The sequence below is a fragment of the Oryctolagus cuniculus genome, chromosome 9 (genome assembly GCF_051225735.1).
Source record: "Oryctolagus cuniculus isolate XC-2025 breed Fujian yellow rabbit chromosome 9, ASM5122573v1, whole genome shotgun sequence".
NCBI classification, from domain to species: Eukaryota; Metazoa; Chordata; class Mammalia; order Lagomorpha; family Leporidae; genus Oryctolagus; species Oryctolagus cuniculus.
This window is the reverse complement of record NC_142875.1, coordinates 29,753,456-30,041,813: the sequence shown is the minus strand read 5'-3', so window position 1 is coordinate 30,041,813 and position 288,358 is coordinate 29,753,456. Positions and strand designations below refer to the sequence as shown.

General features: G+C 37.1%; 2 pseudogenes; one reads left to right on the top strand and one right to left on the bottom strand.

Moving 5' to 3' along the window:
- Window positions 1-61,559: 61,559 nt before the first annotated feature.
- Window positions 61,560-68,858, top strand: LOC100346883 (vesicle transport through interaction with t-SNAREs homolog 1B-like; annotated as a pseudogene).
- A 4,398-nt stretch (window positions 68,859-73,256) lies between these two features.
- LOC149124534 (long-chain fatty acid transport protein 3 pseudogene) lies at window positions 73,257-239,199 on the bottom strand (annotated as a pseudogene).
- Between the last annotated feature and the right edge of the window lie 49,159 nt (window positions 239,200-288,358).

Below are 288,358 nucleotides of genomic sequence, written 5' to 3'. Positions count from 1 at the left end.
AAGACAAACATTCTCAAATAAGCAAACATTCTTTCTAAGAAGTTCCCACTTAATCTTAGAACTTTGTGTAGAGGTTATCAGTTCCTAATTTGAACATTGATTTTCTATGGTAGAATGCTTGACACTTAATTGCTCTATTTTTTTCCTCACATACAAGTTTTCTTTTTTGTTGTTTTAAGATTTTATTTACTTATTTGAGAGACAGAATTACAGACAGAGAGAAGGAGAGAGAGAGAGGTCTTCCATCTGTTGGTTCATTCCCCAAATGGCCACAACAGCCAGAGCTGAGCCAGTCTGAAGCAAGGAGCCAAGAGCTTCTTTCATGCCTCCAATTTTAGTTGACTGAAATTTAATTATGACAATTAGATATGAATTTTGTTTTATTTGAGTTGGAATTAACATCAAATCTGAGAGAAGATAAAGATCTTTGATAGATAGCTATAATATGCAACAAAACATGTAGACATGAAGTGACATTGTTTCTATTAATTGAAATGATTGTAATTTCACTTATCATTTATTTCTGTAGTATTGCCCCTACATTATTAAGATTGACCGGCCAGATCACATATTGTTGATGATATATATTGTGTATATTTCGGTTAAAAACACAGAAGTCTAAGTAAATATTGATTATAGTGATGTTATGTTAATATGAGACTCAAATCTAACTTATGGTTCAGAAGAACAGGTTAAAGGTAAACTGAAGAATAATATTTATTTGCTAAATTTGTACTTCATGGAATAATGTTAGTATAATTTTTCCAAATACATTAATGGATATTTGATCAGATATGGAGACTACTTCATATTGTACAAACACATTATTTCACTCAACACGATGCCCTCTATTACATCCATTTACTGTAAATGGTAGAATTGTGTTCTGTTTTTATAGCTGAAAAATATGCCATTATGTACATATGCCATATTTTTTTGACTTTTATTTAATGAATATAAATTTCCAAGTACGATTTATGGATTACAATGGCTTCCCCCACATACCGTCCCTCCCACCCACTACCCTCCCCTTTCCCACTCCCTCTCCCCTTCCATTCACATCAAGATTCATTTTCGATTATCTTAATATACAGAAGATCAGCTTAGTATACATTAAGTAAGGATTTCAACAGTTTGCTCCCACACAGAAACATAAAGTGAAAAATAATAGATGATTTTTTTAAATGATGATGAAATCAGATCAGACCTATTGTCATGTTTAATCCCAGTGAGAGTCAAGTTGGGGGTTGATAATTTTTTTTTTTTTTTTTTACAGAGGATCAGTTTAGTATACATTAAGTAAAGATTTCAACAGTTTGCACCCCCATAGAAACACAAAGTGAAATATATTATTTGAGTACTCATTATAGCATTAAATCTCAATACACAGCACATTAAGGACAGAGATCCTACATGAGGAGTAAGTGCACAGTGACTCCTGTTGTTGACTTTACCAATTGACACTCCTGTCTATGGCATCAGTAGTCTCCCTATGCTCCAGTCATGAGTTTCCAAGGCTATGGAAGCCCTCTGAGTTCTCCGATTCTTATCTTGTTTCGACAAGGTCATAGTCAAAGTGGAGGTTCTCTCCTCCCTTCAGAGAAAGGTACCTCCTTCTTTGAAGACCTGTTCTTTCCACTGGGATCTCACTCGCAGAGATCTTTTGCCAGAGTGTCTTGGCTTTCCATGCCTGAAATACTCTCATGGGCTTTTCAGCCAGATCCGAATGCCTATAGGGCTGATTCTGAGGCCAGAGTGCTATTTAGGACATCTGCCATTCTATGAGTCTGCTGAGTATCTCACTTCCCATGTTGGATCACGCTCCCCTTTATTTATTCCATCAGTTAGTGTTAGCAGGTACTAGACTTGTTTATGTGCTCCCTTTGACTCTTAGTCCTTTCATTATGATCAATTGTGAACTGAAATTGATCACTTGGAATAGTGAGATGGCATTGGTACATGCCACTTTGAAGGGATTGAATTGGAATCCCCTGCTATGTTTCTAACTTTACCATTTGGGGCAAGTCAGCTTGAGCATGTCCCAAATTATACATCTCTTCCCTCTCTTATTTCCACTCTTATGTGTAACAGGGATCACATTTCAGTTAATTTTTAACACTTAAGAATAACTGTGTGATAATTACAGAATTAAACCAGTCATATTAAGTAGAACAGACAAAAAAAACTACTAAGAGGGATAATGTATTAAGTTGTTCATTAACAGTCAGGGCTATGCTGATCAATCACCGTTTCCCCTAGTGCCCGTTTCACTTCAGGAGGTTTCCTTTTTGGTGTTCAGTCAGTTGTCACCGATCAGGGAGAACATATGGTATTTGTCCCTTTGGGACTGGCTTATTTCACTCAGCATGATGTGTTCCAGATTCCTCCATTTTGTTGCAAATGACTGGATTTCGTTGTTTCTTACTGCGGTATAGTATTCTAAAGAGTACATGTCCCATAATTTCTTTACCCAGTCTACCGTTGATGGGCATTTAGGTCGGTTCCAGGTCTTAGCTATTGTGGGTTGAGCTGCAATAAACATTAGGGTGCAGACCGCTTTTTTGTTTGCCAATTTAAATTCCTTTGTGTAAATTCCAAGGAGTGGGATGGCTGGGTCGAACGGTAGGGTTATCTTCAGGTTTCTGAGGAATCTCCAGACTGACTTCCATAGTGGCTTGACCAGTTTGCATTCCCACCAACAGTGGGTTAGTGTCCCTTTTTCCCCACATCCTCGCCAGCATCTGTTGTTGGTAGATTTCTGAATGTGAGCCATTCTAACCTGGGTGAGGTGAAACCTCATTGTGGTTTTGACTTGAATTTCCCTGATTGCTAGTGATCCCGAACAATTTTTCATGTATCTGTTGGCCATTTGGATTTCTTCTTTTGAAAAATGTCTATTGAGGTCCTTGTCCAATGTCTTAACTGGTTTGTTTGTTTTGTTGTTTGGAGTTTCTTGATCTCTTTATAGATTCTGGTTATTAAACCTTTATTGGTTGCATAGTTTGCAAATATTTTTTTCCCATTCTGTCGGTTGTCTCTTCACTCTCCTGACTGTTTCTTTTGCAGTACAGAAACTTCTCAATTTGATGCAATCCCAATAGTTGATTTTGGCTTTGACTGCCTGTGCCTCCCGGGTCTTTTCCAGAAATTCTTTGCCTGTGCCAATATCTTGAAGGGTTTCTCCAATGTTCTCTAGTAACTTGATGGTGTCAGGTCGTAGATTTAGGTCTTTAATCCATGTTGAGTGGATTTTTGTGTAAGGCGTAAGGTAGGGGTCTTGCTGCATGCTTCTGCACGTGGAAATCCAGTTTTCCCAGCACCATTTATTGAATAGACTGTCCTTGCTCCAGGAATTCGTTTTAGATCCTTGATCAAATATAAGTTGGCTGTAGATGTTTGGGTTGATTTCTGGTGTTTCAATTCTGTTCCATTGGTCTATCCATCTGTTTCTGTACCAGTACCACGCTGTTTTGATTACAACTGCCCTGTAGTATGTCCTGAAATCTGGTATTGTGATGCCTCCGGCTTTGTTTTTGTTGTACAAGATTGCTTTAGCTATTCGAGGTCTCTTGTGCTCTTATATAAATTTCAGCACCAATTTTTCCAGATCTGAGAAGAAGGTCTTCGGTATCTTGATTGGTATTGCATTGAATCTATAAATTGCTTTTGGGAGAAAGGACATTTTGATGATATTGGTTCTTCCAATCCATGAGCATGGAAGATTTTTCCATTTCTTGGTATCCTCTTCTATTTCTTTCTTTAAGGTTTTGTAATTTTCATTGTAGAGATCTTTAACGTCCTTGGTTAAGTTTATTCCAAGGTATTTGATTGATATGTAGCTATTGTGAATGGGATTGACCTTAGAAGTTCTTCCTCAGCCATGGCATTGGCTGTGTATACAAAGGCTGTTGATTTTTGTGCATTGATTTTATACCCTGCTACTTTGCCAAACTCTTCTCTGAGTTCCAATAGTCTCTTAGTAGAGTTCTTTGGGTCCCCTAAATACAGAATCATGTCATCTGCATAGAGGGATAGTTTGAGTTCTTCCTTCCCAATTTGTATCCCTTTAATTTCTTTTTCTTGCCTGATAGCTCTGGCTAGAACCTCCAGAACTATATTGAATAGCAGTGGTGAGAATGGACATCCCTGTCTGGTACCAGATCTCAGTGGAAATGCTTCCAACTTTTCCCCATTCAATAAGATGTTGGCTGTGGGTTTTTCATAGATTGCTTTGATTGTATTGAGGAATGCTCCTTCCAAACCCAGTTTGCTTAGAGTTTTCATCATGAACGGGTGTTGTATTTTATCAAATGCTTTCTCGGCATCTATTGAGATAATCATATGGTTTTTCTTCTGCAGTCTGTTAATGTGGTGTATCACATTGATTGTCTTGCACACATTAAACCATCCCTGCATACCAGGGATAAATCCCACTTGGTCTGGGTGGATGATCTTTCTGATGTGTTGTTGCATTCTATTGGCGAGAATTTTATTGAGGATTTTTGCATCTATGTTCATCAGGGATATTGGTCTGTAATTCTCTTTCAGTGCTGCATCTTTTTCCGGCTTAAGAATGAAGGTGATGCTGGCTTCATAGAAAGAATTTGGGAGGATTCCCTCTTCTTCAATTGTTCTGAATAGTTTGAGAAGAATTGGAGTTAGTTCTTCTTTAAATGTCTGGTAGAATTCAGAAGTGAATCCATCTGGTCCTGGGCTTTTCTTTGTTGGGAGGGCCTTTATTACTGTTTCAATTTCTGTCTCAGTTATGGGTCTGTTTAGGTTTTCGATGTCTTCCTGGTTCAATTTAGGTAGGTTGCATGTGTCCAGGAATCTATCCATTTCTGATAGGTTTCCCTGTTTGCTGGCATACAAGTCCTTGTAGTAATTTCTGATGATTCTTTTTATTTCTGTGGTGTCTGTTGTTACGTTTCCTTTTTCATCTCTGATTTTATTGATTTGGGTCTTTTCTTTTTTTAGTTAGTTGGGCCAATGGGGTGTCAATTTTGTTTATTTTTTCAAAAAACCAGCTCCTCGTTGGGCTGATTTTTTGGAATGTTTTTATTGATTCAATCCTGTTGACTTCTTCTCTGATTTTAATTATTTCTCTTCTCCTACTAGATTTGGGTCTGGTTTGCTGTAGGTTTTCTAGATCCTTGAGGTGAATTGAAAGCTCATCTATTAGGTGCCTTTCCAATTTCTTGATGTGGGCACCTATTGACATAAACTTTCCTCTTAACACTGCTTTTGCTGCGTCCCATTCGTTTTGGTATGTTGTGCTGTTATCCTCATTTACTTCCAGAAAGTTTTTGATTTCTCTTTTGATTTTTTCTATGACCCATTGTTCATTCAGGAGCATGTTGTTCAATCTCCATGTGTTTGCATATGCTCTAGGGATTCCTGAGTTGCTCATTTCCAACTTCATTCCTTTATGGTCTGAGGAGCTGCATGGTATGATTCTAATTCTTTTGAATTTGCTGAGACTTGCTTTATGGCCTAGTATGTGGTCAATCCTAGAGAAGGTTCCATGTACTGATGAGAAGAATGTAAAATTTGTAGCTGTAGGATCGAAAGTTCTGTATATATCTGTTAGATCCATTTGGGCTATAGTGTTGTTTAAATCTACTGTATCCTTGCTGATCTTCTGTCCTATTGATCTGTCTATTTCTGAGAGTGGAGTATTGAAGTCCCCCAGTACTATTGTATTGGGGTCTAAGTCTCCCTTTAAGTCCGTTAACAAATCTTTTAGATAAACCGGTGCCATGTAGTTAGGTGCATATACATTGATAATTGTTATATCTTCCTGTTGAATTGATCCCTTAATCATTATGTAGTGTCCCTCTTTGTCTCTCTTAACGGTTTTTGTGGTAAAGTTTATGGTGTCTGATATTAAGATGGCTACGCCCGCTCTTTTTTCATTTCTGTTGGCATGGTATATCTTTTTCCAGCCTTTCACTTTCAGTCTGTATGGATCTTTGTTGGAAAGATGTGTTTCTTGTAAGCAGCAAATAGATGGGTTTTGTTCCTTAACCCAATCAGCCAATTGGTGTCTTTTAACTGGACAGTTCAGGCCATTCACGTTCAATGTGACTAATGATAAGTGGTAACTTTGCCCTGCCATTTGCCAAAGATAAGTACTAATATATGCTTTGAATTCCCTGTGATCTTTTGCTGTGAGGTTTCCTTCCTTGGTTTCCTTCCTTTACCTTCTTTCATATTGATGACCGTGTTTCTTTGTTTCTGTGTGTAACACATCTTTAAGCATCTTTTGCAGGGCTGGACGAGTGGCAACTAATTCTTTCAATTTCTGTTTCCTATGAAAGGTCTTTATTTCACCTTCATTCACAAATGATAGCTTTGCAGGATATAATATTCAGGGCTGGCAGTTGTTCTCTCTTAGTACCTGGGCTATATCTCGCCATTCCCTGCTAGCTTGTAGAGTTTCTGATGAGAAGTCAGCTGTGAGTCTGATTGGAGATCCTCTGAGAGTAATCTGACGTTTCTCTCTTGCACATTTTAGGATCTTTTCTTTATGTTTCACTGTGGAGAGTTTAATTACAACGTGTCGTGGTGAGGATCTCTTTTGGTCGTGTTTATTAAGGGTTCTGTGAGCTTCCTGTACTAGGATTTCTCTGTCCTTCTCCAAACCTGGGAAATTTTCTGCTAATATCTCACTAAAAAGGCCTTCTAATCCTTTCTCCCTCTCCATGCCTTCAGGAACTCCTAGAACCCGAATGTTGGGTTTTTTAATAGTATCCTGAAGATTCCCGGCATTATGTTTTAGATTTCTAATTTCCTCTTCTTTTCTTTGGTCTGACTGTATCCTTTCCTGTTCTCTGTCTTCTTTTTTTTTTTTTTTTTTTTTTTTTTTTTTTTTGACAGGCAGAGTGGACAGTGAGAGAGAGAGACAGAGAGAGAAAGGTCTTCCTTTGCCGTTGGTTCACCCTCCAATGGCCGCCGCTGCAGCCGGCGCACCGCGCTGATCCGATGGCAGGAGCCAGGATCCAGGTGCTTTTCCTGGTCTCCCATGGGGTGCAGGGCCCAAGCACCTGGGCCATCCTCCACTGCACTCCCTGGCCACAGCAGAGGGCTGGCCTGGAAGAGGGGCAACCGGGACAGAATCCGGCGCCCCGACCGGGACTAGAACCCGGTGTGCCGGCGCCGCAAGGTGGAGGATTAGCCTATTGAGCCACGGCACCTCGGTTTTTTAATAGTATCCTGAAGATTCCCGGCATTATGTTTTAGATTTCTAATTTCCTCTTCTTTTCTTTGGTCTGACTGTATCCTTTCCTGTTCTCTGTCTTCTAAGTCTGATATTCTCTCTTCTGCTTCACCCATTCTGTTTGTAAGGCTCTCTATTGTGTTTTTCATTTGATCTATTGAATTCTTCACTTCAGTCACTATCCCAGTTTCCTGTTGTACTAGTTGTTTTGTTTCATTTTGATTCCTCCTTAATATTTCATTTTCACGAGAGAGATTTTCTATCTTGTCCATTAAGGATTTCTGTAGTTCAAGAATTTGTTTTTGAGAACTTCTTAATGTTCTTATCAATTTTTTGAGATCTGCTTCTTGCATTTCTTCTATGTCATCATCCTCATAATCTTGAATTGGGGTGTCTTTTTCATTTGAGGGCTTCATGGTGACTTCCTTGTTTTTATTACCTTGGTTTTAGCGTTTGTTATTTGGCATATTGGAGATATTTGGTTTCTTCACTGTGGTGCTTTTTCTTGTTATACTATGACTCTAGATTAAGTGGACTATCTGTTTTTGATGGAGCCTTAGGGCTTGAGATGGGTGTGGCCTGAGAGCTCTGTTTGGTGTGCCAAAGGTGACACTCCCAGGTTAGGCGTGGTAAACCTCTCTCTCTCTCTCTCTCTCTTTTTTTTTTTTTTTTTTTTTGATTCAAAAGGGAAGTTATTCTGCACAGCTGAACGAAGTTGGAGGTAGTTAGCAGGCAAATGATATACCCACAGGATCCAGAGATCAGAAGCTCTTTCCCAAGGACCACACAGGGAATCTGTTCGGCCCTCAGAGTGGGCTCAAATTCTCCTTCAGTCTCCCACTTGGTTGCCAAAGTTAAGGAATTGTAGCGTCTCTGGAGAGTGCTCACGTGAATTCTGTGAGTTCTCTCCCCCACCGTCTCTTTTTTCACAGTCTCAGTTCAGTAGCACCACAAATTTACTAGGTCCTAATCTCCTGTTAATTTGCCCTGCCCAGAGTCAGGTTTTTCTGCTAGGCTCAGGGCTAGTGCAGACCTGAGGTCGCTCTGCCTATGATGTATGTCCAAGATGGCGCCTGCTCTTTGTCTTGCTCGCCCTTGAGAGGTGAGCGGAGAGAGAGAAACCTGTGTCCGTACCAGTCACCTTTTTTTTTTTTTTCCTCTCTCTCTCTTCCAGTTATCCTGAAGTTCCCCCCCCCGGGGGTCATTCCCTCTAGTCTCCTCTCTCCACTTGCCTGCCGGTGTCTCGGCCTATTGAGGTTCGGCTCACCTCGCGTTCCAGCGCTGGTGTGTTGAGTCTGCTGCTGGTGTCCCGAAATGTGGGCTCCCACACTCTCCACACAGGTCCGTTCCCCTTCCAGCGCTGATGTGTGGACTCGGAGCCCTGGACGTCCCAAGTCTCCCCGCTGTTGTCTGTGTGGCACGCACTCCCCTTCGAGCACTGGCGCGCAGAGCCTGCGGCTTGCGCAGCTCGGTCCCGCGGCTCAGCTTCCGCGGCTTGGTCCCACGGTGCGGCTTCCGCGCGGTGGGTGATCTTGTTCTCCCAGTAGGTCCTCCGATTCATGGCCACTCAATCCAGAAGAGTTTCCTCTGCAATATTTTCCTGGTTCTTTTTTCTGAGGCTACCGTAACTCCCCTTTTATTAAACTAAATTTTCCCGGACTATCGGTGCGTGCCCTCACTATTCCGCCATCTTGGCTCCGCCCCCATATGCCATATTTTTTAAAGATTTATTTATTTATTTATTTGAAAGGCAGAGTTAGAGAGGCAGAGGCAGAGAGAGAGACAGACAGACAGACACAGTCTTCCATGTGCTGGTTCACTCCCCAGTTGACCACAACTGCCAGAGCTGCACTGATCCAAAGTCATGAGCTTCTTCCAGGCCAACCATGCAGGTGCAAGAGCTGAAGAACTTGGGCCATCTTCTACTAATTTCCCAATATTTGCCATCTTTTTTATCTATTAAATCTGCTGATGGACACCTTGCTTGATTCCAAATTTTGGTTACCATGAACAGTGCTGCTATAAACATGATGGTGCAGATATTTGTTTGATTCATTTTGTTCAAGTCTTTTGGGTATATACCCAGTAGTGGGATTGCTGGATCATGACAATGCTATTTCTATTTTTTAAGAAATCTCCACAGTTTTCTACAGTGTCTATACTAATTTACATTCCCACCAACAGTGAGTTAGTGTTTCCATTTCTCCACATCCTCACCAGTGTTTGTTACTCTCTGTGTTTTGGATTTTAAACATTCCAACCAGGGTGAGGTGATACCTCATTGTGTTTTTTTTTAATATTTATTTATTTGAAAGGCAAAGTTACAGATAGGCAGAGAAAGAGAGAGAAAAAGAGAGAGAGAGAGAGATATCTTCTATCTCCTGGTTCACTCCCCAGATGGCTGCAAAGGCTGGAGCTGCACCAATTAGAACCCAGGAGCCAGGAGATCCCCCCCTGTGTCTCACACGTGGGAACAGGGGTCCAAAGACTTGGGCCATGTTCCATTGCTTTCCCAGGTGCATTAGCAGGGTCCGTAGATCAGAAGTGGAGTAGCTGGGGCTCAAACCTGTGCACATAAAGTATACTGGCATTGTAGGTACCGGCTTAACACACTACACCACAATGCCAGCCACGTGATATTTTAGTTCTTTTAAATCTCAAATTTTCTGCTTCCCTCCAGTCTGTTGGTTTCCCAATAAACCCTTTCCCTTAAAAGTAAAAAAAAAAAAATTGAACATGAAATAAAATATATTCCAGATAAGCAAAAACTGAGAAGATTCACCACAATGAGATCAGTCTTACAATCAATTCTGAAGGGCACCTTGTATTCAAAGTAAATACGAAACACATGTTATCACCAAATTCCCCAACAGAGTAGTTAGAAAAAATTATCTAATCGACAAAATGATAGGTCTTAGTTCCTATCTATCAATATTAACCATGAATATAAATGCAATAAATTCATCAACCAAAAGACTTAGCATGGCTGAATGGATGAAAAACAAAAACAAAAACAAAAACAAAACACTATCTGCTGCATACAAACAAATTCACTTCACAAAGATACACACAGACTGAAAGTGAAGGTTGGAAAAATATATACCAGGCAAATGGAAACTAAAAGTGAGCAGCCATAACTCTCCTGATAACATATAAAACAGAGAGAAACCTGACAGAACAGAGGGAAGGGGCAAAGAAGAAAAAAAGAGGGTGAAGGAGAGTGTAAGCGAGAGAGAGATCAAGACAGAGAGAGAGACAGAGATCAGAAGACAGAGAAAGAGAGCCACATGTTCAGGAACAGCTCTTTTTAAAACTTAGCCAGGGGGCTGGCAGAGAAGTAGGAACAGTGAATCCCATTAAGATGGGGGTGGGGCTGACACTGGTGGTTGGGCCATGTGGCTACCTGGCTTCCAGCAATGGCAGAAGGTGGGGGATGGGGGGGTAGAGCCTAGGATGGTGTAAGGATGTAGATCGCACCATAGATAAGACTGTGTCATTTTACTAACATTCCCCCCTTTTTGTTCTTTATAAAGCAGGAGTTGTATGGGATTACATTAGCCCCAAAAACCCAGGAGATGTAGAGGGACCATTATCTGTCTTTAGAGCCACTTCCTGCTGACATGGGGTGACGAGGTACTCTTCTCTGCCATGGAGCAATATCTCAAGCCACTATCTCCTCGATGGGGAGCTGAGTATATCCTTGTACCAGCAATTGGATGACAGGCTGGCTGGTGAAGGTCTTGGTTTGTTCCATTATCAACTCCTGTAAACATTTAAACAGATACTGTAGTATAAAAGACAGGGTGAGAATAGCAACCAATGGTCCTAGGAGTGGTATTAACCAAGTAATGGGAGGATTTCATAGAGGAGAGGAAATGAGGGGGTTCTCTGGACCCTTGTGAAGACTGATAAACATAGCTTAGAGCTGATCCAAACCAAGACTGTGAGAAAAGCCACTCATCTTTTTGGAGTAGACGGGTTTGACTGTGGAGAAATTCTGAACAATCGTACAACATTAAGTGGGGGAGAGGACCATCAAAACACACAGGTCAATCATAGAGCCATTGATGTAAGAGTAGAGGCTATGATTATAAAGGAATGAGGCCCAAGTGGGCTATACAGAGTCTAGAACAAAGGACAGAGTCATTATTGGAGAACGTAAGAGAGCTGCTGTCTAAACTACAATAAGTTCTCCTATTGAGAGGCAAGTAGAAACTGACAGAGAGGCCTGATAATAAGCAGGTGGTTTTTAAGACCTTGTCAGTTAAGAGGCCCAGACATAGCTGTCTCTTCACATGGGTACACCCTAAGAAAGGTGTGAACTTCCTTGAGGAAGTCAACCTGTTGACTTCCATTACTTAGATGGCCTGGGAGGAGAGCTGGCCAGGTAAAGGCAGGTGGCATCTCTAACAGGAAATTTACAATTCTGCCTGCAATGTTATTGACCCTATGTGGCCGCCCCTCAGCAGCGGTGGTCACTTTGGACACTGGGTCAAGTGAAGGGATTTCAGCTTAGAGCCAACAAGATCTGTGGCTCTGACCAGGTGTCCTTCGACTCCAGGGCAGTTCCATTTCCAGTGATCCAACTCTTGCTGGTAGAGCTGCCAGGGCTCTTCACAAGCTGACTTCTGCTGAAACCCTGGCTTTCCACATTGAAAGCCACCACAGTGGACTGGCCTGTTGTGTCTCTTTGAGGGTAGATCACTGTACAGAGCTGCCTGTAATAGGCATGCCACCTATCTTTACACTGCTTCTGATGACTAGCTTTCTTTTCCTCCTGATTTTTGTTAAAGCAGACCAGAGGATGCAAGTCAAGGGGGGGGGTGCTCAAGTCCCATCTCTAATCTTTGTGGCCTAAACTAGAAGTCTGTAGTCATAGGCATGTTCTGATAGAGGTTTTTTCTGAGGAAGACAATGCCCATGAGGAAAGCTATGTCCTCACTTTTAAACTTTCTCTCCCATTTTTTGGGCACCTTCAATTTTAAAGTATAACTTCACTGGATGTAAGATTTGTTTTGTTGTGTTTTCCTTTTAAGACCTAGGATATATCACCCTTCTGGCCTGTAGAATTTCTACTGAGAAGTCTGATGTCAATCTAAGTGATTTTCCTTTATATATTACTAGACACTTTTCAACTACAATCTTTAAGATTCTTTCATTGTCTTTAACTTTTGACAATTTAACAACAATATACCTTGGAAAATATGTTTTTTTGGTTGAATTTGCTTGGGGTTTTTTGAGCTTTTTATAGCTGGATATTCAAGACATGGGAAATTTTCAACTATTATTTCATTTAGCACGTTCTCAACAGCTTTTTCCTTTTCTTCTCCTTCAGGAATACCTATTATATGAATATTTGTTCATTCAATGGTATTCCATATTTCATGTAGACTTTCTTGATTATTTTCAAGTTGATCTTATTATTTTTATCTAAGATATTTAAATTCTGGTTCTTGGGGTCAGAAATTCTTTTCTTCACTTGATCTTTTCTGTTAAAACTCTTAATCATATATTTTACTTCACTAATTGAAGATTTCATCTCTAATATTCCTACTTGTTTCTTTTTAATGGTTCTACCTCCTTAGCAATATTTTCACTAAGTTCACTCATTGATTTACTGAATTCTTTTATCTTTTTTTTCTTTTTTTTAAACTTTTATTTAGTAAATATAATTTTCCAATGTATAGTTTATGGATTACAATGGTTCCCCCCCATAACTTCCTTCCCATCTGCACCCTTCCCATCTCCCACTCCCCCTCCCATTCCAATCACATCAAGGTTCATTTTCAATTATCTTTATATACAGAAGTTTGATTTATTATATATTAAGTAAAGATTTCATCAATTTGCACCCACACAAACATAAAGTGAAAAATACTATTTGAGTACTAGTTATAGCATTAATTCACATTGGACAACACATTAAGGACAGAGATCCTACATGAGGAGTAAGTAAGTACACAGTGACTCCTGTTGTTGACTTAACAATTTGACACTCTTGCTTATGGCATCAGAAATCTCCCTAGGCTCTAGTCATGAGTTTCCAAGGCTACGGAAGCCTCTTGAGTTCGCTGACTTCAATCTTATTTAGACAAGGTCATAGTCAAAGTGGAAGTTCTCTCCTCCCTTCAGAGAAAGGTACCTCCTTCTTTGATGGTCCTTTCTTTCCACTGGGATCTCACTCGCTGAGATCTTTGATTTAGGTTTGTTCATTTGCTTTTACCAGAGTGTCTTGCCTTTCCTTGCCTAAAATACACTCATGGGCTCTTCAGCCAGATCCAAATAAATGAAGGGCTGATTCTGAGGCCAGAGTGCTGTTTAGGACATCTGCCATTCTATGAGTCTGCTGTGTATCCCACTTCCCATGTTGGATCATTCTCTCCCATTTTTATTTTATCAGTTAGTATTCACAGACGCTAGTCTTGTTTATGTGATCCCTTTGACCCTTAGACCTATCAGTGTGATCAATTGTGAACTGAAATTGATCACTTGGACTAGTGAAATGGCATTGGTACATGCCACCTTGATGGGATTGTATTGGAATCCCCTGGCACATTTCTAACTCCACCATTTGGGGCAAGTCCGATTGAGCATAACCAAATTGTGCATCTCCTCCCTCTCTTATTCCCACTCTCATATTCTAGTATTAATTAGAACTTATGTTCTAATCTAGTAGGAGAAGAGAAATAATTAAAATCAGAGAAGAAATCAAGAGGATTGAATCAATAAAAACATTCCAAAAAATCAGCCCAACGAGGAGCTGGTTTTTTGAAAAAATAAACAAAATTGACACCCCATTGGCCCAACTAACTAAAAAAAGAAGAGAAAAGACCCAAATCAATAAAATCAGAGATGAAAAAGGAAACGTAACAACAGACACCACAGAAATAAAAAGAATCATCAGAAATTACTACAAGGACTTGTATGCCAGCAAACAGGGAAACCTATCAGAAATGGATAGATTCCTGGACACATGCAACCTACCTAAATTGAACCAGGAAGACATCGAAAACCTAAACAGACCCATAACTGAGACAGAAATTGAAACAGTAATAAAGGCCCTCCCAACAAAGAAAAGCCCAGGACCAGATGGATTCACTTCTGAATTCTACCAGACATTTAAAGAAGAACTAACTCCAATTCTTCTCAAACTATTCAGAACAATTGAAGAAGAGGGAATCCTCCCAAATTCTTTCTATGAAGCCAGCATCACCTTCATTCTTAAGCCGGAAAAAGATGCAGCACTGAAAGAGAATTACAGACCAATATCCCTGATGAACATAGATGCAAAAATCCTCAATAAAATTCTCGCCAATAGAATGCAACAACACATCAGAAAGATCATCCACCCAGACCAAGTGGGATTTATCCCTGGTATGCAGGGATGGTTTAATGTGCGCAAGACAATCAATGTGATACACCACATTAACAGACTGCAGAAGAAAAACCATATGATTATCTCAATAGATGCCGAGAAAGCATTTGATAAAATACAACACCCGTTCATGATGAAAACTCTAAGCAAACTGGGTTTGGAAGGAGCATTCCTCAATACAATCAAAGCAATCTATGAAAAACCCATAGCCAACATCTTATTGAATGGGGAAAAGTTGGAAGCATTTCCACTGAGATCTGGTACCAGACAGGGATGTCCATTCTCACCACTGCTATTCAATATAGTTCTGGAGGTTCTAGCCAGAGCTATCAGGCAAGAAAAAGAAATTAAAGGGATACAAATTGGGAAGGAAGAACTCAAACTATCCCTCTATGCAGATGACATGATTCTGTATTTAGGGGACCCAAAGAACTCTACTAAGAGACTATTGGAACTCAGAGAAGAGTTTGGCAAAGTAGCAGGGTATAAAATCAATGCACAAAAATCAACAGCCTTTGTATACACAGCCAATGCCATGGCTGAGGAAGAACTTCTAAGATCAATCCCATTCACAATAGCTACATATCAATCAAATACCTTGGAATAAACTTAACCAAGGACGTTAAAGATCTCTACAATGAAAATTACAAAACGTTAAAGAAAGAAATAGAAGAGGATACCAAGAAATGGAAAAATCTTCCATGCTCATGGATTGGAAGAACCAATATCATCAAAATGTCCTTTCTCCCAAAAGCAATTTATAGATTCAATGCAATACCAATCAAGATACCGAAGACCTTCTTCTCAGATCTGGAAAAATTGGTGCTGAAATTTATATAAGAGCACAAGAGACCTTGAATAGCTAAAGCAATCTTGTACAACAAAAACAAAGCCGGAGGCATCACAATACCAGATTTCAGGACATACTACAGGGCAGTTGTAATCAAAACAGCATGGTACTGGTACAGAAACAGATGGATAGACCAATGGAACAGAATTGAAACACCAGAAATCAACCCAAACATCTACAGCCAACTTATATTTGATCAAGGATCTAAAACCAATCCCTGGAGTAAGGACAGTCTATTCAATAAATGGTGCTGGGAAAACTGGATTTCCACGTGCAGAAGCATGCAGCAAGACCCCTACCTTACGCCTTACACAAAAATCCACTCAACATGGATTAAAGACCTAAATCTACGACCTGACACCATCAAGTTACTAGAGAACATTGGAGAAACCCTTCAAGATATTGGCACAGGCAAAGAATTTCTGGAAAAGACCCGGGAGGCACAGGCAGTCAAAGCCAAAATCAACTATTGGGATTGCATCAAATTAAGAAGTTTCTGTACTGCAAAAGAAACAGTCAGGAGAGTGAAGAGACAACCGACAGAATGGGAAAAAATATTTGCAAACTATGCAACAGATAAAGGGTTAATAACCAGAATCTACAATGAGATCAAGAAACTCCACAACAATAAAACAAACAACCCACTCAAGAGATGGGCCAAGGACCTCAATAGACATTTTTCAAAAGAGGAAATCCAAATGGCCAACAGGCACATGAAAAAATGTTCAAGGTCTTTAGTAATCAGGGAAATGCAAATCAAAACCACAATGAGGTTTCACCTCACCCCAATTAGAATGGCTCACATTCAGAAATCTACCAACAACAGATGCTGGCGAGGATGTGGGTAAAAAGGGACACTAACCCACTGTTGGTGGGAATGCAAACTGGTCAAGCCACTATGGAAGTCAGTCTGGAGATTCCTCAGAAACCTGAAGATAACCCTACCATACAGCCCAGCCATCCCACTCCTTGGAATTTACACAAAGGAATTTAAATTGGCAAACAAAAAGCGGTCTGCAGCCTAATGTTTATTGCAGCTCAATTCACAATACCTAAGACCTGGAACCGACCTAAATGCCCATCAACGGTAGACTGGGTAAAGAAATTATGGGACATGTACTCTTTAGAATACTATACCGCAGTAAGAAACAACGAAATCCAGTCATTTGCAACAAAATGGAGGAATCTGGAACACATCATGCTGAGTGAAATAAGCCAGTCCCAAAGGGACAAATACCATATGTTCTCCCTGATCGGTGACAACTGACTGAACACCAAAAAGGAAACCTCCTGAAGTGAAACGGACACTAGGGGAAACGGTGACTTGATCAGCATAGCCCTGACTGTTAATGAACAACTTAATACATTATCCCTCTTAGTAGTTTTTTTGTCTGTTCTACTTAATATGACTGGTTTAATTCTGTAATTAATACACAGTTATTCTTAAGTGTTAAAAATTAACTGAAATGTGATCCCTGTTACACATAAGAGTGGGAATAAGAGAGGGAAGAGATGTACAATTTGGGACATGCTCAAGCTGACTTGCCCCAAATGGTAGAATTAAAAACATAGCAGGGGATTCCAATTCAATCCCATCAAGGTGGCATGTACCAATGCCATCTCACTATTCCAAGTGATCAATTTCAGTTCACAATTGATCATAATGAAAGGACTAAGAGTCAAAGGGAGCACATAAACAAGTCTAGTACCTGCTAACACTAACCGATGGAATAAATAAAGGGGAGAGTGATCCAACATGGGAAGTGAGATACTCAGCAGACTCATAGAATGGCAGATGTCCTAAATAGCACTCTGGCCTCAGAATCAGCCCTTAAGGCATTCGGATCTGGCTGAAAAGCCCATGAGAGTATTTCAGGCATGGAAAGCCAAGACACTCTGGCAAAAGATCTCTGCGAGTGAGATCCCAGTGGAAAGAACAGGTCTTCAAAGAAGGAGGTACCTTTCTCTGAAGGGAGGAGAGAACCTCCACTTTGACTATGACCTTGTCTAAACAAGATAAGAATCGGAGAACTCAGAGGGCTTCCATAGCCTTGGAAACTCATGACTGGAGCATAGGGAGACTACTGATGCCATAGACAGGAGTGTCAATTGGTAAAGTCAACAACAGGAGTCACTGTGCACTTACTCCTCATGTAGGATCTCTGTCCTTAATGTGCTGTGCATTGAGATTTAATGCTATAACGAGTACTCAAACAATATATTTCACTTTGTGTTTTTATGGGGGTGCAAACTGTTGAAATCTTTACTTAATGTATACTAAACTGATCCTCTGTAAAAAAAAAAAAAAAAAAAATTATCAACTCCCAACTTGACTCTCACTGGGATTAAACATGACAATAGGTCTGATCTGATTTCATCATCATTTAAAAAAATCATCTATTATTTTTCACTTTATGTTTCTGTGTGAGAGCAAACTGTTGAAATCCTTACTTAATGTATACTAAGCTGATCTTCTGTATATTAAGATAATCGAAAATGAATCTTGATGTGAATGGAAGGGGAGAGGGAGTGGGAAAGGGGAGGGTAGTGGGTGGGAGGGACGGTATGTGGGGGAAGCCATTGTAATCCATAAATCGTACTTTGGAAATTTATATTCATTAAATAAAAGTTAAAAAAAAAAGAACTTATGTTCTAATATTAACTAGAACAAAATTACTAAAAGGGATAAAGTATTAAATTGTACATCAACAGTCAGGAGAAGGGCTGATCAAGTCACTGTTTCTCATAGTGTCCCTTTCACTTGAAACGGTTTCCTTTTTTGTGGTTGGTCAGTTTTCACTGATCTGGGAGAGCATATAATATACGTCCCTTTGGGACGGGCTTAATTCACTCAACATGATGTTTTCCAGATTCCTCCATTTTGTTGCAAATGACAGGATTTCATTGTTTTTTTTCCTGCTGTATAGTATTCCATAGAGTACATGTCCAGTAATTTCTTTATCCAGTCCAATGTTGATTGGCATTTGGGTTGGTTCCAGGTCTTAGCTATTGTGATTTGAGCTACAATAAACATTAAGGTGCAGCAGCTTTTCTGTTTGCCAATTTCATTTCCTTTGTGTAAATTCCAACGAGTGGGATGGCTCCGTTGTATGGTAGGATTATATTCAGGTTTCTAAGGAATCTCCAGACTGACTTCCATTGTGGCTTAACCAGTTTGCATTCCCACCAACAGTGGGTTAGTGTTCCTTTTTCCCCACATCCTCGCCAGCATCTGTTGTTGGTAGATTTCTGTATGTGAGCCATTCTAATTGGGGTGAGGTGAAACCTCATTGTGGTTTTGATTTGCATTTCCCTGATTGCTAGTGATCTTGAACATTTTTTCATGTGCCTGTTGGCCATTTGGATTTCTTCTTTTGAAAAATGTCTACTGAGGTCCTTGGCCCATCTCTTGAGTGGGTTGTTTGTTTTATTGTTGTGGAGTTTCTTGATCTCATTGTAGATTCTGGTTATTAATCCTTTATCAGTTGCATAGTTTGCAAATATTTTTCCCATTCTGTCGGTTGTCTCTTCACTCTCCTGACTGTTTCTTTTGCAGTACAGAAACTTCTCAATTTGATGCAATCCCAATAGTTAATTTTGGCTTTGACTGCCTGGGCCTCTGAGGTCTTTTCCAAGAAGTCTTTGCTCGTGCCAATATCTTGAAGGGTTTCTCCAATGTTCTCTAATAATTTGATATTGTCGGGTCCTAGATTGAGGTCTTTAATCCATATTGAGTGGATTTTTGTGTAAGGTGTAAGGTAGGGGTCTTGCTTCATGATTCTGCATGTGGAAATCCAGTTTTCCCAGCACCATTTATTGAATAGACTGTCCTTACTCCAGGGATTGGTTTTAGATCCTTGATCAAATATAAGTTGGCTGTAGATGTTTGGGTAGATTTCTGGTGTTTCAATTCTGTTCCATTGGTCTATCCATCTGTTTCTGTACCAGTACCATGCTGTTTTGATTACAACTGCCCTGTAGTATGTCCTGAAATCTGGTATTGTGATGCCTCCAGCTTTGTTTTTGTTGTACTAAATTTCTTTAGCTATTCATGGTCTCCTGTGTCTCCATATGAATTTCTTTAATCTCTACCTGCATTCTCTTGCATCTCATTGAGTTGTCGTAGAATAATTATTTTGAATTCCATATCTATCATTTCATAAATTTCCTTCAGTACAGGATCTAATTCTGAAGGATTATCTTGTTCTTTTGGAGGTGTCATGCTCCTTTACTGTTCATGTCTCCTGTGTCCCTACATTGATGTTTCCCCATCTGTTGTACTCATCCCTTTCATGAAGTGATAAGATGGTGGCTCACAGCTGGCTGCTGGCTGGGCTACATGGGTGGCTGAAGCAGTGTCTCTGTTTTCTCTTCTTCTTCCCACAGAGTCATTTTCACATTGTCTAGCATTTCTTTCAGTCGGACCCCAAACAAATTAGAACAGTTGCAGCTCCTTGCATCCTGCTTGCCCTACCCAAAGTCTTAACCCTAAAACCCAATCACCTCCATTCTTTGCAGTTGTCAGCCTGCAACTACAATTGAAAGCATCAATGTATTATTATCTTGACTGTGTCTCTCTACCAATAGAAGACTTCATAAAGAAAATAAGCATAGAAGAGAATCTAATGCCACAGTCTATGGAGTTCAATTATTAATAATGTAAGTAATAAGTAAATATTTTAGTTAAGACACCAAAGACAATGTATTACCTCATGTATTCTAAATTGATAACAACAACCTTATATGCATTTTCTAAATGTTTCTTTAAAATCTCATTACATGCTCATTTCAATTTTGCATCTCCCAAGCATATTCTGATTACAATAATTTGATGTTTGCACTGAATTACAAAGAAAACGAAAGAGTTTATGAGTATGTATCATTATAACAATAATTACAATTCTATGTTTTGATTGCATTTACTGACTTCTGGGAGAGATTAACATGAATCAATAAAACAATTTAAAAGATTGAATGAAAACTATTGGAATCTAAAAAATGTCAAGTTGAATGAACTTCTTAATGTACATAGAATCTATTTCATCATATAAGAATGCATTGTTTTATTTAATTTTTCACTTAGTATTTAAAAGTAGCACAAGAAAAATACAGTTGAAATTATAGAATATGGCAGCTTGCCCAAATGTAGGCCAATAAATTCACTTGTGATTATCTCTTTTTTGATTGTAATTAGTTGTCTTAGTGGATGTGAAATGGGAACTGATTTTGGCATTGATGTGCATTTCCCTGACAGCAAATTATGTTAAGCATCTCTTCATGTGACAATTTGTCATTTTGTATATCTTCTTTACAGAAATGGCTTTGTCAATAATATGATTTTTTGAATTATGATATTTCTTTCCAATTGCATGAACCTTTATATATTGTAGTTTCTAGTGCCAAATCAGGAGCATGCTTTATAATAAAATTCATATTTAGTTCTTGGTTTAATCTTCTTATTGTTGTCCTTTGAAGTAAAATCTAAAAAAAAAAAAGGTTATGAAATCTATTTGATGTAGTCTTTGTTCTTTTGTTGTCATCTCTCAGAAACCATTGCATTCTTCAAAGCCTCAAATCTGTTTTATTTGAGAAACTTCATGCTTTGAGTCATACATTTTAGTTTCTGCTTACTTTTTAAATAATGAGATAGATATCTTAGGTCATCAATTAGATGGCATTTTATGTGGATAGTGTTGTATATGCAGATCAATTTTGAAGAATTGTCACTTTAATGTGGCTTTATCTTCTGATCCATGAATATGAGATGAATTATCAATGACTTAGATAAAAAATTATTTTAATAATTTCAGTTTTCTGAGTAAAAAAATTATGTTCTCTTTGGTAAATTTGTTCCTAAATATTATACTATTTTGTATTATGGTGTTTTTAATGTTTGGAAAGAAGGGTATACTGTAATGTACAGGATGTAATTCAATGAAGCAATATTTATAGCTAGACAGTAAATAATATAACATCCAAACTCTCATATATGAGAGTGCAGTATCTCTTTCATGTGCTTATTTATATATTAATTATACACAAAATATATCAATTTAACATATATGTATATAGTTTATTTTCTAAAAATTACAGAAATATGAAAAAAAAAACATACTATAAGTGTTCTCTTTAAGTTGAAGCACCCAAATAATTACAAATTCACAACAAATCCAGGTTTAACATAAAAATTAGGATATCATGGAATACAATATAGAATACAATATAGAAGTTTATTTCTTGTAGTAAAGAAAATTTTTCTGTATATGGTTTGCAAGAGTGTAGATCTTGAGTTGCTGTGTAAAGTTATTCACATTTATGATCTTTACTAGCAAATATTGAGGGCTATCCCAGTAGGTTATGGAAAAATATTGCATGCTAATTTTTCACATTCATCACAGGAAAAATATAATGTTCAATTGATTTATTTTTTAAAAATTCACCCAAATTTTTTGTTTATTAAGTTACCATCCTTCAAAATTAAGAGGAAATAAATGCATAAAATTTGGTACAATAACATATGCAGGCAAACACACATGATTGACAAAATTTTGAGATAAAGAAATGAAATAAATATTGTAGTAAATGGACTTATTTAAAAACTTTTCAAAAGTAAAGGTAATTTATGATTGGAAATTGTAATGAAAGCACATGTACTAAAATATATTTAGGTCAATTGCATTTTTAAACAAATTTTCAAAAAGGAATACTCACATAGTTACAGAGGTACTCCATACAACTATTCACATTTCTAATCAAAGTGCTTTCACCTAATTGATATACATGCAGCATTATTTTAATTTCTTTAATTTCTTTTTTTTTTAAATTACCACAAGTTACTTTATTATTATTATTTTTTTTTTGACAGGCAGAGTGGACAGTGAGAGAGAGAGACAGAGAGAAAGGTCTTCCTTTGCCGTTGGTTCACCCTCCAGTGGCCACCGCGGCTGGTGCACCACGCTGATCTGAAGGCAGAAGCCAATAATGATCAAATACTAAGTTAAAAGCCCTGCTGTGTAGTTGAATGGACCAATACTTCTTATAAGAAACAATCCACAGTTCTAAATAAGAGGAACTAATCCACGTAGTGTCATATGTTAAAACATAATGCTGACTGTTGCCACAACTGAGCTACTTTCCAATCCTGACAAATGTCTGTAGTCCATTATCTCCACGGCATTTATTATCCCATGCTAGTGACAAGTTCACTAACATTTTTGAGCTAATGCCTTAGATGTCTCTTCAACAGGTTATCTGAAATGGGGGATTCAGTATTTTCCACGTAATTGGTTGTTATAAAAATTGGCTGAGAAGATCTAAATCTAAGTTATTTATAAGTGAATAACTCATAAATACTTGCTGTTATTACTTTGTATTATTTACATTCTTCTCCATTTATATTTTCTTAATTATCTCTATGGCAAAAATACATCATCTGAATTGTGGATCTATTACGCTGCTGCTTGTGAAGCGGACATCCCGTATTGCAGGAAAGGTTTGAGTCCCAGCTACTCCACATCCAATCCAGCTTCAGGCCAGTGCACATGGGGAGGCAGATGAAGATGGCTCAAGTGCTTGGGCCCATGCCACCCATGCAGGAGATGGAGTATTAGGTTCTTGACATTGGTCTAGCCCAGACTTGATTGTTGCAGTCATTTGTGAGCTGAACCAACACATGAAAAATCTTATTTCTCTCTCTCCTTATCCTCCACATCTCTCTCTCTGTTACTCTCTTTAAAATATTTAATAAATACATACAAGTAAATATTTTAAAATTTACACTAACACATGAGAAATAAGTAGCATAATGCTTTAAACCTATGAGAAAATATACAAACCTACTTTCTTAAATATGTTAGAGTAATTTAATCCTTCAAATATTTAAATAAAGCAAAGATTTTAAAACCTGAAAAATATTATGACAAATTTGAGTTCTATGCTTCTGTTACTTATTTTTGCTCTGGAGTGAATATTTCCTGAATACTGACATGCTAAACATTTTGCTGAGTCTCTTCTTTCTTTCTTTCTTTCTTTCTTTCTTTCTTTCTTTCTTTCTTTCTTTCTTTCTTTCTTTCTTTTCTCTCTCTCTCTCTCTCTCTCTCTCTCTCTCTCTCTCTCTTTCTTTCTTTTTGACAGGCAGAGTGGACAGTGAGAGAGAGAAACAGAGAGAAAGGTCTTCCTTTTCCGTTGGTTCACCCCCTCAATGGCTGCTGTGGCCGGCACACTGCGCTGATCCAAAGCCAGGAACCTGGTGCTTCTCCTGGTCTCCCATGCGGGTGCAGGGCCCAAGTACCTGGGCCATCCTCCACTGCATTCCCAGGCCACAGCAGAGAGCTGGACTGGAAGAGGAGCAACCAGGACAGAATCAGATGCCCTGACCTAGACTAGAACCCAAGGTACCAGCACCGCAGGCAGAGGATTAGCCTATTGAGCTGTGGCGCCGGTCTAAGTCTACTGTTTCTACTTGCCACTTGATCATGAGGTAGAACTTCATAGCCTCATATGTATATGTCATCAAAATGTATTCTTCATTCTATTCTTTATTAGCTTCTTGTTTTAATGTCTTACTTATGTGTGAAATACAAAGCTAAATTATTTTATATATATACAGTATATTTTCAACATCTTATAACTAATGTGGAAATATTACAGCCCCCCAAAATTAGTTATTCGTTCAATATTCATACCAAATTGTGAAGCTATAATAATTCAGGCATACTTTTTTATGACTTCAATGTTTTACCTGAGAATGAAGCAAATAACGTTTCAGGTTAACAACTCAATGTACAAATTGCATATTTGATGTTTTAAATTGAATGCCACCTGCATTAATACAGCTGTGAGGAATTTATCTTCTTCCATGTAAGTGACCATTTGCTCTTTATTTATCTCAGTATACATGACTACTAGAGAAAGAAAGTGTACAGAATCATTGCAAAACTGTGTGTCAAGAGCAGGGTCTGGCATAACAGTTAAGATGTCATGTGTGACTCAGAGTGCTTGGGTGAGAGGCACTGTGTTCCTGCTCGTGGCTTTGACTTCCTATAGACCTAACCTTTTGGGAAATTTTTGCAGTGAAATAGCTGATGGACAATTTCTTTATTTCTGTTTTGTCTCTGTCTCTCTGCCTTTCAAATAAATTGAATAAATACTTTTAAACCAATCGAAAACTGTTTCAAACTATTTAAAACAATAACCCTTAAGTGCCAAATATTGATAAAAAAATAAGATTTATGGCTTGCATAAGGCAAATCTTTTAGTATCTTTATTTGTAAAAACATTTGAAATTTCAATTATTAGTATCTCTTCTACAAACAAAAATCAATTAAATATGTAGAATTAGAACTCCAGTTAATTATTAAAATAAAATTTAGAGACATATACACAAATAAATTCAAACATGAAGACAGACTTGCAAGTAGGACAAAGGAAACATATATAATACTTTCAAGGTAGTTTATATATGAAGCATGAAAACCAAATTCATGCCACCTGGTACTAATAAAACTAGTACACAAAACCAAGTTTCTGTAACATCAAGGCAACACATGTGTAACAGGATATTTAGCCAGTGGAAAAAAAAGTTTCAGAATTAATTCTAAATGTGTCATACTTTTTTGATTCTCAGAAATTCATTCCTATAGATCTTCATTGTTTTAAATTTTCATCTATCTATCAAAGTGGGAAAAAGTAATATAGGGCATGTTCTAAGTAGTTCAAAACTACTAAGTAAACTAGAAACTGCAAAAAAACTGTGGTGATTAAAAATCTACTCTCACTAACATACCCAAAATTTATTGGGGAAACATATAGAGCAGTAAACATCACAGTCCCTTCAGTTTCTGCTTACTTTGTCACATTAAAAGACCAATGTTCATATCAGAACTCTGTGTCCATTCATCTATTGATGGACAACTGGGTGATTCCATATCTTGACCATTGTGAATAATACATAATGACACGAAAGCGCAGATATGTTTAATATGGTGAATACTCTTGCTGGATATGTACTCAGAAGGGAGATAGGTGGGTCAGTGGTAAAATATGTTTCTACTTTTTTTATTGAACTGCAGGACTGTTCCCTGTAATGGCTGCATAAATTTACCTTCTCATTAATAGTGTAAAAATGTTCTCTTTTCTCCACATTTTCACAAGCATTTTATTGTGTGTTTGTTTCATAATAGTCATTCTAACAAGAATGAGATGATATTTCATTATGATTTTGATTTGTATTTCCCTAAAGTGTGTAAGTATTGATCATTTTATATGTATTTATTGTCCATTTACATTTCTTTTTCTCAGAAACATATCTCTGATCTATTTCTAATTGAACTTGTTGCTATTGTTGATTTTTCTGTTTCTTTCATATTCTGGATGGTATACATATACACAATAGAATGTTATCTTGTAGTGAAATTAATGGAGCTGGAGCTCATTGCCTTAAGTAAAATAAGACCAACAGAGAATGAGAAATCCCACAATTTCTTTTTCGTATGTGGAAGTTACAAAATTATACATTATTATATATAAATATATATATACATATTTAAAACAGTGACTACAAGAAATTGGAAAGCATGTACAGGAGCATGTAGGGAGTGGCTGCTATAACACAATGAGAGGAGTGTAACATGCTCTTGTATGTTGCAGTATGATTGAGTGACTATGAGAAATATATTTTAATATTCCATATAAAGAACAGGAAGAGAGATTCTGGTGACCTCCACGTACAAAGGAACGGTCAGGTAACAGAGATGCTGGTTGCCTAAATATGTTTTGAAGATTTGCTCTACACAACATAATATGTGCAATATTACGTGTTAAATTAAATTCAAAAATAAAAAGTCACTCTTCTCCCAGGCCCCATCCTCCCCTACCCTGCCACATGAAAGAATCTTTAGAATTATGTATATAAGAAAACACTGAAATGTAATACTGGTACTAAAAATACATAGAGAAAGGTCTCTATTTGTATACAGAAAGGATACCTTATTGACAAGAAAACACTTTGGTTTGGTTCATTTTGGAGTCATTTACGAGTTTAAATTAATTAATGATTAAGTGCTGTTCAAAATGTTGTTAGTTTAATGAAAATTCATAGCTAACACTAGTAGAAATCCTCAAACAATACAGTGTTTTATACATTTGCTACCACAAAGCCCCAGAGGATTTAGCGAATTGAAATCAAAGGAGGAAGGGACAAGAATGAGAAGCTTGCCACATTCCCACTTGGGAGATAGGATCAATGTTTGCACAAATTGCTAAGCTGTGCACAAGAAGGAAACCAATACTTAACAAGCCCTGTCTTGCTAGGACATGGAAATAGTTCTATTTTGTTCTCTGAGGATTCTCTTTCCATCAAAACGAAATGGAATAACAAATGTATCTTAATTGATCTTTTCATCCAAAGTGTTAAAATTGGCCTCAATATTCATGAAGCATTAGAGATTTTGTAAGCTGACTGTAGAAGAAGAAAGTAGATTCATCTTTCCAAAACAAGAAATACCAGTCTCTCTTAACAACCGAAAATATTAATTTGAATTATACGTTATTCCTAACAGCAGCAACAAGAGTAAAAATCACTGCTTTCTGATTTTAAATGAAGAATTTTCTTCTCAAAATACCTGATAATCCAAGAGACATTTTGTAAAGTCACAACTTTCATCATTTAATATATTCTACCTACCAAGGCTGAACAATTGAAGAGAGTATGGAAATACTAACAAACGGAAGACATTTTGTCAAACTTCCTTTTATCTCAGTCTTTTGCTTTTTAAATCCAAAGGTCTTGTATGCTTAGAGAAAGGACAAAAATAAAAACAGATAGATTTTCTTTTGAGCTGGAAATTGGAAATTTTTGAAGCCCAGGAGATTACTCTGACAATATTTTTAACTGCTTTCAAGAAAATGACAAAACATTAAAAAAAAATCGGCTGTGCTGTTTTCCAAGTGTTTTTTCTAAGTTTTGTTGTTGTTGTTGTTGTTGTTGTTCAATGAGGTAAACTATAATAATATTCCTTTGTCGTGGTTAAATGGTGCTTGCTTTATTTACATGTAAAGAATGATTTAAGTATTTGTGTGGTCAAAATGTATTATTTGAAAGGTGAATAGGTGTGTATTGAATGTATGCTAATAGTGCTTATTTTTAAAATGTAATCAAAGTTTACAGTATTACTTAATAAAAGAACAAATCCAGAGCACACAAATAGTGAAAAAACTATTAACAATAAGAATTTGTTTTATACTAGATTATAAAATGAAAAAAGCTCAGCTTTCCGCATTCATTTCCATTATTAATAGGTGGCTTCCACCACTGGTTCACCCTCCAATGGCCGCGCCGCGGCCTGCACGCTGCGGCCAGCGCATTGCACTGATCCGAAGCCAGGAGCCTGGTGCCTCTCCTGGTCTCCCATGCGGGTGCAGGGCCCAAGGACTTGGGCCATCCTCCACTGCCTTCCCGGCCCATAGCAGAGAGCTGGCCTGGAAGAGGGGCAACCGGGACAGAATCCGGTGCCCCGACTGGGACTACAACCCAGGGTACCAGCACTGCAGGTGGAGGATTAGCCTACTGAGCCGTGGCGCCGGCCTGAAATGGAGATTTTATTTTTAAGTTTATTATCAATATTTCTCATAGTAGAAATTGAAAGTGAGAAATTCTAAATACATTTATTTAAGAATTTATTCAACTATAAATTGCACACCACAGTATAACATATTAAATTTAGATTTATTAAAATAATTAACTTTAAAACATCAGTAATGAACTGGAAAAGTGGCATTGTTTTATAGTTTTTCAAATTTCTAATCTAAATCTGCTTTTGATTTGTTATTCTACTTTTAGTACATGAAGAGAATTACCCTTTCTCACAAATGTGGATGAAAATAGTATTTAAACATTCTTTTCTGGTAATCATGAATATTGGTAGCAAAGAAAAACTTAAGTGGAAGTTTCCTAACAGACATTTGTAATGTTCCATGTATCAGTGAACTTTTCCATGACTGTTGCCTTAAAAGTCATTAGTCAGCTTTGTACTTTACTTGTTGTTGTTGTTGTTTTTGAAAGGCAGAGAGGCTACAGAAAAAATAGGAGAGACCTTTTCATTGGCTCACACTCCAGTGCCTGTCCTGGACTGACCTGGGTTGAGCACAAAGTGGGGAGCTAGATCCTCAATACAGCTCTCCCACATAAGTTGCAGGAAACCACGACCAGTACCTTCCAAGATTTGCATTGATAGGAGGCTGAAATCAGGGGTCAGGGCTGGACACTCTGACAAGATCATTTCGGAAATAGTGGCTCATTGAATAATACTTTTCATTCATATTGAGTTATATCTTAAGGGAACTTAAACATTCGTGTTAGTTAACATCATCAATAATCTCATCAGGAAAATTAAGAATTGGGAAGCTCTGAACTCAGACTGGTAGATATTAGTTTAAAAATTAATTTTTTCATTTGAAAACATGCATGTTATTATTGGCAAAAATAGGTGCTTTCATTGAAATGTGAGATTTATTGTATTCATTTTAAAGAAAAATATGTAAATATACAAATATAGATGGGCATCACTTAAGAAGTTATGGTTCCTTCAAGGAGAAAGTTCTAAGAAATTGGCATTATTTTACAGTATTAGATTTCAAGACATACAACAGGGAGATTATAATCAAAACAGTCTAGTACTGGCAAAAATATAGACATGCAGACAAATGGAACAGAATAGAACCCTAGAAAATAATGCACACATGTATAAAAAAATAACCTTTGAAAAAGTAGCTAAAGTCAATCTCTGGAGAAAGGGATCCCTCCAAAAAATGTTGCTGGGAAATTTGGATTTCCACATGAAGAACTCAGAAACAAGACTCCTATCTTACCCTAATCAAACATTAATCCACAGGTGATCAGGGACTCAATCAATGAATTGATACCATCAAATTAGCAGAGGAAAACATAGAGGAAATAAGGAAATGCAACAAGACATTGGCATAGGCAAAGACTTCTTGGACAAGATCCCAGAAGCACAGGCAGCAAAATAAAAAATAGACAAAGGGGGATTACATGAAGCTAAGAACCTTCAGCACTTCAAGGCAAACACTCAACAAAGTGTAGAGGCAGCCAACAGAATGGGATAAAATATTACAAACTATGCATCTGATAAAAAATTAATATTCGGAATGTAATCCAGCAATAGCATAATCACAACACATTCTTTTAAATATAAGGCATTAGTGCCTCATGAATGTAGTAAAGACTATATTGAATTAAATTAATAATTTTAAGACTAAATAGAGTGTTGTTCAGTATTATAATAGAATGCACAGTTCCTAAAATATTTTGGGGCCAACACTATGGTGTAGCTGGTAAAGTCACCACCCACAATGTTGACATCCCATGTGGGCACCAGTTCATGTCTAGGTAGTTCCACTTTTGATCTGGCTCACTGCTAATGAATTACCTGGGAAAATCAATGGACCATAACCCAAGTGTTTAGGCCCCTACTACCCACATGGTAGATCAGGATGAAACTCCTGGCTCCTGCCTCCTGGCTTCTGGTTTCATCCTGGTCCAGCACTGGCCATTGCAGCCATCTGGGGAGTGAACCAGTGGATGAAAGATCTCTCTCTGCATCTGTACCTCTCTCACTGTAACTCTGACTTTAAAAATAAATGAATAAATCTTTAAAATAATAGTTTGCTATTTATATTAGTATCTGAGTTTTACAATCTGGTTTAATTAATTTTGAATTTAAAAAGGGATTTGAATGAATTTTGTTATAATAATGATTTGTATAGGGGCCACCACTGTGGTAAAATGGTAAAGCTACTGTCTAAAATGCTGGCATAACATATGGGCATTAAATTGAATCCCAGCTGCTCCACTTCTAATACAGCTCCCTGCATATTCTCCTGGGAAAGCAGCAGATAATGGCCCAAGTCCTTGGGCCCTTGCACCCATTTGGGATACCCTGATGAAGCTCCTTTGGCCTGCTCTAGCACTGGCCACTGTAGCTATCCAAGGGATGAATTAACAGATGGAAGATCTCTCTCTGTCTCTCCCTCTTTCTCTTTAACTCTGAATTCCAAAATAAATAATCTTTAAAGTAATATTTTGCTATTAATATTAATATTTTTTTTAATTTGGATTTTACTAATTTGATTCTAAAAAGGCAGTTTGAATATATTTTATCATAATATAAAATAGGGGTGTGTGCTGTGGTACAGCAGGATAAGCTGCCAGCAGCAATGCCAGCATCACAAATGGCTGCCAGGGTCACCGCTGTGCCTCACTGGTTAATCCTCCACCTGCAGTGCTGGCATCCCACGTGGGCACTGGGTTCTAGTCCCAGTTGCTCCTCTTCCAGTCCAGCTTTCTGCTGTGGCCCGGGAGGGCAGGGGAGGATGGCCCAAGTACTTGGGCCCCTGCACCCTCATGGGAGACCAGGAAGAAGCACCTGGCTCCTGGATTCGGAGTGGCACAGCGCCGGCCATAGTGGCCATTTGGGGAGTGAACCAATGGAAGGAAGGCTTTTCTCTCTCTCTCACTGTCTATAACTCTACCTGTCAGATAAAGTAAAAAAAAAAAAAAAAATTGAAACAAATTGATGCCAGGCCATGTCCAAACTGCTCTATTTTCAATCCAACTCCCTGCTAATCTGCCTGGGAAAGCAGAGAAAGAAGAAAGATGCTCTGAGTACTTGGACACCTGCACCCATGTGGGAGACCCGGATGAAGTTCCTATCTCCTGGCTTCAATCTGCCTTAGTTCTGGCCAATGCAAATATATTGGAAGAAAACTAGAAGATGGAAGACATCTCTCTCTCTCTCTCTCTGTAACTCTGCCTTCCAAATAATTAAAAACATCTTTATAAAAAGTTTATTATAGAGAATTACAGAAAACACCTATCACTACACATTTCTTGAAAGTATGCTTTTAAAATGTATTTGCAGATGTATTGAATTGTACTATTATTGTTTTTTTCAGGAATACAGACTGACACACTTGTGTTAAAACAGTGAGAATAGGGGCCGGTGCTGTGGCGTAGCAGGTAAAGCTGCCGCCTGCTGTGCTGGCATCCCATATGGGCACCGGCTAAAGACCTGGTTGCTCTTCTTCCGATCCAGCTCTCTGCTATGGCAAGGGGAAGCAGTAGAAGATGGCTCAAGTTCTTGGGCCCCTGTACTCACATGGGAGATCCAGAAGAAGCTCCTGGCTTCAGATCAGCACAGCTTTGGCCATTGTGGCCATCTGGGGAGTGAAGCAGTGGATTGAAAACCTCTCCCTCTGTAGCTACCTCCTCCTCCCCTTCCTCTCCTCTCTCTATGTAACTGTGATTTTCAAGTAAAATAAAAAAATAAATCTTTTAAAAAACAAATAAACAAAAAACAGTGAGAATAATTAAATACTTCTTGAAGAAAATAAATAGCCTTAAAAAACTTCACTTTCAAATCCAACATTAAAAAGCCTAATTTGATATACATATTTATCAATTATACACATGAAAATAAAATTTCATAGCAGAATCAGAAAGTGAAGTTTTATGCATAATTTTTGCTATAGTTCAGTTATAAATTATAATTCAGTAAGGGCATTGCAATAAACTAATTTGTAATTACATACATTTGTATTTTATTGCTGCAAACTTTTTTTTAAAGATTTATTTTCTTTTTTTGAAAGAGTTACAGAGAGAGGTAGAGACACAGAGAGAGGTCTTCCATCTGCTGGTTCACTCACCAGATGGCCGCAAGGGCCAGAGCTGCACTGATCTGAAGCCAGGAGTTTCTTACAGTTCTCCCACGTGGGTACAGTGACCCAAGGATTTGGGCTATCCTCTACTGCTACCCCAGACAACAGCAGAGATCTGGTTCAGAAGAGGAGCAGTTGGGAATAGAACCGGTGACCATATGGGATGCCGGAGCTTCAGGACATGACTTTAACTCACTATGCCATAGCCCTGGAGCCAAATGCAAACTTTCTTATAAGATAAAATATTTCTAGACCTGAGACACTTTACACATAATGTAAATATATATACATATATATATACACATATATATACATATGTTCTTATATCTAAACAAAAATATGTGCATAAATGTACCCATGTCCTTTCTTTTCTAATATATACAAATATAATTAAAATGTGAATAAAAAGAAAAATATAAAATTATTTTAAATCATCCACAACTCTACCACAGCTTGAAGTTTTATATAGTTTTGACTACACAATAGCATGGGCAATGCAATGACAATATTTGGTTAATCATGATTTCCCATATTTATATATTCTCTGTTATAGGACTTGAGTAGTTCCCTATAAGGCAGCTATGAAGTTCCATGATATTCCTGCATCATCAGTATATCACCATAATTTGGAAGACATTTACATACGAATGTGACTCAATAGTTAATATCTGAATGCCAAAATTATAACATTAAAAATTCAAATGCTTGACATCTAGGTGTTTTAATTTTAATATCATGTGAACTTCCTTATTCATGGGAATATGGAAATTAAATGCAATTCCAGTAAGTAAAGCAAAACTGTTAAAAATAATCTGTCATTTATTCTTCATTCAATGACTGCTAAAGTCAACTTTATAATGTCAATTAATTTTCTGTTGTTGAATGAAAAAGAGAAATATCATATTTTCCACCAAAAGTATTCTGTCACCTAAGATTATCAATAATCTCATCCCTTATTTTAATGTCTTTATTAGCTTACAAAAGTAGGTTCTGTACCTTTGTTTCTCTAATTATTTTGAAATACATAATTATTAATTGTCAGCCATGGTTCACTCACTGTGCTGCAGAATGTCCATGCTGCATCCTTTGCTCGTACTCCTACCAGACTCTTGTGGCCACTATTATACTTTGCACTTCTATGAGATGGTTTTTTTTTCAGCTTCCACCTTTAAAGACAACATACATATGTGTCTTTCTATGGCTGATATGTCACTTAGCATATTGTACTCTAGCTTCATTTGTGTTGCTCAAATGAAAAGACTTTCTTTTATATGTTAGAATAATATTCAATTGTGTATTTATACCACATTATATATATATATATATATACACACACATGAATGTATATAATTTTTATTCATTGGTTAATAAGCACTTAGGTTAAGGCCATATCTTCTCTATTGTGAATAGTGCTGCAATAAACATAGACTGCAGATTTTTTTTGAATAATTGCTTCATATCTTTTGGATGTAAACCAGCAGTAGGATAGCAGGAAAGTATGGCAGTTTATTTCTAGTATTTTTCATAAGCTCCATACTGTTTTCCATAATGGTTACATTTATTTATATCCACATCAATAGTGACTGGGTGTTTCTCTTTCTTTGCACACTCCCTACTGTTTTTTATTTTTTCTACTTTTTTAAAGATTTATTTAATTATTTGAAAGAGTTACAGAGAGAGAGGATAGGCAGAGAGAGAGAGAGGTCTCCCATCTACTGGTTCACTCTGCAGTTAGCTGCAAGGGCCGGAGTTGCGTTGATCCGAAGCCAGGAGCCAGGAGCTTCCTCCAGGTCTCTCATGTGGGTGCAGGGGCCCAAGGGCTTGGAAAATCTTCCACTGCTTTCCCAGGCCACAGCAGAGAGCTGGATCGGACGTGGGGCATCTGGGATGCAAACTGGCATCCATATAGGATGCCTGCACTGCAGGAGGATAGCTTTACCCTCTAAGCCACAGTGCGGCCCCTATTTTTTTTAACTTTTTAACCATTATGGGAGTGGTGTGACAACTGGGGTAAGATGACATCTCATTGTGATTTTGATATTCGTTTCAATGATTACTCATCATTTTAAGTATTTTAATACACTTATTGGTAATTTGCATATATTTTTTGAGAACTGTACAAATTATTATCCATTTTTAAATGACATAACTCATGGTTTTTCTATTGAGTTATTTGAGCTCCTATGGATTCTTCATCACCTATTTTTAGATGTTTATTTGGAAAAGGAAGGAACTTTTATACACAATACATCAGAGACAAAACTGTCAAACTTGATTATCTAATATAAATTAAATGTGGAATTTAAAGGAAAAAGCAGGGATGGAAATGAATCTAATTCTGTTTAGGACCTTCCATAGTATTCTGGGATGCTGTTTGCAGTGCTAGGCAGCAAAAGCAGCATTTTTAGAGTCAGCACTCACTATCCTCTTAGATGTCTGCATGTTTTATTTACCATTTTAGTTTCAAGTTCCTGGGAATGTTAAGGAATAAATATTTATCAAAGATATATCAATATTTTATATCTACTTTCCTTCCTAGAAATTTTCAGATCATTTTTTTGTTCTCATTATGATGCACATAAAATCATTGTTGTTTGTCCAAATGAGACTGAGGAAACATATAATTAAATATTTTCTCCAAAAGCATACAACTATCATTTATAGCATTCCTAGTGAACAATGAGCCCTTCAGAAAATTATTCAAAAACTGTTTCTCATTTGGTAATAATAAGAGAAAAATGGGAGTTTTTAAATGAGACATATGTGTGAAATGCATTGTTCCAACTACATGAGAAGGAAGAGAAATATTATAAATAGGAGGTAGTTGCTTTTCCTTTATAAGGGAGTGCCTTCTTAGTAGGAATCTGGCTTCAATTCTGAATCCTTCAACAGTTGTATGAATTTGGGAAAACTAATTAATCACTATGTTCTTCACTTTTCTCATTTGCAGAATAAGGAAAATACTACTTCTTAGTTTGTAATCTTACAGAGATTGGAAGAATAGTATCTTTCTATGGTGGGACATTGTTAGCTTAGGCTTATATAAATAAATAGTGTTACAGTTATGTGATTGAAGTTTTGTTAAATGCAGATTATGTTTGAAACAAAACTATAAATTCAGTTTTTGTTTATATTCTCTAAGATCTTTTCATGAAAATTTAACATTATTAGAATAGAGCAAATTTACTGATAAAGTTAACGTTTTAATGATTTCAGTTGTGTTGTTAATTCCATCATCTTTTAGAGAACCTATAAAAAAAGAGTAAATTATCTGTATGTACATAATTAGGTTTTCTAACTATTTATCTTTATCTTATACCTGTTTCAAATTTGACTTATTGTCTCATTATGTATTCATTATTGAGTAATGATCATAAAGATATTTTAAAATGTTAATCAAATTAAGCTGTGATATGTCATCTTAAGGCACAGTGTCTGGAAAATTGATAACAATTTACTTATAAATTTGCCTCAGTCACAAAAAGCCTTGGTTTTATAAATATCAAGTCTTTATGAGAAATTATATTTGAAATAATTTTATCTAGAATACATAAATCTGTAAATTAATCTTGAATAGACACGTGTAAGTTGTTTGGTTCTGCCATAAAGATTGGATTTACAGTGTATAAAAGAAATGTGGAATGTTTTAATGAAGTAAAAAAATGACACAAAGTAGGTGAGCCAATGCGTGTTACTCAATAAGTGTCAGCTGTATTTGTGGAAATATCGTGATGTACAGCAAGCATCCATATGTAATAAAGCAACACTATAACAGAACTCTTGACAATAAAACATAATAGATGATAGGTAATTTATAAATTGAAATATATATATGTAAAAGGGGTTACTTTAAAGACAATCTCTAATATTTATTTTATCCTTTACTTAAAGAAGAAATAATTATTTCTTAAGGCACAGAATTGCTAGACATCATCCATATGAATTAATTTACAGGCGTTCCTATTCTTTATGTTAATTGTTGAATCTTGGACTTAAAATATGCTGCAGATTTTCATTTTCTTCTTTTTTTAAAAAAATATTTATTTGAAAGGCAAAACAACAGAGTGCTGGGGAGAGAAAGAGAGAAAGAGAGGGAGAGAGAAAGAGAGAGAGAGAGATTTAATCTGCTGGTTGCTAGTTAACTTCCCAAATGGCCACAATAATCAGGTCTGGGCTAGGCCAAAACTGGTAGCCAGGAACTCCATCCTGGTCTCCCCATGGGTGGCAGGGGCCCAGGTACATTGGCCATCTTTGCATGCTTTCTCAAGTACATTACCAGGAAGCTAGATTGGAAGTGGAACTCTGGGTACTTGAAGCAGCAACTCCTATTTGAGATACTGTCATCACAAGCAACAACTTAATTTGCTGCTCCACAATGCATGCTTCAGATTTTCTTTAAAAACAAAACAAAACAAAACCTGCAGCAGCACCTGAGCTTAGAAATGTATAAGCAAACAAAAATGTACCATAGATAATTCTTTACCTACAATAAGTAAACAAATGCACATGAAAAAGTATAGTTTATCTACGTGTCTTCTCAGTTTAATATCCTTCTGTTTACTTTAGACTATTTTAGTTCACGTTTACCAGCATTTTTGCATGTAATTTCTAATCATACGTAATACTAATCATGTAGTTCTGTATATCCATATTGCACATGAATCGCTAAACATTTTCTTGTTGTATGTGTGTATTTCAATTTTTATAATTAAATCTCTGATCAGTTTGATTTTTTTTATTAGACAGGCAGAGTTAGACAGTGAGAGAGAGAGACAGAGAGAAAGGTCTTCCTTCCATTGGTTCACTCCCCCAAATGGCCACTACGGCCTGCGCGTGCCGATCTGAAGCCAGGAGCCAAGTGCTTCTCCTGGTCTCCCATGTGGTTGCAGGGGCCCAAGCCCTTGGGTCATCCTCCACTCCATTCCTGAACCACAGCAGAGAGCTGGACTGGAAGAGGAGCAACCGGGACTAGAACCCGTTGCCCGTATGGGATGCCGGCTCCGCAGGTGGAGGATTAACTAAGTGAGCCACGGTGCCAGCCTCAGTTTGATGTTTTATTCCTATATATTTTGTGAAAAACAGCTTTCATTTTATTTTTCTAAATGGCTATCCAGTTAGCTAAAAGTCATTTATTTAAAACAACAATTTTGCCACAGCAATTACAGATAGAATAATATTACTTATAGTTTTTCTGTGTCAGTATAGATCTAATTCTGAATTGTATAATATTTCTTTAATTTCTTTACCATTTATGTGCTAAAATGTATTTCTCATGATTAGAGGCTTTATTATTAGATTTAATATCTGTTAAGGGTAATCATGCCTACTTTCCCACATGTCGCTCCCCTCTTCGCGTAGGAACGACACAGGACCCTGCGTTGTTCTTTTGTCTGCTCGGCCCTCCCCGGGTTTGCTGCTGGTTCTTCCCGGGTTGGCTACTGACCCTTCCACCCCCGCAGAAGTGGGGAAAGTGGCAGGGGGAACCGCCCTTCCACGGAGGTGGAAGGGTCGGTAGCCAACCCGGGAAGAACCAGCAGCAAACCCGGGGAGGGCCGAGCAGACAAAAGAACAGCGCAGGGTCCTGTGTCGTTCCTCCACGAAGAGGGGGAGCGACATAATGGTGCCGTGACTCGGATAGAAAACTTAGGAGGGAAGAAGCGGGAAGAAGTGGGAAAATATCAGAGAGAGACTAGGGAAGAAGCGGGAAAATACCGGAGAGAGAGACTAGTAAAGAGCCTAGGGGAAAGCCTGACGGAAAAGGTGCCGGAAGAAGCTATTGAAAGCCTAGGCATAGACTCGGATATGGACTGTGGGAAAGAAGTTAGGATTGAAAGCTAGGATTGAAAGTGAAAGCAAGAAGAAACTTAAACTCGGATGTGGACTATGGCGGGGAAGCTAGGAGATTAAAAGCGAAAGTGAAAGCTAGAACAAACAGACTTGGATACGGACTGTGGGGAGAAGCCAGGGGAAATGAGAGGGGAATATTGTTGGAAGAAAAGTTAGGAAACATACCAGGTAGAGAAATATGTTAGGGAGGATGAAGCCGTGGGGGCAGGCTGAGGCGGAGACGAAAGCTATGTTGGGATTCGTCAAGTTAGCCCGGGGAGCAAAAGACGAAAGGCTAAAACCAGAGGCGGAGACGTAAGCCAGGTTGGAATCCGTCAGATTAGCCCGGGGAGCAAAAGACGGGAAGCCAAACCGGGAGCGGAGACTTAAGCTATAGGTTGCATTTCGTCAGGTTAGCCCGGGGAACTTAGACTGAAAACCGAGAAGCGGAAATGTAAGCTAGGCTGTGTGATTTGTGGAAGCCACGCGCGCAGAGAGAGCGCACGGGGCACAAACGGGGAGAGCGCATGGAGCGCGAGTAGGAAGCGCGGGGCTGGCACGAAGGCCCTGGTGCGGGCGCAAAGGGCGCGGAGACAGTGGAGCACGCGAGGCCAGGAAGCTGCGCAGAGCCGGGAAGCCGCTGCGGGGCAAGGTGCCGAGAAGCCGCGGGGATAAGAGAAACAGAAGTTTAGAAGTAAAATGAGAGAAATAGGAATGCTGGCAGGTAGAAGTAAAATAGGAGAGATAGGAATGCCCGGAGATAGAGAAATAGAGAAAAATAAGGCCTCCCCACAACATGGCAATGAGAGAGCTTGGATTCGGTCTGCCTGATTAGTAAGACGATGAGCACCTGTGGGCGGCTGCAGGTCACCGAAGACAGGCACGTTATCAACACCAATAAGTCTCCCCACAAGATGGCAATGAGAGGGCTTGGATTCGGTTTGCCTTATTGGTAGGGCTTGTAAGCACCTGCAGGCAGTTCTAGCAGAGCAGAGCATGCACTGCAGGGCACCAAACACAGGCACGCATCAGCGCCTAAAAACCTCCTCACAACATGGCGAAGAGAGGACCCGGATTCGGTTTGCCTGATTGGTAGGGTTTGTAAGCACCTGTGGGCAACTCCAGCAAGCAGAGCAGAGTGTGCGCTGCGGGGCACCGAACACAGGCGCGTATCAACGCCAAAAATAAAAAGAAAGGGGAATCTGTGGGGAGCAACTCGGACTATACTGTTACTGGAATTAAGACTTATTCTATGCATCTGCTCTCCCACGATATGGTGCTGGGAGAGGAGGAAACAGCTTCTACGCAGCTGCCTCCAGTTCACCCAGTAAGCAGCAGGACCTGCTCCTGATTGGAGGAGAGCAGCGTACTCGGCGTGTGGGTAGCAGAGTTGGGATTGGTGGAAGAGGACTATAAAGGAGGAGAGAGACAACATGCACCAGGAACATCTATCTGCAGGAACACCTGAGGAACATCTGAGCAGCCCCCGAGAGAGCCGGCCGGCGGTGTGCCGCTCCCCCGCGGAAGTGGGGAAAGTGGCAGGGGGAACCGCCCTTCCACGGAGGTGGAAGGGACGGTAGCCAACCCGGGAAGAACCAGCAGCAAACCCGGGGAGGGCCGAGCAGACGAAAGAACAATGCAGGGTCCTGTGTCGTTCCTCCACGAAGAGGGGGAGCGACATAATGGTGCCATGACTAGGATAGGAAACCTAGGCAGGGTTTAGTGTCGTTCCTCCACGAAGAGGGGGAGTGACACCCACATACATCTCTTTATTTTGTTTTTCCCTATCTTTTTGGTATGTTTTTATTATTTATTTTATGTATGAGGAGAGAGAGAAGAAAGAAGAGAGATCCTATCCACAAGTTCATTCCATAAATGCCTGCAACACTGAGGCTGTACCAAGGCCAAAGCCTTCAGTCAAGACCTCGTTCCATATCTCCTAAGCCTGTGGCAGTAGCTGAACTACTTGAGCAATCACTGCAGCTTTTCAGTCTGCATTAGGTATCTGGAGGCAGGAGCTTGAGGCAGCAACCAAACCTAAGCACTCTGATGTAGAACAGAGTTATCATAACTGCTAGAGGGGCTGGTGCTGTGGCAAAGCGGGTAAACACCTTCACCTGAAGTGCTAGCATCCCATATAGGCGCCGGTTCAAGACCCGGCAGCTCCACTTCTGAACCGGCTCTCTGCTATGGCTGGGGAAAGCAGCAGAAGATGGCCCAAGTCCTTGGGCCTCTGCACAAGTGTGGGAGACCTGGAGGAGGCTCCTAGCTCCTGGCTTTGGATAGGCACAGCTCCAGTCATTGTGGCCAATTGGAGAGTGAACCAGTGGATGGAGGACCACTCTCTTTCTCTCTGCCTCTCCTCTCTCTGTGTAACTCTTTCAAATAAATAAATAAATAAAATCTTTAAAAAAATATAATAACTGCTAGAGCAAAGGCCTGCCCCCATGTTCATTTTTACCAGTCACTGTAGCATCCCTTCAATTCCATATCTGCAGATGGCACAGCTGATCTCTATATAACTGATTCTCCTTCATAGGCAATGCAAAGCAATGCTTCAGAAAGGCTAATAGTTCTAGTCTTCTTCATTTTTAAGATGTTGCATCTAACTAGTGCTGCAGATTAGCTAATTTAATATTTTGACATTTATTTTGGACTTCCAACTTGCTTCATCTGCAAGTTGCCTTATGTGATAATTCTCTAAGTCTACTTTTTTTCCTATTCTCAGAAAACACTGGATTCTTGTCCTATGAGCTGAAATGAGTGTAATTTTGGAATGCATTTTCTTTATTCAAATGTAACTCGAATGTTGTAATATTTTCTCCCTTCTGTTAATGCAGAATTCTTGGGTCACATGTGATTTCTTTTTACTTTCCATTTTATGTTTGTTATTCAGGAGTTTCATTCCCAAGAAAATAAGTAGGGCTCAGACAGGCCGAAGAACAATGTAGAAGCCTTGTGCAAATTCATGCCTCTTTGTTCTTTTTTAAAATATTTTTAAAATTTGTTTATTTATTTTCCCCCCAAAGAAACCTCTCATTAAAGAATAAAAACTTCATGCATTTCATAATTACAACTTTAGGAACATAGTTTTTCTTCCCACCATACTCACCCTCCCACTCACTCTACCACCTGCCTCCCACCCCCAGTTCCATTCTCCACTAAGATTCATTTTTGATTAACTTTATACACAGAAGACCAACTCTATACTAAGTAAAGAGTTCAGTAATTTGCACAGAAAAGACAATAACAGCAACAACAAAAAAATAAGCTGTTCCTCAACAGTATAGACAAAGGGCTATTCAAAGTCATTGCAGGGAGTTGTGATCTACTGAACTTCTTAGAAAAAAGAGGGATGCCTCCTCCTAAACATATTAATTTACCGTTTTGCATTTGACCAGAAATTGGGAGAATTTTCAAAGAAAAACAAATGAAGATGATTTAAATAGCTGTGCCATGCCAAACTGTCTACTGCTTATTTTTCCCCCAAATCTCAGTTTATGACTCAGCTGCTCAAAATAATCTGCTTAATTAAATCTATGTGCACATACTGTGTATATCTAAAGTACATATGGAAAGAAGAAATAGAAGCAATATGTTTCAAATGAAACATTTTAAATAAAGCCTCACACTAAAATCAACATTTTTTTATTTTTTAAATATGATTTCGTTCATTTGCCTTAAGTTTTTGAAGCATCAGCTTAACCCTTAGATTAAATGTGTTCCTAGAGAAACAGGTCAGTATCATTTTTTAGAATTATTTTGAGATCCACTTGTTCTACTTCAAGTATGTACTATTACAAAAAGTACAGATCTTTGTCCTGTGATATAACTCAAAGTCAAATGATCTGAATCCATTGTTAAAAAAGGATTAAAGAAGTTGAATATGACTCTATAATGCTTTCTTACACAAAATTTAATAAGCTGTATAGTTTTAAGTCATGCTGGATGGTTATTTCTTTATTTAAATAGGCATATGATGTTACTACATTATTAAAATAATAAAGCACATAACTGATTTGGATGTAAGACCACATCAAGATGAGAGACCACAAAAATCAAAACTAAAAAAAATGGACAAAAAAGGAATTAAAATATTAGGGATGCAAAACTTCTGCAGGGATTTCAAAATTATTTACTTAAATATTGTATAAAATTAAATCATATTCTTCTGTTTATTGCTCTGAAAATTTCTAAACATTCTTTCATTGAAAACTGTCAAAGGTATATTCAAAGATTTTGAAAATTTAACTTGCAAGAATCTTTATTTCATAAGATATTTTTTATGTAATTACTAAATAAAATTTATCTGTCGACAGTGTGACTTTCATATTATTTGTTAATATTGTTAGTGTACAAAGTGGTCTAACACATTTGATTATTTAACAAAAGCAAATGGTAGCAGAAAAGAGATAGATAGGGTAAAATTATGAACACATCATTTAAGACGTAAAAATAGTTACTTAAATAGTAAGTGCCAGACAATGAAATGTTGTAGCTTAATAAAAGATATGCAATTTATAATACTTCTTACCTCATAAGTTTTATATTCCACCTGAATTTAGTTGCATTTAAAAATGAAGAATAAGATGTTTCAAATAAAATATATGTAAAATAGAAATTAAATTTTGTAATATTCACCTGAAAGATATGATTATTGGAAACCTTGATTTGATTTACCAGTGAAGATTTATTTAAGCATTAACAAGGAAAATATTTTTGGAATATAATACAGTATGAATAAAATAGTAACAATATTAATAATTTCATTTTGTCTTTCTGAAATATAAGAATATATGTTTTAGCATAGAGTTCATCCACTTATTTATAAAAAATTCATGCTAGCATTTATTATCATCACTATTATTAATGTGCTATATCTTACTGGTACACCTTCTGTTGACTCTTAAATATAGCTTAAGGAAACAAAAACAAGTAAGCACAGTTCTATAGTCATGTCTCCTTCACTTTATACATACAGTTTGTGTTTTCTGAACTATGATTTTTTCTAACTTCCTAGAACATTTCTGACTATTTGAATGGATTAGTCCTTACAAAAATTTGGTAGTAGCATGAAAAGATTGTTTTTAAAAAAGGGTGATTAAATATATAAATTCTGAAATCTGACAAACACTTATATGGTAAAATATTTAAACATAATATCTACACATTCACCACCCATTAACTGAGATGAGTACCTTAACTCCCTAATCCATCTGTTCATAAAATGTTCTAGTAAAATAGGGAGACTTTTTGTTCAGCTGCTTAAGTTGTTGTATGGAATGCCTGCCTCCCATATTGTAATGTTTATTCAAGTACTCTACTTATGATCCAACTTCCTGTTAATGCCATTTTTAGAGGCAGCATATGATGGCTCAAACTTGGTTTCCTGCCATTCACATGAGAAACTTGGATAGGGCTTTAATCTCCTGGCTAAAACCTGCCCTGGCCCTTGTAGGAATTTGGGGAGTGAACCAGCATAAGAAAATCTGTCTGTCATACTTTCTCTGTTTCTATGTTTTTGTCTTTCAGATAAAGTGAAAATATATACGCAAATATATTTCAAATGGTTTAGCAAAACATTAAAGATTTACTTTTATGGACCTCAGATTCAATTGTCCAACTGTATTCTAAATATATTGATGTGGTCAATCCATGTTACCAGAGTTAAACAAATCCACTAATGAACGCATTATCTTTCTTTGTGTCCTATATAAAATAATTCACTACAGTAATATCTGCACTTGCATGTGTGTGAAAACTTCAAAACAGTAGCACAGTATATAGGTATAAATTTGTGAAAATTAATTTTGTTATAGTACCTTGACTAAAATTTAATTACATTGAATGACATACTAATATACAAAGAGTAGATAGGAATCTATGGATAATATTTTCAAACAGAAGGATGTTCAATAAGAATCAGAATTTTCCAGGTTTACAGAAAATGTAATAATTTAGGGAATGCTAAGATACTGTGGAGGCAAGGAGGCAGCTAAATACTGGTAAGATAGAGATTATATTATACAATTAATTTAACTTTTATTGAGTAATTAACTGATCAATGATTAGAATTTTATGAGTTTAATCTCATTAATGCATTTAGATCGTGTTAGGTTGGGACATAATTTTAAACCATATCTCCCATTATATGATTATGTCCTCTTTTAATAATGACATTTTATTCATTTAGAGATTTAAAAAAAAAAAAAAAAAAAACTCCAGGGCATGTGTTCATCAATTCCAGACATAGAACTCAAATGATGACTGTCAAAACACAAAGAACAAGTTCTGAACCATCAAAATATAATATAAACAGAATTAATTAGATATACTTAAATTACATATTGCATTTTATTTTTACTTATTTTAAATTAGATTATACCCTATCCATTCAAATTTGTAGCATCTCTATACCATTATTTCATTATATCAATGCTTGCATTTCAATACTTAAATGAATCTATAGAAAACCAAGAAGGGCAGTAAAATGAATCAAACTCAACAAGACAAGTTATAGCTTAGTATTTAACAATCTCTTAATTGTTGACATAATTAAGTGATAAGAACCATTAAAGTCACTATTTAGTGAGATGTGATATAAGAGATAAAAGTAAAATACTCTGTTTCTAATTAAATGACTATGAAGTACCAATTCATTCTTTATTGGGGCAATTTAATACAAAGAAGCAGGCAGCATTCTTTTTATACAAGTGTGTTCTATTCTTAACATTTTGCTTTACAACCCTCTGATTTGGGTAATTATAAGAACTGAAGGACTAAAACTGCTATGGTAAATTAATTTAAAAACTGACTTAGAATGCGAGACATTCATCAGGAATCTCAGACCGAAGTGTGTGTATATATATATATATATATATATATATATATATATATATTCTTTTTGTAGTGTATTTTACACCCTGATAGAAATTAAAACATGAAAAATTCCTGGGGAAGAGAAGTGTGACAGATGTTAAACATTCTGGCATATGACCTGGGTTGAAGACTATCATAACTTATTAGACCCCAATAATATCTTATTTCCATAAGTATTTATTTACGTCATAGCTTTTCAGCATGGATTGAGACTGAATAACAATTCTGTTTTCTCTTCAGGATTAGTATTTGGGTAGCAAAAAATATAGCAACAGACAATTTTTTAAATTCTAAAAATAAAGTGTTATATATACTTAGAACAGGCATCCCAGAAATAATTGCTAAGCTGAGTAAAATCAGGTCTAAAATAGATTTTTTATTCAAAAGGTGAAAATTTGTCCTCATTTCACTTGCTTATTACTCATACTCTTAATATCAGTGAAAATTATTTTGATACTTGGATGAGGATCTCAAGGATAAGGAAAAATTGCTTTTAGTTAACATTTTCACTGAAAATTGTGACTATTAAAGAAGACCTATTATCTCCAGTGGGCTTAATTACGTTCCTAGATATCAAAACACTTTTCTTTTTCATTTCTTCTCTGAGTTAATTAGCCAAGAATAAATCATACCAAAGATTCATATAAATTAATATTAAAAATTAATATAAAATATAATATAAAAATTAATATAAAATTGGAAGTGGAGAAACTGGGAATTAAGCTGGCACCCACATGGGATGCCAGCATTGCAGGGCATAGTGCAGGCCCTTAAGGGAGAATTTGCATTGTTCTCTTCAAATACCCCCATATTATTTAGAATTTTATGTTCATACAATATTTTCTAATAAAATTATAGAGAATAAAATGCTTCTTTCTGTGTAAAACAAAGATCTTTGTTAGATGACAGTATGCAGCCATAGTCTTCATTTAATGATCTATTTCCAACCTCACTGTGAAAAACAAATAAATTACTATATTTATACGATAGGCCACCATTCCTCAGTGTCTAGCATTTATCAGTAATGATAATTTAGTAATATCAAACATGGTAAGCTATAAACAAAAAAGTTCTCAACATCATTTATTGAGGTCGGCACCGTGGCTCACTAGGCTAATCCTCCACCTTGCGGCGCCGGCACACCGGGTTCTAGTCCCGGTTGGGGCGCCGGATTCTGTACCGGTTGCCCCTCTTCCAGGCCAGCTCTCTGCTGTGGCCCGGGAGTGCAGTGGAGGATGGCCCAAGTCCTTGGGCCCTGCACCCCATGGGAGACCAGGATAAGTACCTGGCTCCTGGCTTCAGATCAGCGCGGTGCGCCAGCTGCAGCGCGCCAGCTGCGGCGGCCATTGGAGGGTGCACCAACAGCAAAGGAAGACCTTTCTCTCTGTCTCTCTTACTGTCCACTCTGCCTGTCAAAAAATAAAAAAATAAATAAATAACAATCATTTATTGGTAAGGTGGTCAATAGTTACAATCGTCTGACTAATTGAAGAAAGATGAAGTAAAAGAAAACCACATGCTACTTATGATTGAGTTCATGTAACTAACCAAGCAATCCCAGTGTACTATAAAACAAATGAGTTCCAGATTTCCATTTGAATTGCAAGAGGTTTTCAGCCTCAGAGCTCTCTGTTTATCAACTTCTAAAGCCATTAATGGGCCAGCCTCACTCTTTTAAATAATTTATTAGGAGAACATAATAACTTCTTCATTGAGATGTTTTGATGTTTCCAGCTTATCTGTCTAAGAGGATCACAGAATTAAAACTTACTCCTGCATTCGCAAATAAAGTACACATGTCTGGAAAAAAAAAATCAACAATTATGTAAGAAAAATGGAGAGACAGTATATTTGAATGGATGAATTAGAATCTTAAAATCCAATATAAATTAATATAATAGCTTTTAAACAATTGAAAATACGTCTTTATAACTTAATATATGTATAAATAAATTAACACTATAATTTCATGACCTAAAAACCCTAATTTTGGATATTCAATCATAAGGTACAAATGAATAAGAGCCCTACATTATTTACACAATACAAATGTCCTCAGTAGCATTTATTTGAAATATTTAGAGCTGAAATAACTCAAATAGATGTTTTGGAATAGCACATAGATAACAAAATATATTATCCAGCAATGAACTGTGATAACTCTTGCCAGTGATGGACATGTAGTAAAGACTTAATGCTTGGAGTTTTTTATTTATTGGATACTAATCAAATAGTTATCCTCTAACAAGTATACATCAAAATTTTAGTGTATTTAACAAAAACCTACCGTTTAGCATAAATCATTCTATGTGTACACAAAGCTTAGGAACAGGGAAAGGTTGTGAGAAAATATTCTGAATAAAATATTATACAGAGCAAAAAATGAAATGATGTTACAACTCACCAATTAAACTACAAATAACCTAGAGTTATATCAGCAGAATGTCAGAATGGTTATCCCCAGATCTCTTTCCACCATAGAGATGCTGACTTAATAATCATTTACGGTCTAGAAAACTTTTATAAGAACTTCATAAACCAATGTCTTTAAGTCACAGAACACCAGGCAAGCTCAAAACAGAGTACACACCTTGATCTGGTAGGAAATAAAATTTCCTATCAAGTATGGCAAGCTTCCTTCAAGTGTCACAGCTAAGTGCAACATAAAAAAGCCTAACTTGCAGCTTCTCCCTCCAGGGAAGGAAAAGGGGGAAACGTGTATCCAAGTCTAACTTTTAATATGGCTTCCTGGGGAAGTGGGTTCTATGTTGCCTATCAAACAGCACTAAAAGAGTAGGCTGAGTGTGTGTGTGTGTGTCTGCAAAACTGCAGGGAATAAAAGAAAACATGGAATACTGTTGGAATATCTGAAAATCTGAAGATCCTAAGTACTAAAAATAGACATCAAATAGAGCGAGAGATTACAAGATCCTGAAAGAGAAACCAAAAAAATCTAGTATCCCCGCCAAAGGTTTCAGAGCTCCCCCCGACACCAATATCTAGCTGGGCTAATTGGGGGAGGCCTTTCACTGTATGATATCAGAAGTTGTGGGGAGCAACTGAGACTAGACTAAATTACTGGAACTGCTAAGACTAACACTATGCATCTGATCTCCCACAATATGGCGCTGAGAGAGAGCAAACAACTTCCACGCAGCTGCCTCACCAATTCGACTGATAAACTGCAGGAGCTGATCCTGCTCCTGATTGGAGGAGAGCAGCGTGCTCGGCGTGTGGGCAGCAGAGCATGGATTGGTGGAAGAGGACTATAAAGGAAGAGAGAGACAACATGCACCAGAAACACCTGAGGAACATCTGAGCAGCCCCTGAGAGAGCCGGCCGGCGGTGTGCCGCTCCTCCGCGGAAGCGGGGAAAGCGGCGGGGGTGCCCCCCCTCTGCGGAGGCGGGGGGCTGGCAGCTAACCGGGGATGGTGTCGTTCCTCCGTGAGTGAGGGAACGGCAGCTAACCCAGGAAGGGCCGGGCCAAAAGAACAGCGCAGGGTCCAGTGTCGCTCCTCCGCGAATGGGGGAGCGACAAGAAGTGTTTCTTTCTTCAAGTGCATGCATAGCAACAAAATAAATAAATTATAATTCACACAAAGAAATGTGGAAACATGCCCCAATCAAGGTCCTAATCTCTGAAAACCCATGCTAATGAACAGAAACTTATGAAATACCTGGCCAAGAATTTTTAAAATAAGTAACAAAATAAAACATTGCAAAGAAGTTCAATGTACTCTAAGAGAATACTGATAGGAACAAAAACATAAATCAGAAATAAAACATGAACTGAATGGAATTTCAACAGGGACAGAAACAATAAAAGAGAACAAATTAGAAACTCTAGAGTAATAAAATTGAGATAATTTAAAAAGAATAATAGGTACTCAAGAGGATAGTTGATGAAATAGAAGAAACAACTTGCTAAAAGACAAGTTATTGATAAGTAGAGGGCTGAAAAGAAAACAAATGAAGTTATATGAAGAAAGGGTACATACCTTATTGAGCAACAATAAGGAGATCACTGTATACAGTTTAGAAATACAAGAAAAAGAACACATAAAAGGAAAGATAATTTATTTTAAGAAACAATGTTACGAAACTTACCAAATCTGATGACAGAAATGAGCATCAAAATTCAAGAAGCTTAAAAATGTCCAACTAATATGAATGCAAATAGATCTCCATGAAGTACATAATAACCAAACTTTAAAAAGTCAAAGAATGGGGCCAATGCTCTTCAGTACTGGGTAAAGCTGTTGCTGGAAGTGCAGGCATCCCATTTGGGCACCAGTTCTAATCCTGGATGCTCATCTTCCGATCCAGCTCTCTGCTATGGCCTAGGAAAGCAGCGCAAGATGGCCCAAGTGCTTGGGCACCTGCATCCATGTGGGAGACCCAGAAGAAAGCTCCTTCTCCTGGCTTTGGATCGGCTCAGCTCCGGCCTTTGTGGCCAATTGAGAGTAAACCAATGGATGAAAGACCTCTCTCTCCCTTCCTCTGCCTGAACTTCTCTCTCTGTTTAACTCTGACTTTCAAATAAATCTTTAAGAATCGAAAATGAATCTTGATGTGAATGGAAGGGGAGAGGGAGGGGGAAAAGGGAGGGTTGCGGGTGGGAGGGACATTATGGGGGGGAAGCCATTGTAATCCATAAGCCGCACTTTGGAAATTTATATTCATTAAATAAAAGTTAAAAAAAATAAATCTTTAAACAATTAATTAATTAATTAAAAGTCAAAGAAAAAGAGACAATCTTGAAAACAGCAACAGAAAAGTAAATCATTATACACAAATGGAATCCCATGGAATTAACAATATGTTTCTCAGCAGAAACAGTTGGAGGGAATGGGATAATATGGTCAAAGTACTGAAAGGAAAACTGATCAAGAATACTATCTTCTGTAAAATTGTCTTTCAAAAATAAATGAGAAATAAAGAGATACTCAAAGCATTACAAAATAAGGAGGTTTATCAAAATTAAATTTACTGTGTGAGAATTTCTACTGGGAGCACTTCAAGATGAAATGAAAAAAAAAACTTTAGGGAACAGCATAAAGAACACACAAAAAATAAAACTCTGGTAAAGTAAATATTGGTTGAACTCTGTAATTAACACAAAATTATTCTTAGGTGTGTAAACTTAACTTAAAAGTGATCTCTGTTAAATATAACAGTGGGAATAAGAGAGGGAGGAGATGTACAGATTGGGACACACTCAATCTGACTTGCCCCAAATGGTAGAGTTACAAACGTGCTAGGGGATTCCAATTCAATCCCATCAAGGTAGCATGTGTCAATGCTACCTCATTAGTCCAAGTGATCAATTTCAGTTCACAATTGACCATAATGATAGGTCTAAGAGTCAAAGGGATCACATAAACAAGACTAGTGTCTGCTAATACTAACTGATAGAATTAAAAGGGGAGAGAACAATCCAACATGGGAAGCAGGATACACAGCAGACTCAGAATGGCAGATGTCCTAAACAGCACTCTGGCCACAGAATCAGCACTTAAGGCATTCAGATCTGTTTGAAGAGCCCATGAGAGTATTTTAGGCAAGGAAAGCCAAGACACTCCGGAAAAAAAAGAAAAAAAGAAAAAAAAAAAAACACCTAAATTATAGATCTCAGTGAGTGAGATCCCAGTGGAAAGAACGGGCCATCAAAGCAGGAGGTACCTTCCTCTGAAAGGAGGAGAGAACTTTCACTTTGACTATGACCTTGTCTAAATAAGATCAGAGGTGGTGAACTCATAAGGCTTCCGTAGCCTTGGCAACTCATGACAGGAGCCTAGGGTGATTACTGACACCATAAACAAGAGTGTCAATTTGTTAAGTCAACAACAGGAATCACTGTGCACTTACTCCTCATGTAGGATCTCTGACCTTAATGTGTTGTACAATATGAATTAATGCTATAACTAGTACTGAAACAGTATTTTACACTTTATGTTTCTGTGTGGGTGCAAACTGTTGAAATCTTTACCTAATATATACTACATTGATCTTCTGTATATAAAGATAATTGAAAATGAACCCTGATGCGTATGAAATTGGAGAGGGAGCGGGAGATGGGAGGGTTGCGGGTGGGAGAGAAGTTATGGGGGTTAAAAAGCCATTGTAATCCATAAGCTGTACTTTGGAAACTTATATTTATTAAATAAAAGTTTAAATTTTTTTTTAAAAAAGTAAGTACATAGATAGCTATAGACTCATGCTATATGCAGTGTGAGTATATAAATCATATTTCTAAAATTTTGTAATTATAAACATAAATATAATAATGAAATAATGTTATTGAATATGGAATTATTTATTTCAAAAAACTTATTTATTTACTTACTTATTAGAGAGAGAGAGAAGTTTCATTGGCTAGTTCAACCCTCAAATGCTCCCAATAGCCAGGGGTGTTCTACGTCAAGCAAACAATTAGAAACTCAATATGGATGGCAGGGGACCCTAGTACTTCAGCCATCATCTTGCTGCCTCCAAGGGTGTGAAATACCAGGAACTTGCATTGAAAGCTAAACAGCCAGGACTTAAATCAGACTTTCTGATACAGGATTTGGGTAGCCTGAGCTGTGGTTTAATCGCTGAGTCAAAGATCTGCTACTTTTTTAGGTTTCTATAATGATCAAGTTAGGCTTTTCTTTCTTCCCTCTCTGATTTATTTAATTATAATATATGCAAAAGAAATTGTAAGCATGATAAGCTAGATCATAAACATTTATATATCTTTAACATATCCCACAATAAAGCTAATTATCTTTCCATTATCTTACCTAGTTTCCAATTTTTGCCCATGTTTGCTGATAACACTTAATGTGTATCCTTTGCACAAATTTCCAGTTTACAATTTTTGAAGATTTACTTATTTATTTGAATAACAATAAAGAGTGAAAGAAGAAAGGAGGAGACAGAATGAGAGAGATATTCCATTTTCTGGTCCACACCTCAAATGGCTGTACCAGCCAGGTCTAGGTTAGGCTTAAGCCAAGAGCTAGGAGCTAGGAACTCCATCTAGGTCTCATTTGTGAGTGGCAGGAATTCAAGGACATGGACTATCTTCCATTGCCTTCTCAGGCACCTTAGGAAGCTGGATTGGAAATGGAGCAGTCAGGATTAGAATCAACCCTCTTAAATGGGATGCCAGAACCTCAAAAGGGGCCTTTCTCAACACACTGGATCACAATATCAGTCATTAGGATGCTATTTTTTAGCCTAATTGTCATTACTCAAGAATATTTGTTCTTTATATTTTACTTGCTTTTAAGTTTTTATAATTGTTATTTTCAGTTCCATTATTCTTTAACTGGATGTACATTCTTTATGTGGGGAGCAAACCGGACTAGACTGAGTTACTGGAATTAAGACTTATTCTATGCATCTGCTCTCCCACAATATGGCGCTGGGAGAGAAGTAAACAGCTTCCACACAGCTGCCTCCAGTTCAGCTAATAAACTGTAGGACTTGCTATTGATTGGAGGAGAGCAGCGTACTCGGCGTGTGGGCAGCCGAGTTAGGATTGGCGGAGGAGGACTATAAAGGAGGAGAGAGACGGCATGCACCAGGAACATCTAAGGGGAACATCTAAGGGGAACATCTAGCTGAAGGAACACCCGTGCAGCCCCTGAGAGAGCCGGCCGGCGGTGTGCCGCTCCCCTGCGGAAGTGGGGAATGCAGCCAGGGGGAACTGCCCTTCCACGGAGGTGGAAGGGATAGTAGCCAACCCGGGAAGAACCAGCAGCAAACCCGGGGAGGGCCGAGCAGACGAAAGAACAGCGCAGGGTCCTGTGTCGTTCCTCCATGAAGAGGGGGAGCGACACTTTATGTCTTGCTTGGGGCTGAATTTAGTGATGTTGAATCAAAAAATTAAAGTCTGTTAGGACTTACCACTCTGCTGAGTCTATGTATATTTCTTTACACTTTATTTTCTTTTTTTAATATTTTCATTCCAGACTGGAGAGTTTATTTCAGCTATCTTGAGATTCCCTAATTTTTTCTTCAGTTCTGTTTAATCTGTAACTAAATGGAAACCATCGAGTGCTTAAAGATCATTAAGATACGAAGATTGTTTATAAACCTTGCCTCTTCTGTTGAAAAACAGTGGTTTTTTTCTTCATATATTTTGTTGAGCTCTTTTACTTGGTGTAGGCTTAACTTTATGGTCATTAAGTAAACTGAAAGCAGATCTTTGTAAAAATTGAATAGGAGGCCAGCGCTGTGGCGCAGAAGGTTAATCCTCTGCCTGCAGCGCCGGAATCCCATGTGGGCGCTGGTTCTATTCTCGGCTACTCCTCTTCCCATCCAGCTCTCTGCTATAGCCTGGGAAAGCAGTGGAGGATGACCCAAGTCCTTGGGTCCCTGCACCCACATGGGAAACCGCTCCTGGCTCCCAGCTTCAGATCGGCACAGCTCCAGGCACTGCGGCCATTTGGGGAGTGAACCAGTGGATAGAAGATTTTTCTCTCTGTTTCTCCTTCTCACTGTCTGACTCGGCCTCTAAAACAAATTAAAAAAAAATCTTTAAAAAAATTGAGTCAGAATGGCAGAGGGAGGAGGAAAAATGGTTGCAGCACAGACAGGAGGAAGGTAAGATGGAAAGTATCACTATGTTCCTAAATCTGTATAAATGAAAAACATGAAACTTGCATAACTTAAAAAAGGAGGATGGCCCAGGTGCTTGGGCCCTGCACCCCATGGGAGACCAGGAGAAGCACCTGGCTCCTGGCTCCTGCCATTGGATCAGCGCGGTGCGCCGGCCGCAGTGCGCCAGCCGCGGCGGCCATTGGAGGGTGAACCAACGGCAAAGGAAGACCTTTCTCTCTGTCTCTCTCTCTCACTGTCCACTCTGCCTGTCAAAAAAAATTAAAAAAAAAAAAAAAAGACCACTAATTATGAAAACAACAAAACCCGGTCATTTGCAACAAGATGGAGGAATTTGGAAAACATCATGCTGAGTGAATTAAGCCAGTCCAAAAGGGACAAATATCATATGTTCTCGCTGATCAGCAACAACTAACAGCACCAAAGGGGAAACTTGTTGAAGTGAAATGGACACTATGAGAAACAGTGACTTGATCAGCTCTTGTCCTGACAGTTGATGTACAATGTAATACTTTATCCATTTTAGCATTTTTTTTTCTAGTACCATTGGTTGAACTCTGTAATTAACACACAATTATTCTTAGGTGTTTAAATTTTAACTAAAGTGATCCCTGTTAGGAATATGGAAAACATTATGCTGAGTGAAATAAGCCAATCCCAAAGGGACAAACACCATATGTTCTCCCTGATCGGTGACAACTAACTGACACCAAAAAGGAAACCTGTTAAAGTGAAATGAACACTATGAGAAACGTTGACTTGATCAGCCCTTGCACTGACTGCTGATGAGCAACTAAATATGTTATCCCTCTTAGTATTTTTTGTTTGTTTGTTATACTTAATACTTTTGGTTGAATACTGTACTCAATAGACAATTATTCTTAATTGTTGAAACTTAACTGAAAAGTGATTTCTGTTAAATATAAGAGTGGGAATAAGAGAGGGAAAGAGATATGCAATTTGGGACATGCTCAAGCTGACTTGCCTCAAACGGTAGAGTTAGAAACATACCAGGGGATTCCAATTCAATCCCATCAAGGTGGCATGTACCAATGCCATCTCACTAGTCCCAGTGATCAATTTCTGTTCACAATTGATCATAATGGTAGTACTAAGAGCCAAAGGGATCACATAAACAAAAATAGTGTCTGCTAATGCTAACTGATAGAATAAAAAATGGAGAGAATGATCCAACATGGGAAGTGAGATACACAGCAGACCCATAGAATGGCAGATGTCCTAAACAGCACTCTGGCCTCAGAATCAGCCCTTAAAGCATGCGGTTCTGGCTGAAAAGCCCATGAGAGTATTTCAGGCATGGAAAGCCAAGACACTCTGGGGGAAAAAAAAAAAAAAAAACCTAAATGAAAGATCTCCACAAGTGAGATCCCAGTGGAAAGATTGGGTCATCAAAGAAGGAGGTAGCTTTCTCTGAAGGGAGGAGAGAACTTCCACTTTGACCATGGCCTTGTCTAAATATGATCAGAGTCGGTGAACTCAGGGGGCTTCCATAGCCTTGGCAGCTCATGACAAGAGCCTAGGGTGATTACTGAAATCATAAACAAGAGTGTCAATTTGTTAAGTCAACAACAGGAGTCACTGTGCACTTACTCCTCATGTAGGATCTCTGTCCTTAGTGTGCTGTACATTGTGATTTAATGCTATAACTAGTACTCAAACACTATTTTACACTTTATGTTTCTTTGTGGGAGCAAACTGTTGAAATCTTTACTTAATGTATGCTAAACTGATCTTCTGTATATAAAGAGAATCGAAAATGTATCTTGATGTAAATGGAAGGGGAGAGAGAGTGGGAAAGGGGAGGGTTGCGGGTGGGAGTGACGTTATGGGGGGAAAGCCATTGTAATCCATAAGCTGTACTTTGGAAATTTATATTCATTAAATAAAAGTAAAAAAAAGACCATTAATTAAAATAAAATTTAAAAATTTAACCAAATTTTCTGCAAAGCATTTGTTTAGTCTTTTGCTTTTTCTAAGATTCTATTTAATTGAAAGTTGGAGTTACAGAGAAAGGGAGAGACAGAGAGAAAGGTTTTCATTCACTGGTTCACTCCCAAAATGGCTGCAAAGGCTGGAGTGGAGCTGATGTGAAGCAAGGAGCCATGAGCTTCTTCATTGGAGCAGGGGCCCCAGCACTTGGGCCATCCTCCACTGCTTTCCCAAGCCATCAGCAGAGAACTGGATCGGAAGAGGAGCAGCCAGGACCTGAACCAGCATCCACATGGGATGCCAGTGCCACAGATAGGCTTAGCCACAGTAGGCTTAGCCCACTATAACACAGTGTCAGTCCAATCTTTTGTCTCTCAAAACAACTACACATGTTAAATGTGTTTCTTTCTGTCTGTCTGATGGTATATGTATCTGAAATACGTTTTGAATTGTTTTTCTTTTGATTTTCCTAGTGTCTGGTAATACTTTATCATCAGTTGCACACGTAAACCTGTCAATCATGAAGAATGTGGATCTTCTCTGATGAACCTATTTCCTGGGCTCTTGAACACTAAACTTTGTTTAAAGTTTTAATCTCTTCCTCTTTTTAAATAAAAAGATTGTTTAATTTATTTGAAAGGCAGAGTGAAGAGGTGTGACAAATATACACATGCACACAGAGAGACGGAGAGTGAGAGCGAGAGCGAGAGCGAGAGCGAGAGAGAGAGAGAAAGAGAGAGACAGATACATCTTCCAGCAGCTGATTCACTCCCCAAATGGCTGCAATAGCTACATGGTGGCCAGTCCAAATCCAGGAGCATGAAAGTGTCCAGGTCTACCACATATGTGGCAGGGGGCCAAGTAATTCAACCATCTTACACTGGCTTCCTAGGAGCATTACCAGGAAGCTGGCTCAGAAGAAGAGCAACTGGGACTGGAATTGGCATTCCCATAGAGGATGGCAACATTGTCTGGAGCAGCCTAACCCAAAAGTCCAAAGTATTGGACTCTCTTTCCTCTCTTTCATTCTCAAACTTATGTTAAATTCTACTTAAATGCATTCATCAAATGATCGTCCCCACCTAAAAAAGTACTAAACATGGAACTACGTTTGTGATTTCTAGATTTCAAACTAGTATTTCTAACAACAACAAAAAAATGAGGTCATTGAATTGCTTTCTTCAAAGCCAAACAAAGCCCCTAGAATCAGATGGGAGGTTAACACCTTAACCTAATGATTAGTTCAGTAACCGTGAGCAAATTATTTTCCCTTCTAATTCTTCAGTTTCTTTTCTGTAAAATGAAGCTGCTAGGGAAAATGCATATAATATTGCTGTGAAAATAAAATAAAATCATGTTTGTACAATTCTAAGCATAACAGTATGAGCACCAAATAAACATAACCCGTTATCTGTATATCAAAATCTCAACAAATACTTCATGCATGAATATTGAATTAAATAGAATTCAATCGGCAGAGCATTCAGTCAGTGCTTGTTTTTCTTTTTTTAATTTGACAGGTGGAGTTACAGACAGTGAGAGAGAGAGACAGAGAGAAAGGTCTTCCTTCAGTTGGTTCACCCCCCCTCAAGTGGCCGCCACAGCCAGCGCTGCAGTGATGCGAAGCCAGGAGCCAGGTGCTTCTTCCTGGTCTCCCATGTGGGTGCAGGGGCCCAAGTACTTGGGCCATCCTCCACTGCTCTCCTGAGCCACAGCAGAGAGCTAGACTGGAAGAGGAGCAGTGGGGACTGGAACCAGCACCCATATGGGATGCCTTTGCCGCAGGCGGAAGATTAACCTAATGAGCCACGGTGTGGCCCAGTGCTTGTTTTCTTTTTGATTTTCTTAGTATCATTCCCAAAAACCATTGTAATCTTCATTAGAAAAAAAAAAACATACAATTTCTCCTAAAAGTTATTAAAAAGTTATTATTTTAAAATATTCATGTATTTATTCCAATAAGTGATTTTAAATTTTATTCAAAAAATGTATTACCATATATAATGACTTTATAAATGTAAAAAAATAAGTAGTTATCATTGTGACTGTGGTAATAATTATACATATACATCCAACTCTATTTTTTTTTTTTTTTTTTGGACAGGCAGAGTGGACAGTGAGAGAGAGAGACAGAGAGAAAGGTCTTCCTTTTCTGTTGGTTCACCCCACAATGGCCACTGTGGCTGGTGCGCTGTGGCTGGCGCACCGCGCTGATCCGAAGCCAGGAGCCAGGTACTTATCCTGGTCTCCCATGGGGTGCAGGGCCCAAGGACCTGGGCCATCCTCCACTGCACTCCCGGGCCACAGCAGAGGGCTGGCCTGGAAGAGGAGCAACCAGGACAGAATCCGGCACCCTGACAGGGACTAGAACCGGGGGTGCCAGCGCCGCAGGTAGAGGATTAGCCTAGTGAGCCGCAGTGCCGACCATCCAACTCTAATTTTAAGATAGACTGAATTAGATTTTTGTGGATGTTTCAAGGATGTCACTTTTAATCAAAGAGTAATTACAAAACCCTAAAGTTTAGACTTTTATATTTATAAGGCAAAACATATCTTAAGACATATTTAACTTCTTTAGGATTTTTTTTTACTTAATATTTTATTATGTTTGAGTTAACTTTTTTTTTTTTTCAATTTGAAAGGTAGAGTTATACAGAGAGAGAGAGAAAGAGAGAGAGAGAGACTGAGAAATCTTCCATCTACTGGTTCACTCCCTAAATGGCTGCAATGGAGCTGAGCCAGGCAGAAGCCAAGAGCCATGAGCTTCATCTGGGATTCCCACACAGAATTTGGCTATCATCTTCTGTTTTCCTAGGCATGTTAGTGGGGAGCTGGATCGGAAGTAGAGCAGCAGCAGAGACTTGAACTGGTGCTCATAGGGGATGACCTCATTGTTTAAGCATTATGCCACAATGTTGGGCCTGAGATAACATATTTTTGACTTACATTATATTCATAGGCTTAATGCTCTAATAAATAAAGTGTTCAATAAATAAAATGTAAAAAGACCATAGTTCAGAAAGAATGTAGGCAAGAATTAAAAACAATAATTAAATAAAAAATGTTCAATTGAACTCATATGCAGTAAACTTTAAAATTGTCACTGAAAATTAAAACTATGATGGTGAACAGACCTTTCAAAAATTTTATGGAGAATTGAATTTAAAGATGTTTGCTTTAATGTAAAAATTTTTGAAATTCTAAGAGTCAAAGGGAGCACATAAACAAGTCTAGTACCTGCTAATACTAACCGATAGAATAAATAAAGGGGAGAGTGACCCAACATGGGAAGCGAGATACTCAGCAGACTCATAGAATGGCGGATGTCCTAAACAGCACTCTGGCCTCAGAATCAGCCCTAAAGGCATTCCGATCTGGCTGAAAAATCCATGAGAGTATTTCAGGCATGGAAAGCCAAGACACTCTGGCAAATAAATAAATAAATAAATAAATAAACCCTAAATGAAAGATCTTTGTGAGTGAGATCCCAGTGGAAAGAAGAGGTCTTCAAAGAAGGAGGTACCTTTCTCTGAAGGGAGGAGAGAACCTCCACTTTGAATATGACCTTGTCTAAACAAGATAAGAGTCAGTGAACTCAAAAGGCTTCCATAGCCTTGGAAACTCATGACTGGTGCATAGGGAGATTACTGATGCCATAAACAGGAGTGTCAATTTGTAAAGTCAACAACAGGAGTCACTGTGCACTTACTCCTCATGTAGGATCTCTGTCCTTAATGTGCTGTACATTGAGACTTAATGCTATAATGAGTACTCAAACAGTATATTTCGCTTTGTGTTTCTATGGGGGTGCAAACATGAAATCTTTACTTAATGTACACTAAACTGATCTTCTGTAAAAAAAAAAAAAAAAAAAAAAAAAAGAAATTATTAATTCCCAACTTGACTCTCACTGGGATTAAACATGACAATAGGTCTGATCTGATTTCATCATCATTTAAAAAATCATCTATTATTTTTCACTTTATGTTTCTGTGTGGGAGCTAACTGTTGAAATCTTTACTTAATGTATGCTAAACTGATCTTCTGTATATAAAGAGAATCGAAAATGAATCCTCATGTGAATGGAAGGGGAGAGGGAGTGGGAAAGGGGAGAGATGCGGGTGGGAGAGATGTTATGGGGGGGGAAGCCATTGTAATCCATAAGCCGTACTTTGGAAATTTATATTCATTAAATAAAAGTTAAAAAAAAAAACAAAGTGAATGTCAGACCATTGGGTTGTAATAAAACAGACTATAAAGTTGTTGAAAGGGATTCAGATTCTACAATTCAATGAAAGTTATAGAAACCACCACTTGTGGGGCAGCATTTGGCGTAGCAGGTGAAGCCACTCTCCGCAATGCCTGCATCCCATGAGTACCAGTCTGAGTCCCAACAGCTCCACTTCTGATCCAGCCCCCTGCTAATGGCCTGGGAAAAGTAGATGACTGGGTCCCCTCTACCCACGTGGGAGACCCAGAAGAAGCTCCTGCTTCAGCCTGCCCAGGCTGCTATGGCCATCTGGGGAGTGAACCAGCAGACAGAATATTTGTCTCTCCATTTCTGTAGCTCTGCTTTTCAAATAAATGAATAAATCTTAAACTAAAAAAAAATTTTTTTGAAATTCATGCACTGTTTTCTTCATAATAAACATTTTCCACATACTTTTAAAATACTTTCATATTAATTTGGGACCAACACTAGACATGTGAGGGCAAAGATTCTACTTGCTGTAACTCTTATAGTAATATAGTTTGATATCATAACTGTAAGTATAATATAGAGCGCAAAGAAAAATGCAGTGTGTATGATTGACATTGACATCTTGAGATTTGATTATTGTTTAGAGTCCATATCTATACTTCTGAGGTGCAGAAAAATCAAATTGCTCTTCTTGAATTCTTTATTTGGTGGACATTAAGCTTATGACTGTAAAGTAAATTGAGAGTATATCATCAAAAAATTAAAAGAAAAATAAGAAAGGAAGGAGAAGGGAGGGTGTGATTGAGGGAGAGGATGGGAAGTATAACTATGTTTTTAAAATGTATATATTAGATAAATGAGATCTGTTACCTTTGTGAAATAGGCTTTTTTAAAAAAATTAAAAATTGATGTGCATGTTGACCTAAAATAACTATTTTAAAAATATATTGCAAAAAAAGTGTTTTCTTGATTCCAAGATGGTGAGACAGGGAATGATGTACTGTGTTAGGGAAAAGTAGTTTAAAAAAGTGTAGGAAGTACCTTCTCAGGCCAGAGTTGGAAAACCACCATGGAATGCTCTTGAAGGAATACGAACACCAGGGATCTGTATGCAAGGTGTGGGGTCCCAGGATGAACAGGAACAAAACACATTACCCCAGCATCCAACAACCAAAGAAAGTGCCAGCTTTAGAGACAGAGATTAGATCAAACTGCATCAACCCACACCACTGGTGATATAGCCAGAGGAAGAGAATGGTGTGAGTCCAGCCTGGAGTCCTAAGAGACAGAGGGCACATGTGGACCCAGTAAAAAAAAGAATAGGTTTTCTCTCATCCCATCCATCCTACAATGGCCTCCAGCAAACAGCTAAAAGAGAGGTGATACCATTTTGGGCATAAGCAGCAGCCATAGTAGCCCTTGTGTGCTTACATTGCAACTGTCTGAGACAAGCCACCATTTTCTCAGCAGTACAGGCGTCAGTAGCTCCAAGTGCAATGGAGCTGGGGAAGGCAACATTTAGCCAGAGTTACTTGTGTACATGTGTGATCCAGATATTCTAGCATCAGTCAAAACCTGTGTTCCCCATTGACTTTGAGTCTGGCTGGGGCGATTAACAGGGAGCTGGGCAACCATGTAGGACTTGGTGGTAACCCTGGGCTCCAAACATACCACAGGCTCAGAGCCTCAAACTGCCTAGGAGGAGCAACCACAGGCAGCTGACTTTGGGAACATCCACCTCTCTGTGGACCTGACAGTCTAGCAAGGCAGAGCATATCCTCTGCACCACATGATGGTGGGGGCCTTGTGTACGGAGACTCTTGACTGAATGAGAAGGTGAAGGGTGTAGCTGGGTATCTGGGAAATCACTGTGTGGGGCTCCACAGGATGGCTTAGGGTGGATCATTGAAGCAGGATGATGCTGACACTGAGGACTTCACAGATCCTTTGTGCAGTTCATATGGCAGTGATGGCTGACACCTGGGCTTGGAACACCTTGAAAGGGTGGAGGTAAAGGTATGACCACACTGATAGAGGTGACCATACTCCTCCCCCAACTTCTCTCAACAAGAGATCTACCATGCCCAACTTTGGTGTCACCTGGATACTCCCCCCCAGCATGGAGTCTAACCAGAGCTCTCTGGATATTCACTGAAACTGAAGACATTCCACTAAACCACAGAGTCATAGTTCAAAGATAAAAGCCATCAGAGGAAAAAACCAACAAGAATGTCCACAAATGCCTAAAAATTAATGCAGAAATTTGAGAAACAATAACAAGGGAGAAAAATTATACCCTGAAAGAAACACAACACTTCAATATTAGATGTGAAGATGAAAAAATTGATGAAATGCCCTAAACAGAGTCCAAAGCAGTAATTATAGGATTACTCAGAAGCATTCAGAAGCAAATCCACTAATTCAAGAAATCTGCACATGACATGATTGAAAATTTTCCCTGAAATTGATACTTTAAAGAGAATTCAAAATGAAATATTAGAAATGAAGAATTCAACAGATCAAATTAATAATTACTAAATGTGTTGGAAAGCCATACAGACAGATGTGGTGAAGGAGAAGAAATAATATTTGAACTAGAAGACAAATCTTTGGAATTTTTTCAGTCAGATAAAAAAAAAGGAAGAAATTTTACAAATTATGAACAGTATTGGAAATTTATGGGATACTATGAAACAACCAAACATACAATTCTTAGGAAGTCCTGAATAAGTGGAAATAGAGAATGGATTAGAAGGCCTATTTAGTGAAATAATTACAGGGAACTTCCCTAACCTAGGAAAGAAAGGAATGTCTAAGTACAGGAAGCACTTAGAACTTCCATATAAAATTATTTCTTTCATCTTTGAATGTCCTAAATTTATTGAAATACTCCACAATTATGATTTTTACAGAAGTCAAAAGTGATTTAGGAATAATTAGTGAAGTAGGCTTTCTAATCTTAATTTTCCTTTAGAATTGACAAAACTTGGCCAGCGTTGGGTGTAGTGGGTTAATACGTTGCCTGCAAAGCCAGCATCTGATATTGAAGTACTTGTTTGAATCCCAGCTGCTTCACTTCCAATCCAGCTCCCTGCTAATGGGCCTAGGAAGTTAGCAGAAACATGTGGAAAACCCAATTGAAGTTCCAAGTCCTTGGCACTGGCCTGGTTCAGCCTTGGCTACTTTGACCATTTGAGGAGTAAACCAGGTAGATGGAAGATCTCTTTCTGTTTCTCTCCACAGTTTTGGTAACACTGCTTTCAAATGAATAAATAAAAATTTTAAAAAAAGAAGATATAAAATTCATACTCATTTTTACTGTTTACTATGTATTTTAGGAAAAAATATTTATACGTTAGTGGACTGTTGCTCTTGTTTTATCTACATGTGTATGTTGAGTAAAACCAATATATTTGTGAATTACTTCAACATCTCTATCAAGTGATTTGAAGATATTTGCTATATTCAAAAAAGATAATGTATCACAGTTAACAAATTTGCTTATTTCCAAGTCATAACACTGCTTTGTCAAGTTCAGAGGGAACTTTTTTCAAGAAGAAATGTAAATAGAATAATTTTGAGTTAGACATGTTTGTGTTACATAAATTCAGTCTTTCCTTCAATTCCATTAAATGAAATTATGTGTATTTTCAGTGTTTTTTTTTCTGTTATGTAATTCTTTGGTAGGTTTTAAAGTCTTTGGCTTATTCTGCTGGACATCTACTTCATCTAGAAACACACAGTGATGATTAATTTCAATTTCTTCTAGTCTCTAATCAGCTAACATTTCTTCAATAAGTGCTACAGTTACCATTGTATTGAAAATCACACTCTTTTCCCAAATAAAAACTGTGTTTCTTGTCCCTTCCTATTTTATTGTTTTTAGAAATTACAAATTTTCACTCTTATTAAAATATGCCTTATTGTTTGTCTCTTATTATTTATTATGCCCATGTGTTTTGCTTTCCAATCAAATGAAAACACCAAGAGGGCAAGGTTTCCTGCTGCGTTGTTTCATGTGTTTAAATATCAGAAAATGTATCTTGTATATCATAAGTGCTTAATCAACAGAAAAAGGCAGACTGCTGGAGCATTACAGATTTTCAAAATATTAAACAAATTAAATGATACTTTCGCAAATATTTACATCCTGTAAATCAAGGCATAAAGTAATAATGTATACCACATAAATATCAATATTTATGTGGTTTGGGACATATTAAATATTCATATAATTACAATGATGTAATTAATATAGTAATATTATTCTGTTAAGTATTTATTATTATAAAATAGATGTGTTTTTAACACTCTTCAGGTAGGCAGATTTTATGCTGATACCATTTGATTAGCAAAGAGATTCAAAACTAAAACACCCACCTCAAATCTTGACTAGCGCTGTGGCTAACTTGGCTAATTCTCTGCCTGCAGCACTGGCACCCTGGGTTCTAGTCCCAGTTGGGGCGCCAGATTCTGTTCCGGTTGCTCCTCTCCAGTCCAGCTCTCTGCTGTGGCCTGGGAAGGCAGTGGAGGATGGCCCAAGTGCTTGGGCCCTGCACCCTCATGGGAGACCAGGCGGAAGCACCTGGCTCCTGGCTTCGGGTCGGTGCAGCGCGCCGGCTGTAGCTGCCATTTGGGGGGTGAACCAACAGAAGGAAGACCTTTTTCTCTGTCTCTCTCTCTCTCACTGTCTAACTCTGCCTGTCTTGAATAAATAAAAAATAAATAAATAAATAAATCTTAATCACATGTCTGTGTTTCTACTGATTTAATATAACATACCACAATTCACCTTTTATTATTATTTTGAATTTTTTAAAAAATATACAATTCTAAAGTTTTTTTCATCGCTTAAATCACTCCATTCTTTAATACATATCCATCCTTTATTTTCTACTTCAAGAAAAAATTATAGGGTTGGATTTATTATCTTAAATTTAGAGAATTTAACTAATTCTCTATAAGAACTATAGCTATTAAATGGAGACAGCATGGGTAAAATGTAATTTTCTTAGTACAATGACAGTGTTTTCACATTATAGTATCATGATTCATTTTTAGATTTCAAGCATTTTAAATACTTAACCACAAAATGTTTAATTTATCTGATACAATTTGTTCTCTCATATGTTCAAAGGTGTCCCTACCAGTCTCATCTGTTATAATTACCCTTTTCCTAGGTATATTATACATAATGAAATTGCATTTATGGACAGGGTACTTATGTACATTTGCTTCTAAAATTCTTACTTATCTAAAACTTACAAATAATGTCAAGCTTAACATTTCTAGTAACAATAAAACATTCATTTTTAATTAATTATTCTACTGTGTTATACTTCTGCTTAAATGCCATATAACAGAAACTTTCTATATATATTGAGGGATGTGGCTTCCTCAGACATACACAGAATGTTCTTCACAGGCTGGCTTGTTTCCAGACCTGCCAACATCTCCCACACTATAGCTTCTTTTTTTAAATAATTATTTTATTTGAAAGACAGATTTACAGAAGTAGAGGCAGAGAGACAGAAAGAGCAATCTTCTATCTGCTGGTTCACTCCCCAAATGGCCACAATGGCACCAGAGCTGAGCAAATCCAAAGCTGGGATAAAAGAGCTTTTTCTGGGTCACCCACATGGGTAAAGGGGCCCCAGCACTTAGGCCATCTTCCTCTGCTTTCTCAGGCACATTATCAGGCAGCTGGATCAGAAGTGGAGCAGCTGCCACTCCAACAGGTCATCACATGGGATGCTGGCACTGCTTCTTGGACGTTAACCCACGACACCACAGCACTGGCCCCACATTATAGCTTCTTGTGCTGCATGCGTGACTTTGAGGTTTTATATCAGTCTGTAAGTTAATTGCAATCATTCAGCTAGAACTAGCAGAGGAGGAGGCTGAGCCCCTAAGGAGAATCAGGCTGTCTCCAAGAGACCCCCACTATCTCCATGAGCCCCAAGCCAATCAATATACAGTAGGTGAAACCCCTCATCCAATGAGCACCCCCATAGAATGACTCAGTGAAGAGATAGAAAAGCCTTAAAAACACTGGCCACTTTCTGAAAACCAGTGCCCCATTCGGGCACTCTGCCTGGTCTCCTCTCAAACCAGACATTTTTCTGTCATTTGCCAATCAAATAAAACTTTCTGCTTCTTTGCAAATTGTTTCTTGGCTTTTAATTTCTATACTGAGCTTAGGAAAAGAACCCATGGGACTCAATTGGGCAACCATCCTCCCCTCTATGAATAGAGAGCTAGAATAAATTCTTTCTTATATTTCCATTATAATGTGTATTATATAATCTATATATAAATATGATCTATATAATGTATAATCTATAATATAATATATAATCTATATAAAGTTTAGTGAAAATATGATAAAATTATATATATATATATGTATATATCTGAATGGAATAATGTGCCTATTTGGGGAATGGATGCATGATGAAGTGGTTAGGATTCTGCACTTAAGCACACATCCATTTGGAATATCCAGGTTTAAGTTCCAGTCAGGATCCAATTCCAGCTTCCTGATGGAAGACAGTCTTGGAGGCAGAGGTTGATGCTTAGGTCCCTGCCACCCACATGGGAAACCCAGATTAAGTTTTGAACTCCTGGCTTCCGCCTGGCCTATTGCTGACTGTTGTTGACATCTGAGGAGTGAATCAATAGAAAACCTGTGTCTGTCTCTGTTTTTCTGCATTTCAAATCAATAAAACAAAATTAGAATGGTTCTATATGATAGTTGTCAGGCAGTTTTCATGAGTGGGACATGACAGCTTTCTTTTGAAATTACTTGTGAGAAAATCCTAAACCTTGTTATGGTAATAATTCTTCCCATTTTTCTTGAAGAAATGACCTTCACTGCTATTTTTTTCTGATGCCATTGTTAATCATAGTGTTGGGTAAGATATTTTAATTTAAATCATATTAATATATTTCCTAGGAATTAAATCGCTATATAAATATTCTACAAACCAAATCAGCACCAAGACTTTGTGAACACCCTGTGTGTGTCTTTGTGTGTTGTATTTTCTGCTGCTACAGTACAAAAATACCCAATCATGAGTTTCTCTCTGATTTCACAAAAGTTGCCCTGATTTGTTCATTTCACTGATTTTCCTTTTTTCTATAAAGTACGTGTCCAAAACATTCACTATTTTTAGTGCCCTAAGATGATTTGTGTTGTAGCCAATGAACTCTACTAAATACATATGTAAATATGTGTATGTATGTATTTATGTATGTATACTCATTCTTTTGTTTTACAAAATAACCTTTGTATGCAAGTAATCTTTGTATACTTCAAAGTCATAGAAAGAGTTTTATTCCATAAAGAAGCTTCAAATATAAATACATAATTTTCACTTTTTAATTCTGATACAATATGAAACACCCTCAGAATTCCAATCTGGCTTCAGCATATTTTAATGTCACTAAATATATTCTTTCTTGTTTTCCTGTATTTGTTAAATGAAAGATAAACAGAATCATTGGTATTTTAAATTTTGAACCTATATTCAATACTCCAAAGTAAAATCTGTTCTAGGTTATGAATGTGCAGTAATACAATGTCTTCTAGAAAGGTCAGGAATGTCAAGAAGCTGAAAAAGTTCTCTGTTAACTTCCAGTGAAAGGCATCGTTGGTTCACAGATATCTCTTATATATCAATGTGGCTTTAACCAATATTTAAGAGAATTAAGAAAAAAAAAGAACGATAAAAAACTCAAAAAAATAGAAAGAGAAAATGTGAATATGCATGCTTGATTAAAGTTCCATGTCATTCTTTCACAAGATCCTCTTACAGTAATGAACACAGCAATGCAAAGATTTCACTTGACTTTCCTAGTTACAAATGAAGGAAATCTCCTAAGGCAACAAGCTGAGCTTACTTTGATAGAATTGATTTTTGAAAAGAATAGCTACAAGGAAAAGAGCAGTCATTAGTTCACAGTAAATCACAGTGCATCTGCAAGGAAGTGTGTATTGCTAACCCATCACATCATCAGCTACTGGCACTACTGGCACACAAATGAAAGCTTCCTCTCCCTCAAGTCATGTCTAACTAAGAAGTGTTCACAAAGGTTATTCTGGCAGAGTTCCTTAAGAAAATACACAGTCTTTTAGTAATTTTTTCAGGGGGGATGGGTTATGGGTTACTTTCTCCATTTGTTTTCCTAAAGTGTTTTTGTATTTTGTCAAACAGAAATGATTAAATTTATTAAGAAATGCTCTTTTATACAGCTTGAGCCTTCAAGGCTGCCTTCCAGATGCACATCAGCAGAAAACTTTAAATGCAAGAGGAGGAGGTCAGTGATGGTGGGTGCATGATGGTCGCTGTGATGGCCATGGGGCCCGGTGGCTGACCACCAGGCTAGGAGCAAACTCAGAGAGCAGAATCTCGGTGGCCACCTCAACCACCTCCTCAGAATATTTCGAGAACTTGCATAAGATCTTCTGAGGTCTCCATGAAGAGCTGGTAGGGGTGTCCGAGCAGCTGCTGCGGATGCAGGGACCCCTGAGGCAGGGGCAGGACAGACCATAGGCAGTGCAAAACCCTGCACATGAGTATGGTACTCCCATAGTACTAAAGACCTGGTGCTTGCTTCTCTGGCCCTCATCAACATGACCCCTGGGGCTGACTGGCTCCCAAGGCTCCCGATGGATAAGAGAAGAAAAAGTCGATCAGAGATTTTGATGAAAAGAAACAAGAAGCAGATGAAACCCTGGCAGAGATGAAAGAGGAATTATGTTATGCATCCTTGTCTTTCTGTAACCCCTTGATGTCTAAACTTCGAAATTAGTGGAAGGACCTTGCCCAACTCAGGAAGGGAGGATCTCACCTTTGTAAGCAACACATGGGGACCAAGGAAACTTGAAATATGGTACATATACCTTAGAGAACGGACGTATGAATCGGCTTCAGTCTCACAGGGCATTGCTTCTTAAAGGCCCTGAAAGTCTGAACCCGGCCACTGAAAATATTGAACGTTCTTATCGGATTGCCACGAAGACTGACCAGATTGGCTCAGAAATCACAGAATTGCTAGGAGAGCAACAAGACCAGTTGGAATGTTCCAAGGGCAGACTGGAAAAAAGTCAAATGATTCTCCATTCAATATCTAGAAAAGTGACAACCAACAGGCTGCTACTTTCCAACCCATCCTGCTGGAGCTGTCCATCTTGGGAGTCCTGATTTGTTGAAACTCTTCCACAAGCATTGTACTTTTTAAGTGGAGAGGATAGTGAACCAGAGCTTTGACCCTGAGAATGAATCATGTTGCTGCTGTGGACCAGCAGTTCAAGGCTGCACTTTGTAGCCAGAGTGTGGAAGCAGAAGGGAAGACAGAGAGCCACAGTAATGTGACAGCAAAAAGACCAGCGAGGTTTGAAAAGCAGAAAACAGCATTAAGTTTATTGTAAGTGCTGCTTTGTGTTCCCTAATATTTTTCTTATGACCCTGCATTTCTTCATTTATATGACATAGCTATTCTGTCATATACCCACCTGTCATGTGAAAAACTATATCCACTCAGTCTACTTGTGTCATAGTTATTTCTGAAGCAATATTTTGCTTCCTCAATTATTATTTATTAATATTATTCCTTGTATCATGTAGAATGAAGTAAACTTTATTGCTTCAAGTTCTTTTTCAGAGGTGCTTTCAATTATCTTTATCCTATAAACATTTAAGTATATTTTTTATTGTTTTGATCAGTAATGCTTTTGGGATTTTGAAAGCAATTTATTTGGCAAGTTGATAAATTTGATTTATTGAGATCATTAGAATGTCTTATTTATTTGAATATGGCCTTATAAAAATATCTTCCACATTTTCTTAGTAATATGCTGATACAATATAATTGATGTGCTTTTATTTGAGTTCTGTTTATTTCCTAATTTACTTGATTTCTCCAAAAAAAACAAATCTACAACAATCAAATAAACACCTAAAATATAACTTCAGAAATTTTGTAAAATTCTCCCTATGTCTTTTATTAGTGATAATGCTAATTTAAACATTTTCAAGCAAAACTTGGGAAAATAATTAGTTTTTTTAAAAGATTTTATTTTATTTCAGAGGTAGAGTTACAGACAGTGAGAGGGTGAGACAGAAAGAAAGATCTTCCTTCTGTTGGTTCACTCCCCAAATGGCCAAAATGGCTGGAGCTGCGTCAATCTGAAGCCAAGAGCTTCCTCCGGGTCTCCCACATGGGTGCAGGGGCCCAAGGACTTGGTTCATCATCTAATGCTTTCCCAGGCCATAGCAAAGAGCCAGATTGGAAGCGGGGCAGCCAGGACTAGAACTGGCACCCTTATGGAATGCCGGCACTACAGATGGAGGATTAACCTACTGTGCCATGACGCCAGCCCCTGTGCTTAACTGGTTTTCAAAAATGTCCTGGTAATTTCTTAATATTTAGTATATAGTCAAATATATATTCAAATAATCACAATGTTGACTTTTATATGTTTACAACTATGTCTCTTATTTATAATTCTTCATGATCAGTTTTTATTAAAATTTCACTTTAAGCTAATTAAAATAACAAGTTAAAGATTCACTAGGATATTATTGTCATTAAAGTAATTAATGTACTTTTCCTTTTAATAAAATAATATGGACTTCTGCAGACTTGTGACTTTGCAAAAAGCTTATCCATTGTCTTTTTTTTTTTTTTTCCAGGCAGAGTGGACAGTGAGAAAGAGAGACAGAGAGAAAGGTCTTCCTTTGCCGTTGGTTCACCCTCCAATGGCCGCATGGCTGGCACGCTGCGGCCGGCGCACCGCGCTGATCTGATGGCAGGAGCCAGGTACTTATCCTGTTCTCCCATGGGGTGCAGGGCCCAAGGACTTGGGCCATCCTCCACTGCACTCCCTGGCCACAGCAGAGAGCTGGCCTGGAAGAGGGGCAACCGGGACAGAATCTGGCACCCGACCAGGACTAGAACCTGGTGTGCTGGCGCCGCAGGGCGGAGGATTAGCCTAGTGAGCCACGGTGCCTATGCGTTGTCTTTGATAGAAATGGACTACATTTGATAGTGTATTACTCAGAAAAATAAAATTTTGAAAATTATTAGAAAGAAAGCAAATTGGATTGTCATATTTAAATGAGGCCAAATATGATACATTATCCTGAACTTGGAATATTGATGCTAATCTAATTGGAATTTGCAAGAATAGAAGATGACAATATTGGATGTTTGATCCATATCCAACATTATCTGCAATGAAGATTCTAGGTTACTTTGTCCTGCCAAATTATATCTGAAATTTTAAGTCAGATTATTTTTTATGTTAGTCATTATTTCCAGATGGAATTTGCATTTTTGGTCTCTATAATAATACAGGATTATTTTATACTATGTCAAGAGATACTCTGTGAAGCAGCTTCCTTTCTGACAAAACCACCGGTATTGGAAAGAAAATTCTATGTTAAATCCATGTGCAAAAGATGTTTTACCATGTCTTTGCAATAGAAGTGTGATTGTAATTCTGTACTGCATAACAGAGTATACAATAGTCACTTGTCATTACGGAGTGCTTGAATTATGGGTATTGATTGTAGGGTCGTAATCCACCCGAATGAGGATGGATTGGGTCCGAGGAAAGGTAAGTGTGCCACTTGCCCGTTGCCCAGCCTCCCCTGATCCCGGAGACAATCAGATGCACCTGCGAGTCAAGTCAAGCAGGAACTTGTTTATTGCACGTGTAGCAAAGCCTTTTAAAGCACAAAACCACAGGATTATTGGAGCAGGGCATAAGGACCGACCAATTACTTAAAAGGTCATTTTACGGGGCGTTTTTTTACAGGACCAGCCATATGTCTGTACATTTGTCATCAGTCATCGTCACCTCTCCTGATGCTGTGCAGCCAATCGGCTTTGGTGGTAAACAAACTTGGGTACTGCCCACCTTACTTCCTTTGGGTGCCATTTTTGAATTGCCACGTGTGCCTAATATCCCTGCAGGTTCCCCCCTTTTTTGTTTTAGCCGATTGCCCACATCATTTGAGGTTTGAGCATGCCCACCTCGTTTTGAGGTTCAAGCCTATGGACACCTCCATTAGGAAGTATGTTCCGGCTACACAGAGGGGGTTTTGGGATTAATTTTGTCATAACGTAATCAGAGGGTCATGAGTTGGATTTATTCCGTTTTAGCTCAGATAAGTTGAACCAGCTTATTTAGGATGCAAGGTCCAAAAGTAAAAATCAGTGTGATTATTATTAAAGGCCCTAAAACAGGAGATAAGTGTAGTCAGCCATGGGGACCAGTTGAACCATTGTTCATACCATCCACTATTTAACTGTTTTCTCTGCTCCTCTATTCCCCTACACACTTCATCAAGGTTTTGGTTATCGACTCCTAAATGATCAGCATAAAAACAACACTCTTCTCCTAGGGCTTGATACCCCTCCCCCCCCCCGCCGCAGGAGAAAAAGAAGATCCAGCCCCCTACGGTTTTGCAGAGCAACCTGGGGTAGAGAACTGAGGGAGGCCATCATATGCCTAAGAGAACGCTCCAACTTACCCAGATTTGAATCTATTTGAGTCTGCACCTCCCAGAACCCCTCCTTTTGCATTATTAAAGATGAAGCTCCTAAACCAACCCCTTGGTACCCAAACCTATGAGTGTGGTTACCGCCACGGCGGTCGTCGCTGACGCCAGTGTAGTCGCACCATCACTTCTTCGTTTGGTGATACAGTACGTGGGGGATGAGGGTCACTAGCACGCAGGAATCGTTGTTGTGCACCAATACCCCTATGCTGTTGATGATTCCTCCACTGCCAGGAATGATTACTGACCACGTCACTTTCTGGGATTGATGTGGATTCCTCAGAGGCTCGGCCAGGGCCAGATGAATCAAGAAGATCAGCAGCCAAAGTATTGCCATCTGTAATAGTTAACGAACACAGAAGTTTCTCAAGGGCTGGCGGCCCCTGGGATGGGTTAGTTAGTGGTTTTGTATGTTTGCTCCTTTATTTGAAAACAAGCTGAGACCATCACAGCCTCTTTCTCTCTCAATTGGTCATCTGGTTCTTGGGTATTCTCCTGTACAAGGGAAGTGGGTAGGAACTTAAGGTTTCTGGCAGGAAGCCATGTTGGGTTTGTATTCCCTATGGGGAAGACACATCCAAACCCTCTACCCGGGGTAATCAGGGGATACGGTCCCCTCCACTGATGAGTTAGAGGGTCCCTCCGTTTTACCTGGATGGTGGGCCTAGGGCTTATTTGACCCCAGTGTTTTTAGAGTAAATAATGCCATTTGCAGCTGGATATGGGGGCTGGCCCCTCTATTTGTTTTAAAAGTTGTTCCTTTAGGCACTGGTGGTTTCATTCTACAATTGCCTGACCCTGAGGGTTGTAGGGTATTCGGGTAATGTGTTTAATATGCCAGGTATATCGGATTTACTAATAAAACAAGGTCCATTATCAGTTTTGACCTGTGCAGGTAGAGGTCGGAATACCCAGTAGAGGTTTAAGGGGACTGACTTGGGTTACAGTCAGATGGGACCCAAGCACTTTAAAAGGGGGCACCCTCTGAATCTTACTAGGAGCCACCATAAATCCTCCCTCTGTGAGTGTTGTAAGGAACTGGATTAAAAGCCCCCCAGGAGGGCAGGATCCTTGTGTCCAAGGATGATATCATCCATATAAGCATAAGTGAGGGAAACATTTAAACTCAACACGGGTTCCAAGAGTGTGGCCCCAATGCCCAAGCAGCCCACGACGCACAGCAGCGAGCCCGACATGTGGTAGAGCAGCAGGGCGAGGTAGATGATGTCCTCTGGGGGAGCGCTGCGCAGCTGGTAGAAGCCCTGGCACTTCAGGATCTTCAGGTGGCTGATCCAAGCAGCCTTGGGGAGGCCTGTGGTGCCAGAGGTGAAGATGTACAGGCTGGTGTCTGCCATGCTCTGAGCGGCAGAGAGGTATCCCTGCACTGGCCCCTCTGCTTCTGCAGCTGCCCCAGCCAGGATATCACTGATTCTGGCAGGATGGCTCACAGGGCCTACAGCCCACATCTGGAGGCCCATGGCCCAAAGCTCTGGCAGGTCAGGCTCCAAGGACTCCAGGAACTCTGGTGCCAGCATGAGGGAGTGCACGCCACAGCTGCAGAGGCAGCACAGTAGGGGGCCCCGGTGTAGGGCGCTGGGCACAAAGGCTGTGCGCAGGCTGGCCTTGGCCAGCCCGAACCAGAGCCACAGTAACTCTGGGTCGGCAGGGGGGAGCAGCGCCAGGGTCGCCCCTGGCGCCGGACCGGCCGCACTGCACTCCGCAGGCGCCTCGCCACTTCTGGCCCCCGCATCTCTCTGCACCATGGCTGCTGGGTCCCCCATCTCATCCTGGAGCCCGCAGGAGAATGCACACAGTTACTCTGGTGCTTTGCCTCCACGTAGCTGAAGCTCCAGGTGCCATGAATGAGAAAGGTGTGCCCGCCACATTGCCTCGCCAATTACACCAAGCGGCCAAAGGCCAAGCCAGGCTGCGGCCCCGTCCAGAACTTCCCAGTCGTCAGCAGACGCTGCCAGGGCACAAGCTGAAAGAGCCCTTTTGCAGCAGAGAGCACGCACCGTGAAGGCCAAGTCTGCCATGAGCCAGTGAAGCTGTGGCCAGGAGTGCAGCTTTAGCAGCAGTTGCAGGGGCAACAGCTGCAGCAGGGTTTGGGCCCAGGGGGAGTTCAGCTGGTCTTCCGCCACTGCCTTACGAAGCTTCTTTGTGTCCTTCACTTCTGGACTGGCATACCAATCCAGAGGTCTGCTGCCGCCTGGAGCTAAATTAACAGGGTAGGCCTGAGGCGACAGGTTCCCAGGCCCAGAGTTCACTTCCCTATGCTGCTTGATGTCCACCGGATAAGCTTCCACATAGGTCACCTCATTTCTCCTCCCTCCTACCAGGCAATCATAAGGGCCCAGATCACATAGCTCCCTCTGCGGCTCTACATAGGAAGAGGCCACCTCGGCCCCAGGGCAGTATGGGGGGGGGGGGTCCCGGCCCTTCTGGGGCAGATGGGCTAGGCAGGACGATTTTCACTTTCTTTTTTACTTCAGCAGTCCATGCCTCCACGGGGTCTCTGCATTCCTGATCAAACTTAGCCCATTCTATCTCCCCGCCATCTTCCTCTGAGTTTTTAAGGCTCTCCCAAGTCCTGTGCTGCCTCTTTCTCCCTCTCGTCCTCGGAAGGTGGGGGTATAGTGTACGGGTGGAAGGAAGCTTTAAGGGTAGTAATAGTGGAGTAAAACCCGAGAGGAGGTGATATATCAAAGTGTCTCTCCCTCTCAAGGGTAACTCTTTCCACTCGTGACCTAGTGTTCCAAGAAAAGAGATTAGCATCTGAACCCAAGCAGCTAAAGTTATGATGGGTTCCCAGACACTTTTGGCATTGCTATCTGACAATTTCTAGATTTTAACATATAGCATAAGGCCTTTAAGGCCGGGTCCCCTTGGGATGAAACTATATTACCCATACTGAGGGTTTCATTACCCTGAGAGAGCACATAGGCTAGGCTGATGCACCTCTGGTCGAGCCCCACATTGGGCACCAAATGTAGGGTCTTAATCCACCCGAACGAGGATAGATTGGGTCCGAGGAAAGATAAGGGCACTGCTTACCCGTTCCCTAGGCTCCCCCGATCCTGGAGACAATCAGACGCCGCTGCAAGTCAAGCAGGAACTCGTTTATTGCACATGTAGCAAAGCCTTTTAAAGCACAAAACCGCAGGACTATTGGGGCAGGGCATAAAGACCAACCAATTACATAAAAGGTCATTTTATGGGGTGATTTTTTGCAGGACCACCCATATGTCTGTACGTTTGTCACCAGTCATCATCACCTCTCCTGATGCTGGGCGGCCAATCAGCTTTGGTGGTAAAGAACCTTGGGTACCGCCCACCTTTTTTTTTTTTTAACTTTTATTTAATGAATATAAATTTCCAAAGTACAGCTTATGGAGTACAATGGCTCACCCCCCATAACTTCCCACCCACCCGCAACCCTCACCTTTCCCGCTCCCTCTCCCCTTCCATTGACATCAAGATTCATTTTCAATTCTCTATGTATACCGATCAGTTTAGCATGTATTAAGTAAAGATTTCAACAGTTTGCACCCACATAGAAACACAAAGTGAAATATATTGTTTGAGTACTAGTTATAGAATTAAATCACAATGTACAGCACGTTAAGGACAGAGATCCTACATGAGGAGTAAATGCACAGTGACTAATGTTGTTGACTTAACAAATTGACACTCTTGTTTATGGCATCAGTAATCACCCGAAGCTCTTGTCATGAGTTGCAAAGGCTAAGAAAGCCTTTTGAGTTCACCGACTCTGATCATATTTAGGCAAGGTTGTAGTCAGAATGGAAGTTCTCTCCTCCCTTCAGAGAAAGGTACCTCCTTCTTTGATGACCTGTTGTTTCCACTGGATCTCACTCATGGAGATCTTTCATTTAGGTTTTTTTTTTTTTTTCCCCAGAGTGTTATGGCTTTCCATGCCTGAAATACTCTCATGGGCTTTTCAGCTGGATCCGCATGCCTTAAGGGCTGATTCTGAGGCCAGAGTGCTGTTTAGGACATCTGCCATTCTATGAGTCTGCTGTGCATCTCGGTTCCCATGTTGGATCATTCTCTCCATTTTTGATTCTATCAGTTAGTATTTGCAGACACTAGTCTTGTTTATGTGATCCCTTTGGTTCTTAGTCCTATGATTATGATCAATTGTGAACAGCAATTGATCACTTAGACTAGTGAGATGGCATGGGTACATGCCACCTTGATGTGATTGAATTGGAATCCCCTGGAATGTTTCTAACTCTACCGTTTGGGGCAAGTCAGCTTGAGCAAGTCCCGAATTGCACATCTCTTCCCTCTCTTATTCCCACTCTTATATTTAACAGCAATCACTTTTCAGTTAAGTTTCAACACTTAAGAATAACTGTATGGATTACAGTATTCAACCAAAAGTATTAAGTAGAATAAACAAACAAAGTACTAAGAGGGATAACGTATTAAGTTGTTCATCAACAGTCGGGGCAAGGGCTGATCAAGTCACCGTTTCTCATAGTGTTCATTTCACTTTAACAGGTTTCCTTTTTGGTGCTCGGTTAGTTGTCACCAATCAGGGAGAACATATGATATTTGTCCCTTTGGACTGGCTTATTTCACTCAGCATAATGTTTTCCAAATTACTAACAGGGATCACTTTTCAATTGAAATTTAAATACCTAAGAATAATTGTGTGTTAATTACAGAGTTCAACCAATAGTATTAGAACAAAACAAAAAAATACTAACATGGATAAAGTATTACATTGTACATCAACAGTCAGGACAAGAGCTTATCAAGTCACTGTTTCTCATAGTGTCCATTTCATTTCAACAAGTTTCCCCTTTGGTGCTCAGTTAGTTGTCACCGATCAGGGAGAAGATATGTTATTTGTCCTTTTGGGACTCGCTTAGTTCACTCAGCATGATGTTTTCCAGATTCCTCCATTTTGTTGCAAATGACCGGGTTTCATTGTTTTTGACTGCTTCATAGTATTCTATAGAGTACATGTCCCATAATTTCTTTATCCAGTCTACTGTTGATGGGCATTTGGGTTAGTTCCAGGTCTTAGCTATTGTGAATTGAGCTGCAATAAACATTAAGGTGCAAGCAGCTTTTTTGTTTGCCAATTTCATTTCCTTTGGGTAAATTCCAAGGAGTGGGATGGGTTCATCAGTAGGGTTATATTCAGGTTTCTGAGGAATCTCCAGACTGACTTCCACAGTGGCTTGACCAGTTTGCATTCCCACCAACAGTGGGATAGTGTCCCTTTTTCCCCACATCCTCGCCAGCATCTATTGTTGGTAGATTTCTGAATGTGAGCCATTCTAACTGGGGTGAGGTGAAACCTCATTGTGGTTTTGATTTGCATTTCCCTGATAGCTAGTGATCTTGAACATTTTTTCATGTGCCTGTTGGCCATTTGGATTTCCTCTTTTGAAAAATGTCTATTGAGGTCCTTGGCCCACCTCTTAAGTTTGTTGTTTGTTTTGATGTTGTGGAGTTTGTTGATCTCATTGTAGATTCTGGTTATCAACCCTTTATCAGTTGCATAGTTTGCAAATATTTTTCCCATTATGTTGGTTGCCTCTTCACTCTCCTGAATGTTTCTTTTGCAGTACAGAAACTTCTCAATTTGATGCAATCCCAAAAGTTAATTTTGGCTTTGACTGCCTGTGCTTCTGAGGTCTTTTTCAATAAGTCTTTGCTGGTGCTGATATCTTTCAGTGTTTCTCCAATGCTCTCTAGTAACTTGATGGGGTCAGGTCGTAGATTTAGGTCTTTAATCCATGTTGAGTGCATTTTTGTGTAAGGTGAAAGGTAGGGGTCTTGCTTCATGATTCTGCACGTGGAAATCCAATTTTCCCAGCACCATTTATTGAATAGAGTGTCCTTACACCAGGGATTGCTTTTGGATCTTTGATCAAATATAAGGTGGCTGTAGATGTTTGGATTGATTTCTGTTGTTTCTATTCTGGTCCATTGTTCTATCCATTTGTTTCCGTACCAGTACCATGCTTTTTTAATATCAACTGCCCTGTAGTATGTCCTGAAATCTGGTATTGTGATGCCTCCGGCTTTGTTTTTCTTGTACAAGATTGCTTTAGCTATTCGAGGTCTCCTGTGTCTCCATATGAATTTCAGCATTATTTTTTCAAGATCTGAGAAGAAGATCTTCGGTATTTTTTTTTTGACAGGCAGAGTGGACAGTGAGAGAGAGAGACAGAGAGAAAGGTTTTCCTTTTTTGCTGTTGGTTCACCCTCCAATGGCTGCTGCGGCCAGCACATTGTGGCAGGCGCACCGCACTGATCTGATGGCAGGAGCCAGGTACTTATCCTGCTCTCCCATGGGGTGCAGGGCCCAAGGACTTGGGCCATCCTCCACTGCACTTCCCTGGCCACAGCAGAGAGCTGGCCTGGAAGAGGGGTAACCGGCACAGAATCCGGCACCCCAACTGGGACTAGAACCCGGTGCTGGTGCCACCATCCCTGTCTGGTACCAGATCTCAGTGGAAATGCTTCCAACTTTTCCCCATTCAATAGGATGCTGGCTGTGGGTTTTTCAAAAATTGCTTTGATTGTACTGAGGAATGTTCCTTCTATACCCAATTTGCTTAGACTTTTCATCATGAAAGGGTGTTGTATTTTATCGAATGCTTTCCCTGCATCTATTGAGATAATCATATGGTTTTTCTTCTGCAGTCTGTTAATGCGGTGTATCACATTGATTGTTTTGCACACATTGAACCATCCCTGCATACCAGGGATAAATCCCACTTGATCTGGGTGGATGATCTTTCTGATGTGTTGTGCATTCTATTGGCGAGAATTTTATTGAGGATTTTTGCATCTATGTTCATCAGGGATATTGGTCTGCAGTTTTCTTTCAATGCTGCATCTTTTTCTGGCTTAGGAATTAAGGTGATGCTGGATTCATAGAAAGAATTTGGGAGGCTTCCCTCTTTTTCAATTGTTCTGAAGAGTTTGAGAAGGATTAGAGTCAGTTCTTCTTTAAATGTCTGGTAGAATTCAGCAGTGAATCCATCTTGACCTGGGCTTTTCTTTGTTGGGAGGGCCTTTATTACTGTTTCAATTTCTGTCCCAGTTATGGGTCTGTTTAGGTTTTCTGTGTCTTCCTGGTTCATTTTAGGTAGGCTGCATGAGTCCAGGAATCTATCCATTTCTGATAGGTTTCCCTGTTTGCTGGCATACAAGTCATTGTAGTAATTTCTGATGATTCTTTTTATTTCTATGGTGTCTGTTACATTTCCTTTTTCATCTCTGATTTTATTGATTTGGGTATTTTTTTTCTTTTTTTCTTTTTGGTTATTTGGGCCAATGGGGTGTCAGTTTTGTTTATTTTTTCAAAAAAAAAAAAAAGCTACTCATTTGGCTGATTTTTTGTTTTTGTTTTTTTTTTTTTTTGGATTCAATCCTGTTAATTTCTTCTCTGATTTTTATTATTTCTCTTCTCCTACTAGATTTGGGTCTGGTTTGCTGCAGTTGTTCTAGACCCATGAGTTGTTTTGAAAGCTCATCTATTTGGTGCCTTTCTAATTTCTTGATGTAGGCACATATTGATATAAACATTCCTCTTGACACTGCTTTTGCTGTATCACATAAGTTTTGGTATGTTGTGCTGTTATCCTCATTTACTTCTAGAAAATTTTTTATTTCTCTTTTAATTTCCTCTATGACCCATTGTTCATGCAGGAGCATGTTGTTCAATCTCCATGTGTTTGCATATGCTCTAGGAATTCCTGAGTTGCCAATTTCCAACTTCATTCCTTTATGGTCTGATAAGCTGCATGGTATGATTCCAATTCTTTTGAATTTGCTGAGACTTGCTTTATGGCCTAGTATGTGGTCAATCCTAGAGAAGGTTCCATGTATTGCTGAGAAGAATGTAAATGCTTTCTGTGTAGGATGAAAAGTTCTGTATATATCTGTTAGATCCATTTGGGCTATAGTGTCGTTTAAATCTACTGTATCCTTGTTGATCTTCTGTCCTGTTGATCTGTCTATTTCTGAGAGTGGAGTATTGAAGTCCCCCAGTACTATTGTATTGGGGTCTAAGTCTCCCTTTAAGTCCCTTAACAAATCGTTTAAATAAACCGGTGCCCTGTAATTAGGTGCATTTACATTGATAATTGTTATATCTTCCTGTTGAATTGATCCCTTGATCATTATATAGTGCCCCTCTTTGTCTCTCCTAACAGTTTTTGTGGTAAAACTTATGTTGTCCAATATTAAGATGGCTACGCCTGCTCTTTTTTCATTTCTGTTGACATGGTATATCTTTTTCCAGCCTTTCACTTTCAGTCTGTATGCATCTTTGCTGGAAAGATGTGTTTCTTGTAAGCTGCAAATAGATGGGTTTTGTTCCTTAACCCAGTCAGCCAATTGGTGTCTTTTAACTGGACAGTTCAGGCCATTAATGTTCAATGTGACTATTGATAAGTACTAACTTTGCCCTGCCATTTCCCAAAGATATTTTCTAAAATATGCTTTGAACTTCCTGTGATCTTTTGCTGTGAGGTTTCCTTCCTTTACCTTCTTTCATATTGATGACCGTGTTTCTGTGTTTCTGTGTGCAACACATCTTTAAGCATCTTTTGCAGGGCTGGATGAGTGGCCACAAAGTCTTTCAATTTCTGTTTGCTATGAAAGGTCTTTATTTCACCTTCATTCACAAATGATAGCTTTGCAGGATATAATATTCTGGGCTGGCAGTTTTTCTCTCTTAGCACCTGTGCTATGTCTCACCATTCCCTCCTAGCTTGTAGAGTTTCTGATGAGAAGTCAGCTGTGAGTCTGATTGGAGATCCTCTGAGAGTAATCTGACATTTCTCTCTTGCACATTTTAGGATCTTTTCTTTATGTTTCACTGTGGTGAGTTTAATTACAACGTGTCGTGGTGAGGATCTCTTTTGGTCGTGTTTATTAAGGGTTCTATGAGCTTCCTGTGCTAGGATGTCTCTGTCCTTCTCCAAACCTGGGAAATTTTCTGCTAGTATCTCATTAAAAAAGCTTTCTAATCCTTTCTCCCTCTCCATGCCTTCAGGAACTCCAAGATCCCGAATGTTGGTTTTTTAATAGTATCCTGAAGATTCCCGACAATATTTTTTAGATTTCTAATTTCCTCTTCTTTTCTTTGGTTTGACTGTGTATTTTCCTGTTGTCTGTCTTCTAAGTCCGATATTCTCTCTTCTGCTTCACTCATTCTGTTTGTAAGGCTCTCTATTGTGTTTGTCATTTGATCAACTGAGTTCTTCATTTCATTATGATTTCTCGTCACTATCACAGTTTCATGTCCTACAAGTTGTTTCATTTCATTTTGATTCCTCCTTAATATTTCATTTTCATGAGAGAGATTTTCTATCTTGTCCATTAAGGGTTTCTGTAGTTCAAGAATTTGTTTTTGAGAACTTCTTAATGTTCTTATCAATTTTTTGAGATCCACTTATTGCATTTCTTCTATCTCATCATCTTCATAATCTTGAATTGGGGTGTCTATTTCATTTGGGGGCATGATAGTGTCTTCCTTTTCCTTGTTACCTCAGTTTCTGTGTTTGTTGTTTGGCATATTGGAGATATTCTTTGGTTTCTTCTCATTATACTGTGACTCTTGATTAAGTGGACTGTCTGCTTTTGATGGATCCTTAGAGGCTGTGATGGGTGTGGCCACAGAGCTCTGTTTGGTTCTTCAGGGTTAAGGGTGTGGCAAAGGTGACTCACCCAGATTGTTCTCTCACTTGCTCGCTCACTCTCTCGCTCTTTCTCTCTCTCTCTTTTTTTTAATGACTCAGTTGGGAAGTAATTCCACACAGCTGAGTGGAATTGAGGGTAGTTGATGTATGAAATCTGGCCCCTGTGGGTATTTGTCTGGTTACCCCTGGGACCACACAGAGTTCATGCAGCCCTCATGTGGTCTCAAATTTCTCAACAGTCTCTCACCAGTTTACCCAAGTTACTGAGTTTGTGTACTCGGTGAGTTTTCTCCCTCTCCCCTCAGATTTTCACAGTCTCAGTTCATTAGCTCCTCACTCTTACTAACTAGGTCTTAACCTCCTGTTATTTCTCCCCACCAGAGTCAGGTTTTTCTGCTTTGCAATGGCCAGCACTTCTTTACATAAGTACAATGGCACCTGCTCTTTGTCTTGCTCGGCTTTGTAAGGTGAGTGGAGAGAGAGGCTAATGCCCATTTCGGTTCCCCTTATTTGTTCATTTTTTCTCTCCTCCAGTCCGCTTGGTGAACTTTCCCCAGTAGGGCTTTCATTCCCTCTAGGCTTTTTCTGCCTTTCCCGCCAACGTCTTGGGTAACTGAGGTTTTTATCTCACCTCCCCTTCCAGCACTGGCGGGCAGACTCTGCAGCGGGGCTTCAGCGGTGGCACAGCTCCCGCAGCTCGGCTTCCACACGGTGGGTGACCTTGCTCTCCCCATAGGTCCTCCGTGTCACACCTACTAGATCCAGAAGAGTTTCCTCTGCAATTTTTTTCTGAGCCTTTTCCTGTGGCTACAGTAACTCCACTTTTATTAAGCTATCTTTTCCTAGACTATCGGTGCGCGCCCTCACTATTCCGCCATCTTGGCTCCCGGGTACTGTCCACCTTACTTCCTTTGGGCACCATGGGCCTCATGTGCCTAATATCCCTGCACTTGCTGAGGGAGTTAATTTTAATTTAAAACTTCTAGCTCTAAAAACAACTAGATTATTTGGTTATGTTTCTAGTCTCTAAAAACGACTAGATAATTTGGTTATTTTCTCTCCCCAGTTATGGAATTTCCAGACCTACCTAAATCAGAATAGGCCAATTATACTGGAAAGTTTTAGCAATTAAAAAAAAAAATTACATCAATCTCCAAGATATGAACCTACCTTGTTAACTAAAATACACATTAAATTGAGGAGATAAAGACTATTTTTATTCCAACATAAAATGTTAGATGCACACTTTTTTTCAGTTAATAAAGTTATATCTTAGTGGGCATTTGTTCAATCACTTGAGACACCTGCTTCCCACAAAGAAGTGTCTTGTTCAACTCTTCACTCTGCTTCCAAGTCTAGTTTCCTGCTAATGATGCTACTGGGAGAAAGCAGGTAATGGTTCAAATACTTGAGACATTGCCTCCCATGATGAAGTTCTGGGATCCTAGCTTCACTAAGGCCAAGCCCCTAGTAGTTGCCAGTATTTGGTGAGTGAACCAGCATATTCAAGATCTGTCTGTCTCTCAGCCTTTGAAATAAAATGAAGTAATAATAATAATAATAATAATAATGAATATTGTATCTATGTAAGTTAGCAAATTAAAGAATTGTATCATGGGGAAAGATATAATGCAATGGTTATTGATGAAAATTTCCATTTTGTTCCTTTATTAACATGTTTGTAACAGGACACTTTATCTTCCCCTTTATACCTTGACACTTACTGGAAATAAGCAATATATTATGATACTACTATTAGGCAATACTTATACATTAAACATCTCAATTTATTGCTTATTGGGGAAATAATCTGTTAAAATAATCACAAAGTCATATTCAAGTAATAATGTATTTTTATAATTGCATTATTCATATAGGGAAGAGGTCAAGAAAATTAAAATCAGTTATATAAATAAACAAGTTTTCTTTTAAGTCATATGTCTATGAAAGTTCATATTATTTAATTAAACATAAATGTATTTTTGAGATATTAATGACCACTTTTATTTATTCTTTCAATTAACACAGTTATTTAATTATACAATGTACATGAAAAGGAAAAACTGAGGTAGCATTCAATGGTTGATTTCAAAATAAACACACTTATAAGCGACACTTGAATTGAGGAATAGAACAGTGTGAACATCTCAAACATCTGTCATTTTTCTTTACTTGTCTGCAAATATATACTTGTTAATTTATATGAATTGTTTTACTTTAGGATTGTGTTACAGACTACTATTAATTTTTATAATTTCAAAATCAAATGCACATTGGCAAAATTATTTCCATTTCCAAAGCCATATTTATTATCATTATCACTATTAATTAAATTATCAATCATTAAATTAAATTATTAATATTTATTACTATTGAACATTAGGAATATGCAACTTCTATGAAATATAAATATACATGCAAGACTAATTGGATAGGAGCCAGAATTGTGACAAAACAGATTAAACCTCAGCCTGCAGTGCTGGCATCCTACACCTGTTCAAAGCCCGGCTGCTCCACTTCCAAACTAGCTCCTTGAGAATTCAACAGGGAAAGCTGGAAGTCAGCCCAAGTACTTGCACCCCTGTAACCCATGTATGAAACCTAGATGAAGCTCTTGGTTTTGGCCTGCCCCAACCCCAGCATCTGGGCAATGGAAAAGCATATGGAAGATTCTCTCTCTCTTTGTAACTCTTCCTTTCAAATGAGAATAAATATACTTTTTTTTCCATCCTACCTCTCTTTTTCCCTCCCTCAATCCCATCTGGAAATGAAATTAATATTTCTTTAAAATAAAGACTGAATGAAATCTATAAAATCTCCTGATTTTTAAAACTTAAGATACTCATGGACTATTTCCCAAAGTGATAATTCCAATTGCTACTCCTCATTGAAAAGCATTAAAATCCCAGTATTTTGAATTACTGTTAATAGGTCCATCAATCATTTTAATTTTAGCCATTCTGATGAATATTTAATTCTATTACACTTTGGTTTTAATTTGTATAATCTTCATTGTAAAATTTAGTCCTCTGGTTTCAGCCATTTTGATATATTTATATTATGAAGAATCTCCTCACATTTCTTACTCATTTTCTTTTTTCCAGTTTTCATATTCTCATTATTGATTTGTAGATGTTATTTATATTATGGTAATAAATTTTGTCAGTTTTATGTTTGGCAAATATAATCTCCCACATTATGACTTGGATTTCCATCTCTTAATGGCATCTTAAATTTAACATAATATAATTTATTAATCTTTTATTTTATATTTTATGTTTCATATCCTGGATAATAAGCATTTTTATATCAAGGTCATTAAAGTATTTTCTTATTATCTTCTGGGAATTTTATTGATTTACTATTCTTATTTAGCTCCATAATCCTAGTGAGATGATTGATTTTTGAGTATTCTATGATATATAGACCATGTTCATTTTTTCCCAGTTACCAATACTAAATTGTATTGTCTACCTCTTTGAAAAGTATAAAGTCCTTCCCCAAATTCACTGTGGAGAATTATTTATAATGTGCCTTATGCCTATGTGGGTGGATTTCTGTTTCTTGAATTCCGTATTTCTATTCTCTATTTAAGCTTATACACATAATTAAATGTAGTTTTATGATTAGATTTCATATTTGACATAGCAATACCTTCAATTTTCTTCTATTTATCTGAGGTTGATTTCAGCTATGTTTAGCTAAACTTTGCATGCCTGTATAAATTCTAAAATCAATGTATCAAGTTAGGAGGGGGAAATAACATTATTGACAAAATGAAATGGTTAATCATTTTCAAGTCAAATAGCTATCTCAAGAAATGATACCTGGGTTATGGAGAATTAACACCATCAAAACTCAAATTCTGTTAAACCACCAGCATCATATATCTGTGCATTGATTGAGGTCTTTGAAAATTATAAATATTACTGTTTAATGATTTTCTGTGTAGAAATAATACAATGTGTTTGCTATTTTTATACCTGGGTTTAGAATATTTTTTATTAATATTGTTTTCTTAATGCTTGAGGTTATTGTGCAAACATGGAATTGATTCTGTATTTTGTAATAGTGTTTAGAAACCATGCTACTTATACTTACTTATACTTATATTTAATAAACAGTGTTTTCTGTGGGTATACAAACTTATTTTTGAAAAAAAAGTTTTATGTTTCTTTTTCTTTTTTAATAATTACAACCTCTCTTTTATTAAGTTAGCTTAATTAAGGGCCTATGACTTCTAGTACAATTTGGAGTAGAACAGTGGACAGTAGAAATATTGTGCCTTGGGGCTGGCACTGTGGTGTAGCAGGTTAAGCTGCTGCCTATAGTGCTGGTATCTCACATGGGCACTGGTTTGACACCTGACTGCTCTACTTCTGATCCAGTTCTCTGCTATGGCCTGGGAAAGCAGTAGAAGATGTCCTAAGACCTTTAGCTCCTGCACCCACGTGGGAGACCTGGAAGAAGCTCCTGGCTCCTGGTTTTGGAATAGCACAGCTCCGGCCGTCGTGGCCAACTGGGGAGTGAACCAGCAGATGGAAGACCTCTCTCTCTCTCTGCCTCTCCTCTTTCTGTGTATTTCTGACTTTCAAATAAATAAATAAATCTTTAAAAAAAAACGAATATTTTGCCTATTCCAGTCTTAAAATTATATTATTTGTAAAATTATTTATTATGTGAATATACTTTAAAAATTGTGCAAAATTTACTTAGCTAACAATATTCATAGGCAAATGTTGCTTTGAATATATATGAAAATGATATAATTATATCATTATAATAATGTATTATTATGTATAATATTAATATAGAAATCCAAATGTCTATATTTATTGAAATGATTTATTATTTTCTTCTTTATTATATTGCAGCAGACTTATCATATTGATCTTCATATATTAAAGCAATCCCATTTTTCTGAAATAACCCTATAATAGTGAACACTTACAAATGTTTTTATTTTATATATTCTATTCTTTTTTTTTTTTTAATTTGAGAAGTAGAGTTACAGACAGAGAGAGAGGAAGAAAGAGAGGTCTCCCATCTGTTGGTTCACTCCCCAAGTGGCTGCAATTGCTGGGGTTGAGTCAGTCCAAAGCCAGGAGCCAGGAGCTTCTTCCAGGTCTTTCACTTGGGTACAGGGGCAAAGCACTTGGGCCATCTTCTGTTGCTTTTCTAGGCCAGAAGTTGAGAGCAAGATCAGAAGAAGAACTGCCTGAACATGAATTGGCACTCATGATTTGTCTGTGCCACAGGCAGAGGCTTAGTTCACTGCCCCACAACACTAGCTCTTATTTAAAAAATTTAAAGGCTTATTTATTTATTTGAAAGATAAAGTTATCAGGAGGAACAGAGGGGCAGCAAGGATCTTCCAACCACTGGTTCACTCCCCAAATGGCTGCAACAGCCAGAGCCAAAATCAGGAGCCAGGAGTTTTTCCAAGTCTCCCACAGGAGTGCAGTGGCCCAAGTACATGAGCCATCTTCCACTTCTTTCCCAGGCACATTTGCAAGGACCTGTTTTGGAGGTGGAGCAATTATGTCTAGAAATGGTGCCTATATGGGATGCCAGTGCTGCAGGTGGTGACTTTACCCACTATACCACAGTGCTGGCCCCTATATATTATCTTTAGTATTCTATGTGAATGAATACCCAATTATCTTTTAGGAATTTTGTGCCAGTGTAAATTGCTGGAGTCCAGTTCCAGCAGGTCCAGGGGTTCCCAAAGGTGGGGGAGGCGTTGGCACATGAAGAAATGAGAGAAACAATCAGAGCAAGGCTGATGGCGTGGCTCTGGCTCTGGAGCACCAGGCTTTATTTTTATATCATAAGTCACATAATGATTCTTTCATCTTAGAATAACAAGTCTGCTATCCATTTTCTCAGAACCATTGATCTTGTATTTTATGTTGCCTCTACATTCTGTGTCTATATCTAGTTACAATTTCTTTGATTTTTATGGGCATGTTCAGAGCATGGGTTACAATCACAGACAGGTGTGAGACAATGGGCTGCCCACCCAAGCCAAGGCCTGGAGTGCTGTTGAACTACGCAGAAATTGGCTACACAGCTAGACTAGTACCTTCCTAATCTAATCTTTGCTAGAAGCCTGAATGTTCAAAGCAGGCCCTTTTTGAAATGTACATCCTCTTTTGCAGTTCTTTCTGTAACTCTTTAATTTCTTTATTGTACTTATCTAAAGGTTCATTTAGATTTATTCCACAGTTTTGACATGCTAACCATTGTATTTGTTGCACATATTGAATCAAAGCTTTAATAACATTTGTCTTTGTTTTAGTGGGAAGTATATATCAGGGAGCCTGTTGCCTTTTAATTCTTTCCCACAAACAGCTCAACCTTGCATAAAACTTCACCCCTTCTCCTACAATCCATTTTATTTGATTAAAAATTCTACAAAGCAAAGGACATTTTGGGGATTTTGAAACTAAGCATTCTTCCCTAAAATTAGAAATACAGCTATCATTAGTGGGACCACCAGGAAGTTTCAGCTTTCTTATGCAGAGTGTAATTTCCAACAAACCTAAAACCAGCAAGAGGACCACAGCTGTAGTTCTTATGCCTTGCTGAGACAGACCTACTATGACCTTGTGGGTCAGCCAAAGTTGCCTTGTCCTCATCAATTAATTACCAAAATCTAATCTATTATGAACATCTTTTTTTTTTTTGTTTTTTCCATATTTTATTAGCTATGTTGAACATGTTTGTGACATAAGTATAGAAAAATAATCCTGCCCCCCCTTTTTTTACTCAGACTATAGGTTACACCAACTATGTATGAATGAATGGAGAAGTGTAACTCTCACTGTTGAGAAAAATTCTGTATAACAACAATTGTCATTCATTTTGTCATGTAAAAAGATACCTAGTTTTGTTTCTTTTTTTTTTTTAACTTTTATTTAATGCATATAATTTTCCAAAGTACGACTTATGGATTACAATGGCTTCCCCCCCATACCGTCCCTCCCACCCACAACCCTCCCCTCTCCCACTCCCTCTCCCCTTCCATTCACATCATGATTCATTTTCGATTATCTTAATATACAGAAGATCAGCTTAGTATACATTAAGTATGGATTTCAACAGTTTGCTCCCACACAGAAACATAAAGTGAAAAATAATAGATGATTTTTTTAAATGATGATGAAATCAGAGCAGACCTATTGTCATGTTTAATCCCAGTGAGAGTCAAGTTGGGAATTGATAATTTCTTTTTTTTTTTCTTTCTTTTTTTTTTTTTTTTTACAGAGGATCAGTTTAGTATGCATTAAGTAAGGATTTCAACAGTTTGCACCCCCATAGAAACACAAAGTGAAATATATTGTTTGAGTACTCGTTATAGCATTAAATCTCAATGTACAGCACATTAAGGATAGAGATCCCACATGAGGAGTAAGTGCACAGTGACTCCTGTTGTTGACTTTACCAATTGACACTCCTGTCTATGGCATCAGCAATCTCCCCATGCTCCAGTCATGAGTTTCCAAGGCTATGGAAGCCCTCTGAGTTCTCCGACTCTTATCTTGTTTAGACAAGGTCATAGTCAAAGTGGAGGTTCTCTCCTCCCTTCAGAGAAAGGTACCTCCCTCTTTGAAGACCTGTTCTTTCCACTGGGATCTCACTCGCAGAGATCGGGACTGGGAGTCAAAGGGAACACATAGACAAGTCTAGTACCTGCTAACGCTAACCGATGGAGTAAATAAAGGGGAGAGTGATCCAACATGGGAAGTGAGATACTCAGCAGACTCATGGAATGGCGGATGTCCTGGATAGCACTCTGGCCTCAGAATCAGCCCTAAAGGCATTCGGAGCTGGCTGAAAAGCTCATGAGAGTATTTCAGGCATGGAAAGCCAAGACACTCTGGCAAAAAAAATGAACATCTTTTACCAAATTATTTTATTCTAGATATCAAGTATGTTGGTTACTTTAGTATTCAGAGTGCCATCACATGTCTTTCTTATTCCTCAGGTATTTGGTGCAATTTTATGATTACGCTAATTCTGTATGAAGATTGCCTCATAGATACTTTCTAAAGACTGTAAAAATTTTGATAATGATAATGTGTGCAGTGGTTTGTTTTCTTCTACAGTCATGTTTGCATATTGATATTTCTAACACTTTTCCAGATTCACAAAGTATAATTTATATTCTCAATATAAAATAATTTAAATTCTGTTACCTGAACATTCCAATGTAGTTCTTGTGTAAAAGTACACTTTTCAATCAAGGTTTAAATAACTTTTACAGTTTCAGTTGTTTTCCTGAACATCTTATCCTATTGTTAATCAATACTTTTCGAAACTATACTTATTAAAATATTTTAGTTTCTATTTCATTAATTATTACTTATAATTTTATCATTTTCCTAACACCAAAAGACTAAATATTGTCAAGGATACCATGAGAATGAGTCCTAGAGTTCAACATCAGCAATGGAAGTTCAAGGTAGGGACTGTGCACATTCCAGCTCTCAGTGCAAGAAATTATCTATATTTAGTCTCTCTCGACACCCAAGTAATTGGTGATGCCCATCCAAGTGAAATCCAGATATTCACATCTATTACTCAGACCCACAGGTTAATCTCCTTTAGAAACAGCTCCATAGACACACTCCCCAAAACACTTATCTAGGTTTCATAATTAAAATATTTTTTCTTTTTAAAGATTTTATTTATTTATTTGAAAGTCAGAGTTACACACAGATAGAAGGAGAGACAGAGAGAGAGAGAGAGAGAGAGAAAGAAGTCTTCCATCTGCTGGTTCACTCCCCAGTAGGCCTCCTCCGGGTCTGCCGAGTGGGTTCAGGAGCCCAAGGACTTGAGCCATCTTCTACTGCTTTCCCAGGCCACAGCAGAGAGCTGCATCGAAGTGGAGCAGCCGGGACTCAAACCGGCACCCATACAGGATATCTGCACTACAGGCAGTGGCTTTACCATCTACACCACAGGGCTGGCCTCTAAAAATATTTTTCAATGAAAAAAGAATAATAGCTACTTTTTTTTTTTACAAATTTCTCAGTATTATTATCAAGAATATATGTTCCAGCAGTATAATTATCTTTATGAGTAATGATTTCTAAATATAAAATACTAATCCTATTTGCCTAAAACTACGTATTTAAATTCATTTTACTTAACTTTTTTTGAAAGACATAATCATAAACCAATCTATAGTCCAATCTATAATCACCAATAGCCATAATATCCAACAAGTAAAAAGTGGGAATACCACAGTTCCACAGTAGTATAAATGAGGGCTAAAAATAAAAATCATATCAAAAGTTGCCATTGTATTCCTATGCATTTTTTGTATTCTATATTAACTGCCAGAAATCAGATAAAAGGTATGATACTTGTCTTTGTGAGAATAGCTTATTTCACTAAACATAGTGGTTTCAAGGTGTATCCATTTTGTTGCAAAGGCATGATTTCCTTTTTTATGGTTGAGTATAATTCTATAGCATTTATATGCGTGTATGTTTCTTTATGCAATCATTAGTTGGTGGACATCTAAATTGATTCCTTATCTTGCTGTGAATTCAACTGAAATAAACATGATTGTACAGACAGCACTTTGATATGTTGTTTTCATTTTATTTTGGTAAATTCCCAGGAGTGGGATGACTGGGTCATATGGTAGGTCTATATTCATAGGATAGAATTATTTTCATATTTCAAAGGAATTGCCATACTTTAATAATGGTTGTATGATTGTACCTTTCCACCAGCCAGCATTTATTTATTTATTTATTTTTATTTTTTGTATGATAACCACTAACAGTTACAGAGAAAGGGAGAGGAGAGAGAGAGAGAGAGAGAGAGAGAGAGAGAGAGAGATCCTCCATCCACTGGTTCACTCCCCAAATGGCTGAATGGCTGGGGATGAGTCGATCTGAAGCCAGGAGCCAGTAGCTTTTTCCAGGTCCCCAATGCAAGTGCAGGGACCCAAGGAATTGTCCCATTCTCTACTGCTTTCCCAGGATACAGTGGAAAGCTGGGTGGGAAGTGGAGATGCTGGGATGCAAACCAGCACACACATGGCACCAGAGTTTCAACAGGCCATTGTTTTGCACCTGCAGTTGAATGAGCAGTTGTTCAATAATGCAGCAAAGCCTCATGGGACCTAGCATTCCTGCCTACGGCATTCATTCAACAAGGGTAACTTGTTCCAGTCTTTTGGTCCATCCTACCAGAGAGGCTGAGTTGGCTTTATTTTGGAGGCCTTGATTCAATGGACCATTATAATTAATCATCTGGTATGGTGCTTGCAGATTTCAGTCAATGTCTACATGCTTAGCCAACTGTGTATTTTGGAGTCTTTAAAATGGGTCCTGACTTGGCCCAGACCAGCCTGGTCCATCATTGCTGTTTGGAGAATGAACCATCGGATGGAAGATATCTCTCCATCTCTCTGTCTCTTCCTCTCTGCCTGAAACTCTGCTTCTCAAATAAATAAGTAAAAGTTTGAAAAATTAGATGCCTGATTTTAGCTCAGGTTCATTACAAAAAATCCTGTGACAATACTGCTCAAATCCCTGGTGTCCATTTGCATGTTTTACTTAAATTGAATTTTAGTAAAAACAATGAAGTAGATTGTTTTGTAGTAGATCATGTAAGATAAAACAAATAACTCAGACTTAAGGGCTAGATATATAAATATTGGAAGAACAACTGCATGAAGAAGGTTTTCCTTTGAATTTTGAGAATGGATATAACTTAGCTATATTGAATATCATATGAGTATACGTGTGGTTATGTGGCCAAATATTTGTGGGTATATTTCATAAAAATGAATTTTGTTAGGGCAAGATTTAGAAAGCATTATAAATGGAAAGTTTGCCCGGCCACAATGTGCCGGCCGCAGCAGCCATTGGAGGGTAAACCAACAGCAAAGGAAGACCTTTCTCTTTGTCTCTCTCTCACTGTCCACTCTGCCTGCCAAAAAAAAAAAAAAAAAAAGGAAAGAAAGAATGCTTTCACTTAAGAAACAGTAGCCTCTTTTTGTATACATGGTGTGATTAGGCTATTTTAGAAAAATATATAGCTACCAGATCATATTTAAAGAAATGCAGTACAAAAAAGAAAAGCATTTTTCAATATAAATGCCTTACTAAGTAATTTGACCATAAGACACGGTCATGTCTCTAATCACTGAAGACCTAGGTAGATTACAAGTGTTCAACAGTTTCATTTTTCCTACTGCTTGAGTCATTTCTTTTTCACAGAGTGACCTCTGTTTTCAGTCTTGTTTGGCATTACAATTTCATTAGAAAAGAGTTGTTCCCAATTTGTTCTTTGCTGCCCAGATATGACCTTTGGTGATATAGTCTGGAAACCTAATTCCTGTACAGCAAAGGATGAGTCAAGGGTCAGGCACAGGAAGCATGGCAATATTCCCAGTGCTGCAGTTACAATTCATGTCCAGAAGAGAGGGAAAAGGTCAGGGCAGAAGGTTGACTTTGGAATTCTAATAGAAAACATATGTTTAGCCTCCTAAACTGTACGTGTTGCATGCATGACATCAAAGCAGAGTTGACATACCTGATATCTGGCATCACTAGATGCCAAAATCAATATATTCATTGATGTGTTCCTGTTTTAAAAAAAGCCAGAAAGGAGATATTCTCATATTGATAAATAGATTTTCTTAATTTGAAACTAATTTGTGCACAGTCAAAACTGAAAAAGGCATGTATATTGGGATGCATCAAATGTACATATATATTTGGGGCAATCTTAAATGTATTTAACACCATATTCAGGTAGTAGATGGTATAATGTTTTAAAATAATTAAGTGGGGGCTGGTGCAGTGGTGCAGCAGGTTAACACCCTGGCCTGAAGCGCCAACATCCCATATGGGTGCTCCATTTCTGATCCAGCTCTCTGCTAATCACCTGGGAAGGCAGAGGAGGATGTCTCCAGTGCTTGGGCCCCTGTACCCATATGGGAGACTGGAAGAAGTTCCTGATTTCTGGCTTGGGACTGGCCCAGCTCTGGCCTTTGTGGCCATATTGGAAGTGAATAAGCAGATGGAAGACTCTCTTCATGTCTCCCTCTTCTGCAACTCTGCCTTTCAGATAAATAAATGTTTAAAAAATACTTTTCACTTATTGTACAAACACTTTGGGTGGGAGCATTAAATGCTTTCTGAGAAAGTAAAAACTTTAGCTGCACTACACATTCATGTCCTATCATTCATCAGGGAATAAAAAGCATAGGAAAAACAGTTGCAGAGTTGAGAGGGACAGGCATTTCTCTAGGGGACACGCTGCAGCTGTGAAATGTCATAACCGTTTCTTTGAGACTACTTGCTTTCTTACTGAAGAACCTTATCCTCTAAACACTTACAGTATTGAAACTTTGTCATTTGAAATTGCATCAGTGAGAATAAACTACCCCCATGTCTGAAAGATCAGTTACTTTGGCATGATAAGCAGATCTGATTTATAGTCAGGTAAACTGCTGCTTTCTGGTCACAGGATTCCAAATTAATTTGAAATTTGAAGTCTTCAAAGTGAGAGGACCTGGGCCCAGTTTCCGGTCCAGATCTAATTCTAATGTTCTTCTCACAGTCCCACTTTGCTTGAGTCTATCACAATACTGTTTCAATTAAATGTCAGCTAAGCGCCACTGTACCTCAGTTATCTATAAGATTTTCCTTTTTGGGGTAGCACTGTGGTTCTCTTCCATAATTCACCCCCCTCATTAGATGATTACCAGCTGTTTTCTCATGCTTTGGGACAATTTTGGGACTCTAAGGCAAATAAAGTGATCCTGATAATCGTAATATGAAAATCTCTAGGTAGTAAAAAATATATACTGTGACATAATTTTGAAATAAACAGGAAAGTAAAACAGAAAATCAATATATATCAGTTTACCTGCAAAGATATCAAATTAAATATCATTAATTAAACATTTACAACTATAAACATTTCATAATTTTAGTTTTTAAAAATTCAGAAATAAACACATTGGACAAAATTAGGAATCTGTGAAATAAAACAAATTAGTGTAATTCCTATCTAAAGTTCAACAGGATGTTTCACAAAAATAATTTTAAAAATTCTTAAGTTTGTACATAGCTACAAAAGACACTTAACAGAACAAAAAACATGACCTTTGAGAAGAAATTTGTATACACAAATTTCCTGATGTCAAATTCCATAAGAGGGGCCAGCACTGTGGCACAGAGGGTTAACGCCCTGGCCTGAAGCACCAGTATCCCATAGAGGAGTCGGTTCAAGACCTGGATGCTCCACTTCAAATCCAGATCTCTGCTGTGGCCTGGGAAAGCAGGAGAAGATGGCCCAAGTCCTTGGGCCCCTGCACCCGTGTGGGAGACCCGGAAGAATCTCCTGGCTCCTGCTTCGGATTGGCGTAGCTCCGGCCTTTGCAGCCATTTGGGAGTATACCATCTCTCTCTGCCTCTCCTCTCTCTGTGTAACTCTCTCAAGTTAATAAATAAATCTTTAAAAAATTCCATAAGAGCAATCAAACATAATACAAGCCAGAACATAACACAAAGACATACGGTTGATTAATTTTCTACCATGGAACTCACTGAGAAAAGATAATAGGGAAAATAGAGTGTCTTCAATAAGTGGTGTTGGGTAAACTGGATATTCACATGCAGAAGAATTAAATTTAAATATGATTATACCACACAATAGTCATTCCAAAATGGATTAAAGACAAACAAAAGACATAAAGCTGCAAAAAAACTAGAAAAACATAGGGGTATGTCGCTCCCCCTCTTCGTGGAGGAACGACACTGGACCCTGCACTGCTCTTTTGTCTGCTCGGCCCTCCCCAGGTTTGCTGCTGGTCCTTCCCGGGTTGGCTGCGGATCCTTCCACCTCCGTGGAAGGGCGGTTCCCCCTGCCACTTTCCCCACTTCCGCAGGGGAGCAGCACACCACCGGCCAGCTCTCTCGGGGGCTGCTCAGATGTTATCCGGATGTTCCCCTTAGATGTTCCTGGTGCATGTTGTCTCTCTCCTCCTTTATAGTCCTCTTCCACCAATCCCAACTCTGCTACCCACACGCCAAGTACGCTGCTCTCCTCCAATCAGGAGCAGGATCAGCTCCTGCAGGTCATCACTCAAGTTGGCGAGAGGCAGCTGCGTAGAAGTTGTTTACTCCCTTCTCAGCGCCATATTGTGGGAGAGCAGATGCATAGAATAAGTCTTAATTCCAGTAACTTAGTCTAGTCCGAGTTGCTCCCCACAGGGGTAAAGCTTCTTGATTTTGACTTCGACAATATTTTTTGAATGTCATATCAAAACATAGGTAACAAAAGAAAAGCAAGTGTATCCACATCATTTTAAAACATTCTGCAAAGCAAACAATCAACAAAATTAAAAGTCAATCTACAGAACTATAGTCAATATCTGGTAACCATATATCTGATAAGTGGTAAATATCCAATGTGCAAGAAAAAACTCATAAAGCTTAATAGTAGAAAAGAAATAACTAGCTCAGAAATGGGCAAAGTATCTGAACAGAGGTTATCAGGTGACATACCAATGACCAACAGGTAAGTGGAAAAATGCTCAACCTTACTAATCATCAAAAAATACAAATGAAAACCATAATGAAATGTTACATTGTACCTATTAGAATGACTGTAATAAAAAAAATTAGGATAAATAGAGTCAAAAAAGATGTGAAGAAAAGGGAACCCTTGAACACTATTGGGGAGAATGTTAATTGGTCAGTTTTTATAGAAAACACTAGAGAAATTGATTTTCAAATAATTAAAAATAGGGGTAGACTTCATAAGATGTTTGGAATACCTGCCTACCATATTGTATTACCTGAGCTCAAGTCCTAGGTCTGCTTTTGATTCCAGCTTCTTGCCAATGTGCCAGTGTGCACCCTGGAAAGCAGCAGGTGATGGCCCATGTACCTCCTCCAGGAGAATGAAACCCAGATTCAGTCCAAGGCTGTTGGCTTTGGTTTGGTCTTCCCAGCTGTTGTGTGTTTAGGGTATTGGATAGTGAATTAGTTGATGGAAGTGTAAGGTGGTTTAAATAATTGAATTCATACCACCTATGGGGCAACTTAGACTGTCGCTGGATTCCAGCATTGGCTCCTGTCCACCCCCAGCCATTGAAGGCATTTGGAGTATGAACCAATGAACTAGAGATCACATCTCTCTCTCTCTCTCTCTCTCTCTCTGGTGGTCTCTACCTCTTCTTCCCAATAAATAGGTAATTGAAAGTGCAGGTTAGAATAAATAAAATGTGTTCTATACCTTAAGTACATACAATAAAACAATTTTTTTTAAAGTAAAGCAAAAGAGAAGGAACTGTGTTTAGAGAACCCAGGCACAGAAAAAACAATTACTACATGGAATAAAAGTTGCTCATGTAGAAATTGATAGTAGAATAACAGTTACCAGAGGATAAGGAGAGGAGGGGAGATGGAAGAATGGGGAGAGACTGCTCAATGGAAACCAAGTATAGTGAGAGCAGAGGAAAAAGGTGTCAAATTTTTTTTTCACGAATGGATGAATATAGATAAGGATAATGTACAGTGTACTTATAGAAGAGTTATAAAATTATTTTTGAATATTTTCAGCACAAAAGTAGTAACCATTTAAGGATATAGATATATTTACCATGATTTGAACAATATACAATGTATACCATAGCAAAACACCTTGGGGTGACATATGCCATATAAATATATACACTTTTTATAAAGCAAATGGAATGCTTGAAAGAACAAAATAAAATTGAAAGAAAACACCTTATTATAATTGTTGAGATTAAATCAAAATTTACAATGCACATATATATAATTTAAAATGTAATATGGGAAGAGCAGAAACGATTTTTTAAATTATTTTGGAGGAAACAAATTAATGAAAGTATGATGAGTACACTTCAAAATTTTGTGGAAAAATAGAGTTTAAAATAAATGCATTGGGGTTAGTGCTGTTGCACAGCAGGTTACAGCCATGGCTTACAGTGCTGGCATCACATATGGGAGCTGGGTCCAGTTCCAGCTGCTCCAATTTCAATCTATATCTCAGCTAATGCACCTGGGAAAGCAGCAAAGAATGATTCATTTGCCTGTTACCCTACGCGTATGTGGGAGACCTGGAGGAAGCTTCTGGCTCCTGGCTTCGGATCACCCCAGCCCTGTTTGTTGCAGCATCTTGGGAGTGAATCAGTGCATAGAAGATATATCTTCTGTGTCTTTCTGTAACACTGCCTTTCAAATAAATTACCTTTAAACAGCTTGTTTTAATACCATTATTTTTTTCTTTTTTATTTATATAAGGTGAACAAATTTGAAGCATTTTATATACAGATTTAGAAGCATAGTGTACTTCCCATTAAATCCTTCTCCTCCTTCTTTTCTTATTCTTTTAATTTATACAATGACATATTTCAAGTTTATTTTATAATTATAAGAGTAACCATCCACTAAGTAAAGAATTCAACAAATAGTAAGAAGAAAAAAAAAAACTGCTTCTAAACAGTAGACAAGGGTTGTAAAAACAGATCAATTATCAAAATGTCAAATTTGTTTACAAATATTACTTTTTTGTATTAATTAATTACAACAGATCAGGGAAAACATGATATTTGGCTTCTTGTGAGTGGCTTGTTTCATTCAGTGTAATTTGATATCTGTGGGGTGGTTTGTTCATAACACACATTTTCATGAACTTTTGGAGGACCTCAACTATTCATGACCTCAAAATATTTCATGGCCAAATAAACTTTAATTCTACGTTACAATAACTTTTTGAGGTACTCTCATTTTTTGAGTACATACACAAAAATCACTATTTAGATCTTTGGTATTTTAATTTTTTTATCTAAGTTAAACATATTTCATATAATTCACATATACAGATTTAGGAACATAGTGATCCTTCCCATCCTACCCTCCCTCTTGCCCATGCTTCCTCCTCCTTCCTCTCTTATTACTTCTTAGATCTTTGTGAATCATTATATGAAATTTTGTCTTATAAGATTCCTTAAATAAATAACCAATAAGATAAGATATATGCATTCATATCTATATCCACATCAATCATCTCTCTACTGATATATCATCAACTACATACCACTTATCTACCTGTCATATTTACATGAACATATACATACATAAATATAATTTTCAGTTTTTGTACCATATGATATATGGTGGAGGCTAGTGAGTCCAAAATGGGAGGTCAATCTTGTAGAAGGAAATTTGGTTCAAGGTAGTATTTTAGTTTTATGTCTGAATTCACAAGGATTAGGACCATTAGTATAGCAAGATAGCAGTAGAAAGTCTTCGTAGGTCATAATTGTGATGAGAATGCTGTCTTTGATGCCCTCAGTCTTTGAAGATCAAGCCTTCCACTGATAGGATAAATTCCAGTACAGAGAATCATATTTACTCTGTCTACTGGTCTAAATATTAATCTCATTTAAATAAATTCAAAGAAATATCTAGATTGAATGTGACCTACCACCTGGACACCATGACCTAGCCAAGTTGACATGTAAAGTTAACAACCATTACAACAGTGAATGTGGTTACTTACATTTGTTGCATAGGTTCAATACTCTTTGGTCACCTTCAATTAAGACATTTCCTATGAAATGTCTGAAATATCTTTGTCCCTATTTTATAGCCCAAAGATTAAAAATAAAAACCCCAATAATAGCTACTTAATGAGACATAATAAGGCACAGAGCATAATTTCACATAAAAGAATAATAAAATATGCTTTTTAATGTAATATTTCATGCAAAAGCAAAAAATTCTCATAAAGAATTATGTCTTGTCCTAGATAAAAAGTTACAATACTTTGTCTTAGAGGACTATGTTTAATAAACAAATGTCATTCTGTCTATGGGAAATTGTTAGTTTTATTTTCAGTGGTTGTTATATTATACAATTAAATACATCATGGCATTATTACACTGGCCAATAAAATCTCAGTTATTTGGCTTATTTGATTCTGTTTTTGATAATAAATTTTCTCTTTATTTATTTGAACGTGTACTCCAAATTTGGTTAGATATTTATGACTGATTTGATTTGGCACATGCTTATCTCCTTGTGAAAATGTATAATTCTAAATGAGATTGCGCTACTAGTGTTTTAATACTGCTTTTTCCATCTATTTTATCAGTGTGTTTCCTGCGTGGTTTCAAACAGCATATTGTTTCTTATTTTAATGTAACATGTATGGATCATTTAATGTAGATATTAAAATTTATAATTTGTCAAGACAAACTAGCTGTTTTATTAATCAATAAATTTTCCAACATCATTCAATAAATACTGAATTTTTAGCACATATTATTCCAGGGATTAAATATGTGATCAATAATATCATAAATATGTATACTGACTATACACAGAATGATTTTTGAAAGTGTGAAAATAGTTAATTGTTGACTAAATAAGAAATATAGCATATAAACTACATATGATGTTTATTCATTCTTCTCAAGTAAGTATGTTTTACTATGAATAGAAAATTTGGGAAGTCAAAGAATGCATTTTATGCTAGTTCTACAATAGTACATATTTGTATAGATATCTATATATTTATATAGGACAAACCAATTTGTGATATTCTCATGCATAAACATAACACCAGATGATACAATCAAAATATGCATTAGATTTCTAAAAGAGCTATTCCCATATAATCGTATATTATGATTCTATAGGGACATAGTATAAGAATTATCTATAGAATTTCTAGTACTTGTCCAGTTTTCCAACAGATTTATTTCATATATCATCCAAACATTCAGATATACAACACAGTAGTTGGGCAAACAGGTTTAATTTATATAGGAAATGTGTACTAGACAAAAATAATAATTTGATTATTTAGGTAAGGCTATGGTGGGTTTTCCTTTGTAATAGAGCATTATAGTATATCAATGGTTACATACTTATTTTTTAGCAAAATTTAAATTCCATTGTCCACCAACTTTGTGAAGCCCCCTCATGCACACTATTAAATAAATATATTTGTTTTAGCAATTAATTATATTTCATTCTAAAAATTATAAGAGAAATCTAACTTTAACATTTTTTAAAACTTACAGCCACTAAATATTTATTGACTTTTAAAGCAAAATAAAATTTGGCAGTTTTCAAATTTACTGTGCTATCCAAATATATCAGTCAATTGATGAATGTTTCAGTTTTTGTCTTCTTGAAAGATAGGAATCAACTTAAAGAATTTTAAAGGCATATTCCCTGTTTCTTGACATAAAATTCATTTTCCTTTTATTTCCTTTCTTCACTTTGGCATTTCAAACATTTTTACTCCTTAAATCTTTAAATTATAAATTTCATATATGTATTTGGTTTAGTTACTAAGTGTAGTTTTTGAATATGTGAATATATTTGTGTGCTTCTTTTACTAATTTTGAAATAACACCTAATAAATCAATATTAAAGACATAAGGCTTTCAGATTTACATTTCGTGGCCTATTTCTTGTTCTATCTAATCACAATTCAATTTTTGATAAAGAAATCTTAATAGCTCAAAAAGTGCATTTCATTACATCAGAATATCCAAATAGTTTTCCATTTCTTCAGAATCATAGAGTACAGATTGTTAGAGACACCTGTTTTTAAAGTTTCACTACATATTTGCTGTGATAACTGAATTTCCTCCTTCCTTCCAGTTAGCATACTAAAGATGAGGGTTTAAAATCAGTCTGTGGAAAAGGTAAATCATAATAATAACTGTGCCAACTACAACTCTCCGGCAGATAAATAATTGTAAATCGTGGACATCAAATTGATGGTCCCTATGTAATGCATATTCTGAAAAAAATCTATTCTTATTCCAGAGGCTGCAAATATTTTCAGAAGATTACACTCTCTTTGATGTCAACATTTGTTGTATTCATAATTTCTAGATAAAAAAATGATAGTGACATACATTGAGTCTGTGTTCAAAGCAAATCTATTTAATTAGATGAAGCCATTTTTTTCAAGAGAAAACCTCAATATATCAGAGGTGGGATGCCTGTGTCTCTAGAGATTTTGTCAGGCTGGCTCTGTGGCATAGTGGGCTAAGCCTCTGCCTGAGGTACTGGCATCCCATACTGGTGACGCTTTGTGTCCTGGCTGCTCCTTTTCTGATCCAGCTTTCTGCTATGGCCTGGGACAGAGTGGAAGATGGCTCAAGTTCTTAGGCCCCTGCAGTACCATAGGAGACCCAGAAAAGTTCCTGGCTCCTGGCTTCTGATTGGCTCAGCTCCTGACTTTGCAGGTATTTAGGAAGTAAACCAGCATATAGAATACCTTTCTGTTATTCTACCTCTCAAAGAAATAGATAAAATATTAAAAATAAATGAAAAAGATGTTATGTAGCTTTTTAACACAAATTTGAATATTTGTCATGATGAGATAATGTGGTAACTAACCATGGAATTATTACTAAAAATGTAATAAATAAGTGAATTATATAAAAAAGAAAATAATTTGACCTATCTTTTCAAAAAGTAAAAAATTCATTTATTTTTATTACCTTGCTTTGTTTTCCTAAAATTAAGATATTGTCTTCTTGACAGCTGATTTTATTTATGTATCATCTTAAATGTTTTTGCTATGTGTCATATATTTGATATATGCTTCACTTGCTACCTTATATTTTGTTTTGCCTTTTATATCAGCAAAATATTTGTTATTTTTATTTATTTAATCCCTATTTCTTTTTTTTTTTTTTTTTTACTTATGTGAAAAACCAAGAGATGATATGAGTGGCTTTCTCCATGGACAGGCATTAGCACGGAGCTACATCTGAAAGAAGAGCAAGTGTTCCAAACCAGCAAGTGTTCCAATCTGCTGCCATCCCAAGAATTGTTGTAACTGTTGTGCCAAACTCCCATACCTCTTGTGATTTTTAAACTTGATTTTTTTTAAAGGAAACACATTATATATAAGCACACTGTATGAGGATAGTTTTGACAAGTTCACATAGAAAGGAATGCGAATGAAAGTTTAGATTTTGTATGGTCATTTTTAATTTCATCTTTTTCATGAATTTTTGAAATAACCTCATGTATATGTGAAGTTCAGATACAACACCATTAAATCTAGTTATTGTCACCTGTAATTTATATGAAGAGTGTGTAAACACATTCGTATTTTCATATAAAGCTCTTCAGTGAATTTGTAAAAGAGATATTTTCTTAGACCTTGTTTCTTAGATATCTGATAATTTTATCTGTTACCTAATTCACTTTTCTTCTTTGTAATTTAATAATTCAATGACTTTCACATTTTTTTTCAGGATATTTTGTTTCCAGCAACAAATTATGTTAACACCTATAGTTGTTAAAGTTTTATGAGTGCACTTCTCAAGGATAGGGACGTGTTTTTCTAGCATTTCTTCAACTAGATAACATAATTATTGTTGCTCTAGTTATTGTTGTCTTATTATATAAAGGAAGAATTTGGACAGTAACTATACAAAGACTTGGAACCTATTACACAAAGTCAACTTCCATACAAATGACTAGAAGAATTCTATTTGTATTCACTGTTTTTAATGTTGCTGTTTTAGTTGTGAAACTGATAAACAACTTTATTTAAGAAGAATGAAATTCTTTGTAGGACAATAGGAGAAGTGGATTTAGATTTATATATATATATATATATTGTGTTACAAAACAAAATTTGGATAAACTCATAATAGGATAAGAATAGAATGGATGTTGTGAAGGGAAAAATAAATAATTCACTCTATTTTATCATATGGAAAACACTATTTATTATCTATAATAAGTGTGATCCATTTTACTATGTAATTAATATATTTTTCTGCTTCTATTTTAAAATCAATGAATAATTTACAGAAAGTATTGATAAACAAAATGTTTTTAATATAAAATCTTATATTGAAAAAAAATTAAAATATATAGCCAGTGGCTGTTTTCTTCATTGTCTTCATCATATTAATCATCATCATCATCATCATCATCATCATCACAAAAGAGTAAAAGCAAGTTATATAAAATAGTTAGCTTTGCTTTTTAGGGTCCCTGATAAAATTGGATGGAATTGGCTGCAGCTAACATTGTAACTAAAGCCTGTGTAGATCTCAGACTGAGTAGTGTTGCCTTACAGTCATCACAGTGTTCAGTAAAGTACCTCCAGTTATGTTTCAGCAGCCATTTTTTTATCATGCAACACATGTAAAGGTGTGCTTTGTTAATATGCATGCTCAAAGGATTTCTACACCCCTTTCCACTGTACCTGTCATATTCTGTCACTTAGTTTCACCCAGCTAAGCCTCATTTATCCTAACATTATATATTTTCAAACCCCTTTCTGAATCAAGAGGTACATTTGGGTTTTGTTGGTTTCTATTTCATCTGTTTCCATACAGATCTATATTAATAAATTTTATGTTCGTTGCAAGATGTGTCAAGTGTTTCTTAATCTATCTCTTATGTTTCAGTGTATAGATTGATTGCTTCTTAACATAAACTTTCTTACATACTCAACTTCCATACTAACTGTAACCCAATTTTTTATTTATAACAAACATTCCCTGAAATGTTTATAAACAAAATAGAATAAACTAAAAGAATGACACACTTTTTAGTCCTCAATTTTTAGTGACCACTAAGGATTCTGCGTGTAAGTGACTCATATTATTACAAATATTCATCATCAGTGATTTTTTTCTAATGTAATTATACTGTGATGTGAGCATAAAGATTGGAACTCTCGTGAGTTTAATTTTTAGTGAATTGAATTACTTTTCTATTTTAATTTAAAAATGTATTATGGATCTTTTATTTAATTTATGACCCTCTATTACATTTGCGTATTTCTCATTATATATAGATTTATGATTTAAGAGTAATACTTAAGACAACAGAAATTAATCCATAATGAAAAATTCAGGCTATCACTAATGTTAAAGGAATCATTCTAATAATCAAAATAAGAAAATAAATATTTGTATTATTTCCATTTGCAAGAAAATTAAATTAACTTTTGACCATGTTTTTGATACTATATTAGTTACAGGATGTGCAAATTATATTTCAAGCAAGATAAATTTTCATCTAACAAATAGTCAAATAGCATTTTATTTTATTTTATTCAAGTTATTAACATTAAATTTTTGTGCAAATGTCTATGATGACATATCTCTTAGGCCAGTAAACAATGAGATATCATACAAATAAAATATCTTGGAAATTATTCACTCTAATTGCAAGCTGGTAAAATTTGATTCCAATTAAATAACTTCTTTTTATCATGTTTTATTTTTGTTTTAATGTACTTTTGCCTATCTACAAGGCAAAATTTGGGACATAACTTGTATCAACTATGACAGCAGCTTGTCTTTTCATCTGTATGTGTAAGGACATTTTAGGTACTTAAAATAATAATTGATATTTGAATGTTGAGGCTTCAAATTTTAAAACTGACTATCATACATTGATAATATGAAATAGAATAATTGCTTATACTCTTTAATTGGATACACATAATTTTATCCTGTATAATTTTGTGTATGCCCAGTTTTCATACTATGGTGATTAGAATGTGGTTAAAAATATCAGTCAAATAATTGAGCTTACTATTTACATTTATTAAGATAGCTTACATTCAATAGAACTAAAATACATTTTTATATTTCATAATTAATTTTAATTTATTTTATTTTAGGCATTCTAATAGATATACAGATGTTCTATTTTGTGTGTTTTATTGAGATATAATTTTAAATCATAAATTTATTTCATTTTAATGTCAAAAGTCATTCCATTTTAATATAGTTACAAGATTTTGCAACTGTCACCACTTAGTATATATAGGAAATTGTCATCATTCCAAGATACCCCATATCTGTTAGCCATCACTCTCAGCTACCTTTAATCTCCAAACTGGTAAATTGTTTATCTCCTTTGTACCTCCATGAATTTTGCTTATTATAGCTTTTTCATATAAAACAACTATAGAAAATGTGGTCTTTTTTGTAAAAAAAAAAAAAAAACTGACATCTTAACACTTAGCTCAACATCTCGAAGGTTTATCTGTGTTATAACAGGTACCATACCATTTTATGGAAAAATTATATCTCATTGTGCTGCACGCTACACTGCATTTAGTTTACTTACTCATGAATATGCATTTTGCTTTCATTTTCCAATTTTTCTTTTATGATAATGTCTTTATGAACATTTGCTTGTAATCTTTTGCATAAACATCTGCTTCAGCTATTTCGGTTTTATGTATAGCTATGTAATTACTGGGGCATAATGCAACCCTAGGTGCAACTACAGGAGTAACTGACAAACTGTTTTGCAACATTCAAAAATTTCTACTAGAGGTGGATCAGTGTACTGATTAATACATATTCCTCTTAAAGCTTGCAATTGTCTATCCTCTTCATTGTAACTATCCAAGTTGTGAAAAATAAATCTCATTGTGACTTTGTTTCACCGGGAGTTTCAGAGCACTGTGGAGGGCACTGCTGCCAACATTAGCTCATGTCAAAGTCATCTAAAACTATTTCAAAAGTGTTAACTGGGTGAGTTTTAATTCAGAAACTCCCTAATAACTCTACTTTGGGAAATGACAGGTGAATAAATACTATGCGTGACTTTCTCAAGTTTCAACACCATGCCAGGCATGGTTCAAGATACATTCCATATATTAACTCATTGAACACAAAAAAAGTCAGGGAGAGTGTATGGTGTTTATTTGGAATAACAGACAGTCTAACTAGAAACTTAAAGGATGAAACTCGATGAGACTTTATCTTTTTGTTTTCATTTAAATCAGAGTGTGGGGCTTATCTGAATGTCTGTTGTTTCCTAGATCATACAGTACAATGCTCATAATTTTGTTTTCAGTAAACATATCAGATTAAGTGCCCAGAGTTTGTTCTCAATTTTACATTTCTAAGTTAGTAGAATTCTCCTCTGGAAATGTAATAGTAATATTTCCAATGGAATGGTATATTGAAAATTACAGTCAAAAAAGGGAACACATGCCTGCATAATTATAGGCAGAAGAATTACAATAAACTCTTTTAAAATAAGTGCCAAAGCATAGTTTTAATTTGCTCGTGATCTCCCAAGTTGAAAAGGTATTTGATAGGGCTTTATTATACTCCAGCAGCTGAAAACCTCTGGGCTACCCAGGTAAATGAGAATGGCCAGTGAAATGTGTGCAAAAGAGATATGAGTCACTTGCAGACCAGGGAAATTACAGCCTCTGTCTACTCTATGTTCTGTCCTTCTAGTGTCTGAACTGCAAGCAAGGGATACGTATGACAGAGCCAAAAACAGAAGGAGCTCACGTCCCTGAGGAACTGCCCGGGAGAGGAAAGTGGCCTAGTTTTGACTGTGATATGAATGAGAAATAAACTTATAGGAAGCCAAAAATGTGGCTAATTTAAAAGTAGATATAATAACAATGAAAATGAAGACTATAAGGAAAGTACCAACCTGCATTTGTATCCTAATATTGAGGCAACATCTATTTACTTCTGCACTTTTAGATGGAAAATGTTTTGTTGTTTTCTTTCTTAATGCAGTGATCCAAGTTCCTCTTTAATGTTTTCAATACTCCATATCAGAAGATTTTCTCTGTGCCTCTTCTTAGGGTCCCCATAATATATTTTTCTACATTATCCAAATAAACAATTATATTTCAGTGATAATAGACTAGGCATGTATTCTTGGAGTGGTGTCTTGTAAATTCTGGTTTTGATATAAAAAAAAAACAATTTTAACTTACTAGATGGAAGAATGAATAGGTATATCCAACTGTCAACATAATGTCACATAGAATTATTGAGAGGGATATAATTTTTCATAGTTGGAATTTCTGTATGAGTATTCTACACTTAGTTGCCTAAGTATGGAGTTATTTGCTCGTGGGCATTACTCAGCTTCCAATGCACCTCAGTTGGCAAAAATCAATCAGGTTTCTTATTATTGTTTAAATTATCTAAGTTCAAAAATTTAATGAGCATAACAATCATCTCTGTGTAAAATTGTTTTTGTTAATCAGAGAAAGCTCTATGAATATCATAAAAGAATAAAGCAAGCTTTTAACCTAGTGCTTAAGTTGTCTATGTCCCACATGGCAGTGCCTGCATGCAATTCCTAGCTTTTGCTCCAGACTCCAACTTCCCACTAATGTGGACCCTGGGAGTCAGCAGTGATGACTGAAGTTATTTTGATCCTGTTTCCCAACTGAGAAACCCAGATTGAGTTTTGATTTCCTAGGTCTGGCTACAGCCCAGCCTTGGTTATTGTAGGTATTTGGGGAATGAATCAGTGGATGGACGCTTTCCCTCTTTCTTTCTCATTCTCAAATGATATAAACTAAAAACAATAAGAAGCAATAGAATTAATAGTTACTTTCTCAAAGCAAAGCAAGTGATATATAGGTTAAAATATGTTAGTACGTCAAGAGATTTGAGCAAAGAGACATAGGTAAATCATAAATGTCATACACATTCACTACATAATTGAGAGACTGAAATTCTACTTCAAGGAGGGATGTTTGGCTAGAAGTTAAGACACCATCTGGGATGCCTGCATTCCATATTAGAGAGCATGGGTTTCAGACTCAGCTCACTACCAATTTCAGCTTTATGATAACGCACCCTTAAGAAGGGAGCAGGTGGTGTTTTGAGTAATTAAGTCCTGGCCACCCATGTGGACATCTGATTTGAGGTCTAGGCTCCCAGACTCTACCTGGCTTAACTGTTGGCTATTGTGTCTTTCTTCAGTAGTTTGTGTATGTGTGTGTGAGAGAGAAACAGAGCATAAGACAGAGAGGAGAGACTGAAAACAGTTGGTCATTCAATACACTAAATAATGCAATGTGAACAAAATTCTACCTCTAATCAAATAATTTCTGAAATGTGGTATATACTTTAGATTGATTCTGATTTGGGCATTTTCAAAGTATTATTGACTAGAAGCCACAGTCTTCAGGTCAAGTAAATAGAATATTAATCCTTATCAGTGAAAGCAAAACATTGAAATTGTTTGAGAGAATATTTAGGATTCCACATACTCAGTAAAATCATTATATAATTAGCACATAGTTTGGAGTGTATTTACTTTCCCAAAGGTCTAAAACTGGTTTAACCTGCATACAGGGTTTTGTGTGAAGTGTTAAAAACAAGTTGGAATTATGGCATAGCAAGTTAAGCTGATGCAGGCCTACATTCCATGTTGGGGTGCTGATTCCAGTACTGGCCAATTTGCCTGCAACCAAGCTCCCTACTAATGTGCCTGGGAAGCTGTAGAAGATGGCTAAAAATACTTGTGTCCTTGTCATCCACATGGAGACCCACATGGAGCTCAGATTCTTTGCTCCTGGCTTCAGATTGGACCAGCCATAGGATGTACAACCATATTGGGAGTAAACCAGCAAATGGAAGATCTCTATTTTTCTCTCTCCTCTCTCTGTCACTTTGTCTTTCAAATAAATGAATAAATAAATCTATAAATAAATCTATGAATAAATAACTTTCTATGCAATTTGTGATGCTTAAATTTTGCTATGTTATCAAATGTAAGTTATCTAAATCCACAAGACAAAAAGCACCACAGTAAAATACACTAAATTCAATTTTCTTTTCTGTTAATTAACCCAATTACCTTGATAATTCTTGCAACTTAAGAAGCACATGTTTTACATTTGTAAAGTATTTAATTTGGAATGCAATATCTGAATTGTACAATATACTAGATCATTTGTAGTTATATTAATATACTTTTATTTTGAATGTTGATATCATGCACACACATTAAAGTCATTCTGTATCTTGCTCCAAAATAATTTCAAAGCTCAAAGTAACTTTAAAAGAAACACTCAGCAAAGTGAAAAGGCAACAAACAGAATGGGGAAAAATATTTGCAAGCTGTGAAACTGATAAAGGATTAATATTCAGAATCTATAAAGAGCTCAAGAGCCTCAACAACAACAAAAATAACAACAAAACAAAAATCCAGTTAAGAAATGGGCAAAGGACATGAACAGGCATTTTTCAGAAGAGGAAATTTAAATGGCCAACAATCTCATAAAACATGCTCAGGATTACTAGTCAACAGCGAAATGCAAATCAACACCACAATGGGGTTTCATCTCACCCCAGTTAGAATGACTCATACAGAAATCAATAAATACTAGAGAAGATGTGGGTAAAATGTACTCTAATCCACTGTTGGTGGCAATGTAAGCTAGTACAGCCTTTGTGGAACACTGTATGGAGATACCTCTGAAAGCTGAAAATAGATCTACCATATGATCCAGCCATCTCACTCTAGAATTTCCCAAGGGAAATGATATCAGTATGTTAAAGAGTTGTCTGTATCTCAATGTCTATTGCAGCTGAATTCACAATAGCTAAGATATGGAATTAACTCAGATGTCCATTAACTGATAACTGGATAAAGAAATTATAAAATATATACACTATGGAAAACTACTCAGCTGTAAAAAAAAGAATGAAATCCTATCTCTTTTTCAACAAAGAAATTTAAAAAAAAAAAAAATTAAGGGAGAAGGGGCCGGTGATGTGGTGCAGCGAGTTAAAGCCCTGGCCTGAAGTGCCGGCATCCCATATATTCGCCGGTTCTAGTCCTGGATGCTCCTCTTCCGATCCAGCTCTCTGCTATGTACTGGGAAAGTAGTAGAAGATGGCCCAAGTCCTTGGGCCCTTGCACCAACATGGGAGACCTGTAAATAGCTCCTGGCTGCTGGCTTAGGATCTAAGCAGCTTCGGCCATTGTGGTCATCTGGGAGTGAACCAGCAGATGGAAGACCTCTCTCTCTATCTCTTCCTCTCTCTGTAACTCTGTCCTTCAAATAAATAAAATAAATGTTTAAAAAAAATTAAGGGAGTGTTGTGAGGGTAAGAGGATAGGATTTGAAAGCAAAGAATACATAGTGCACCCTCAAAGTATTGTTTCTCAGATTTTTTTAAACCATAAGACTTTGATTTGGTAGATTATATATCATGAGCTATATGGAAAATAATTAGTGACTATTTTAAAATTTCCTTTATGTGAGCGAAAAATTACTGAAAAATAGAAATGTATGCAACAGTTAAAAAGCAAAGTGAAATTAATTTCACATCTTTATTTGTGCTTCTTATACTCAATTTCAGACACATTTTCCTTCCATCTTAATGGCTAAAGCTGTACTCATTCCCTGAGTATGTCTTGAGATTTCCCTTCCAGCCTTTTATATTTTTATTTAGTTCTTCTCCTCTTCAATCTGTATCCCTTTCACCAAAAGCTCAGAGATAGAAATTATACCTTGATATTCTGAAGACAAGGTAGGGGTAACAGCCAGAAAAACAGAAATTCCGTTAACAAGTAAACTGTATATTTTCTTTTTTGTAAATTTTTTTTTTATTTATTTGAAAGACAGAGTTACAGAGAGAGGTAGAGACAGAGAGAGAGGACTTCCATCCGCTGGTTCACTCACCAGATGGCCGCAACGGCCAGAGCTGCACCAATCCGAAGCCAGGAGCCAGGAGCTTCTTCCGGGTCTCCCACATGGGTGCAGGGGCCCAAGGCCTTGGGCCATCTTCCACTGCTTTCCCAGGCCATAGCAGAGAGCTGGACCGGAAGAAGAGCAGCTGGGACTAGAACTGGCACCCATATGGGATGCCGGTGCATCAGGCCAGGGCGTTAACCCACTGCACCACAGCGTTGGCCTCAGTAAACTGTGCATTTTCAAACAACGTTGGACTGAAGACAGATTTTGGCCATGTCTTTGAGTTTTTCTCAAGAGAAATTATATTTCACCCAGGGGAGTTGCACTAATTATATGTTTTAAAGAAGATATTGAAATTAATAGAACAAGATAGGATGTAGAGAATCCAAATGGAAAATTACATGACTAGTTCAGGAGGGAGTACTCATGAGAGTGGAAAGGGAGACAAGTAAATAATGAAAATTGAGAGCAGAGTGTGCAACACTAAACACCAGTTTTGATGCAGAGAAGAGTGAAGGTAATTCCCATGGAAGGTTATTCTTTCCTGAACAGCGTCTAACTAGACAGTGGTGCAGTCATTGAGGGACATAGAATCATGAATTATATTGCTTGGATGGATATTGTTGGGCCTGCAGGCCATATAAGGCCCTCAAAATCATTTGATCTATTCCTATACAATGACAGGTAGGATGTAAATTCCATAAAGGTAGGATGTAAATTAGCAGGCAAATTTTAAGTTGATATATTTGTAAGGCCAGGGAATGATGTTATAAACAATCACATGGCAGGAAAAAAAAAAAAGATTTGCTAATCCTGGGAGGAAGAAGTTTAAGAATGAACAAAGGCTGGAATGAATGTGAAAAAGGGTTGTCTTAATGATGAAAGACACCATATTCAGTTAGTATTCCCATGGAAAAGACAATACAGTTAAGGGATGAGGTATATTTACAGTTATTATCATAGAGGATCATGTTTTATACATGAGGAAGGAGTTAAATATAAAAATGATCAAAGTTTGACATTTCCTCTGTTTTTTTGTTCCATTTCTGTTTCTTATACTCTTGCTCTCCTGCTGTCTCTCTAAGCTGCTTCTATTTAATCTATGATATTAATCCAGCAGTAATGAAGACAAGAACAAAGCCATACCTGAGACTCAGGGCAGCAAGTCATGAATACAATTTCATATTTGCACAAACATAATACATAGACGATAATGAGATGCTTGGAGAACAAAATGAAAAAAATAGAAATAAAGTTATTATAGTTCAAATATTAAAATCCCGGGCAATTATTCTATTTTACTGTAGCAATTGAAAATGTTTTATTATTCTCCTTTACTAATATTTCTCTTCCTGAGTCTGACCTTTGGACTTAAAACACAGTACCAAGTTGGGTTTCTTACTATTGGGAGGAAATTGAATAGAGAACAAGCAATTCTGTTAATAATTCTCTAAGGTTTTTTTTCCTGCTGTCAAAACACTTTTACTTTTTATAATTAAAAAAAACCTTATTTTCTTGAAAGAGAGAAGGAGGGGGGAGTGTGAGGGGGAGAGAGAAAGAAAGAGAGAGTGAGAGAGACAGAGAGAGAGAGAGAGAGAGAGAGAGAGAGAGAGAGATACTGTATGAGCCAGGGTCAGTCCAGACCAAAGGCAGGAGTCTCAAACTCCAATAAGATCCACCACATGTTTTGAAGTGACTCAAATACTGAGCTATCACCTGCTGCTTCCCACTCTGTGGGTGGGTGGAAAGACACAATTGGAGTAGAGTCAGATTTCCAACCCAGGTACTCTGATACAGGGTATGATTGTCCGAAGTGACATCCTAACTGCTAAAACAAATGGCCACCCTAGAATGACATGTCTATTAATCATATTGAGAAAATGATCATTCACTGGGGATATACTAGACAAAAGTGTATCTATTTTTAAATTAACTTTAAAAAGTATTAACATCTTTTAAATCTAAATTCAGTACTATCTGAACAAGTTTAATCTGTAGGCTTAAAAAGCTATTGTCAGATAATACACAGGGAGCTGCAATCATCTAAACTTCAAATAAATATTAATTTTTTGTGTTCCAAATATTGAATAAACATGCACACACACACTCACACACACACACACATACATAACACATATAAATTAGATATATGAATATCTGAAGTTAAATTTAACTGAGCATCATGTATTCGCTCCATTTGTAAAACCTCACATGAAATCTTATGAAAATAGATTGGGTATTCTGCATTAAATGACATGAGAAGCAAGAAATAATAACATCTAGAATATCTTTTCTTGGTGTGTATCATTGATTTTTTTTTTTTTTTGGACAGGCAGAATTAGACAGTGAGAGAGAGAGAAAGGTCTTCCTTTTCCATTGGTTCACCCCACAAATGGCAGTTACAGCCAGCGTGCTGTGCCAATCAGAAGCCAGGATCCAGGTGCTTCCTCCTGGTCTCCCATGCGGGTGCAGGGCCCAAGCACTTGGGCCATCCTCCACTGCCTTCCTGGGCCATAGCAGAGAGCTGGAGTGGAAGAGGAGCAAGCGGGACAGAATCCGGCACTCAGACTGGGACTATAACCCAGGGTGCCAGCGCCACAGGCAGAGGATTAGCCTAGTGAGCCGTGGTACTGGCCAATCATTGATTTTTATAAATATAAATTACCAAGGTGCATCATTGGTACAGCAGTTAAGATGCCTCTTGGGATGCCCATATCCTATATCAAGTATCTAGCTAGTTCTGGCTCCACTTCTATTTCCAGCTTTCTGTTGATGGACATCCTGGGAGACACCAGGTACTTGGGTCTCTGCCACTCAATTTGGTTTCTGGTTCCTGGTTTCTGGCTTTGCATGTCCAATCCTGGCTTTTGTGGGCATTTTGGAAGTGAACAAGTAGATGAAAGATTCTCCTTCTCTCTCTCTCTTTCTCTCTCCCACTTTCAGGTAAAATTATATGTATATTTTATGTTTATAATTACAGATATAAACATGCATATAATTAAATATAACAATTTAATTACATATTTAATAAAGGATTAAATCATAAGATTCTACATGTGCCATCATTTTATTTTATGCTGAAGCTTCCTCAGATCTTTTTTTTTTAATTTTTTATTTAGTAAATACAAATTTTCAAAGTACAGTTAGTGGATTACAATGGCTTCTCCCCCCCATAATTTCCCTCCCACCCACACCCCGCCCATCTCCCGCTCCCTCTCCCATTCCATTCACATCAAGATTCATTTTCAATTATCTTTATATACAGAAGATAAGTTTAGTATATATTAAATAAAGATTTCATCAGTTTGCACCCACACAGAAACACAAATTGTAAAATACTGTTTCAGTACTAGTTATAGCATTACTTCACATTGGACAACACACTAAGGACAGATCCCACATGAGAAGTAAGTACACAGTGACTCCTGTTGTTGACTTAACAATTTGACACTCTTGTTTAGTCATGAGTTGTCAAGGCTATGGAAGCCTTTTGAGTTTGCCGACTTCGATCTTTTTCTGACAGGGTCATAGTCAAAGTGAGAGTTCTCTCCTCCCTTCAGAGAAAGGTACCTCCTTCTTTGATGGCCCCATTCTTTCCACTGGGATCTCACTCGCAGAGACCTTCCATTTAGGTCTTTTTTTTTTCCCCCAGGATATCTTGGCTTTCCATGCCTAAAATACTCTCATGGGCTCTTCAGCCATATCCGAATGCCTTAAGGGCTGATTCTGAGGCCAGAATGCTATTTAGGACATCTGCCATTTACTGTGTATCTGCTTCCCATGATGGATTGTTCTCTCCCTTTTTGATTCTATCAGCTAGTATTAGCAGACACTAGTCTTGTTTGTGTGATCCCTTTGACTCTTAGACCTATCAGTGTGATCAATTGTGAACTGAAATTGATCACTTGTACTAGTGAGATGGCATTGTACATGCCACCTTGATGGGATTGTATTGGGATCCCCTGGCATGATTCTAACTCCACCATTTGGGGCAGGTCCGATTGAGCATGACCCAAATTGTACATCTCCTCCCTCTCTTATTCCCACTCTTATATTACTTTCAGGGATCATTTCTATAGTTCACTTCCTTGGATCTTAAAAACAATAACAATTCACCTGAATTGATCATTACAAGTTGTTACTTGTGCATTAAAATTACACATTGTGGTGAGTAATTAGCATAGTGGTTTAGATACCTGCATCCCTCATCTGATTGATTAGGTTTGAAACTTGCCTCTGGTTCCTGAGTCTGCAATCCTACTAATGTGAAACGTGAGATAGCAGGTGATTATGCTCTGTCACCCATGTAGGACACCTGGGCTGAGTTATTGGCTCTTGCTTTCTACCCAACATAATTTGGGTGCTGAGGGCATTGGAAGAATGAACCAGTGGATAAGAGTTTTCTCTTACTAAGTCCGTGTATCTTTGTCTTTCATATAAATAAACCCCCAACATAAAACCAAATAATACTATACATTTGACCAATTTTAAATGTACTCTTTTCTTGAGAGTAGAATATTAGCAGTGAGTTTATTTTATGACTATGAGTTTTAACTTACACAAGGATGTCTTCTGAATAATAGAGTGTTGCTCTGGTCTCATTCTTCTACATGGTGGAGTTCCAAATTTTTCAAACTACTAAAATCAACTTGAGAGGAACTCAATATCAACAAATCAGTTTCATTCCATTATCAGAGAAAATCTTTTGCTTTCCACAGGATTAATTGAGAGTGAAGGACAATTATAATTATTGTTAGGAGAGAAGCCACACCATTATAATTATTAATTATTCCCTTACCATTTAATAAAATCTAAAAGTATTGCCTTAAACCTGATAAGAATTGTGTTACCCTTGTGTTTTAATGTATTTAATCAGGCATGGATCAATGTATTCAAATTCAGGAGACTTAAACAGAAATCATTTCAACACAAAAGTTATTTTGTGAAGGGGTGTTTAATTATTTTGAGTGGGCATAATTGCCAAATTATAATGCGGCTTTTTAAAATCCGGGTAATAAGTAATGATATTGACAGCTTAGTTTTTGTTAAGTTTAGTTGAGAGCAATAAAAATTAAACATTATCAAGGGATTAACTTAATCAAAATTGTCAAGCTGAGGTAAGCTATTTTACAAGGAATCTGATTTAATTTTCTTTTTAAAAGTGACAAAGGTAAAATCTTTACAAATGGGAAAACTATATTCATAACATAATGAAAACAAATTATATTTATTATGTTCCTTTTAGTAAATCTTTTACATATTGTGAAATATCTTGATATAAGTTGAGAGAAAAGAAATATTTCAAAAGACAAATTTTTAAGAAAACAGCTCATATCAGTGTTTCTGATTCTAAAATATAGATTGGGGGCAAAGTTTAAGTTGCAGAGTTTAAACTACTGCTTAGGACATTAAAATCAGAGCTGATTTGAGTCCTAGTTTTGCTTTAGATTCAATCTTCCTGCTAAAGTGCACCCTAGCAGACATCAGACGATGACCCAAGTGGTTGGGTTCCTGCTCACCGAAGCGTGAGACTCAGACTGAGTTCAAGACTTTGTGTTCGGTATGACCCAGCCTTGACTGTTGGCATTTTGGGAGTGAACCAGCAGAGGGAAAACATCTCTCTGACTCTTGCTCAGAATTTCTGTTTTCAATTAAAATTAACAAAACAAATGAAATTTGATTGGCTAGTAAAATCATGAAGTTAAAGAACTAAAACCATATACTCATATATGGATGTGTATACACACACATGTACACATAAATATGCTTTCTACTTTCATATATTAAATTCAAACATTTTATTTTATATCTTAACTTCCTATTTATTTAATATTTTGGAACTTCTTAAAAAGGAAGGAAAATGCCTCTTTCTCTAACTACGTTTTTGCATGTGAGCTTTCTTTGTTCTAGGCAGTTTGACACTATGATATTTGTTATTTTCTTTCTTGTATCAGCACTGTTCTGATTCATTATTGGCTGGAATTTTGTATTTTCTCTGCATGAAAACAAAATGTGTCACATGAAATATATGGATTTATGTCTGCGTTTGTATAGTATATATATATATATAAATATATTTGGACAGTAACACAAAATAGTTTTTCTGTCTCAATAATTTTGGAAAAATGAAAACTCTTCACAGTTATCTTTTAGAATAAAATATTCTTTATATTTTATTTCACTTTTGAGTAGATTAATCACACAAAATCTAATTCCTTTATAAATAGAAACTAAATGCTTATAATTACTAGGCAAACACCTAGCATAAATACATGTATTTATCAAATGATGTATGTGCTTATCTGGAACCATTTACATTTTATTATAAATTTGTTTGATAGTTGCTATGGTTATTTTTTGTTGTTTACAGAAAAATCATTTTTCTCTTTTTTTAATTTTAATTTTAATTAAATGTTAACCTATTCAATATGATTTGTAAATATGTCTAAGAACATAATAGTATTCCTCTCCTCCCTTACACCTGCCCTGTTTTCTTCTGCCCTTCTTTTTGTCTTTTCTTAGTTTTGAGATAATATATTTTAAATTTACATTACAGTAAAAAGGCATACTTCACTAGATAACAAATCTAACCAGTGAAAAGCAAAATACCTTAGTTGAGTGGGATTATAGACAACAGCTACAAACAATAATTGAATGTATAAATGACCATTTCACACATATATAGTTTTTATGCTTAATTAGCGGTTCATAATTTTAATGAAATATAATCAACTGTGTACTATCAAAATATTTTCTGTGTGGTTATATGATAATAGTTGATTTAATTTAAACTTCAAGTCACTTCCTCCCAACAGTTTATGCACAAGAATAGCTTTGTGCAGATTGCAATGAAAATAATAACACATTATAATTTTTGTACACTATTTGTTACCACAAATCAGGGAAAACATACTTTAATCATTTTGGAACTGGATTTTTTAAATTAGATGTTTTTCAAAGAGTTACAGAGAGAAAGGGAGTGACAGAGAAAGAGAGATATTCCGTCAACTGATTCACTCCCCAAATGGCTGCAATGGCCAGAGCTGGGAGCCAGGACCTTTTTCTGGGTCTCCCACTTTGGTTCAAGGGCCCAATCACTTGGGTCATCCTCTGCTGCTTTCCCAAGTGCATTAGCAGAAAGGTGTATTGGAAGTGGAGCAACCAGGATTCAAACCTGTATCCATATGGGTTGCTGGCATCACAGGGATCAGCTTTACCCACTATGCCACAATGCAACCACCATACTGGCTTATTTCACTAACTATAATGAGTCCCAGTTGCATCCATTTTGTTGCAAAAGATGGGATTTCATTCTTTCTTTTAGCTGAGTAGTATTCCATAATGTATATATACCAAATTTTCTTAATCCAGTCATCAGTTGGTGGGTACCTGGGTTTATTCCATTTCATAGCTATTGTGAATTGATCTGCAATAAACAAAGGGCATGGTAACTCTTTCACATACTGATTTCATTTCATTTGGTAAATTCCCATGAGTGAAATCACTGAGTCATATTGTACTTCTATTTTCTCTGAGGTATCCCCATACTATCTTCCACAATGGCTGTATTACTGTATTAGCTTATATTTCCAATAGTGGATTAGGGAACCTTTTTCCCTACATTCTTACCAGCATTTATTGTTTTTTTTTTTTTTTTTAATTTCTGCATGAGAGCCATTCTAGCAGGTGAGCTGAAACCTCGTTGTGATTTTTACTTGCATTTCCCTATTAGCTAGTGATCCTGAGCTTTTTATCATGTATCTGCTGGCCATTTGGATTTCCTCTTTTGAAAAATGCCTGTTCAAGTTCCTTGCCTACTTTTTAACTGGATTGTTTGTTTTATCTTGTTGAGTTTCTTGAGGTCTTTAAAAATTCTGGATACTAATCCTTTATCAGTTACATAGTTTGCAAATAGTTTCTACCACTATGCTGGTTGCCTCTGTACTTTGTTAAGTGTTTCCTTTGCATTTCAGAAGCTTGATATAATCCCATTTTTGCTGTGATTGCCTGTGCTTTTGGGCTGTTTTACAAGAATACTCTGCCTATTCTAATATCTTGCTGAGTTCCCCACGCTCTTCCTTAGGTATTCGATGGTATCGGGATGTAGATTTAGACCCTTGATCATTTTGAGTTGATTTTGTATAAACTGTATGGTAGGTGTCTTATTTCATGCTTCTGAATGTGTACATCCAATTTTTCCATCACTATTTGTTGAAGAGATCATCTTTTCTCCAGGGATTAATTTTGTCTCCTTTGTCAAAGAATAATTGATTATAGATGCATGGATTGATTTCTGGGGATTCTATTCTGTTGCATAGGTCTACATACCTATTTCTGTGCCATTACCAGGATATTTTGATTATTTTAACTAACAATATTAATGAGTATTGCAACATAAAAATAAGCATTTCACAACATGAATAAAGTAATATAACATTAAAAATAATTAACAAGTGTATTTTCGGTAAAATGTTTTAAGATTTAGATGTAATACAAAAATATTCCTGGGGCTGGTGTTGTGTTCATGGATTTATGTTCCTACCTGATGTCAGCACACCATATCAGAATGCCAACTGGAGTCCCTAGAGCACTGGTTCTGACACAGCTACCTAAAAATTTCTCTTGGAAAGCATTGGGAGATGGTTCATGGTCTTGGGCCCCAACAACCCACATGGGAGACCTCGATGGATATCCAGACTCCTGGTTTCATCCTGGTCCAACCCCATCTGTTGTGGCCATTTGAGGAGTACACCAGTGAATGGAAGATTTCTTTTTTTTCTCTCTGTCTCCACCTTTCTCTGTCATTTTTCATTTCAAATAAATAAAATAAATCTTTCTGCTATGGCCTGGGAAAGCAGTAGAAGATGGCCCAACTCTTTGGGGCCTTGCACTTGCATGGGAGACCTGGAAGAAGCTCCTCTGCTCAGCTCAGCTATGGTTGTTGTGGTCACCTCGGGAGAGAACCAGCGAATTGCAAGACCTCTCTCTCTTTCTGGTTCTACTTCTCTCTGTAACTCCTCTTATAAAATCAGTAAAATAATTATTTAAAAAAAAGAAATTTCAAGGTCCTACATTTAAAAATTGTTTTATCAATAAATTATCATAGTCTCAAATTCTTTGAGCATAATTGTCTAACAAAAAGGAAAAAGTTTATTTAACCCCACATTTTCTGTTGAGAATTGTTTTTCTATTAAAGCTAATCATCACTTTGAAAAAAGGTTAGAATGCTTGTAGACTAGTGTGGCATTAAAAAATATAAGGTAAGTTAACTGAGGAACTTGACCTGCTTACCATGTTAAAAAATGGAAAATCTGCAAGAAAAATTAATCCCCAAATGCTCCGTAGAAAATACATGTTTCTTTGGAGTTCACTAAAAAAAAGTGAAAAGTATTTATAATCATTTTCATAGTAAAATAACAACCTCTCTTTAATTTTATACAGAATGACTCCATCACAGGTGTAATAAAAATAACTTGTTGATTATGTTTTGCTTAATATCTGTGACTTTCAGAAAGATGTAACGATTAGCATAAAATTACACTGTAAAATAACATTTTATTAAATAATTTTGAATAATATTTTAAATCCAGAAAATAAAAAATCAGAATATTATGAATTGTATTTCCAAACATCTGCTATATCCACAAAGGATGACAATTCTCGCTCCAGTTTAATCCCAGTCCTAAATGTTCATTTTCATATTGATTTTATTTTTATTTTTAATTTTTTTTTTAATTTTTTTTAATTTTTTTTTTTTTTTGACAGGCAGAGTGGACAGTGAGAGAGAGAGAGAGAGAAAGGTCTTCCTTTGCCGTTAGTTCACCCTCCAATGGCCGCCGCGGCCGGCGCGCTGCGGCCGGCGCACCGCGCTGATCCGATGGCAGGAGCCAGGAGCCAGGAGCCAGGTGCTTTTCCTGGTCTCCCATGGGGTGCAGGGCCCAAGCACCTGGGTCATCCTCCACCGCACTCCCGGGCCACAGCAGAGGGCTGGCCTGGAAGAGGGGCAACCGGAACAGAATCCGGCGCCCCGACCAGGACTAGAACCCGGTGTGCTGGCGCCGCTAGGCGGAGGATTAGCCTAGTGAGCCGCGGCGCCGGCCTTTTTTCATATTGATTTTAAAGTAAAATAACAAAACTTGAGGTAAAGACAGAAATATTTTAGCAACCTAAATATTTAGAAATTAAATTACTTAATTTTTAATTTACATTACAAAACCTTAAAATAGTCCCTGTTTACATATAACATTGATTTGGAACATTGCATATGAAATATATGTCAACTGGTAGTCAACTTTCATTTAGATTTGGAAAACATGATTAATACATTTGATTTTAAAATAGAATATTCACAAAAGTACAATATGCACATTAATTAGAGGACTACGAAATAGTTCACAATTTGATTTTTTGAACCATAAAACAGTTAATGTAGCATATTTCTGGGAGTTTAAATGGAAACATTAAATAACATCGTCAGTCCTGATTCTCAGATCAACACTGGTGAGAAAATTGTTTTTTTTTTCTTTTTTTCTGTCTATCCAGAGTGGAAATAAATGACAAACCCAGAGTTACAAGGCAATTAATAATGACATTTAAACTCCTAGACAAGTATTTCATAAGTAACGTTATGACAATAAGTTCTCCTAGCAATATTTCATAAAAGCATAACAATATATTTGAAATTTTAATGCAATGAAAAAATAACTGAAGACAATGATGAAAATATAAAATAAAAAGAGTCAAGTATCTTTTAAATAAATTACCTTTTAATTGAAATTATCATTTTATCAAAGGGAACCTCATTCTCTGGTGAATTTATCAATGAACAATCACACACATTTAAGTGAGATATGATGCTCTAATCACAGAAAATTTGCAAGGAAACAAACAATAAAAAACAGAAAAATGTTTAACAATGCTAATATTGTATTAGCAGTAACAATGTGATTATATAAAATGATTGTAGATCAATTTGAATTATAAAAAGAAATTCAAAATTTAAACACAAAATATGAAGTAGGGTCTCTCACTGTGACACAGAAGTCAGGAACCAGTTGGGACACCTGCATTCCACAAAAGAGTGCCTAAGTTCTAATCTAATCTATAACTGTATTTTTACTTTCCTAATAATGTACACTCAGGGAGACCCTACTGATATGCAGTCTGGAAGGCTTAGTGGGTAATGGTTCAAGTACTTTTCTCTGGTAAACATGTGGGAGATCCAGACGCAATAATGGGCTCCTGGCTTTGGCTTGGCCCAGTTCAAATTCTTAAAGGCATTTGGGGAATTAACAAATCAAAAGGAGATTCTCAGGCCGGCTCAATAGGCTAATCCTCCACCTTGCGGCGCCGGCACACCAGGTTCTAGTCCCGGTCAGGGCGCCGGATTCTGTCCCGGTTGCCCCTCTTCCAGGCCAGCTCTCTGCTATGGCCAGGGAGTGCAGTGGAGGATGGCCCAGGTGCTTGGGCCCTGCACCCCATGGGAGACCAGGAAAAGCACCTGGCTCCTGGCTCCTGCCATCGGATCAGCGCGGTGCGCCGGCTGCAGCGCACTGGCTGTGGCAGCCATTGGAGGGTGAACCAACGGCAAAGGAAGACCTTTCTCTCTGTCTCTCTCTCTCACTGTCCACTCTGCCTGTCAAAAATAAAAAAAAAAAAGGAGATTCTCTCTATACATTTCTTTCTCTCACTCTCTCTTTCTCTCTCTCTCTCAAATAAAAAATTATGAAGCAAAACAATATGATATATGAAAAGGGAGTAAATAAATTATGACATACTAGACTAATTTTCACTAATGGTACAAAAGTTTCGTAAAATAATCATGATTTGCCTTTATTAGTAGTATTTGAATATATGTATAAACATTTACATATGAAGCATTCATGTATATACTATATATATTATGCTAGAGTACAGCATTATGGAATATATTAAGTTTTAACACAATATTTAGTTCAACAACATTTACCACCTTAAGAGTGTATCTAGCCAGTTCACAAAGTTATATTCTACTCCTTTTGTTCCATTTGAGTAGTCTCATTTTGTTCTCTGATACAATAGTTGTGCTAAACCAAAGACATAAAAGTATTAAATGAATATGAAGAAAAAAGACTAAGGAGAAATTAATATTTTCTCAAAGTTTATCTATGCTTAGTGATTATATGAATTCATTTGAAATGGCTTACTTATTAAATAAAAGTACTTATTAAGAAAATTTTTACAGTAAGTTCAGTAGCTTGGAGATCAATTTCCTGACTGATTCATATTGCTATAGATAAGTTAACTGGCGCATGACTTTTGGAGATGAAGTAACATCACGTAAGACATACTTTTCAAGTTCTTTCTACTCACATTCACACAGTGATATCAGTTTGATTTTCTTGGTGAACATATGTAATAAACATTCTTAGAGTTGGTAGAGGCATGTAATTAAAAGGCCAATACTTTGGAAAACAGATGATGCTTTATGCCTATAATAAACGGTATTGGGTTGGACATTTGTTTTAGTGGTTAATATGCCAGTAGGGATGCCCAAGTCCCATATCAGAGGGGCTGGGTTCAAGTCTTGGCTCTGCTCCCAATTCCAACTTTCTGCCAATGTGCACCCTGAGTGTCAGCATGATGACTCAAATCTCTGAATGACTCCCACCCACTTTGGGAACTGGGGCTGAATTTCCAGGTCCAGGCTTCAGCCTCCCCAAAACCCAGTCATCATACACATTTGGAGAGTGAACCAATTGATGGGATTCTCTGTCACTCCTTGCATACCTCTGTTCTTCCACTTCTGGAATAAAAGTAATTAATTAATTAATTAATTATTGAAAATCGTGTACCTATTCTGTGATTTTCTGAAAATGAACCACATTGAATACAATGTTGGGTAAAAACATTCTGGTATAACTTCCTGAATACAAATTTACAAAATTCAGTCATCACTGAAGGAGTCTTCAGTTTAAATTTGTTACAGCAGGGCCGGCGCCACGGCTCACTAGGCTAATCCTCTGCTTGCGGCACCGGACACCAGGTTCTAGTCCCGGTCGGGGCGCCGGATTCTCTCCCAGTTGCCCCACTTCCAGTCCAGCTCTCTGCTGTGGCCCGGGAGTGCGGTGGAGGATGGCCCAAGTCCTTGGGCCCTGCACCTGCATGGGAGACCAGGAGAAGCACCTGGCTCCTGGCTTCGGATCAGCACAGTGCGCCAGCCGAAGCGCAGTGGCCATTGGAGGGTGAACCAACAATAAAGGAAGATCTTTCTCTCTGTCTCTCTCTCTCACTGTCTACTCTGCCTGTCAAAAAAAAAAAAAAAAAAAAAGTTACAGCAGGAATTTTGTTCTACAGCTCACAACAATCCGCTCCACTTGCTTCCTAAAAAATGCCTAAGCAGTTTCTTAGGAAATTCACACTTTGAAAATTTGTGTCATCTCCAGCAGACATACAAAAGCACTATAATACAATAGTACAAAATATTATAATTTATTTCTTCTGCTTATTGTCATACACAATTTAATTAATGAACACCATTTGTTAAATTACTATATTTAAAATATATTTCAGTTGCCTCTAACCTCTATGCTTGTTTGAGTTCAATAGTTTAACACTACTAGTAGTAAGCATCCATTAGGTTACACTGTTAAAAACCACAAATTTGAATATAGGTACATTATATATTTGTTAGAGTAATCTTAAAGCCCTGTCTAAACAGAAATATGTCTCATGTATTTATTTAAATAAATATATCAATATATTTTTATGTTTATTCCAAGAATGTATGTCAAATTATTTATCCATTTGTGTAAGCAACAATTAAACAAATAAGTAAACAAAAACTGTCATTTTGAAAGCTATAGAATTTTTAAAAATCAGCAAACATGGATTGTCCAGTTGATATTATAGTTAATTCATTTCAGATGTTTTCCTTTCTTGTAACAGCCTTTTGTGGTCATATTCAATACAGCAAGTAGTAATAACATATCTAATTTATTCAATTTATATTTGACTAGAAAATAATTTGGGGCCAGGTCTGTGGCACAGCAGGTTAAAGCCCTGGCCTGAAGCGCCGGCATTCCATATGGGCGCCGGTTCTAGTCCTGGCTGCTCCTCTTCCAGTCCAGCTGTCTGCTATGGCTAGGGATAGCAGTAGAAGTTGGCCCAAGTCCTTGTGGCGCTGAACCCACGTGGGAGACCCGAAGAAACTCCTGGCTCCTGGCTTCGGATCAGCGCAGCTCCAGCCATTGCAACCATCTGGGGAGTGAAACAGCAGATGGAAGACCTCTCTCTCTGTAACTGTGTCATTCAAATAAATAAAATAAATCTTTAAAAAACTGGGAAAATAATTTTATAAACCCTCTCAATTCATTTCATTATCATTTTTAACAGGCAAGTGGTAAACCTCAAAATCTTAGAAACTAGAATTCCTGATTTATTTACTTAACTGTATCACTATTGTATAGAAGAATAGTAGAAATTAAGCCTTACATAATGATAGATTAATAAGAAGGGATTATTTAGTTGGTGTACAATAATACTTATTTCTGGGAAAAAGTAAATTTGACAATGTGCTTTGGGAAATTTTATACTATCCTTGCTTTCTTTTTGCTTTTTTCCAGCCATGGCATTGAATCAGTAGATGATAGCAGATGAGAGCTGCTTTCTATCCCCATCTCTCTCTCTTTCTTTCTCTGCATCTTTTCCTTTCAATCAAATTAAGAATAATTGGAACCACATCAGAGTAAAAGCATGGGAATAAATCCTAAGTGTCACACAGCAAGGTGGAGTGACTACTGCTCACATTAAATACATTACGTGTTTTATGAATAAATAAAAGAAAGAACACAATCAAAAAGTAATGTAAAGAAGATAAGATGTTGTTTACCACAATTTAATTGGATAATATTGTATTCATGTATTGAAATGTCACACCATAGTCCATAAATATGTATAATTAGTGTTAACTAAAAAGAAGATATCTCCTTTGATATATAGGATAAACAATTAGAAAATGTTTAAGGTGTTATCACAAATACTAATATGATCTTTGGAAGTAGTTTAATTAAGATAATATGGAAACAGCAGCAGTGGTCTTTTTTTTTTAGTCATGTTAAGTGGATTCATCTTTTTCTCTATTATTGTCTTCCACTGAATTCTATTTATCTTTTTTATGCCTGTACTTAGACTTTTTTTATATTTACAACTAGTCTGGATTTTTGTCTGTATTTTCATAAATCTCCCATTCCTTCTTTAAAATAAAAGAATGTAATTTTTTTCCAAATAGAAATTACTAATGACCGAATCATTACTTTTCTGCTCCTGAGAAAGGGGTTGTGCCTGCTTGCTTTTTAAACTGATTTTTCTGACCTAGATACTACTGAAAAGTTATCCATGGAAACAAAAATACGTTGGCCTCTGTGTCTCCTGATTTTTTATTTCAAGGTGCAGACAGCATTACAATTATTCAGTTTGACAGTACAATTTTGTCAGGTTAAATCAAACTAAGCTTCTTTCCAAAATATTCAAATATGCCCCAGGTGTGAAAGCATAAGAAAATAGTATTAGATAAGGCTTATAGAAAATAGATATGTATATATAATTTTAAAATTTCTGAACTTATCATTTTAAAATAATTATAACTACTTTGATACTCTACTGAATAATTTTCTAACATTTTACATGTTCTTTTAGGATCTATATTCTTAAGTAGCTTTGGGTTATACTAGCACTATAAAATAAGTTACAAAACTTTACATTTCAACCCTTGAAATGTAACATTTTACGTAAAATGAGTGATTCGCTATTGCCTATTGGTTTGTTTTATTTTACCCACTAAAGGCTTGTGGCTTAATTACATTTTGAGTATAGATTCCTTCCCGAATAACCTATAATTTTTCTTATAATATATGATAAATCTTTGTTAATCTCTATTATGCTAGACCAGAGGTTGACAATTATTTTCAGTAAAAAGAAGAGCAGAAAATATTTTAGGCTCTCTGATATGTGCTATCTTGTAATGATTCATCTCTGCATTATACGTATAAAGTACCCACAGAATGATCGTGACTGTGTTTCAAAATAACTGATAAAAAATACCGAAGCAGGCACTGTGTTGAAATGGGTTAAGCTGCCAAAGCCCAAATAAGAGTGCTAGTTTGAGTCCTGGTTATTCTGCATCTGACCCAGCTTCTTACTAATGCATCCTAGGAAGAAGGCGGCACATCGTGTTCCAGAAGGTGTGTCCCTGCCCTCTCTGCGGGAGAACCATATGGAATTCTGGGTTCCTCGGAGTTCCATTTGGAAAGTGAACCAGAAGATGAAGGATATTCTCTCCCTTTCAGGTAGACGGAAATAAAAAAAAAAGTAAAATACAATGTTTTATTAATCAGCTGAGACACAACTACATATATTAGCCTAGACCTACGCAGGAAGAGGAGCATCAATAGCTTGGTCTTCCAAACTCTACTCTTGTCCCACTGAAGTTCTTCAAAGGGAAGTGAAATGCATTTTCTTTGCAGAAAGTTATACTTGCTTTCTTTAAATCACATCTTTGCTTGTAAGTCGATTTTATATCAAGAATGTTCCTCTTTATTACCGAAACTATTGGGTATTGAAGTCCATGATTTCAAACTTTTCCAGAAACTTCTTGATCCCAGCAGAATCTTACACTAAAGTTTTTCACTGTGAATCCTTTAGGAAACTTTTCTTTTTCTTCTTTTAGATTTTCCATTGATCTTGGCTGTCCTTTACTATGTATTCACTGGTAATGTCTGCTCTGTGATAATCTTACAGGAGCACCTTCCTGTTTATGATGCATTATTGAATGAAATATTATACAGCACACAACTATTTTCTCATTACTGAAAGTAGTTTGCCCGTTACATACGTTGGACATTTGCTTTCCTCTTATTCCTTGGATTTTCTCTTTACTTTTTCTTTTTTCTTTCTTTTTTTTTTTTTTTCAGAAGCATTTAGTGGATGCAATCTGGTTCTTGTATTTATGCTTTTGGGGTCATATCCAGAACATTCCTTTCTATGGTCAAGGACAAAAAATGCAACTTCACTGCAGTTATGCTCAAGGTTTTAATCCATTTTGATTGAAATTTTGTATATAAATTGAGATACAGAAAAATTCTTATGAATGTGGCTTTCCCATTATGTATCAAAAATCATCATATTTGTTGTAAATTCTTGACATCATTGTTGAAAATCAATTCACTATAAATATTCAGGGTTATTTCTGGGTTCTCTGTTATTTTCCATTGGTCAATACCACTATATTTTGGCCACGGTCATACTGTTTTCATTACTATATGAATTTTGTAAATCGTTTTGAGATCAAGTGGTATGGTAAATACAACTTAGTTTTTTTACTCAATTATTTTGTCTATTCTATACTTTCTGTATTTACTATGAATTTTAGATTATTTTTCTTTCTGTAAAACATACCATTTGAATTTTGATGGGAATTACATATAATCTGTGCATCATTTTGGATAATATGGACATGATGACAATGTTCATTTTTTTGAAAGCATGGACCTATGTTATTTTTCCATTTGTGTCTTCAATATCTTTAACCTTTTTCATAGTTTTTCAGGTTTCTAAAATCCTTGGAAAATTTGATACTATGATTTCATTTTAATATTTTGATGTGCTTTTTAAATGTGACTGCTTTCTTGATTTCTTCCCAGATAATTATTCCTAGTGTATGGATATGCTATTAATTTTTCCATATAGATTCTTCTATCCTACAGCCTTACTGAGCTCATTTATTATTTCTAACAACTTTTGATGTGAGTTTTAAGGTCTTACAGCACATTTAAAGGATCATTTAGCATGATCAAGTGGGATTCATTTCTACAATGAAAGATGATTCCAGATATGCAAATTATTAACTGTAATATACCACAATAATGGAATGAATGACAAAAAGACGAATGTTTTAATAGATAAATAAAGAGCATTTGCCAAAATGAAGCATCATTTCATGATGAAAATCCTTAAAAAATAATAAATTAAACAACAAAATAAAGGCCATGCACCACAAGCGCATAACTCACATCATTCTCACTGGAGAGAAATTGAAGAACTTTTATCAAAGATAAAGAACAAGGCAAAAATATTCATTCTCACCACTTCTGTTTAATACTGAAGGTCCTAGCCAGAGGAATCAGACAAATAAGTAAATAAATGGCATCCAAGTATGAAAGGGGTTAAATTGTCACTATAGAGGATGAGATCTTATGTAAACACTGCCACAGTCAAAAGTTAAAAAAAAATTTTTTTTTTTTTGACAGGCAGAGTGGACAGTGAGAGAGAGAGACAGAGAGAAAGGTCTTCCTTTGCAGTTGGTTCACCCTCCAATGGCCACCGCGGCTGGTGCACTGCGTTGATCCGATGGCAGTAGCCAGGTACTTATCCTGGTCTCCCATGGGGTGCAGGGCCCAAGCACTTGGGTCATCCTCCACTGCACTCCTGGGCCACAGCAGAGAGCTGGCCTGGAAGAGGGGCAACCGGGACAGAATCCGGCGCCCCGACCGGGACTAGAACCTGGTGTGCCGGCGCCGCAAGGCGGAGGATTATCCTAGTGACCCGTGGCGCTGGCCTAAAAGTTAAAATTTTTCACCTCCTCAGAGAAAATACATTTTTTTTTTTTTGGTTATAAGGCCTTCAACTGTTTGGAGGAAGATTATCTACATTACCAAGGATAATATCCTTTACATGAGTCAATGAATGGTAAATGCTAAGCACATCTGCAAAATATCTTCCAGTGTTGCTGAAACTAAAGTTTTATTAAATATCTGAACATTATACATCAGCTAATTTTACATATAGGATTAACCATCACTTTCCACCCTTGTCCACTTTGCATCCATATGTGTGTGTTTCTTAAACCATATTTTACCCTAGTTGTCTCTTCCTAGATTTTTGGTCATTGATTTTTCTCATTTCTTGTCTTTCAGTTGTATCCAGTCCCTATGTCTGGTAGTACATGTTGTTTTACTTCTGGGTCAAAATCTCTCCCTGCTCTTCTTATACAAATGCCAGTCACATTAGAGTAAGGGCCTATCTAAATCGATTGTGATTTCATGTTAAAGTAAGGACAAGGAATCATATCTGCAATAAATTTATTTCTAAACAAAGATATAATCCTAAGTAATTGTGGCTGGGATTTCAAAGCATCCTTTGTTTAGACAGATTTCAACCTTTTGAAATAAACAAAAGAGTGCTCCCTGCAATTTCATTTAATGATCCAACATTGTTCAGTTTTGGCTAAAAAAATTCCTTTAATAACTTTTATATTTTTGATTGTGTCCTAGAAAATGAAGCTTTTAAAAAAATCTATATCCTGATAATTAGGACTCATAATCTGTAAAGCAGATGCATATCACAGCAATTATTTTACTAAAATATATTTTTATTTTTAACTTTGATTTGTACAGAAATACATAGTTTGAGGGAGCACAGATTAAAATTACACTTGTGAGGCTGGACCTGGGGCATTGCAGGTAAAGCTGCCACCTCCAGTGCCGACATCCCATATGGGTGCCAATTCGAATCCTGGCTGCTCTACTTCTGATCCAGCTCTCTGCGATGGCCTGGGAAAGCAGTAGAGGATGTCCCAAGTCTCGTGTCGGAGACCCGGAGGAAGCTCCTGGCTCCTGGCTTGGGATCAGCACAACCCCGGCTTTGCGGCCAATTGGGGAGTGAACCAGCGGATGGAAGACCTCTCTGTCTCTCCTACTCTCTCTGTGTAACTCTGACTTTCAAATAAATCAATAAATCTTTAAAAAAAATCACATTGGTGTTCAAGAAGTTAGAAAACTTGCTGAGTAAATGGAAAGATGATAAAGATTATAGCTTGCCCATAGCTACGCAAGTTGTAATAAAATATGGAAGAAAAGTGCAATGGAATGTGAACAGTACAAACAACTATGAGAGAATAAAAGCTATGATATCTGCACAGGAAATTATATGTAGGAAAATGTATATGCTTATGAGTCTTTGGGTATATGTATACTGTATATGTGTGTGTGTGTGTGTGTGTGTATGTACCATAAGTGCACAGGTATATCCACATGCAGTGTGTGCAATAAAACAATAAAGGGATGCTGGATTATATACTTTATAGATATGGTAAGAATGCTAACTGTTAGTTGTTCTTTGATGGTAGTTTTTACTGGCTTTACTTTATGTTTATAATTCAACAGAAAAGGTTGATAAATCTTTGTCTGTTAATTTCATTTTTCCAGTACAAAAATGTAAATTTTGTATATTAGTATTATTGTATGTGCTCCATTGTTGAATTGATTGAAACAATTTAATCAAGAAAGGAATATAGTACACTTTAAAGTTTTATTGAATATTTTCAAAAAGGTTTGTAAAAATGCCCATAGTAACTTCATTTTTAGTAACCCAGAACTGGAAACACAAAAGCCAAATGACCATGAACAAATGAATGGATAAACACATTCTGACATTTGCAAATATGGAACACTACACGGCAATAAAAAGGCAATAAAAAGGAATGAAATGTTGATACATGCAAAATATGGTCTCATCTCAAAAGAGTTATGCTCAGCAAAAGAATCAAGACATAACTGATGCATGCTGAATGACTCTATTTATATAAACTCAGAAAATGTCAAATCTATCTTTACTGTTGAAAGGGAGATCTGTGGTTGTCCATTACAGGGTATAACAGGAACTGGGAAGGAGGAATGATGAAGGGGCATGAGTGGAACTGATGTGAAAAATGGATAATGTCAATGTTTTCATTGTAGTAATGCTGTTATTATGACATACATCTAATTATATACATATATACATATATTACAGATATAACATACATATATGTTTATGTATGAACATGCACACATATATGTATGTCTTAAAAACTGAAACATGCTTGGGAAGCTTTGAATATATAAATTGTATTAGTGTTCAATGTTATCAAGGGATGTCAAGATAAGTAATATGGACTTCTGGAAACTTAAACCAATGATAAACTCAGTTGCACTTGAATGTTGGGTATAATATCCTTAGTATGCAAACAGTAGGGAATTAACCAGAATGTATCATTTTTAATCCTCTTTCCTATTTTATAAATAGCAATATTCAGTTTCAGTCTTGATTTAGTGCAGTGTAAATATCATACTCGTTGTCATACTATACCTGTATGGCAATGCTTCATTTGAATGTTATACAAACATCATAATTTCCAACTATTTTGATAAATATAATAAGTAAATAAATAAATACTATTTTGAGCATACATTGGAAGGTAGTTAGGATGTATTTATAATTGTTATAAAGGTGTCAGACAATCTACAATGATTCAGGGGGCTGCCGTCATCGTAAAGTTTTATAAACCCAGTCATCTGAAATATGTTTACTTATTGCAGCCAAGTTAAATTTTTAAAGTATTTGATTACAATTGAATTTCAATATATGCTACAAATAAGAAAGAAGTAGAGTACTTTGAAGGTCAGTTATATTCTACAAGTAGCCCAGCTACATCAACAACTGTGCTCATAACAGCTGTGTCTGGTGTCTATGGTGGGTAAATGCACCATGTATTGTCTCAGCAAACAAGTTTATTTTTTTTTTGAAAATGTATTAATTTATTTAAAAGGCAGAATTACAGAGAGGCTAAGGGGGAGAGAGACAGAGAGAGAGAATCTTGCATCCACTGGTTCACTTCCCAAGTGGCCGATTTGAAGCCAGGAATCAGGAGCTTAAATGGCACTACAGGCAGAGGCTTTATCTCCTATGCCAAATCACCGACCCCAGCAAACAATTCTGTCACACGTATGACTCTACAGTTCTAGAACAAGAAGGATATTCTGTTGCACTTGACACTTATACACCTTGTGAACACCTATAACTTAATCAAGGTAAGCTTGTTTCTGGTAGTGAGTAAATATATAACTTTAGGACATGAAGTATTTACCCAGAACTGTCCACCACAAACATGATACCATCACATCCACCAAATCCTAGTCTTTGTTCATCATACAGACAATCATGTAAATAAAATGCCTAAGGTTCATCTAGTATTAGGCCACATAAAGTACAGACATCACACAACATGCCAAATTAACAAATGTCTCTCACCAAAGACCTTTAGATCATCTATCATTTCTAACACAACGGTTCCTCACCAGCTCACAAATAATATCTCATGAAGGTTTGCTGAAGTAGCTGCAAAGGGGTAAATAAACATGGATGTATCTACTTACTGTAGAGAGACACTAATAGAATTTTTCAAAAATAGCTGCATTATGATCCCACTAATAAAAGCCTTTAAAATATATTGTTTTACTTTGAGGATTATATATTCTCATCCTCTTTCTTTATAGGAATTCAAAGTAAAGATTCACTTATAATTGTGGACAAAGCAAAATGGTTGACTTGTTATTGGCCAGCAAAGAAGAATGAAAGAAATTGGGAGATCAGAGATGTTATTTGGGTAGACTGAGAGGAAAGGTAATACAGGGTGTGCCTTTTAAACCACATATCAATGCCCACACAAAATAAATAAATTTCTCAGAAGAACACTAGTGAACTAAGTGACTACAATGGCCTGTGTGGATCCTCAGCCTGGCAATTCAGACGCTGTGCAATGGGTCTATGAAAAGACTAGCAAGGGAAACAGAGGAAGAGGCTGTATTTGAGCTTGGCATAGAGGTTCTCATTCTCCAAGGGTGAACTAACCCTTGTCACTCATCTCAAATTCCCAGAGTGGGTTGAAACTAAATCAATAATATTAAATAATCTATTGAACACTATAATTAGCTACTTTGTGAAAGATTAATTATATAAGACTCATTCATATCTGAAAAAAAAAAAAAAATGTTGGACTGCATGTGGTAAGTGCTGGCTTTTTATCCTAAAGTTCCCTGGCCAGTGTTAACTTTTAAGGCCTCAGAAAATGTCAGAATTACTGATTTAGATTTCTTCAGAAAATTGTATTTGATCAAAAGTTATACTTGATCACAAAGAATGTATTGACAATGGGCCTATAACCATGAATTCATTTGTTATAATGTATAGTGGCAACATAAACATTCCACCTAATCCTTAACTTCTGATTCTTTTCTAAATTAGGTGTAGGCATTTTTTTCTTGTGAGAGAAATCATTCAGATAAAGTCATTTAATGTCACATTTACTTTTCTCCCCTCCAATGAAAAAAATTACTTTTTGGATTTTTTCATGCATTTTTTCATAGCAAAAACTCTGCTGACACACTCCTAGTAAAATTTTCTACTACAGCATCTTTTAAAAACCTGAGACATTTAAATAAATCATAAACATGAAAATTAAGACAAATAAACAGATATATACATTATATTTCTATATTTTAAATCATATATAAAATGTTATAATCAATCACAATTCACATCTTCAGAAAAATGTGGTCATAAATGAGGAAAAGAAAAATACACATTAATAGAAAAATATATATATTATAAAAATTAAAGTATAATTGGTTACAAAAACCCCCTAAATGTTTGGAAGGCACATTTAATGCTATATCATAAGTGGAATTTATCCTTTCTAAAGAGAAAGAAGAAAATAAATGTTGAAAGGAAAGGGAAATCCCAAAGTTTCATGAATTGTCCATCATGGAAAAAGAATTGCAGGCAGACGGAAGAGAGAAACCACATGAGAAGAAATAAATAAAGCAGTTAATGAAAGGTACACACAGTAGAGTCCCTATAAGTTACAGACATAAATACACACGCATAAATCTACTAAATGCACGTCAGTAAACTCCATTTGCCTATAAGGAAAGATTTAATTTTGAAAGGATGATGAATTGTATAAAACAACCAAGGAAATTGTCAAAAGGAGGCAACATTACACAAAATAATGAATTCAAGAACTAAAAGGGCTGACACTGCGGCCTAGCAGGTAAAGCTGCCCCCTGCAGGAACATTATCTCATATGGGCAGCAGTTAGTTTTCTGCCTGCTCCACTTCCAGTCCAGCTCTGTGATAATGTTCCTGGGAAAGCAGCAGAAGATGACCCAAGTGCTTGGGCCCTGTACCCACGTGTGGGAGACCTGGAAGAAGTTCCTGGCTCCTGGCTTCAAGTTGTCCCAGCTCCAGCAGTTGTGGCCATTTGGAGAGTGACATATGTATAGAAGATCTCTCTCTCTCCCTCTCTCTCTCTCTCTCTCTCTCTCTCTTGCTCTGTGCCTCTGCCTCTCCGTCTCTGGAGCTCTGCCTTTCAATAAATAAATAAATATTTTTAATAAAAGAACCATAAGTAAATTGAGGGCAACAAATGACATTATATAATATAAAATATGTAAACTTTTAGATTACACTGATTTAAATATATATATCACTGAATTTCTAATGAAATGACAAATATGAGGAACATATGTATTACTTTAAGTTTAAACAATTTTAAGTCAGATTTAAGCAGTTTTACATATTGCATGCATGCAAAGATGCAGCTACAGCCATTCATTACCTAGCAATCATCATTTTGATGAAAGCAAACCTGGAAAATTAGTCCTTATGAGCATTCTCCATTAAACGACTTGTCTTTTCCATTGTTTATGGGTCATATTGAGTTTAAACTATTATGTCTTCTTCCAATAATCACACTTATATTTGAAATGATTGTGACTATTAGTTTAATTACTTCCTCGTGATCCACTAAAACTAGAAAGAAAAAAGGTGGATAAGAGTATTCATTGTATTTTAATTCTAGATGACCAGCAAATGGTAATAATGCAATTATGTATTACTAATTGCAGGGACACTTCTGTAAATGTCAGAAAACTTATTTTTATGCATTATTTGCTATGAAAATTTCTGATATATTGTTCTTAAATACTGTCAGATACTTTTGCCTTTGGTCATGCATTTATACTAACAAGGTATTATTATCAGAGCTGAATGGTTACTGGTGTTCATTTTTTCTCTGTGGAATCCTACGCAAAAGCATTATTGTTAATCAAAATATGAGGCACACATGTCTAATTCATTGGCAAACTCATCACAAACAAAATGCAAAATCCTAATGTAGTCCAAACTTCCTTTGTACAAAGGTTGTTTTACTGATGCTTAATGGAATGGCATATGATCTTGAAAATGGTTATTAATAATATAGTTGACTATTTTCTCATTCAAAATTATTTTAGTGAAAATATTAATGTACTATCCCTAAGTGATTTTTCACATGCATAAAGAGAAAACTTAATGATTGGCAGGATGAGGAGCTAAATATATGTGGAAAAGAAATATACTTTGGAAGATGGCACGATTTATCAAGTAGGAGTAACAATAAATATAGAATTGTTGTAGGAGTAAAACTGGGAACAGTTAAAGAAAAATAAGTGAGGGTTTCAAAATAACAAAGAATAACATGTATGTGGATTATTTAAATAACCAAATAAGGACAAACACATTTGAATTTACTTTTTTGAATGAGGAAAATTTTGTTAACATCTGTTCTCATCTTACTGTTATTTTGACAGCAGGTTTTTTTCCTCTGTTTTTAATTTAAATTTCTAATGTGCCAATAATCCTATTTGGTATTGCTAGCCAAGGATACTAAAGACATGCTTGAAATTGCCTTCTCCTCTTCCTTTTCCTGCTTCTTCTTTCCTCCATCTGTCTTTAACTTTATCTTTCCAGTTTTATTGTTGGTGATGTTTTTCTGTGGCATAAAATGCAACACAGTTCTATATTAAAAGATAGTTTGGTGTCAGGAGTTTGGCCTAGCAGTTCAGATGTTTGGGAGTCAATTCTAACAGCTCAGGTGATCCAGTTCTAACCAATCACAATAGGATCCCTTGTCTGAAGCCCATTTAGATCCCTGCTCCCCTGCTTACCATCCAGTTTCCTGTCAGTGTGTCTGAGAAGGCAATGAATGAGGGCTCAAGCAGTTGGCCCCTGACCTCTAGTGGGAGACCCTGATGGAGTTCCAGGGACTTATATTTAGCCTCATCCAGAATTGCCTGTTGCAGGTATTTGGGTAATGATTCAGCAAATTGAAGATCTGTGTATTTATCTCTGCCTCTCCTTCTCTCGATAACTCTGTCTTTCAAATAAAAAAAAAATACATTTTCAAACATAGGATATTTTTTAAAAGATTTATTTATCTGTTTGAAAGTCAGCGCTACACAGAGACAGAGAGGCAGAAAGAGAGAGGTCTTCCATCTGCTGGTTCATTCACCAATTGGCTGCAAAGGCTGGAGCTATTTTGATCAAAAGCCTGGAGCCAGGAGTTTCTTCCGGGTCTCCCACGTGGGTGCAGGGTCCCAAGGACTTGGGCCATCTTCTACTGCTTTCCCAGGCCATAGCAGAGAGCTGGATCAGAACTAGAGCAGCTGGGACTAGAAAAAGTGCCAATACGGGATGTCAGGCTGCAGCTTTACCCACTATGCCACAGTGCCGGCCCCTATAATGTATATTTTAGGATAGGCATCTGGAGAGTGAAATGTAGATATTGGACTGTTTTATCTATCTGGCACTTTACTTTTTAAATAAAGTGAAAATTCCTAAATAAAAATTTTAAATTTAAATTACAATGTGGAATTGTTGCTACCTACATTTACATTACATTGATTTTCTTTTTATGTTGGCAAAACACAATTTAATATCAATAATGATTAAAATAACCACCTCTTATTGCATATATGCTTTAATTTCATTGTCTTCATATTTTTCATGTCATTAGCTTATTTTTCATAACTGTTAAAACTATGTTAATGATATACCAATACTTCCTTAAGGTTGTTGGATAATCACTATTTTATAGAATATTCTACTTAGAAACCAATGTATTGATAAAATTACACACAATGGATAATTTATTTTAATTAGTTAATACTGAAATAATATGGTGAAAATGTTAAGAAAACATTTTATTTAAGTTATAGTAAACATTGCACTGTTTATACATGCAAGTTTTTTTTAAATTTAAGAAAATTCTAATTATTGCAATTTCATAGAGTTAATGAAAACTGAAACACGTAAATAATTTTTACAGCAGACAGAAAATAAAACTATTTGGCATCAGAGTACCACAAAGGCAGCCCTTGAAACTCATAGTAAATCTGAAAGACTAAATTAAGAAAAAAAAAATTATTAGCCACAAAAGAACCACATACACATAATTCTTTAATTTTTGAACAGAAATAAGGAAACTCATAAACAATGAAGTACCATTAGTAACATGCTGAAAGATAAGTGTCAACTTATAGTTAACTACTTTTATCATCAGATAAAACATATAAAGTACTTATTCAATAATATGTGAATATATGAAAGTTTATAGGAAGGTTACATTATAAAATATATGGAAGTATTTCAGAGGTAAGGTGCTTCCAGTGAAGCAAGAAATGATTGTGAGATCAATTATAAAAAGCAACGAAAATGGAAAATATTCGGCAAGTGTCTGGTGCACTGGATTAAATTACCTTTACAATGCTGACACCCAATATTGGGGTGCTCATTAAAATCTCAACTGCTCTGTTTTCAATACAACTTCCTGCTAACCTGCCTGGTAAAGTAGTGGATGAGGTCCCAAGTAATTGGTCCTCTGGCAGCCATGTCGCAGGCCAGGATGGATCTCCTGGTTTCTGGAGTCTGAGACCTGGCTGTTGTGGCATTTGAGAAGTGAACCACCAAAAGAAGATTCTCTCTTTTTCTTTATCTCTGACTTTCAAGTAAATAAGTCATGAATAAGTGTTTAAAAAAATAGAGGTACCAGAAATGTGGCACCATGGCTTAAACTGTGATTTGCAATGTTGACACCCCTTATTAGAGTGCAAGTTTGAGTCCTGGCTGCTCTGCTTCCTATCTAGCTTCCTGCTAATGCTCTTGAGAACACAGCAGAAGATGGTCCATGTTTGGACCACTGCCAACCATGTAGGAGAACGAGATAGCATTCCATGTTATCAAGGTTGGCCTGGCCCAGCCCCAGCCATTGCACCATTTGGGGACTGAACCAGAGACCGCGATATTTCTCTCTATCTTTCTCTCTGTGTTGTTCTACCTTTCACATAAATGAAAGATGTCTTTAAGCAATTAAAATTTTAAAAAATGAAAATATGTTGATAAATGTAAATCAGTATTGATCTATAAAAATATCAAAGCAGATTATTACTGGAATTAAAATGATCATCAAGGGCCAGCGCTGTGGTGTAGTGGGTTAAAGCCGTGGCCTGCAGCACCAGAATCCCATGTGGGCACCAGTTCATGTCCGGCTGCTCCACTTCCAAACAAGCTCTCTGCTATGGCCTGGGAGGGCAGTAGAGAATGGCCTAAGTCCTTGGGCCCCTGCACCTGAGAAGGAAACCTGGAGGAAGCTCCTAGCTCCTGGCTTCAGATCGGCTCACCTAGGGCCGTTGCAGTCATTTGGGCAGTGAACCAGTAGATGGAAGACCTCTCTCTCTCTTTCAGGCTCTACCTCTCTCTTTAACTCTGACTTTGAAAAAAATAAAATAAACTTCTAAAAAATAAAATAAAACAAAATGATCATCAATAAAAATGCAAGGTGACAGTTTTACAAGAATATAAAAAATGGTAGCAGAAGTCAAAATCATTTTAAAATTTTAAAAACAATAGTTCAATATGTCTAAGTCTGATAGAACTAAAAAAGAGAAACTAATTCACTATGATATTCCAAAATTTTTAACAATCATTTCTCATAAATGACAATACATAATTTTTTAAATGGCAAATCAATAGGAAATGAGAACAATGTATTCCTGAAGGCTACATGCTTTTTAAGGGGATATGAATACACCTAAATATCCCATATATTTACAAAGATTGACTATATAGTAGTCAACAGAGCAGGGCCAACAAATTCGAAAACACTGACATCACAGACATGTGTTCTGTAACCCAAGGAGTCTGAGATAGTACTAAATCACAACAAAGATATTAAAAAAAAATCTATTTACTAATTAATCAGTACACAGGTAATGGTCCCCTAAGTAAAAATTAAGTCAGCTATATTTGAAAATTGGTTTACCTGAATCCTATTTAAATTATACCACGTAAAATGTGTACAAAATATTTAAAATTATATAGCAAGAGGAATTTAGAGATTGAAATGCATGTAAGAGAAAACAATAAAGTCTGAAAATCAGTTATCTGCAAATCCAGTTTATGCAACTTAAAAAAAATCTTAAATCCAAAGACAAAGATTAAATAACTAATAAATATAACATTTGGAATAAATATGGTATAATGCAGACATAGAACAGAATAGAATAGCAAAAGACATAGAATGTAATAGCAAAAAAGCAAAAACTTGGATTTCTGAAAGGTAAATGTTATTAATACTGGTGGATTATAATTATGATTAAACTATTAGTGGAACCAATTTAAAACAAAAAAACATAGAAGGCACAGGATTGATATCAGAAATAAAAATTTTATACTACTCCCTATTAATAGTGCTTAATTTTAAAAATAGTGAAATACATACACAAATTACTTTAGAAAAACTGGTGGAATTGATGTAAGAAATGTAAAATATAGACCATTTCAGAATTATTAAAGATCTTAAATCTACTACTAGAAGTGAAAACCCTATAGCCAAAAGCATTCCAAGTTAATCATTCCATGAAATTAGTGAAAAACATCTATCAGTACTACAGATAACATGTACAGTTTGCTTCATGGGGTCACATGTCCCAGAGGCCAGCCCCATACAGGCAATTTATAAGAAAGGGAAGTTGAGAGATGATTTCTATCTGAATGTCAATGCTGAAATTGATGATGCATAGAGAAATATGGACACCTGCATCTAGTGACATAAAAATGTAAACATATTAATGAACTAATAGACATTAATTTCAGTACTAAAATTTTGGTCCATTGTTTGTAACAATTCATGATACGTATGAAATGGATATACATTGGAGAACTTGTTTGTTAGATACAAGAGGGAGCAAACATCATGTTGAAGAGTAAAATACTGAGTGTTTGATATTCACAAACAGAAGTCAATGTCAGGGCTGGCATATGGGGCACTGGGTTAAGACTCCATCTGCAATGTGATCATCCTCTATGAGCAGAGCTTCAAGTGCTGGCTATTCCTCTTCCAATCCAGCTCTCTGTTAATCTGCCTGGGAAAGCAGTAGAAGATGGCTCAAGTCTTTGGGTCCCTGACACCCATGTAGGAGACCCAGAGGAAGCTTCTGGCTTCTCACCTTTGGCCTGACTCAGCCCTTATGGTTGCGGCCATTTGGGTAGTGAACTAGCAGATGAATCGTCTCTCCTTTCCTCTCTTTGTAACTCAGCCTTTCAAATAAATAAATTTTGAAAACTAAGTCAATGTCTATTCTTACAATTTATGCTCAATTTTATACTAGACCTAGATCACTGAAAAATGTAGGGAAATGAAAGAAAAATTACCAGAATTTAAATGATAAAGTAAAATTGCCTTCAGTCATAGCTAACATAAGTAGCTGCATTAACTCAAATGAATTCACATAAACCTAGATTTAAGAAAATGATGTCAATATTCAAAAGTCATTGATATTATCTTATTCTAGCCTAAAATAAATAGCATTAAAATAGCATTTTTATAAGCAGACATTGGCACAGAATTTAAGACACCACATGGGAAAACTGTATCCTTTTCAAGGGCCGGAGTGCATGTTCTGGATCCTCTACCAATTCCAACTTTCAGCTAATGCACACCTGGAGAAGCAGTAAGTGATAACTCAAGAAGCTGAGTCCCTTCCACACTCGTAGGAGACCTGGATTGATTCATGGATCCTGGCTAAGGTGTGTCCATGTTCAGATGTTGTGGACATTTGGAGAGTGAACTAATAGCTGAAAAATTCCTCTCTGTTTATCTCTGTCTTTGTATTCAAATAAAATGAAAATAAATCTACATTGTAAATACCATTTTAGTAGAAAAATTGTCAAATTTGTAGGAATACTTTTAATAGTAGATGTATAAAAATAAGTATGAAGCTACAAAGTATAAGTAAGGGAAATGAAAGAAAATCTCATTTAATGGAAGACTGTATCATACCCATGATTCAGAAGATGTAATACTAGTATTAAAAAACGTGATTGCTCATTAGGTTTATTGATTCAAAACAATCCTAATTTAACAAACCTACAAGTTTTAAAGGAAGATTAAAAATGTATTTCTAGAAATAACTTAGAAATGAAAGCCATAAATAACTATAACACACTAGCAAAAGGATAAAAGCCAGGGTAGGTGGTGTCTTAGCTGAAATAACAAGAATTAGCATTAGGACACATTAATTAAAGATTATGTTGAGCAAGAAAGCAGATGGAAAAAATCTTTATACTCTGTGTTGTCCACCTATTAAGTTAAAGGTTTGCAAAATTAATAGAATTTATTATAAATCATTATAGCAGTTGCATTTGGTAATGAGAGAGGTCACTGGCTTGTCATGAAAATGAGGTAGCCCTGAGAAGCAGCTAAATATGAATATGAACATTCACTGAGGCAAATACTTATGATCTAGGCATTTTCCATAATTATGCTGCACTTCAATAAATATTCATTTTAAAATGTATGTTAGGGGTGGGCATTTTACATAACGGGTAAAGACACCACCTACAGAAAAAGAAAAGAGCACCACTGTTGCCCTTTGTCCATTGCCTTATTAATTTGGATTGAGGGCATCGTGCTTAACGATCGTTGTGGTAGAACCTGTGTTGTGGCATAGCTGCCTGCAAAGCTGGCATCCTATAAGGGTGCCAATTCATGTCCTGGCTGCTCCACTTCAGATCAAGCTCACTGCTCATGAATGGCCTGGGAAAGGTACTGGAAGATGGTCCAGATGCTTAGGCCCCTGCCACTTATGTGGGCATAAGAAATGGATTCATGGCTAAATAACATCATTTTTACAGTTCATCACTGTTGAGATCAATATTAATTTAGTTTGAGTCAATCCAAAATCCACATTCTTAAATAATCATTATATTTTGTGATGCAAACTGAAAGTAAGCACTTATTTAGAAAATTTCACAAGGTAACAACAGAAATGGTTGTTACCTTGGAAAATGCTGAAATTTTTTACATAAAATGGCATCACTTTCCGAAGTTTTACAACCCAATCTTTTTTTTTCTTGAAAATAGTTTACAATTGCTGAATATAGATGTCAGTTTTATACTTTTAATGATCAACAATGTGTTTTATTAATACCTATTTACAGAGGAATGGCTGGAAATTATAGCTAAAATTTAGAAAGGGAAAGAAAACGTGAACCACTGGAATTTTTATCACAATGAAATGTCATACATTTTAAAGAAAACGTGAACCACTGGAATTTTTATCACAATGAAATGTCATACCAACGTTTTCTTCATGTAAAAATGTAGTAGCTTTTTTTTCATGCTATGTAAGCATATAAAGAAACCCATCTTAAGAGTGTACACATTTGGGCCAGACTTGTGGTGTAGTGAGTAAGATCACCACCTTTGATGCTGGCATACCATATGGCAATCAGTTCCTGTCCTGGTTGCTCCACTTCTGATCTAGCTTCCAGCTAAGGACATGGAAAAACAGTGCCACCCACATGGGAGACTGAATGAAGCTCCAGGCTCTTGGTTTCAACTTACTCTAGCCTGTTCTTTGTGGACATTTGGAGAGTGAACATGCAGAAGGAAACTTGCTCTCTCTGTGTCTGTCTCTGTCTCTCTCTCTCTCTGTGTATGTGCATCTCCTCTCTCTCGCTACTTCTGACTTTCAAGATTGTGTGTATATATATATACATATACACACACATATATATGTACTATATACATATATCAATTTAAATTTTAAAAGTTTAAATAAACAGAAAGCCATGTTGAAAAACAGATTTAATGACTCACAATTCGATGTTTCACTACTAGTAGAGTAGCTTTTTTAGACGATTGGTATTAAGATCAGGAGGGGTTTTTTCCTTACAAATTGCTACTTTGAATTCCTCCTACACTCAATGTGACTAAGTCTTCTTGCCCTCTATATGCTGCTTCTAAAATAGTGTAATAAATTAGTATACTTATTTAATGAGATGGTGTCCTCATCTTCCCTCCACTTAAGGATTCTGTCATTAATTTAGGAACCTGGAAATAAATACAATCAAACGATGAATATAAATATATGTACTTAAATTTCAGAGACATGAGTGAAAAAAATTTAGGAACATATAAATCAAAATATTTGTCCCCCTGTACAGGAGAAGGAACACTGGAATGAATATCGGAGGGCTCCATGTCCAGCTGGAGCTCCTAATTGTTTGACCTTTGGCAAACTATATTAATACAGCAATCCTATAAACAGAATGACTTGATTTGTTTAAGATGGAAGTTTTTTTTTTTTTTAATTTAATGTAGCACTGTTGGAAATCTAGCTTTGTAATAGTACATCCTCCAGACACAGATTATTTAAGAAGCAGTAAAAGATAGTTTTCTCCATTCCTATTTCATTTCCTCACCTCTCTTGTTATGATATCAGAGAAACAGAGGAATGGCTGGAAATTATAGCTAAAATTTAGAAAGGGAAAGAAAATGTGAACCACTGGAATTTTTATTTTAAAAATCCAGAACAATGTTGACAATTTTGCAAGCTACCTCTAAAAGAGGTGGTGTGATGACAATGGATGATTACAAAGTGAAACTTATGAATGGATGTGAATCTGAAGAGACCAGGGACTTCTGGATAGTACTTGCACTAATACTTTAGAGACACACAGGAAAAATTACAGACTGCGTGTTGATCTATCAGAAACTTAAACCCATATGCCAAGCAGCTCAGAAGTACAAGATTTGTATATGATTCTACCCTACTAATATATATTTTTTTATTTTTATTTAATGAGCATAAATTTCCAAAGTACAGCTTAAGGACCACAATAGCCTCCTCCCCCCCGTATCTTCCCTCCCACCCACAACGCTCCCCTCTCCCACTCCCTCTCTCCTTCCCCTTCACATCACAATTAATTTTCAATTATCTTTATATACAGAAGATCAATTTAGCATATGTTAAGTAAAGATTTCCACATTTTGCTCCCACACAGAAACACAAAGTGTAAAATACTATTTGAGTACTAGTTATAGCATTAATTAAACACCTAAGAGTAATTGTGTATTAATTACAGAGTTCAACCAATAGTTTTAAGTAGAATATAAAATGCATCTTTTGTATTGTTGTGGCTTCCCCCCCTACCTCCCTCCCTTCCATGGCCCTCCCCTCACCCACTCCCTCTCCCATCCCGCCCTTCATCACGTTTCATTTTCAATTACCTTCATATATTGAAGATCAACTTAGTATATACTAAGCAGGGATTTCAACAGGTTGCACTCACACAACTGAACCAGGTATAGGGTATTGTTCGACTAGTAGTGTTGTTTTTGAGTTTCATAGTTAAACATATTAAGGACAGAGATCCTGTGTGGGGAACATGAACCCAGTGACTCCCTTTGTTGATTTAACAATTGGCACTCTTATTTATGATGTCAGCAATCACCCGAGACTCTTGCTATGAGCTGTCTAGGCTATGGAAGCCCCTTGAGTTCAGCAACTCTGAATTTGTTTAGTCAAGGCCATATCACAGTGGAGGTTCCTTCCTCCCTTCAGAGAAAGGCACCTCTCTCCTTGATGGCCTGATCCTTCTGCTGGGGTCTTGTTCACCAAGATCCTTCATTTAGATTGTTTTTTGCCACCGTGTCATGGCTTTCCATGCCTGCGAGACTCTCATGGACCTTTTAGTCAGATCCGAATGTCCCAAGGGTTGATTCTGAGGCAGGAGTGCTGTTTTGGGCATTTGCCATTCTATGAGTCTGCTGTGTGTTCTGCTTCCCCCACAGGATCATTCTCTCCCTTTTGATTCTATCTTTCATTATTTGCTTACACTGGTCTTATTTGTGTAATCTCTTTGCCACTTACCCTATCTTTTTGATCAGTTGTGTATTTATATTTGTCACTTTACCAAGTGTGCTGGCATTGGTACCTGCCTCCTTGGTAAGGTTGAATTGAAATCCCCTGGCACATTTCCAGTTCCACCATTGGAGGTAGGTCTGAGTGAGTATGTGCCGTCCTATATATCTCCTCCCTCTCTTATTCCCACTCCCATCTTCCACATAGATCAATTTTCTGTTAATTTTTAAACGCTTAAGAATGGTTGTGCATTGATTGCAGAGTTCAACCAGTGGTCTTTTGTAGAGCAAATCGAGCAACAACAACAACAAAAATACTAAAGGAACAAAATAGTAAGTTGTTCCTCAATAGTCTAGCCAAGGGCTGCTCATGTCATTGTCTCTCATCTACTAATATATTTTTACAATCATTAAGGAAACTGAAAGTTGATCTTTGCAAAAATTAAGGGAATGTAGAGGGAGGAGTAATAAGGGTTACAGCATGGGCAGGAGGGATGGTAGGGTGGGAAGTATCACTATATTCCTAAATCTGTATATATGGAATATATGACACTTGTATAACTTGAATAAATTTTAAAGAAATACCTAAAAATTGTCCATTTATCCATGCATTTTTGAAACAATTGATCATAAAGATAGGACTAAGAACCAAAGGGATCACATAAACAAGAATAGTGTCTGCAAATACTAGCTGATAGAATCAAAAAGGGAGAGAATGATCCAACATGGGAAGTGAGATACACAGCAGACCCATAGAATGGCAGATGTCCTAAACAGCACCCTGGCCTCAGAATCAGCCCTTAAGGCATGCAGATCCAGCTGAAAAGCCCGTGAGAGTATTTCAGGCATGGAAAGCCAAGACACTCTGGGAAAAAAAAAAAAAAAAAAAAAAAACCTAAATGAAAGATCTCCACGAGTGAGATCCCAGTGGAAAGAATGGGTCATCAAAGAAGGAGGTACCTTTCTCTGAAGGAAGGAAAGAACTTCCACTTTGACCATGGCCTTGTCTAAAAATTATCACAGTCAGTGAACTCAGGGGGCTTCCGTAGCCTTGGCAGCTCATGACAAGAGCCTAGGGTGATTACTGATGCCATAAACAAGAGTGTCAATTTGTTAAATCAACAACAGGAGTCACTGTGCACTTACTCCTCATGTAGGATCTTTGTCCTTAGTGTGCTGTACATTGAGATTTAATGCTATAACTAGTACTCAAACAGTATTTTTCACTTTATGTTTCTGTGTGGGAGCAAACTGTTGAAATCTTTACTTAATGTATGCTAAACTGATCTTCTGTATATAAAGAGAATTGAAAATGAATCTTGATGTGAATGCAAGGGGAGAGTGAGTGGGAAAGGGGAAGGTTGCGGGTGGGAGGGACGTTATCGGGGGGAAGCCATTGTAATCCATATTCTGTACTTTGGAAATTTATATTCATTAAATAAAAGTTTAAAAAAAGCCGGCGCCACGGCTCACTAGGCTAATCCTCCACCTTGCGGCGCCGGCACACCAGGTTCTAGTCCCGGTCGGGGCGCCGGATTCTGTCCCAATTGCCCCTCTTCCAGGCCAGCTCTCTGCTGTGGCCCGGGAGTGCAGTGGAGGATGGCCCAAGTGCTTGGGCCCTGCACGCCATGGGAGACCAGGAGAAGCACCTGGCTCCTGCCATCGGATCAGCGCAGTGCGCCGGCCGTGGCGGCCATTGGAGGGTGAACCAACGGCAAAGGAAGACCTTTCTCTCTGTCTCTCTCTCTCACTGTCCACTCTGCCTGTCAAAAAAAAAAAAAAAAAGTTAAAAAAAAAGAAACTTAACTATGTTTTAGATAATTAAATCATATGGTAAATAATTGTTTAGAATTTTAAAAATTTTAAGAATTTATTTATCAGAAAGGAGAGAGAGGGAGAGAGAGACAGACTGACAGAGAAAGAGAGAGAGAGAAAAAAACTAAACTCATGCCAGCTCACTCCCAAATGCTCAAAGCAGTTGAGGGCTAGATCAGGCTGACATCAGAAGCTCAGAACTCAAAATAGGTCTCCCACGTGTGGCAAGACTTCATCTAATTCAGCTATCACCTGATACTTCTGAGGCTACATTAGAAGGAAGCTGGAATTGGGAGCAACGCTGGGACTTTGACATAGGTGTTGTGGTATGGAATGCAATATCCAAAGCAGAATCCCAACTGGCATCTTAATTATCAAGTTAATCATCCTCCCAAACATTTTTTAAATCTTTTATTTATAATTAATATGCAAAACATTTTAGGAAAAAAATGAGAAATGGTAGAAGTGAAACAAATTGAAATATATAGTAGCAGATGAGAATACAACATGGATTGACTTGAAAAAATACTCAGTGTTAATATGAAACATTTTTTCACTATTATAGAACTGATAGTTTTAATGAAAAGAAACATGTATGTATTAGTGACCTTTTTTATCCTTTACCTCATTGTTTATCTTTCTGATTTTTACAGTCACTGTGGTAGTTTCCTTGCAAACATAGTTATCAACAACTGTTCATTTTTTGAGTGTTCTTTCCTGGTAAATATCATCAATTATTCCAAAACATATTAGCATATCAATACTTATTCTCTTGATCAAATAAAACTTAGTATTAAAAGGGCAATAAGATGATTTTTCCATTTAAACTAATTGTTATCCATTAGACTAAAATTATTTTAAAATTTTGTCGATACTGTATTATAATCATAATAATTGAACATTAGCAATAGGAGAGTTCAAATTTTATAATACTGACATAACCATTTCTAAAAGAACTTAGAATTACCTTCACAACATGGAAAAATAATAATGTTGCTATGATCACTATTTAACATTTTCACATTCCTTTCTACATAATATACTTGGCAAAATTTTTTTAACTTTTATTTAATGAATATAAATTTCCAAAGTACAGCTTAAGGATTACAATGGCTTCCCCCCCCCATAACGTCCCTCCCACCCGCATCCCTCCCCTTTCCCACTCCCTCTCCCCTTCCATTCACATGAGGATTCATTTTCGATTCTCTTTATATACAGAAGATCAGTTTAGCATACATTAAGTAAAGATTTCAACAGTTTGCCCCCACACAGAAACATAAAGTGAAAAATAATAGATGATTTTTTAAATGATGATGAAATCAGATCAGACCTATTGTCATGTTTAATCCCAGTGAGAGTCAAGTAGGGAATTGATAATTTCTTCTTCTTTTTTTTTTTTTTTTACAGAAGATCAGTTTAGTATACATTAAGTAAAGATTTCAACAGTTTGCACCCCCATAGAAACACAAAGTGAAATATATTGTTTGAGTACTCGTTATAGCATTAAGTCTCAATGTACAGCACATTAAGGACAGAGATCCTACATGAGGAGTAAGTGCACAGTGACACCTGTTGTTGACTTTACAAATTGACACTCCTGTTTATGGCATCAGTAATCTCCCTATGCACCAGTCATGAGTTTCCAAGGCTATGGAAGCCCCTTGAGTTCTCCGACTCTTATCTTGTTTAGACAAGGTCATAGTCAAAGTGGAGGTTCTCACCTCGCTTCAGAGAAAGGTACCTCCTTCTTTGAAGACCTGTTCTTTCCACTGGGATCTCACTCACAGAGATCTTTCATTTAGGTGGTTTTTTGTTTGTTTTTTTTTGTTCCCCCCCCCCCCCCCAGAGTGTCTTGGCTTTCCATGCCTGAAATACTCTCATGGGCTTTTCAGCCAGATCGGAATGCCTTTAGGGCTGATTCTGAGGCCAGAGTGCTGTTTAGGACATCCACCATTCTGTGAGTCTGCTGAGTATCTCGCTTCCCATGTTGGATCACTCTCCCCTTTATTTATTCTATCGGTTAGTATTAGCAGGTACTAGACTTGTTTATGTGCTTCCTTTGACTCTTAGTCCTTTCATTATGATTAACTGTGAAATTTTGATTGAAATATTACTATTGAGTTAATCTTTAACTTGGAACATCAATGGAATTTAAGAATTTTGGGTTTTAAAATAGGGAACAGTTTTTAAAATAATGTGAAGTATGTTTCATTCTGTATGGTTAATGTTCATATTTCTTTGTTCACAAATGTGTCTGTATAATGGTTGATCCAGTTGCTGTTTCAATTGAATAGACAGTTTCTTTTTCTTGCTATAGTCATTATTTTTCTAATTATTTCCAAATCCCTTTTCCTTACTATTGAATCTGCAGTAGCCTCTTATCCCAACATCCAAGTTCTGTCAGATATGATTCTGTTATTCTACTCCACTGTAGTCCCCTTCATACTGTTTCTCATCCCAGCTGCATAATGCCATTAATGTAATCTTATTTTTTCCTTAACTGCTGCTCCACCAGAACTTCTGATCCTAGCAGGTGAAGCCGAAGTATCTCTGTTGGTGCTGCTTGTATATTTGCATTCATGACCTCTGCAGTGATTTCATTATCTTGTGATTAAAATTTAATTCTTGTCTCTTGTCAGAGGAACAATATCACTTAAGTTCATTATCATGGATTTCAGGTGAGGCTTCTGTTTAAATTTCAACTAAATCATTTACCAGCTCTGTGACTTGGGGCATTTTATTGGGTCTCCAAAGTTCTCCCACTTGCTTATTGTTTAAAAATGAAGAATAGAGAAATTCTGATTTAAATGATTAACTAATAAAGGGTATTTTTACAAAAATCCTTCTATATTCCAAGTAGTAGATGCATTATTTTTATAAATTTAAACAAGGATAACATTTTTGCAATCACATCCCTTTCATTTATCTGTAAAGAATATTGTAATATTTTTTAAATTAATATTTAAATTCTGGGGTCTTTTACTAAACCATGCCAAAGGAGACAAAATCAGGCCATGGTGATTTATACATGTCAAATAATAAGTTTAATTTTGTCATTTATTGGCAGAACTGCTAAAATTAAAACTCTTCAACAATCCAAAGTCAGGAACCAGAAATCTTGCATTTCTGATAAACTATTCAGCCCATGTGTTGGCCATTTAATTGTACTTTGAAATGTTATGGAAAGCAACACTCTTTATAGAGTATCTGCGTACAGTTATAACAAAAGGAAATTTTTAAAATGAATACTTTTTTAAAATTTATTTTTTTTGAAAGACAAGAGTTACAGAGAGGTAGAGACAGAGAGAAAGGTCTTCCATCCACTGGTTCACTCCCCAGATGGCCCCAACGGCTGGAGCTGCGCTCATCCAAAGCCAGGAGCCAGGAGCTTCTTTTGGGTCTCCCACATGGGTGCAGGGGCCCAAGGACTTGGACCATCTTCTACTGCTTCCCCAGGCCGCAGTACAGAGCTAGATTGGAAGAGGAGCAGCCGGGACTAGAACCAGGGCCCATATGGGATGCCGGCACCATAGGCGGAGGATTAACCTACTGCACCATGGCACTGGACCATGCTTCAGTTAGTTTTACACTGGACTTTTTAAAAGATTAGTGTCCTAGATTTCTCCATTTACACTTAATAAAATTCCAGCATGGAAAATGGATCATGATTGCCTACATATACTGCTGGTGAGTCAATTCTCCATCCTGTTTTACAGATTAGTGTATTTATACACAAATCTGTTTCTTGTGTGAAATACTATGTTCCTTCATTTAACTTGGTGCTAGTCACCCAGTTGATAATAAACTCATTAAGGTTATTTTTCTTGAGTGTTGATATATAAATATATAAATATATATATAAATATATAAATATAAATATATATATAAAGTATCATATATATGGTACTCAAAGAAGGTAAATCAGTCTCTAAGAGATATTCCATGCAAAAAGATAAAAAATATGTTTTCAAATCATATAGATTTGAAATCATATATTTACTAAGCAGTTTTACTTCTGTTAGCACATGGAAATGGGAAGTGTCATAAAAATGCTGGTATCTTTAAAGCGTAAAATAGAATTATTGAAAACTGTATCTTAAATGGTAATGTAATAATGAAATTCCCATAATTAAATAAGAAGTTTATTTATATGTATTGGAACTATTTCTTCAAGATCAACTATGTATATTTTTATGTCACAGTTGAAACGTTTTTCATTATTGAAATAAAGAGGCAGGAATAAGAGCTTGTTGAAGGATCATAGCTATATAAAGAACAGTATGACTAACTAGGTTAATATTAACATACCAAGTGAAGGGCAAGCAGTGTGGCACAGCAGGTTAAAAGCATAAAAGCCTGCATTTAAGACAAAAGCATTCTATACAGGGTGCCTGTATTAAAGGCAGCGGCATGCTGTATTGGGTGCTGGTTTGAGTTTCAGCTACCCATTCCAAAACAGATTCCTATTAACCCTGGGAGAGGGTAGATGATGGCTCAAGTGTTTAGTCCCCTGCCACTCATTTAGGAGACAAAGATTGACATCTAGGATCCTGACTTTGGCCTGGCCCATTCCCGGCAGTTGTAGACATTAAGAGAGTGAACCAACATATGGAGGATTTATTTTTTGCTCTCTCCCTCTCTGCCCTTCAAATAGCTGATAACAAATAAACATTTAAAAATGCCACATGACAGTAAATTATTAAAATTTTGTATAAACAATGCATCAACTGGGCCATTTACGTGTGTAAGATGCTTTCAAGAAGTTCATGGAAATATGCCTTTAAAAATACTTTTCACCAAAATAGGTGTCTTTTTTAATTCAATTTTTCCAAACTATAAGTGAAAAAATAAAAATCATACAGAATAGTAGCACAATATGCTCTTAGGTCATAAGTATATGCCTTGAAGTTCATTTATCTATTTTGTTTTCAAGATGTATGTATAGCTTTATATCATCTGTCTATGTTCTAAAACAAATTCTTATTGTCATATAACCATATTGGTCTGCAGAATTATTACTTTCTTGGAACTCAAAACAACATTTTTTCTAGGGATAACTATCTTGTAACTTCTAATACACCACTCAGTTCTTCTAGCAAAATAGATATGAGAATGGGAAGTGTACACAAAAGCCAACTTCCTTGGCTTCCCTGATCCTCATAATTGTTAACTAGATGAACTTCAGGTGGGAGTGGCGGGGTACGTTAGCCTAAGTTGGAGAAGTCACAATAATGTAAGGTACCAAAATGGTCAATGAAATTCCTAATGCCATCAACCCTGGGCTCGTAGTTTGGTTTGGTTTTCTTTTTTTTTTTTTTTTTTTTTTTTTTTTGCCCAGAATAATCTACCTATTAAGAGCAACTAGAGAAGCTGAACAAATTGTTTTCAAAAATTTTATTTTTATTTATTTGAAAGACAGGAATAAAGAGAGAGACAAAGGGTGGGGAGGCCAGGGAGGGAGGGTGGGATTGAAGGAAGGTGGGAGGGAGGAAGGAAGGAAGGAAGGAAGTAGAGAAACCAAGCTCACTTCTGCTGGTTCACATCCCAAATGTCTATTACAGCTAGTGCTAGTTCAGCCCAAAACCAGGGGCTTTAAGTCAATCCAGATCTCCCACATGGGTGGGATGTACCCAACTATACAAATCACTACTGCCTCCAAACATGTGCAATAGCCAAAAGCTGGCATCAGGAGGAGAGCCAAGACTTGAATCCAGACACTCCAATAAGATGTGCAGGTGTCCCAAGTAATGTTTTAAGCACTAGGCTAAATGCTTGCCTCAAGCTAAATGCTTGGCTCATAAATAGATAAAAACCCAAGTTATCTACTAGTGATTACGTTATGCCTCTCACTCGCCTAGTACTTTAGCCTTATAGGACCTTACATGTTATCTGTTATAGAAGGTAGTAATTGCCTTATGTTACACATATATAGAATATAAAAAGTATAAGCATTAAGAACATGTAACTATCCATAAGAACAAAGTGATGTTGTTTTACATATTAGTTTTTTCCCCCAAAGCCATTGCTGTCCTTTGTTAATGGGCTCATGAGCAAAGTGGCCAAAACCAAAACAATAGAGGCGATGCACGGAGATTCAGTAATATTGCCTTAAACTGAACGAGGCAATAGGGGTCAGAACTGATACTGTGTATCCAATCAGTTCTTGGCAGATGTTAGGTTGTATACTGATTTTTCATATTAAATATAGAAGAGGAAATTTTTTCTTCTCATTTTGATAGATAAATTCTCTTATTAAGTATTTCCAGTTCCTCATTATATTTTTCTGAATAATAACAGAGTTCCTTACTCATCATTATTATATTCCATACACCATTATGTCTCACAAGTGGAATCATTTTGTAAACAGAGAATTACAGCGATGCATTAATATACAAGGGAATGTATCAATTTGCTATGTACTCTATCATAACAAAATATCTCACCAGAGGGAATGATAAATGATCTGTTTACAACCTTACTAAACTCCAAATTCAGGAACCCTCTGCAAAGGTTAGAGGGTAGAGAGTGTCACTATATAAATAAATTTAACTATTAAATAAAGTTGAAATTAGAGTAATATATCTAAATCTTCACTTCTTTGTGGTAAGAACATTATAAATTCTCTCTTCTAACCATTTTGAAATGTTCAACACATTATCTGCCATCTCCTTTTTCAGTTAGTGTAATATAGAACATTGCACAGAAATAGAAGTTGTCAAGATCATCATTAAAGATAATATCAATAAAAGATATTGTCAGCCATTTTATTTGAATTATGGCACCATTCAGTAATGTTCAGATGCATGCCAACAGAGTTCTGCTTTGTCTAATTAATGTTCAACTTCATCACTGATTTTTTATAGTTTTATAGTTTTATACAAATTAGCTAGTACAGCATATCCTAACACAGCAAAAACTTGATGCTATTGAAAAGCATTTATTTAGACCACAATTCTGTAACAACTGAGCATGGGCTAAGCTTTGTGATTCTTCTGGTTACCTTTATGTGTATAGCTTACTTCTTGAAGAACGATTAGCATCTGCTGGTGCATTTTGTATCTCTTGCATGAGGATCATTTTCCATATTTCTCTTAAAATCTTCTAGTAGACAACAGAGCTTGTATGGTAGAATGCATATGCATCGAAGATACACTATTAGGCAGAAGTTTCTATGTGGACCAATGACAAACCAAAATTTGTCTGAAACAAGTAACAATGAAATAGCAGATTCAAAATGTATGGGAAAGAAATGTGCCAGGTTACTCCAATTCAATCACTTCAAGGTGGCATGTACCAATGCCATCTCACTAGTCAAAGTGATCAATTTCTGTTCACAATTCATCATACTGATAGTTCTAAGAGTTAAAAGGATCACATAAACAAGACTAGTGTCTGCTAATACTAACTGATAGAAAAAAAAAAGGGAGAGAACAATCCAACATGGGAAGTGAGATACTCAGCAGACTCATAGAATGGCAGAAGTCCTAAATAGCACTCTGGCCTCAGAATCAGCCCTAAAGGCATTCAGATCTGGCTGAAGAGCCCATGAGAGTACTTTAGGCATGGAAAGCCAAGATACTCTGGCAAAAATAATAAAAAATAAAAAACAGGACCTAAATGAAAGATCTCTGCGAGTGAGATCCCAGTGGAAAGAACGGGCCATCAACGAAGAAGGTACCTTTCTCTGAAGGGAGGAGTGAACTTCCACTTTGACTGTGACCTTGTCTAAATAAGATAGATATCCGCAAACTCAAAAGGCTTCCATAGCCTTGGAAACTCATGACTAGAGCCTAGGGAGATTACTGACGCCATAAACAAGATGTGTCAATTGTTAAGTCAACAACAGGAGTTACTATGTACTTACTCTTCATGTAGGATCTCTGTCCTTAATGTGTTGTTCAATGTGAATTAATGCTATAAATAGTACTGAAACGTTCCTCATTTTGGCCACTAAATAAAGGTATGCGCCCATGTTTTGCTTCTTGTCTTCACTTTAGAACTTCAAACATTTCAAGTAACAGTTCTAAGTTAATCAAATCCATTACTAAGTACTTCAATTTTTTCTGCTATATTTATCAAATGTATTCACCTGTTCTCACTTTCACTAAAGTTAAGTCCTGTTTCATTGTTTCTCTGGACTAATAGAATTTTTTATCTCTGTGCATCCTTTGTCTTTATTCTGTCCCTACAAATTATGATAAATAATGTCCACAAGCAATCATAAAGAAATGTATTATACTGACTACTGATTAGAAACAAAATGAATTTCCATACCGTAGAATAGTTATTTTCCCCTAAAATCTCAGGATTGCCAAGTATGTATAAGCCATTTGGCCAACTTCATTGATTGCCAGTAGCTATTTAGAGTTGTGAGCCAGTATGACTTTTTAAGGTCTCGGATCTGTAAGAAAAGTTTCAAATGTTTTATTTATTTAATTTGAAAGGCAAAGACACACACACATAGAGAAACAGAGAAGGCAGAGTTAGATCTTCCATCCATTAATTTACTCCCCAAACGCCCATACCAGCCTGAGCTGAGTGAGGAGGAAGCCAGGAGCTTGGAAAGCTATTGTGATTCTCCCATATGATTGGCCTGGATACAAGTACTTCAGCCATTACTTACTGTCTCGGGGGGGGGGGGCGCATTTTTAGGATGTTGGATTCAGAAGTTGAACAGGAAATGGGAGACAGGGAATGTGATATGTGGTATGTGGATATCACAAGCATTATCTTAACCAATGTGCTAAACAACTGACATATAATGGAATGTTTTAATTGAATTTTTGTTAGTAATCATCACAGAAATAAGAGTGGAATGCATTGATTATCTCTGTCTGCATTTTTTCATGTTTTAGAATCAGCTAGATTTCCAGGTTTTTTCAAGTTGAATAAATATTTGTATAAAGTTTTGTTTAGTGTATGGTGGAAAATTCACTATATAATTTCAATTCCAAATATCTTGCATTTCATGTTAATGTATTGCTCAAGGTTTCCACTGGTTTGAAATAAATTCTTGTCTACATTTTGTCTCTCCATATATTCATCTCTTGCCTTCCTATAAAACTATTCATGTCATTGTCCCAATTCTTTCAGTTCCCAAAGAAGCACATATTCAAATTCTATTGAATGTTTGTGTCATAGGGCTGTTATATTTAACCTATGCAAAGAAAAGAAAACAAAACTTAAAATGGATTTTTCATCCTGTTTTTATTAAAATAGTCACTGGACCTCAAGGTTATTGGAAGATTTAACATTTTGTTCTATTTATAATCTAGTTTCTGCCACTTTACTAAGCTTCCCAATTTTGTATGCCTCACCTCTTAAGACTGCACATCAAATCTCAAAATTCATTCTTTTTTAACATGCAGAAACATATGAAGATTCATGATTTTTATTTTGTTCTTATTTACAAAAACATTTTAACCTAACTTTCTACAGGAAAATTACTCCTCATTACATTGCTCTGCTGAACATGCAGTGCTCTATAAAGTATTAACAAACTTTTATGCCCCTAAAAAATCAAATATTTTCCAAATGTATAAAATCTTTAGAAAAATAAAAAATATTACAAAGTTAGATTTGTAAATAAACATATAATAATAATCACTTTAATAATAAAATGATTATGTAAGTAAATTTTCAAGAAATGTCATAGTAAGTTTATGCAGAATAAAATTCTGAGAAATACTCTGTTCTTGAGTATGAATGAGTTTTTTGATTTTATAAATGCTCATGAACAAAAACTACATCCCGAAGGTCTGTGCATCTATAAGGAGGATGGACTGAGAATTATGAAAATGATTATATTTTCAAGTCTCAACTATGTATTTTATTTAACTTCAATCTTTTTTTTTTTTTTTTTTTTTTGACTGGCAGAGTTAGACAGTGAGAAAGAGAGAGAGGCAGAGAAAGGTCTTCCTTCAGTTGGTTCACCCCCCTAATGGCCGCTACGGCCAGCGCGCTGTGCGGATCTGAAGCCTGGAGCCAGGTGCTTCCTCCTGGTCTCCCATGCGGGTGCAGCGCCCAAGCACTTGGGCCATCCTCCACTGCCTTTCCGGGCCACAGCAGAGAGCTGGACTGGAAGAGGAGCAACCGGGACAGAACCCGGCACCCCAACCGGGACTAGAACCCGAGGTGCTGGCGCCACAGGTGGATGATTAGCTTAGTGAGCCACAGCCCCAACCTTCACTTTAATCTTTAAAAATAACTTTTCCAAGTAAATTAGCACTCACAGTTTCCAGAAGTTTGACATGGGTATCTTTAAAGAGAGATCTACATTTGCTATCTTATCACTATATACACATGGTGCTACAAAGGCCTTTGAGGGCAAATAATTAATCAAGTTTGTATTAAACTATACCCAGAACTCCATTCTAAAAAAAATGCAAAATAATTACTTCCACTTTCCTCTCTTTCCTTCCTCATCTTCCTTATTTTTTTCTTTCTTCTCTTTTTCTCCTTTTGCTTATCTAGTCCTTTTTTAATCTCCTTCTCACTTCACTCTCTTTAATCAAACTATCAAAGTGTCATCAATAATGTAGCAATTTGAAACTTTACATTCTATAGAAATCCAGAAGTAGAAGGGCACAATATTGTCTCTGGTTGTGTAACTGATATTAATCATGAACAAGTTTACTTCTGACAAATCTTACTCGAAAATCATACTACTAAATTATCCGTCAGGCCAATTCAAACATCTCAAGATTGAAATTGAAGTTCAGAAAACTGCTTTGGACTAGAATGTACTACAGAAATGTAATAGCAAATTGCAGCACATAATTTTGATGGTATCATTTTCTTATTAAGAATACCTTTTGGATGGCTAGTTACTTGTGAAGGGTAGCTACAGATTAAAGGTAATAATATGCTATGTTAATGTTGTGAATGGTATTGCCCATATTGTAACTTCATGGATATTACTGTCTGTATTGTGTTTTTGTAGGAGAGTAATAGGATATTTCCAGTATGACAGAGACTTTGATGTTCAATAAGATGGGTGTGAAAATATAAATGTACTACTTCAAATAACTAATGTATTCTGGAATATGTTAGGAAATTTTCTCTTTCATTAAAAATATACGAGTATATATTTATAAAAGCCATAAGTGATCAGAAGAAGGTTCTCTGTAGTAAATGCCAATTAACAAAAATGTTTATAATAGGGTCTTTTCAAACAAAATTTTAAGATGAATTAATTTGAAAAAAAATCTGATTTATTCCATACTCATAAATATTCAGCATTGAATATTATGTAATAGTGTATTTTAAGAAAAATGTTAATTCCCTAATTCTATCTGGGCTCTGAAAGCACACATCCAGTGGGAGTAATTCTTGATCTCTAAATCCATCCTCGCCATCCTACTATGTCGTGCTGCTGAGTCACAAATGAGTCGCTGGCTTCTTCATTATTGTTCTCCCCTGCATCTTCCTCTGTGTTTATCAACTGAAACCTTTCTTCTTCTGCTTGCTATTTTCATTTATGTCAATCTACTAGTAATCTAACTGAGCTACATCTACATTACTAGTTAAGAGAGAATAATCTGTATTACATTCAATCATTTCAAATCCCAGTCTTCTTTTTCTCTTAAATTTATTCTAAGCCACAAAAAGGAATAAATTTATTACAATTAGTTTATTTTATTATTATTTTAGTTATACTGATTAGAACCTTTCAAAGGAATATATTTGCGTGAAAATGCACGTAATAGGGGGCTGGCACTGTGGCACAGTGGGTTAAAGCCCTGGCCTGAAGTGCCAATATCCCATATGGGCACCGTTTCTTGTCCAGGCTGCTCCTCTTTCGATCCAGCTCTCTGCTATCGCCTGGGAAAGCAGTGGAGGATGGCCCAAGTCCTTGGGCCCCTGCACCCCATGGGAGACCCAGAAGAAGCTCCTGGCTCCTGGCTTTGGATGGGCTCAGCTCCGGCCGTTGCAGCCGTCTGGAAAGTGAACCAGTAGATGGAATACCTCTCCCTCTGTCTCTACCTCTCTCAGTAACTCTGTTTTTGAAATAAATAAAATAAATCTTAAAAAAGAAAATGCACATAATAGATATACTGTAGTTAAGAAATGCTGTTAAATGGATATATTTTAAATATCTAAATGCATTTGTAAGTATGACAAGAGACAGATGATTGATTTTATAGATGATATGAAAATTACTTCTAATTCCTATCTCTTTTTACATTTTTTAATTTAAAGTCTGTTTTACCTGACTTGAGTATAGCTACCCCTGCTTAGTTTTAGCTTCAATTTGGCTAATACATTTTTCTGCCCTTCACATTCAGTCTAGGTGTATCTTTATTGAGAGGTGAGTCTCTTGTAGGCAGCATATAGCTGGGTCTTTATTTTTCTTTAAAAAGATTTATACATTTATTATGAAAAGTTGAGTTATAAAAGGAGACAGAGTGGGGAGAAGGGAGACAGAGAGAGATAGAGATACAGATAGAAAGAGAGAGAGAGAGAGAGAGAGAGAGAGAAAGCAGCAACTGGGATCCAGGAGCTTCATTGGGTCTCCCACGTGGTGCAAAGGCCCAAGCATTTGAGCCATATTAAACTGCATTTCCCAGGACATTCCCAGGGAGCTGGATCAGACGTGGAGCAGCCAGGAGACAAAGTGGCACCCATATGGGATGCTAGTGTTGCAAGCGTTGGCTTTACCTGCTATGACATAACACACCCCACTGGTCTTGTTTCCTGTTGTTGTTGTTTGTTCTTTTAAATCTATTCAGACAATCTATGCATTTTGAACAGCTTTTTAATCCATTTCTGTTAAAAGCTAGTACTGATAAATAAGAACTAACATCTGTGATTTTATTGATTGGTTATTGATTACACATTGCCCCATTAGTGAATTTGGTAGTGTCTTGTTTTTTTTCATAATTAGTTCTAATGTATGACTCCCTACACAATTTCTTGTAAGGCGGCTGGTCTAGTGGTGATGAATTTTCTGTTTTTCATTACATGGGGGATACTTTCTTTCTCCTTCACATCTAAAGGATACCTTCACTGGATATAATATTCTTATTTGGAAGGTTTTTTTTTTTTTTCCTTTTAAGACCTTTAATATATCAACACACTCCTCCTACAAGTAGGGTTTCTGTTGAGAAGTCTGTTCTGCTGTTAGTCTAATTGGTTTTCCTTTAAATGTAACGTGATGTTTTTCTCTTAAATTCTTTGGAATTCATTCTTTGAACATAATTGTGGGCAAGTTGACTGCAATATGGCTGAGAAAAGATCATTTTCAGTTGAGTCTCTTTGGGGTATTTTTTACTTCCTGTATCTGAAAGTCTATATCTCGTTCAAGACTTGGAGTTTTTCAACTCATTTTTCATTTATTGGGTTCTCCATGCCTGTTTTCTTCTCTTGTCCTTCAGGAATCCCCATAATACAAATAATTAGCTGCTTAATAATTTACAGTATTTTAGATAGTCTTCTTTTTTTAATTCTCTTTCTCTTTATTATTGTCTGGTTGAGTCACTTCAAATGTTTTGTTCTCCAGATAAGAAAATATTTCCTATCCTTGATCTGCTCTGCTTTTGAAGCTCTTAGCCATACTTTTTATTTCATTGATTAGGATTTCAACTTCAAAATTTCTGTTGTATTAAATGATTTCTATCTCATTAATGGATTTCTCATTCATGTCTCTTATTGATTTTCTCATTTCTTTATGCTATATGAATCCTCTTGTATCGTATTGAGTTTCTTGAAAATCATTTTTATGAATTTAACATCTGGCATTTCACAAACTTTCTTCAGATCAGGATGTATTTCTGGAAAACTATGTTGCTTATTTTTCTTTCCTGTGTCCCAGATTGACATCTGTGTATCTGATGTAATAGTCCATTCCTCCTCATGCAGCTTGTCTTATTAGGAAAGGAGTTGACCATTTAGATGGAATTAAAGGTATTCCTTGACTTTTAGCTTGGGTTTTGGCTCTAAGTGCCCAGAAATGTAATCTCAGATCGATTTATTTTGCTTTAGCCAGTGTCAGTAGCATCTATAAGTGACACAAGTGGTCTTGTGGTCTTGTCTGAAGCTGTTTGCAGAGGTAAAAGTATGACTTTAAAGTGAGTTTGGGCTCCTTAAGGTCATATCTTCAGTCCTCTGAGAGTTTGGTATCTATTATGCTGGAGACTGTGAAAACCAGAGCCTCATTCTTGGTGCTGAGGGACACCAATGGGGCTATCCTCTTGCCCCATTGGTGAGCCTCAATAGTTCTGTGGCTTGTGGCACAAATAGCTGTGGATCGAGGACTGCATGATATGAAGTGGACAGTCTCCAAGTCCTGCTCAGAGAGTGTTTGTGGTTATGGTGCTTGTAGCACCAAATGTCCCAGTCCCAGATCTTAGGGATGTGAACAGAATCCCGCTAGAGTTCTACATGTTGGCTAAAAGATATACATGATGATTAAAAGCATATATACTCTAAGTAAGTTAAAAAATCTCATGCAATGTAAGCTTAAAATATCCTACATAATTAGAACATTGGGTTTAGGAATGATGATGGATATAATTGGTGTCTCTGAAGTCATTTTCTGCTACTCCAAATACCAAGCAAAATAAAAACAGATAAGATATTGTTTTTCAAAATGTTGAAGAGTAAATTTCCTAATAAATATCAGAGTATCAGGGCAAGCGCTGTGGCATAGTGGGTAAAGATGCCTCCTGTGGTGCTGGCATCGCTTATGGACTGCCCCCCTTCTGATCCAGATCTTTGCTGTGGCCTGGGATAGCATTGGAAGATGGGCCAAGTCCTTGAGCCCCTGTCCCTGCATGACCAAGCAGAAGCTCCTGGCTCCTGGCTGCGAATCAGGACAACTCTGGCCCTTGAGGCCATCTGGGAAATGGAGCAATGGATAGAAGACTCTCTCGCGCACTCTCTCTCTCTCTTTCTGCCTCTGCCTCTGTCTCTCTGTAACCCTGTCTTTAAGATAAATGCATAAATCTTTAAAAAATTCAGAGTATCCTAATGGAGTAAGTTCAAAAGTTAATTGATTCATTCATGTTTGAGGAAAATACATTGACTTCATTTTTTCTAAGTTCTCAAAGCCCAAAAATATAATTCTTAAATGATCAGCTAAAATTTGGTAACTCAGAAATCATGAGACCATATGCAGTCATTAATAACAAATAAAACGTACACCTAAGCGCTTGTGGTAATAGCTAAGCTCAATGGTCTTATTTAAATTTCATAGACACTATGAAGTTAAATTGAAGGTTTTTTTTTTTTTTTTAAGTTGAAGTTGAAAGAACTATATGCATGCTTAAGGAGCTTTAGCAGTTCCATGAAATCCATGCTCTTTGGAAGATAAGTTTACAAGTCTTAGAGGCTTTTCAATTTATTTAATTTTTCCTTTTAAGTTGACTATACTTGCTTTATTTAAAAAAAATCTTTGTATATTTTATTGGTTACCTCCTGAAACATTTCTACTAGGCAATTATACTCTATGCTAACTGGAAAAAAACTTGAATAGCATATAGGAAAAGTCTCAAGCATAGAAAAGAATTAGAATGATCTGAAAAATGTAGATTCATAGAATACTTTTCCAATATACCTTTTGTGAGAGCACAAAAAATTGTTAAATGTTGACTCTTAGAATACATAGATGATTTTTCTTAAAATGAATAGTTGCAAATAAACTGCATATTACTTTTGCCACTGGTGAACATGCGTCTGCTTCTGTTTCATTACTTAGAACAAGCTAGTGCAAATTAATATAATCAGATCAATAAATCTTCTACAAGACCAACTTGCAATGACTTTATTTGTGATAACAATATTGATCACTTAGTATATCACTTACAATATACCCATTCATATCCTCTCCCTTCAATGAAAAAGATAATTGATCTGATAATTAATTTTAGCAGTAAATTAATTAACTCTTCATACTAGTAAAATCACTATGACTTGTGGCTAATAGTAGCTCTTAAGTTTTCATACAATTATTAAAATACTAATCATTATTTTATAAAATGCTCTGCAATAAAATATAATAGTGAAATGAGCTGTCTATAATGTGAAATTATTTATATATTAAATATATATTTATATATATTTATATATTTAATATATATTAAATATCTTATATTATATTAAATATCTTATCAATAGTAAACAGTGTCTCAGTCATTGGTAATTTTGTTCTTTGATTTAACAAACCAATCAAGATTTTGGGATTTTTAACAGAGAAACCACAAATAAGCAGGTTATCAGATAAACTAAGAAAAGAAAATTTACTCTCAAATACATATGCTATTCAAATACATATGCTCAAATACATAGAGCTATTCAAGGACTCTGCCATCTAGCTTGCATCATATAAAAAAAAGCACAAGTTAAATAGGGACTGGTGATTCCTCATAGTGTTTAATAGCCACCATCTAAAATACTGGCATTTCCTGTGGGTGTTTGCTTGTTTCCAGGCTGCTACACTTCTGATTCAACTCCTTGCTAATGGCTTGGGAAAAGAAGTAGTGCTTAGAACCCTTTGACATAGTGGGAGATCCAGATGAAATTCCTGGTTCCTGACTTTGGTCTGGCCCAGTCTGGCTTTTGCACCTATTTGGGGAGTGAATCAGCAGATGAAAGATCTCTCTTTCTCTCTTCCTCTGTCCCTCTCTTCCTGTAACTCTCAAATAAGTGAATTAAAAAAAGATTTTTAAAAACATAGTTTAAATGGCAGTGATCTAAAAGAGAAATATACAATAAACAATAATTCATCATTTCTCTTTATAAAGTGTGAATTATTTTTATTTTCTCCTATGTGTCATTCCAGTTGGATGTGATATAGTAGTCATTCAGTTAAAGTCTTGTAATGAGATCAATAAATTAGTTCATATATATAGTTATCTTCAGACAAGCTTGTTTATTTTGGGGATGTGTCTATATATTAGGACCTGAGTAAAGTATTCGAGAATCTAAAAATAACATAAATTGTTTTTATCACAGGTTAAAAAAACTATGAAGAAAAATTGGGTTAGTTGTTGCATCTTGAAATAGACCAAAGTCATGCTATTACAGTTGTCTTTACAGAGTTTGCAAATCAGTTTAAAAGATTATAAGACAATATATATGTATGCTTAAAACTAAGTAATGCTATATTAGAAAATACTCTAAAATTACTCAATGTATGCATTATGCTGAAAAGACACCCAGTGAATTTCCTGAAGAGAAAGAAAATGTGAAATTGTTACTCCATTAGATAATACAATAATAACCTCACCTTAAAGCCTCTTCCCACAGGACTCATTTTCAACAATTAAAGAGATTATGACAGGAGGGAGATCGCTTAACAGCAATCTGTCTTCAACAACATAGTAATATTTTTTACAATGAGAAAAAGATCATCAAGGGAGATGAATATTGTGCTCTGAGCAGTTTGGGAAATTCAAATGAGAGATTGGTGATTTTGAGAAAGTAAAAAAAGTTCCCCCCCAAACAAATTGTCCCCCAGTGATAAATTGAGTTGCTTGTTACATTTGGTTTTGACTGGGAGAAGCTGGCCTTGACATCTGCTATCTGACTGAACTGATTACTACTCCAGATGGCAACTTCAAACTGCTCTCTGGTGTTTCACTCCTGAAGAATAACAATTTTGTAATTTCTGAACACAAGACCCTTTTCTTCATGCCATGTTTTCCATTTTATCGTGTTTCTTAAATATTTCATCATTCAGATATAATGATATAAATGTGACTAGGATATAGCTATGGCTTGTGTTAAATTATACAAATGATCCCAGAGAATAGCTTTTAAATGCTAACTAAATGCTTCTCTAAAAATATAATAAGACATCGTATCTCTTTTAACTAAGTAAGTGAATAAAAATTCTATCAAATACAATAAAGTGAAAGATAATTTAGGAGGTATGTAGAGTGCAAATCATAAATATGAAAAACATTTTATAAATTCAACAAATTACAAATAAGTATCAGAATTCTGCTCTACAACATGACAGTAGAATCAAGCATAAATTTTAGATTAAATAAGTTAACGTTTTTCAATTTTTTTTTATTGATTAATAACTTCCTTTCTCTTTTAACACAGTTGTGGCAAATAGTTCCTGCATAGGGACTTTAGGATATAATATAACAATAAGGAAATTGAATGAAGGATATGGCAGACAAGGCACATATGCATGGACTAGCCTATGGAAATTCAAGGCTACAAAGCAAAGATTTAAAATATCAGTTGATTGATAGGAGGTAAATGTAAATGAAGTTAAAAAAAGCCATTTTTGGGGGCTGTTGTGGCTCAGTGGGTTAAGCCATTGTCAATGATGCTGGCATCCCATGTGAGCACTGGTTTCCGTACTGGGTGCTTCACTTCTAATCCAATTCCCTATTAATGCACCTGTGAAAGCAGTATAGAGTGGCTCAAATACTTGGGCCCCAGGCTACCCACATGAGATACTAAAGTTTCAGGCTCCTTCCTTTGGCCTGGCCTGCTCCTGGTCTTTGTGATCATTTGAAGAGTGAATCAGCAAATTCTCCCCCTCTCTCTCTCTCTGTCTCTCTCTCTCTCTATTCCTCTCCTCCTATCTCTTCTCCTCTTGATTTCTGATTCAGTCTTTCAAATAAATGCAAGATTTTAAAAAGTAAAAATAAAAAATAAAAGAGCTGTTTCTTTTATACACTCAAATGAACTAAAAAAAAAAAAAAGTTTGTTAAACTAGGGAGGATATGTGACACTACTTTCTCATCAAACTCCTGATATTTACTGGCTCTAAATAAACTGTCAATGACAAATAGATGATATTTTAAAGCAAATGAACAAATGCAACCAAAAAATGAATAAAAGAAATACAAGTGATATTTGAAGAATTCAAACTTTGGAGGCAGAAAACTGGAGCAGGCTATGGGCAGAGATTAAAAATGAGAGCCACAGAAATTTGCATAAATATCCCTTGAGTCCATTGCTGAACAAAAACATGTGCACCTGCAAGGAGAAATGCCACAACACTTGTAAAATTGCTACTGGGGGAATATAAGCTGAACATTGCAAAGATCACAGAGTATCTAATGAATTTTAGGCTCAATTAGCCAAAATAAAGAAACCTCACTGAATATTTGCAATATTTCATAGAGACAAAAAAAAATCAACTTACTAATAATAAGCCTAATCCCTCCCTAGAATTAATGCAACTCTAAATTGAACCCTTAAAAGGAATGCCAAAAAAGATAATGCTGATAATGAAGTAACTTAATAGCATGCAAACAAATGTCAATAATCTTTTCTTTTTTTAAATGACAGCAACATCTACACAATCAATAGAATATTCACCTGTTTTAACATTCAATTAAAAACTACTAGATAAAATTTCTGAAAAAAATCAAATCAGTAACTGATGTTTTATCATACACTCTCAAAATTAAAAACAGAAACTTTGACCAAATATATGAAAGAATCTCTATTTGTGATATCAAAAAGCATGCAACTCAGGCCTCTGATATTTTAGAGAATGTAAAAAAAAAAATGTGAGCTCTACAAATGTTCTAGTTTTGATTGAAGGTAATGTTTATATTGAAGCTTAGTATTTTTAAATCCAGGAACAGGTTAATGGTCTTGCTGTTTAGAGGAGAGAGAGAGAGAGAGAGAGAGAGAATAATAAAAGAGCCAAGATAACTGAAATCTATGAAGCTACCAGAAGTAAGGAAAACAATGAAAGGGCTCCAGAAATGTGCAAATGAATGAAATTCACTGCATCACTTTGCTGAACTGAGTGAAATTCGAAGAGGCCACAGAATGGAAAAGTACTTGCAAGTTGTTAATTATTATTAGAACTATTATAAAGCTGAAAAACATTTAGTTTTCTATTAGTAAGAGTTGTGAAATATTATGTTGTACCTGTGACATTCAGTAGAGATCCCATAAATATCATGACATAGAGACAGACCAATTCTACATAAAGAATGAAGGCTACTCTGCGTAACTGAAGTTCCATAAGTGATACTTACATGGTTTGAGATCTGTTGAAGTAACATAATGTCTGCCAAACTTCCAAGCTTTCAAAAGAAAAGTAATAAATGCCATTATCATCAATAAAAAATATGTATGCATCGAAAGCATACACACACACACACACACAAAATCCAAGTAAGTGGGAAAGGTACCAAAGGAATACAATTAGAATGCCAGAAATTGGGGCAATTAACTAGAATTTTTAAATTATAGATTATAAATATATTTAAATGATAAAAAATCTAAGCAATGAAATATGGCAAAAGTATAAAGACTTATAATGGAACCTATATTTAAAAATACATCTCTGTACCTCCTGTTTTCAGTCCAGCAAGATATGGTACTAGAAATTCCTTCTACACCTTAGCAGTAAGTGAAAAAAAAAATCAATCAATAAAAACTGAAAACAAAAAAAACAGAAGTACATAACTCGATGACTGTCCAGAAGTGGTCACAGAAAATACAACTACCACTAAAACTGCAGAGGATTACAAATTCTTTGTCTTGTAGAAGCTTTTGAGTTTAATGTAACCCTATTTGTCTAGTGTGCTTTAAGGATCTTATCCAGAACAACCATGGCCTGTGCCAAACCCTGTGTTTACTTCAAGTAATTTCACAGTTTCATGTCTTATATTTAATTTTTGATTCATCTTTGGGTGATTTTGTATATGATGAGAGGCAGGAGTATAATTTCATTCTTCTGCATATTATATCCAGTTTAGCCAGTACAAGTCATTGCATATAGAAATATAGAAAGTGCCTTTCTTTTGCTAATGTTTGTGCTTGGAAACTTGTCAAATTCAGTAGCCTGTATGTGTGTGGGTTAATTTCTAGGCCTTGAATCTGTTTCATGTATCTATATATTGTGTTTTAAATCATGACCGTGTCATTATATTTTTTAAAGATTTATTTATTTATTTGAAAGTCAGAGTTACACACACAGAGAGAGAGAGAGAGAGAGAGAGAGAGATCTTCCATCCGATGGTTCACTCCCCAATTGGCCACAATGGCTGGAGCTGTACCGATCCAAAGCCAGGAGCCAGGAGCTTCTTCTGGGTCTCATACGTGAGCGTAGGGGCCCAAGGACTTGGGCTGTCTTCTACTGCTTTCCCAGGCCACAGCAGAGAGCTAGAATAGAAGTGGAGCAGCCGGGTATCAAACCAGTGCCCATGTGCGATGCTGGTGCTTCAGGCCAGGGCGTTAACACACTGTGACACAGTACCGGCCCCATCATTATATCTTGTAGTATGCTTCAAAAACATGTATTCTGATGTCTCCCATTTTATTTTTTTCATTTATATTTTGTTCAGGATCACTTTGCCTATTTGGGGTTTTTATATTTCAAGAATACCATATCCAGGAAGATATTCCTTATAAGTGAAAGGAAAATAAAGTCTTTACAAAATGGAAACAGAGAATTCATCACCAATAGAATGCTTAAGAGAGTCCCATATTAGTAGCACAAGGATAATAACTCATCATGGAAACACAAAACTTTACAGATTTCAATAACAGAGAAGGAACACTGAAGAGAAAGAGAAGCTAATCTAAACTTATGACAGAAAGCTCCCAAAGCAAAAATAGAGAAAAATAAACAAAAGAAGAAAATACATAAACAGTAAGTAATCAATAAAATGAAAAGACTCAGTTTTTTTTTTTTTTTTTTTTTTTTTTTTTTTTTTGCCAGACAGAGTTAGACAGTGAGAGAGAGACAGAAGGAGAGAGTTATAGACAGTGGGAGAGAGACAGAGAGAAAGATCTTCCTTCCGTTGGTTCACTCCACTAATGGCCGCTACGGCCGGTGCTGCACCGATCTGAAGCCAGGAGCCCGGTACTTCCTCCTGGTCTCCCATGTGGGTGCAGGGACCCAAGCACTTGGGCCATCCTCCTCTGCCCTCCCAGGCCACCACAGAGAGCTGGACTGGAAGAGGAGCAACTGGAACCAGTACCTGGTGCCTCATCCATGACTAGAACCCGGGTTGCCGGCACCTCAGGTGGAGGATTAGCCATGTGAGCCACAGCGCTGGCCTAGACTCAGTTCTTGCATATATACATTAGCCTTGAATGCAAATGGATTAAGTTCAACAGGTAAAACACAAATTTTGGAGAGATATACTTAAAAAATAAATAATTAGTGAATATATGCTGCCTACAAGATCCACTTCAATATAAAGATAAATATTGACTGAAAATAAAGAGTTAAAAAGACATAATAGGCAGCCATAAACCAAAAATGAGCAAGAGTAGCTATAATCGTATCAGGTAAAATAGAATTTAAATTAATAACCAAATAGGGAGAAAGATGGGGATTACATATTGATAAGAGTATCAGTTAAGCAATAATATATAACCATTCATAGTATACATGCACCTAACAGAAGAACAACCCAAATATATAAGACACACATTATTAGAAATAAAGGGAGAGACAGACTACAAAACAATAATCATTGGGCCCTTTAATGCCCACACAGATAGAAAATATAGAGTTGAATCATATTATAGAGTGAATTGACCTCAGAGGCATTTACTGATCATTTCATTCAATAGCTATAGAATATACATTTTTCTCATCAGTACAACAAATAATTTGACATACGGTAAATATGATATGCTATATAATAAATACTATGTTAACCTATATGTCAATCAATAAATTAAGTATCAATAAGTTTATTTATATTAAAACATGTCAACTGTCTTCTCAAACTACAAAGAGAACAAAACATATGTCAGAAAAGGAAAATTATAATACACAAACACACAGAAGTTGAAAACCATGGTACTGAACAATTGATCTTTGAGGAAATTAGAAAAGAAATAACTTTTGAAACCAATGAAAATGAAAAACAATATATAACACTTTGTAGCAAAACCAGTGTCAAAAGGGTAATTTACAGTAGTGTGCAGTTACTTGAAAAATATGAATGATTTCAAATGAACAGTCTAATCTTACACATCTAGGACTTAGAGAAACAAGAACAAACTGAAGTCAAAATTAGCAGACAGCAATAGATAATAAGAATCAGAACAGAAACAAATGAAACTGAAACTAAAACAAAACAAAAAAATCAACAAAATTAAAAGGTATTTTTTACAATAGATAAAATGCAAATACAAAAGCCTTCAACAAATAAAGGAAAGGAACCACTTAAAATAAAACTAGGTAAGAGGGCCTGCGCCGCGGCTCACTAGGCTAATCCTCCGCCTAGCGGCGCCAGCACACCGGGTTCTAGTCCCGGTCGGGGCGCCGGATTCTGTCCCGGTTGTCCCTCTTCCAAGCCAGCCCTCTGCTGTGGCCAGGGAGTGCAGTGGAGGATGGCCCAGGTGCTTGGGCCCTGCACCCCATGGGAGACCAGGAAAAGCACCTGGCTCCTGGCTCCTGCCATCGGATCAGCGCGGTGCGCCGGCCGCAGCGCGCTGGCCGCGGCGGCCATTGGAGGGTGAACCAACGGCAAAGGAAGACCTTTCTCTCTGTCTCTCTCTCTCACTGTCCACTCTGCCTGTCAAAAAAAAAAAAAAAAAAAAAAACTAGATAAGAAAAAGGAAACACTGAACTGATACCACAGAAATATAAAGGATAATAAGAAGATATTCTACATTAAGTATACATACTATAAATATTCAATAGGTAATTCTATAAATTTTCAAATTAATAAACAGTCAGAACACCTAAAAAGAATTAATCTTAAAGATATAGAAAATATAATCAGATCAATAACAAGTAAAGGTATTAAAGCAGGAATTAAAAGTCTATCTTCAGATAAAGTCCACAATCTGATGGCTACAAACTGATGACTTTACAATTGAATTCTGCAAAATATTTAAAGAGGAACAAACTTCAGTGCTTTTCAAAGTGTTATAAAAATATTGAAAATGATGGAAATCTGCCAAAGTTTTCATTATGACAGCATTACTTTGATTCCAAAACCAAAGACACAGACAAAAGGATAACTACATCTAATACTCTTGATAAATATTTATTCTCAATAAAATATTGGCCAAGTGAGCCCAATACTATCTCAAAAATCGTATTTTATGTACAAATAATATTTATCTCAGAGATGCTAGCATGCCTCCTGATCAAGAGATTTATTTCAGAGATGCAAGCATGTTTCAAAATTTGCAAATCAATAAATCTGATAAAACACATCAGGAAAATGAAAAAAAAATTAATCACAATGTTGCATTCACATGATGGGGAGGAGACTCCTTGTCCTTGTCTACCTAGCTAATAGGCTTTATTTCATTTACAGTCAATGAAGAAAAAACACTTGATGAGATTCAAAATTCCTTCATGATAAAAGCTCTCAAAAAATAGGTGTAGAAGAAAAAAACAAGCAGTAAAGATCTTATTCAACACACCTCAGTCAGTATCATAATTGAATGAGGAAAAGCTTAAAACATTTTTCCTCTGATCTGGAACAAGACAAGAGCATCCACTTTGACCATTCTTCTCCAATTTACTATTGGAAGTAATACAAGAGCAAATAGGAAAGGGAAATGAAGGACATCAAAATTTCAAAAGAGAAAGTTAATATAATCGTGTTTGCAAATGACATGATTTTGTACTTATAGAAACTGTAACACCAGCAAAAAGTTTTTAGAACTGACAAACAAATTCAGCAAGGTTGCAATATAAAAAAATTGACATACAAAAGAGTAGCAATTTTTAAAAGGTTAATTTGTGTATTTATTTATTTGAAAGTCAGAGTTGAAAGAGAGAGAGAGAGGGAGAGAGAGAGAGAATGGTCTTCCATCTGCTGGTTTACTCCCAAACTAGCTTCAGCAGCCAGGAAAGAGCTAAGCCTAGCCAAGAGGCAGGAGGTTCATCTGGATCTCCCAACATGAGTACTGGTACTTGGGCCATGTTCTGCTGATTTCCCAAGCTAAGTAGCAGGCAGCTGGATCGGAAATGGAACAACCAGGACTCAAACTGACACCCATAAGTGCCCTCCAAAAAGCAGCATTTTTATATACTACTTTTTTTTTTGCTAAAGGCAAATAAAAAAGAAATATTAACAACAGGAATAATACTTTCAGGAATAATATCATCCAAATCCAGAAAAAGCAAAATTAAGAAAAAATCTGAAAAAGAAAAGACCCAAATCAATAAAATCAGAGATGAAAAAGGGAATGTAACAACAGATACCACAGAAATAAAGAGTCATCAGAAATTACTACAAAGAGTTGTATGCCAGCAAACAGGGAAATCTATCAGAAATGGATAGATTCTTGGACACATACCTACCTACCTAAATTGAACCATGAAGACATAGAAAAACTAAACAGACCCATAACTGAGTCAGAAAGTGAAATGGTAATAAAGGCCCTCCCAACAAAGAAAAGCCCAGGACTGGATGGATTCACTGCTTAATTCTAACAGACATTTAATAAGAACAAACTCCAATTCTTCTCAAACTATTCAGAACAATTGAAAAAGGGGGAATTCTCCCAAATTCTTTCTATGAGCCAGAATAACCTTAATTCCTAAACATGAAAAAGATGCAACAGAGACAGAGAATTACAGACCAATTTCCCTGATAAACATAAACGCAAAAATCCTCAATAAAATTCTGGCTTTTAGAATGCAACAACACATCAGAAAGATCATCCACCCAGATCAAGTGGGATTTATCCCTGTTATGCAGGGATGGTTCAATGTTCACAAATCAATCAATGTGATACACCACATTAACAAACTGCAAAAGAAAAACCATATATTTATCTCAATAAATGCAGATAAAGCATTCAATAAAACACAACACCCTTTCATAATGAAAACTCTAAGCAAATTGGGCATAGAAGAAACATTCCTCAATACAATCAAAGCAATTTATGAAAAACCCATGGAAAGCATTCTATGGAATGGGGAAAAGTTGGAAGCATTTCCACTGAGATCTGGTACCAGACAGGGATACCCACTCTCACCACTGCTATTCAATATAGTCCTGGATGTTTTAGCCAGAGCCATTAGGCAAGCAAAAGAAAATAAAGGGATACAAATTGGGAAGGAAGAACTCAAATTATCCCTCTTAGCAGATGATATTATACTTCATTTAGGGATCCAAAGAACACTATTAAGAGACTATTGGAACTCATAGAAGAGTTTGGCAAAGTAGCAGGATATAAAATCAATGCCCAAAAATCAACAGCCTTTGTGTACACAGGCAATGCCATGGCTGAGAAAAAGCTTCGAAGATCAATCCCATTCACAATAGCTACAAAAACAATCAAATACCTTGGAATAAACTTAACCAAGGACGTTAAAGATCTCTACCATGAAAATTACAAAATCTTAAAGAAAGAAATAGAAGAGGATACCAAAAAATGGAAAAATCTTCCATGCTCATGGATTAGAAGAATCAATATCTCAAAATGTCCATTCTCCCAAAAGCAATTTACAGATTCAATGCGATACCAACCAAAATACCAGACATTCTTCTCAGATCTTGAAAAAATGATGCTGAAATTCATATGGAGACATAGGAGACCTCAAATAGCTAAAGCAATCTTGTACAACAAAAACAAAGCCGGAGGCATCACATTACCAGATTTCAGTACATACCACAGGGCAGCTGATATCAAAAAAAGCATGGTACTGGTACAGAAACAGAAGGATAGACCAATGGAACAGAATAGAAACACCAAAACTCAATCAAAACATCTACAGCCAACTTACATTTGATCAAGGGTCTAAAACCAATTCCTGAAACAAGGACAGTCTATTCAACAAGTGGTGCTGGGAAAACTGATTTCCACGTGTAGAAGCATGAAGCAAGACCCCTACCTTACACTTACACAAAAATCCACTCAACATGGATAAAGATCTAAATCTACAACCCAACACCATCAAATTATTAGAGAACATTGGAGAAACCCTGCAACATATAGGCAGGCACAGGCAAAGACTTCTTGGAAATAACCCCAGAAGTACTGACAGTCAAAACCAGAATTAGCAACTGGGATTACATCAAATTGAGAAGTTTCTGTACTTCAAAAGAAACAGTCAGGAAAGTGAAGAGGCAGCCGATAGAATGGGGAAAATATTTGCAAACTATGCAACTGACAAAGGGTAAATAATCAGAATCTACAAAGACATCATGGAACTCCGCAACAAACAACCAACCCACTTAAGAGATGGGCCAAGGACCTCAACAGACATTTTTCAAAAGAGGAAATCCAAATGGCCAATAGACACATGAAAAAATGTTCAAGATCACTAGCCATCAGTGAAATGCAAATCAAAACCACAGTGAGGTTTTACCTCACTCCGGTTAGAATGGCTCACATACAGAAATCTACCAACAACAGATGCTGGTGAGGAAATGGGGGAAAAGGCACAATAATCCACTGCTGGTGGGAATGCAAACTGGTAAAGCCACTATGGAAGTCAGTTCGGAGATTCTTCAGAAATCTGAATATAACCCTACCATATAACCCAGCCATCTCACTCCTTGGAATTTACCCAAATGAAATTAAATTGACAAACACAACAGCTGTCTGCACCTCAATGTTTATTGCATCTCAGTTCATAATAGCTGAGACATGGAATCACCTAATGCCCATCAACAGAAGATCAATTAAAGAAATTATGGGACATGTACTCTATAGAATACTACACAGCAGTAAAAAGCAAAAGCAAAAACAAACAAACAAAAAAACGATGAAATCCGGTCATTTGCAACAAAATGTAGGAATCTGGAAAACATCATGCTGAGTGAAATAAGCCAGTCCCAAAGGAACAAATATCATATGTTCTTCCTGATCAGTGACAACTAACCAAGCACCTAAAAGGAAACCTGGTGAAATGAAATGGATACTATGATAAACAATGATTTGATCAGTCCTTATCCTGACTGTGGAGAAACAACTTAATATTTTATTCCTTTTAGTGTTATTTTGTTCTACTTAATACCATTGTTTGAACAGCTTAATTAACACACAATTATTCTTAGGTGTTTAAATTTAAGTGAAAAGTGATCCCTGTTAAATACAAGACTGGGAATAAGAGAGGGAGGAGATGTACAGTTCGGCACATGCTCACTAGGACTTAATCCTTATGGTAGAGCTAGAAACGTGCCAGGGGATTCCAATTCAATCCCATCAAGGTGGCATGTACCAATGCCATCTTACTTGTTAAAGTGATCAGTTTAAGTTCATAATTGATCAAAAAGATGGGATTAAGTGTCAAAGGGATTACATAAATAAGACCAGTGTCTGCAATAATTGATAGAATTAAAAAGGAGAGAATGATCCTACATGGGAAACAGGATACACAGCAGACTCATAGAATGGCAAAAGCCCTAAACAGCACTCTGGCCTCAGAATCAGCCCTAAGCATTCAGAATTGGCTAAAAAGCCCTTGAGAGTTTCGCATGCATGGAAAGCCAAGGCTCTGTGGTAAAAAAAAAAAAAAAAAAAAAACACACCACACACAAACAAACAAACAAAAAAACTGGCCTAATTGAAACATCTCTGTCAGTGAAATCCCAGCGGAAAGAATGGGCCATCAAAGAAGGCAATAGCTTTCTCTGAAGGGAGGAGAGAACTTCCACTTTGCCTATGGTCTTGTCTAAGTAAGATCAGAGTTGGTGAACTCAAGAAGTTTCCATAGCCTTGGCAGCTCATGACAAGAGCCTTGTATGATTACTGACAACATAAACAAGAGTGTCAATTGTTAAATCAACAACTGGAGTCACAGTGCACCTTCTCCCCATGTAGGACCTCTTCCCTTAATGTGTTGTACTATGAGAATTAAAGGTAGAACTACTACTCAAACAGTACACTATACTTTGTGTGTCTGTTTGGGTGCAAACTGTTGAAATCTTTACTTAGTATATAGTAAGTTTATCTTCTGTATATAAATATAATTGAAAAAGAATCATGATAAAGAATGGATGGAAAAGAGGAAGTGGGAGATGGGATGGTTGCAGGTTGGAGGGAGGTTATAGGGGGAAAAGCTGCTAAGATTCAAAAGTTGTGTTTTGGAAATTTATATTTATTAAAGGAAAGTTGAAAAGAAAAAAAGAAAAAATCCTCAGTCAGAGGAAAACTAAATGCATTGCCTATAGATTAACAGAGAATAATTTTTTTAAAGATTTTTTTATTTAATTTTTTGACAGATAGAGTCACAGCCAGTGAGAGAGAGAGACAGAGAGAAAGGTCTTCCAGCCATTGGTTCACTCCCGAAATGTCCGGAATGGCCAGGAACCAGGTGCCTCTTTCTGGTTTCCCATGCGGGTGCAGTGGCCCAATCACTTGGGCTGTCCTCCACTGTCTTCCCCAGCCACAGCAGAGAGCTGGACTGGAAAAGGAGCAACCAGGACCAGAACCCAGTGTCCATATGGGATGCTGGCTCTGCAGGCAGAACATTAACCTAGTGTGCCACGGCACCGGCCCCAGAGATAAGAATTAAATATATTTCTTCTTAAATCACGTAAGCAAGAAGTCAACGCAGTGAGATTGCTATGGAGTTCAGAAGGGAAAAATTCACCAACCTAGAAGTGTTCTTGAAAAAATTATCCTTCACAATTACAAAGAAATAAAAATTCCTCAGATTAAAACAATAAGACCTAAACCTTAAAAAATATTTTAAATTTTTCTTACTATGCTTTTCAATTTTCTTTTTCAGACTAGATTTAAATACACATAACAAAAATTATGAAGCAATACAAAGAATTCCCCTACACTCCAAATCCAGTTTTTCCTATTATTAACATCTTTATTAGTATGGCATATTTGTCATAATCAATAAACCACATCAATCTTTCCCTGTCGTTAACATTTCATACTAGTAAATTTGTCACAATTAGTAAGCCATGCCCAGATTTTCCTATTCTTCTTCTTTTTTTTTTTTTTTTATTTGACAGATAGAGTTACAGACAGTGAGAGAGAGAGGCAGAGAGAAAGATCCTCCTTCCGTTGGTTCACTCCCTAAATGGCCGCCACGGCTGGCACTGCACTGATCTGAAGACAGGAGCTGGGTACTTCCTCCTGGTCTCCCATGAGGGTGCAGGAGCCCAAGCACCTGGGCCATCCTCCACTGCCTTCCCGGGCCACCACAGAGAGCTGGACTGCAAGAGGAACAACTGGGACTAAAACTCAGCACCCATATAGGATGCTTGCGCCGCAGGTGGAGGATTAACCTAGTGAGCCACGACGTCGACCCCCCTGTTATTCTTAATTTAACAATTTGTCTCAAATGAATTCACACACACACACACGCACACACAAAAATCATACCTAGAAGCATGATAGTGACATTCCTGAAAAACTAGTATAAAGAGAGAAACTTATAGTAGTCCACAGAATAAAAGACAGTTATTACCTCGAATAATTTATTTGGAAATCAAGTAACAATGGAATACTTGACAGTTCCCAGGGGTAGAGGGACTGTCATTCAAGACTTATACATTCAGGCCAACACTGCGGCTCACTAGGCTAACCCTCCGCCTTGCGGTGCCGGCACACCAGGTTCTAGTCCCAGTCGGGGCGCCGGATTCTGTCCCGGTTGCCCCTCTTCCAGGCCAGCTCTCTGCTGTGGCCAGAGAGTGCAGTAGAGGATGACCCAAGTGCTTGGGCCCTGCACCCCATGGGAGACCAGGAGAAGTACCTGGCTCCTGCCTTCGGATATCTCGGTGTGCTGGCCACAGCGCACCGGCCGCGGCAGCCATTGGAGGGTAAGCCAACGGCAAAGGAAGACCTTTCTCTCTGTCTCTCTCTCTCACTGTCCATTCTGCCTATCAAAAAAAAAAAAAAAAAAAAGACTTATACATTCAATCAACATTATCCAACGCAAAACAGACGCAGAATAAATATCTTAGATCAATTAAATATATGCAAATTAATTATTATTTTTTTTTTTGACAGGCAGAGTGGACAGTGAGAGAGAGAGACAGAGAGAAAGGTCTTCCTTTTGCCGTTGGTTCACCCTCCAATGGCCACCGCTGCAGCCGGTGTACTGCGCCGATCCGATGGCAGGAGCCAGGTGCTTCTCCTGGTCTCCCATGGGGTACAGGGCCCAAGCACTTGGGCCATCCTCCACTGCACTTCCTGGCCACAGCAGAGAGCTGGCCTGGAAGAGGGGCAACCAGGACAGAATCCGGTGCCCCGACCGGGACTAGAACCCGGTGTGCCGGCAACGCAAGGCGGAGGATTAGCCTAGTGAGCCGCGGCGCCGGCTATGCAAATTAATTATTAACAAATCTACTTTATATAATTACTCCAGGTGAAGAGAAATTACATTGAAAAAATTTGCCATAAATGGAGAAATGATGAGATCAGCAATGGTTACTCTGGGGAATATCTAATGCTAATTTCCTCCTTTTGTTTAAAAGACTACCACTTATGAAAGATTGGCCATAGATTTTATTGTTAGATATTTAGAAGAGGAAAAGCATGTGGTAGGAATTAACAGAGTTTTATTGATTTTGATGTTTTCTGAGAAAAACTTTTTTGATGTACTTATACATCTTGCTATATGCATATTTTATCAGGTATATGTGTGCTGAGGAAGATCATAACTTATCCACGGTATGTATTCTTGATCAGAATATTAAATTAAAATTTCTCTCTCCAGACATGTGCATTTCAATTTCTTACACTTCTACTAGCATTTCTTTAATATTTTAGGTGCCTAAACAGGTATGACTTTTCATGTATGATTATATCACTTTAATCAAAAGGTTAGCATTACATTGAGACTACTTTTACTTATAATTTGCATTACCTCAAATTATTTTGTGTCTTATGTACTGTTTTATTGAAAAATTTCATTTTGTACATGTCTGAGAAACTAAAATTTGTCATTGATATTGATGCTGGGCTTGGTCTTGAAAAGGAAGATAATCATCATTAGTATAAAAAACAATAAAGCACATATTAATACTTCTATTTAATTACAATTTACTTTCAGATATCATTCATTACTTTAACATTCACATTGTTATCTTATTCTTAAATGAAATTATATCAATACACAAAAAATTTTAAATATTTCACACAAATAATATTTGTCTATTATGAGGTTGATTCATCATTTTTTAAAATTTATTTATTTATTTGTTTGTTTGAAAGGCAGAGTTACAGAGAGGCAGAGGTACAGAGAGAATTAGAGAAAGAGAGAGAGGTCTTCCATCCACTGGTTTACTGTTCAGATGGCCACAATGGCCAGAGCTGTTCTGATCCGAAGCCAGGAACCACAAATTTCTTTCGGGTCTCCCACACAGGTGCAGGGTCCCACACCCTTGGGCCATCTTCCACTGCTTTCCTATGTTATAGCAGAGAGGTGGATCGGAAGTGGATCAGCCAAGTCTCAAACAGACACCTATATAGTTTGCGGCACCACAGTGGCAGCTTTATCTGCTATGCCACAGTGTCAGCCCCTGATTCATCATTTTTAATATCTAAGTTACTATTAAGTCCTTTTTATTTTCTTTTATCAGAGGTATAGTGTTACTCTAAGAAACAGAAATAAAACATGTAGATCATATTAATGCTTGTTTATGTTAACAGTGTATTGTTAACAAATATTAGAATTTTTTTTGTTATGAAGAGTATTTATGACACGTGGTCCCTTTTAGAATATAGTGCTTATTAAAAATAACTGATATTTCTATAAGACTATATATAAATTTCAAGTTTCCACTAATCAATGTTAACACCATTATTTTATTGCTTATCCCATTGTTTGTCATCACCTGATCTTGGCATCTCTTTTAAGGTATACATCTTCAGAGTGTGGTAGTTAATACTAGCATTGAATTTTTTTAAAATGAAATTATTCACATATTTCTATGCACATTATTCATTATTATTACTTTGAAAATGTCAAGTTACCTGTTTGCTTGTGAGACTGCTAAGACCAGTTGTGATACACAGACCATATTTTGTCAAGCCCTGCTACGAGTGTTCACAAGAAGAATTGGCAAGATGCTAACAGGTTCCTGAAATTGAGCACAGTTTTCAAGTATAGATCATGCCAATTTTAAATTAAATTAAAACCCTTTCATCCTCTTTCCCCTGAGTATGGCAATGCTTCACTTAGTTCATTTTCTTCATAAAGAGCAATAATATTTTTTCAAAAATTCAGACTTAAATATTTTGCTTTGAAAAAAGGGGTTTAAATACCACCATATCTGAAGATGATTGATTTTTTTATTTTAGTATCTATATTTGTGTGATACACTGAATTCTCATCAAATGTCTTGTCTTGAATAAAGTGATAGAAATAAAATAATATTTGCAATTTAAAAAGGCTCCCAGTAGTTTATTTTATGATATATTATTAAAATACTACTTTTTCTATAATTTCATGGCTTCATGATCCACATGAGACAACCCTATTAACGTAGCAATATCATGAGACTTGTGGCTGTACAAAACAAAACATCAACAGGGCTGTTTCAGAGAAATCAATTTGTATTAAAGTAGTATTTTCTATCAGATTTACTAAAAAACTATTTATTTGCTGGAATTCTTGTGATGAAAATCAATGTGGATGTTACTCAATATAATTTAAATCCTTAACATATAAGAGTAGGAGAGAATATAAAATTGGGTGATATGACATTTTTTCATTTATTTTGAGTGAATCCCAGGAAGACTTAGTTCAGCAGAACCATTTATAAATACTAAATGACATGAAGATTCGGTTTAGAGGCTGTTGACCATAGAACTATTAATCTTTCTAATGCACTGCTTTTGGATTTACACACAAGGAGATTTTACTGACTTTCTGTGAGCTATTGTTTTCACACATCTTAAAACAGGTAACAAGTAAATTAGATTGGTTTTAAGTACATTACATTATCTGAATTAAGCCTAGATCTATTCATATTCCTTTGTTCTAAAAAATATATCAATCTTGTATATTTTTCTATCTGAAATCTTTTTAATCTTTATTTTTATTCTAATCAACAGATTTTTTATGGAGAGAGAATAATATGCAAGATCTTAGATGCTAGAGCTTCAAAGGTGAAAAATGCTAATAAGACCTCAATCTGTTAGGGAATACAGCATGCATGTAACTGAATTAGCACATGACAGAATAAAAAGAGATAAGGAAAACAGGTAGTGACTAAAAAACATGTACTAATTGTTTTTTTCTTTTATGATTTTAGAAAATAACATAATGAATTGACATTAACGGGAGGAATATTTCATGTTGTACAAGCATGTTTTTTGGGTCTTATATATATGTGTGTGTGTGCATACATAAATATATACATATATGTATACATACATACACATACATTTACACATGTTAGTTGAAGATATATTCAATTAACATTGTTGCAATGGCTTAACAGCTTCCTTAAAAGATATGTAGAATGGGCACACATAATGATGTATGTCATGTCCCTGAATCCCCACAGTGATAAACTATGAATCCGTTTTTAATCACCACATAATTATATCTTTCAATGCTAATGTGAAAATGTAAACATTACAAGAGAGAGGGAATATTTCAAAATTCCAAAAAACAATTTATCAGTGATGGAATCATAGAAGCATATCTCATGCAGCCACTTGATTTAAATAGCGGCTCAATAGGGTAATCCTCCATCTGCATTGCCGGCACCCCGGATTCTAGTCTCGTTCGGGGCACCAGATTCTGTCCCGGCCGCTCCTCTTCCTGTCCAGCTCTGTGTTGTGGCCCGGGAGTGCAGTGGAGGATGGCCCAAGTCCTTGGACCCTGCACCCGCGTGGGAGACCAGGAGAAGCACCTGGCTCCTGGCTTCAGATCAGTGCGGTGCGCCGGCTGCAGAGCGCCGGCCACAGAGGCCATTGCGGGGGGTGAACCAATGGAAAAGGAAGACCTTTCTCTCTGTCTCTCTCTCTCATTGTCCATTCTGCCTGTCAAAAATAAAAAAAAAAAAAAAAAGAGAGAGAGAGAGAGAGAGAGAGAGAGAGAGAGAGAAAATAAATGGTAGGCACCAGCATTCGGTGTTGCAGTTATAGCCACCACCTGCACCCTTGGCATCCTTGGTTTGAATCCAGGCAGCTCCATTTCCTATCCAGGTACCTGCTAATATGCTTAGTAAAGTAGTAGAGGATGTCCTGATTTCTTGGCCCTTACACGTGTGTGGAAGTTCCTGGCTCCTGGCTTTGAATTGACCCACCTCAGGCCGTTGTGACTATTTGGAAAGTGAGCCAGTAGATAGAAGGTTTTCTCTGTGTCTCCCTCTCTCTCTGTAACTGTGCCTTTCAAATAAATAAATAAATCATTTTAAAAAGAATAAACTGTGGTCTATATATGCTAATACTACCGTTGGAAGGAAATATTTAAGATAAGAAATTCGGGAGTAGTAAAAACTTTATTGGTTCCTGGACCTTTTAAACAGAGTTAAGTAAGGGGTCACTGTATTTCAACATTAAAATATCTGTTAATTAGTAGGGTTCCCTTAAATTGATCACGTGCTAAATAGATGTGCAATGAGAATTAATGATAAAACTGTATTCAAACTGTATTTATACTTTGTGTGTCTTTGTGGGTGCAAATAGTTGAAATCTCTACTTAGTATGGAGTTGGTCTTCTGTATATAAAGTCAATTAAAAATGAATCTTAATGGAAAATGAAATGGGAGAGGGAGTGGAAGGTAGATGTGAGTAGGAGTGGGAGGGTGGGAACTGGGGGAAGAAACACTATATCCCTAAAAGCTGTACATATGAAAAGTTCTATTCATTAAATAAAAACCTTCAAAAAAGATGCAATTAGTGGAAATCTTTCAGAATAACCTCTTGATTTTTGTATTTTTTTATAATTTATTCATTCCATAGCAATTTATATAATGCCTACCAATGAACCTTCTTACACACTATAAAACTAATTCCATTATTAACACAATGATGAAGAAAAGACAAGAAATATTTGTGAATTTTGAGAAAACAATTTAGGAAAGTATTAGTTAAGGGCTGGAGGATAGTTACCAGATTCGGCAGATTTACTTATAATTCAAGGAAGTGAAATGCTACATTGCATGTATAGGAAAGGGATCTTAGACAGGTAAAATAGTTGAATTCTTTATCTGTAGTTTTGAATACCACAGTATATGTAGGGGAAAAATAGTATGGTGTATATAGGATTGTGTACTGTCTACAGTTTCATGCATGTTTCAGGGGCCTTGAAATCTATCCTCTGTGGATAAGTGGGAGGGGGGGATACAGACTAAACCAAGCATTGTATACCATAGTGTTAGTCATGTTTAAAATGCTCATTATCTTCAATTTCAAGGTCAAGACATAGTTAAGGTTTTTTATCACCTCAAACTTCTTTTTCCACCCATGAAATGATAAGAAGATATGAACTTGTTAACTTACCTTGGATTCTAATGTGAAAATTTTGAAGACACAAAAATCTATTTAAAATTTAGTAATATAAAGAGAGCAGATTTTATGTGTTTCATAGATCTAATTCTACAAAGAGATCTTAATATAAACTTTCTGCTAAGTAATTAAAATTTCTATTTCCTTAAATATTTAATTAAATATCTTCATTGATTTTATATCCAACATCTGCAAATACCAACACTTGCTTTAACTTTTTTCATCCTTTTCCCAAAATTGAATAGTTTTCCAAAATAATTTAATTATTTATTGGTAAATACTATAAATTACCTGATTTATGTAAAGTAAATTCCTCTCAGGTTTAATATTTTTACAAACTATATGATTTAGAACTACAGGAAAAACAAACTTTCTGATAAACCATGCTATTAAGCAAATCATATAATACGTATCACAGCTGGTAGAAATCTGAACTGAGTAAACAGCCTAATAAGTTAGAATCAAGGTTAAAATTATCATTAATTTATATAAAATGAGGAGGAAAATAGAAACTGTTATCTCTTTAGTCCACTGTTCTGGAAAAAAAAAAAAGACTGAAAATGAAATGGAGTGTTTTTTATAAATAATCACAACCTAATTTGGTATGCATTGGATCTGTAGGATTACTATATATGATTAATGTTTACAAAATAGGAACATATTTGACAGAAAATTTTGAGACTTTTTCTTTTATATTTGTCTATTAGTATGTAACCATGTATGATTTAGGTTGAGCACATAAAGTACTTTAGGAGAAAATGCAGTGGCTCACGTGAAAGTAGATCTACGCATGTTTCTGTGTGATTGTGAAGGGAATAACTTCTAGTGAAGAAGACATGATCAACTCTCTTCTAGAAAAGTAAATAGAAAAAATTTTACTCATACTTTGTTGGCACTACTCTGCTGTGTATTCCTCAGACATTAACAACAGCAACAGCTGTACTACATGATTTTACACATTCAATGCATGGCTTATTTTCCCCTTTCCATAATATTTATTTCATTCTCAAATATACAGACCTGGCCACAATATTATCATTTTGCTTTCTATATTATCACTCTTTCTTTCCTTGCTGATGCTGCTGCTTCTAGGTCTATCACAAGTTGATTGAAGTTTGCTAAACTAGGTCTTGTCTGCTTACTATGTTTTAAACCTGCTCCATCCTTCTATGCTTAAAGACTGACCCATAGGAGCTACTTATGTAGGACTTCAGTAAGTCAGAGAGAATAGCAAACAGAAGTTATCCCTTTCATGGTTCTCCCTCTGTTCCTGGTCTTACACTGGCTGCTAATGTTTCATCTCAGGAAAGTCCTCTCCATGCAAATCATTCCTTTCAGGTTCTGGTAACTGTTTTCACATCTAGAAACCCTTCAGGACTAAATTTTTAGGGAATTGCAACTTTAAAGGAATCCTTTATAAAACATAATTTGAATTATTCTAATGATAGCTTGCACTAGGAATAAGTCTGATATACTCACTATAGGAACCAGACTAACATTCTGGGATCTACATGAGAGTTTGTGAGAAAGAGAGTTTTATCTTTACCTTGGTTATATCACAGGGGAAACATTAAAATGATCCTAAAGCTGTTAATGTATCATTTGGGTATTTGGTTATGAATGCATAGGTGTTTTTAACTCTCTGGAAGACCCAGAGAAATGAAACTCTGATTGCAGAGAAATAGAAAAGGAAAGCTGAGGAACCACAGGTTGTTAGTTTACTTTATGCCCAGATGTCACTTCACTCACATGTATTTGGTGGTGAAGCCACATGCCTTAGTTTGAAATCGCGTTGTGATTTTCCTAAGAGGTTTTCCACATATGATTGAGCACTAATAGACTCTAGCCATGTGTGCCATTGTGATCATTAAATATTTGGCTTCTTTCTTTTCCCACGAATGGGAATCAGGTCAGAATATAATTTTTCCCCCTCTGGAGAACTATCAGCTCAAAGAGAAAAGAAACTTCCCAAGTAAATTTCAATACAGAATGCCATAATTAAAAAGTGATTCTAAATATAAACATATATTCATCAATGAGACAAAATAGGAGACATGCTTCATTGTTATATGATGCTCCAAAATTTTACTGAGCTCATAGCCAAAGAATATTCCCTAGAGAAGCTGATACTCTGTCCCTTACTTCACTCTCCTCATCACCATCCATCAGCCCATGGATCTCCTTGATCTTAGGTTGTAGCTTCCATTTCCATTATACATGAATGAATCATATGGAGGCTACATGGAATGGAACACCTGCTGACACTTAGTTTAGAAATGCAAGGGAGAACTTTCTTTTATAGGAAAATTCTTTTGTGATTTTGGTTTTAATGCCTCATTTAAAAATAAAATGAATATAAACATGACTAATTCAAGAACAATTTACATAATTGCATGACATTTTCTTACTATTGTCCTACCAGTAAAAGACATTTCAGGAAAGAAATACAGCAGATGGAAAGTGTAATAGAAAATCTTTATAAAAGTATGAGTCAAAATTAGATAATAAGCATACTCACATTTATAATATTTGATTATTTTAAGATAAAGCATATAAATAATACAGTTCTAGATATGTGACTCCAATAGTAATAAAGTAATTGGGTAGACTGGGGGCCGATGCTGTGGTGCAGGGGATAAAATTGCCACCTGCAGTGCTGGCATCCCCTGTGGCCACCTATTCAAGACCCAGCTGCTCCAGTTACAATCTAGCTCTAGGCTGTGGCTTGGGAAAGCAGTAGCAGATGTCACAAATCCCTGGGCCCCTGCACCCACATAGGAGATCTGGAAGAAGCTCCTGGCTTTGGACTGGCTCAGCTCTGGCCATTATGGCCATCTGGAGAGTGAACCAGAGGATGGAAGACACTTTCTCTCTCTTTCTCTCTCTCTCTCCCTCTCTCTGTCTCTCTCTTTTTCTGTCTCTCTGTAGCTCTGCCTTTCAAACAAATAAATATTTTTAAAAAAAGTAATTTGGTACATTTTTATAACTTGATATTTTATAAAATTATTATAGGCCATTGGATATTTGAGTAATTCTATTTTTATGATAATTTCAGTATATACAAGCCTAATCACTTCTAACTGGAATAATTTATGAAAGAATAAGAGAGATTTAAAATTATCAGTGAGCCAATAAAAATGTTAAATACTGGTAGTGTTAGCAAAATAGCAAAGATAATATATACTTTTGTACTATCAACAATTTTAATTAAAATTCTATGTCTCATCACTGACTTTTTTTGGGAATGATTTATTTATTTATTTGAAAGTCAGAGAGGGAGAGAGAGAGAGAGAGAGAGATCTCCCAACTGCTGCTTCACTTTTCAGAGTGAGAAATCAGAATAGTACAACATATAAAAAAGTAAGAGAAAACTCATTATTAGAGTTTATATTCTGATTCTAAGCCAGTGAACAAGAGCGGTCCTATTTAAATCAAGGGTATTGATTCTATTCTCTGTCCGCGAGCCAGATATTATTCAGATTGTATATAGATTTTAAACAGCCCATATCAATTTTCTTTACTTCCCAGATCTGTTATACTAAAGATCCGAGAGAGAGAGAAGAGAGAGAGAGACCTCCAAAGCACTGGTTCACTTTCCAGAGTGAGAAGTCAGGAGGCCAGAGCTTCATCCTGGTTTCATATGGGGATGGCAGGAGCACAGATGTTTGGGCCATCTTTTGCTTTTCCCAGGACATCAGCAGGGAGGCAAATTGGAAGTGGAGCTGGTACACAAAACCAGCTCCTAAATGGGATGCTGGCATCACAGGAGGCAGCTTTACCCCTATGTCACAAATCTGGCCCCTAATCACTGACTTTCAAACATAATTTTCTTGCTTCATTATCTGGACAAACTCATCCATAAAGTAAGAATAATGTGCTTTAAATAAGTCGAAGAATATATGTGTATTTTAATATTTTGTTACATTTAATAAACATCAAATATCATGATTGCTAAAAGATGACAATTTTGTTTAAGAAAGGCAGCTATACAGAAAACAAGTTGGACATAGTAATATGATGTTTAATTTTTATAGAACTTTAAAATCAAGCACACCATTTCTCAAACTGCATATTTGTTGCAAACATGCTGAAATGACATTGTAGCCTTACATGTGCTCGTTTCTTTTTCATTTAACATTCACCTAAACATTTCAAACAGATTCTGTTACAAAGTTGTCCTCAAATTTATTGTGACAACTACTGTTATAAGGAATTTTTGTAAGATCTTTGACCACATCTATTTAAATTCGGTTTTTCTCATGGCTAATGATACATGAGAATTTTTTTTGTGTGTGATCACCAATCAGAGCTGACTTTGTTTGCATGCTTCCTGGGTCTTCTCATAGGACCCCTCATTTAAAACTTCCTTATAGCTGGGGCTGCGGCTCAATAGGCTAATCCTCCGCCTGCGGCGCCAGCACCCCGGGTTCTAGTCCCGGTCCGGGCACCGGATTCTGTCCCAGTTGCTCCTCTTCCAGTCCAGCTCTATGCTGTGGCCTGGGAGTGCAGTGGAGGATGGCCCAAGGACTTGGGCCCTGCACCCGCATGGGAGACCAGGAGAAGCACCTGGCTCCTGGCTTCAGATCAGCCGGGTGCATCAGCCACAGAGGCCATTGAGGGGTGAACCAACTGAAAAAGGAAGACCTTTTTCTCTGTCTCTCTCTCTCACTGTCCACTCTGCCTGTCAAAAAAAAAAAAAAAGTTTCTTATTCTTGGTTTAATGTTCTGTGTCAGTTGTGAAATTTCTAATCTTTAAACAAGGAACCCCAAATCTCTATTTGTACTGGAATCCACAGATGTAAACAATCTTGCCACTATTTCTTCTTTCATCTACAAATAATTATATAGATATATATGAAGAGATATTGAGAAAGATCAAGAAAGAGTAACATAATCTATATAATTACATTTTCATAATATTTTATTCAGTGATTTTATTTTTTGTTTTCTGTCCACAATGGCAAAATGTGATGACCACACTTCAATTAAACATTTCTAATTGTATTTAGTAAACTTTCATTTATTTATTATGTATTTATTTAAGAGAGAGAGAGAGAGAGAAACTACCATTCACTGGTTTACTGATTGTATGATCTGGAGGACTGAAGCTAGGTAAAGGATGGAATAACATTAAGCTTATGAGCCAGGAACTTAGTCCAGGTCTCCCAGATGTGTGGCAGAACTTTAATTACTTTCACTATCACCACCGCTTCCCAGGATCTGCTTGAGCGGGAAGTTAATGTTAGCATCCAGGTGCAGGTTTTGAACTAGAGGCACTTCAATATGGGATACAGGCATTCTTAACTGTTAGGCCAAACACTCACCTAGTATATTTAATTTTAAAATTAGTTTAATCCCATCAAAAATTACACATTGGCAAAAGATTTCTTACTGTGTACCTCATCAATAGAATTCAAGATGCAACCCCTGTGCTTTTATGTCTTATAAAGACCACACCATCCAAAACGGTCATGGTTTTGATAAAATCTATTTGGGGACAAAAAGTAGAAAGTACATTGTACATCAACCGTCAGGACAAGAGCTGATCAAGTCACTGTTTCTCATAGTGTCCATTTCACTTCAACAAGTTTCCCCTTTGGAGCTCAGTTAGTTGTCGCCAATCAGGGAGAACATATGATAATTGTCCCTTTGGGACTGGCTTAATTCACTCAGCATGATGTTTTCCAAATTCCTCCATCTTGTTGCAAATGACCGGGTTTCATTGTTTTTGACTGCTGTATAGTATTCTGTAGAGTACATGTCCCATAATTTCTTTATCCAGTCTACTGTTGATGGGCATTTGGGTTGGTTTCAGGTCTTAGCTATTGTGAATTGAGCTGCAATAAACATTAAGGTGCAGACTACTTTTTTGTTTGCCAATTTCATTTCCTTTGGGTAAATTCCAAGGAGTGGGATGGCTGGGTTGAATGGTAGGGTTATCTTCAGGTTTCTGAGGAATCTCCAGACTGACTTCCATAGTGGCTTAACCAATTTGCATTCCCACCAACAGTGGGTTAGTGTCCCTTTTTCCCCACATCCTCTCCAGCATCTATTGGTGGTGGATTTCTGAATGTGAGACATTATAACTGGGGTGAGGTGAAACCTCATTGTGGTTTTGATTTACATTTCCCTGATGGTTAGTGATCTTGAACATTTTTTCATGTGTCTGTTGGCCATTTGGATTTCCTCTTTTGAAAAATGTCTATTGAGGTCCTTGGCCCATCTCTTAAGTGGGTTGTTTGTTTTGATGTTGTGGAGCTTCTTGATTTCTTTGTAGATTCTGGTTATCAACCCTTTATCAGTTGCATAGTTTGCAAATATATTTTCCCATTCTGTCGGTTGCCTCTTCACTTTCCTGACTGTTTCTTTTGAAGTACAGAAACAAAAAAAAAAAAAAAAAAAAAGAAACTTCTCAATTTGATGCAATCCCAAATGTTAATTTTGGCTTTGACTGCCTGTGCTTCTGGGGTGTTTTCCAAGAAGTCATTGCCGGTACCTATATCTTGCAGGGTTTTTCCAATGCTCTCTAATAATGTGATGGTGTCAGGTCATAGATTTAAGTCTTTAATCTATGTTGAGTGGACTGCTGATGAGCAGCTTAATATGTTATCCCTCTTAGTATTTTTTTTGTTTGTTCTACATAATACTTTTGGTTGAATACTGTAATCAATACACAATTCTTCTTAAGTGCTGAAACTTAACTGAAAAGTGATCCCTGTTAAATCTAAGAGTGGGAATAAGAGAGGGAAGAGATGTGCAATTCGGGACATGCTCAAGCTGACTTACCTCAAACAGTAGAGTTAGAAACATACCAGGGGATTCGAATTCAATCCCATCAAGGTGGCATGTACCAATGCCATCTCACTAGTCCCAGTGATCAATTTCTGTTCACAATTGATCATAATGATAGGACTAAGAAACAAAGGGATCACATAAACAAGAATAGTGTCTGCAAAAACTAGCTAATAGAATCAAAAAGAGAGAGAATGATCCAACATGGGAAGTGAGATACACAGCAGACCCATAGAATGGCAAATGTCCTAACAGCACTCTGGCCTCATAATCAGCCCTTAAGGCATGCAGATCCGGCTGAAATGCCCACAAAAGTGTTTCAGGCATGGAAAGCCAAGACACTCTGGGGAAAAAAAAAAAAAAAAACACCTAAATGAAAGATCTCCACGAGTGAGATCCCAGTGGAAAGAACGGGTCATCAAAGAAGGAGGTACCTTTCTCTGAAGGGAGGAGAGAACTTCCACTTTGACCATGACCTTGTCTAAATATGATCAGAGTCAGTGAACTCAGGGGGCTTCCATAGCCTTGGCAGCTCATGACAAGAGCCTAGGGTGATTACTGATGCCATAAACAAGAGTGTCAATTTGTTAAGTCAGCAATAGGAGTCACTGTGCACTTACTCCTCATGTAGGATCTTTGTCCTTAGTGTGCTGTACATTGAGATTTAATGTTATAACGAGTACTTAAACAGTATTTTTCACTTTATGTTTCTGTGTGGGAGGAAACTGTTGAAATCTTTACTTAATGTATGCTAAACTGATCTTCTGTATACAAAGAGAATTGAAAATGAACCTTGATGTGAATGGAAGGGGAGAGGGAGTGGGAAAGGGGAAGGTTGTGGGTTGGAGGGACGTTATGGGGGGGATGCCATTCTAATCCATATTCTGTACTTTGGAAATTTATATTCATTAAATAAAAGTTTAAAAAAAGTAGAAAGTAGTTATATTGGAATTTAATTAACAAATATATTTCTTTAAGTTGTTTATTTAAAAATGCTCCATCTCACAAGTAAAATCCATGAAGTATAAAAGACCAAAACATCAAATTCTGAATAGTACATCAGACAAATATGACAGCCTTCAAAGTTATTGGCCAACTCACATTACCGTTTTAAAGAAAAGCAGGGTACCCATGGTGTTAATTGCCATAGTGAAGCAATGTTCTTTTGAAAACAGTTATCAATACAGGCTATTTCCTGGAGAATGTCAGAATGAATTTACTTGATATTTGTGTCCTTGGAATTTTTGTCACAGGGACTGAGACATATATATCCTTCTTGCCGATTAATTTTAATTATTCTAAGTGAGCATTTTAAAAACCCTGCTCCCAAACATTAGATATATGTTTCCTATGACCTTCATGGGAAACTTGGATGCAATTACTTTGGTCATTTCAAAAATATAAATGAACATGTTGACAAAATATACAATCAAATGATTTCTTCCATACATCAAAGACAGCATGGGCACTATCATATGAACATTTTCCATTGTTATTTTATTATTTTTCTGATAACATTTTAAATTTACATTATATCCAAGGTTTTACATCTCAAATAAATAAAGAGATCAATAAATAAAAAGTTAAAAGACTGTATGACAGCAGGAATATAGGCAAGTGCTAAAAATAATCATCAAATAAAAAGATAGTCAACAAAACTCATTTGAAATGAATTTTAAAGTGTTGCAAAATCACTAATATTATGGTAGTATAAAATTCCTATCAATTTGTTGGACAAATATTGAAAGCAGACATAGCATTCCATTTACACAGAGTTCATAAACATAGGGACCTTTATTGCAATTTTCCTGAAGCTCTAGGCTACTATAGCATAAATATTATATTTTAATTTAAAGATATATTTGGTTCTGTTTAGGACAGTTATTTCTGGTGCAAGGAATAGAAAAGTTCCAACATGTATAAATTTGTTGGTTTCAAAGATGACAACCAGAGACCAACATCTCCTAGAATTCATACCTTGAGGAATCATATTTATTAAGGGTCAATCTCTGGGGCAAATAGAATTCTGTTAGAATAACAATAGGTCATAAAAGTTGTTGCCATTTCTCTCTTGCTCTTTTACATCAAAGACTTTGGTGTCATTAGGACAGTTTGACTCTCTTGTGAAGATGTTTACATGGGAAATAACCGAGTTTTCCAGTTAGAACCAGTACTACATGCTATCTATATTGGTGAGACACCTAAGGCTCGGGGTGACATTGTTACACAGCCTCTAAAGAGAAAGAAACCAAAATTGCTAGCTAAGCTGCTTGTATAACAGTGGCCCACAGAGACTGAAAGCAGCAGTATAATCTGTTCTTGTTTTAAACCACTAAATTTGAGGCAATTTGTTATGAAGCCAAAACTAATTCTATCATCTATCTATCATCTTAAATGGAAACAAACTATTTCAAAGCAAATTCATTTATTTTTATTCAAAGACAAACCTCATGTATATATAACTGTATAATTCAGCAAACTGTGCATTTCTGAGGAAATTCTTTTTTTGGATAGATTCAATATTTCAATAAATATTAAGAAAGAATGACCATATAAAATTTTAGTCACTTTGCCAAGCTATGCAATTTTCCTAAGTATCTTTATACCAACCACTATGCTTTTTATGATTCAGTTTCTAATTGTGTCTTAGTTGGTAATTGTTTAAAGATTCTTTTTTGTCTCTCTCTCTGTGGGATTTGAGCAGACAAGCCACAATTCTCTAGGTGACATATATATATGGATATATATATATATATATATGGATATATATATGGATACTTCACTTGAGAAACCAAGGACACCACAGCTTATGACATTCGTTTCTCGCTGAGAAAATAAAATGTTACTCCTATTCCCCTAAAAAATACAACTAGTAATTTGCCTTGGTCAAAAGAAATGATACTTTATCATGTTAATGCTTTCTCTAATTTCAAAGTATAGACGTGGTAATGAAAAGAAGTAGCCAAAATTTTGGATTATTTTTTCCTCTCTCTCTGTCTCTCTATTTGTCTCTTTAAACACAAGTGTGGCTGTGCAAATACTTTTGAACAATAGGATATAAGTAGATATTGCATCTCTTTATTCTTTCTTCTTCAATCTGCCACAGAGATGAAGGTGGAGATGAAATATGAAATGAGTCTGGTACTGTGAAATGCAGTATGGATACATGCCAATGGTGAAAAATAGTTTTATTGAGCTATTTAATGAGAGTGATAGTATTCAACCTTGAATGCTATGAATAGGATAACAGTATTTCATTATAGCTAATATAAAAATTAATGTATAATCAATAATGTCTAGTTGTTTACGTTGATAATAGTTACTTTGAAATATGCTCCATACTTGTATCTCTACATAAAAAAAACTGTTCTGCTATTTCCTTAGGCTCAAAATCTGTTAGATAATTATAATCCTAAAAATACTCTATTTTCACTAAGCTTGTAACTGACAGCTTTTGCAAGTATGTTGGATTCTTTTCCTTTCATAATATTACTTGAAATCTATAAATACATTGCCTCATGCTTTAAAGAGCCATTAATGTAATCCAATTGGATCTAAATTGGTCTTCTGCTATTTTTTCTATCTTCCTTTATTTGTGAGTTGAGGAAATAGGATGAAATATTATTTTCATATTTTCTGCAGTCATAATTTAATTATAGTCTCCTGTTATAACAAGACATTTACATATATAGAAACAACAATATACTGATACCAGTTATATAATCAACCTTTCAAAGTTTCTGAATAGAGTTGTGGTTCTTAGGTCCTAGTTAGAACATTGAAAACACACCTATTTTAGGATGCAAGTTCACAGAGACACAATATGTTGAATGAGACAGGAGACACAACATGTACAAAGTATTTTTAGATCCGCTTACAGTGGTGACCCTTGGCTTTGGTAACTTCACTCAGGGGGTGGACAGGTTTTGCCGCAGTGATTACGCTGAGCCTTGGAGGATGTTCTGCACATCCCTAAATTCCAGTATCTTCTCCCCAGTTGTGACAACCATAAAGGTATGTGAATGTGTTTAAGTACTTCCATAACAGCAAAGTAGTTTTCCTTTGAATTCCATTTGTTTACAGGAACAGATTGATAAAGTGGGATGGATTGTCATTCCATGATAAGTATATTTTTTCTTTTTTATATATTTTTATTTATTTGTATATAGAGAACAATTGTACCTATTAAATTCATGAAATCTCTTCTCATAGTAAGGATTTAGCAGATGAGTATGTCAACCAGAAAATTAGGTCACTAAGACCATATATCATATTGCCACCTAAAAATGGTAAAAACTCTCAAAATTTAGTGTTTCCAACCAGCAATGTTTTTGTTTGCTTAAAATTCAGTGGGTGAACATTTCAGACTGTTCTCTGCTTGTTCTTCTCTGACTAATCCACATGTGATCTTTTCCTGATGCTTGACTCAGGTCAGATGCTCTAGCATCGCCCCCTCACAGGTCTGCTGGCTATGACTGCTGATCACAAATATCTGGCACTTCCTCGCTGACTTACATAGTGCATTACTAGACCCAAAGTTCATTTTTTTTCCAATATTTATAAGAGGATGAATTGGAAACAGAATGATGTTCACTAATGTTGTCCCAAATACAAAAATATACTGCTTTCAAAGACTAAGGTGATAGCCACATGAGTAGAGAATATAAGATTCTAATAAAATTACATTACACAGGAAAATGGATCATCCATTAGTTTTCTCAGGAATCACTTTCAAAAACAAATGAACTAACCCTACACATAACATCAGCCTACCTCTGACAAAGGTGATTCAATGGTGAAATGTTGTCCCACAAGGTCATGGATAAATGTACCCTATATAACAGCATCTGTTTCTATATCCCTCAGTTAGACAAAACATAAATTTCCTGATGCAGAGCTGATTCTGCAACCAAAAATCTGAAAGGGAAATTCCTGAAATGTGAATAATACCCAGCCAATTCATGGAAGCTACCTGCAGAAGATGGTTTGCTGATTTATAACAAGTTTGTTTTTTCCTCTAGTGTGAACCACCTAGAATTTATAAGACAGTGTGTGTTCCAAAAATGTTTTGTTTTTATTCTAATTCACATTATATTATTGCTTAAAATGTATAGACCTGATCTTTCTGAGCATATGTTAATCCTAAAATTCTGTTATTTTCATTCATACTGTCCTCTCTAGCATAACATTTTTACTCTACATGCTTCTACTTTTATCTTACTTAACATGAATCTCAAAACTGAGACATGTAGGCACATGGTTCTGAACACCCCTCCAGTCTTAAAATACTTATCATCTAGAGTATATTTAGTATTATCCATATTAGAAATCAAAACAGAGGAAATTATAGAATGTTTATTATTTTTCATTTTAAAAAATAACAAAATCACATTTTATGAAAATCAACTATATTTCCTTTTTTTTTAAAAGATGTATCCATTTATTTGAAAGGTGGAATTACGGAGAGGGAAAGAGAGAGAGAGAGGAAGAAGAAACAAAGATCTTCCATTTGTAGGGTCATTCCCCTGGTGGGCACAATAGCCAGAGCTGGGCCAAGCTTCTCCCGGGTCCAGTAGGTGGTAGGGACCCAAATACTTGGACCAACTTTCATTGCTTCCCCAGGTCATTTGCTGCTTTCTCAGGGTCCTGGATTGGAGTGGAGCAGCAGGGTCACAAACCAGCAACCAAATGGGATGCCAGCATCTCAGAAGGTGGTCCAACCCATTTCGCAACAACACAGGCCTCAGCTATATTTTCTGAAACAGTGTGAAAGAGTTACTGTTGTAAGTTCTTGCAGTTCTTTTAAATGTCTTATTAAATTTTAAACAGAATAATTTTCATATTTGTTTCACATTAGGTGTGTATAATATGATATTTTGATGCGATATATGAATAAAGTCAAACTTCACAATGATATGCAGTAGGAATAAAGGGGGATGAATATTTAATAGGATTTTTAAGCGTGTTAGTGTACATGTTCTACTTGGATATTATACTGCGTTGTGACAAGTTTCAGTTTATAAAGACAAATTGGCAATGAGTAATGGAAAACTACATCAATAATCTTCATATGAACTAAGCTACATTAAAACTCATTCATCTACATTGCACTTTGAATATACCTTTTAAATCTGCATGATTGTATAATATAATGTTCTTTATAATTTGGCAAACGACATTTATTTTGAAATCCATAATGTCCAAAATTCTATTGTTTGTGGAAATATACATTTTGTGCATTGGCACGTGTGCATACACACACACAAACATACAGGAACATATACATACACAAGGTTACATGAATACAGTGATGGATAAGAAAATCATTTAAATTCCACTTTATCCTCATAAAATTTTCATTTTTCTGATTTCATATGCAGACATAGCTGTCACAGATAATATAATTCACATTCATTACTTATATACACAATGTAACCAAACAAGATTTGTTTTTTCATTTTTAAGAATTTTTTATCATGCTTTTTTGTCATTCTTGTATTGGAATACAAATAATGTTCATTGTTTTAGCAAATTAAAGCCTCAAAGAAAGCAGAACGGAGGCTTTGTCCTGTACTGGCAGTGTAGCAGATGAGGGGGAGTCGAGGCTCAAACATAACAAGCAAATGGTCTTGTGTGTACAGGTTCTCCTGAGAATATTTTGTCAGAGATATATTGTAAAGCAAGGCCAAGTCAGGGACAATGTTGTTCTAACCACAAGATTCTTATCCAATATTTCCAGGGAATAAAATACAGGAGAGAATCCAGCTGAGGCTTGTGAACTCTAGTTCAGTGAAAAACAAACTTGATGTATGAACTTGCCAGGTCTTTCTGAACATTTCCAGATTGGTATGCCCTCATTTCAACAACAACTGAAGTCAGGACTTACTATAATTAAACCTCTGTAAGTTTATTTTATGCAAGTAGATTATCTTCATTAATTTAGGTTGAAATTAGCTCGACAGTTTGTCGCTATCAGCTATCCATCTATTTAAAATCTATCCTTCTACCTTTCTTTTCATGAGTGTGATCATATACCAAGGAAAAGAACCTTTTATGAGAAGGAGGGGGCAAAATCATGCAATTTTTTCCCAAATTCAAATCACTATCTGCTGAATCTGTCACTACATCTTGAAACTAACCAGACAAATGGAACTGATTGTGATTTATAATGTTATGTGGTATCAATTTTCCTGCTTATAGCACTTGTGTATCCCATGAGACTGTTGTTCTATGCAGAAAATGAGAATGCTTCAAATGTCTCATGGAAAAATGAACTAAATGGTAAAAGTTTATTTGAATGCAAAAGTTTTTGAAGTTTGTGATCAGTTTACTCATGCTACATTTTCCATAAACTTTCTGAAACCAGTAAGATGTGCTGAGCTTCTACAGCTTTGGAGAGTTATAAACCTCCATTTACCTAAAACAAAGGCATTCAAGGAAAGTGTGGCATAAATGAAATCACATTTCACTAGCATAATTGGTCAAAATGAACTGTCCAATAATGATATCCAATTTCTGTATATATTTACAAATACATAACCAAATAAATTGTTCTGGTTCTACTGTAATATTGTAAACCAGAGGATTTTGAAAAGTGACTTCTACTGCACAATGTGTTGATGAACACATAGATGGAAGGATCCTGCTTTCATAACCAACTAAATTCAAGGTTTGTTCCCAAGACATCCACAGACAAGTTCAGAAACACTATAATTGTGTTTTTGGTGCAAATCCCAAGATACACTTTTAAAAAATACTGTTGGTAGAAAATTTCCATTAACATTCACTAAAATTAAATAGTATAAATGCTTTAGCAGTTAACCTCAATGGATTATTAGACATTTGAATTATTCATGGTAAAGGAAAATTAAATATATATGCAGCATCTAAAGTGATATGGAAAATATGATCTAGAATGCCACAGTATTTTCAGTAGTATCCATAGGAAGTCACTGTGAGGGCCACTGTTGTGACATATTGGGTTAAGCTGCTGATTGTAGTGCCAGCATCCCGTATGACTGCCAGTTCAAGTCCACGTTCTCCACTTCTGATCCAGCTCCCTTCTAATGCACCTGAGAAAGCAGCAGAATGTGGCCCAAGTGCTTGGGTCCCTGCACCCACGTGGGAGCTCTGGAAGAAGCTCCTGGCTCCTGGCTTCGGCTTGGCCCTACCCCAGCCATTGTGGCCATTTGGAGAGTAAACCAGTGGATGGAAGACTGCTCTCTCCTCTTTCCCTCTGTCTCTCTCTGTAACTCTGCCTTTCAAATAAATAAAATAAATATTTGAAAAAAGAATGCTACTGTGAGGCTTATTTTAAATGTTCAAAGTATGTTGATTTTAATTTTTTTTAATGAGTTGGTGGGTTTATATAGCCTTTAACAGTTTTTATTTTGAAATACTGATTGCTGGGACTTGATTAAATTCATTTTCTTTTCCTATTTCCATTTTGGGGCAAAAAAGAGATTCTATGAATTACGTATGTATGTATGTATGTATCTATCTATCTATCTATCTATCTGTTTTTGAAAGATGATAGGACAGACTCAGAGACAGACCTTCTCAAATCTGGTTCACTCCTCAAATGCTTCCAATAGCCAGGGCAGGGACAGGCAATGCTACAAGCTCAGATCTTAACTAGAGTCTCCCACATGAGTGTCAGGGACACAAGTACACAGGCTATTACCTGGAGCCTCCTAGTTTGCACATGAACTTAAAGCTGAAATCAGCAGTGGAGCCAGGACTTGAACATAGTCACTCCAAAATGGAATCAGGGCATATCAAATAGCATGTTAATCACTTCATCAAATACTTGCCACTATGCTGTCTCCATAACAATTATTTTATTACTTTAGAAAATAATTTTATACAACATTTTTAGCATTTTTAACATTTTATAAAAACATGTAATTTTGTCATTTTTCCAAAATTTTGAGAATGTAAAGGGAACTCTTAAATATGAAGACTAATATATATTTGAAAATGATTTTTTTTTAAATTTTATTTATTTATTTATTTATTTATTGACAGGCAGAGTAGACAGTGAGAGAGACAGAGAGAAAGGTCTTCCTTTGCCGTTGGTTCACCCTCCAATGGCCGCCATGGCCGGCGCACCGCGCTGATCCGATGGCAGGAGCCAGGTGCTTATCCTGGTCTCCCATGGGGTGCAGAGTCCAAGCACTTGGGCCATCCTCCACTGCACTCCCAGGCCACAGCAGAGAGCTGGCCTGGAAGAGGGGCAACCGGGACAGAATCCGGCGCCCCAACCGGGACTAGAACCCGCTGTGCTGGCGCTGCAAGGCGGAGGATTAGCATATTGAGCCAAGGCACCGGCCTGAAAATAAAATATTTGCCTTGTACTTTCTTAAGAATTGTTTGAGGCCAGCACTATGGCATAGTGGATAAAGCTGCAGCATGAAGTGCAAGACCCAGCTGCTCCACTTCCAATCCATCTCTCTGCTATGGCCTGGGAAAGCAGTAGAAGATAGCGCAAGCCCTTGGGCCCTGCACCCATGTGGGAGACCCAGGGAAAGGTCCCGGCTCCTGGCTTTAGATCGACCCAGCTCCTGCTATTGTCATCTGGGGAGTGAAACAGTGGATGGAAGATATTTCTCTCTCTCTTCCTCTCTTCATCTCTCTCTCTCTCTCTCTCTCTCTCTGCCTCTGGCTCTCTTTCAAATAAATCAACAAATAAATCTGTAAACAAATAAACATAAAAGATTGGTTTGCTTATTCATTTGAAAGGCAAAATGACAGAGAGAGTAAGACAGAGAAAGAGATCATCCATCTATTCGTTTATGCCCCAGTGCTAGCAAGAGCAGGCATGGGCCAAGCCTAAGACAAGACCCAGGAACTCCATTGGGGTCTCCCACAGAGTGAAGGCAGCACAGGCATTGGGCCGTTTTCCACTGCCTTCACAGGCATATTAACAGAAAAGTTGGATCAGAAGAGGAACAGTGGCGATTCCAACTGACTCTGATAGAGAATACCAGTATTGCAATCTTCAGCCTCTGTTGAGCCACAAAGCTGCCCACTGACTTAGATTTTCCAAGATCTTCAGTCCAGTGATTTCTGTTAGGTTGGCACCATCTCATTTTAGATACTGAGAAACAGGAGTTGTAGGAAAAATAATTCTTCCACCATGTGGCTGCAGAAGACATAAAACACATCTGAAAAAGAATATATGAGTAGTTCATTTTACCTCAGTCCGAGGAATGAGACTGCAAACCAGAATTTGTTCAGTGTTTGTTACTTGAACTAAATTGCATTTTTAAAATTTTTGTTTCCCAGGCAGAGTTAGACAGTGAGAGAGAGAGACAGAGAAAGAGTTATAGACAGTGAGAGAGAGACAGAGAGAAAGGTCTTCCTTCCATTGGTTCACTCCCCTATCCTCCGCTGCCCTCCTGGGCCACAGCAGAGAGCTGGACTGGAAGAAGAGCGACTAGGACTAGTACCAGGTGCCCCAACCGGGACTAGAACCTGGGGTGCCAGCGCTGCAGGCAGAGGATCAGTCAAGTGAGCCACGACGCCAGCCCTAAATTGCTTTTTTATACACAATGTCTTCAAAACATTCATGGAAAATATATATTATAAAAGAAGTATGCATAGTTTTCAATTTTTGCATCATAATAAATGTATATTTTAATCATTATTTATGAAAAGTTTTGGAAATCATGCAATCTTAAGTAAATAGTTCAATAAATTTCAAAATATGAGCAACAATGCATATACAAATTTATGAGTTTTTAACATTGATATGAGTGAAAAAAAGAATTAATGTATTTATGTTTATTTATAAGTAATCATCAAAAAGGTTTTCTAAATGTGTATTATAAAAAAAAAAGCTGCATGGATTTAAAATTTTTTCACCAGAATAATCATTTTTCATTCTATTTTCCATGAATTTTTTGAGGTATTCTCATATAAGTAGTTATTTTACAAATGCAAATAAGTCATATGGTATTCTAAAATAGATATAATGTAAACTAGAGCAGCCACTATGGAAAGGATTATGGAGATATTTTTTTAAAAAAGTAAAATAGAACTGCCATGTGATCCACCAGTCCTACTGCTGGGTATATCCCCAGAAGACATTAAATCCTTTTAGGCATACCTACTCCACCATATTCATTGCAGCACTGTTCACAATATCCAAGATATAAAATCAAATCACATGTCCATTATCAGGTGAATGATAAACTACTCAAAAACAATGGAATATTACTCAGTCACAAAAAATGAATGAAATCTGGACTTTTGCAGCAAAATGGATGTGATTTGAGAAGATTATGCTGAGTGAAATAAACCAGACACAGAACAACAAATATTACATGTTGTCCCTCATTTGTGGAATAAAAAAATAAAAATGAAAGTACTCAATCTGGATACAGAATGACAATTGCTGTTTGCTGAGAGGAGTGGTAAGGATAGAGGACTTTGGCTTAAAAATAGGGAAATGTGCATGGTTTAAAGACTGAAAAATATATCATACTATATAAGATATTAATATAAAGGGAAACTGGGGCTGGCACCGCGGCTCACTAGGCTAATCCTCCACCTTGTGGCGCTGGCACACCGGGTTCTAGTCCCGGTAGGAGCACCGGAGTCTGTCCCGGTTGCCCCTCTTCCAGGCCAGCTCTCTGCTGTGGCCAGGGAGTGCAGTGGAGGATGGCCCAAGTGCTTGGGCCCTGCACCCCATGGGAGACCAGGAGAAGCACCTGGCTCCTGCCATCGATCAGCGTGGTGCGCTGGCCGCAGCGGCCATTGGAGGGTGAACCAACGGCAAAGACCTTTCTGTCTCTCTCTCTCTCACTATCCACTCCGCCTGTAAAAAAAAAAAAAAAAAAAAAAAAAAAAAGGAAACTGTGTGTGTGGTACATTACAAATGTCCTACTTATTGTTACTTGAATTAACAAGAAAAAAAAAACTGACTCTGTAAGTACATGGCAAGGTGTCCAATATAAGATGAAAATTTCTTACGTCTTCTGAGAATCATCTATAATAACAGACAGACATCTTCAACATATCATAATGGGAAGACTTTTCTCATGGAACTTTTATTGTAAGGAAACAAATGTAATGTAAGAAATAAAAGTATTTTCATTTATCTGACACAGTTTCACAAACTGCAATAACCAAAAGTGTTAACTGAGCATTTCTGAAAATATTTCTTCCCACAACCTGCCCAGGTAAAGTGATTCAGAATATTTAAAATATTATTTGTAACTGTCCTCTTGCAGCTTAAAAACAATTTCAAAGTGTTAAATTCTCCAAAATACGCATAATTCACACTTTCATCTCCTCCAAAATGTCCTAGCTCTAACTTTTGGAAGACTGGTATTTAGCCTTATGAAAATATAATAATACATACAGAATATGCCTAGGTTTCTGCTAAAATATGTTTTTTTATAAGAATAAGGGACCGCTTTTAAGGGTCAGATTACTAAGAGATGAAGTTCAGCTAAGATACTACTATATTTGTTTAAGAAATTGAGGACTCATGAGAGGATTTGTATGGCCCACCTTTAGACATTATGAACATTTGAGGAGTGCATCAGCAGATGGGTGCTATCTCTCTCTATCTCTTTCTCTTTTGGTACCTCTATCTCTGCCTCTCAAATAAATAAAATAAAAATATATTTTAAAAAGTAAGCTATTTGAGGGGGACACAGAAAATTGCTGAAATATAATTTGTAAGTGAAATGAAAAAATTATAAATGAGCATTCTTATTAATAAAGACCAAATAAATTACAGAATATATGTGCAATCCAAATCTAAGGAGAAATTTGTAAATGCAAAGACATACTTTCTTATGTAATAGAACATGTATGCTTGATTAGTTTGCTGAATTACAGCAAAAAATGCATAACCTGATATCATTTTTAATTTTTTGCTATCAATGTTGGTTTTATCACAGTGTTATTCAATCCAATTAAAGATAAAGAGGGCCATTGTTCTAGAATACCAATACCCTTACAGTTTTATGAACTCTGCCTCTATTTGAGATGAGCAGTGATACAAAGTGTAGTATTACCACCCAGAGTAGGGAACATTATCTCATTTAGGTCTTATAGCATAGAACAAGTGGACATAATTTCTGTTAGACAGACATTAACAACACTTAGGCCACTGTCGAAGAAAGCTTGTGGTTCTCTAGCTGGGAGTCACCCCTATGCACTGATGTTGTGGCTCTTACCTTTAAGATGAAACTTTGCCTTGACTGAACTCACACTTTGCTTCCAAGAGCTGTGAAAGGCAAGAGTGAGGCAGCCACCTGAGCTCACTGCAGAGTTCCCCTGCAAGCTTTCATGTATTCCAAAGTCTTCCCAAAGTCATAAACACCTTCATTCTCTAAAGATATCCGTGTTTCAGGAAAATGCCTCAGGGTTTTGCAGACTATTTTCTTTTGATCCTATGGTAGAATTGATTAGGTGATACTTCTATCACAACAGAATTCCACCAACATTTATTGTCATGCTCAGGCTAGCTGCCCATGGTGGGTCAGCTGAGGCTTTGCCTGTGTCTTCTTTATCCTGAAATAAAAGATGAGAGAAGGAACATACTCCATCTGTACATCGTACTAGAGGATGAAAAAAGAAAAGAAAGACAGGGTTTGGGTGGGTCTCATTTGGGCAATATTTGTTTAAAGATGTAGGCCTCAGACTAATGCATATCATAGCACACTGATTTGTCCATATTTTGTGACAAAGTTCCACAAACATAAAAGGATGAGACATGAAATCTTACAGGTGGTTTCCAAGAGATCAAAATTTAGGTATTCATCAAATGGCACATTAACTACTCAATATATTATTATGGGATTGTACCCTAAATATCATGCCTGACTTCTAGCCAGATTTCTTGTCTCCGACGAAATGAGAAAAAAACTGTCACTTATAAGTTAAATTATGTGTAATTTTAATTTTTTCTTGTATAAGTCATCATGATTTGTTTTAAATGAAAGAACAAAAAAGAATGAATGATTGTTACTGTTTTTTTCTGACTATATTTGATTTATTTGCAAGGTGGACACCTTGACTATCGGTGAATATACAAATATGGGTAACAAATAGCCAAAATTAAAATTTCATAATATCATCTTACTACATATACAGTGATAATATGTGAAAAATTGAGAATAACAATGAAGGTATGAGATGACAATGTTATGTATTTTTGCACGTTCATTGTTATAATTAGTAATGATTTCAGATATATTTAAACTCAAAAAGAAAAGAAAATGAATAAGGTAAAAAAAGCAATGAAGAACAAAGGAAACAATGAATAAATGAAAGAAATATAATGAATAATAATAGCATAGCAGTGAGTTCTAATTCAACCTTTATAATATAGCCATATTTTATAAAAACAATACTGAATCTTTATGAATTCCTTTTTTAGCATAATTATTTTAATTTATTGAATTTACGCAATGAGTCTCATAACAATGTTTTCTCTTACCTCAGTTTCTACCGCTTTTCAGCAATTAAATATAAATTTTAAAATATGGAAAAAAGAATATGAAATATTGGGACTGAGGTTTTGGCTTAACTGATTACATTGCCATCTGTGATGCCAGCATCCTCTGTTGTCATGTTTTCATGTCTGGCTATTCCATTTCGAATCCAGCTCCCTATTAATGCACCTGGAAAAGCAGCAGACAATGACCCAAATGCTTAAGCCCCATGACCCGCCTGGGAGACTTGGGTGAAGCTCCTGCCTCCTGGGTTAGCCCTAGCCCAGTTTCAGCTGTTGTGGCCATTTGAGGAGTGAATAAGAAGATAGAAGAGCACTCTCTCACCCTCTCTCTGTGTCTCTCTGTCTCTCTCTCTCTCTAATTCTGCCTTTCTAATCCATAAATTTTAAAAAAAAAGAACATTAACTATGTTACAGGCATTTACTTACATTAAATGTCAGACAGGTTTTTTTCCAACTTCCATGATAGATTCATAAATGGGAAAACTAAACCTAAAAGAGATACAATAGATGAGAAAACTAAAATTAAAACACATTGTAATAACTTGTCCAAGATCACTACCTCAAATTTGGTGCAAGTATTAATCAACTCAAATCTTCAAAACATACAATTTTTCTACAAAACTTCATTTGTCATGTATTTTTATTTTTTAATAAAACAAAGTTTTTCCCTTGTAAATTTATACAATGGGGAAAATCTATTGACCAAATATTAATTATGATGAATAACATGCACACAGAAGGCACATGAGGTCATTAGAAAACGTGTCTTTTTATCAATTTTGATTCCAGTACTTGAAGGGCCCAAAACTTCCACTTTATTTTAATTTGGAATATGTGGTCATTGTGAAATGTTATTTTCTGATATCAATATTTTTGTATTCTTTTGGAAGTAGAGCTTAACTCTATTTATAGAAAGAATGTCTTACACACTGCTCAAATGCACAGTAGGTGTTGAAATAGATGCAATCAAGGGATAAGAGTTTGGAAAATCAGTGATCTAAATACAGTACAATAGCTGTGACCAGCACCCCCTCAAGAAAAATCCCTTATTTTTTAAATAGAGCCAAAGTATTTTTAAAGAGACTAACTTTAAATCAAAAGAGAGAACAATATTAATAAAACATCACAAAGCAGTAAATTTTACCTGACTGAAAATGTAAACTTTAGTGAGAAAATGGTAGGATAAAATACATCTGCTATAAAAATCACCCTTGAAATATCTTTTAACATTTTCATCCAAATTCCTAACTCATTTTCCAATTAATATATCTTGAATAAGTCCTTAATATCACAAAAGTTAAGGGACTGAAATATTAGCATTTCACTGCTATATAATTTATTTTATTTAGCATTTAATAGTTATTCATCAATAGTTCTATTTGGCTGTCTTCCAAGTCAACATTAGTTCTCTTTCAAACTAAATTTAAAATAATTGTATATATTCCCATATGTTTACTAGTTTTACATAATGTTCTTATCTTAAACTTTAAATTATGTCCCTATTAAGTCCAACTTCTACAAGATATTGTTCACCTTTATTTCATTCCCTGGGACTTACCATTATTTTCTCCTTGTTCATTATCCACATTAGAATTTAGAGGTATTGCACACACTAGCTTGAGTGTTATTATGTTTATGCTGAATGATGCTTAGTTGATGTACCATAAAATACTAATCATAAATGGCAAGCTATCAAATGTTCACATTTACCAGCATTCTAAAGGGAGCAATGGAAGTTTTCATCTCATATAATGACATTTTAAATGATGCTTCATTGTGTAAACATATCAATAAAGTAAAATCTTGCAACTATGTTCCAAAGTCTACTAAGCCTAAGGGAAATGAAACAAATTAATGGAAAATTATAGAGGTTAACAACATGGGGGAAGGCACAAATTATATTCCAAAAGATATAAAATATAAAGAACTAGTGACATTGGCATCAGGTACCAGGCAACACTTGTGGCTGTTTTTCCAGACATTGAGTCACATGTAGCTTAAATGAAGAGTATGTGAATCTTTCCCCCTCTACTCTATTTAATGCAAGTCTTCTTGGACCTGAAATTGTATCAGCTGATAATGATATATCTTCTTTTTAAATGTGCATGCCCCTCCTCAATATATATATTCAATCGAACAAACAATAATAACTTGATTTCAAAGCAGGTTATTTATTCAACATTAAAGCAAAAATAGATATTAATTCTTTCTGTTATGGGTAAAGAAAAAATACTAACAAATTTAAATTCTTACTGAGTATACAATAACTCCAGCTATCTTCTTAGTGCTCATCAGCTATGATGATACATATTCCAGCTATGATGATACAGATTTTTACATATACTGTCTCAAAATGTATCTAGGCATTAGAAATAGGTACTGTTATTGGACCTATTTATAAATCAGAAAACTGGAGCTCCAGAGATATTAGCTTTCTAAAAGTGACAATAAATGAGGGTCAGGGTCAGAATTTGATTTGTTCTTTGACTCCAGAGACTGACCACTTACTATTGTAATACATGGATCTGTGGATCCATCTAATGAGAGAGCCAAGTAATGAGGCAAAATAATCAATATAAGGAATACGTGTTTGCCTCTTACTGGGGCTGGAAGCAATTACATTGTTTGTTCTTTTGTTCCCTAGAGAAATATTTACTTTCTACCAATATTTGCCATCTCTTGTACAATGATAACTGAAAGATAAAAATTTATTCTACTAAATTAGCTGTGCCATAATCTAGTAATTACTTTTACAATTAAGTATCTTAATTCATGACTATTTCATTAACTAACATAAACGTCTTTGGTGTTAAACTTAGTTCAAATTGCAAGTGCAGATAGGAACATATAAAGAAAAAGATATGTGAGGTGACTCCTACTCCAAGGAAGGTATACAATATAAAAAGCATTAAAGAGGACTGAGACAGAAACACAAAAGACTTAATGTAGGCCAGGGTCAGAATTTGACCTGTTGAAGGAAAGTAACTTTGTAGAAAAATTTTAAGGCATAGAATTGATCAAGATCTCGTTAACAATGGGTACTTTTTTATAGGAGTGAAACCCTACATACTGCCACGTCCCACTGGGAACTACACCAATCTAGAAGCATTATGATGAAAATAAATCAGTCAGATGGAGTACAAGTATGAAGACATTATAAGTAGGACGTCTGGTACAGTAGAGGTACATATCAAAAAGCAAGTTTCAAGTAAAGGGAGTGTAGGAAACCCAATTTCATCATCTTAGCTTAATGTTTCCTCCATTAAATATAGAGCATCATTCTGCTCCTAACAGGCAAGAGAGGAATTGTCTCTGTAGAACTTATTTCTGTACATTGTGCACCCAAAATATAGCTATGAAAGGAAAAAGTAGAAATTTAAATAGTTAAATATATTGGATATTGTCGCTCCCCGTCATCGTGGAGGAACGACACGGGACCCTGCGCTGTTCTTTCGTCTGCTCGGCCCTCCCCGGGTTTGCTGCTGGTTCCTCCCGGGTTGGCTACCGACCCTTCCACCTCCGTGGAAGGGCAGTTCCCCCTGGCCACATTCCCCACTTCCGCAGGGGAGCGGCACACCGCCGGCCGGCTTTCTCGGGGGCTGCACGGGTTCCCTTAGATGTTCCCCATAGATGTTCCCTGGTGCATGCCGTCTCTCTCCTCCTTTATAGTCCTCCTCCGCCAATCCCAACTCGGCTGCCCACACGCCGAGTACGCTGCTCTCCTCCAATCAGGAGCAAGTCCTACAGTTTATTAGCTGAACTGGAGGCAGCTGTGCGGAAGCTGTTTATTTCTCTCCCAGCGCCATATTGTGGGAGAGCAGATGCATAGAATAAGTCTTAATTCCAGTAACTCAGTCTAGTCCGGTTTGCTCCCCACAGATCCCCCTTTCTTTTTATTTTTGGCGTTGATACGCGCCTGTCTTCGGTGTCCCGCGGCACACACTCTGCTCTACTTGCTAGAGTTGCCACAGGCTCTTACAAGTCCTATCCATCAGGCAAACCGAATCCGGGTCCTCTCTTCGCCATGTTGTGAGGAGGTTTTTAGGCACTGATGCATGCCTGTGTTCAGTGCCCTGCAGCGCATGCTCTACTCTGCTAGAACTGCCCGCAGGTGCTTACAAAACCTATCAGGCAAACCGAATCCAAGCCTTCTCATTGCCGTATTGTGGGGGAGACTTATTAGTGTTGGTTTGTGCCTATCTTCGGTGACCTGCAGCTCATGCTTTGGTCGAGCTGCTTGCTGGCGCTTACCGCCTTAAATCAGGCAGACCGAATCCAAGCCTCCTAATTGTTGTATCATGGGGAAGCCTTACTGATGTTAATTCGTGCCTGTCTTCGGTGACCTGCGGCGCATAAGCTGCTAGCCGCCCAGGTGCTCATCGCCTCACTTAATCAGGCAGACCGAATCCAAGCTCTCACATTGCAGTGTTGTGGGGAGGCCTTTCTATTTTTCTATTTCTCTATCTCCGGGCATTCCTATTTCTCCCATTTTACTTCTGTCTGCCAACATTCCCATTTCTCTCATTTTACTTCTAAACTTTTGTTTCTCTTATCCCTGCGGCTTTCCGGTGCCCGCCCCGAGGCTGCTTCTCGGCACCCGCCCCGAGGCTGCTTCCCGGCTCTGAGCCGCTTCAGCCCGCGCCTCTCTCATCTGCGCGGCTTCCCGGCTTTGCGCGGCTTGGCTTCGCGCGCTCCGCGGTCTCCACGCCCTTCGCGTCTGCACCACGGCCTCACGCCAGCCCCGTTCCCTATCTATTCACGCCCCGTGCTCTCTCTGCACGCGGCGGCTTCCGCGAGTAACACAGCGTAGCTTACGTGTCCGCCACTAGCATTCAATCTAAGTTCCCCGGGCTAGCCTGGCGAATTCAACCCAGCATACGTCTCCGCCCCACGGTTTGGCTTCCCGTCCTTTGCTCCCCGGGCTAATCAGACGGATCCCAATCTGGCTTACGTTTCAGCTTCTGGTTTCAACTTTTCGCCCCCTATTCCCGGGCTAACTTGAGAACCCCAAAGTGGCTTTCGTATCCGCCTCGGCCTGCACTCGCGGCTTCATTTTCCCTAACATTTTTCTCTACCCGGTATGTTTCCCCAAGTTTTCTTCCAACAATATTCCTCCCTCATTTCTCCTGGTCTCTCCCCACAGTCCGCATCCGAGTCTGTTTGTTCTAGCTTTCACTTTCGCTTTCGACCTTAGAGATTTCTCCCAGCTTCCCCCCGTAGTCCGTATCCGAGTCTATGCCTAGGCTTTCAATAGCTTCTTCCGGCACCCTTTTCGTCCGGCTTTTCCCTAGGCTGTTTGCTAGTCTCTCTCTCTGGTATTTTCCTGCTTCTTCCCGTTTCTTTCCCTCCTAAGTTTCCCATCCGTTCTAGGTTTCCTATCCGAGTCACGGCACCATTATGTCGCTCCCCCTCATCGTGGAGGAACGACACGGGACCCTGCGCTGTTCTTTCGTCTGCTCGGCCCTCCCCGGGTTTGCTGCTGGTTCCTCCCGGGTTGGCTACCGACCCTTCCACCTCCGTGGAAGGGCAGTTCCCCCTGGCCACATTCCCCACTTCCGCAGGGGAGCGGCACACCGCCGGCCGGCTTTCTCGGGGGCTGCACGGGTTCCCTTAGATGTTCCCCATAGATGTTCCCTGGTGCATGCCGTCTCTCTCCTCCTTTATAGTCCTCCTCCGCCAATCCCAACTCGGCTGCCCACACGCCGAGTACGCTGCTCTCCTCCAATCAGGAGCAAGTCCTACAGTTTATTAGCTGAACTGGAGGCAGCTGTGCGGAAGCTGTTTATTTCTCTCCCAGCGCCATATTGTGGGAGAGCAGATGCATAGAATAAGTCTTAATTCCAGTAACTCAGTCTAGTCCGGTTTGCTCCCCACAGGATATGCAGTCAGGATCAAAGAAAAACAAAGAGATAGAATAGTGCCATTCATTTCAAAATGTGATGTTGCCAAAGCTATGCTTCAAATATTTTTGTCAATAAAGGATGGCAGTATAGTTGTCTTCTGGTATTCATTGGGAACTATTTCCACCTCACCACTACCTGTCCCCTCAAAGATCAACTCTACAGATGTGTAAGTCTTTTATGTAAAAAGGTATAGTATTCACATGTAAACTATGCACAGTCCCCATATACTCTAAATCATTTCAATTGCTTATAATATATGATACAAACATTGTAAGTAGTTGTGATGTCATATTGCTTATGAATTAATGACACATGAAATATTGACATAATTTATCAAGTTTTTTCAACCCATAGTTCTTGGATTCCTTCGATGTGTAAGACACATAGATCGTGGACCAATTTTATATGAATTTGGATCACCATAATCATCTATCTGATCCTCTACATACTTCCTGTTGATAAGGGGAGAGATGCCAAAATTAATTTTGAAAAAAGACTAGTTGTCCAAAGTAAAGTTATTCTTCTAGTGTAGACTCAGAATATCTGCCTGAAATGATTTTATGTGTAACTGAAAATGAAATTTTGAAATGTTTTTCTTAATCTATATTATTTTTTCCTTTATTAATCTTTTTATTTTTTCTTATTTATATGAAAGAGTTACACAGAGAGAGAAGGAGAGTCAGAGAGAGAGGGAGAAAGAGAGAGAGAGAGAGGTCTACCATCTGCTGGTTCACTCCCCAATTGGCTGCAATGGCCAGAGCTCTGCCGATCCGAAGCCAGGAGCCAGGAGCTTCTTCCAGGTCTCCTATGTGGGTATAGGGGCCCAAAGACTTGGGCCATCTTTTACTGCTTTCCGAGGCCATGGCAGAGAGCTGGATTGGAAGTGGGACTCAAACAAGCTACCATATGGGATGCCAGCACTGCAGGTGGTGGTTTTACCCTCTATGCCACAGCACTGGCCTCTCCTTTATTAATCTTACATGTGAAATTAGAACACAGCAGTGTATACACGTGATTTTGCTTCAGCTAAATGGAAAGGGATGTTGAGTAGTTCTATTGAAGGAGCTAAGTCTTTGGATTTTTTAAAAAGTAGGATACCCGTAAGACTTGGGGTATACACAGAGTCTATATTTAGAAGTGCTAAAAGAGGTACACTTGTTTAATTAGCAGGTCATTAGGCTTCAGTGTCTTTCAGGTTGTAAGCATGATCATAACCAGGAAAAATAGTAAAGCCTACTGACAACAAATCAGTTGAGGAAAAGCAACATTGGTAGAAATACATACTTTTGGAGCACTTTAGATGTTTCTTACATGGCCAGCCATTATCTTTATTCAGATCACCTTTCCAGAAAGGGGCTTACGTAAAATTTTAATTTCCATATGACTAAAAAGGGAAGGGATTCTGTAGCTGACATTTTAATGCATTAACAAAAACTTGATAATACAATGGAATTTATAACCATTTTATATACAATATTGTATAATCCTGGCAATAGATTATTTGAGTAATGCTCTCTTGTCATGGTTAACAATTTATCTTAATTGTGAGTTTCACTGGAAGATTTAATGAGACCAAATTCAATAGGGAGACATACCAGGGGAGAATGCTTTGGCCTATTTTATAATATGCCTTTAGCTTTATATCAGTCTTGACAACTGCATAACTATCTTGATGCACCTAGAAAAAGTGTATTTAGTGGGCTCATCTACAAACCCCTCGTGTTAGGAATATATGTTTCATTTTAGGAAGAAAGAATATATAATTATAGAATTGGGATTCTCCATTACTCCACTGATTTTCTGAACCTAACTGTGCTATCATCAAATACAAAGGGGACTTCAGGAAAGAATATTAATTGGAGACTATTATTAACATAAATAAAAATGAAAATGATTACAGATAGTACTATCAAGTAATGTATAACAAAAACCAAACAAACAAAATTAATTCCCAGCAATGAAGTTAATGAAGCAAATAAACTTTATTGTATAGGAAACTACAAAATATAATTAAGAAAAACTTAATATATATTTAAAGAATAATATGGACTATTAATTAATTTTGTGCATTAAAATTAATAATATGAAGATTTTCATTTTCCCTAAACTATTCCATATCTTGAATGAAATACCAGTCAAGTCTCATCTCGATTTTTACAGAAATTGTCAAGCTATTTCTAAAATTCATATAGAAATAGTAATAGCCAGGACTTATAGAAAAACTTAAAGCAAGAGGAAAAAGAGCTGAGGATGTATAATACCAGATATCAATAAATATTCTTTGTTTTCCATTTGAGCCACATCAACCCCTGTCCTAATGTACATGATGGTAATTACACTTATTAATACTATAGTGTTTATTATAAATTTGCTAAGAAAGCACAAATACAGTGGTTAATGTGTGATTAACATTATTTTAATCTATTTCTGTTAATAATTTTCAAAGCATACATATATGTCAAATCATCATATTTTACACCTTGAATATATGCAATTTTATTTATCATTATACCTTACTAAAAAGGAAATATCTGTAATTAACCTGGAGTAAGTTAAATGATATTATAATAACACAATATAGAGAACTCAGCAAATAGCAGATAACAATTTGGAAATAAATTTTATGGAATCACTCTTTTGAACAAATTTTCTTGAGAGTCTCCATTGATTGAAATGGTCAAAACATTCAGAGACCTCTACAGTAAGCCAGGACACTGACTACTGCTATTTTCATCCCCTCATGTTTAATATTTGTTGGGGCTGGATCTTGGTCTGAAGGGTTTCTGCGCCTTCTCTTGCTCCATTCAAGTTCACCTTCGTATCTGTGAAGATGTGTATATGTGTGTGTGTCTGTGTGTGTGTTCAGAGGATATTTTATCACTGAAGAACACTAGAAATCACGTATGCGCTTAATCTATGTACTATAATGCACCTTATTAAGGCAGATCAAGCATTTTAGTTAGAATAATGGAAATTCAATTTTAAAAAAGATCATTGAAATTGACCTATTATCAATATCTGACCTACCTATAAGAAGAAATTATTATATTTGATGTATCTGCCATTAATGGCATATCATCTCTGTTTTATAAGGAATTATAAAATGACATTTAATATAAATATACTTTGAATTATATTTTCTACCTTCTGTTTTAATTTCCAATACTGTTATCAGAATCTCTTTATCAGTACCTATCATAATTATCTATATTTTTTGATAATATATGATATGGAAGGGAGACAGAAAATAAAAGTAGATTATGTTGTTCATGGGATTCGAAAACAGCCTATTAATCATACTGGAAAATTTTGACTGCTCAGAATGCCACTTATTTGTTCTTGTTCATTATTGCTTTCAAGTAATTCATGCTTATAAGAAGCATAATTTATAAATTAGAAAACTTCTTAAAGTATTTGTAGATACTGTATTTGGTGATAGAAAAGAACAAACTAATTTGTCTCAAAGATTTTAAATAAGAGAGTCCAGTATATTATATATTTTAAATATGCCATTAAAATTGCTTCCAGGCTACTAGCCAACCCATTTACCAGAGACAAGAGTTCATGGAATTAATTAAGAAATCAGCAATCTTGGGGGAAAAGCAGACATCTTCAGTCTCAAAATGAATTTCCCAATCTTCAAGTTAGCTGGAGGACTTAAGAAGGCAGCACACAGGAGGGTCAGGAGCAAGGGGAACAAAGGACAGGCTGAGTTGCATTTTAGGCTCTGACCAGGCACTGCAGGGCTGTTGGAGTCATAGTGGTTCCTGTCAGCCTATAGCCATATAAATACAGTCTTCTAGTCTGCTCTCTGGGATACTTGGGATTACTTTGCAATGTCAGTCAACTTTCTCCAGGTCCGTTTCTAGCATTCCCAAGCAAGCATTATTTAACAGTTGAGTTGAACATACACTGTAATAATCATAATATCAGCAGTTAGCTTTTGATAATGAGAATGTATAAAATAAAGGAAGATACATTTATTAAAGTTGCAATTATAATACTTAAATGTTAGAAAATGGGGAGCTAGAGTTGTTGTATAGCAGGCTAAGCTTCCACTTGCAATGTCAACATTCCACATAAGAATTCCAATTCAAGTCCTCTACGCCCTGTTAATGTTCGCAGAAAGGCAATGAAGTTAGTCTGAGTACTTGGGCCCTGCATTTCATGTGGGAGACCAGGATGGAGTTCCTGGCTCCTGACTTTGTCCTGGCTGAGACTTGTCTGCTGTAGCCAACGAGGGAGTGAATCAGTGTATGCAAACTCTTTCTACATCTCCCTCGCTTTCAGTTGCTCTGTCTCAAATAAATATATGAAAACATTTTTAAGCTTAGAAGACATTTTGCAGATCACAATATCTTTTCACATCATGTATTAGCTTTCTATCGCTGCTGAAATAAATCATCACAAATTTAGTGAATTAAAAGAATATCAATTTATTATCGCATGAATCAGAAATCTGGCATGACTTACTAGCGTTCATTTCCTAGTCTCACAAGATCAAAATCAAGTTGCCAACACATTGGGATAGTATCTAGAGGATCTGAGGAAGAATCTTCCAAGGTCTTGGGAGTTTTTTATAGCTGTAGGACCTGTGTTCCTATTTCTGTAATATCTAGCCGGTGTATCCGGCAGCAGCCCAGGGCCACCTGAATTCCTCCTTAAGTTACCCCTCTAATTTCAAAAGAAATAGAGCATATTGACTCCTCCTGCTTTAAATCTCTCTAATTTTTCCATCAGTCAGCAGCTGGGGAAAGAATTCTACTTTCAAATTAAGTGATTGGATCAGGTCAATATAAGGATTAATGTTGCTAAAATCAGTTGATTTATGTTTAGCGTAATATAATCACAAGAGTGATGTCACCTTCACAGGTTCCAGGGGTCAGAATGCGTTGCCTTAAAGGGTGGAGAGGACACATTCTGTCTACCGCACAGAGATTACATGTGAACCTGTGATTATAATTATGATTTTATAATTATTACTAAACTGCTTTGTGAGCCACAGATTGAAGTAACTTTTACAAACTCTCATAGTTTATAATGAGGTTACCTAGTTATTGAATCAGTGACCTTTGCATAAATGTACTTCTCTTTCCAACAAATGAGCTAACTATATAAAAAAGTGGAAAACATGAACATTCCCAGGATTAATACACAGCTACTAGGTTGTGTTTTTGCCAAATAGGAAGGAAGAAACACAATGCTATCATATAATCAAAGTCAGAAATGCTCAATTTATATTTGTCCGGGTATTTTGTAAGAAACAACAGCCATTATGCATAAAAAATTGGTTTGACCCAGGAATGATCACATACAAAATAACTTTCAGAACATTACTTGGAATTATTATTGCAGTCGTCTTCTGCTCTCTGCCTGCACTGACCAATGGGGCAGTCCTGCCTCTCTCGGATTTGAGCACTCAAAGTTATGCCAACAAATACTTAAAGCATGAAAGAAAGATACTGAAATATTAATACGAAAAAAGAAATGCAGAATATTTTATTAATAATTGCATAATTATTACGTGGTTAATAATGTTTAAGCTAACTTAAATGAAATTAACTCTACCTGATATTTTTAGCTATTTTTAATGGGGTTTCTTGAAAAAGGTTAATGATGTGTCAGTCTCACAACTTCAATTTGTTGAGCAGCAGTGATCTCAACCAAGGTACCCAGAAAAAGTTTTCAGGCCATCATACGTTATAACTTACATATCAGAAAATATTTTATTATCTGTAGATCACCCAAGAAGTTATTTACAAATAATTATTGCATCATTTTTGTATTTCAATTAGTTTAAATTGTTTAAAAGAAATTAAAATGAAGAAAACCAAGACTCAATATTGGAGGAGCTATTTGACAGAATAAAAATGCAATATTAAAGTAATGTGTGTTCTAATATATGATTCTGCTTTTGTTCTGTACTTTGAATTGTTCCTGTGTGCATGGGTACATTTCTTCTATTCTTCAAGGTCTAATAAACTGACCTCAGTTTTCATTTCTTATTAATTCTAAGAAAGCTCTGTGCTTGGACCAGCACTACTTGACACAGAGAAAATGGGAGAATGGCTATGGGCCAACAATATTGAACGTGATTCATTTAAAATTTCCACTTCTTTAACTAAATCAAAATATTAATGAACTGGCTGAAGATAGCTGATAAATAGTGAAGAATTTGTAAGTTCAAAAGCTGTAAGAATAATTTCTCAGCAAGTTTTCTTTGATCACACATGCTCAGATACGTTGATAAGTTAACTGCTGCTTTTACAGATCCTTCCATGATTGTAAATGGCCTCACCATGACCTTTCCCACAAGTAAAGAATAAACTATTTTTGACAAAACATGCTGTAAAGTTGCCAACGTTTTTAAAAATAAATGAAAGCAGAAAAAATGACAAAGCATGTTTGAGTAGCAAAAATATGAGGAAAGGCTACGTTGATAGACAAACACTTTTTGGTTCAAAGTCATCACTACATATTTTATTCAATGTGAAAAAAGAAGAAGAGGAGGCAGCGCCGCGACTCACTAGGCTAATCCTCCGCCTGTAGTGCCAGCACCCCGGGTTCTAGTCCCAGTTGAGGCACCAGATTCTGTCTCGGTTGTTCCTCTCCCAGTCTAGCTCTCTGTTGTGGCCTGGGAAGGCAGTGGAGGATGGCTCAAGTGCTTGGGCCCTGCACCTGCATGGGAGACCAGGAGGAAGCACCTGGCTCCTGGCTTCAGATCGTCACAGTGTGCCAGCCGTAGCGGACATTTAGGAGGTGAACCAACGGAAGGAAGACCTTTCTCTCTGTTTCTCTCTCTCTCACTAACTCTGCCTCTCAAAAAAAAAAAAAAAAAAAAAAAAAAAAGAAAGAAAAAGAAGAGGAAGGATAACATGTATAGTTGTACTATAAAGTGGAGAAAATCACTAGTTTGCTTAATTGGTAAAATAATTACATTAGGTTTATTTTCATGGCACTAATATGCACTGCAACATAGCTGGATGAAATGTTATTTGACAACTCTACCATTCATGTATATATTTTTCACATAAAGATTATATGGGAAACGTCTGTTTATGTAAAAAAGATGAAATTGATAAATTGCAAATAGTTTTAGATTCCAGTAGCTATAAAACAGTTACATGGAAGTAATATGCAGAAAGTATACTGTCAGTTACATTATCTATGAATGCTTTCATGAAGAAAATGTAAATTACAGCAGAATGCTCAAATTTCAAAAATTATACAGAGTGATATCAACTATTTTGGAAGATGTTCAATGTACACTGATAAACAGGTAACAATAAATAATAAAGCATGTAGATGTCTTTTTGGAAAATATTAGGATAAACATTAATAAAGATAATACATATAAAATTGTGATTTTGTTTTTTAGCAAACTTATTTGATATTTAATTTGTGATAGTTCAGGGCAGGAAGCGTTTGTTTTTTTTTTTTTGGCAATGTAAATGAAAGTTAAAACACTTACAATATGTTCAGTTCTAAGAACCAAAGAGAACTGTTAGGGACATCATAATTTTGAATACATGTAGAAGATATAATATATAAATATATATCTTACATTTGCTTTAAAAAATCAGAAGAAATATTTAACATGAAGAAGATTCACCCTATTGCCGAGAAATATATTATACACAATGTTTTCCTTTATTCTAAGATGTGAAACTATCAGCCATATTTAATATTTGGAACTCAACATGAGAATTCTGACATCCCAGACTGTAAAACTAGTTTCATTTCTTCATGATTTCACATATCATTCAATTCATTCAACTATATTATAGGAAACAGTGGAAAGTATTTTCAAGGCATTCAAACAACCATACACAGTTGGACAATGATATGCTCAATGTACTTACTTCTAAAACTAAATTAAATTTTAAAAATAGTACATCACTTATTTAATTTTTTAAAGATTTATTTATGTGAGAGGCAGAGTTAGAGACAGGGAGAGGAAGAGACGGGGGGAGGGGGTCTTCCATCTGCTGCTTCATACCCCAAATGGCCACAATGTCCAGAGCTTGGCAAATCAAAAGCCGTGAGTCAAGAGCTGCTTCTGGATCTCCCATATGGATGGTAGGTGCCCAGACACTGAGGACATCTTCCGCTGCCTTTCCCAGGTGCATTATCAGGGAGCTGGATTGGAAATGGAGCAGTTGATACTGAAACTGGTTCCCCTATGGGATGCTGGCACCACAGGCAGAGGCTTAACCTACCTTTGCCACAAGACTAGCCCCTGGTTATTGAAATTTAATCACTCAATTGTTACAAAGGACTGTAAGAGAATGGTAGTTATATCATATCATATCAGCCCTATGTTAAGAAAATATGTTTACTAAAAATATATTGCTGGGTGCCAGTGCTGTAACATAGCAGGTAAAGCCGCCACCTGCAGTGCTGGTATCCCATATGGGTGCTGGTTCATCCAGCTCCTTCACTTCCCATCCAGCTATCTGCTATGGTCTGGGAAACAGGCAAAGATGGATTGCGTCCTTGGGTCCCTGTACCCACGTGGGAGACGTGGAAGAATCTCCTGGCTTCGGATCAGTGCAGCTCCAGCTGTTGCAGCCAGTTGGGGAGTGAAACAGTGGATGGAAAACCTCTCTCTCTTCCTCTCCTTTTCTCTCTATGTAACTTTGGCTTGCAAATAGATAAACAAATCTTTAAAAATTATTGCTGAATGGCTACTTAAATAAAAAGTTAAAGATAGTAATTGTGGAACCTGAGAACTACACTAGAGTACCTGCATTCAATACCTCACTCTGGCCCTTGACTCTAGCTTCTTGATGATGCACACCCTGAAAGGAAACAGTGAGGGCTCAACTAATTGTGTTCCTGGCATTATATCTTGCAAGATCTGATGAGAATTCCTGGTTGCTGAGTTCATCCATTGACCAGTCTCTGCTATTCTGAGCATTGTGGAGTGCACCAGTGGATGAGAACTTATTCATTCTCATTCTCTTTCTCTCTCTCTCTCTTTCTCTCTCTCTCTCTTTCTTCCTCTCTTTCTCCTACACACACACAGAGAGACACACACACTATCAAATAAATAAAAATGAAGGTACATTTTCAAAAATGTACTTTGAGAAAAATAGAAGTCTGTGCATATGTGTGTGTATGTGTGTGTTTACACAAAGATAGTCACTGGTGATTTAAGACATAGGAAGGAATTCTACTTCTATGCAGATAGTATATTACTGAAAATACAAGAGTACCTCAAAAATTCTCTGGGAAATAGGAATAAAAGATAAATTCATTTTGGTGCAAAACATGAAATTCATGCAAGGCTTTCTTTCAATATCAGAATTTCCAACTACCTTTCCGAAAACCCCTCATACTTTTTAATTAATTAATTAATTATTTTTTAAGGAATACAAATTTCGTAAGTACAACTTTAGGAATATAGTTATTCTTCCCACCATACCTGCCCTCCATCCCACACTCCCACCCTTACTCTCCTCCCTCTCCCCTTCCCAGTTCCATTCTCCATTAAGATTCATTTTCAATTAGCTTTATGCAAAGAAGAATGTCTCTGCTCTCTCCATGGACAAGGCAGGCTCACAGGGTGGAGAGGGGATCCTCTGCAACTTGAGATGGAGGGAGCCTTCTGTGCTGTCACTGTGGGAATTCTGTAACTGCTAAATAGGGCATGAGGTATAGCTTGGTCTCAGGGTAATCACTGTATCTAGAACCAGAGGCTCAGAGATCCTTGACAAACAGGGGTAGGTACTGCAGAGGGTTCTGTACTCACACTGAGGACTGCAAAGATCCTTTTCTTTGTTCATGTGGCAGCATGGGTGAAGACTGCTCCCACTATGGCCTAAATCCATCATTGATTACCTTGGAAGGGAGATGAGGATGTGATTACACCAACAGGTATGATCATATCCTACCCTCTGCTGACAATAGGGTATATATGCCCTACCCATATTGAGTGTCCCCCTGGATTCTCATTCCACTTTAAGCTCTGACCAGAAACCCTTTGCCCCACACAACACATGCTACTGAAGGAGTAGAGTTCCCACTATGCCACAGAGGGTTAGTTCAAAGACAAACCCCATGCATGCAGGAAACCAACAAGTATTTCCAAAATTCTGAAAAATAAATACATAGATATAAGACCAAGAACAGGGAAGACAACATGATTCCCCCAAAGGAACACAACAGAACTTCAAAATTAAAATGTGAAGATGAGGAGATTTGAATACCTGAAAAGGAACTCAAAGGATTGATCATAGGTTTACTCAGAAGCAATGGAGAAGCAAATTCATGAGTTAAAGAATTTCATACATGACATGGATGAAATATTTTCCCATAAGATAAGGATTTTGGAGAGAAATCAATATTAGAAATATTGAAGTGAATATTTCAATATGTCAAATAATTCAATGGAAAGCCTTAACAACAGAATTGGGGAGGGAGGTGAAAGAATATCGAGGTAGAAGACAAATCTTTGGAGATATCTCAGACCAAAAAATGAACAAAAAGGAATTACAAAAAAAATCAAGTGTTTTAAATTTATAGGTTGCTATCAAATAAAAATATGTATTTTAGGAATATCTGAAATAGTGGACAAAGAGAAAAGATTACAAGAACTATTCAGTGAAATAATAACAGAAAACTATCATAATTTGCAGAAAGAACAGGACATCCAAATACAGAAAGCATATAGAATTCCTAATAGATGTAACCAAAAATGATCTTCATCACAACACATTGTAGCCAAACTGTCAACAGTAAAACATAAAAAAAGATTCTAAGATGTACACAAGAGAAATTCCAAATTATTTTCAGAGGATCTCCAATTAGACTGATGTCTAATACCTCACTGGAGACACTATAGGCTAAGAGGTAATGGGGAAACATTGTCCAAATCTTAAAAGAATAAAACTGTCAACCAGAGTACTGTACCCTACAAAGTTCTCATTTATGAATGAGGGTGATAAAAATATCTTCCATAAAGAACCAAAATTGAAAGAATTTGTCACCACATGTCCAGCCTTTCTAAAGGTGTTGAATGATGTGCTATGCACAAAAGCACAGAAAAGTAGTCATCATTGTGAAAGAATGTGAAGGCAGAAAATCTCCCAGTAAAAGTAGAAAGAAAATCCAAATCATACAATAGGAATATTTATAGAAAAATGTCAGAGCAAGTCATTACCTGTTAATAGTAACCTTGAATTAAATAGACTAAAATCTCTAATTATAAGATACAGACTATCTGAATGAATTAAAAACCAAGACACATCTATTTTCTGCCTACATGAAAAACATCTCACCAACAAAGATAGCTGCAGACTATGATGCAGAAATGATGAAAAATGATATTCCGTCCTATTGAAAGCAGAAAAGGGCAAGTGTAGACATTCTAATATCAGACAAAATAGACTTTAAGACAAAATCAGTTAAAACAGGCAAAGTAGGGCACTATGTAATGATTAATGGATCAACTCAACAGAAAGATATAATTATTATAAATATATGTGCGCCTAATTACAGGGTGTTTACTAGCTATTTAAAAGAAATTTTAATGAATCTAAAGCGAGACAGTAACAACAGTAAAGGGGTACTTCAACATCCCACTTCATTCAATGGAAAGAACAATTAGACAGCAAATCAACAAAGAAACAACAGAGCTAACTGCCACTATGAACAAAATGGATCTAATTGATATCTACAGAACTTGTTATCCCACATTTCAAGAAAACACATACTTTTCACCAGTGTCTCGGACTTTCTCTAGGATAGACCACATACTAGAACATAAAGGAAGTCTCAGAAAATTTAAAAAAATGAAATCATACAATTAATCTTTTTTGAACATAAAGGAATAAAGCTGGAAATTTGGAACTTGAGACTGTCTAGAAAATATTCAATCATATGGAGACTGAAGAGCATGCTTCTAAATGAACAGTGGGAGGTAGAATACACCAAAGGGAAATCAAAAAATTCCTGGAAACAAATAAAGATGACAATACAAAATGTCAAAACGTATGGAACCCAGCAAAAGCAGTGTTAACAGGGAAGTTTATGGTAACTGGTGCCTACATATAGAAATTGGAAGGGCATCAAATAATGAGCTATCAATACATCTTAATAAGACCTATAAAAACAATAGCAAACCAAACCCAAAATTAGTAAGAGAAAAAAATAATTAAAATTATGGAAGAAATAAACAAATTTGAAACTAAGAAAGCAAAGAACAGTTTTTATTAAAAAAAATTGATACATCATTGGCCTCACTAAACAAAAAGAGGGAGGAGACCCAAATCAATATAATTAGAGATGAAAAACGAGATGGAACAATGCATAACACAGAAATAAAAAGAATCATCAGAAATTACCACAAAAAGCTATATGCTCACAAATTGGAAAATCAAAAAGAAATGCATAGATTCCTGGACAAATACTATCTACCAAAATTGAGTCATGAAGACATAGACAATCTAAACAGACCAATAACTGAGATGGAGACTGGATAAAAATAAAGTCCCACCTACCAAAGAAAAGCCCAAAACCAGAAGACTTCATTGCTGAATTCTACCAGACTTATAAAGAAGAACTAATACCAATTTTTCTCAAACTATTAAAAATAATTGAAAGTAAGCGAATTCTGCTAAACTCCTACTAAGAAGCCAGCATCATCTTATTTCCAAACTTTAAAAAAAGTACAACAGAGAAAGTTAGTGATAGACACATATCATTAATGAACACAGGTCCAAAAACCCTCAATAAAGTACTAGCTAATCAAATGCAGCAACACATCAGAGTGATCATTCACGTGGACCAAGGGGAATCTATCACTGATATGCAGGAATCATTTAATAGATACAAAGCCAATTGAAGAATAGAAACTATATGAATATCTCAACAGATGAGTATAAAACATGGGATGAAATACAACATTCTTTTACGATTAAAAAAAAACCTTATGTACATTAAATACAAAAGGAACATTCCTCAACACAATCAAGGTAATACATGACAAAGCCACAGCCAGCATCATATTAATTAGGGAAAATTGGAAGCATTTCCACTAAGATCCCAAATCAAACATAGATGCCCAATTTTAGCCTGAGCCATTGGGCAAGAAAATGAAATCAAAGGAATACAAAATGGAAACGATGCAGCAAAATCATCCCTATTTGCAGAAGACATGGTTCTGTATATAGGGAAACCAAAAGACTCCACTAAGAGACTATTGGAATTCCTAAGGGAAGTTGCTAAAGTTCCAGGATATAAAATTAACACACAAAAATCAATTGTCTTTTTACACACAGAAAATGACATGGCTTAACATTGATTTAATATAAGTCCAATTCACAATAGCTACAAAAATTTAAATACCTTAGAATAAATTTTACTTTAACCAAAAAGTGAAAGATCTCTATAAGAATTACAAAATATTAAAGAAATAAATAGAAGAAGACACACAAAATGGAAAATCTATCATATTCACGGATTGAAAGAATTAACATTACCAAAATGTCCAAGCTACCAAAAGTAGTTATTTTATAGATTCAATGCAGTCCCAATCAAAATACCAATAACAGTCTCAGATCAGATCTAGAAAAAAATTATGCTAAAAAAGCTAAAGCTAAACTGCAGAAGTCATTCCATACATCTACAACCAAGTTATCTTTGACAATAATACTAAAATCAATCCCCGGAGAAAGGATATTGTCTTCAATAAATGGTGTTGGAAAAACTGGATATTTGCATGCAGAAGTGTGAAACAAGACCTCCACCTTATGCCATATACAAAAATCAACCCAAAATGCATTAAGGAATTGAACCTATGACCTGATAGCATCAAATTACTTGAAGGGGGCACTGGGGGAACTCTACAAGACACTGTCAGAGCTAAAGACTTCTTGGGAAAAAAAACGAGAAACACAGGTAATAAAAGCAAAAAGAGACAAATAGGAGTACATCTAGCTAAGAAGCTTCTGTACTACAAAGGAAACACTCAACAAAGTAGAGAGGCAGTTGATAGCATGGAGAAAATATTTGCAAACTATGAAACTGATAAAAGATTGGTATCTATAATCTATATAGAGTTTAAGAAACTCAACAACAGCAAAACAATCAAGGTAGGAAATGAGCAAAGGACAAGAACAGGCATTTTTCAAAAGTGGAAATTCAAATAGTCAACAGACACATGAAAAAATGCTCAGGATCACTAGCTAACAGGGAAATGCAAATAAAAACCACCATGAGATTTCACCAAACTCCAATTAGAATGGCTCTCATATGTAAATTAAAAAACAATAAATGCTGGACAGGATGTGAGGGAAAAGGTACCATATCCACTGTTGGTGAGAATGCTAACTAGTATAGCCATTGTGGAAGATGGTGTGGAGATTGCTCAGAAAGCTGAAAATATACCTACCATGTGACTCAGCCATCACACTTCTGGGAATTTACCCAAAGGAAATGAAATCAGCATATGAAAGAGTAATCAGAGCCTCACATTTACTGCAGCTCAATTCACAATAGCTAACACACAGAATCAACCCAGATGTCCATCAACAAATGACTGGATAAAGGAACCATGCTATATTTACACCATTAAATACTACACAACCATAAAAATAGAATCAAATCTTGTCTTTCACAACAAAAAGAAGGCAAGTGGAAATCATTATACTTAGTTAAATAAGCCAGTCACAAAAGTACAAATTCCATGTTTTCCCTGATCTTTGATAACTAATGTATATGAGTGAAATTGTCATTTTATAGCTGATTATTGTTATAGCAATTATCTCTACTGTTGATAAACAGTGTTTTTTCTTATTATTATTTGTTGAATCCTCTACTTCATGGAAGGTTAACCCGATGATTATAATATAAACTGTAAGTATGTCATTGTAAAAATTAAAAGAAAGAATAACAAAGGAAGGAGGAGGTAGGTTTGGAACATGGTTTGGAGGGATGGTAGGGTGGGAAATATCACTAGGTTCCTAAATGTGTATATAAGAAATATATGAAATTTGTTCATCTTATATAAATTTTAAAAAGTAAATAAAAATAAAAGAAAAGAAATAACATGAATAAACACCATTTTCTTGTTCTGAGAAGGTTCTTTGCTTCTCAGATGTTGTTGCTTCTAAACGCTCTCCCAAGACAATGGAAGGAGATAACAATTGTTATAACCTTACTATACTTGCATTTCTACAAAAATTTCTCTATGTAACTCTATGTATATATATTGAGCTTAATAAGTTTATACTGACACATCTAGCTCTAATACATGCTGTATGGATATTATCATATAGCCTATGCTTTAGCTTGCTTTTTTTTGACAGGCAGAGTTAGACAGTGAGAGAGAGAGACAGAGAGAAAGGTCTTCCTTTTCCGTTGGTTCACCCCCCAAGTGGCCGCTATGGCCAGCGCATTGTGGCTGGTGCGCTGCGCCAACCCGACGCCAGAATCCAGTGCTTCCTCCTGGTCTCCCATGTGGGGGCAGGGCCCAAGGACCTGGGCCATCCTCCACTTGACTCCCAGGCCACAGCAGAGAGCTTGACTAGAAGAGGAGCAGCTGGGACAGAATCCAGCACCCCGAACGGGACTAGAACCTGGGGTGCTGGCACCGCAGGCAGAGAATTAGCCTAGTGAGACGCGGCACCAGCCAACATTTACTTATTTTTAATTACTAACTCCAACAAAGAGAAATGCAGGCCCATTTTCTAACAGCCAATTACCTCTTTAATGTCAGTGTAGGTATAAAACAGTCTTAGAATTCTTGATCTATATTGTCCAGAAAGTAACTTTTAAGACTTTGGTATAAGTGCTTGTGTGTAGTTCCTTTTTCCTCCTGACTTCCTTTCCTAATGTCCTGCATAATGCTCTGATACTTGTCTGGATATTGCTTTCACAATCGTGCAAACAATTACCCTCCACCACCACCACCACCTCTGTCCCATACCTCCTCCAATCATGTAAACTAATTTCTATCAAATCACTTTCTACTAGTTCCACTCCCCTGGTTGAACAGACTGATGCAAATTTTGAACTATAATTTGCTCTAAAGAAATGGGATTTTCAGGATTTAGCTGTGTCTTCTGGAATTGTGTTTCTAACCAGATTATATTTAAATAAACTGGACACTCTATTTACAGTGGAAACAAGATATTGATTATCCATGCTACAATGCTGCAGAAGTGACATGGAAAGTATTGTCACTGATACCACAAGCCAAATATACATAAAAATTTCAGGATGTTAATATCCTTGCTAATATATAACATTATTGTAAGCTGAGGAGTATAGTGTGAATAGTTGTTTGCTAGTAAGTGAGCTAAAGACAGTGGAGAAACAAAAGGAAAAGCTCAAGTCAAAGTTCACAGTGATGATCCAACAACTTGTACCTTTGTCCACATAGAAAGCTTTTCTCCTGTAGCCATAGGACCAAGGTTTCTGGAAAACAAGCACAGTCTTACCTTGAAAGTGAAATTACAGAGTAAATTATTCTCCTACTCCTTCAGATTGTCTATAATTAAATTAGGGCAACTGATTGTGAAGGAATACAATAAGAACAGATCTCATTGAGACATGAACATCAAACTCCTACATTGTGTCAAGTTTTTTTTTTTTTTTTTCCAGTAAAAGATTTCATTTCTTGTTGAGGATGTTAACTCTCAATTGCAGATTACTGCTGATTTTTTTCAAACTCTACCCTCACCATTTCTTATTACCTAAATTATTAATAGACTGGATTTCTACAGGTTCCAAAGGTGAGGTAGGAATCATGACCCATAATTCAGTGCACTTCACAGTCAACAGTGACATGATGTTTTCAAATCAAACAGACAGAAATATGGAAATAGGGTGAGAATGGCTTGCCAATGTGCAGTGATTGTAATAGAAGTATACAGCTACATTGGGGCAATTTATTCATATAAGTCAACTATGCAGTGATTCTCAATTTGATGTGATAGCTTGAGGAATTAGAACATTTTCTAACAGCATTTGATTTGTGCCATATATGTGGATTCCAAGGTGATCTGCACAAAACAAAATTATAATACCTTAAGAACTTTAGTATACTATAGAGGAAGGTGCTCAAGGACATAGAGAGGTGTCCATATTGTTGTGCAGTGTTAAATCTCCACCTGTAATGTTACTGTTATCCCATAACAGAGTGCCAGTTCTATTCCCAGTTATTCACTTATAAGCAGCTCCCTGCTATTCATCTGGGTAAGGCAGCAGAGGATGGCCCAAGCAGTTGGGATTCTGCCACCCATATAGTTGGCCCGGATGGCATTCCAGTATTGTGGCTTTGGCCTGTCCCAGTCCTGATCATTGCAACCATTTGAGGAGTGGGTAAATCAATCAATAAAACTCTCTCTCTCTCTCTCTCTCTCTCTCTCTCTGCATCTCAAATAAATAAATAATCTTTAAAATTATGTAGGGAAATTGTAATGTTAGTGTGGATTAAATACATAACAACTCTACACATACTAACTACCGACGGTGGCACATCTTTCACTAAGAATATAACAAATAAACTTTTAGGGTAGACCCAGTATCTTTGAAGAGCTCCTTAGTCACAATCTTTATACATCAGAATTTTTATTATTAATTTTTTATTTGACAGGTAGAGTTATAGACAAAGAGAGAGATAGACAGAGAGAAAGGTCTTCCTTCCATTGGTTCACTCCCCAAATGGCCGCTAGGGCCAGCGCTGTGTTGACCCGAAGCCAGGAGCCAGGTACTTCTCCCCAGTCTCCCATGTGGGTGCAGGGGCCCAAGCACTTGGTCCATCCTCCACTGCTCTCCCAGGCCACAGCAGATAGTTAGACTGTAAGAGGAGCAACCGGGACTAGAACCCAATGTCCATAAGGGATGTCAATGCCACAGACGGAGGATTAATCAAGTGAGCCACGGCACCAGCCCCTATAGGTCAGAATTTAAAGTGGACAAATGCTATTGAACTAGGATCTCTAAAAGCAATGCCCATAATGAGACTCAAAGGTGGCAAGTGCCATCAAGCAACATAATTGTCAGAGGCACTGTAGGTGGGATGGCATTAGTAGAGAGTGGAGTCAAATCAGCAATATGAATGGCTTGAATTGCACATCACTATGTCATCGAATAGTACATTATTTTGTTCTTAAAAGAAAAATATATGGGCAATATATGAGTATTGAGTTCATAGGGATGCCATGAAAATGACCATAAATGCATAAAGCTAAAATAGTAGAAATACATTCTTTCATATTCCAAATGTTAGAAAACTGAATTCAAGACATTGTAGCCATAGCCATCCTCTACCTGAATGCTTAGACATGTTAATATTATCTCTCCTTCCATCGTAACAGAGAAGGCTCTCTGTGAGTTTCTGTTCTGTGTCAAATTTTTCTTCTCATACTGATAGAACATTGTCATACAAAGGCTCAACATAACCTAGTGTTACCATATTATTAAGCGATTGCATCATCAAAGACCTCACTTCCCAATAAGAGCATATTCATAGTTACTAAGGGGTAGAGTTTAAAGACAACATTTTCAGGTTCAAAATTCTATCCAATAAATATAATCCAATAAAATTTTACTTGATCTATATTAGCAAAACTGTTACACATGTAATGAAAGAAATCTAACTTGGATAACCTGAACAGAAACCCACAACCCATTAACTGATTTCTGTAATCTGATTCAGTTTACAGATTAGAACCTCTGGTGTGTAGAGCAAACCTGAACCACTTTAGAAATGATCCAGGTACATTAGTAAAGTGTTATACTGTTATTTTCCCAGCCTTAATCATGGGGACTTAGGTATTTTACCTGTATGTTTATATTGAAAAAGGTAAGTAATAGGACTTTTTGTAAATTACTCTACATGGACTCTAAAATATGACCCTAATCCTTGGACACCTAGAATTTCAGTACCCATGTTACAGAAGAGCTTCTGAGGTCAATCAGTCAATACAGTATTTTTTACCTTTTTATTTTTTATGCAAACAGCAGGAAGTACAGAAACAGAGAGACAGGGTGATGTGTCTTTTGATGGTTCAGTCCCCAAATACCTGCTATAGCCAATGCTGGACCATAGTGAAACCAGGAACTCAGAATCCATTTGGGATCTCTCATAAGTGTTTCAGGGAATCAAGTACAAAACCATTACTTCTATCTTCCACAGTGTGCAATAGCAGGATGAGAAGAACAGCCAGAACTGAAACCTAGATACAATGATGCAGGATGTGGGCACATTTTTGCCAATGATCAATCCCAGTTAAGAAAGTTTTATTTCAGTTCTAGCTCAAAGTGGATCCAGTGGATCTCTTTCTACATTCTGTATTTATTTCCCCACTTTGAAAATTCTCAGCAACTAGCAGAATTTACCATGATTTTCTATCTAGTGTTATGAGATTTGTTAATAAAGATATTGGTCTATGTTAAAAATAGATCCTGAAGAATTATTTTATGACAACAAATTTAATCAGATGTTGATACCAGTGGAAGTTGCCCTTCAGATTTTGTTACCTCCCTTGATAAAATTGAACAAATTGCTTGATGCTTAGTACACACTGATTGATATGCAAAATACTTTCTCTGAATATTTGTTAGCAATAAACTAAAATCTGTTTTCTTTAAGCCAGCATAGCCAGCCATACACATTCTATGTCCTACTCTCCAGCTCCAATGCACATCACAGGAACTTTGGTCATCTTTCCCTTTCACAAGACATAGACTAGTCTATTACATTGTTACCACTATACTGATGGGATCTGGTAAGAAATTGAAACTAGTCTATACACATTTCAAAGATATTTGCATGGCAAACGGTGGGAAATAAATATGAAAACAAATCACTGAAGCCTTCTACTTCAGTGAAATTTATAAAGTCAAGTTGCATAGGTCATGTCAAGATAATTCTTCTCTGAAGAATGATAAATTGCTGCATCTGACCCTCCTACAACAAAATAAGAGGCATGATGACCAGTGTGTCTCCTTGGTATTTAGAGGCAATATATTCATTTGGGTTGACTAATGTAGTCTATTTACTAAATATCCCCAAAATTTGTTACTTCTGATCAAAATTAGAACAAGATTCTGAAATAAGTCTGCACTGCAGGGCTCTGACAAATGCACATGTATCCAGAAGAGTCCATTGTGCTGGGAGATGAAGATGTTTAGGGCAAGTTGGGAAAGTCCCCTATAGATGAATCATAGCACAAACCTTCAGGATAAATTTTTTTTGAAGAAAGTTTCCTGATGACAGATGAAAGATAGATATTTTGACATATTGATATTTTGAGCACCTGTTGTCATATATGTGGAATCTAAAAATGTTGAACACATAGAAGTGTAGGATAGAATAGCAATAACCTGAGGTGGGATGGGCAGGGAAAGGATGTATGCTGGCTCATGCATTAGTTAGGATGGGTTCAGTTGTACAGCAGAGTGACTGAAGCTGGAATAATATATATTTTAAGATGGTTGAAAGAAGCTTTTAAATGTCCTCATTCAAAATAATAAGTATTTGAGATTATGAATATGCTAATTATTTGCCTTGATTATTGCGCAGTGTTTATCTCTGTTGAAGGCTGTGGCTCACTTGGCTAATCCTCCGCCTGCAGCGCTAGCACACCGGGTTCTAGACCCGGTTGGGGCGCCAGATTCTGTCCCGGTTGCTCCTCTTCCAGTCCAGCTCTCTGCTATGGCCCGGGAGTGCAGTGGAGGATGGCCCAGGTCCTTGGGCCCTGCACCCGCATGGGAGACCAGGAGGAAGCACCTGGCTCCTGGCTTCAGATCAGCACAGCATGCCAGCTGTAGCAGCCATATGGGGAGTGAATCAGCAGATGGAAGACCTTTCTCTCTCTCTCTCTCTCTCTCTCTCTCACTGTCTAATTCTACCTGTCCAAAAAAAAAAAAAAAAAAAAGAAAAGAAAAAGAAAAAGAAATTACTAGTCCTTCATGGAGTAATTATTATCTTGTCCACCAAACCATAAAGCTGGGTATACATGGAAGTACTCTCTCATCAAATCTAAGTAGTGGATATGATTCAGACATATAAGAAGCAGTTCTTGGGTTTCTAACAAATAGCAGAAAATTCCACTACAGACTGCGGTTTCTTTTTGTGTGCTAAAGTTGTAGCCTTTCCTAAACTTTGTGATGACCTGCCAATGACTGGTCTTACTCTGATATAACCCAATTCCTTGTAATATGGCTGGACTGACACATCACCAACAACATATGCTATGTACTAATTGCTACACCTAATTTAGTTCACATAAAAAGAAGTAATCTTTCCAAACCCTTCTTACTCATTGGCATTGCATTGGGAATATGTTCTCGCAACATCATTTTAGGAAAACAAGTAATCTTCAAGAAGTATAGTCAGTTTCCCCACATAGTACTTTTGGAAAATATGTCCTTAAGTTTATTACATTTTTTTATATAAAGTGACTTTTCTTTTGACTCAATTTTTATGGAATTTTGTATAGATGAGCACTTTGATTTCCATTATTCTTACAAATTTAAGAAAATAAAATTTTGAATTTTCTTCCTCATGTGGAAATACTTTTATAGTAAGATACCAATTCTTCCAAAGCTGTTTTCTGCTGTTTAATTTTTTGAATGAAAAATATTTACAATAATTTCTGTTTATTTGTACACTCAATAGCTTTTCAAACAGATAAGGACATGCTGATGCTGCTAGCCAGGGTGCTCATTATTGACTCCTAATTGGTACCGGTTGATTTCGGGTAAGAAATATATTGTGCCTGAAGTTGAAGTACCCTGTGACATGCTGTGATACTTCTAGGATTCATGCCACCATTCATTAATCAGCATTCTAGAACTATTTTTGATCATTTTTATACATTATAGATACTCCTTCAGTGGCACTATTTTTGTAAATAACTATCTTTGTAGTGAGACATTTAATTGCAAATCTTTGGATTTATTCCCTTGATTTCAACAACACAATTCTGAGCTTTTCTTAAAAAAAAAAAAAATCCCAAATTTGTTATTTTACCTTACATATTCAACTTGGTTAAGAAATATTTTTTTTTCCATTTTGCTTGCTAAGGAAAGTATTTAATTAAAACATGAGAGAATAATCTCATGACAAACTTTTAGAAAAGGCTGTTTCTTTGCCTTTAAAATTAACTTCATTATAAATATTTGTTCAAAATGTACATTTACTTGTCCAAAAACAAAAGCAAATTGTTTAATTTTGTACTGCCATCAATTTCATAGAGGACAACCAATTAGCTGAAACTTCTCCAGCTATGTTTGAATGTGAATTTTATAGTCTGGAATCAAAGTCTGCGAACATTAAAAATGAATTCTAACCAACTGATGTATTCCTGCATCTGTACATTTATTTTCCCATCATATTTTTATTGAAGCCCTTCTATTTACCAGTGAAACAATATTATAGGCAGTTCCCAACTCAAATATGAATTTTATTTCAAAATATTTTCTACAAATGTGAATAACTAGACATGTGTTTGAAATTCAGAACATTTCCAAAGTGGATATAAGTAATGGAGTCTCCAAGGTAAACTAACAGTTTCTCCAAAGCAAAGTCATTTTAAAAATCAGTGAATTTATTTTAAGGATATACTGTAAAACAAAATCACTTAGAGTTCAAAGCCATGATTCTCTTTTGCACTGTAATGCAGACCCTTAACTCTTATCACACTTTTAGACGTTTAGCCATTTGTTGTATTCTATGATCAACCAGGATAGTAACAGATGATGAGCATTTGAGGAAAAGAGACCAAGTATTAGGGGATATTTCCCCTTAACACTACTTGGATGTCACTTAGAATTAAAAGTAATAAAATCTCCCTAGCACTCTACATTTGGCTTCTCCTTCCAATTCTCCTAATGAGTTGTCATCTTTTACAAGAAGGACTCATCATTTCTACTTGTGTTTCAAAGTTTGGGTTTATTCTCCTTAGAACATTCCATCATCTTATAAAAAATGAAATTATCCCAACTCCCATGATCAAACCTATAGAAATATCATTTGCCAAATGGAATACTATAGCCCAGTAGTATCATAGATAGACATGACTTGGCTCTTTAACCTGTTAATTCAATCTAGTTTTGCATTTTTATCACAAAAGTATTTTTTCTGCTGTACTTATATTTATTGTCACCATTATCAGTACATAGGCTATAAGTTTTCTTTATCCTTCTATTTTCTTAACTGTTCTGTAGCTACAATTAAATTAATACAACCAAAGTCTGACATCTTCAAAACTGACTAATATCTTGGGGACCAGGAGGCAAGATTATAATATAAATAAGTAAAGTGAAGCTAAGATTGAATGTTTTATAATATATTTTAGGTGGAAGAAAAATGAAATGGACCAGGAAGTTATCAGAGCTGGCATGTATATATATTTAAGAGTTACTATCCCCCAATCATTTCACTTTTTCAACATTACAGTAAGGAAATAAGATATTTAAGCTCATTCCAGCCACAGAATTGTAGTATTAAGATTGCATCCATTCTGACCATAAAATGAAAAAAATCTAATTGTCCAATCAATAATGAATAGACAAAAAAAGTTGTAGCTATACATAATGGACTACAACTCAGTCATAAAAAAGGACAAATTTTTTCATTTGCAAGAACATGAATGAAAATGGAGGCCATTATGTTAAATGAAATAAACCAGGCAAATAAAGACAGGCAAGCATCAAGTGATCTCATTCATTTGTGGTGTCTAAAACAGTTGATCTCATGTAAGTCAAATGTATACTGGTAATTATCAAATGTTGAAGGTCAGTGAGGATGGAGAAAAGCTGATTAATGGGTACTGAATTATAGCTAGATAGGAGTAATAAGTGTAATCACAGTAAAGTGATTAGAGAACAGTAATGTACCTTATATTTCTCTGTAAAAAAAAAATAACTGGAAGATAGGATTTTAAAAGTTTTCACCATAAATAGATATTGAATATTTGAGGGTAGAGATATATTTATCCTGATTGGATATTACCCTGTGTATACCTGTATCAAAACAGAACATAGTATACACTATTTATAATTTTTATGAATCTATTGAGGTTTTTAACAAAAAAGAACATGAATTTTGATTTCATAACAAGCTTAACTAAAATTACAGCATTTCCTTTATCCCTTTGTTACCCAACATGCATTATTTCCCCCATTATCACCACATCATCATCACTTCTCTGTTAACCTTTTGCAATCGTGATTATTCTACCCTCTCCATAGATTTGCCTTTCCCTAAATACCACACAGTTGGAACCAAGCATTTGTAGCCTTTGGAAATCCACTTCTTTCATTTAGCAATCTCTGTTTAAGTTCCTACATGTTATATTTCTTTCTTTTAAAGACATATTTATCTATTTTGCAGGCAGAATAACAGGGAGTTTGTGAAAGAGGGATACAGAGAGATCTTCCATCCACTGTTTGAATCCCCAAATGCCTGCAACAACCAGGGCTGGGCCAGCACGAAGGAATTGCATCCTGGTATCCCACTTAGGTGGTAGGGGCCCTAGCACTTGGGCTAGCCTCTGCTACCTTCCAAGCTTCATTAGTAGGAACCTGGAGTAGAAGAATAGTAGGAATTTGAACTGGCTTCTCCTATCTGGTATGCTGGCATCATAATATTGGTTTAACCAGCTGGGCCACAAGGCCAGCTTCTGCATGTCTTTTCATGACTTGATAGCTCATTTCTCTGTAGTATTAAAAATTCACTATAGCCCAAATTTACCACAATTCATCCACTCATCTACAATAGGATATCTCAATTGCTTCCAAGTACTTGTAATTATGAATAAGGCTGCTAAAAAAGTCCACATTCAAGCGTTTATGTGGGCATATGTTTTCAACTCATTTGAGTAAGTAGCAAAGACCAAGATTTCTGGATAGTATGAGATTATTTATTTTTATAAGAAACTACCAAACAGTCTTCTAAAGTGACTGTACTACCTTGCACTCTCACGTGCAGCATATCTGATCTCTTCAACTTTCTTTTTCTTTATAGTGGTATGCTTTATGACAGTAAAAACAGTGGATTCTTTTTAGATTGAAAATTGCATAGACTTTGTATAGCTTTGAAAGACAGAGTGACAGAGAAGGAGACACAGGGCGAAAGAGATCTTCCTTATATTGGTACATTTCCTGCAAATGATCACAGTCAGGGCTGGGCCAGCCAAAGCTAGGAGCCTGGAACTCCCTCTGGTCTCCAGTGTGGGTGGCAGAGACCCAAGTGATATAATGGAACTCAGTAGTTATTTAAAGTTTAGACCAGTTGGAACTCTAGAACTCTTGCACTCCTGATATGAAACTGTTGGGAAATTGAGGCTTTAATGTTCACATGCCTCTAACCCACACTTCTATGCTTCTATGGCAACCAGTGTCACGGTAACCAGCAGTCTAGGAACTGACATAGCTCAGTTACGCAACTGCTTGCCTACGTGGCACTATTGTCTGTAGGCTCATACAAGAAGCTGAGAGACTGTGGTTAGATGTGGAATTCCTCCGTGGCTATCCACCAATGTGGACAAACACACATGTTTTACTGTGTATACTCACCCACCACCATGAGAACAAATGAGGTGTGGAACAGCAAAAGGCTTACTTTAAAGTTGTTCTTTTGCCTGTTCTTTTGGTGAGCTCCTGTCAGCATAGTCAGCAGGAATTGACTTAGGCCAAAATAGAGTTTTCTGCCCAACACAAAAAGGTGACCAATCACAAATGTTTGTATCTGATTGGCCATGGCCTGGGCACCTCTCCTAATGTGGACTGGTTTGTATACCTTACCCATTAGCTAAGAAGAATGCATGGATGACATCTGGAGTCACAGACTGGATCCTTCTGACTGCTATGATGAAAGATTGCAGGCAGAGATTTGAAAAAGCTGCCTGCAGCTGATCTCAAAAGAGTCAAGAGAAGATCAAAGGATGATGGGAGCTATCAATCTTGCCCTGGAAGGAGGGGATGCCACCCTCAGTGTAGCATCCAACTCTGGAGATGATCTGCTGATTATAATGGATGCATCTTCCAGTGAGGAAGACAATATTGAGCTTTCCATGCTGTCCAAAGCCTTTCCAGTGCTCACTCAGAAATTAAAGGCCCAGCAATCAAAGGCTCTCTGGGACAGTTGCAGGTCCCTCCTTATGTAGTGGAATTATTCAATGTTCCTTCTTTGTACTAAGGCAGAGCTGGTGGATTCAATTGCTAGAATTAGACACAAACCCTCTGAAATACCTTGCAGCTTAGCTGCTTTGACTATGGGTTGTAGGGGTAGATGAAATTTTGTTCTCAGAGCTGAAAATGTACAAACTCGTGTCTGATTGTATGCCCAGACATGTAGCCAAGCCTCTAGTCTATCCATCACATGGTAGGAGATCATTCTTTTAGATTGGCTTATGGCTGGTTCCAGCTTGTTGCAGTCTAAAGTCAGAAATTTACCTGGGGCCATCAGTAGATAGCAGACATATTCTGAGTTAGAGTAAGTGTGGGAATGGGAATGAGGAATGCCATGGATAATGTTAAGACTCACAGGCCAGATGAGGAAGTTCTCACCATAGGCATATGGGACCTTGTGTTGCAGGCTGCTCTCTCTGCTTTACTCAGCTCCTTGGTGGGAATACCTCCCCATATGCGGGACAGATTATCAAGGTAATTATCAATGCGTTGCTGTTTTGAAAGATGCAGAGATAGTATGCACATGGAAAGGGTTGTGAGCAATGACTCAGAAAAAGAGAGAGAACCAGTCAAGGTCACTAAAGACCTGTTATAACTCAATCTCCTGGTAGCAGAGAGAGAAAGCAAAAAGTTAGATGGACAGACTAATATGGTATTGCTGAAATCATGACAATTAAAACTGGAACAATGGTGCTAGCCACCTAAGAAGATTGGCTTATCCAAAGCACCTGAGCAGACAGCAGAGATCTAAGAGTGTGGCTACAAGATTTTCTGAGGGAACCTGAGCCATCTGAAATGGCCACTGGTGCCAATTGGACATTTAAATTTGATTAGGGTGGAGGCCAAGTGCCTGCCTAACAGGGATGGGTGAAGACCAGAGGCCTCATGTGGAACTTGATAAATGCTGCTTCCTCTATAATGTTCAGAGAGTACTGTCACTGGTACTTACAGGAGTCACTGGACACTGCTGCATGACAAATCTGAGAAGCTATGCCTGAAGTAGCCATAGATGGCTATGGAGGTCTCCCTATCAAAGTAAAAGCAGTAAAGCTGCCTTTGCTAATAGGGATCTACCACCCCAGGAATATACTCTGTATGTAATCGCATTTCTAAATCCGTACTTGGCATTGATGTCCTACATCAGAGTCTATGCATAAAACATTCCATCAGTGGGTTCTACCTGAAAATGTACTAAGGGGGCATGCCACGTACCCACCATTGCATCTACCCAATCCCATTTGGGTGACAAATACTAAGCAGTACATAGTGCAAGAGGGTCACAAAGATGTTATTGCATCCATTTGGGAACTAGAAAAGGTGATTGTTATCAGGCTCTTGCAAAGCCCATTTAACTCACCAGTTTGTCTTGTGGAAAAAGAGATAGGACATGGTGAATGGTGTAGGATACTTGGAGCTTAATAAAGTTGTTCCTCCTATGTAAGCGGTGGTTCCATCAGTGAGGGACATCCTGAACTCTCTCAGCCATGAACTTGGAACTTAGTATTTTGTTTTATATCTGGTTAATTCTTTACTTTTTTTTTCTATATCTCCTGAGAGTCAAAACTAGTTTGTCTGCACTGGCAAAAGATGACAGTGAACTGTCAGCATTCTTCCACAAGGCTAACTACATAGCCCTACATTATGTGGTGGTTTGGTAACAGCAGTTGTGGCATTGTGGCATATGCCTGTGTCCATTCATTCATGCAAATGATTCATTAAATAGATGATGTGATGATAACCTGTGGCTCTATTGCAGATGTGGAAGCAGCTATTGCCACTTTTCTGAGACATCTAAAATCATGTGGCTGTCTGTAAAATTCTTGGAAGTTGTTTGATTCAGTGAGAACAAGGTCATCCCTGAGGCAGTGATAGATAACATTCAGGCCTTTCCTACCCTGGTGACTAATGACTGTACACAAGTTACAGAAGTTTGTAGGATTGTTGGGATATTGGAGAGTGTTTATTTCACATCTGGTACAAATTCTGAGGCACTTGTACTATTGGTAAACAAGGGCATCAGTTGGAAAGGGGGTGAGCAAGAACAAGCAACCTTCACCGCATCTAAGCAGAATGTACAAACTGCCCAGGCTTCATTGTGTTTCAGCAAACTCACTAGTGTAAACTTGACATGTTTGTCATGCTAGAAGGGTTTGGTTGGGTCTTTTGAATGAAGCATAAAAGGCCAAGATCGTCTATCAGGTTTTTGTCTCAGTTATGGAAGGAAGCAGACACTTGACATTCCTTAAGTGAAAACCAATTTACTGCAGTGTACTCTGGCTTGCTGGCTGCCGAAAGCATAATGACACTACACAATGACTATGTTTATCTTGCACCCTATTGTTGGCTGGATATGAGACTAGGTAGTGAAACTATGTAGTTCAATAGCACAAATGTCCATATTGACAAAGTGTAAAACCTACTTGTAGCAACAGGAAGTTGAAAGCAGGAGCCCATTAAGGTATGAATTGCTAGTGGTTTGGGGACCTGCGACTTATATAAGCAACAGTACACTGCCTGAGGCAGGTACCAATACCTAGTCCATTCCTGGATGGGACTCTTAATATTTCAGTGGAGACATTGTATATGGACAGTTCCAGCAAAGGACATACCATGCAGTACACTGAGGTGGCATTCCAGATTTCTAACCAGATGATTTGGTGGAAATCAGATTATCACAAAAGCAGTCGATGGGCCAATTTATGTACAGTATGGCTGGTCATTCTCCATGAGCACTCCCCTCTTGTTATTTGCATGGAGATCTGGAATGTCAGTTGGGTCCTCTCTGAATAATGACATGACATGCAGAGAACTGAATAGCTATTCACTGGCCAATATGAAGCCTAGCTGTGTGGCAAGATTTTGAGAGATGGGACACGAGAAGAAAATCACCATGTATCATATGATGAGTAACAGGACTCTTAACCATCCAGGCAATGATGAGACTGACACCCTTGGTAAGATATGCTGGTTTGAAAGGGCCCCAGAATGATGATGATGCTTAATGGTTACACAGGCAGTGGCTACATATATGGAAAGGATAACGTGGGCCAAAGTGGAGGACCAGAGTCTGCCTGTATCTCAGAAGATTCTAGATCCCTGCAAAAACCGTTCTGTTTATTCCTTGGAGCATCCCTCTTAACTGTCAGTGACCTACACCAGAACCATGACGTGGGGCAAGTGCCCACTCTAAAGGTAGAAAATAGACTTCATTGAGCCTTTGCTCCAATTTGGTTATTGCAATTATAGTGCTACTTGCACTGATGCTACTACATGTATTTTCCCCATTTCCTTTAAGTAGCCTGAACAGCAAGTGGTCTCGCATATCTTAGAGAGGCTGTCTACCATGTATGAGTAAGCACAGGTTATTAAAAGGTTCTGGAGTACAGCATTACCCCAGGATTCTGTGTTTTGGCTGGAAACTACACGTGACACACCATCCCCAAGGAGCCAGAATGATTGAACAGTATAATGGTCTACTAAAGCAAGATCACAGAAAGGAAACTAACCCAAACTCTTTGCTGAGATGGATCAAGGGGCTATGAACCATGTTATAATTATTGGGTGAATGGTCCTGGACAGAAGCACTAGCTCCTAGGGAGGTTTTGCTGTATCATTTAGCAGTTCTCACTCCACTACAGGTGCAAACGACTGATATTTTGATACCAGGTTTTCTATGACAATACAATGTGTTGTTGCCTATCCCCTTGACCCTTGAACTGGGTAAGCATAAGACTCAGCAATGGACATGGAAAATGCAGAAAGTAATGCCAAATTGCTTTACTGTAACCATGGGTACCAATACAAAACATGACCTGGAGGTGACACATGCGTAAGATCCTGCTATGCTCCTGTGGTTAGGATGCATTACTCATATATGACAAGGGCCACTACTTTGTTTAAGGGCACCTTTGTTTTAGCTTATAGCCAATGCTAGCCTCTCCAGGATCTCTATGTATAGAGGAGAATCCAATAAATGTAATGCCCTACTGATTCTGGTATCAGAGGCTTGAGCGACCTGCTTTCCCTGTTGTTGTGCTACTCAAGATAAATCCTTTACTTGTATCTTAACCAAAGTTGGGATTTGCTATTGTTGATATCATTAACTTTTCTCCTTTTTATTGGAAGATTTAGTTATTCATTGAAGAGGTAGCTACAGAGAAAGAGAGGGAGAGAGGGAGAGGTCTTCCATCACTTGTTCACTCTACAAATGGCAGGAGCTTCCTCCAGGTTCCAATATGGGTACAAAAGTCCAAGTATTTTGGCCACCTTCCATTGCTTTCCCAGGCCATCGGCAGGGAACTGGACAGGGAATGGAGCAGCCCGACCTCCAACTGGCATCCATATGGGATACCTGCACTACAGGCAGTGGCTTAAAATACTATTCCACACTCCAGACCGCTCTGTTTCTTCTCACCTTATCCTGGTGGCTGTGAGGACCACAGTGGACTGAACACACAAGTCTGCAATGGTAACCAATCAATCAGATTGTTGGGTGTGTACCAAATTACCTATCAGCTCTTCAGTAGAGCTGCATTAAAAGATAACCTTGAACACTGACCAAAACTGGATTCAGCTGAAGAGTTGGAATTTTTATGACCTGTTATGGAACCACAGCTGGACACATGGAGACTTTAACCTAGACCACTATCATAAAACACGATCAATGGTATGGTATTCTGTTTGGGATGGTTTGGATTAGACTTTTTCAGAGGAAATAGAGCTACCCTCACACAATGCCAAAATGCATAAAGCAAGCAGGGAATGGATCCCAAATGGAATGGACACCAGCAATTTTGAGTATGATCATACATGACCAAAGAAACCATAGGGAAACCGAATTTCCAAACTGTAGCAAATGCCCATACCATAAATTTGAATGACTTGTGGGCTCGTGGATCTTACTGATGGCCTTATTTGCCTTATGTCTGGACCTGGGCAGGAGGCTGTACTTGGGGTTAGTCCTATCTACCTTGGTGGTAGACACTGACACTTCCCCAGTAGCCTTCCAACTGGGAAACATTTCAGTGTCAGCACTAGGTGAAATATACAGCATTATGGTATTGTTCTCCTGTCCTGTTCTCCCCACATGCTGGTATCATAGTCGTGAAGGCTGAGGTTACTGTGTTGGCCATAGGAACAGACTGAGCCTTTAATGTAACAAGGAATCGGGCCTCTTAAATGAGAAACTGTACCAAATTAGAAAGGTTTTTTGACAAAATTGCATTGCCTTAAACATCTTTACAGTAGCCCAAGGTGGCATACATTCCATACTAAATATTGAATGCCAGGTATATAACCCAGATGCCCAACCCAAGCCATTTCTGCTAATACACGAGAAATGCTGTATGTCAAGCAGCTGACTGGGAACTCCCTCCAAGATCTGTGGGTATCCCTAACAAATGGATGGTGCTCAAGTTTGATTGTTGTATTCCTTACTGTGTGCTCACTCGTAGCTTATTGCTATAGTTGTATCACTGTTGTGACCTTTGGATGCAATGGTCCACACTCCATGCTTGTTCCATGCACAGAGACCTTCCTAGAAGATAATGTACATGAAGATTATGAGTTGATGAAACCTGAAGGAGAGAAGTGTTGATAAAGTGCAGATTATCAGATCCCCACACTGCTATCCCCACCTCTGCTTCTATGGCAACAAGTGCCATAGTAACTGGCAGTCTCAGAACTGACATAACTCTGTTATACAAGCAGATATGTTTTGCTGTGTATACCCAGAGCTGCGGTGAAAATAAAAGGGGTATGAATCTGCAAAAGTTTTTGGTCTCTCTGGATCCAGATCTAGTCTTCCAGGAGGCAAGCTCTTGTTTTATACTAACCCTATCTCTTTAACTGTTAAGTCAATATGCCCTTATTCTCATAATGCATCTGAGACCCCACATCATTTGTAAATACAATTGGAGTATCATTCACTTATTTTTAAGAAGACATGGAAGGAGGGCAAAAGCTCTCCTTCCACCATGGGCTGCTCTTGGATAAACTCCTCCTGCCTTCAGATGAAATGTTCCAGCTCTCCTGTAATGGTACTATTTTTATTTTTTTTCTCTCTCTCTAATTTATAGGCAACTCTTTGGCCCACTCACTAGGGGTATTTCTCTGCAACTCACATTTTAATGAATGTATGTTTATTGCCTCAATATTAACTACATTCTGTTTCTTCTTGCAAGCAATATTAGCCTCTGCTTAGTATTTCTATCTATGTGAGAGGCAAAACCTTGCACTGGGAATTAATATATTCATTGCCCACATCATATTGGTGAGTCAGCAAGGAGTTTGAAATACTTGGAACAGTGTAACACCACAAACAGCAGTGGTTGAGTAAACTCCATTTCCCCTTCAATCACAATGTTTTTGTGGCTAGGAGAAACTACTTGGTCAGTTTGATTTTTCTTCTCTTTTTTTTTTTTTTTTTTTTGAAACTTGGATGAGATCTGAAATGCAAATCTGTCCATTTTTTCCTCTTTATCTTGGCAACTGTAGTCTGACTGAAGGCTGGAAATACTAAGGCTAAAGATAAGCAGTGGGGATGTTTGGTAATTTGTGGAACCAGCCCTAGGATGGAAACATTGTGGTCAAGTGCTCCTTGTCTGGTGGCAATGTATTTCTAGAACAAATGTTTACTGTGGGACCCGTCAACACTTTGCAGTGAGCAACAATTCCTGGAAAACATGTGGCTGACCCAGCTCTGTTCTCCATACTGTTTAGCCCCATGTGTTGCTTCTTAACTCCTTACCTTTGCTGAATAGAAAGAGGGGGAGTGAAGAGCCATTTCCTGTTATCTAGATGCTACTTTTGCCACTTCCTCCAGTTAGTACTTCCTGCGCTATCCAGGTAGGGTCAGCTCTTCTGGTGCAGCACAGTAGGCTGGCGCCTGCTGTTTTAGGAGCAGTAGCCAGCTGACTCAGTCTAGTGTGGGCTTGATGGTCCCTGCAACCTCTCTGCTCTAGGATGAATAGTAGCCATGAGGATGGCAAGTTTACAATCTGGCTGGTATCTGCTTCCTGACATGATTGTAGCTTCTGATATTTGAAGATACTTGAAAGCCGGTACCACCCTAGAAGGTGGACTCAGTGTTTGGGTTTAAGGACTCCTATGGCTTGGATACCCTAGACACATCTGCGCAAACATATTTGTGGTGCTGGGGAAAAAAAAAAAAAAGTACTTGAGTAGTGCAGGGCAAATGCCTCCTTTAAGGTTTAGTGGAAACTTAATCACAATAGTGCCCCCTAGGGGCATATACCTTAGGTGGGGCAGTAAAAGCTTCACTCCCCAATATTTGTTGCACTAGGCAGTTGTTTTAGATCTGAGAGGAGACCTATTGCAAACTGTAGTGAACCCTGAAGCCGGCTGGGTGAGGAAACCATGCTTGGGAGCCTCTTTTGAAGCCCAGTTACGTCATCAAGGGTTGTGGGGTGACAGTGGTCACCTCTGATACTTCCTGATCGAACGTGGTAGTTCCTGATTGGGTCAGACCCAGCTAGCAAGCTGTTCCATTGTAACTTTCCGATTTCCCAGAGTGAGGCTGCTTTTATGGGAAGTTGGGCCTGCCTCTGGGAATGGAGGCACTTTTTCGAAACATAGTTACTCCAGTCCTTCATTCCCTCCTTGATTTTTTGCATATTTAAAGACCCAATCATGGGTTGTGGACTGACATTTCGTAAGTTTCAGTAGTATTTAAAGACTTATATTGGGACCGTTGGACCATTAACTAAATGGTACCCAAACTCTGTTTCATGAACTGCACAAGTCTGTTGATAATGTAAGGGCCAAAGGTTAAGGTTAGAATTAGGAGAACAAGGGGCCCTTGGAGATAAATTAAACCAAGAGAGGCTTCCCATTCTTTTTTCCGTTTTGCCAGCCCTTCCCTGCCTTTAGCCATGTTATCCTTTATAAGGCCTGAGTGACAGGCGTAAAAGTAGCATTCTTACCCCAGTGCAGTGCACAAACCACGTTGTTGCAAGAACACTAGGTCGAATCCCTGCCGCATCTGTAACACAACTTCAGCCAGAGATGAGAGGGATCGTTCTAAATGAGTAATGGAGTTTTCTATGTGTTCTATGTCAATATCTATAGCTGCCCTTAATTTGGAGTAATGCTGATTTCGGGTTACTAGGGCCCATACCCCAGTGCCCAGCCCCCCCCCCCCACCCAGGCTGGCTCCTATCAGTAAATTTAGAGTTAGGGCAGTTATAGGCTCCCTTTTATATCTGTGGTTTCCAAACATTTGCTGTTTGTCCTGGACCCTATGTAAGAATTCACTATTTGCATAATATATAATTTTGGGGACCAATCTAGCAAGTATGAAATAATCAGTCTGGTTTAGGACGTGAAGATGGGCACAAGGGGTAAGGCCGGTAGAACAAACCCACCAGGTGTCATTGTGAGGTATGATATACTGGTTTGCTGGATACACCTTAAGAGTAGAGTTACAGAGATTTTTTTGCTGTGGGGGACCTGTCCCAAGCAGAGTCCCTCCCCCGTAACCTGTCCCAAAGTTAAACCCTGATTACGGCTTTTCCATCTACAGTTAACAGAGGAGGTAGTGTTAGAAAACATGGCAGTGACCGCATAAACTTCATAATAGGGAAGAACTATATCATAGCAGAGCCAACAAGCCATTGTTAAATTTGGGTTGGTAGCATTTAGGACCTGGAAAGATTGGGCAAGCAACTCTAACAGCGGGTGTTAAACAGAAAATTGAGGATCAGGGTTTGGGGGCATTAGTAACCCCTCTGAGTCCAGAGGAAATGGTAGGACTTATTGCATTGGGTTTAGAGGCAATAATGGGGCCCGCCGTACTAGGGGTCGGTTTTTGGGTTGGTTGAGGATTTACTAACTGATTGGGGCCTAAGGCCACTGACTCCTCTGCTGAAAACCTCTGAATGGAAAACATCCCTCCCGGATCTGTTCCTTCCATATAATATCTAACACCCAGTTCCTTCCATAGACCCATTTAGGGTCACTGGGGTTGGTTATATTAATTTGAATTTGTTCACATAGTTGGTTGTTGACCTTATGATTTTGTACCCATCTGCCACTCCTGAAAGGGCTGTCAGGTCTACAATTTTCCGGCCACCACTGTACCTTGATATTTGAATCTTTTCCTGGTTTTAGTATCTAGATAGATGCTATTGTTTCACACCCCCAATAGGCACAGTAATAGTGACCGGGATTGTTACAGTATGTTGGTCCTGAAGTAGGGCAAATATAAAAGTCCCTAGCATTTCAGCAGTGACTGAGAGGGGCCAGAGCACAAAGGGTCATTACAAAGAACATTGTCACCAGCCCACCAAGTAGTCCAGTCGATGATTGTAGGACTTTGCAGTGGCTACTCAGCATCCACCGGTATGGTTGATGAGGGTTACTTCCAGCCGAAGCTTGACAGAAGGAAACGAAGAGCATGAGCAAGAGCAAAAGCAAAATCAAAGCTATCTGGAAGGGTTTGGGGATCGGGCCCCATCTCTGCGCAATTTGAGTCTCAGTGGGCTGGACGGATGTTTGAGGATGTTCCAGGTGTGTCCTCGGGCTCCGTTGTCAGAGGAGCGGGCGGGTCCGTCAGCCAGGCATGAGAGTAGTGGATCCATGCGACGACCCAGCCTACTTTGAAAGCCGTGGGAATTGTCATGAGGACGATGAAGGGGCCCTTCCATCAAGACTCGAGAGTCTTGCGATGATGTCTCCGAACTAGAACCCAACCCCCCGTCGGAATCTATGAGGGGTAAGGGGAGAAACAGTGTCATATACAGCTTTTAATTTAGGCCAAATATCCTGGTGGGTAAGTTGGAGCCGACACACAGCGTTCAGGAAATCCTGATCATCTAAAGTAGCAAACAAGTCAGACTGTAAACTAGGTACTAGGGGAGGGGGTTTACCATACATAATTTCAAAAGGAGTAAGGCTTAGCTGGTAGGGGGAATTTCTAACCGGAATAGAGCAAAGAGAAGCAGAGTTACCCAGTCCGCACCAGTCTCTAAAGCCAGTTAATTAAGGTCGCTTTTAGAGTTCTGTTCATTCTTTCTACCTGTCCTGAGCTTTGGGGCCGGTATGCACAATGCAATTTCCAATCTGCCCCCAGTGCAGTGACTATTCCCTGGCTTCCCTGCGAGATGAAAGCCGGGCCGTTATCTGACCCAATCATGGTGGGAAATCCATACCTGGGCAGATCCTGAGCCTATTCGGTGGCCTGGGCAATGAATGATTGCCAGTTTCTTGGGCCCTCATAGGGCTGAGAGGAGACTCAGGATCTCTTGTTTGTTTTTGACAGTCTTTCCTTCTGCAGTCAGCAAGCCCCTTTCCTGATAAATAGCCCCGTGGACATGGGTGGTGGTGAAGGCATACCTGCTATCAGTGTAGACATTTAACTTTTTGTTTTTGCCTAATTTAAGGGCCATTGTTAAGGCAATTAGTTCCACCCTTTGGGCTGATGTCCCCGAGGGAGGGTAAGGGTTCTGCCCAGATGGTTTCAGTGGTGGTGGTGACTGCTGCCCCGCACACCTCTGGCCATCCCGCAAGAAGCTGCTGCCGTCAGTGAACCATGTGGCTTCTGCGTTGGGTTCGGAGTGTCCCTCAGGTTTGGTCAAACGCAGTGAGCCTAGGCCAGTATTCCAGCATAGTCTTGGAGAGGAGTCTCCAGCACAGGGTCCGGTAGCAGCGTGGCTGGGTTGAGAGCTGTGAGAACCTGGAAAGTTATTCTAGCGGGGTTAAATAACAGGGCTTGATAATGAGTCACCCTCTCATTACTTAGCCACCAGTCCAGCGGTTCTCTGAGGACGCCCTCCAAGGCATGAGGGGTGCCCACAGTCAAATTTTGTCCCAGAGTCAATTTATCATCATCCTTCACCAAGAGGGCCGCCGCAGCTATGATGTGGAGGCATGGAAGCCATCTGGCAGCTACCGGATCCAGTTTTTTTGACAAGTAGGCTACTGGTCTTTTCCGCGGCCCCACAGTCTGGGTAAGCACCCCTTTTGTGATGCCCTTTCGCTCGCCCACAAACAAGTAAAAGGGTTTAGTCACATCAGGGAGTCCCAGGGTAAGGGCCTCCAGAGGTTTTCTCTTGAGGAGGTCAAATGCTTTTTGTTGTTGCTCAGTACAACTAAAACGCGGCCCCTCCTTGGTGGCTTCATGCAGGGGCTTAGCTATTTGTGGGAACCCAGGAATCCAGAGGTGGCAGAACCCTGCTGAGCCCAGGAATTACCTAACCTGATAGATGGTGGTGGGGGCTGGGATTTTTAACACCTTTCCTTTTTGTGCATTGGAGAGCCACTGCTGGCCATCTTCAAACAGGTATCCCAAGTATGTCACCTTAGATCTGCAAATCTGAGCCTTTTTGGCAGAGGCTCTTATCCCAAGTCTCCCAAAGTTTGCAATAAGTTTTCAGTTCCTCTCAGGCAGGTTTCCCGGTCTGCAGTTGCTATTAACAGGTCATCCACATACTGTAACAGGCTTACATTAGGATTTAGGGTTTGATACTCACTCAGATCTTCACGTAGGGCCTCATCGAATATGGTCAGTGAATTTTTGAATCCTTGGGGGCAGTCTTGTCCAAGTTAGCTGGCCACTGTTTCTGATCTCGGGGTCCTGCCACCCGAAAGCAAAGTACGTTTGGTTGTTGGGAGCCAATGGCAGTCTGAAGTAGGCATCCTTTAGGTCCAGGATGGTGTACCGCTTCCGATCTGAAGGCAGAGGACTTAGGAGAGTGTAAGGGTTTGGGACTGTAGGATGAATGTCTACTACCCTCTTGTTTACCTCTCACAAGTTCTGGACTGGCCGGTAGTCATTGGAGTGCGGCTTTTTCACTGGTAGCACGGGGGTGTTCAAAGCAGACTACAAGGGCTTTAAGACCCCCAATTTTAGCAACCTCCTGATGTGAGGAGTTATTCCCTCCTTTGCCTGTAGTGGCATCAGATACTGGAGGACCTTTATAGGGTCGACACCTGCTTTTAGCTCTACATACACTGGGGGTCGGTGTTTGGTCAGTCCCATACCCCTGGTCTCGGCCCACGCTAATGGAAATCCTTGGAGCCATTTTTCTATCTCTGTCTCCAGGACAGTGCACTTCTGGTGACATTGACATTCTTCAGTTAAATCATTTGTAATGAGCACCTGAATTGGCTGCCCATCACCATGGAGCAGTCATTCTCCTTGGTCTGAAAAGTGAATTTGAGCTTTCATTTTAGATAAGAGATCATAGCCCAACAGTGGGTAGGCGCATTCAGGTATGACCAGGAATGAGTGGGTTACCCATCCCACTCCCAAATCCACTGTTCTCTGGGTAGTCCATTTATAGGGCTTGGTGCCCATGGCCCCTTGGACCCATGTTGTTTTGTCAGACATGGGCCCTCCAGAAGTTAAGAGAATAGAGTTTTCAGCTACCATGAGTTTTACTGGCTTCCCCTCCACTTTTAGGGTTACCCTAGGCTCAGGGAGGGGGTCTGAGCCCTGTCTCCCTTAGTCACTGTCTTCCTCCAGGGTTGCCTGGAGGACCTGAGCTGGCTGGGGCCACCCCTTTTTCAGGGGGCAATCCTTGACCCAGTGACCCTCCTCCCTGCAATAGGCACATTGGTTTCTCCCCACCTTAGAATTGTGGCATTGTGGTCTTTTGTCCTCCCCTAGAGGCAGCTTAGTTGTTCCAGGGCCAGTGGCAATGAGAATCTCACATAATTCCTCCTGGTGTTGTGCCTGTTGCTGTGCTAGGAGCCTCACTAAGCTCTTTTCCTGTCTCCTTTCTCATCTTTCTTCTTTTTGTTCTCCTGTCTCTTTTGTTAAAAACTTTCTCTGCCACGGCCACTAGTTCTCAAAGGCATTTTTCGCCTAACCTATCTAGAGACTGTAGTTTCTTTTTGATGTCTGGTGCTGCCCGATTGATGTATGCAAACATTATCATTTGGGCAGATTCCTCTGCCTCAAGGTCATAGGGTGTATATCGGTGAAAATCCTCTAACAGCCATTCTAGATAGGCCATGGGCCTCTCATCTGCTCCCTGTGTGATATCATAAACTTTGGCCATATTGGTCGGCTTGCATGCTGCCGCTTTGAGACCAGCCAACAGAGCCTGGCAATAGACTTGGAGTCTCTCCTTAACTTGTGCTGTATTATAGTCCCAACTGGGGCGGGTGGCGGGGAAATAAGCACTAATGGTTGCTGGATCTGTCAAAGGGGCCCCAGTCAGTCCTGCACTGCTTTTTGGGCTGCCTGCAGAATCTGGTTCCTCTCCTCCGTGGTGAAAAGGGTGTTTAAAAGCTGGTTACAGGCTGGTGCCATGGCTCACTAGGCTAATCCTCCACCTCCGGCACTGGAACCCTGGGTTCTAGTCCCGGTTGGGGTGCCGGAATCTGTCCCAGTTGCTCCTCTTCCAGTCCAGCTCTCTGCTGTGGCACAGGAAGGCAGTGGAGGATGGCCCAAGCGTTTGGGCACTGTACCCACATGGGAGACCAGGAGGAGGCACCTGGCTCCTGGCTTTGGATCAGCGCAATGCACTGGCCGTGGCAGCCATTTGGGGATGAACCAATGGAAAAAGGAAGACCTTTCTCTCTTCTCTCTCTCACACACTGTCTAACTCTGTCTGTCAAAAAAAAAAAAAAAAAAAAAAAAAAAAAAGAAAGAAAGAAAAAAAGAAATAATAGTCCAATTGAATGTTCCTTCTCAGGGCCAGCCCACATCCAAAGTGGGCCATTCCGAGGTGCAGAAACTAACCCACTTGTTTTTCTTAACATTTACACTGTTGTTATGGGCCACCTTTTTAACATCTTTCCAGTGTGCTAGAGTGAGTTCCAATGGAGATGAAGGAGTCGCCCCCATTTTTCTGCCCCAACAAGTCAGTCATCAACAGAAGTAACACAAGACAAACACTACTTAACAAAAAGACAACCAGACACTGGGCCCGTAACAAATTATTGCAGAATGATTCGATGGCCTAACTGGTCTCAATTGCTCCGAGGGCGAACCTCCGGGAGTTTGAAGGAGACCCAAGACCATACGGATGAGACGAAAACTGCAGCTGCAGCCAAGTTTCTTCTTCGCCCCCAGAGTTACAGATTGGACCTTACCAGGTCCCAGACTGGAGGATTCCAAGATCGGAATCCTTGCCCAGAAGAGGAAGTGGGACGTCTTCCATTTCCTCCCGGGTTGCTCCACAAGCGCATCCACTCCGGCAAGACCCTTGGTTTCAGATGCGATGGCTGCGCTACAGAACAGTTTACAATCAAATACACTCAGACAACACAGATACTAACGAATTCACCCAGTCGACTGGAGCAAACCTTCGGGGTCGAAGTTACTGGGGGTCTTTTAGAGATCCCAGACGAGCCCCCAAAATGTTGTGCCCAGATCGTCAGACCCCTGAATGCTACCAGAGACTTGAACACACCAAAATGCAAGAGCAAGGTTTATTTCGGAAGTACAAGCTGCAGCAAGGACCCGTCTACTCAATCGCACACCAGAGGGCAGGGGAAGGCCCCACGCCATGCTTGGGAGCCTCTCTTAAAGCCGGGTTACGTCGTCATCAAGGGGTGTGGAGTAACAGTGGATTGGCCAGGGTCACCTCTGGTACTTGCTGATCGAACACAGTTGTTCCTGATTGTGTCCGACTTAAGGGATTTCCTTATATGGTGAACACTAGCAAGCTGTTCCATTGTAACTTTTGGTTTCCCCAGAGTGAAGCTGCTTTTATGGGAAGTGGGGCCTGCCTTTCCGAATGGAGGCACTTTTTCGAAACATAGTTACTCCGGCCCTTCAGAAATAGAGACAGAGATGAAGAGGAAAGAGTATCCCTGTGTGAAAAGCAGTTCAGGCAACAGACTCATGGGGTAGAAAGTGCTTTTAACTTTCCCAGTGACCTCAGAATCAGCACAGAGGTGTTCTGTTCTGTTCTAGCTCAAAAGCACCCAAGAGAGTGTCTCTGGAAAGTTAAGACACAGGAAAAAAAAGCGGTCTTTCCTGTAGGACCAATAGGTTCATGTCCCCACTGGAAAAATAAGTGATCACTGGAAGAAGAATTGTCCATTTATCTTAATGGAGAAAAGGACTCCCACATCACTCATGGGTTTGTCCCAAGACTGATGATTCCGGAGAACTCAGAAGTCTTCCAGACACTAGGTATCTCATGTCAGGAGCTCCAGGTTACTGATATTGCAAGTAAGTGTGTTAGCTTTTCAATCAACACAGGGGTCTCTTTGTGTTAACTTCTCATGCTGAACCCCTATAACTACATTTTATTTATGAGTTCAAAAGATTCTTAAAATAATGATGACCACGCAGGGGCCACAGTTGGCAACAACTGATGAAAATCTTCTGGTTCATGGACCCATTAGATGAAATAAGTATAGATTTTCATACTTGGGATGAGATAGGAAACACTTTTGATCTTGATCAGCAGGAAGTAGATACACATGGATAATCATCTTTCAGCACCTCTAAAAATTAGGGGATGAAAAATCTCTAAGAGGAATGATATGGTGTAAATAGGCTGTTAGTTAAATCCAGGTGACCTGGAACTCTGGCGCTCTTGTACCCCACAAATGTCATCCTATCGCTTTGTCAGTTTGATATTCCCACCAAAACAGGATTCACTGGTCAAATCCTGCACCTGGACACATGCTCACCACATTTCTATATCCAATTGTGAGGCCACCCCATTCTTTATAAAAAGAGGTGGAAAGCAGGAGAGAATTTTCTTTCCAATGCAGACCACTTGGACAAACCTCTCCCATTTTTGCATAGAGGTACATTGTTCATCATTTCCCTCTCTCCCATTATGGGCAACCCTTTGACTCACTCCTGACAGGTATTTCTCTGAGTGGAGTGGTCCATAAATGTGTGTTAATTCCTTCACTGTTAAGTAAATTTTGTTCCTGTATGCACTCAATGCTAGTCTCCACTAAGTATTTCTATGTCTTTGGGAAACAAAATACTGGATTGGAAATTCATATGTGTATTGCCCAAATCACCAGTATCTGGGCCATCTTCTGATGCTTTCCCAGGCACATTAGCAGGGAGCTGACTCAGAAGTGGAACAACTGAGACTCAGATCAGCTACCCAATATGGAACACTGGTGTTGCAGGCAGCAGCTAACCCACAACATCACAATGGCAGACTCAACACTGTATAGCTTAAATGATATATCTGAGATTTATGATTTTTAAATGTCTCTTTTGCTATTTTGATTCAAATTCATTGAGTGTGATTACTATTGTGTTGAATTTATTAGATATTTTTATAACTTATAAGTTATTCATAGATAATTTTATTAATTGAAATGATTTAAACTTCTTAGATAATTTTGAGTGAAGATATGTTTGTGTGTGTGTGTGTGTGTGTGCAATGTGCAGTTTACTGTTTCGATCTTTCTTCCTTGTGAGACTCTTTCAGTATTGCAGGTTATGTGAGATATTTCAACCGATCATGGATATAGAGATTGACTCTAAGGTTTGTAAATCATTACATATAGGTAAATGTAAAGATAAAAGACATTGGATAATTTTACAGGAGCCAATGTCTAAGAAGAGTTTCTTCCCAAAAACATGTGGAAGGTGGTGACCTTACACTATAAGGACATACAAATTCAAAGCAACTCAAGGCTCACATTTTCTCTTTTGGTGCCTTCTATTCTCTATCGTGTATTTCCTAAGTAGAAAAAATGAGAACAACGGACAATGGCAGGACTTTTACATGTTTTTGAGATTTTTTCCTGCTGTATATTTCTGAAATATATCTTTTAAATAATGTTTTACAGTACTACTCTTTTCTCTTCTTAGATCATTTCTTTTCCACCTGAATATCTGAAAGTTACTTGCCTGCCCTATGAACACGTCTTTTTGAAATAGCTACTTCAGATAAAATGCTACCTTTATGTAATATTAGACAGGCATTATACATTTAAAAGCTGAAGCATCTTTAATGAATAATGCAGAATTGGAAGATGTTTGTGAGTAAAAAACTGTGAAATGAAGGACAAGTATTCCATATTAAGGGAACTCTAATAAGCATAATGTCAAAGTAAAAGTTCTATTTTCCTAATGACCTAAAAAAGACTTCTGTACTTGATAAGTAATTTTTGTTTGCTATGTGTGTCTACTGAAACCTAAATGCTTTCAGGAACTCAAGTGAGTATTAAGATACTAAATGGTATATTTTAAATAATACAGTTTTTCACCACATAATACCAGGAAGACATAATATTCACATGATGTCTCTGTATTGATATTGACACTTATCACCTGGCTGTGCAGTTTCTCAGGTTTTTCCAATGTTTGCTTCATTCCCTTCCCTTACTCAATTTACACAGTGTATTTTTACAACTAATTCACTATACAGAGCTTACATTTCTTTTTTTAGATGTTTATTTATTTATTTGATAGGTAGAGTTACAGACAGTGAGAGGGAGAGACAGAGAGAGAAGTCGTCCCTCCACTGGTTCACTCCCCAGATGGCCACATCAGCCAGAACTGCACCTTTCCGAAGCCAGGAGCTAGGGACTTCTTCCAGGTCTCCCACGCAGGTGCAGGGCCCAACCACTTGGGCCATCTTCTACTGACTTCCCAGGCCACAGCAGAGAGCTGGATTGGATGAGGGGCAGCAGGGACTAGAACCAGTGTCCATATGGGATTCTGGTGCCGCAGGCAGAGGATTAACCTACTGCACCACAGTGCCGGCCCCACAGAACTTACATTTCAAGAGTAGAAATGTATGATATCTCTGCTTAAATTTACAGTGACTATATAAACTATTCTCAATTATTCTGCACAGTAGAACTGTTGTTGATCCCAGATTCTTTGATTCTCTTGTAATAGAAATTGGCAAAAAGCCAATGTGCAGGGGCTGGCTTTGTGGCACAGTGGATTAAAACCCTGGTTGAAGCGCCAGCATCCCTTATGGGCACTGGTTCTTGTCCTGGCTGCTCCTCTTCTGATCCAGCTCTCTTCTATGATCTGGAAAAACAGTAGAAGATGGCTCAAGTCCTTGCACCCACGTGGGAGACCCAGAAGAAGCTCCTGGCTCCTGGCTTTGGATCTGCACAGCTCTGGCTGTTGTGGCCATTTGGGGAGTGAACCAGCAAATGGAAGACCTCTCTCTCTGTCTCAACCTCTCTCTGTAACTCTTTCAAATAAATAAAATAAATCTTAAAAAAAAAAGCCAATGTACAGACCAGAGGTTTATTAGTGGCTGCTGCTCAAACTCGAGGGATAACACAGCTAGAAGACATTTCAGTAACTGGCTTATTGAGGGCAGATAGATTTTTTGTTTGTTTGCTTAGTAGGTATGGTAGTTCACAAGATGGATACATGTCAGTTTGGGAGTCTTAACTTTGCAAGCCTGTTTGTATCCTGTCTACAAATTACATTTTTTCCTCTCAATTCATATGTTTAGGTTACTGTAACAAAACACTATGGATGGGTGATATTGAAACTAGAAATTTAATACATTGATTGCACATGAAAAGAGAAAGAGAGACAAAGGTATTAAGATAATTTTTAAAACACTATTTTGGGGTCAGCACATTGGTGGAGCCGGTGAAGCCATGGCCTGCAGTTCCAACATCCCATATGGGAGCCTATTGGATTCCCGGCTGCTCCACTTCTGATCCAGCTCTCTCCTGTGGCCTGGGAAAGCAGTAGAAGATGGCCCAAATCCTTGGGCCCCTGCACCCACATGAGAGACCCAGAGGAAACTCCTGGCTCCAGTCTTCAGATCAACAGCTCTGGCTGTTGCGGCTGTCTGGGGAGTGAACTAGTGGAGGGAAGAATCTCTCTCTCTCTCTCTCTCTCTCTCTCTCTCTGCCTCTCCTTCTCTCTGTGTAACTTTTTCAAATAAAAAAATAAATCTTCAAAAGGTAAAAGTAAGTAGATCTTAAGGAAGATGTTAAATTTTGCCACCATTACAGAAAATACACTTTATTTGGAAGCACAAATAACATATCCACAAAAAAAATCAATTCAGTTCATAAACCAAGAGCTAATTCCTTACAGAGAAAATGTCTGATCATACTAATTGCATCTAAAGTACATATAAACAATTTTCAAAAGATAGTTTTCTTAATTTTTTAAACAAGTTAAATGACCCAGGAATGAGAGAAAATAAGTAATGAATATAATACATTTTATATTTATAATATACACTTACAGTAATAATCATATGATGATTTACAGCCTGAAACATATAAATAAAGTTGTAATAAAAATAAAATAATGGAATTAATTTTCAACAACCTAAAAAGAAAATAATATTTATGACCCATAGTTTAACAAGCATACATACAGGATATTTAGTAGTCATATAGCCTCAATAACATGTTCATTATTCCAAAGTACCAGGAATAGGGGGAATTTACAAATTTGCACTTTGAAATCAGTATGACAAGGGTAACTAAGCCATGAATAATAGCATATAAGCAAGCAAATTACAAACCAATGTCATTAATAATGTCAAAATAAAATTCCTAAATAAAGTGCAAACAAAGTGAAATATTGTAATATGAAAATGATGCAACAAAATGCAAACAAAGATCAATCCCAAGGATATAAGTTCATTTCAGTGTTAGAAAAATCTTAGTATGTTAACATATGAACATGTGTGCAGGCCAGAAGGGATGACTAGAAATCTTGCAAAAGAATTGGGGGTCTATATAATTCACAAAGAAGATATAAAATTGATTGTAAACGTAGATTTTTCAACTTCACATATAATAAAAGGAATGAATTTAAAAATATCCTGAGCAACTCTTTCTCATAATTGACCAATAATAATAGCTAAACTGAATGACAAATATAAGCTCAAAAGTAGATTAAATTGGAAACCAGGCATTTTTATAAATTTCCTTATAAATGCAAGATATTTTAACTTTGTGGAATACAAAATTGTCTGTCAACATCTACAGAATTGAAAATGCTTCAATTTTCAAGTTAATCTTTGCCAGCAAGAGGGAAATATGTCTACACAAGCTTATTTTGATAGTGAAAAAATAGAATATAGAGCATGCTGTTTTATCTTGGGTGAAAAGAGAAAACAGATAACATTCATTTATCTGCATATTTTTACAAAAAGAATAGATACATCAGAAACTAAACTGATTACCAACATGGGTGGATAGAATTAGTGTAGAAAGGAGTGAGTGTGATGCTCTGTCCTAAAAATCATTTTTATGTATACAATTATCCTTGGGGGGATCATACTATCTTAACTCTCAATCAAATAGTTTAAAATAAATCACAGAACAAGCAAAATTCTAAAATAGGCAGATGCTATATTTAAAAGTATTTTGCTCATGTATGCAATCTCCAACTAGAATTTATTGCCACAAATCGCTTGGCTTCATTTCAAGTTTTATTTTCTGTAGTATGATTCTTTATTTTTAAAATTATGTAACTCGTGAAGTGCAATAAGTGTTTATAACATGCAAGCTCTGTGATAATTCAATTTAAGAAAACTGGATGTATTTGACTTAATAGTCCCATTATTAAACAAATTAGCTACCCTAATCATGCTGGCTAAGAGTAACATTGGGTATATTTCATTAAAACATTCAAAGTCACAAACACTCAACAATGTAACAATATATTTCATAGCCATATTAAAAGTGCTCTATAAAATAAGTTGCTTTTCACTTTATAGGCAATGACTTTTTATAACTTTAGCACTCAACTCCTGATTTCAAAACTATGCATAATCTTTTACTGTTCCACGATTTTCCCTCTTGTCTATTTGCATAGATGTGTGTTGTTCTCATTTTTTCATTGCTTGAGTAGCAGAAACATAAATTCTATTATATTTACAAAGCCTCAAGTCAGCATTAAAAATGATAAACAATATTGCTGCATTTTAAAATGTGCCTGTTGAGGCCAGTTGAAACTTGAGATTATTAACATGTATCTAGATAAAATATAAAGTTGTTACTTGATATAAGGCTTGATTTTTTATAAGACATCTATGTGCTTAAAATATTGTAGTAAAAAAATTAAGATGGACTATTATTAATGAAACCCTAAGCAGGTCATAGAGATGGAAAACTCATCAAGAAACAGGAAAACTGATATTCAGGCAAAATTAATTAAAGACAATGATTGTTGTTATACATGTTAGCTTGAATGCACAGGTACATCATTGAGAACCTGGATTCAAGTCTCACATGACTGAGTATATATGATAGCAGGAAGCTCCATTTCGTGATCTTGGGTTTTCATATGTGTGTGTGTGTGTGTGTGTGTGTGTGTTTGTCTGCTTTTGTGTGAACATAATCAGATGTGTAAGTGATTGAAGACCAAATAGCATTTATTTGAGGATCAGTGAATCTCAACACTCTGAATAGATGAATGTGGTAGGGGAATAGTGAGCTAAAATGTCATACATTTCTAGTCCTCATAGCATATAATAAAGCATTAGAAAAGCATCAATCTGACAGAGCTAAAGAGAATGCTCTAGCAGTGTCACTTAGGGAAAGCACAACTTGGGTAGGCATTTGGCACAATGGTTAAGACACCCTTCGGGTGTCCGCATCCTGTATCAGAGTACCTGACCCAAGTTCAGAGGCTCCTTTGCTTCTAATCTTATCTCCCGCTAAGGCACACCCCAGGAGGTAGCATATGATGTCTCCAGAACTTGTACTTTGGCCTTGTTGCCCATGTGGGAGACCTGGATTGAATCCTGGCTCGTAGTTTTGGCCTGGCCCAGACCTGGTGTTACAGGTATTTGGAAAGTGAACCAGTGGCTGAAAAAAAAAAATAATAATAATAATCTCCCTCTCCCTCTCTTTTTTTCTCTCTCTCTCTCTTTTCACTCTATCAAATAAGTAAGTAAATCTTAAAGAAACAGAAGTAACTGAAACTCTTGAATTCACCTATGTGGCACAATCAACACAATACTATGTTTTTCCCTGGTGAAGCAGCTAACCCCACATAATTTCCTGTGCTCCATAATTTCCTGTGGTATTCAGCCATATTATTTATACACAGTTCCTTTATTTATTCATGTCATAATGGATTCTTATTATGAGTGTATTTAACCCATTGTCATTATTATTTTTCTCTTTAAATTGTTTCATATTTTGCCCAAAGAGATGCTTTAAACTGGCTTTTGAGAGACTTTTCTCATGAACCCTTTGTTTTTTGATATCTTCCTTATTTTCTAGCACAAAACATAATCCAGTTTCATATTGTACATTCCATTACTGGAACCCATAATTTGGACAACCTTGTATGTGGACAACTAGAGAGAACCGTTTTTGGAAACGAAGATCTTGTCTTCAATATATATGTTGCTATTTTTAAATTTTCTGTACTCATTATGTTATGTGAAATAAACTAGACACAGATGAATACCTCATGTCTTCTCTCATATGCGATAATGTTTAATGCTATGTGGGAGAGTCTGTGTGAAATTTAATATTTGGCTCATTCTTTAGATATAGACATGGGGTGCATTATTTCAGAATAAACTGAGGTTCTTCTTTTTCTCCTCTTTTTTTCTGAACATTTAAATCCAAAGCTATTAGGCAGGTGCAGAGAGTGGTGAATGATCAGGAGCCAAAGTTGTCTAACACACCTGGAAGAAAAGCTCAGTTAGGGTGAGGATGGAAAACAAACACAAAAACAAAAACAAATGCAGCCTAGCAAGTGCTGTTAGAAATGGCATAACACAGGAAACTCAGTTTGAGCAGGGGAGATAACAGAAGTGGAAGCAGCTATTTATCCTGGAACATTAGAATAAAGCTGAGAAAGGAAGTCATCCACAGGGGAAAGCTGAATGGCTTAAGATGTTATTGACTGAGTGGAGTAACCTGGTTACTTATTAGTGAGGTGTAGACATCAAATTTAGCGAGTGGATAGTCTTTCTGACCTTTTAGAGTCCAAACAGAAGGAATACATACAAATGATGAGTAGGGTGATGTGTAGAAAATTAAAAGGAACACCACACCATTGGACTGAACTTGGACACATCAGCATGAACTAAGAAATTTCACTACATCAACATATGTATATGTAGAAAGATAGATAGATAGATAGATAGATACATAGATACAAGGATACATGGATACATAGATAGGAGTATGTATATATATATAACATACTCATATATATATATATATATATATAGGTACCACTATCGTTATTACAATATTTATATTCTACATCAACCACAATAAGCACATCTAGAACCAATGTCATTGTCATGCTTTATTCTCCACTGAAACAATTCAGGGCTCCTTGAGGAAATGATTCATTTCCAAAATATAAAATGAGACTGAAATATATTCCATGCCAGAAAAATAAAGAAAAGCTCAAAAAATGGTAGGTTTTGGGGTGACTCTGTGATGTAGTGAGTAACGTATCCATTGCAGTGCCAGCATCCCATATGGGTGCCAGTTCGAGACCTGGCTGCTCCACTTCCTATCCAGCTCTCTGCTATGGCCTGGGAAAGCAATAGAGGATGGCTCAAGTCCTTGGGCACTTGCAACCATGTGGGAATTCCCTGAGGAAGCTCCTGGCTGCTAGCTTTGGATCGGTGCAGCTACAGTGGTTTTGGCCAATTATGGAGTGAAACAGCGGATGGAAGACCTCTCTCTCTGCTTCTCTCTCTGTGTAACTCTGACTTTCAAATAAATAAATAAATAAATAAATCTTAAATCTTAAAAAAATGGTAGGCTTTTGTCAAAAGACATAGAAGACAACTTTGAGGTACTCACTGTGGAATTTGAGCATCAAAATCATAATTAAATATTAAATAATGTAAGAATTTGGGAGTCAATACTAATATAAATTAATGATTGAATAAATAGAACTGTTAATGAGAAGTCTGATAATATCACCATTCAAAATGATTATTTATCATAAAAAGGAAAGTAGGGAAATGATTACCTTAGAATGGATCATCTTGACTTATCACCTTAATTAAGTGATCAAAAAGCAGGGACTAGTGTTGTGGCACAAGAGGTTAAAGCCCTGGCCTGCAGCACCCTCATCCCATAAGTGTGCCTGTTCAAGTCTCAAGTGCTCCACTTCTGATCCAACTATCTACTAATGTGCCTGGGGAAGCAGCAGAGGATAGCCCAAATTCTTGCACCCCTGCACCCAGGTGGGAGATCTGGAAGGAGTTCCTGGCTCCTGGTTTCGGATTGTCTCAGATCTGGCCATTGAGACAATCAGGGAGTGAATCAGCAGGTGAAAGACCTCTCTCTCTCTCTGTCTCTACATCTCTCTGTAACTGCCTTTCAAAAAAATAAGTCTTCAAAAATCAATAAAGCGTTAAGACAATGAAATTCTCTGCTGCTGATAGAATTAAATGGAAGGGATGCAATATTACTTTTATATTCTAGCACAAAGTTCTTAACATAAATATAAAAAATCATGCTAAAATTAGCATCCCAAATTAAAGACCATTATATAAAAAAACTGGCTTTTAATTATCAAATTATCAAACTTACAATTATAAAATTAAGAAAGTCTATAGGTCCACTGTATATAATAGTGACTATTGTTCATAACAATATTTTTTAAAACTTCAAATTTGGCTGGTGCCGCGGCTCACTAGGCTAATCCTCCACCTTGCGGCGCCGGCACACCGGGTTCTAGTCCCGGTCGGGGCACCGGATTCTGTCCCGGTTGATCCTCTTCCAGGCCAGCTCTCTGCTGTGGCCCGGGTGTGCAGTGGAGGATGGTCCAAGTACTTGGGCCCTGCACCCCATGGGAGACCAGGATAAGTACCTGGCTCCTGCCATCGGATCAGCGCGATGCGCTGGCCGCAGCGAGCCGACTGCAGCGGCCATTGGAGGGTGAACCAACGGCAAAAGGAAGACCTTTCTCTCTGTCTCTCTCTCTCACTGTCCACTCTGCCTGTCAAAAAATAAAAATAAAAGAAATAAAAAATAAATAAAAACTTCCAATTTGCCAAGAGAGCAGTTCTTAAAAAAATTTATTTATTTATTTGAAAGGCAGAGTTATAGCAAGGAAGAAGTAGAGGAAGAGCCAATAGTCTATTATTAGAGTTCTTTGAATCCCCTAAATTAAGAATCATATCATCTGCCAAGAGGGATAGTCTGAGTTCTTCCTTTCCAATTTTTATCCCTTTGATTTCTTTTTCTTGCCTAATAGCTCTGGCTAAAACTTCGAGAAATATATTGAATAGCAATAGTGAGAGTGGGCATCCCTGTCTGGTACCAGATCTCAGCGGAAATGCTTCCAACTTTTCCCCATTCAATAGGATACTGGCTGTGGGTTTTTCATAGATTGCTTTGATTGTAGTGAGGAATGTTCCTTCCAAACCCAGTTTGCTTAGAATTTTCATCATGAAAGAGTGTTGTGTTTTATCAAATGCTTTCTCGGCATCTATTGAGATAATCATATGGTTTTTCTTCTGCAGTCTGTTGATGTGGTGTATCACATTGATTGCTTTGCACACATTGAACCATCCCTGCATACCAGGGATAAATCCCACTTGGTCTGGGTGGATGATCTTTCTGATGTGTTGTTGCATTCTATTAGCCAGAATTTTATTGAGTATTTTTGCATCTATGTTCATCAGGGATATTGGTCTGTAATTCTCTTTCAATGCTGCATCTTTTTCCGGCTTAGGAATTAAGGTGATGCTGGCTTCATAGAAAGAATTTGGGAGGACTCCCTCTTTTTCAATTGTTCTGAATAGTTTGAGAAGAATTGGAGTTAGTTCTTCTTTAAATGTCTGGTAGAATTCAGCAGTGAATCCATCTGATCCTGGGCTTTTCTTTGTTGGTAGGGCCTTTATTACTGTTTCAATTTCTTTCTCAGTTATGGGTCCTTTATTCTGGTTTAATTTCTGTCTCAGTTATGGGTCCACAGAGAGATCTTCCATTCACTGGTTCACTCCCAAAATGGCTGCAAAGGCCAGCACTGAGCCCATCCGAAGCCAGGAGCCCGGGGCTTCTTCTTGTCCTCTATGTGGGAACAGGGAACCAGGGACGTAGACCATTTTCCACTGCATTCCCAGGCCATAGCTGACAGCTGGATCAGAAGTGGAGCAGCCGGGGATCGAATGGGCACACATACAGGATGCCAACACTGCAACCAGTGGCTTTGCCTGCCACACCACAATGCTGGTCCCAAAAGTAGTTCCGAAGTGTGTTTATTCCACAAAACAATTAACTGTATGAGGTGAGAAGACATTATTATTGTTATTTTTTTTTGACAGGCAGAGTGGACAGTGAGAGAGAGAGAGAGAGAGAGAGAGAAAGGTCTTCCTTTGCCGTTGGTTCACCCTCCAATGGCCGCCGCAGCTGGCACGCTGCAGCCTGCGTACCACGCTGATCCGATGGCAGGAGCCAGGTGCTTATCCTGGTCTCACATGGGGTGCAGGGCCCAAGGACTTGGGCCATCCTCCACTGCACTCCCTGGCCACAGCAGAGAGCTGGCCTGGAAGAGGGGCAACCGGGACAGAATCCAGCGCCCCAACCGGGACTAGAACCCGGTGTGCCGGCGCCGCAAGGTGAAGGATTAACCTAGTGAGCCGCGGCGCCGGCCGAGGTGAGAAAACATTATTTAGGTGTATTATCATTATTTCAAAATGCATATATTAAAGCAACATGTGTCAATTTTATGTAATTTTGTCAATAATACAATAATAAAACTGTCAAAACAAATAATAAAATGATAATAAAATGATATTTCCATTTGTCAGCAACATTAAAGTCATGGCAATATTGAAGACCTGTTTTAATTAAATAAAACTAAAATGACATAACAAAGATGCATCTTTTCATTTTGTATTGTATACTTCTGTTTTAATAGATTTAACTGGAATAATTAGAGAAATTTTAATAAGTCTTAGGAATAGATGACATTAATATATCAATATCAATTCCTTATCTTTATGTGGTTGTGTGGCAGAATGTCTTTATTAATTAGAAATATACATTAAATGTTTTGTGAATGATTCAGCATAATGCCAGAAAATTATTCTTAGATTATTTAGAAAAAAATACTTTGTGATAGTCTTGTCACTATTAATAACTTTAAGATTGTTAATTAGAACATATAGTTCAGTCTCATTTGTGAACAAACTGGTTAATATGTTTTAGAACAATAAAAACTATTTTTTTTTCTTTTTCAGTGCCATCTAGAACTTATTTTCCATGACTAGACGGTCCTCATTCATTTACACAATCCATCACAAACTGGTACAGATTATGTGTGAGCAGCACTGATTCCAATATCATCATTTTCTCTGCATGGACATTTAGTTTAGAAAAGTAATATTCCTCATTTTCCAGTCCTGATTATTAGCAGAGGCAGAACTACTAATAACAATAAAAGCTTTACTTTGTGATGCTATTTCATGTAAAGAGCAGGTTCTCATTCTCTTACTCAAATAATACCAACCAACAAATGTGATGACTTATTAGTATATAGTTCAAGATATTAACCCCCAGAATATGAGGACAATGTTGCTCAAAGTCAGGCAGAAGAATGAAGGAACTTGCATTGACCCTACTTGGACTGCACTTAATAAAAACATGAAGGATGGCCATTTGGTGCAGAGTTGGGATGCCACTTAGAATGCCCACATCAAGCATAGGAGTGCCTCGGTTCTAGTTCTGCTCCACTCCTAATACAGAATTCCTTTGAATACACACCCTGGGGTTTCTGTGTGTCTTCATCTATCTGTTTCTCTGCCTTTCAAGTAAGTAAAATAAGTTAAAAAAAATCAGTAAAATTTTTTTAAAATGGCAGTCTCGGTACTCCCTAACTACCATAGTGTTTTACCACATGGGGTGTCATGAAAAGCCTTATTTTTTTTAGGGGGGGAATACAGGTGTGTCTTTAAGGAACATTTCTCCTGGTCATTTAATTGAAAATCCATGCTAATCTTTCTTGTGAATTTTGATTGAATTATAAGTGTAGGTCATAAATTATAAGAGAATCGGCCTCCTTTGTTCACCCATCTCTATATCTTGTGGCACATAAATGTTGATAATACAACACGGAAAGATATTGAAGTAATTGGGGAAACATGTTGTAAACATTTATGGTGATTACCTATCAAGATAGAAGGTATGGATAGGTTGCTAGCATAGCATCTTCACTGTAACAATAACTCCTTCCAAACTTATCTGCATAAGATTCCTGCCTGAACACAATGAATCACTGTAAGGCAATTTACTCTGTGTAGTCACTTCTGTAAATGCTCAATTGCTTTCCTACATCCAAAGTTCAACTATGTATATTATCTAACTTTTAATCATAAATCATGTAGAATAAGCCCATTTAATTTATTCCATTTAACACAGAATAGAGAACATGGGGACAAAAAAAAAAAGTTACCAGGTTAATATCATCATATAGGTCTTTATTTTTATTGTTTGTATTTGTTATTATTGATTGATAATGCTTGAACTGTTGTATATATTTTTCTTCTAGGACTTTGATAGGACAAACTATCTTGGATTTAATTAAAATTAATTTAAAGCTGGAGAAATTTGGAGATTTGAAATTGTAAAATATTTTTAATCTATAGAAATTAAATAGTTCTTCATTCATATAGATATTTTTAACATTTCTTGTTTTTAAAATAATGTTCAATATTCATACTGGACACATTATTTTTATGTTTATCAATATGCTTTATTTTTTGCATATGCTGAAAATGATGTTTTTTTTTTATTTTTGAAAGGCAGAGTGGACAGTGAGAGAGAGAGAGAGAGAGAGAGAGAGAGAGGTCTTCTTTTGCTGTTGGTTCACCCTCCAATGGCCGCCGCAGCCAGCATGCTGCGGCCAGCACATCACGCTGATCTGAAGCCAGGAGCCAGGTGCTTCTCCTAGTCTCCCATGCAGGTGCAGGGCCCAATGACTTGGGCCATCCTCCACTGCACTCCTGGGCCACAGCAGAGAGCTGGCCTGGAAGAGAGGCAACCGGGACAGAATCCGGTGCCTGGACCGGGACTGGAACCCAGTGTGCCGGCGCCGCAGGGAGAGGATTAGCCTATTGAGCCGCGGTGCCGTCCAATGATGTCCTTTTAAACTCTATTTTCTTACAGTTTATGATTGTATAGTTTTTAATGTGACTATATATTGATAAATATTTTCATTTGTAAAATCTTATGATTTATTACATGCTACAGTATTGTCTGCAAAAGATGTTTACATATTTGTTTGGTGTTTGCTAGGTGCCTTCAGTATTATCCACTTGGAAATACTTTATTTCAGAATTTATGTGTTGGTATAATTATGGGGGTACACCTTCAATTTCAACTAATCTAAATGTTTGATATATGCCTAAGTTGTCACCATCAATGGTTCCTTCTATTTTAACTTTGTTACCACTCTGCTTCATATAGCATTAGTACTGTAGCAAGAGACTTGTGTTTTCCTTATTGTGCTGTTTTTAGAAGGGGGGAGATTCTGGGATATTCCATTATTTCATATAAAATAACATTTTATGAAAAACGTCACTCACAAGAATAATTTATTATGTATAATTCACAGTGTGTATTTCACATTGTGCAAAATTAGATATTCTACTTTGTCATGTAACAAATACCTTATACATATCTGAAGTCTACACAATTATCTGTTGTCTCCACTGTATGAGCAAATAAGTGTATCTATAAATGCATATAATTAAAATTTCTTTTTGAATAAAATATGTAGATTTGTCTTTAATGGTTTCTGCTTTCCTGGGATGATTGGCAAATCTCTGGTCTATTAAATAACATAAAATTTATAGATAGTTAAAACAGTTACTTTTTAACCACAATGATTTCTTATTTTAATTATTGAGAAATATGTGTATTATATGTCTAGTAAGTGTTAGATAACTTGTTCTACATATTTCCCCTTATAGATGAACTTCATTCCATTACAAAGCTAATGTCATAATAAAACAATGTGTATAATTTATAAGGAATATGGTGAGTAATAAAATATGTTTTAGACTATTTCCAAATACATTCACAAGGTGCTTGAATAAGTTACCTTTTAAATAGGAAAAAAATTCCTAAAATTTCAACTGAATAAAAGTTTATTTTGGTGCAGAACAGAATTTTAGATATATATATATATATATATAATTTTTCACAGTATGCATTTCTATGAACTTTTTAATTAAATTTATTTATTTATTTTGAAAGTGTTACAGAGAAAGAGAGAGAGAGAGAGAGAATCTTTCATCTGCTGGTTCATTCCTCAGATGGCCCCAATATCCAGGGTTGGGACAGGCCAAACTCAAGAGCCAGGAGCTTCATCCTGGTCTTCTGTGTGAGTGGCAGGGATCCAAACACTTGGGGCACCTTACATTGAATTTTTCAGGCCAGCTGGGTACTGGATCAGAAGCAGAACAGTAGGGACATGAACAGGCACCCATATAGGATGTTGGCATCAGAGGCAGCAGCTTTATATACTATGCCAGAAATCTGCCACCTCACTCCCATCCCCTCGTCAACTTTTTGAAACTCCCTTGAATGCATGCTTTTCAATTTTTTGTCCTAAATCACTTATCTTTTAACTTCATAATGGACAAACTTTTCGATGTATCCTTGTATTTGTTCAATTTTCCTTGTATAAATTTGAATACTAAAAATGACCTTATCATTTTTGTTATATTCAGTATGGTACACCACAAATTAAAATAATTACAAAACAGTATCTTCTATGGTCTAAATAGTAGTTTCCCCACAGCGTTCATATGTTGAAACAGGAGTCGCAATGCAATATTGTTAAGCTGGTACAGCCTTGTTGAGGTGCTCAGGAATTATTTTAGAATGACGACCTTAATTTTAAAAAAAGCCTGAGGAACTTTCTTTAGGCTTTGTCCATATCTGTCAGCTTGTCATTAATCATCTCCCTAATAGTACCACAAATCTGTATTGTAAACCAATGACATTGCTCAAAATAACATCACTTAATATTTTTATCTGCAATGTATAGCAATCAGCAGAAACATCCTTTTTCAATCCAAGAAGAAATTTGACTTAGAAACCAATAAAAGGTTAAATAAATAGCTTATAAACCATGGGTAAATGGATCATGATTTAAATTTGAATCTATATCAAATATCGAGTGTTACCCAAAGGAGAAAACACAAATACATTAGGACGTTTTCATTAATAATGTCAAAACTCTACAAAAGTTGACAAAAATATTATAACTTACTTTAATACAGTGTTGCATAAAGTTTTTTTCAGTTTATTGAGCATATGTAAATAGATGAAATACACCTGCAAATCATAATAAGAATGAGACAAAAATATTACACAAGACTGGTTCGTTGCAAAAACAGGCAGCTGGATCATAAATATTCAATAAGTATTATGAATGTTACACATACATGTATTTCCACATCAGTCATGCTTTTAATTTTGAACATTTTATATGTAGTTTATAAATGACTTACTATTTTAATTGAAGGTCAGAGAGAGAGACAGGGAGAAATAGACAGAAAAGCAGAGACAAAGAGCCAGATGGACATATCTGGTTCATCTTCCTTTTTTTTTTAAGATTTTATTTATTTTATTTGAGAGGTAGAGTTACAGACAGTGAGAGGGAAAGACAGAGAGAACGGTCTTCCTCCCATTGGCTAATTCCCCAAATGGCTACAGTGGCTGGAGCTGCACAAATCCTAAGCCAGGAGCCTGGCACTTCTTCCTGGTCTCCCACGTGGGTTCAGGGGCCCAAGGACTTGGATCATCTTCTCTTGCTTTCCCAGGCCATAGCAGAGAGCTGGATGGGAAGGACCAGCCAGGACTAGAACCGGTGCCCATATAGGATGCTGGCGCCACAGGGAGAGGATTAACCTACTGTGCCACAGCGCCTCTGGTTCATCTTCCAAATGCCTGCAACAGCCAATGCTGGACCAGGCTGATTCCAGGACCCAAGGACACCAGCTGGGTCTCCGTCTCTCTGCCTCTCTGTCTCTAACTCTTCTCTCTATTTCTTATTCTGCTTCATATCTATATATATATATATATATATATATATATATATTTAAACAATATAACTTTTCTCTTTTTTAGGAATTTATTTTTAAAGATTTATTTGAAAGGATGAGAGAGAGATATCTTCTCTCTGCTGGTTAACTCCTCAAGTAGTTACAAGGGCCAGCGCTGGGTTCGGGTGAAGCCAGGAAAACAGGAGGTTCATTCTGGTCTCTTACAGTGGTGCAGGGGCCCAAGGACATGGGCCATATGTTGTTGCTTTCTCAGGCATATAAGCAGAGAACTGCATCAGAAGTGGAGCAGCTGAAACTCAAGCAGTTGTCCATATGCTACATTTGCATCACAGGTGGCTTAACCTGTTGGGTTAATGCTGGCCCCTCAGGGATTTCTTAATACAGTAGATTCTCAGGTTCACGGTAAATGCATGATAATTATTACAACATTATTATAATTTCTCTTGTTAATGTGATATTAATACAAAGAGAACTGACTTAATGTAGTTCATAGATACAACTCTCAGGACAAATTGATACTCCACTTCTTCCCTCCCTCCCTCTTTTTTCTCTCACCCTTCCTTCCTTCCTTCCTTCCTTCCTTCCTTCCTTCCCTACCTAATTTTTTTGATGTATTTTGATTTACATTATAATTAAAGGTTTAATGCTCCACTAAATAAAATGTTCAAGGAAAATGTGAAAGTACCTTAGTTCATCAGGAATAAAGAAAACAACTATAAACAGTAATCAATAAAAAATATCACCACTTCACTCAAACACAGTAGATTGTAAAATAAATATAGACCATTGAACCATAGTAGTGTACAATTTTTAAAAAATAGTTTGACAAAGATGAAAATAAGTTTGGAAAACTACTTTTGCAGCAGTACTGATACAGACAGGCACTTTTTTTTTTCTTATGTCTTTCTTTTCACATTTTAGCTCCCATATAATTTAACTTATAGTGCAATACTCTTTTACTTGCTATTCTATAGTTTAACAAAATATGCAAAAGTTAGTTTTATATTTATTGCACATTCTATTGATGTGTCCATCAGAAAGTATGCTTTTACCAGTTTCTACTTTGCTAACTTTGTAATATAAGGTTTTAAGTACCAATATAAGCTAGACATAGATTTTGAAGAATATGGATTAAGAAAACAAGGAATTTTAGCTGTGAGGGTACTATACTCTATGCAAATGTGATATTCTCTTATCTTTCCTTAAATGGAAATTACTATTTAATAATTTCTAAGCTTTATACAAAATATAAAGTATTATTGACAATAAAACTTCATGTAATGAACTATTTTGGAAATGAAGAATTGTGTGGGTGGTATTAGGGAGAAATGTTTCTTATTGTCTGGGTTTTAAGTTTTGTCTTTCATCGATTTACAGCATCAATTCCCTGCATGATCCGATCATTTCAAATTCTTAAAGGTTTGAAAACAGCATGAAACCTTGTAAGAGTGATTTAAAAAACTCTTACAGATTCCTAGCTTTATTTCTCAACAATGTCAGAACTCTACAAGTTACATGTGGTCATCACAAAGGCAATAGTCCTGCATCTTTATTGTGCACTGATGGCAAGCATTTTTCATCTCCGTCAGATCTGAGTGAATAAATGCGTCAGAGAACTATGTCTGTTGTTCATGGGCACATTTATCATTTGACATATGAATCACGTTGGCTATAGCCAAGTTGAAGACGGGCAGTGACAGTCAGTTTTAGGTCTGTGAATGGCAGCAGCTAAATTGTCAGAACAACAGTCAACAGGAGACACAGCAGGCAGAAAATTACGATGTTTTATTTGACTACTTCCATGGGCCTGAGTGGAAAGGAATTGTTCAAATCATAAATATTGAACAGTGTTCTTACAAAAGCTCCTAAATTAAGGCCAACCTTCTGCATTGTTTTTGAATTAAGTATATCTCTTTTTATTCCTTAAATATATTTTCCTAAGAAAAATGGTTATAAACACAAAAGTTATTCAAAAAAGATTTTTAAGATGGCATATGGACTATTTCAAGCAAATTTTAGTTTCTCCAAAACTTGCTAAAATATTACCAATAAATGCATTAAATCATGACTATATATTGTCCAGCTCACAACTGAACAATAATTAATTGGGAAATTATTTAACTTGCAAAAGAATACCTGTTTATGTAATTTTTTGGAATATAGGCTACAAATGAATGCACACAAAATATTTTTATAATTTAGTATAATTTTAACTTCAAAGCATCAAATTTTTAAATAAATATTGGAAAGCACCAAACATAAGTGACTTGCTAGTAACACTGCCATGATACTTATATTTTGGCACTATAACTAACATAGTGAAATTTGTAGGCAGGTACCTAACAGGCAGAGAGAAGTTTAGGATTGCCACACCCAAGCACATGCATGGCTCAAATCTCATCACCTTCCGTCCTGATTCAACATGGGTGAAGATTTGTCACATCCACTTCCCATCAGGCAAATAAGCCTTACTTCCCATCATGCACCAGGTACCATGACTCCTTTCTGGAGATCACCACATGCACTTTAGCCCCACACAAACCCTTCCTCCCTCAAACATTGAATCAGTCCCCAATGCAGACCGATCCTATAAAAAGGATTACTCTGTTCTGGATTGTCCACATCAATGTCTGAGTGCGTGATTTCCCTTTGCTTTTTCATAATCTTGCTAACTTCTATCTATGTCTTCTGCTTACATTTAAAGATGCAGGAAGACAAGAATCTGGATCAAGTCTACCCAGGGATCTCTCTAAGCCCAGCTGGGATCCAGATCCCCACAACAATAGAATATTGCTAAAGTGCCACCATTCATTTAGTCAACACATAGCTTTTCAATTGATTTTCTTCATGAACTACTAAGCATGTATTAAATTTACAAAAGATGTTGATCACTAGACTATTGTCCTTTCCTTTTCAAAATTTGAATGTGTGAATAAAAAAGGAACTCCAGCAATTTTTTTTTTACTTTATTTATGGTATTTGTGGAACAAATGTAATTTCATTTACAACAAGAAGAAATTGCCCCATTTTTAAAAAAAGCTAAAAATGATAGAAAATGTTTGGTACCATAAACTGGGACAGAGACAATGACAATACTTGAGAAAGAAGTAGACATGCAAGAAAAGCACCTAAAACACAGATTTCCTGAACTGACAGCATTTCTGATGCAACAGGTCTGGAATCAGCTTTTTTTTTTTTTTTTCTTTTTTTTTTTTTTTTTTTTCAGGCAGAATGGACAGTGAGAGAGAGAGAGACAGAGAGAAAGGTCTTCCTTTTGCCATTGGTTCACCCTCCAATGGCTGCCACAGCCAGTGCGCTGCAGCTGGCGCACCGCGCTGATCCGAAGCCAGGAGCCAGGTGCTTCTCCTGGTCTCCCATGGGATGCAGGGCCCAAGTACTTGGGTCATCCTCCACTGCACTCCCTGGCCACAGCAGAGAGCTGGCCTGGAAGAGGGGCAACCGGGACAGAATCCGGCGGCCCGACTGGGACTAGAACCTGGTGTGCTGGCTCCACTAGGCGGAGGATTAGCCTAGTGAGCCACGGCACCGGCACGGAATCAGCTATTTCTTTTTTTTTTTTTTTTTTTTTTTTTTTTTTTTTTGACAGGCAAAGTGGACAGTGAGAGAGAGAGAGACAGAAAGGTCTTCCTTTGGCGTTGGTTCACCTTCCAATGGCTGCCGCGGCCGGCCGTGCTGATCCGATGGCAGGAGCCAGGTACTTCTGGTCTCCCATGGGGTGCAGGGCCCAAATTCTTGTCCATCCTCCACTGTACTCCCTGGCCACAGCAGAGAGCTGGCCTGGAAGAGGGGCAACCGGGACAGAATCCAGCACCCCGACCGGGACTAGAACCTGGTGTGCCAGCACCGCAAGGTGGAGGATTAGCCTAATGAGTCGCCTCGCCGGCCTGGAATTAGCTATTTCTAACCAGTTGATAGTAATGCTGCTGGTCTGAAGAATGTACTAAGAGAACTCCATCTCCAGGGCTGTGTGCTTTGGAATCAATGCTTATACTACGTCTTTTACAAATCTATGATAGCATAATTTTTCTTGATAAAACATGTATACTTAACTAAATTTGCTTATTGATATTTAACCATATTGATAATATCATGTAACCAATTTGGGAAGTTCAGCTTTATAAAATAAGAGCACAGTTTCACCAACATTAGGAGGAAAACTTGTCTTGTGCTATCTCAGTTTCTAAAGGTTAGGTGACTGCATACAATTACAAAGCACGTATTATATGGAGAAAAGATACAGAGATTCATATGCATACCGAACCAGATAAGAAGTGGTTAGGAGACAAACTAGTGATAGGGTTGATGGGATAAAATGGGAAAGAGGTGGCAGGGGAAAGTCTTCTTTCAGAAGAGCACAGGAAATCAGTGGGCAAACAAGTTGTACTAAGACACAACCATGTATTTGGTGTGAGAGAAAAAAAAAGAGAAACGGGGTGAAAATGACTATCATTGATCACTAAACAACAAGATGAGGGAAAGGGAACTGACATAAAAGAAAATTCCAAATTATCTAGAGCACTCATAAATAATATACAACTCTATAATATAAAGTATGAATTCATATAAATATAATATGAAAACTTACAAGTAATAAACTGCATTTATGATTCATTGTTTAGACAAAAACATGTAAGATACATTCAAAAAAAATTAACAAGGTTGACACCTGAAAGACTTTCAAGTGTCATTTCTTATAAGTGCTAAAAAAACCTAGAATTACTACAATTAAATATTTTATTGAATATTTTAAATTAATAAATTATTATAAGAGCTGGCATTATGGTATAGCAGATTAAGCTGGAGTCTGTGACACCTGCATCCCATGTGGGTGCCATGCAAAGAAAATTAGCTATAGGTTCATGGATATTGGATGCGGACACATTGAAGGGGGGTATTATTCAGTCTATGCGAAAGAATGGGGAGGAGGAGGTGAAGCAGCAGAAGACAAGGAGGACTGATGGGATTAAATTAAACTATTGGAATATAAAAGTTCCTGCAATAAACACATATAAAAATAAAATTAACATATCATTTCCTTAGTAACATGAAATGATTTATAGTAACATAATTTTTTAAAAATCCTAATTTATTCCTGTTGACAGAAGATACATGATTATCAGACAGCTGTAGCTAAATGAGGAAACTATATCTTCCATCATTTAAGATAGATTGACTTAAAGATTCTTACAGCAACATTTAATTGCAACATGTACTTATGAAGACAGAGACATGAGGTTAATGAGGAAATCTAATTTTAATAAGGAAATAATTTCTATAATAATTAACACTTTCAAAGGCCGAAGAAAAATTCTTTGGTTCAACTACATACGAAGGCATTTGAAATCATTAACCCTGATGTTTATTTTACTGTTTCCATAAAACTAATTGTACCCAAAATTCAGTGTTTGAAGTTACATTATCAAATTTATATCAAATTGATTAATAAGACACCATTTGCTTCCTTGTGATCCTTCCTAATGACTAATGACATGTACAAGAGATTTAAAATGGTTAAGGGATCATCTGATAAATACATAAAATATCACCATACCAAATATTTTACTTCATTAGCTTGAGACCTACACAACCAGATGATAGCCTTTGAAATGATTTTTCAGTATACTTAACGTATGTTTTCTATTAAAATGGCTTATTTTTCTTTGTTTTTTATGTCATATGCAAATAATTGATTAACCTGTAAACTGTGAAACAAAATGCAACACAAACTTTTTGTTTGAATTATAACTTTTAAGGGAAAAGTAGCTTTTTATACTGTCTGGAGAATTTGATCATCTCTTATGGTTACTGAGATCAGTAAAGACAATTAGAAGACAATTGGTAACTTATAGACTAAATGAAAAGATAAATTCAGAACAATTCCCTATTTACTCACCTTGCAGATTATAATTCTAGATTATCTAATATGTGTTTTCCTTTTACCAGAAATCACTTCTGCTATACCACATGATCATAAAATATAAGTATTACTACGAATGTTTTCAAGTCAACACTTAAAAAACATCATTGAAAATGTTAGTAATTCTTTTCAATCTTTTTTTCCTAATTCACATATCCAACTTGTTCTTCAAGTACTCTAATAAAAATCCTTAATTAACACTCTCATTTTCACAATGCCTATTATATAGGTTTTCTTGCTGTATCTATTAAAATTGTATATATTAAATTCATGAAGTTGTATTCCTTAAAAAAATTAAGACTATTTAAAATGAAAAAAATAGTTTCTGGGGACAGGTGTGGTGGTGTAGTTGGTAAAGCCACTGCTTGTGATGCCAGCATCCTATATAGGCACTGGTTTGAGTCCCAGCCGCTCCACTTCTGATTCAGCTTCCTGTTACTGGGCCTGGGAAAGCAATGGAAGATGGCCTAAGTTCTTGGGCCTCTACACCCTTGTGGGAGACCTGGAGGAAGCTCCTGGGAATTTGGGGAGCGAGCCAGTGGATGGAAGATCTCTGTCTCTCTCTCTGTGTCTCTCCCCTTCTCTGTGTAATCTGACTTTCAAATAAACAAAATAAATCTTAATAAAGGGTAATTTCTGCACTGTGGGAAGCTGCAGGTGATGGTGATGGTTTAGAAGCTTGGGTCCATGCTTGGGGAACTGTGGGTTGAGTTCTAACCTCCTGGTTTTGGTCAGTCCCATCCTTGGCTGTTGCAGGAATTTGGGGTTACCTTTGATTATCATTAAGCTTGAACTATGTATTTTTCTTAGAAATGTGTATTATTTGCTTTTAAATATCATATTTTGGTCATGTTTCTCTTAATGACTTTTAAGTGTTCTTTATATATTATCATCATTATATATTATGGATACTCACTGCTGCCTTCTACCTATGTTATGAAAATATTTTCTGATGGTCTGTTATCTTCTATGAGAGATGTTATATTGTGTTTATTTATATTTATGAATATTTGTCGCAGGTTTTGTGTCTTACAGAGTTGTATCTTTCTTTGTATAGTGAATAAAAATAATACAATTAGAGGGTGCAGTGTTTTGTTTTATTTTGTTTTGTTTTGCTTTTCATTTAGGTTTTTGTTCTACCTCAACCTTGTTTCTGGTGGTATGAATAAGACTCATTCATTCCCAAATCAATAAAGAAAAATAGTTTGTGATTAGCAAATTCTACTGTTGCTATCCACACTCTTTGATCTCCTATTGTTACTATTTATTGAGATATATGGTCTTTCATTTGCTTGAATGATAACCTCTCTGAAAAAATATTATTTTCTGAGACACATTACCTTGTCCAATTCTATGCAAAATTCTGTGCTTTCTTTCTCATATATATATATTTATCTGCAACTTCAGTAGTGTGGACCTCTAATATAATGAAATGCAGTTAAAATGAGGAAGTGTTGGCTATTGGCTTAGCGAAGGATTTTAAAGAACCAACAATATTCCACTGACCCCAGCAGGTCCTCATCCGATATTATCTCTTCTCATTCCTCCAGTTAAATCTAGATCTGCCAACCCACTTCTACTTGAACCAGGGGCCCAATTTACTGTGCTTAAAACAGAATCTTTTGGCATTGAGATAATCTTAGTTTCTCAACACTATTCAAGAATATAAATTGTAAGGCTTCCCAGAAGAAAAGTAACTTTGATCTTCCAATTTCTAACCTAGAAAAGTCTTCAATTTCTTTTTCTACTACAAAATTTATTTCTGGTTATATTCAAGTAGCAAAATTTTTAAACAAAAATGCGAAGTCATGGCTTGTGCACAAATATTTCCTTTATCAAGACCACGAGTAGGACTGGCATCACGGCTCACTAGGCTAATCCTCCACCTGCAGTGCAGGCACCCTGGGTTCTAGTCCCAGTTGGGGTGCCGGATTCTGTCCCGGTTGCTCCTCTTCCAGTCCAGCTCTCTGCTGTGGCCCAGGAGTGCAGTGGAGGGTGGCCCAGGTCCTTGGGCCCTGCACACACATGGGAGACCAGGAGGAAGCACCTGGCTCCTGGCTTCAGATAGGCACAGTGTGCAGGCTGCAATGCGCCAGCCGTAGTGGCCACTTAGGGGGTGAAGCAATGGAAAAAGGAAGACCTTTCTCTCTCTCTCTCTCTCTCTCTCTCTCTCTCATTGTCTAACTCTGCCTGTCCAAAAAAAAAAAAAAAAAAAAAGACCACGAGTAATATGTTATTTTTGTCCTCCAAAGATAAAAACGGTCAAGAAAATTATTTTCCCCTCAGATAAAGTAAAATTTATTTAATGAGGTACATATACATATAATTTAAATCTAGTAAATATCAAAACTGTGAAGTAGGCCGGCGCCGCGGCTCACTAGGCTAATCCTCCACCTAGCGGCGCCGGCACACCGGGTTCTAGTCCCGGTTGGGGCGCCGGATTCTGTCCCGGTTGACCCTCTTCCAGGCCAGCTCTCTGCTGTGGCCCGGGAGTGCAGTGGAGGATGGCCCAGGTGCTTGGGCCCTGCACCCCATGGGAGACCAGGAGAAGCACCTGGCTCCTGGCTCCTGCCATTGGATCAGCGTGCTGCACCGGCCGCAGCGCGCCGGCCGCGGCGGCCATTGGAGGGTGAACCAACGGCAAAAGGAAGACCTTTCTCTCTGTCTCTCTCTCTCACTGTCCACTCTGCCTGTCAAAAAATAAATAAATAAATAAATAAATAAAAACTGTGAAGTATCCAATATTTTAACCTACTTGAAAAATTACCAATTAGCCTACCATAAACACATGAAGCTTGTACACATGACTCCAATGTCAGAAACAAAAAACTTTATGATTCACTTCAGCTGATGAAGCCAGGGTATCAGTATCTTACACCATTTTGCCAAAACCCAATTCCCACAGGGAAAAATGAAGAGTGCCAGTTAATACCTGCACAGACTCATTTCACAAGGGTGATTCCTTGGCTTTAAAGAACGTGATTATGTTTTAACGGGCAATAAGCATCGATCTATTTGTTTTACTTCATTCATTGTTTTAAATAGAATTATTTACTTCATTAATTGTAAAGTAATTTTAACCAAATGTTTAGTCTTCGAACATCATTTTTAATATGTTCATATCAAATTACGCAAAATATTTTAATATGTGCTAGTGATACTTCTGTGGTCAACTTGAAGTTTGAAATTTTGGAAAGGACACACAATGAATCTTGACATCCAGATCAATTTTTCTAATGGTACAGGCATATCAGAAAGAACTTAGCTATCATTTTACATGCATTTGTTCCCTTTTTTCTACTCAAGAGTATGAGTTATTTGGTCCTCTTGATTGGTTTAAAGATATAATGAAATATGTAATACAATAGATACAAAAATACCAACATCTTCAAGCTCTTGTGAGAACTTTCGTTGTGGCTCATGTCTCCTTCTTTATTTTTAAAAAGAGAGATTTGAGAGATAGACAGTAGGAACAGAGAGAGAGGCTCTCCCACTTGCTAATTTATTCCTAATGTCCTTAATGGCTGGGGCTAGGACAGGATGTGGCCAGGAGCTTGGAAGTCAATCTGGGTTTCCAGTGGGGGTAACAGAAACTCAATCACTTCAGTCATCACCTCCTGTCTCCCAGGGTTCACCTTAACAGGACGTTGGGATTGGGAACACAGTTCGAATGTAAACCCAGGCATTCATATGTGGAAGCCATTGTCTCAACCAGTGTTAACCTCTAGGTGAAATGTCCAACCCAGGTTTCCTTCCTGCTAACCACTTGCCATACTCTTTGTTTCTTGACTAAAATTCGGGTCATATGTTCACCCTAAAACATTTATCCTTACTCTTTTGTCCAATCTACCCTTTTCCTATCTGAAGTCTCCCAGATTAAGTGCTTAGTTTTGTTAAAATTTTAGAACCTGAGTTACAATGTCAAATATTTATAGAGTTCACCATCTGAAACATTAAAGAAACTTTATGATACTACCATTTGTAAAATTAGGGCATTTTTTTAAGAAAAGATTTATTTGAAAGGCAGAGTGACAAAGAGAGGGAGAGAGAGAGATAGAGAAAGAGACGTTCCAGCTTCTGGTTCATACCCAAATAGCCATAATGACATTGACTAAACGAGGCTGAAGTCAGGAGATGGAACTCCATCTGGGTCTCCTTCCTCAGTATCAAGGTCCCAAGTATTTCCACCACTGTTCTGGAAGCAGAGCAGCTGGTACTTGAACTGATATTGAGTGCTAGCGTTGTAAATGCTGACAACCCAAAGTGTCATAGTGCTGGACCCACAATAGGACATTCTGTTTAGTTTTTTTTTTTTTTTTAATAGAATAAATGTCTATGTGTTAAGCTTCTGTCTGTGGTGCTGGCATGGCATAGGGGTTCATATCCTAACTACTCTACTTCTGATCCAGCTACCTGCTAATGGCCTGGGAAAATCAGCAGATGATGGTCCAATTACTTGGGCTGCTACCAGCCACATCAGAGACCTGGATGAAGATCTGGCAACCAGTTACATCTGGCCCAGCACTGGCCTTTGTAGCCATCTGAGAAGTGAATCAGCAGATGAAAGATTGTGTGTGTGTGTGTGTGTGTGTGTTCCTCTATATCTGTAATTTCAAATTAATAAATCAATCTTTAAAAATAAAACGTGTCTGTAATTATGCCTTATACATACTTCTTATGAGTCCCTACTGCTATATATAACATGTGTGGAGTTCAACTGCCTAGTTAGTTAGAAAGTAAAAAAAAAAAATATTTCATTCCAAATATAATGCTTATGGAACCCATTGCTTAGTTGACAATAAGTTTCACAATTCATAATGAAAGACATTTTAGTAATAGAATACATTTAGTTTTGATTTCCTTTTTCCTTCTTGTTAGTTGCTCTGATAAATTTTCATAAAACATTGGGGCCAGCACTGTGGCTTAGTGGGTAAAGCTGCTGCCCACAGTGACAGCATCCCATATGGGCACTGGTTCGAATCGTGGCTACTCCAATTCCAAACCAGCTCTCTGCTATGGTGTGGGAAAGCTGTAGAAGATGACTCAAATTCTTGGGCCCCTGGACCCGTGTGGGAGACCTGGAGGAGCTCTTGGCCCCTGGCTTTGGATCAGCCTAGCTCTGGCCACTGCAGCCAACTGGGGAGTGAACTAACAGATGGAAGACATTCTCATTCTCTCTCTCTCTCTTTCTCTTTCTCCCCCTCAGCCTCTCTCTAACTTTGCTTTTCAAATAAATAAATAAATCTTAAAAATGTTCATCAAACATATTTTCCTCAACTATGTCTTCTTGTCCACTAGATAGTGCACTAACAGGGTATACTCAACACTTTATTCTCCCATACTCTTGGTGACAAATAAGAGACTATAACAAATATATCAACATATAACACCATGAAAAATACACAAATGGAACTGTTGACTTCTTTATCTTCCCTTTGACTTACTGAAATATGCAATAATATATAATTTTATTTCTGAACATAAGCTTTGCCTTAAATATCTCATGGAATTAAATATTATGAAAAATATGCATGGATTTAAAAAAATTTCCGCCAAATTTGTTTCTTAATCCCATTCCCCATGAACTTTTAAAGTATTCTCATATCTATTTTGATATTTTTATGTGTAAAAGAAAAATACTTCTTAATGTGATCTTCCAAGAAAATTGACATATGAAGTATTTATAAAAATAATTTGTTTGACTCATATATAAAAATATTACAATTCTTGTTAAAGAAATACATATGCTCTAAGAAGTAAATGAAGAAATTCTTTCCTTCAGTATCTGTGAAATACTTAGCACTGTGCCTGTGGCTGGGTGAGTTCTTAATAAACGTCAGGGCTTCTCTTTATATGCACATCCAGGCATCCCAGAATTCAGCAACAGGAGAGAGCCAATATATTTTAACCAGTATCCTGCAAATTGCCATCACTTTTGTGTCATTATCTATGATTTTTTGCACAGTTGGCAACTATCTCTGACATTGCTGTACTATGAAACTCATTTCTAGTTACATAGCTATTCACAGAACTGAAAATGCAAAAACTACAATTTCATGTGGTTTGATCTGGAAGATTTTTGCTAGGAAAATAGAAGACCTAATATAAAACCATTGTTCAACACTTAAATTCCATGTTGTTTAAGACTACTCTTTTATCATTTAACACTGTATGAGCTCATCAGTTAAAGGGGAAAAATTAACTTTGATAGTCAGGAATAATATGACCTTGAATAATTACTGAGTGTCTCCAGTTAACTTGTTTATGAAGTAGAAATACCAGTACATAGTGAATAGACTTTTGGAGTTATGCTTTTGTGTGTATGTGAGAACCTAGAAGAACTCACGATCTATATAATTGCTCAATAAATTATAGACTCCACCTGCAATTTGAAGAAAATGATTAAGTGTATCACAATTCCTGTTTTCATCTAAATAGCCACATATCTGAAGATTCAATATTTCATGAAAGAAAACTGTGTAGGTATTTTCAGTGATACTATAAAATCAGGTAATAAAAGGCCTTAAATAAAAAAATACATAAAGTTCAGTGTTGATACTAGTAGCATCATTTGTTTCCTTCTTATATAATAGAACTCTTAACTATTTGAAAATGTAACCATTAGTCCTCTCCATCTCCAAATAGTCCAAAAACTATTTATGGAAATGTTTGAAACTGAGAGTGTTTTATCAATGCCCCTCATTCTCCGTGATACGCCACCTATGACCCCTAAGTGAAATATAAGATCCACAGAGAATCTTCTCAAATATTGGAAGGTGCTTTCCAGAAGTTGAACATGTCAACTCACTCAGCTACGTCCCTGCTACACTGCAGAAACAGATGGGAACATTCTGTATTGCTTCTGGAGCCAAGAATGAAAGTAGTATCTTGTGTTCCCAGCATTTTCAACGTTAGAAGCAATTGCTGAATTCTTAGAACCTCTCTTATAGAAATAAAGACCTTTAGCAATATTATACAAGCAAGATAAAATGATTTCTTCCTCCTTTTTTTCTTAGAAAAGACAAAAATCTCATTTTAATGGTAGATATTAAAATAAGACAAGAATATATGGAATCAATAGACCAACTACCAGAACTATTAGGAGCTTCTTACTAAGTCAGTTGATATACATAATCCACTTTAAGAAATCAACCAATTTTTTTCCTTTATCTATACCAATACAATAAAAAATGCTTAAAAAGAAGATAAACATTAACAATAGCAACCCAGCTAGAAAGAGCTGCCTGTAGACAGGGAGGTACACAGTGGTTAAGACTATGCACTACAGCGGCAGGTGTTGTGGCACAGTGGGTTAAGCCACTGCCTGGGATGCCTGCATCTCACATCAGAGTGCCAGTTTGAGTCCTTGCTACTCTGCACTTTCAATCCAGGTTTCTACCAGTATACTTGGAGGCGGTATATTATGGCTCAAGTACCCAGGACCCTGCCACCTCTTATGAGGGATGCAGGTGGAGCTACTGGCTCCTGGCCTTGTCTTATCTCTGTCTTAGATGCCAATAGCACCTGGGAAGTGAAACAGCAAATCAAAGATATTCTCTCTCTCTATCAATGTAACTATCTAAAACTTTCTCTTTTGAAAATCACAGCATCATAGAGAGACAGAGAGAGAGGGAAAGACAGAAAAACAAAGAGATCTTCCATCATCTGGTTCAGAGACAGAGAGAAAGGTCTTCCTTTTTCTGTTGGTTCACCCCCGAAATGCCTGCTACGGCCGGTGTGCTGAGGCTGGTGTGCTGCACCGATCTGAAGCCAGGAGCCAGGTGCTTCCTCCTGGTCTCCCATGTGGGTACAGGGCCCAAGCACTTGGGCCATCCTCCACTGCCTTCCCAGGCCATAGTAGAGAGCTGGACTGGAAGAGGAGCAACTGGGAGAAAATCCGGTGCCCCAACCAGGACTAGAACCCGGGATGCCAGGTTCAACTAGGATTAGCCTAGTTGAGTTAACCTATGACTGATTTTATAACTGTATATTGACTAGGTGAGAAGCACATGACTTATTTCTCTAATTCACAAGTTTTTAGATTCAGAGAAGCCACACATGTGCCTATACCAAAAGAGCTCCCTCCATACATGGTCCTGATTTAAATATAGCTTTCTGAAATAGGAGGAGATAATACTAAGATGCAGCTTTGGAGGTCACGTGAGGGTGTAAACATATAAATAATTTGTGAACTATTACCAAGTTATGAAACATTTAAACATGTTCACAAATTCTTTAACATCCATCCATTTGAGATGTACCCAACCTCCCTTAACTTCCATCTGCATTGGCCTGTGACTTCGTGTACAATTAGCATAGGGAAGAAATGGTGCTACAAGTTTCTGGCCTGAACTTCAAGAAAAATGCCAGCTTCTGCATTAGTTGTTTTTGAAGCTTTCTGTTGCAATACAGGAATCTCAGGTACCCACTTGGATTAACCGTATAGATAAACTCTGAGACTACTTGGAAATTGAGAAGGGTCCAGACAAGTCCACCTTTCCAATCACATTGATTAAAATCATAAACACTCCAAGACAACTTGTATTTCAGCTGAATATTAGTGAGTTACATTGGTAAGCACTGAACAAAGCAGTAATATTTTCGCACTAAGATCTGACTAGATTGCAGCCATTACTTACATACTATTCGACATTGTGAGACACAATCAAATACTTTATTTAAAAAAGTCACTATATTTGGAGAAAGTTTATTACCCAACAATATCAAGCTGAGTACCTGATAAATATTTTGAATAAAACAGTACTATATTTTCTATTTTAAATTTTATTTCATTTATTTGCAAAGCTGAATTCATCTAGAGTGATATTCTATCTGTTGATCCACTCCACAAAATACCACAATGGCTGGGACTGGGCCTGGCCAACACCAAGAGCCAGGAGTTTCATCCTAGTATCTCACATGGGCACGTGGGCTCAAGGACTTGGGCCATCTTCAACTGTTTTCCCAGATGCATAGGCAGGGAGCAAGATGGGCCAAGACAGAAACTTGTGCCAATATGGTATGCTGGAGTTGCAAGAGGTGACTTGACCAGTTACACAACACAGGCCACAATTCTATCTAATAAACACTCAAAAATGGTTTTGAATCTATGTATCATACACAATAATATTTATTTAAAATTCGAGTTTGGGAAAACTATAGCAAAATACTTTTTTTAACAGGCAGAGTGGACAGTGAGAGAGAGAGAGAGAGAGAGAGAAAGGTCTTCCCTTACCGTTGCTTCACCCTCCAATGGCTGCTGTGGCCGGTGCACCACGCTGATCCCAAGCCAGGAGCCAGGTGCTTCTCCTGGTCTCCCATGTGGGTGCAGAGCCCAAGGACTTGGGCCATCCTCCACTGCACTCCCGGGCCACAGCAGAGAGCTGGCCTGGAAGAGGGGCAACCGGGACAGAATCCGGCGCCCTGACCAGGACTAGAACCTGGTGTGCCAGAGCTGCAGGGGGAGGATTAGCCTATCGAGCCACGGCGCCGGCCTCAAAATCTTAATTTCACATTCAGATTTTCAGGATGTGAAGATCTAAGAAAGTGATCAGCAAACTAAATACTTGAGCCAATATGGTCTTCAGAAAATAAAACATGTACTGTCATATCCTTCATAGAAATGGTTTGCTGAACCCTGATCTGAGAAATCTACTGGTCTATGGCTACATACATATTAAAACAGATAGAATGTAGGTTTTTATATTCACTCATTTGCTTCACACATTATTTTTTTTCTAAAATATGAAATGAATGACTACATTCAATACAATTGTAACTAGAAAGATGATTTGGTGTGTGAATTGCTTTAAAATCAGTCTCATTTTTGCAGAAAACAGGGTTAGTATGAATTAATTTGAGACTTTGGAAGAGAGGAGTAATACAATGATATAAAATTAAAATAATTAAGAGAATAAAGAATGAAGAAAAATCAAATATAAAAAACCTGTATGAAACTAAAAATCAAATCACATAGAATTTACATTGTTGTAAAAAAACCTGGTGCAGCCACTGTGGAGGACAGTGTGGAATACTTCAGAAATCTGAATAGAGACCTATCATATGATCCAGCCATCCCACTCCTGCAAATTTACCCAAACCAAAAGAAATCAGCATATGAAAGAGTAATCTGTACTCCCATTCACAACAGCTAAGATATGGAATCAATCCAGATGTCCATCAACCACTGACTGCATAAAGAAATTGTATATGTGTGTGTGTATATATATATATATATATATATTTATGCACACACATACACACACACACTATGGAGCAGAACTCAGTTATAAAAAAAAAAAATAATGAAATCCTCACTTTTGAAACAAAATGGACACAACCAGAAACTGTTATACTTAGTGAAGTAAGTCAGTCCTAAAAAGACAGATATCATATTTTCTTCCTGATCTGAGGTAATTAATAGAGTACCTGAAATACATTGTATTGGAGTGAAATAGACTTTTGAGGTTTGGTGATTGTTCACAGCCCTTGTCTCTTCCGTTGAGCCATGCTTTGTTTGCTTTTTTACTTTTTTTTTCCTCTTCATACTATTTGTTGAACTTCTTTACCTAGTGTAGGATTAACTATATGAGTATTAAATGAGCTGGAAATGGATCTTTTAAAATTTAAGAGTGGGAATGGGAGAGGGAGGAGGAGGAAGGGGTGGAGAGTGGGAGGGAGGGAGGATAGGGAGGGAAATGACACTATGTTCCTAAAACTGTATATATGAAATGTATTAAAGTTGTGTAACTTAAATAAAATTAAAAAAGAGTTCCATATTATTCATATCCTTTGTCATCTAAATTACAATGATAGTGGTAAACTTTTTTAAAATTCCAATTCAAACACTTTGATTTCAGATTTGAACTTAGTTCTTTTAAATCAAATTTCATCCACTATGCCATTTTCTATGATACTGTACAAAATGTATTAAATATGGCATATATTATCACATGAATATTCATCTACATAATTATTTATATCAAGATAAATAACACAGTCTTAGTCCCTGATACCCTCTGATTCTCTGCTTAGAGTCCAAACAAGAACCTTTGCCCCACCACTCAAAGCCTTAATAATTTATTTTTTTAATAACCAGTCTTTATGAATTTTTCCATGGTTAAGGATAATAACAGTTTAGACCCTGAAATTCTTGTGACACATATAAATTGTCTGCCCAAGATAGTTTCAATTCTACCTACTGGTTATAAAAAAATCCATAACCACTTCTGAGTGAATGTCTTACCCTGATTTCTTTCTATGAAATCTGTGACCCTAAACTTCTGTTGTTTCAAAGGTAGCTTCATATAGTCCCTAGAATTTGAGTTGTATTAGTCTCCTAAGGGTGTCATAACAGTGTGCAATAACAGTGTGCAATAAGTGTGCAATAAGTGAGGTGACTTGAAATTACAGAAATTTATTGACTCACAGTTCTGGAGGCCAAAGACTGAGATTGAGGCTTTAGCAGAACCAGGCTATGGAACCTGTAAAGGATCTTTCTGTGCCCCTCCCCAGCTTCTAGCAGTTTGCTGCGGTCTTTGGTATTCCTTGGCTTACAGCTTTGTTACTCCAACTTCTACCCTCATCATCACATGGAGCTCTTCTTATTGGGTTTTCTGTCTTCACATGGTCATTTTTAATAGGACATAAGTCTAATTGTACTAGTTTACCATTTACTACTTCATCTTAAGGTAACTAATTATATTACCAAAGACACTGATTTGAAATAATATCACACTCTGATGTACTGAGAATCAGGATTCCAGCATATCTTATTTGAGTAGCACTGTGTATATCTATCTATATCCAAATCTCTATCCCTATCCCTATCCCTATCCCTAGCTCTAGCTCTAGCTATATCTCTATCTCTATCTCTATCTCTATCTCTATCTCTATCTCTATCTCTCTATCTATGTCTCTCTGTCTCTATCTTAATCATTTCAGGACCATTAAGAAGACATATTTGACCATACTGCTTTTGAAAGCAAAATTTGTTCTTTCGTACCTCTATGAAGACACTAACTCCTCAATAGGAAAGACTTAATATAGTTTATATATCTCTGGCATATAACAAAAATGAGTTAGTCCACAAATGTGCATTTAATGAATAAGACTATTTAAGGTGTGATATATCAGCATTGGACGCGAATAAGTTTCTTATAAATGGAAACAAAATTTGACACAAAATAAAGATATAAGAGGTGTTACCTGTTGATCAGCTCTTGTCCTGACAGTTGATGTACAATGTAATACTTTATCCATTTTAGTATTTTTTTAGTTCTAGTAACATTGGTTGAACTCTGTAATTAACACACAATTATTCTTAGGTGTTTAAATTTTAACTGAAAAATGATCCCTGTTAGGAATTTGGAAAACATTATGCTGAGTGAAATAAGCCAATCCCAAAGGGACAAATACCACTTGTTCTCCTTGATAGGTGACAACTAACTGAGCACCAAAAAGGAAACCTGTTAAAGTGAAATGAACACTATGAGAAACGGTGACTGTTGATGAGCAACTTAATATGTTATCCCTCTTAGTATTTTTTTTTGTTTGTTCTACTTAATACTTTTGGTTGAATACTGTAATAAATACACAATTCTTCTTAAGTGCTGAAACTTAACTGAAAAGTGATCGCTGTTAAATATAAAAGTGGGAATAAGAGAGGGAAGAGATGTGCAATTCGGGACATGCTCAAGCTGACTTACCTCAAACGGTAGAGTTAGAAACATACCAGGGGATTCGAATTCAATCCCATTAAGGTGGCATGTAC